The 278,539-nt window shown below is 46.8% G+C and overlaps 1 protein-coding gene across 2 annotated transcripts; it reads left to right on the top strand.

The window, feature by feature from the left end:
* Nucleotides 1-36,866: 36,866 nt before the first annotated feature.
* LOC119971132 (putative phosphoenolpyruvate synthase) lies at nucleotides 36,867-204,099 on the top strand. 2 transcript variants are annotated; one of them, XM_038806299.1, is made up of 36 exons: nucleotides 36,867-37,328; nucleotides 64,847-64,981; nucleotides 69,755-69,879; nucleotides 74,443-74,511; nucleotides 84,164-84,277; nucleotides 89,909-90,024; nucleotides 93,927-93,982; nucleotides 96,602-96,654; nucleotides 107,442-107,569; nucleotides 108,139-108,295; nucleotides 109,436-109,622; nucleotides 112,462-112,568; nucleotides 112,998-113,036; nucleotides 116,456-116,651; nucleotides 119,579-119,714; nucleotides 121,021-121,097; nucleotides 125,303-125,420; nucleotides 126,592-126,692; nucleotides 127,484-127,555; nucleotides 137,523-137,629; nucleotides 138,131-138,203; nucleotides 142,847-142,942; nucleotides 147,860-147,934; nucleotides 151,421-151,513; nucleotides 160,989-161,117; nucleotides 163,303-163,387; nucleotides 164,359-164,447; nucleotides 168,885-168,947; nucleotides 177,253-177,348; nucleotides 179,534-179,691; nucleotides 182,941-183,076; nucleotides 190,471-190,562; nucleotides 192,374-192,501; nucleotides 194,968-195,147; nucleotides 199,395-199,469; nucleotides 203,390-204,099. In XM_038806299.1, exons 1-36 carry the CDS (start codon nucleotides 36,981-36,983, stop codon nucleotides 203,446-203,448), a joined length of 4,068 nt encoding a protein of 1,355 aa, XP_038662227.1. In that variant the 5' UTR covers nucleotides 36,867-36,980; the 3' UTR covers nucleotides 203,449-204,099. The 2 variants fall into 2 exon arrangements, with proteins under 2 accessions (XP_038662227.1, XP_038662225.1); XM_038806297.1 differs by having other exon boundaries at nucleotides 112,995-113,036.
* Nucleotides 204,100-278,539: the final 74,440 nt, after the last annotated feature.

Here is a 278,539-nt window from a genome sequence, read left to right as displayed (position 1 = left end):
AAGAACTGTAAAATAGACAAATATAATTGATGTAAAAAATATCTCTGCAAACTTCCGTTTGGGGCGATGCAGTGAGCGGTCATGTACAAGGCGGCTCCTGTCCAGCGGCGTGCTCTTGGCTCTTGTCACACGATTTCCAGGTGTAATGTTTAAAAAAAACAAAGCGTATTTGCACTTACCAGTCTCTCCTCTGACGTGGAATGCCTGCAGGGGTTAAAACCAGGCAGGAGGGGAAGAAAAACAAGGCGTAGCCCTCCGGATCGCCGACGCCTACCCAGGAGCCAACGGAGAAATTGATGGAATTCCTTGTGGGGGAATTCCATAAACAAAAGCAGTTGATGGCGGAGCAGTCGAGGGAAACGGGGCCCCCCCCGTTTGGTTAACCGTGGCGAGGGTGGAGCAGCGGATGGAGGCACAAAGATCCGTGAGATGGAAGAGACGGTCTCGGATCATAGTGACCAGATTGCTTCTTTGGAGGCTGAGGTTAAGTTGATGGCGGAGACCCAAACGGTTTTAAGAGCCAAGGCTGAAGACCAAGAGAACAGGCCCAGGCCCCAAAATCTGCAAATTGTTGGGCTACAGGAGGGCATTAAACGCACGAATGCCACAGAATAAATTAATGGGGGAGGGGATCTTTGCTAACCCTCACGAGGTCCACCGGTCACTACGACAGAAACCGAAACCGGCAATCCACCACAGGCAGTTATAGTTTGCCTTCATCGATTACTCGATAAAAAGCGAATCTTGAAATGGGCAAAGGCCCTGCAGGAAAGCTATTGGGAAGGACACCATGTTCGAATTTACCACGACATTGGGGCGGAACTGGCAAAGCAACGAGCTGGATTCAACAAGGTCAAGGGGGCACTTTACAAAAAAAGTGGTGTGATTCTGAATGGTGCACCCAGCTCGAATGTGGGTCACTTTTAAAAGCAAGGACCATTACTTTAATATGCCGGAGACGGCGAATGTGAGGAGGGCTGGTGTAGACCTGATGGGCGGCAAGGTGGCATGTTAGTTAGCTCTGCTGCCTCACAGCTCCAGGGGCCCAGGTTCAATTCTGGCCTTGGATGACTGTGTGGAGTTTGCATAGTCTCCCCATGGGTTTCCTCCGGGTGCTCCAGTTTCCTCCCACGGTCCAAAGATGTGCAGGTTAGGTGGACTGGCCACACTGAGTTGCCCTTTCGTGTCCAAAGATGTGCAGGTTAGGTGGATTGGCCATGCTAAATTGCCCCTTAGTGTCCAAAAGGGTAGGTGGGGTTACTGGGTTACGGGGATAACTGCACCGTAAATTCTATGATTCTGTAACTGCGAGAGATTTGATTGTGGTGGACAGTCAAGGTGGGGGGTTGGAAGGGGGGGTAGATAAAAATGCTGGCGATGAGGGTCTCTTTATGTATGAGTCAACTTAGTGTGGAGGCTGTTGTGTTATGTACTCTGGGATAACACAGGATGTAACTCGATGCAGCTTTGACCAAAAGATACTCCAGACGTTGAAGTAAGTTCAATGTGATTTATTGAACCATTTGCACAGTTCTCTATGAGTTCGACTTAATCTTGACATTGGATATCGGCCACTGCCCCCAGAACAGAGTTGTTGACAGAGGGAAGGAGGCTACAAATGATGTTTGAGCTAAAATTGATGGGGAATGTGGTGGGCCAGCTTCGCCGTTTGCAAGGGACATTATAGGAGTATGGGTATAAAGCCAGTCGATTATTGGCTAACCAATTCAGACGGCAAGGCAGCAACATGGGAAATAGCTCAGGTTAAAGATGAGGGGGAGAGTGGGTTACTGCCCCGGATAAGATTAATGGAGCTTTTGAGGTTATATTTATCGAGGGCTATACAAATCTGACCGCTGGAGGATGGCTCAGAGATGAAGGGGTTTTTGGGCAGATTGGACTTCCCAGAGTTAGAACACGTGAAGGGGGAGGGGCTGGAGGCACCGCTGGGGTCAGAGGAAGTTATAGACTGTATCAGTCCCATGCAATCGGGGAAAGCACTGGGGCCGGATGGTTTTCCGGCTGAATTTTACAAACAATTTGCGGCCTTGTTGGCACCGCATTTACTGGGAATGTTCAATGACTCTCTGCTGAGAGGGGTACTGCCTGCCATGCTGACACAGACACTTAGAACATCAGGGGAATGGAAAGGTATTGAGAGGCTGTGTGAGGAATATAGAATATCCCCTTATGCAGCCAATTTGTTGTTGACCCTCTCACAGGTATGGGAGAAATTATGGAACTGTTGAGAAAATTGGGATCCTTTTCAGGGTATAGATTGAATATGAGCAAGAGCGAGATATTCCCAGTAAATTCCCTGGGGAAGAGGACAGACCTGGGGAGGCTGCCTTTTAAGTTGGCCAAGACGAAGTTTAGGTATTTAGCGATTCAGGTGGTGCACAAGTAGACCGACTCCGGACCCTACACAACAGCCTTTGTCCAGAACGGAGTTCTGGGGCCCGATCCCGACCGCATGCACCCCCTCATGGAGCTTCCCCTCCCCCACTGCCCCAAGGCCCTCAAACGCTGCCTGGGGTTCTTCTCCTACTACGCCCAGTGGGTCCCAAACTATGCGGACAAGGCCCGCCCACTCAATCAGTCCATTCACTTTCCCCTCACGGCCGAGGCACAATAGGCCTTCGCCTGTATCAGAGCTGATATAGCCAAGGCCGGGATGCACGCAGTAGACGAGACACTGCCCTTCCAAGTAGAAAGCGACGCATCAGACGTTGCACTTGCCGCCACCCTCAACCAGGCAGGCAGACCCGTGGCATTCGTTTGCCGCACCCTTCATGCCTCTGAAATTCGGCACTCATCTGTCAAAAAAGAGGCCCAAGCTATTGTTGAAGCTGTGCGGCATTGGAGTATTTACCTGGCCAGCAGGAGAGTCACTCTCCTCACTGACCAACGGTCGGTAGCCTTCATGTTTAACAACACGCAGCGAGGCAAGAACAAAAACGATAAAATCTTGCGGTGGAGAATCGAGCTCTCCACCTATAATTATGAGATTTTGTATCGCCCCGGCAAACTCAACGAGCCCCCAGACGCCCTCTCCCGAGGTACTTGTGCCAGCGCACAAATAGACCGACTCCGGGCCCTACACGACAGCCTTTGTCACCCGGGGGTCACACAATTGTACCATCTTGTCAAGGCTCGCAATCTGCCCTACTCCGTCGAGGAAGTACAGACAGTCACCAGAGACTGCCAGGTCTGTGCGGAGTGCAAGCCACAATTCTACCGGCCGGACCGTGCGCGCCTGGTGAAGGCCTCCCGCCCCTTTGAACGCCTCAGCATGGATTTCAAAGGGCCCCTCCCTTCCACCGACTGAAACACGTACATTCTCAGTGTGGTCGATGAGTACTCCAGATTCCCCTTCGCCATCCTATGCCCCAATATGACGTCTGCCATCGTCATCAAAGCCCTAAACACAATCTTCGCTCTTTCGGTTTCCACTCCTACATCCACAGTGACAGATGATCCTCATTCATGAGCAATGAGCTGCGTCAGTTCCTGCTCAGCAGGGGTATCGCCTCCAGCAGGACGACCAGCTATAACCTCCGGGGAAACGGGCAGGTAGAGAGGGAGAACGGGACGGTATGGAGGGCCATCCAACTGGCCCTACGGTCCAGGAACTTCCCAGCCTCTCGCTGGCAGGAGGTCCTCCCTGATGCAGTACACTCCATCCGGTCACTACTGTGCACCGCAACGAATAACACACCCCATGAACGTCTTTTTGCCTTCCCCAGGAAGTCCACATCTGGGGTGTCGCTCCCAACTTGGCTCGCAGCTCCAGGACCGGTCAAGCTCCGTAGGCATGTCCTACACCACAAGGCGGACCCGTTGGTGGATAGGGTGCACTTGCTCCATGCCAACACCCAGTATGCCTATGTGGCGTACTCCGACGGCCGCCAAGATACTGTCTCCCTCAGGGACCTGGCACCAGCAGGTTCCACCCATACACACTTCTCCTGCCCGGTGCCACCCTCCCCTGGCGCTACCAACATTAACCCCAGCAGGACCATCCCTCCTTCCCCTGCCCACGCCAGAGGATGAAGAGGATTTTGGCACACTCCCGGAGTCATCCAACATCAGGCCAGCACGACATCGCCAGGATCGACATCGCCGCCACCGCTACGTCGCTCCCAGCAGAACGTCAAGGCACCAGACCAGTTGGACCTCTAACTAGCACCGGACTTTCAAAGGACATTTTTTTCTTTTTCCTGATAAAACACTGCACATAAATTCACTACAGTATAAAGTTCTCCACCACCCCCAACCGGACTCATTTTTAACAGGGGGTGAATGTGGTAAACCACTGTTACACCTGTATTAGGTGATGTAAGGTAGGACCTGTACTACAGGTTCGCCGGTAGCCCCTGCTGCTGGCTCCGCCCAGTAGGAGGAGTATAAATATGCATGTCCTCTATTCAACTGCCATTTCGCCAGCTGCTGTGGGAGGCCACACATCTTCCTGCAATAAAGCCACAGTTGTATCCAACCTTAGTCTTTGTACAATTGATCGTGCATCACTCCCTGAATCTTTTTTTGCTAGGATTGATCGACTAATCTCTGCCTTTGTTTGGGTGGTAAAACTCCTAAGATTAAAAGGGCTTTCCTGCAGAGAGGGCGCCAACTAGGTTTTTTATGGCAGTTTGTTCTCATGGTTTTATGCTTATTTCTTTTTCTTGTTGTTAATTTATTGTTTTTGTATTGGGGAGGGGTTACTGTTTTTCTTTGATAAAATTTGTTGTTGGAAAATTTGAATAAAAATTATTTTTTTAAAAAGATGGTTTGAGGAGCCTGGTGCGGGGGTGGGGTGGGGGGTTGGGGGGTTGGATGGAGGAAGCCTCTTACATCGGATCGTGTCTAAGGGTGTTGGTTACGGCCTCTCTACTATTCTCCCCTACCAGACTCTCGATGAGCCCAGTGGTAGTGGTAACTTTAAGAATTTGGAACCAGTTTAGACAAATTTTGGACTGGGGGACATGTCTTTACTGTAACTAGTCTATGATAATCATAGGTTTGCACCATCAAGGCTGCACGTAATGTACAGGGTATGTAGGAGAAGAGGGGTTGAGAGATTCAGGGATTTATTTGTGGAAGGTAGGTTTGCGAGTCTAGAGGAGATGGAGGAGAAATTTCAACTCCTGAGGGCGCGTGTATTTGGGTATTTTCAGTGAGGAACTTCATTCGTAAAGAGTTGTCCTCGGTCCCCCAGTTACCGAGACCCACACTGATAGATAGAATGCTACCACGGGATGTGATGGGGCAAGGGAAGATCTCCGATATATACAAGTGTTTGCTGGAGACGGGGAACCATCACTAGAAGAGGTGAGGGGGAAGTGGGATTTAGAGCTGGGCCTAAGACTAGAGGGAGGGGTGTGGAGAAAGATCCTGCATAAAGTGAACTTTACCTCGTCCTGCGCTAGGTTGAGCCTGATATAATTTAAAGTAGTACATAGAGTGCACTTTGTGGTGATATGCATCACTGTAAATACACAAGGAGTTAATGTAGATACACTAGGACTGAGTAAACACTAGAGGGAGCACCAGGGACATCATGACACACAGATATTCAACCAATAGGTCAGTAAGATAGGACATGACCAATGGGCAGTCAAGACACACCCAGAGGTGACACTACCACATGGCGGCAACCCATATAAAAGGACAGGGCACACATGCTCTTTCTCTTTCCATAGGCGTCACTCAGAGAGACAGGGGCAGATCAGGAAGCATCACACCCACCACATGGATTAGAGCAGACTGGTTAGTTAGATTGAGTTACTTGAGTTAGATTGAGTAAGATCAACAGGTGAGTCGAACTCAGGTAGGAGAATTGTTAACTGTTCAATAAATGTGTTAAACCTATCTCCAAGTCTGAACCTTCCTTTGTCAGAGTATACATCAAGGAAGCAGCTTATGCTACAAGAAGAAGCATAATACAACATGGTACCAGTGAGTGCTTGTTGAATCTCTATAGTTCAACTCAACAAATCCGTGACTACCAGCAACAGCACCCAGGCAAGATGTTTGCGATTCCGGTTCCGCAGCAGCTCAGGTACCACGGCAATCTCAGTGCAAACTGGCGTGCATTCAAGCAGAGATTCGAGATCTACCTGGTAGCGTCCGACCTAGATGGCATGGCGGATGCCGAGAAAATAAAGCTTTTGCTCACCATTGCGGGTGCAAGAGCAGCAGAAATCTTTGAGACCTTCAAATACTCCAAAGGGCAAGACAAGAGAGACTTCCAGGCAGTCCTGGACAAGTTTCAAGAATACTGCGAGGAACACACAAGTGAGAACGGTAAAAGAGATGCCAATACTCACCCCGAGATGAAGGTAGGCCTGCAAATGCAGCAAATGGCAGTTTTGATTGGCAGCCATCTTGGGAAAGGAGCCACACATGCGCTGTTCCCCAAAAGAAGCGTATCGGCAAAACAGTATCGCCAAACAGCGCAAGGTGAAGGAAAAGCGATCTGCGCATCCGCGATCCATTCCTACGCTCTATGTCACAAGCGTCATGACGTCAGAGGCCCCGGACCACGCCCACTTAAAATGAAAGTGTCCCAAAACAGTAAAAAAAAAAAATTTTAAGCCGGAAAACACAATTTTTTAACCTGGAACGACAGCACAATGCCTGAACTTCGACCCGTACCTGAACGTAACCTCCGCAGAACCCTGCAATAAGCAGTTAGCACCACCCTAAGAGATAATTTAGTCCTTGAAGACTATGACTCAGACGTTGGTTACTTCTTTGGACATCGCAAGCACAAGCCTCCACAGCGAGCTCATTGACAGACTCCACGATGGAAGCAACGCAAGACTCCAGAGCACAGTGCTTGCATGAACAAGACCATGAAGGTCTAGCAACCTCATCTGAGCAACCAGCAGCAGACGATGCAAGTCTGCCACGCTCAAGTGCACAGCAAGAAGACTGTGCCAGTCTACCCAGATTACTTGAGCCATCAGAAGAAGACTCTGACAGTCTACCCAGCTCATCTAAACGACAAGAAGACAGGGAAGGTCTACACACTGTATGTGCGACAAGTGACAAAGGCATCACAGTTCCCAAACAAAATGTGCGACATCTTAGTGCGACTGACAAACTTCCGCTAGTGTATACAGAGGCACTCGACAGTCAAAGTGAGGCTACTAGTGACTCCAGTGACACCACGTTAATTCACACCTCATCCGCTCGAGCCTCTCCACAAGAAAATCGATTCCTGAATGTTTTGACTCCGGACGGGGAGCATCAAGACACCTCAGATGATTCAAGTGATCCTGAAATGACTCCGGATGGGGGGTGTCAAGAAACCAAAGCTGATTCAGGTGAACCAGAAAGTACTCCAGATGGGGAGCATCGACAAGCCAAAGGTGATTCCAGTGAACCGGACATGACTCCAGACGGGGAGTGCCAAGGAATCAGAGACTGTACGCTTACTGAAACAGCAGATGCCACAAAGGACACTGACGCAAGGACTCGAATTCTCCACTCGGTGTGGTCATTGAGCGCAACAAACACGACAAAACCTACAAAAACCACAACAAAGATAACAACAAGAAGCATACCAAAGGCACCAACGTCAACAACAAGCATGACGAAACCAACAACACTGGAACTACGACTGGTACGACATGGTACAACTCTGCACCTGCAGGACAATGTAACAGCACAGCTCCCAACACTGGCAAGAGTACAGCCATACCATGGCATGCCAGCAAATCTCACTGATTCAAGTTTGCTCCACTGCAAACAAGTAAAACAGTTTTCAAGGCAGATGACATGCTGCATCAATATCACAATCACAAGAAACAGTCCAGGTCGAACAACACAGGTGACATACTGCATCGCTACCACAAGCATCGGGAAAAAAAAGAGTGCAGATCAGACAGAAAAGTGTTTTGACCATTTTCGCATCTCCTGATGACTTCTTGTTTCTTTACGCACATGGACACTGACGGCGTTTACAAGGAAATGACAACATCGACACTTCAATAACAAAAGAAAGCCACTCGTCCATATAAATTCATGAACTTTGGACTCATACATTTTATTTGGTATTGTATAATCATCACTGTCATCATGATTTGTACATGTCATCTCTTATCTACCCATTTTGTTCAATTTTCTTTAACACTGCACAGAAAATATGTCACACGAGAAAAGGGGGGGATGTGGTGATATGCATCACTGTAGATACATAAGGGGTTAATGTAGATACACTAGGACTGAGTAAACACTAGAGGGAGCACCAGAGACATCATGACACACAGACAGTCAACCAATAGGTCATTAAGATAGGACACGACCAATGGGCAGTCAACACACACCCAGAGGTGACACTACCACGAGGGGGCAACCCATAAAAAAGCACAGGGCACACATGCTCTTTCTCTTTCCATAGGCGACATTCAGAGAGATAGGGACAGATCAGGAAGCATCACAGCCACCGCATGGATTAGAGCAGAGTGGTTAGCTAGATTGAGTTACTATATGAGTTATAAGATCAGCAGGAGAGTCGAACTCAAGTAGGAGAATTGTTAACTGTTCAATAAATGTGTTAAACCTATCTCCAAGTCTGAACTTTCCTTTGTCAGAGTATACATCAAGGAAGCAGCTTATGCTACAAGAAGAAGCATAACACAACACACTTAACTAAGATTCATATGAGTGAGTTCTTCCATGGGGTGGAGGACACGTGTGAGTGTTGTTCAGGGGAGTCTGCGAATCACTCACACGTGTTCTGGTCCTGCCCCAAGCTAGTTGGGTTTTAGGTTTCATTTTTTGAGATCATATCAGAGATCATTGGGGTCAAACTGGAGCCATGTCCGCCAGTGGCAATCTTTGGTGTGTCGGACTCCCTGGAGCTCCTTGAGGGGGAGAAGGCCCACGTCTTGGCCTTTGCGTCCTTGGTGGCTCAAAGTTGGATCCTGCTTGAGCGGAGGTCGGCAGTACCACCCAGGGCCTCAGCATGGTTGAGTGACCTGGCAGAATTCCTGCAATTGGAAAATACTTAATATACCCTTGGAGAGTTGGAAGAAAGGTTCTATTCCAGGTGGACGTCGTTCATCACTTTCTTCAAGGACCTGTTCGTGGCCAGCAGTTAGGGGGATTGGGCGGGAAGGATAGGAGGGGAGGGGATAAGGGAGGGAGGATAGTGGGGCTGAGGAGGTTCAGGGGATTTAGGGTTGTTGCTATTACATTGTTAAAATAATCATGACCAACTCTTTGTATGATATAGCTAAGCCTTTGGATGTAAGAATTTGATAATGTTTGGTATAAAATATATTTTTAAAAAAGTATCTCAGCATACTGCAACAGATGGAACTCCTGCATAAAATCAACCCCAGTCACTTAAAGAAGAATTGCCAATTTCCTGTAATTTCAGGAATAGTTTCAAGAAGGCAGGTGCTTAGACCTGGCCTGCATTTCTTTGAATATACGAGGTTGATACCTGATAAAGGTGTGTAAGTTAACAAAAAGTTTTGACAGGTGCTCCGACACCCTGGGTGAGTGCATGGTAAGTTCCAGTCCCACAGAACCCAAAGTCCCAATATTAGTGAATTAACCAATAATTTGGGTATTTTCCTAAGATCTTTAACCCTTGACTGCTCCAATGAGTTACAGGCACTAGATTCATATGTAAAACATGAACAAAATATTTATGTATCACAAGAGTAAAAGATGAACATATAATGGAAATAATGGAGCGATGGTCTACTAGTCCACCTATTCCCCAAACCCCATCCTACCCTCCACCCAGACACACACAAGATAGACACATGGTAAAGGGGTGGGGGAATAATTAAAATCACGGGAATTGATGGAAAAGGTTTGCGATGAATCTTTGCTGCTGTGGTTGTGACCTCTGTAGGCGCCGTTCTTCACCGAATATGACCCTCTGGGGAATGGATTAAGACAAGAGATTCAGGTCAGTGCAATTCTGATGTTCGACCACCAGATGGAGCATCCACCTCCCTGAGATGTTACTGGAGCTGTAAACCTGAGAAATCACAGACTTTTCCATTTGCCTGAATTCTGCGCAGAAACTCCGCTGTATTATGAAGGGCGTTCTCAGTTTGGACTTTTCCCAACCATTCAGACAGAGGAGTAAAATATTACAGACTTGGCGAAAAACTGCTTGCCTTTCACTCTAGAAGTTCCCTTCACAGGTCTAACTGCTGCCTAGTCTTACAAGTAAAAGTGCCTTCAGAGATCTGGCTAGGAGCCTTTTAAATCACCTGGCAGAGAGGGATAGCAGAGAGAGAGCGTGTCTTCCATCTGCTTCCTGCCCGTGTTCTCACCGAACCCAGGACAAAATGGAGCTCTTCACATGACCTGCCTTTCTTCCGGAAGATTCTGGATGGCTCCCCCAGTCACAAGGAGATGGCTCAGCATTCCAGACCCACTGATTGGCTGCTTGCCACATCGCTCAAACTGACATCACGGGCTCTGCCACAGAACCTAAAGGGGAATTCCCGGCTGGCTCATTAGACCAGGGGGGGGGTTTCAGGTTTTCCTAAAGTATATAGTTTAAGCAAAAAGCCCAATGTTGTCGCAGCCAGCAAGAACTGTAGATTAAAGATAGTCAGCAGGCAGGAATTAAAAAAGAAACACAGAACAGACAAAGGGTTTACAACGTTATCCCAACACAGGGTTGATGGAAAGAATCTATTTCTGCTGGTGGGGAATCAAGACAAAGAAAAAAATATGTGAATTTATATCACACCTTTCTCAACTTCTGTTTGTCCCAAAGCAGGTAACAGCCAATGAAGCACTTGGCTACCGAAGTGCAGTCCCTGCAACAATCAAACAGCACAACAGCCCAATTGTACACAAGATCCCACAAGTAGCAATGAAATAAATTGCCAGATGATATGTTTGATGTATTGGTTGAGGGCTAAAATGTTAACCATATTCTGAGAAACCCTTTTTTTCTACCCTGGGATCGAACATAGAATCCTAACAATGCACAAGGAGGCCATCGGGCCCATCAAGTCTGCACCAACCCTCTGAAAGAACACTCCACCCAGGCCCACTCCCTCCTGCCCCATCCTCACAACCCCAGCTAACCTGCACATCCTTGGACACCAAGGGCAATTTGTTAGCATGGCCAATCCACCTAAACTGCACGTCTTTGGATTGTGGGAGGAAACCGGAGAACCCGGAGGAAACCCACGCAGACACGGGGAGAACGTGCAAACTCCACACAGACAGTCACGCAAGGCCAGAATTGACCCCGGGTCCCTGACGCTGTGAGGCAGCAGTGCTAAGCACCGTGCCGCCGTTTAAATCCACCTAAGGGGGCCTCAATTTAACACCTCATCCAAAAGACACCTCAGGCACCTCCCTCAGTACTGCATTGGCGTGTTTGCTTTAATTATGCGATCAATGTTAGTTCCAATAATAGTACATGATGAAGGAATGAATCTGAAACTTCTATTTTACTGTAAGCTACTTCATTCTCAGAACAGCTCAGCAGAGCGACAGCCTCTATCTGCTTCCCCACAAGCAACTGTTTCAGTTGTGTCCATTTATACTATTTGGGGTATTTGGGGTTTTATACTATTTTGTGCAGTTGAGCTAATGCTCATCGCTTGTCTTTAAGAATGCCATTGGCTTCGTAAGATAATTGCCAAAGGTTGTAATTGTTGATCCATGAACAATAAAACCACATTTATGCACCCACAGTATTCTCTTTAGTTAGTCCCTGCGAAATCATGAAATAGCTTAATGTAAGCCACATGTCAGTTCATGACAAAAGCATATTCAACACATGGATTATGTATTTTCAAGTGTTTACTTCAAGTAACTGGCAACAGTCGACTGCCCTTAATTCAGAATGGGTTTCTCGAATTGCATGAAATCAAATGGAACCTACTTAGATGATATCTATGTTGCTTCTTTCCAGCTATTGGTAATTTTAATTTCCAGACTGAATCACTAGTTTCTAAAAAAAGTAATTCTGAATGATCTAATTCAAGCTAACAAATTTGTCAGCTATAATCTGATTCAAGAAATAGTCCTGTGGGCAAAATGACATAAAAGGAATGGATGCTTCATTCAGAAACTGTAACACTGCGTTCTAGAATTTATCAATATTTCAAAACAAATTTCGAGAATTGATCAAATCTTAAAAGTAAGCATCGGACTTTTTGTAATTTTGAATCTAATCGCAAACTAATGGACAGATTCTGCGTGCTTCAATTATTGCTTCTGTGATTTCCTTGCTTCCTGTAATAGATCCCGAGAATGTTGGGAAGTGCCAAAATAATTCTTGCTCCAACTCATTTCATAGCAGGATGTGTCAGCCTTTTCGTTTTCTATTTTATCAACCTAGAATCAGTTTGAATCAAAATAGCTCTGTTGAGACAGAGGATGATGGCTTCTGATTATTCACAGGCTTTGAAGGCACCATTTCTTTGAAATGCACACATGTGCTGCATCACCAAAGGATGAAATGATCAACACATAGGAGGGGTAGCTGTTGAATGTCCAAACATTTCTCCTACTTCGGCGTTTCGTGTATTCATTACTTTCCATACCAGTGACAACCATGCTTTTAGCTATCTGAACAAAGAACAAAGAACAATACAGCACAGGAACAGGCCCTTCGGCCCTACAAGCCTGTGCTGATCACGTGTCCTATCTAGACCAACCGCCTGTATCCTTTTATACCCCGTCTGTTCTTGTGCCTATCCAGATAAGTCTAAAAGGTCACTAACGTATCCGCCTCAACCACCTCACTTGTCAGTGCATTCCAGGCCACCACCACCTTCTGTGTAAAAAACTGCCCCGCGCATCTCCACTGAACCTTTCCTCCTCAACTTGAACCTGTGCCCCCTTGTCATTGTCATTTCCACCCTGGGAAAAGGCCTCCACCTGTTCACCCTATCTATACCCCTCATAATTTTATAAACTTCTATCAGGTCGCCCCTCAGCCTCCGCCTCTCTAGGGAGAACAATCCCAGTTTATTCAATCTCTCCTCATAGCTCATACCCTCCCTCCCAGGCGACATCCTGGTAAACCTTTTCTGTACTCTCTCCAAAGCCTCCACATCCTTGAACATTCAATGTAGGGGCTTTTCACAGTAACTCCATTGAAGGCTACTCGTGACAATAAGCGATTTTCATTTTGGATTTTTATTAAATATTTAAAAAACCAAATCCTCATGGACATAACTATTGCAAATAAACAGGCCAAATGTCAACTGTACTAAAAGGAGTTAGTCTTCAAAACATGTTCATACAGTGTAAAGACACAGCGACATCACCATCTCAAAGACAAAAATTGTGGCTGTCAGAAAATCCAATTGAAGAAACTGGGAGACCATCAGAGTTGCAGGTCCCAGCCAACAACCACTATATAAACAAACATCAAAAACAACTAAGGAGAAATAAACTTTATTACATGCGTCAACTTGAGTGCTAGAGACATGACGCCTGAATGGGGTCCAACGTCTCTGTCATGGAAACACCATCATGATGATTAGGTTGCCTGGACCTAGGTGGGATCTAGGCTAAAAGAGATTCAAAGGAGCCAAATATTAATCATCCAAACAGGATGTCTCCAGGAAATATGCTTTGACATTTTTGTTCAATTTTTGCAATAAAATTGAGTTCAGTCACCGAGGAGAGTTGGGAATGGTTAACCTGATTCACGGATCTACAGATTCAACCAGAAGGACCAACTATGTGGGAAGTTGCAAGAATCAGCCAGATCTGAGGGATATTGGGGCTGAGGTTTAAAGATAGTGTAACTAAATCCAGAGGGGGTTTGAGTTGAAGTTTGGGCAAAAAGATGGGGTTTTGCCTGTGGTTTTTCAAGAAGTCTTTTTATTGATAAGTCGTGGTTTCCAGTGTTGTGCAGTGTCATGTTTACAGCCCTCTTATTAGGGAATGAGGGGTTTATTTTTGTTAATAAAGACGTTTGTGGTTGACCCAATAAGCCTGTATCCGTGCAGGTTTGCCCTTTGTAAAAACCGTTCAAAAAATTCAGGAACTGACAGTATGGGTAAACGGGACCTTGCACCATTGACATCAGCTCCAGAATTGCCTTTGAAAATCCGTCTGCTTTTCCAGTCCACTCCCCTCTTTTAAGACTTGTGAAAAATGCAGGGTTTTAGATATATTGGATTTTAAACATTTGGGGGTTAAAAAGCCTGAGTGAGGGAATGTTTGACTGCAGTAGTCATGTTTTTAAAATGAATCTTGTTTTGCAAGACCAGAAAGCTTTCAGGAGCCAGAGGTGAAGTTGACCAGTGTAAAAGCTTGAGCTAATGCAGTGCTATTGATTAGGTGGAATCCCCGCGGAGTTCATGTGTTTTCAGCCTGGGGAGTTCATTTACAAAGATATTACATAGAATTTACAGTGCCGAAGGAGGCCATTTGGCCCATTGAGTCTGCATCGGCCCTTGAAAAGCTCACACTTTCAACCTATCCCTGTTACCCAGTAACCCCACCTAACCTTTTTTGGATGCTAAGGGCAATTTACCATCGCCAATCCACCTATCCTGCACATCTTTGGACCGTGGAGGAAACCCATGAAGACACGGGGAGAAGATGCAGACTACGCACAGACAGTGACCCAAGCAGGGAATCGAACCTGGGACCCTGGAGCTGTGAATCAACTGTGCTAACCACTGTGCTGCCGTGCTGCCCTTGTTTTCAGCCTTGGGAGATGTTGTCATTCCTGGGTGGAGCTAATGTATTCAGATGTTTTTGAGAGAGATTTTGAGTTGAGTTCTGATCTGGCTTACACTGAGCCCACAGATCTTTTGCTTTCACAGTATTATAGTTAAAATGCATTAATATGATTTAAAGCAGTGCAGACTTGTCAGAGGACAAAGGGGATGCAGAAACAAACCAGATGAAACTGCTTTTTGAAGACACTAGCCGGAGTATACAGGGGTTCGAACAGAAGCCACAGAAATCAAGTCTTACTCTGTGCCATTGGGATGTTGGTTGAAATGAGAGTTTAAAACTGTGTTAATAATAAAGATTTGTTTTAAAAATATCAAATTGCTATTTTTTCATGCAATCATTACTCGGGATGGGTTACAAAGGGAGACTACAATAAAACTGTTGGGTTTAGCGGGTTAAGCGTATCTAAAGGAGTGAGGAAATTAGAGATAATATGAGCCATAGTTCGATATTTAAATTTGCCAGAGACACAGCCTGAATCATTTCAAGTAGCTGGAAGGAAGGCTGGTTTAGCTCAGTGGGCTATTCCGCTGGTTTGTGATGCAGAACAAGGACAGCAGCATGGGTTAAATTCCAAGACCAGCTTAGAATTCTGAATTCTCCCTCTGTGTACCTGAACAGGCGCCGGAATGTGGCGACTAGGGACTTTTCACAGTAGCTTCACTGCAGCGTTAATGTAAGCTTACTTGTGACAATGAAGAGTATTTTATTTTTATTATTTGGAATTCAATTACAAATAGAAGTGAAGAAATTGGACATGGAAGAAAAGGGAAAAGACAAGGCTTTTCAAAGAGAAATGGCAAGATTAGCAAAGGAAGAAAGGGATAAGGAAAAAGGGAGAACATTTGAACTTCGGAATCTAGAACCACAAAGGAACATCAATGGAAAATGTTGGAGTTAACGGCAGAAGCTTAGGGGAGTCTAAAGGAAGAAGAAATACTTCCTCATCGAAAGCTTAGTAGGGATATGCTTAAATATATTCAAGCGCTGCTAAAATTTGATGAGAATGACGTGGAAGCCTTTTTTCTATCTCATTTGAGAAAGTGGCTAAATAATTGAATTGGCCATGTGGGTAGCGTTGGTTCTAGCAAGGTTGATAGGTAGAGCTGGTGAAGTGCATGCATCGCTATCAGAGGAGGTATCTGAAGATTCCATGAGGTGTGAAAAAACATAATACATGCAAATGAACTTGTGCCGGAAGCCAACAAAGGTTTAGAAATCTAAGGAAGAAGCAGGTCAGACATATATAGAATTCTTGGACAGTTCTTGTGCAATGAAGATCTATTCATTAAACTACTGTTAATGTTGCTTTCAACCCATGTGCACTCGCAATCTATTTCTTTTGTAGAGTTAGGCTAAAGATGCAACAAATACCCCTTTTATTTAATACAAAGGCAGGAATGGTGGAGGCTGCACCTCTGAATTAAAACAGCAAATGCTGGAAATACTCAGCAGCACTGGCAGCGTCTGCGAAGTGGGAAAGGCCGGAATTCTCCAGCTGTTGCAATTCACTTTTCCCACCAGTCCGGCACCCATACCTGTATGTTTCCCAGTGGCATGTGGTGGTTACAATGGGAAATCCCAATGACAAGCGAGGAGATTGAATCCCACCACCAGTGAACGGTGCGTGGCCGAACAACCCGTGGCTGGGGGAACGGAGGATCTCGGCCAAAGTTTACAATTCAGTTCTGTGACCTTGCATCAGAAAAGTTTAAAGTTCTCCTGAAAAGTCATAAAGCTGAACCTTTGGGCGGGATCCTAAGTTTGGTAGCGAGCGAGAATTGCCGGGTGCTTTCCAATGGCTGACCCAGCGAGACTGCCACTGGTGTCTAACGCTGATTAGGGCCGATAATGATGTCTCATGGGCTTCACATGGGAAATGACTGTCCTGCCAGCTGATTCGCTTGGATTGTATCCAGCAGCTCCCTGCTAAAAAGGGGAGCAGCTCTTGAACTGATCCCGCAGACCAAATCCCAGACAGCACGCAGCTTTGCCACCGAGCAGACCAGCCCCACGATTTGGAGATGCCAATCTGGTCAGATTGCTGGATGCAGTGGAGTCCAGTAGCATTGTCCTGTTTCCCCAAGGGGATCGAAGGATCAGCCACAGTGCTACCTGGGAGTCAGTGGCAATGGCCGTCAGCATGGGACGTGACAATGCTACAAGAGACACACCTTTTTAAAAAAAAATTATTTATTTTTTTCCAAATAAGGGGCAATTTAGCGTGGCTAATCCACCTTGCCTGCACATCTTTGGGTTGTGAGGGTGAAACCCACGCAAACACGGGGATAATGTGCAAACTCCACAGGACAGTGACCCAGAGCCGGGAGTGAATCTGAGATCTCAGCGTCGTGAGGCAACTGTGCTAACCACTGCGCCACCGTGCTGCCCCAAAAAGAAACACACCTGAAGGTTACAGACCAGGTGGAGAAAGGGGTGGGTTGGCCAAGTATTCCACTCAGGGCTGGACTCAAAGACCAGGGTGGGTAGCGATTTTGATCAATAAACAGGTGGCTTTCGAGGCAGGGCGAATCGTGTCAGACACAGGGGGCAGGCACATCATAGTGAGTGGGAAGCTGGAGGGGGAGCGGGTGGTACGCGTGAATGTATATGCTCCGAATTGGGACAACGTGGAATTCATGATGCGGGTGTTAGCTAAGATCCCAGACTTAGAGTCACATAATTTGATCATGGGGGCAGATTTTAACACAGTCATTGATCCGGAATTGGACCGGTGAAAATCCAGGACGGGGAGGAGGCTGGCTGCGGCAAAGGAATTGAAGGAGTTTATGGAACAGATGGAGGTTTGCACGGCCAAGGGTGAAGGAGTTTTCTTTCTTCTCACATGTCCACAAGGTATACACTCGGATCGACTGTTTTGTTCTGAGCAGGGCGCTAATACCGGAGGTGGTGGATACTGAGTACTCGGCAATCGCAGTGTCGGGTCAGGCCCCACATTGGGTGGATCTATGGGTTAGTTTGGAGAGAGGACAATGCCCGCTATGGAGGCTGGATGTGGGGTTGTTAGCCGACAATGCAATCTGTGGGCGGGTGAACAAGTCCATCCAAAACTACCTGGAAACAAATGTTACAGGGGAGGTCTCTGCCACGACGGTCTGGAAAGTTTTGAAGGCAGTGGTCAGAAGGGAATTAAGCCCACAGAGAAAAGTTGGAACAGGGTGAGAGGGATAGGTTAGTTGAGGAGATACTCCAGGTGGACAGGAGGTACTTGGAGGCCCCGGACGCGGGGCTACTGTGGGAGCGGCGGAGGTTACAGGTGGAGTTTGGGCTGTTGGCCACAGGGAAGGCGATGGAACAGCTGAAGAAGGCAAGGGCGGCAATCTGTGAGTATGGGGAAAAGGCAAGCAGAATGTTAGTGCACCAGCTCAGAAAAAGGGAGGCGGCCAGGGAGATAGGGAGAGTAAAGAGTAGAGGTGGGATCACGATCCTGGCCCCAGTGGGGGTGAATGAGGTGATGAGCCATCAATTGCACGAGAGACGAGTTGTTATACAAAAGTTAGGCTTTAATAAGCTAGAACGTAGCCCTGCGGTTGTCTACAATAAAATGGACGACCGCCTGGCGTTCCGACTATTTATACCTCGGTATGGAGGCGTGGTTAACTCAGGCTCTCGACCAATCGGAGAGCTGTCACATGACTGTCTCAATCAATCGGTCGAGAGGCACATGACCGACCAGGGCCAATGGTAAGCCGGTGTTCTGCACCAATGGCAGACAGCTATGCAAATCATATCACCACATGAGGTGTATAAGGACTTTTACAGCAAATTATATGAGTTGGAACCCCCGACTGGGGTGGAGGTGGAGGCAGTTTTTGGGTCAGTTGAGGTTCCTGAGGGTGGATGAAGATCTGGTGGAAGGGCTGGGAGTCCCAATTGAAATTGAGGAAATAATGGAGGGGCTGGAGGGCATGCAGTCGGGCAAGGCCCCGGGGCCTGACGGTTACCCGGTGGAATTCTATAAGACGGGGGGTGTGGGGGTTGGTGTTGGAGCGAATGGAGGCGGCGTCATGTAAAGACACAAGTTTGGGAGCACTGATAACAGCACCTCTTCAGTTCTCGCCGGTCCGATACTCTACAAGTCCGGTGGTGGTGGCAGTTCTGAGAATCTGGGGGCAATGGAAGAGATATAAGAGAGTGGAGGGAGCATTGGTTTGCACCCCAATATATAACCATCGGTTTGTACCGGGTAGACTGGATGGCAGGTTCCAGAGATGGCAAAGGGCAGGAATTAGGAGGATGGGGGGATCTATTTATAAACGGGAGCTTCCCCAGCTTGAAAGCATTAGAGGATAAATTTGAATAACCAGCAGGGAATGTGTTTAGGTATCTGCAGGTATGAAACTTCTTTAGAAGGCACGTTCTGGCCTTCCCGCTGCTGCCGCCACGGGGGATAGAGGACAGAGTGTTCTCCAGTGCAGGGGTGGGAGAGGGGAAGGTATCAGATATCTACCAGGAACTTTTGTATTCGGAGGAAACTCCGGTGGAGGAGCTCAAGTGCAAGTGGGAAGACGAGCCAGGAGGAGAGATAGAGGCGGGTCTGTGGGCGGATGCCCTAAGCAGGGTTAATACATCCTCATCATGTGCCAGGTTTAGCCTGATACAATTTAAGGTAGTCCACCGGGCACGCATGACAGTGGCCCGGATGAGCAAGTTCTTCCGGGTCGAGGATAGGTGTGCGAGGTGCACGGGAAGCCCAGCAAATCATGTCCACATGTTTTGGGCATGCCCGAAGCTTCGAGGGTTTTGGCAGGGTTTCGCTAAGGCGATGTTCACGGTACTAAAAACAGGGGTGGTGCCGAGTCCCGAGGTGGCGATCTTTGGAGTGTCGGAAGAGCCGGGAGTCCAGGGGGGCCGATGTTTTGGCCTTTGCCTCCCTGGTAGACCAGAGATGGATCTTATTAATGTGGAGGGACTCGAAGCCCCCGAGTGCAGAGACTTGGGTCAGTGACATGGCTGGGTTTCTCAGCCTCGAGAAATTAAAGTTCACCTTAAGAGGGTCAATGTTATGGTTCACCGACTTTCTCGGGGAAAATTAAAATGTCAGCAGAAGCAGAATGCCAAAGGGCAGGGCGGGGGGAGGGGGGAAGGGGGGGGGGGGGGGGGGGGGGAGGCCAGACTGCTGTTTATGGTTGGGGTGTGTGAAGATTGTGATTGGGGTGGAAATGTTTATCGTACCATGTTTATGTCGCTGTTGTTGTTATTATTATAAAAATTGCAAATACCCTAATGAAAATATATATATTTTTAAAGTGATTATTTATCAGTGAACATATACCATATTATTATGTAATTTGATGTGCGGCATGCTTAAAAATGTTTGTATGTTTTGATTTTGATTCTGGTCGTAAGATTTTAAAAGCCCCACGGGGCTTTTTGCTGTCACTGTCCTTGTAACATTTGATTTTTTAGTGCTTATAGAATCACTGCAGTGCAACATAAAGCCTAACCTGCACATATTGGGACAATGGGAGGAAACAGAAGCACCCGGAGGAAATGGCGGCAGCACGGTGGCGCAGTGGTTAGCATTGCTGCCTCCCAGCACCAGGGACCCGGACTGTCTGTGTAGACTTTGTATATTCTCTCCGTGTCCGCGTGGGTTTCCTCTGGGTGCTCCGGTTTCCTCTCACAGTCCAAAGATGTGCAGGTTAGGCGATTTGGCCACGCTGAATACCCCTTAGTGTCCATAAAAGGTTAAGTGGGGTTACAGGTTTGTGGGGTGTGGGCCTAGGTAGGGTACTCTCTCAGACGGTCGGTGCAGACTCTTTGGGCCAAATGGTCTCCTTCTGCACTGTAGGAATTCTATGATTCTATGAATCCTGTGGTGAATAATTCACCTCCTGACTCCCCAAAGCCTGCCCACGATCTACAAGGCACAAGTCATGAGTGTGATGGGATATTACCTGCTTGCCTGGATGAGTGCAGCTCCAACAACACTCAAGAAGCTTGACAAAGCAACCCGTTTGCTTGGCCACAACCTTAAATGTTCACTCCCTCGACCATTGGCGTGTGTACCATCTGCAAGATTCACTGCAGGAACCTCCCAAGGGTCCTTCGGCAGCACCTTTCAAACCCAGGACCGTTGTCACCTCGAAGACAAGGGAAACAGATGCATGGGAACATCACCATGTGCAATGTTTTCTCCAGGCCTGTCTTAAAACTATATTGCCATTCCCTCACTGTTACTGGGCCAAAATGCTGGAATTCCCTTGCTAACAGCAATGTGGCTGTACCTACATCACATATCCTAATCGCAGCAGGAAGTACACATCTAACTTACAATACTGAGCCTAACTATTGAAAGTGAAAGCAAAATGCTTTGTTTTTGTATTTAAATATTTGTCAATGAGAATAATTTCAGGAGCAGGTTCCCAACTTGGGCGTGGGTCCTCCGCTGAAACGGGGAACCGTGTCTATTTATTGAGGGGCTCAACTCCACAAACTTTGTGGAGGGGTGATGGATTTTAACTGACCACGTCCTCACCAGAGCTGGCAAGGATGGGAGCCCTAACTACCTGCACCCTCATACCATGGCAGTGAAATTTGATGGAAATAAGAATGGGGGTAGAAAACGCAGAATGGGATTCTGCCGTAAATTTTGAATCTCTCCTGAGTTGTCTCAAATTGGAGAAAATCCGGCCCTTTTTTCTTTGTCAGAACACATTTGTTAACTGGTCTCTCTGGCATTCAAGGCCTACCACAGCTCTGATGCTGTTTTATCTTCAAAGTAGCTTTTTCCAGTTCACATATGTCCAATTGCATCGCAGATTAGTAAAATTGTCCTTTCCTCATTTTAAAAGGGAAATGTGTTGGTCGTTATGCTGCGGCTGGGAGAGGTCGCAACAAAGATGTGGGGAGGACAGGGCTTTTTGCATTGGGAAAAAAAATGTTTGGGATACAAAAAGAGTGGTTAAGACGGAAGGGAAAGATCACAGTCTGAAGTTGTTGAACTCAATGTTGAGTCCTGGGGGCTGTAACGTGCCGAATCGGAAAACAGGATTCTGTTTCTCCAGCTGATGCTGGGTTTCATTGGAGCATTGCTGCGCGCCATGGATGGACATGCAGGCATAAGAGCAAGATGCTGAGTTAAAACGGAAAGCAACAGGAAGGTTGGGGTCATGCTTACGGGCTGAGTGAAGGCATTCCGCAAAGCGGTCACCCAGTCTGCGGGAACAGCAAATGGAGTGGACCAAATCGATTGAAGATGCAAGCAAAGCGCTACTTAACCTGGAAGGAGTATTTGAGGCCTTGACCAGTGAGGATGGAGGAGGTAAAGGGGCAGATGTTGCACTTTCTGTGATTGTAAGGGAAGGTGCCATGGGAAGATGTTGGGGGTGGGACGGTTGAGCAGGATGGGGGAGTGGACCCTTGTCACAGAAGCAGCAGTCCCTGCAGAATGCTGATGGGGTGGGGGAGGGGAGAGATGGGAGGATGTGTTTCACGGAGAAAAATTCCCTGTCACTGGCCTATTCTTCCTGCATTTCTCAAAACAATTGCTCTTCAGACCCCAGCTTGAGTATTGTGAGCAGTTTTGGGCCCCGTATCTAAGGAAGGATGTGTTGGCCTTGGAAAACGTCCAGAGGAGGTTCACAAGAATGATCCCTGGAATGAAGAACTTGTCATATGAGGAACGATTGAGGACTTTGGGTCTGTACTCATTGGAAGTTAGAAGGATGAGGGGGGGACCGTATTGAAACTTGCAGGATACTGCGAGGCCTGGATATAGTGGGCGTGAAGAGGATGTTTCCAATTGTCGGGAAAAATAGAAGCAGAGGGCATAATCTCAGACTAAAGGGACGATCCTTTAAAATAGAGGTGAGGAGGAATTTTTTTCAGCCAGAGGGTGGTGAATCTGTGGAACTCTTTGCCACAGAAGGCTATGGAGGCCAAATCTCTGAGTGCCTTTAAGACAGAGATAGATGGAGTCTTGATTAATAAGGAGATCAGGGGTTATGGGGAGAAGGCAGGAGAATGGGGATGAGAAAAATATCAGCCATGATTGAATGGCGGCGCAGACTCGATGGGCTGAGTGGCCTAATTCTGCTCCTATGTCTTATGGTCTTCATCTCCCTCAGACTGTTTAATGGTATATATATAGATGTATAGTAGAATTCCAGCTAAGTGAGTGGTCCTCAGTTTCCATATGATTCCACTTGACACTCCTTCTAGCATATCAAATCCTCTTCATAGATATGACTGATTCTTTTGGAGAGACCCGTGGACAGAAATGTTGAGCTATCATTCCTGCCCTTCTTTATGTTCAATGGTTATCTCATATAGCATTTCCAATTGTTTAGCTGTGTCTTCAGCTCATCTGCCTTCTTCACTGGACGTCTTGCATTGAAGTGCATATCAGTGATCACTGCACAAATAAATGCTTTGTCATGCATCTTCAAGCCTTTGTTTACAACTCATTCACTAATTTCCCCCCTTCTTTTTCCAGTTCTAAACTTGGAATGTAGTAACGGCAGTTACTGCGTGTCTCATTCCAGTCTCGACTTTGCCTAACCGCCACCTGACCACATTCCTGTGCCGGACTAGTGCAAACATCCTGGATTTCCCAAGAATGAATGACTCATGGTTTAGTAAAGTGAGGGGAGCCCGACGAATTTCTTAAAAGTCTCTTCATTCAGCAAACGTTACCTACATGAGGCCCAGTCCACCTCACCAGGTCCTCTCGCTTATCTGGTCAGCCCAACTCTGGTTGAACTTTTATATCAGTGCTAATAAGCTACTGGCAATAGTCGGGGGGGGGGGGGGGGGGGGGGGGGGTGAGGGGCTTGCAGCACCAATGAGCACAAGGATACAATTATCCCCATCTGGATGTGTCCCATGCAAGTTATTTACACATGATAAATTTCCAGCTAACATGTCGTGACAGCTATACTGAAGTCACCAGCAACACTCACTATCTCAACATGAATTTTATGTGCATTTAAAACAGGGCCTTTATGGTTCTTGATTCGATCTAGCAAGCTATCAATCTCCCTCCATAAGATTAAAAATAATACAAACACAATAATACAAGGTGCAAAACAATACAAGTGCAGCACGGTAGTACAAGTGGATAGCACTGTGGCTTGACAGCAGCCAGGGTCCCAGGTTCGATTTCCCCGCTGGGTCTCTGTCTGTGCGGAATCTGCTCGTTCTCCCCGTGTCTGCGTGGGTTTCCTCCGGGTGCTCCGGTTTCCTCCCACAGTCCAAAGACGTGCAGGTTAGGTGGATTGGCCATGATAAATTGCCCTTAGTAACCAAAAAGGTTAGGAGGTGTGATTGGGTTACGGGGACAGGGTGGAAGTGAGGGCTTAAATGGGTCGGTGCAGACTCAAAGGGCCGAATAGCCTCCTTCTGCACGGTATGTTCTATGTTCTAACAGGATTCCTCACGCAGAAGCAGAGAGGGAAGTCCTGCAGCCAACGCTCTTCCCAGCAGTAATGGATAAAAGTGTGTGTGGGGGTGGGGGTGGGGGGGATCTGACCCCGGTGGGGCCCCACGGTGGCCTGGCCCATGATCGGGGCCCAACGATCTTCGGACAGACTTGTTCCGTGGGGGGACTTCTTTCCTTCGCGCCGGTCCCCTGTATATTTCCCGGAGGCCGGTGCGGAGAAGACAACTCCTGTGCATGCGCGGAAATAAGCCGGCCGGTCCGCGCATTCGCGAGGTCACGCCGGCTGTTCGCCGCCGGCTGGCATGGCGCCAACGACTCTGGCGGCAACCTAGCCCCCTAGAAAGGTGAGAATTCCTCACCTTGGGGGGGCCGATGACGCCAGAGTCTTTGCCGCCAGTTTTCCCGCCGGCTCGGGGTCATTGCCCCATTTTCAGAGAATCTTGCCCTAGACTCCTCAACGACTTCCCCTCAGACAGATCTGTTCCCTGTAAGAACACTATTCACGGTGCCCTATGCTGCTCTCGCTCATGGATTGCTGCTTTGGCCCTTGTTCCGCACTGTAACCAATCACTATTTGTTGATGTACCATTTGTCAATGTATTCTGTCGATTATTCTTTTATCTACTATGTACATACTGCGTATGTTCCCTTGGCCACAGAAAAATACTTTTCACTGTACTTCGGTACATGTGACAATAAATACCAATCAGAATCAGAATCAATCAGAATCATCGGCTCATTGAACCTGCGCTGATTCTCCGAAAGATCACACTACCTAAGCCCATTCCCCCACCCTATGACCGTAACTCACCTAATCTACACATCCTTGGACATGAAGGGACAATTTAGTAAGGCCATTCCACCTAAACTGCACATATGGTGCAAGTTGAGCCTATAGTCATTGGATTTCAGGTGCTTCATACTGTAGACGCTGAAAGGATGTTTCCTATGTGGGGAATTTAGAATTAGCTGATGGAGTTTAAAAATGAGATGGAGATAAGGAAAAATGCATTCTCCCAGGGGGTCGTTGATATTTGGAACTGACTACCTCAGAGAGCAGAGGACGGGTGGATTATTAAATGTATTAAGGGGGGTGGACAGGTTCTTCATCTACAAGGATGTCCAAGGTTGTGAAAAACAGATGGGAAAGTGGAATTGCGGCCACAATCCGATCATCCCTGATTTGATTGAATGATGGAGCATACTCGAGGGGCCGAATGGCCTACTCCAGCTCTTATCTGTTACGCTGGTGGCCTAGGAGTCCTCAACATCGACTCTGGACCCAATGATGTCTCATGGCAGCAGGTCCCCAGCATCACAGATCTCAGTCTTCACTCAATTCAATTCACTCCGCGTGATATCAAGGAATGGCTGAAGGCACTGGATACTGCAAAAGCTATGGCCCCTGATAATTTTCCAGCAATAGCACAGAGGACATGTGCTCCAGAGCCTGCCATACCCCCAACCAAGTTGTTCCAATACAGCTACAATGCTGGCAACTACCTGACAATGTGAAAAATTGCCTAGGTATATCTTGTCCACGAAAAGCCAAATCCAATCCGGCCAATTACCTCCCCATCAGTCTACTCCCAAATATCAGTAAAGTGATGGAAGGTGTCACCAACAGTGCTTTCAAGCAGCACTTAATCAGCAATAACCTGCTCATTTTGAGTTCTGCCAGGGTCACTCAGCTCCTGAGTTTGTTACAACCTTGATATCAAAATGGACAAAAGAGCTGAACCCAAGAGGTGAGGGAGGAGTGACTGCCTTTGACATTAAAACAACATTTCACGGAGTGTGGCATCAAGCAGTCCTAGCAAAATTGAAGTCAATGGGAATTAGGGGGGAAACTCTCCACTGGTTGGAGTCATACCTTGCACAAAGGAAGATGGTAATGGTTATAGGAGGTCAATAATCTCATTCCCAGAATATCACTGCAGTTCTTCAGCGCAGTTAGTCTTCCCGGCCCTTCCATCACAAGGTCATAATAATAATAATCTTTTATTGTCACGAGTAGGCTTACATTAATACTGCAATGAAGTTACTGTGAAAAGCCCCTAGCCGCCACACTCCGATGCCTGTTCAGGTACACTGAGGGAGAATGCAGAATTCTCAGCCAGTACAGGAATTGGACCTGTGCTGCTGGCCTGGTTCTGCATCACAAACCAGCTGTCTAGAAGTGGGGATGTTCACGGACTATTGCACAATGTTCAACATCATGTCGACTCCTCAGATACTGAAGGAGTCCATGTGCATAAGTCGCAAGACCTGGACATTGTTCAGGCTTGGGCTTTGAAGTGGCAAGTGCCATTCCTGCTACACAGGTGCCAGGCATTCCAACAAGAGAGAATCTAACCATCTCCCCTTGGCACTCAATTTCGCTGCAAGCCCACCATCAACATAGGGGTTACCATTGACCAAAATCTGAACTGGACCAACCATATACATACTGTGGCTGCAAAAGCAGATCAGAATCTGAGATTTCTGTGCAGAAATGAGAGGGAGGGAAAAGCCTGCATAAGACTTTCCCTCATACCACAGGGGATTTGTGGTAACATTACTGGCATTTTATAGATTAAAATTTTTGAGCACTGTTGCCAGAAAGGGAGGTTTAGCTCTGAGTTAATTAAGCAGAAGTCTTTTGGGAAATGTCTTTATAAGTGCTGGTAACTTTGTAAATGTAATTCTGTGTCTTTAAGTTTTATCTTTTTCCTTTCATTAAATAAATGTTTAACTTTGGTTTTCAAAATCTCTGCAAGAGGTTTGAAATTCTTTCTCCTGACTTCAGATACTTTCTCATGAAAAACAAATTGCAAATTGTTGTGAGAGCTTGTTCAAGTTTCCCTGTAGGATTTGGGCAACTTGGCACTTAACACCTGCCTTATCACAACACTCATCCAGGACAAAATGGTGTGCTTGACTGGTACCCCATTTGCCACCTTAAACGTCCACCCTCTCCACCACTGATGCACAGTTGTAGCAATGTTGTACGATTTGCAAGCATCTCGCCAAAGCTCCATTGACAGCACCCTCCAAGCCCATGACCTCTACCACTTAGAAGGACAAGGGCAGTGGGCACATGGGAACCCCACCACCTGCACGTTTCCCTCCAAGCCACACACCAAACCGACTTGGAAATATATCATCATTCCTTCACTGTCTCTGGATCAAAATCCTGGAACTCCCTCCCCAACAGCACTGTGGGTTCACCTACACCACATGGACTGCAGGGGTTCAAGAAGATGTCTCACCACCACTTTCTCAGTGGCAATTAGGTATGGGCAATAGATTCTGGCCTAGCCAGCGACACTCATTTAGCCGGCCACAAATGAGTCCGAATCGAGTTGGCAAAAAGAAAACTTGGTTGACTGCAAAGCAGTTATATTTACAACATACAGCTGTTCTCAGCCAGGTCTGCTTCGTCAGTTCCATACCTGGCCAACTTTATACAGATCTCAATCATGAACGCCCTCGGGTTCCATGCCCCCTTAGTGGGGGAGCTCGTATTTGGTGAAACTCATGGGGAGACTGATTGCTCCAACAACGTAGGCCTCACGCCGGTTAGAACAACCCATATCCTGTGAATGACTTTTTTACAAATCGACATGGACGGAGGCATGCAAATCCAGGCCTAAAAGTTTGATTAAAAATAAACATAAAATCCCCCCAATTATTTCATGATTTGTCTTGGTGTTTATTTGCCAGGAGTGCAGTTGAATCGGACTGAAAACCCGATTCTGTGTTTCCGGTCTTTGTCTGCATGCAAATTTTTCAGATATGACACTTGTAACTGGCCTCTATCACAGAGTTCGGCACTGTCTTAACTACAACCACAACTGAAGGAGTGGTTAAATCGATCCCAGTTCGAGAGGCCTGTTATGCAGAGAGGAGTCAGGGAAGCTGAATCAATGATGTCAATGATGTACTGGTACTTTATCAACAACCTTTATCAACAACAGCAGCATGGTGGCACAGCGGTTAGCAAAGTTGCTTCACAGCTCCAGGGTCCCAGGTTCGATTCCCGGCTTGAGTCAGTGCCTGTGCGGAGTCTGCACATCCTCCCTGTGCATGTGTGGGTTTCCTCTGGTTTCCTCCCACAGTCCAAAGATGTGCAGGTTGGATGGATTGGCTATGCTAAATTGCCTTTGGTGTCCAATAAAGGTGAGATGGGGTTACTGGGTTATGGAGATTAGGGTGGAGGTGTGGGCTTAGATAGGATGCTCTTTCCTTGGCTGCAGACTCAATGGGCCAAATGGCCTCCTTCTGTACTATAAATTCTATGAACCTTGTTCACTATAAATATTTTCATTGTCCAAATAAATTAGGAGAATTATAACGCTGTCTGGAGATCTGTTTGTCAAGTCAGAGTTTACAGCCTTCAAAAATATTTGTCATGTCTTTTATTGCTACCTGTAGGTTTATCTAATTGATGTTGAATAACCTAATGGCAAACTTTCATACAGCAGCCTTTCAACAATCTGTGTTGCTAGTCATAAATTTTTGATTACAGTTAGATTACACACAATAACAAAAAGAGCAATGTGTCTGTCGAAACTAATTGCTAACTTCAACCATTTGCTTTATCTTAGCTCCCCAAGAGCTCCCTCTATGATTCAGCAAGAGAACGTTGTATTTCATTTTGACCAACTGAGAAAAGATACACATAGAAAAACAAGGCCTCACATTTTTACAGAGGTTTGCCAGATGTGCAGTGAGAGAAATTGACCGGGACTCAGATATACCTGGGTTACGACCTTTTCTGGGTTTGTTTGGGCTGGCTTCTGTGTTGAAGTGAATGAAAATTTCTTTGGTTTTAGTCTACCTGGCACGAAATGAGCTGGACTACAGGTTTGCTGAGTAGAGTAAGAGTGTAGCTGCAGGCCATGGCCCAAGCCACCATGAGGGCCCAAGTTCCTGTGCTGTACTAAAAAAAAGTCTATTATTCATTTCAGCTGTCTGGTAAAAAGGGACAATTAAGATGCGGCCAAATAAACTAAAGTTGCCAAAGCACCAATTTTCCTGCCCCTGCTTTCCTCTGGCAAGCATTCCATTTGGACATGGGCGCACGCCTCCTTCGGTCTACTCGTGACCTCCGTGGATGCTGCGGCAGGATTCCACCTGCTCCACTTCTGCCACGGGTGCAGAGCTGAGGGTTTTCAGCACCAGAAAGTAGGATTTTGCAGTTTACAGTCAGGTGAGATTCCTCAAAATAACTTCATTCTCTGGACTGAGAAAGGTGGTTACTGGTCTGGCATCCGAAGAACAATGCCAGCCGGCACGTCTTTTGTGTCCCACGAATGCATGTCCATTGATCCTCATATTGGGATATTCTGCAGTGAAGACTGTGCAGCAAACCATTAGCATGGTTCAATGTCACATTCGGGATTTCAATTTAATTTACATGCAATAGTTTTAACATGATTCATATGAAAATGTGCTCTTGTAGCATTGCAAGATATATGGCAGGATGGTTACCATGGTCTTTCGTCACATTTTAGAATTTCTGTCTATTTTGTCATGTAAACCCTTACCTTAGCATAACAAAATGTAAAACATTACATTTGATTCACACTTGAAGAGTAAATGCTCAAAATAAGGAGATCCAGAAGATCTCTATTAAAGTAAAACAATCCCATTTGTAAAATGGTGCGACTGGCACAGTATTCAAGCCTGGGGCAATAAGATGTTTATTAATATTAGGAAAGAGGTTGCATCATTACATTGATGTGCTTCTTTTTTTTTATCCTTGAACTTGAATTACATGATCTTATTTATTTTACAAACAGCAGGAGGTCGTTTCTGGAGGGTTTTCCTGCGGGACGGCATGAAGCTTATTTGAACAACATTCTGGCCAAATCTCGGTAGGAGCAAAATATTAGAATGTAATGCTGCTCTCTCTTCGCTCAGCCATAAAAGAAAACACAGGACCTCATGGTATCATAGCTCTGCTCTTAAGAATGTTGCTCCAACTGAGCAGAATTCCATGCCACCCACCATGACCTCTAGCCCTCAGCCCTCCCAAACCTCACAGCTCCAACATCCCCTCCCCATTGAATCCACCCTGACCCATTTCCTTGGGTCGGGAGTCATTGGAAACCTGCCAATCAAGCATGGGTACTTCTGTAGTACAGGAAGAAATAGTCAGCAAACTTCATGAGACAGAAATGCCTTGAAAGCACTCAGCAAAAACCTGCTCCGATGTCAAAGCCTTCAATAAATAAGTTACAATTTAAGCACAAATTCTAAGCAGGGAGGCCAGGGTGAAGCTCGAAACCTTTCAAACTGGAAACCCTTAAATCAACAATTAATGTTTTGAAGGAAGTATTTTTAGAATCAGCAACAATCTCACATCAAAACGAGTAGGACGTGACAGTGATGGTCACGTTGGCCAAGACAGGTGACATCCCCTGTACGGCAAACTATGAGTAAGAGAATGGATGAGTTAAATTCTTTTCTACTCCCTCGAAGCACTTCCTCAATGCTCGTTCCTCAATGAGCCTTTCAATTAGCTATGGCATCTCTTCGTATTGGTAGTAGAAATTTGGTGCATGGTGGTAATATGCCAGAGTTGAGTGGTCGGGCGGTGGTCATTCCATGCTCCTGGCCATGTATCGCTGCCTGTCACCAAGCAGGGGAATGCAGGGGTGACATGTGCAGCCTGCCATATACAGGTGGCACCATTCCTGCTGTTGGATGGCTAAAGCCCAGGATGGTGTTGCTGCTGCCCTGTGAGCTAACAGCAGCAGGCATTTGGATTCCATCAGCTACCTTTCCCTGTGATGTTGACTTACAGCCCCAGCTGTCACTCTGATAGCCATTGATCCCTCAAAGCCACAACGTGATTCATTGTGGCCTTCAGCCAATCAGCTGATGCCTCAGATACAGAAGTCTGAGCTTCCAACAACGTAGAACCCTGACTCCACCTACACTGTCCCCCTGCTGGTGGAACTGCGGCATTGGATCTCTGGCGCCATCTGTGTGAAGCATTCCGGCCATCTCATAGGCCTAACCAGCAAGAAACTCCATGTAACTGCTTGTGGGTCCCAGTGACCTCATGACCACTTATATGCTCCATCAACTCATCTTTCTTCAGGCATTCAGCTGTCAAATTAGCAATGCACGAATGCAGCAATGTGTGGCTTCCTTTTAGCTTGTATCTTCCACATTCCTTGAAAGTCTCCAGTCCCTGATCCTTGTATGCTCACCTGGAGGTGATGCAGTTGTTCATCCCAGTGTAATGTGTCTGCTTTCGTATCCGTTTGAGGAGAGCCAAATGATTTGACTTTTTCGGCATTCAGAATGGCCGCCTGAGCTGTGTGTTTGCATGGAGCACCGAGGGAATTTATTCCTGACTTTGGAGTTCTCACAGGAACTGAAATGCCAGATGTCAGGCCTGCTTTTACCAATGGAAAACTCAATCTCTCCCTTTCATTGGGGTCTCCTTCAGTGAGGAGAGGGGGTTGAGGGGCGGGGTGGGGGGGGGGGGAGTCTATGAGAAACCACTCTTGGAATGCCCAGTCATCTCCTTGCCCCTTTCCAGTTGGGGATCTTTGAGTGAGGGTCTGTGGGTAGATGTCTCTGAGGGCAGGTGGGTCTTCCTCTCACCCTCAATTTCTCTTTCTGCCCCAAACCTTCCAATTCTGGGCCTCAGAGAGTAGTACCTACCCACTCGGAACCAGGATTTCCTCCGTCCTCTGTGCGGAGGAGCCCCATACTGTGAGTTCCCTCTCCTCCTTGGGGCATCTTACCTGCTCCATGCGGTGGGCTGTGTGCTCCACACCCTTTTCTCTGGCTTCAACAGAAACTTAGGGATCAGCATGAAGCTGGCGTTGGGGCAAAGGAAAGCCCAGTTGAGGTGATGTTCTGCTCAGAGTAGCTGGCGAGCCAGAACTGTGGCAGAAATGAGATGCTGGGGTATTGCATTCTGAATCCACTGCGATGCAGACTCTGAAGAAGCGATTGAACAACTGAGAGGCCAACAGTTGTTGAGGCAATCAGGCTTTTGATGGAGATCAGATACTAAAAAGATGAGCTGAAATCCATCAGGTGGAAAAAAATGTTTTTAAAAATTTTGTAATTCATTGACATCTGGTTGGGTTTCTGTCTTGGTTGTGTCTGCTATTCAATGTGGTGTTTGTGTTGTGCTCAACCACAGTTTGCCTGTTAATTCATGTTTACCCCATCCTAATTAGAGTATAAGATAGATATAAGATAGATAGTATAGAATGTATGTTTTGTTAATTTATCATTAGAAATATTTATTCTAGTTGTTTAGAACTATGGGGCCTTGTGACTTTATTCTCGTGGTGATTAACTGGAAATTCTAATGTCATCTATTTTAAAACAATAATTACTGGTCCCTATCCATAATAGATTTAATGGGTGGTCGACTTTGGGAATGTACAAACATTTGGAGCTCTGGTCTGGGTTCACAACAACAACAGTATCACCCATCACACAGAACTTGCTACTCCCCCAGGGTAGAACCTCAGTAATCTGATTAAACTGTTGAAGGGTAGATTACTCTGAGGGCTTGCACCACTCCACATTGTAGCTATCTGGGATGGCCATTTTCAGTATATAAAATGGACATTCACAGAGCCCATAGGGAAAAATGGACAATACTAAGCAACAAGCAGGCACAGAACCTGAATATATATTTGGAAGGCGTCAGCAGACGGAATCAAAACTCTGGGTCAATTTACATATTGATGGCCCATCGCCGAGGAACAAAGGACTAATACTCAGGCAGCCGATACTGTCTCAGACATTCCGGCGCCGCTACCCCAACCTGAAGATACAAAGCAAGGCCAACGGCCACTTAGGACATGCACAGCCATCAAGGCACCCACCTCTTTATTGGTTTAGATCGATGACAATGATCAAGAAGGTGCCCAATTAATTGGGACCAAGTTTAAGGCCCACCTAAAAGCACGCAAAGCCCCTCCAAGTATAAGACGGAACCCCGCCAAAGGTTCAGCCTCTTAGATCTGGCTCTCAAGCGGAGAGACCCTTCCACCTGCACCACCAGAGGCAAGTAAGTTTAATGTCAACGCTCGCTACCAGATGGACGACCTTAGCTGACTCCTGTTACCTCTTCGAACCCAACAGCCTAAAATCCGAACAACGGCCATTGTTCCTCTGACCTAAGTGGGCACCCGAAGTTAAGTATAGGTGTTAGTGATAGATATAGTTTAGCCTGTAATGTTATTATGCATGAGTAAATCATATTGTGCGTAAATAAATGTCATTGACTTTGAACTAACTGGCGTATTGGTTTTTTGATCGGTATTCGGGTTGAACCTTGTGGTGGTATTGAGAGATACCTGGCGACTCTGAAGGCATACTCATAATTAGGATTAAGAAAGGCAACCTTATTGACTGCTATATTTATAGCAAGTAAACAGAGCAACAACATTAAGCATGGCTGACTTAGAGTCTGTCCCGCTCTTACTGCCTGCCACTGGAAGGTTTTTTCAAGTTGACACTCAACTTGTTGTCCATGTTATGATTGATTGATTGATTTGATTTATTGTCACCGAAGTACAGTGAAAAATATTTTTCTGCGGCTGAGGGAATGTACACAGTACGTACATAGTAGACAAAAAGAATAATCAACAGAGAACATTGACAAATGGTACATCAGCAAAGAGTGATTGGTTACAGTGCGGAACAAGGGGCCAAACAAAGCAAATACATGAGCAAGAGCAGTATCAGTCGTTGTGAACAGTGTTCTTACAGGGAACAGATCAGTCCGAGGGGAGTCGTCGATGAGTCTTGTTAATGTTGGGAAGAAACAGTTCCTATGTCTGGATGTGCGGGTTTTCAGACTTCTATACCTTCTGCCTGATGGAAGGGTGAGCACACCTTGCTTGGTCATCATGTCCTGGGATGGAACTCAAACCCAAAGTTTCTGGCTCATTAGTAGGGACACTATCCATTGTGCCTCAAGACCATCTGAAATGTTGGCGAACCTCCCCATAACACATGCAGTTAAATAATGTATCATCCCGTAATCCCCATCCCCACAGCAATTGGCCTGGAAGGCAGGATGTTAATCTTGTGGTTCAGTTAAAGAGCCTCCTCTAAGCTTGCTCCTTCACCTTGCCGGATCTCAATCTGCAAATGGTCTAATTTTTTGGTTAGGGACTGGGTTAGCCTACTTTTTTCAATAATCTTTTTATTGCCATAACTAGGCTTACATTAACACTGCAATGAAGTTACCATGAAAATCCCCTTGTCGCCACACTCTGGCACCTGTTTGGGTACACAGAGGGAGAATTCAGAATGTCCAATTCACCTAGCAACACCTCTTTCAGGACTTGTGGGAGGACGCCAGAGCACCAGAGGAAATCCACGCAGACACGGGGAGAACGTGCAGACTCAACACGGACAGTGACCCGAGCCGTGAATCGAACCTGGGACCATGGAGCTGTGAAGCAACAGTGCTACCCACTGTGCGACCGTGAACCGAAGAGGCCATCTTCTTCTTCGCATCTCCATCAGTAAAGTCTTCAATGCTATTACCAAAACCTGGAAGCCTTCTATTTCACCTGTTGCTGCACTTACTGCCCAGTTTCCGTTTCAGCTAAGCCTTGCTGAAACTACTGTAGCAACTCCTCTCCATGAATGCAGCTCCCCTTTAAATCAAGTAGACTATCTTTAAAAGATCGACAGTGTGTGACATGATAATCACACATGCTACTGGACCATCTTCTGAGTGTGCAGCCAATCAGCAATGTATTTTGTACTGAAATGTACACTAAAATCACGAGACAGACAGCAGGAGGATTACATGCTGAAACTTCAATTGGCCATGCCATGGGGTAACAGCGCAAAAAAATCCCTGTTCCTTGAATTGGACCTTATCAAATGTTTTTCTTCCCAATTCTCACAAAACCAAGGAAAAGATTCCAACGGCAGGATTTTTCAGTTGGTGATATTTTCCACTGTATTACCTGAAGAGTCGATGGGCAATACATCTTCACCCATCCTAATTTTAAAAGAAATTTAGAGTACCCAGTCAATTAAGGGGCAATTTAGCGTGGCCAATCCACCTAGCCTGCACATCTTTGGGTTGTGGGGGCGAAACCCACACAAACACAGGGAGAATGGGCAAACCCCCCACGGACAGTGACCCAGAGTCAGCGCCGTGAGGCAGCCGTGCTAACCACTGCGCCATCAGGCTGTCATCCTCACCCATCCTGGCTTCAGTACAGTTATTGAATGCTCCACGGGGCATTAACGTGACATGAATAATGTGTTGGAAATTCTGAGAAACACAAGTTTCAGTGAGGATCTGAAGGAAATTAGTATTAGTAAAGAAATGTTTTTTGGGAAATTAATGGGATTGAAGGCAGATTAATCTCCAGGACCTGATAATCTTCATCCCAGAGTATTTAAGGAAGTGGCCCTCGAAATAGTAGATCCATTGGTGCTTATTTTCCAAAATCCTTTGGACTGGGAATGGTTCTTGGAGGTTAGAGGGCAGCTAACATAACCCCACTATTCAAAAAGAGAGGTAGAGAGAAAACAGGGAACTTCAGACCAGTGTGTCTACCATTGCTCGAGTCCATTATCAAGGATTTCACAGCACAGCATTTGGAAAGCAGTGGTGTAATCAGACAAAGTCAGCATGGATTTACGAAAGGTAAATCATGCTTGACAAATCGACTAGAATTCTTTGAAGTTGTAACTCGTAGAGTTGACCAGGGAGAATGGTGGATGTGTTTTTTTAATAATCTTTATTGTCACAAGTAGGCTTACATTAACACTGCAATGAAGTTACTGTGAAAAGCCCCTAGTCGCCACATTCCGGCACCTGTTCGGGTACACAGAGGGAGAATTCAGAATGTCCAATTCACCTAAAAGCACTTCTTTCGGACTTGTGGGAGGAAACCGGTGCACCCAGAGGAAACTCACGCAGGCAATGTGCAGATTCCACACAGTGACCCAAGCCGGGAGCTGTGAAGCCATGGTGCTAACCACTGTGCTTGTGTGTACAATTCAATAAGTAGTAATCCACATGCCCCAGCAAATGCTCTGGGGTCATGGGTTCAAATCCCACCAATCAGGTAGGTAACGCTAATCTCAGTAATGGCCGCTGTGACACATGACACCTTGTCGTTTAGAAACCCATCAGGTTCACCAATGCCGCTTTGGGGAAGGAAATCTGCCGGCCTTACCTGGCCTGTAATGTGGTTGACTCTTAACTGCCCTCTGAAATGGCAAGCCACTCAGCTCAAGGGCAATTAGGGATGGGCAACAAATGCTGGCCCCGCCAGCGACTGCACACCACGTGGAAGAATTAAGACATATAAATCTGCACAAAATCTGCACACATGAATAATGTACACTATAAACATACATCTGCAGACATGTGTGCATGTTTGCATAAACAACACATTCTATATCATGTGGGAGTCTGGATTGCACTGGGAGGGCGGTTGAGGCAGGAAATCTCAAGTCTGTAAAATGTACTTGAGCACTTGAATTGGGCCAAGTGCTGGCAAGTGGGATGAGTAAAGTTTCCAGTAGCTTTTACGTTTGGCTCGACGGGCCGAAGGGCCTCCTCGGTCTTGTGTGATAAGAAAATAAGAACATAATTAAGGGGCAGATACATAAGGCTGTGATTAATTGTGATTTCTCAGGGAGGGACTCGTTCTTTTTAAAAGCCGAAAGGTTCCTTGAAGGGAAAACCCGAAAGGTTCCTTGAAGGGATACACCCACGGCTGCGCACCTGACGATTGGTGGTCAGAGCCATGGATGTTGCCAGGGTGTTCGGTGGCTGCTACTGTTAGCGGCGCCGGCTGCTCAGACGGTCCGGAGTGGGAGCAGCCTGGGGCAGGGGGGGGGGGGGGGTGTCGGGATGATCTTCCTGGCATCGATCCTTGTGGCTTTCCTCTGCGTCTACATCGCGGCGAGCCTCCTGCGCGGGGAGCCCGAGCCCCTGAACGGGAGGTATTCGGTGCCGGGACGATTTTACACTTTGAAAAAGCTGCTGGCCGTCTGCATTTACCGCGGCCGCCTCTTCCTGAAGGAGAAGGGTCCGGGCACCGGGAATGAGCCGGACAGGCGGAAGATGGGGCTGGGGAGCCCAAAGGGGGATCTTCACACCGAAGGCAGCCAAGCGAAAGGTGGAGGGGGATTGGGTGCAAGTTCTCGATCTTCTGCTGAAGAGATGGAATGTGTGCAACAGTTAGTGGACCACCCTCATGTAAGTTGCCAATTGGTTTGTGGGGGGGGGGGGGGGGGGGGGGGGCTGCCTGGGACGTGTAACTCCCGCTAACCCATTCAAAATAACACTGACTTTGGAAGCAAAGAGCAACGATAACCCACTACCATCCCAATCCCTCTCACCTTTCTGTGCATCCAGCCCCTTCCTCGTCGCTGGTCTATTTTCATCTCTTCCCCCCCCCCCCCCCTTCATTGTCTGCCTGTGTTCCCTCTGTCTGTCAATCTTCCTATTTAAATATATGGGTGTATATATCCACAACATTGATGTTGCAAAAAAAAATGTGGGGTTAGGAGGGTGCAGGCAATCTGCATAGTATCAAAGAAACTCGAAGCGTAAACATTGCAGCCAGTAAACAAAGCAAATAACTTTAAACTCTGCTGCTTTCCAATCTGTTTTGCATTTGAAGTGCAGATATGCAGAGGGGGTGAACACTGCGCGGTGGAAAAGTCAGAGAGCGGTGGCAAGCGTTAACTTTCAGAGAGGGAGCTCTGCTCTCTCTGAGTGGTAATGTCCAGGGTTCAGTGCCCCCTCCCCCCCCCCCCCAAATCTGGGGTACGTCTGTCAGCCAGTCCTCTGCTGTTCGCATTGGATTTGTGGCTGGCTGCTGTTAAAATGATGTTTACGAGATTAGAGTGTTTTATTTAAGACTACTCTTTTTTTGGTTTTTAAAGATTTTTTTGGGGGGGAGGGGGGACTGTCGCTTTAAATGTAAGGGAATTGAAAAGTGGTCATGTGGTCTGTGTTGGATTCCACTTGCATGGGGGTGGGGGTCTAATTGCTTGATCAGAGGAAGACTCTGACTGTTGTATTGGTGTTCCTGTTTGGAAACAATGACAGCAGTTTACATCTACAAGGAATAGGCTCTGAACCTGGGAATTTCCAGCCCCATCGTGATGGGACTCGGGAGATTCGACGGTCCAGTGAAACGTCCATTGACATTCGGCGGGAACGGAAGATCCCATGAGCAGGCGTGGTGAAAAAATGCCACCCTGAGTCTCCCAAAGTCCCAGAAAGGAATTATTGATATTAAGTTGTAAGCTGTCATGCTGCAAATTAAGTCGGGATCCAGGGCAACCTGGATACAAAACCATTGTGCTTCCTTTTGCCATGGTGTAGGAGGGTAGAGGAAACGGTTTTGAGATCAGGTTACAAGCTTCCCTTTAAACCTATTCCCTTTAAATCTGTCACAGACAGATAGCAGTTGCAGATTTGCTTTGTGTGGTTTGTAGCTAATTTAGATGCAGAGAGAAGAGAACAGTACAGGCCCTTCGGCCCTCGATGTTGTGCCGAGCAATGATCACCCTACTTAAACCCACGTAACCCGTATACCCATCACCCAACAATCCCCCCATTAACCTTACACTACGGGCAATTTTAGCATGGCCAATCCACCTAACCCGCACATCTTTGGACTGTGGGAGGAAACCGGAGCACCCGGAGGAAACCCACGCACACACGGGGAGGACGTGCAGACTCCACACAGACAGTGACCCAGCCGGGAATCGAACCTGGGACCCTGGAGCTGTGAAGCATTGATGCTAACCACCATGCTACCGTGAGGCCCCTGTAGATGTAGAAAATAACGGTGTAGAAAATAACGGAGAGAATTAACCAGGTTTGCATCTAAAGCAGAGAAAATGCTGACTCTTCACCATGAATAGCAGCTTGAGCTCAGGCTGAAGACCTGTGAGGAGTTAAAGGAGGCTGGAAGACTTGACCAGCTTGAAACTAGAGGAAGAAGTTTATAGTTTAACCCTCACAGTGAGAGACATTTCTGGATTTGAGGTTAGCCAGCAGGGATAATAAAAAGGATGCAACCTATGTAAACTGGGAGAAACGGGCAGCACAGTAGCATTGTGGATAGCACAATTGCTTCACAGCTCCAGGGTCCCAGGTTTGATTCCCGGCTTGGGTCACTGTCTGTGCGGAGTCTGCACATCCACCCCGTGTGTGCGTGGGTTTCCTCAGAGTGTTCTGGTTTCCTCCGACAGTCCAAAGATGAGCAAGTTAGGTGGATTGGCGATGATAAATTGCCCTTAGTGTCCAAAATTGCCCTTGGTGTTAGGTGGCGTTACTGGGTTATGGGAATAGGGTGGCGGTGTTGACCTCGGGTAGGGTGCTCTTTCCAAGAGCCGGTGCAGACTCGATGGGCCGAGTGGCCTCCTTCTGCATTGTAAATTATGAAACTGTGAGCTGTTGCAATGTGACCTGTAATTCAGTGCAGAGTATGTAGTTTTACCGATAAAAAGGACCATTTATTCCTATAGTTTAAAGTGCAAGTTATCTTTGAAAGGAAACAGTGTTTAGTCAATAGTGTTTTAGTCATTTGATACAGGACAAGTCTTACAACATTACTTTTTTGACATCTTTCTTAGTTGCTAACTGGAATTGTTAAATTAGTTTGCTGTCTCCACAGAGATCATAACACTGCCTGTTGTGTGCACACTCCAGTGTTCAGGCTAGGGCATTTAAGTTCCCAAAAAGGAAGTTCAGGGCTAGAGCAGCTTATTTGCACACAGTTGCTTGTGTCTAGGACTGTGGGACAGATTTAGTTGACCGTGTAATAGCTGCATGCTGAATTGACCGAATGGAAAATGGTTAGGGCTGAGTGACAAGAGTCAATAATGGTACATAAGGAGGCTGTTCGGCCCATCGATTCTATGTTGGAGAGTCAGGGTGGCGATATATCTCACAATATGTCAACTCAGCTGCATATAAGCAGGGGGGGGGGAGTGGTGTGCATGGGAAGAGGGGGAAACATTGAGGGGAAATGCAGAAATCATTTGGAGTTTATCCTCCACAGGTGGCAGGTAGGAAGCTATCTCACTTGAATCTTAGCTTATTAAAAAACAGAACAATTAATTTCTGTCATATCTAAGTTCCATTCGAGGGTCACATATTGCATTAAGCGTTTAAAAGAAACAATTACAACACAAAAATGGGTCATTCGGCCCAAGCAATACACATTGATGTTTATCCACCAAGCAAGGAGTAGTCCTAATACCGTATATCTTATCTTTTAAAATATTTTTGTTAAAGATTTTTCATGATAAACACTAATATGAAACAGTTAATACAAATTACAATGGAAGAAGAACACAATGAACAATCAAGAACCCACAATAACAACCTCCCAACATTAAACCAAACCCTTGAACAACTGACGATGATTAACGCTTTGTAAAAGGAAATGAATGGCTGACATCTTGGGTAGAACCATTCGACTGACCCCCTATTGGTGCACTTGACCTTCTCCAAATGCAAGAATGACATGAGGTCACCCAACCAAGCTGATGCACTGGGCGGGGCAGAAGATCTCCACCCAAGCAAAACTCGTCGCCGGGTATTAACGTGGTAAAGATGAGGACATTCGCCTTTACCCCCGTCTGCACCAGCAGGTCGGATATGCCGAAAATGGCCACCAACGGACATGGCTCCAGATCAACATTAAGAATCTCTGACATGGTGTTCAAGAAAGAGACCCAGGAGCTCACGACCTTGGGACAAGAGCAGAACGTATGAGTGTGGTTAGCCGGCCTCGAGATCAATGCTGATGGATCTGCATTTTGTTCATATATTTATGTGTCGCCGCACTCTCTGTCAATCTTACAGAACTCGAGACTGAGCTTCTTGGGTAAAGTCAAGTATCGCTTTATTTATGTCAGTTTCAAAGTCGATTGATCAAGTCAAATTTTATATGAATACAGAACCTAAAAAGATGTTTGTCCAATGCAAATGCAGATGGTTGAGCTGAATTCAAGATACAATTCGGTTTAGGGTAATTTCTTCAGATAAAAATGCACAATACAAAAATGAAACAAAAGGAAATAGCTGTTTGCAAAGCAAAGTAGGACTAGGTTTCCAAGGTTAGGTTAAAGATGAATTCAGAGAGAGAGAGAGAGATGAGAGCTTAAAGATGATTTTGGAGAGAGCAAAAAAGGTTCTCCCTCTGTCTCATAAGCAAATCATCATCGTTTTTAGGTTCTGTCCCCTTTCTGACTGTGATTGGATTAAAATATTTTTAATTCAGTTAATGCGATAAAATGTCTGTCTGTGAAGTTTTAAGAGATAATATAGCACGGGACAATTTCTCTGTTTCTATAATATGGTGTGTTACGGCCGCATTTGGAGTATTGCGTACAGTTCTGGTCGCCTCATTATAGGAAGGACGTGGAAGCTTTGGAACGGGTGCAGAGGAGATTTACCAGGATGTTGCCTGGTATGGAGGGAAAATCTTATGAGGAAAGGCTGATGGACTTGAGGTTGTTTTCGTTAGAGAAAGAAGGTTAAGAGGTGACTTAATAGAGGCATACAAAATGATCAGAGGGTTAGATAGGGTGGACAGCGAGAGCCTTCTCCCGCGGATGGAGGTGGCTAGCACGAGGGGACATAGCCTTAAATTGAGGGGTAATAGATATAGGACAGAGGTCAGAGGTGGGTTTTTTACGCAAAGAGTGGTGAGGCCGTGGAATGCCCTACCTGCAACAGTAGTGAACTCGCCAACATTGAGGGCATTTAAAAGTTTATTGGATAAGCATATTGATGATAAGGGCATAGTGTAGGTTAGATGGCCTTTAGTTTTTTTCCATGTCGGTGCAACATCGAGTGCCGCAGGGCCTGTACTGCGCTGTATCGTTCTATGTTCTACCTGCTTCCCACTACATTCTCCAGAACTGGGATGTTTGCCCAGTAATGATAACAATGAGTCTATTCTGCAATGTGGATAGTCAGTTTGAATACTGACTCCCTTATCAGATCTTTTCCCATGCTCTCAGCATTTTCTGCTGTCATGGCTTAACATATGATTTTTAATGGTATAATGTCACTAAATAATTTCATCCCTTAAACCTTTATTACCTCTAATAAAGTAGGTTTCTATAACACCTGTCCTCCACCCCAGAGAAAAAAACACTTATCCTCATCTATGTCAAATGAGCCCTGTGCACCACCTTGAACTGGATCAGACTAAGCTGAACACGCGAGGACGTGGAGTTGACCCTGCGAAGAGCCTCACTCCACACCTCATCATTCAGAAGAGGATCCAATTCACCCTCGCATTTCACCTTTACCTCATCCAACATAGTGGAGCCCACTGACAGCATCTGGCTGTAAATACCCGCGATGCTCCCCCCACTATACCTGGTCAAGGCAAGATTCTGTTTCAACAGGGAGGAAGAAGGTGGTGCCAAGGGAAAAGAGGGAAAGTCAAAAATCGTGAATCTGAAAATATCTAAACAGTTTGGATCCAGGGAGTTGAAATTTTTCCAACAGCTCCTTAAGGCTGGCAAACCATCCCTCCACGAAAAGGCCCCCAAATCTCTCCAAACCCTTCCCCACCCCGCTGTGGTATTGTGCAAAGCAAATAATGGCATGATGGGAAGACTAGTCAAGTTTCTTGGTACAATTAAATTTAAACTGACTTCGCATAACCTAAGGCACAAATACAAGCAGCCAAGGTCAACTTGATCCGAAAACCTGCTGACTCTAAACTCGGATAAAAACTCAGTCGTCACACCCCAGAGCAGTCTAAATACACAAGATAAACTAGAAATAGTTCTATTCGATACTTAAACAAATCTGCTCCATTTCTTAAACATGCACCAAAAGACAAGATAATGATATGAGACCCCGAGTCCTCTAAAGGTCAGCAAGGAAACGCCATTTTAATGATTATTACTTATGTTTTACTTTTGATCAAATTCCTGACCAAGCTGTATTCATGTTATCTTGATTTTATAATGTATAAATGTCTACCTATTTTCTGTAATGTACAGACTTGGAAGGGAACCAGCAGTTTGTACTTGACTGCCGTCCGACTCCAAGCCTCAGCCATACTGCTAGCAGTTGTAGTTCGTAAATAAAACTTAGGTTTACTTACCTAACAAACCTTGTTTGAATCTTTCTATCACAGTCCAGAAGCGGGGAAAATATTGACTTCGACACCGCTGCCCCTCCCCATGATCTAAACTTTGAATCTAAACCTGCTGGCAAAAAGAGATGATTACTGCAGAAAGAGGCCAGCAAAGACAAGGAGCTGAAACCAAAAAGAAAACGCTGGAAAATCTCAGCAGGTCTGGCAGCATCTGTAGGGAGAGAAAAGAGATAATGTTTCGAGTCCAGATGACCCTTTGTCAAAGCTGAGTCAACTCAAGGAGCTGAGTTTAAACTGCTGTCTGAGCTGTTTCCAAACTCGCAGGGTGGACACCACCACAGGGTTGAAAGAAAATCATGCCGGAGAAAATGGCAAAGGTGCAGTTACCGAGGCTGGAGCCCTTCTAAGAATGCACCTCCATGTGCCTCCAAATGGGTCCCGGATAACAAAACCACAGCACTTTCTCAATATTAGCGTCCATTAACAAAATAATAAATTGGGTAAAGCTGAACGATTTTTGGTAGCACAAGTGGATAGCACTGTAGCTTCACAGAGCCACGGTCCTAGGTTCGATTCCCCGCTGGATCACTGCCTGTGCGGAGTCTGCATGTTCTCACCATGTCTGCGTGGGTTTCCTCCGGGTGCTCCGGCTTCCTCCCACAGTCCAAAGACGTGCAGGTTAGGTGGATTGGCTATGATTAATTGCCCTTAGTGACTAAAAAGGTTAGGAGGGATTATTGGGTTACGGGGATAGAGTGGAAGTGAGGGCTTGGGTGGGTCAGTGTAGACTAGAGGGGCCGAATGGCCTCCTTATGCACTGTATGTTCTATGTTCTAACAAGCGAGAATTGAACCATCATCAACCTGTATTGTCAATGGTGCTGAATTCCCCCTTTATCAACATTCTGGGGGTTACCATTGATCAGAAACTGAACTGGACTAGCCACATGAATACTGTGGATACAAGAACAGATCAGAAATTGGGAACTCTGCAGCGATTAACTCATCTCCTGACTCCTCAAAACCGGTCCACCATCCCTATCAGCATTGTGGGTGTACCTACACCAGAGTGCAGCGGTGCAAAGGCAATTAGGGATGGGTAATTAATGCTAGCCTAGCCATCCTTGCATGCATTATATGAATGAATAAAAATAAAACTTAGGAACAAATGACTCAATGTCAACATTTTCAGGTGATACCAAATTAGTTTGTATGTGTCCCTGAGAAAGAATGGAACATCACACAAGAAAACCATAGAAAACTAGCAGAATGAGCTGTTTTAAGTCACAAATGACATTTATAATAGGTAAATCTGAGATAATGAACTTTAGTAGCAAAAAAACAAACGTCGGCCAAAATTATCCGGTCGTCGCGATTCACTTTTCCCGCCGGCAATACACCCCGCCCATGGGTTTCCCGGTGGTGTGGTTCGGTTACAATGGGAAATCCCGTAGACAAGCAGCGGGAAGATCGAATCCCGCCACCAGCGAATGTGGGGCGGCCGCGCAGTACGTGACTGGGGCTCCGGAGAGTCCCGCCCATTGTCACCACTCTCAGATAATAAGAAAGTAAGTGATGCGCAAGGGAATGGGACCTTGGCATCGAGGTGAAGAAATCATTCTTGGTCGCAGGACAGGTGAGCATTGCAAATAAACATGCCAATAGTACACTGGCGTTTATTTCCACTGGCATAGAATTCAAGTAGTGAAGTTATGTTAAATTTGTGCAGCACCTGGTCAGGCTGCAATTCAAATACTGTGAACAGGTCTTTGGGAGGGGGGGGGGGGGGGAGGGGATTTTCATCCCCCCTTGTCATCGGAACGGGAGTGTAAAATCTCGCGAGATATCCAAATCGCATTTCACGCTAATGTAAAAGCGCAATGTAATTATCCCCCCCCCCCCCGCAAGTGACGCAATGGGGTTCCTGATATCAACATCGAGAAAATCATTATAGTACATTTACATTTCAATATCAGACCTCTGCACCTGAATCATCCTCCCCCTCCCCCACCATAAGAAAGTCCATTCACGTTGGCGTGCTAGCAGACCGATGTGAATTACAATTGGTCTCCCTGCTGCGCAGACCGCACAGAGGATCTCAGATCAGTGTGTCGCTCAGAGGAAGAGGGTCATACCTGGGGCAGTGCCCATGAAGGTCTGGGGCGAGTGTGGAAGGGGGCGGGGTGGGGGAGGGGATTCCAAATGAAAGTGCCCCTATCTTTCAAAAGGTAAGTTGCTGGCGGGTCAAGCTCAACCAGAGCTTTCCCCACCAGTGTGAAATTGTGGGACACAACCCTTGCCATTTGTTTCTCCCGATATTCCCACCTGGGATTAGGTAAGCATGTGCCACGCAAACAGGATAAAGGAAGGATTAAAGAATATGTGGGTGCCGGACCCGCAGAAAAGCTGCTACCCCAGCACCCGCATCACATGGTCCCCACCAATTTCTTTTCATCAGACAATTGGTGAGAATGTGACATTACTTACCGCAGGAAGTGCTTGAGACAAACACCTTAGATGCTTTCAAAGCGAAACTACACAATACAGGTTGACTGAGAGGAGGCTCCCATGGAATGGAAACACCAGAACAGGGATGTTTCTGTGCTGTACCTTCCATGTTATTCTTGCGCATCTCCTTGATCTGTCTATAGATTTAGTCTCACATTTCTCTTCCACTAGTAAAACTGCACTAATGTAAAAATCCTCTTTTATCTGTAGAAGTACAATCATGACCTTATTGGATGGACGGACAGGTTTGAGGGACCATAAGGTCTACCCTGGCTCCTATTATCTAGTTCTAACTACCAAACCATTTTCTCTGAAAATTGTTCCTCTCCACAGCAGGCGTAGTCTTCATTCTTTGTTCTTCTGGCCCTCCTCAAAATATTATCATGAAAACATAAGAATTGGGAGCAGGAGTACGCCATTCAGCCATTCAAATTTGCTCTGCCAATCGATAAAATTATGGTTTATCTGATTGTGGCCGAAACTCCACATTCCTGCTCACCCCGCTAACCCTTAGCTTCCTTGTCAGTGCTAAATCTGTCTGACTCAGCTTCGAATAATGTCAATAAGGCAACCTCCACTGCTCTTTGAGAAAGATGATGCAAAGCACTAATGACATTAATTGAGAAGAAATTCCTCTACATCTCGACCCCTTGGCAGGGATTCTCTGGCCTTTCTGCGATGGGTTCCCCCATGGCATAATAGGCGGGCCATTCAAATCCCCATTGACTTTGGCAGAACTGGAAGATGCTGCCAGCTGGCGAGGCTGGTAAATTCGGCCCTTATTTTGAAACTTCTGGGCGGGATTCTCTGACCCCCCCCCCGCCGGGTGGGAGAATCGCTGGGGGTCGGCGTGAATCCCGCCCCCGCCAGCTGCCGAATTCTCCGGCACCGGGGATTTGGCGTGGGTTGGAATTGCGCCGCGCTGGTCGGCGGCCGCTGGCAGCGACTTCCCGGCGTTTCTTCAGTCAGCGATGGGCCAAAGTCTATGCCAGTCCCGCCAGCGTAAATTGGAGTTGGTCACTTACCGGCGGGACCTGGTGGTGTAGGCGGGCTCCTGGGTTCTTGGGGGGTCTTGGGGGATCTAGCCCCGGGAGGTGCCCCCACGGTGGCCTGGTTCACCATAGGGGCCCACCGATCCGCAGGCGGGCCTGTGCCATGGTGGGCACTCTATTCCTACGCGCCGGCCATGTATGCCTCCGCAATGGCCGGTGCAAAGGTGACCCCCCCTGCGGCTGCTGACGCTCCCGCGTCGGCCAGCGGAGTCCCTTTGGCCCCGGCTGGCATGGCGCCAAAGGCCTTCCATGCCAGCCAGCGCGGCGCAAACCACTCCGGCGCCGTCCTAGCCCCTGAAGGTGCGGAGGATTCCACACCTGTGGGGCGGCCCGATGCCAGAGTAGTTCCCGCCACTCCACTGCGCCGTTTCTGCCCACCCGGCCTATCCCCGGAGAATCCCGCCCTGTGTCTCCTAGTTCTAGATCCCTCACAGGAGGAAACATGTTCTAAGGATGAACCCTCTTAGAAGCACCCTCAGAATCATGTGTGTTTCAATAAGATAACCACTCACAACTTCTAAACTCCAATGAGTACAGGCTCAACGTTTCCTCATAAGGCAACCACCTATCCCAGGAATCAGCTTGTGAACTTTTTCTCAACTACTTCCGATGCAAGTGTGTCTCTTATGTAAATCGACCAAAATTGTGCATCGTCCTCTGGAAGTTGTTTTACCAAATGGTCTGTATAATTGTAATAAAACTCCCCTTTTTTTTGTACTTAACCTACTAACACCATTTCATTTCATTTCATTCATTTCATTCCACTTGCCTTCCAAATTACTTGTTGGACCTGTATGCTGACTTTTATGATTCATGCACAGTAGCCAGATCCTTCCGTACTGTGATATTCTGTAGTCTCGTTCCATTTAAATAATATTCTTCTTTTCTATTCTTCCTGCCAAAGAGGTCAACCTCACATTTTCCCACCTTACACTTCATCAGCCAATGTTTTGCCCACTCACTTACTCTATCTATATCCCTTTAGAAACTGTGTATCTCTATTACAACTTTCTTTGCTACCTGGCTTGTTTTCATCAGCACACTTGGTTGCAGTTCAATCAGTCCCTTCATCTCAGTTATGAATGTTGATCTTGAATAGTTGAGGTCCCAGCACGAATCCCTGCGGTCGTGCCCTAGTTACAGTCTGCCAATCTGAAAATGATCCATTTATATCGACTTGCTGGTTACAGTTAGTTAGCCAATCCTCAATCCGTACTAGTGCATCACCCCAACAGTAGAAGGTCTTATGGGTGGCACGGTAGCATAGTGGTTAGCACTGTTGCTTCACAGTGCTAGTGTCCCAGGATCACATCCTGGCTTGGGTCACTATTTGTGCGGAGTCTCCACATTCTCCCCGTGCCTGCGTGGGTTTCCTCCGGGTACTCTGGTTCCCTCCCACAAGCCCCGAAAGATGTGCTGTTAGGTGAATTGGACATTCTGAATTCTCCCTCAGTGTACCCGAACAGGCGCCGGAGTGTGGCGACTAGGGGATTTTCACAGTAACTACATTGCAGTGTTCATGTAAGCCTACTTGTGACAATAAATATTATTATTAGTTATTTATTCATTTATCTTGTATACTGTAGTAACCTTTCATGTGGCACCAGATCAAATGCATTTTGTTTCACTTCTGTTTCTGTCTGCAGCCAGATTTCTGTTGGTGTTATTAAAACCATCTCTGAGTCATATATATCCCTTCCAATTACTTCCAGTTTATTGCACATTAAGTTTTCCAAACCTGATTTTCTTCTACATTTGAATACTCCTTTGTTTTTCTTTCATTCTTTTGTTCAAGCTAACATCTCATCCCTTCCTCTCAGTCTTTTTGAGTGTAATTGGCTGATTTAATTTTCTTCTTCCATGGCTTCATTTCTTTAATAAATTATGGATTTGTACCCTTTTCTTTTTCCACACATTCCTTTAGACTGTTTCGATTTTCCCTCGCTCCTTTTCCTTCCTACTTTAAACAACATTCCTGTTCATCTGCTTTGCCAGTTTATTAGCTACCTTCCTGTCCCAATGTAATCCATCCTTGGGGAATAACTCCTCCCTCCCTCCAAAACCAATCTTTCTCATACCGCCCCATGACCATTTATTGATCTCCCTTATTTCCTTACCCTTCCTTCTCCTTGGAGAGAAGGAGGCTGAGAGGGGATTTGATGGAGATGTTTAAAATCATGAAGGAGCTGGACTGAATAGATGGGGAGAAACTGTTCACCCTTGTAGAAGGATCAAGAACAAGAGACCACAGATTTAAGGTTATGTGCAAAAGAAGCAAATCTGATGTCAGAAACAAAACCTTTTCACACAACGAGTGGTTCGGATCTGAAATGCACTGCCTGGAAGTGTGGTGGAGGCAGGTTCAATTGAGGCATTGAAGAGGGCATTAGATGATTACTTGAATAGAAAAATGTCCAGGGGTAAGAGGAAAAAGCAGGGCACTAGGTCATGATGCTCATTTGGGAAGCCAGTGCAGACACGATGGACAAATGGACAAAATCTGCACTGTAACATAGTGGTTAGCGCAATTGCTTCACAGCTCCAGGGTCCCAGGTTCGATTCCCGGCTTGGGTCACTGTCTGTGCGGAGTTTGCACCTTCTCCCCGTGTGTGCGTGGGTTTCCTCCGGGTGCTCCGGTGTCCTCCCACAGTCCAAAGATGTGCAGGTTAGGTGGATTGGCTATGCTAAATTGCCCTTCGTATCCAAAATTGCCCTTAGTGTTGGGTGGGGTTACTGGGTTATGGGGATAGGGCGGAGGTGTGGGCTAGGGTAGTGTGCTCTTTCCAAGAGCCAGCGTAGACTCGATGGGCCGAATGGCCTCCTTCTGCACTGCAAATTCTATGAAATTCGGTGATTCTGTGAAATGGTTGGTGATGCAATTTAGTGATCGCCACTCTTGAAGGCACTCTTAAGCTTGTTTGTTTTGCAAACGTTTAGTCCTTTCATATAACAATGACCCTCTCCCCTACAATATTGTTTTATGGTCATGGTGTCTGCGCAGGCTCTCTGAATGTGCAACTCACCCAATACCATGCCCCAGCCTTCTCCCCCATAACCCTGCTCATTCTACCTTTGCAGGTAATAGTCTAATGTAATGTCCTCTCCTTTTAATCATCAAGGCTCAACTACAATGTACATTTATAGAACGCCTCTGACATACTGAAAAGCTGTCGCTATGCTGCACAGAAGCATTACAAAGCAAAATTAGGCATCAACAAATGGCAAGCTTTGGATGACCCCAAGTTCATGGAGGTGGCCAGCCAGAAGTGCCTTGGAATAGTCAAATGCAGAGGTAACAAAGGCAGGAATTAATGTTTCAGTCACACATGATCTGAGGCAGGGCAGAAGTTGGGTGGTATTACCAGAGATGGCGATGGGCAATTAATGATGACTCTTACATTAGCTGTTCCTAACTGAATGGGTAAGCTACTCCTCCCCTTTGAAAAGCATTTAATGTATTTTGGTTCCAGTGTAATCATTTAATGTTCTTGGTTATAGGTCCCGTCCGCACTGAGGGCAGCCTGTCACACATGCTTGCTGTAAAAGATACATTGCTGTGGGGCCAGGTCCCACCGGTAAGGACCGGTTGTGATTTACACCGGCGGGACCGGCCGTAAATGAGTGGCCACTCGGCCCATCATGGGCCGGAGAATCGCCGGGGGGGGGGGGGGGGGGGGGGGGGGGGCGCTGCCAGCAGCCGCCGACCGGTGCGCCGCGATTCCCGCCCCCGCCAATTTTGGCAGCCGGCGGGGCGGGATTCCCGCCGCCCCCGGCGATACTCCGACCCAGCGGCGGGGGGGTCGGAGGATCCCGCCTCAGATCTCTCAACAGGGCGTCTACCGTTTGGTGCTGTTTCTCCAGAAACTTCTCTCCCTCCTTGGCGCACTGGATTTCCTACAAGTCCCGACCAAGTTTACACATCTTTATCGCACTCCATTTCCTGCAGATGTTTGTCCAAGTTAATATCTGCTGCTCAAATCTCAGACACACAATAGGAACCGTACATCACTGTTCCTCCTTGTTCCGGTATCCTTGCTATAAATCATAAACTGTGATTAAGTTTATATACTTTATCCACTCAAACCTGTACCACCTTTGCTTCGACTTTCCATGCTAGCTAAATTCATGTTCCGAAAACTTTGTCATGACTCTCTTTCTACCTCACCTCATCGGCAGGTCATTGCAATGCTTGCTTTCTTCTCAAATGATGTACTCTTACACCCACTTCACTTCATGCTGTATTCCCGTTTCAGTTGCTCTATTAACCCCTTTGTGCAGTTGACTAAATTCAAAACATGCTTGCATTTACATAGCACCATTCGTAAACATAGGCTATCCCATAGCGCTTTGAGCCAGCAAAGTACTTTTGAAGTGTTGTAAATGGGGCTACAAATTTACATACAGTATGCTCCCACAAAGAGCAATGTTATAATGGCCAGATAGTCTGGTTTTGTGACGTTGATTGAGGGATAAATCATTTCCAGCTTATCAGAAAGAACTTCCGCGCTCTTCGTCAAAGTAGCACCACGGATCTTTTTCGTTGTTCCGAATGACAGACCTCAGTTTAATGTTGCATCTGAAAGACAGAACATAGAACAGCTACAACACGGCAGCATTCCTTCAAAAGTACACTGGACGGTGAGATCTTTCAGCCCTGCCAAAGTCATGCCCCCACTTGGGGGTGGGGGAGGAGTCGGTTTAGCTCAGTTGGCTAGGCAGCTGGTTCATGATGCAGAGCGAGGCCAGCATCACAGGTTCAATTCCAGTACCGCTTGAGGTTATTCATGATGGCCCCTCCTTCTCAACCTTGCCCCTCGCCTGAGGTGTGGTGATCCTCAGGTTAAATCGCCACCAGTCAGCACACCTCCGCAAAGGGGAAAGCAGCCAATGGTCATCTGGGACTATGGTGACTTTACCTGACTTTTACTTTACTACTTAATGCACACATTCAAATTTAAAGTTAAGCTTAGTCTAAGAGGGGAAAAGCAGTTCTCAACTGCCTATCCCCACTTAATACTGATTCTCTACTTTTTCCAAATTTCTGTTTGGAAGGAGCAGCATCCATTTCAAAGGATATCACAGAATTAGAAAATACGGTGCAAAAGGAGACCATTTGGCCCATCGTACCTGCACCGCCTCTCCAAACGGGCATTGTGGATTAGTGCCATTCCCTTGCCTCTTCCTTGAGCCCCTGCACATTGTTTCCGTAAGGTTAATGAAAAGTATTTACCTTGAAAAAAATCCCTGAAATGTCAACCCTACCTTCCTTTATCCACAGTTGCCATTTTCTCCCAAGCAATCTGCAAGTAGCTCGCAACGTTGCCCAGTGTCTTCAACAACAAAAAATAATTACATGAGCCACCTTTTTTTAAATAAAGGAATTCAAGTATCAAGCAAACAAAGGGAAATCATAAAACTAAATCAAAATACTATTGTCAGTGTTGATAAGATACTCTATTCCTTGTGGTCTCCACCAGTCACCCAAGGCATCAACTATCTCTCCAAAGGGGTGCTGCCCAATATACTGTGTTTCCAGCAGTTTCTGTCTTCTGTTCCATTTCAGATTGCCAGCATTTTACTTATTATTTGAGTGTTCTAATATTACTCCATTCATTAATCTCACTCTGTTGTCGCCACTTCTGCTGTGCCGAATGCTCAAACCTTTGATGAAGCAAAGAATGGGAATTTTATACATTACTTGGGAAGGGTCGATATGTTTTTTGTCCAGGAACCTTAATCACAGGATGCAGCAGGACAATTGCAACCCAGTCTATAACTGCTCTTTCAATCTGTTTTCCCACCCATCCTCAAAGTGATGTATAGAGTTGCCAGCTGCGCACTCAACACTTATTCAGCAGTAGCCTGCTCGTCGATGCTTTGTTTCGGTGATGCCACGACTGATTGACTTTGTTCCAGCTTTGAACCAAACATGCGCACTTATGGCAGCCTGCCATCTCGTAAGTCAGTGGTTTGTGCCGAGATGGTTATCTGCATTAAGCGTCGCTTGGTGTGGCTCAGGAGCCCCACTCTGTCGTGGTAATCACTGTTGTATTTGCCGCAGAGGAAGACAGTGAGTGGAGAAGGTGCAGGATTTGCCGGCCTTTTGTTTCCTCTGCATCCTCTGCTCAGCCAGCTGAACATTTTGTTTTGGCCTGGCTCTTCCAATGGCCTCCCGTCAGCCTTGTGAGATTACAGCCATCAGTGACTGTCTCTTAGTTGTTGTCTCAGTTGCTTGTCCATATAGTGAAAGTGGAAACTGTTCAATCTTTTGTCTGTAATACCCCAGCTACCTAACCAGTGATGTATCAAGTTTGAGCATGATCTCTTTGCGCTTGTTCTCTGCTTCTATTTATAAATCCAAGTGACCCATTTATGGTATTTTAATCAACTTCTCAATTTGCCTTTGACACTTTTAATTTGCAGATATACAGACACAATAAGTTCAATGTGGATTACATCTCTAACCACAGAAAGAGTAATGTTATTGGCTCCTATTGGAGACATCGCTTATGTCAAAGACTTGGTTGAATACAATTAAAGGTTCATGTTGTAGCTATTTAAAATCAGATTCTTATAAGCGTGGGGCCCATGGTGCTCCCAAGTAGCAGCTGCCATTCTCCTTCTAGATGTTCAGTTTACACTATTGCTTCACAGCGACTGGGTCCCAGGTTCGATTCCCGGCTTGGGTCACTGTCTGTGCGGAGTCTGCACGTTCTCCCCGTGTCTGCGTGAGTTTCCTCTGGGTGCTCCGGTTTCCTCCCACAGTCCTGAAAGACGGGCTTGTAAGGTGAATTGGACATTCTGAATTCTCCCTCTCTGTACCCGAACAGGCGCCAGAGTGTGGCAACTAGGGGATTTTCACAGTAACGTCATTGCAGTGTTAACGTAAACCTACTTGTGCCAATAATAAAGATTATTGTTATGTTTGAGGTAGTGTATTTAGGAGATGCTGTAGTGGAAGGCTTATGCAGTGTTGGAGGAAATGTCCTTTTAAATGTTCCTTTAAGCCTTAAAAGGTTTCCCTTTAAATTACCACCTTAAGGGTCGGATGTCGATATCTTTATTCAAGCATCTAAAGAAGAGCTTGGCAAACGCACGCTGCAACTCTGCTGATATGACAACAAACAGATCATTTATACAGTCACAGACCTTGAGTGGCCATATCACATTTCCACATGTTCATTGACTTGCTGCTTATCTGAACACGCGCCCTATTTATTACCATAGAATTCCTACCGTGCAAAAGGAGGCCATTTGGCCTCTGTTCCTTCCCCCTAATCTCGTCTTTTCTTAATTATATCTTTTCACTATTCTCGCACACTGTTTGCAAGGACAAGCACGTCTCAAGTTTCAGCACCTTTTTATTTTAAGCTAACTATCCTGTGATTCCCCCCCCCCCCCCCCCCCCCCCCCCCCCCCCCCCCCCCCCCCCCCCCCATGATGTTGAGTTCGTTGAGCATTTGCCTGAGTGTAGCTAACTTGTAGCTGATAGAATGTTTTTGGGCGTCTACGTTAAGTTCAGTTGCTCTTAACTGTGTCAGTCATATTCTGTCACAACAACTCCCATTTATCTTTTAAACCATCTTTCCTTCTTCACTAACTTATCATTTGCCCACATTTTCATTACAGTTCACCAGCGGGTGAATAAAGTAGACATCCGACTCTCAAGGTGATTTTCTTCTCAAATTGTCCCAAGTTAAATTGTTTAGCCTTTCTCTTTCACGTGTGATTAAATTTTCCACATGCAAGCAAGTTGGAAGGCAAAGGTACATAAAAGGAAGATTCAACTAAGTAGGAAAATTTCCAAATTGCGAAATACATTCTGTGAATTATTTGGTCTTTTGCGTCTCAGATATCTAATTGGTTCATTCTGCTTTTGTAGCTGTGGTCTTGATTCATCCTACTCCAATTTAGTTTTGTTATCTGTGGAATCTTAAAAAACAAACCGTAGGCTGCTTGATCTTGGACCTTAATCCTCTTTTCCTACTCGATCACCATTTGCCTTGATTTCCTGAGAGACCAAACATCTATCACACCCTGAAATGTATACTCAACAGCTGGTGTATCCATTTCTTCTGAGACTGTGGCCTCTCATTCTAGACAATCCTTCCGGCATCTGCACTGTCCAACTGCCTCGAAGTCTGATGCGTTTCAATGAGATTTCATCCTTTTAAACTCCAGTAAGAAGTCTTACAACACCGTCCATGAGGTTTGTTTTGAATCACTAGCTTTCGGAGCGAGCTCCTTCATCAGGTGAGTGATGACGTATCATCACTCCAGAAAGTATCAACCGACTATATACACAAGCTCTCATAACTAGAAAACCCTCTTATCCAGGAATCAATCGAGTGAACTTTGGCTTTACTGCCACTGAGGCGGGTATATCCTTTATTAGTTAAGGAGACCAAAACTCAAACAGGGTTAAGAGGTCTTGTAGTGGATTGGGTAGTGTTCCTGCTTCTGAGCCAGAAGCTTCGGGTTTGAGTCCCACCCCAGGACTTGATGGCCAAGGAAGGTGGGTTCATAACCCGGTCAAAGAGGTTGAGTGTGTCAAGCCTGCAAGAATCCTTCCAAAACATCAATGGTTGGTGGTAAGAGCGGGAGAGACTCCTGGTCAGCCACACTTGTTGTCCTTCAAGCTATACGGCCCTGGTGATGGACTAACGACCTGGAATTACTAGCTGTGGAAACAGACGAAAGTCTGCCTTCGTGCACCACCAGGTGTGGGAAAAGAATTGGAAAAAAAATTAGAAACCATGAACAGTACTCCAGGTGTGGTTTCATCAAAATTCTGTTTAATTTTACCAAGACTTGCTCATTCTTATACTTCTACTTTGAAGGCACAGTGGCACAGTGGTTAGCATTGCAGCCTCACAGTGCCGCCAGGCACCCAGGCTAGATTCCGGCATTGGCTGACTGTGTGGAGTTTGCATATTCTCCCCGTGTCTGTATGGGTTTCCTCTGGGTGCTGTGGTTTCCTCCCATGGTCCAGAGCTGTCCAGGTTAGGTGGATTGACCATTATCAATGTGCGGAGGTACAGGGATAAGGTGGGGTGAGTGGGCCGAGGTAGGGTGCTCTTTTGGAGAATCAGGACAAACTCAACAGGCCAAATAGCGTTGAAATGAAATGAAATGAAAATCACTTATTGTCACAAGTAGGCTTCAAATGGTTACTGTGAAAAGCCCCTAGTCACCACATTCCGGCAGCTGTTCGGGGAGGCTGGTACGGGAATTGAACCCACGCTGCTGGCCTGCCTTGGTCTGCTTTCAAAGCCAGCGAGTTAGCCCTGTGCTAAACAGCCCCATTGTGAGGGATCTGCAGATTCCAAACTCCTTGCAGTAAAAGTGAAGAAATTTGTCTTTGTCCGTTAACATGAGCCATTGGTTACCATAACCGATTAATGTTGATTTATTTGTCTTCCTGTAGTGTAGTTGGTAGAAATATCGAAAACTGTCGGAGGAGAATTGCTACAGATTTGCACTCCAGCTGAGAGGACAAATCACAAAGCAATTCAGCATCCTTCACCATACAAAGTTATGAATGGCGAGGGATTCCAAGGGGAATCCACTATCAAGCCGCCATTTTGAGCAAATGGCCTGACCGCGAAAACCTGTGGCTGGCCACTCCCACCCCCCCTCCCCACCCCCCCACCCCCAGCTTGCATCACAAAGCAGTCCCCCATTCCCGGGTTTTCTGGGTGCCCCTTCTCCCCCCCCCGAGGGGCCCCCTAAATCGGGAGACACCACCAGTGACTCCCTAACTATAGGGATCCCTCAACACACACAGGGACCTCTTAACTAAAGGGACCCCCTCAGAAAAGAGATCTGAGTCTGGAAGAGAGGGAACAGTCCAGACAGGGACAGTGAAAAAAATTACAGTTGTAATACCCAAAGAATAGAATCCCTACAGTGCAGAAGCAGGCCATTCGGCACATCAAATCTGCACTGACCCTCTGAAAGAGCATCCCAGCCAAGGCCCAACCCCCCCCCCCCCCCCCCCCCCCCCCCCCCCCCCCGCCACCCCCCACCATATCCCTGTAACACCACCTCAGGGCAATTTAGCATATCCATTCCAACTAACCTGTACCTCTTTGAACTGTGGGAGGAAACCGGAGCACCCGGAGGAAATGCACGCAGACACGGGAGGAATGTGCAAACATTAAACAGACAGTCACCTGAGAATTGAACTCTGGCCCCTGGTGCTATGAGGCAGAAGTGCTAACCATTGTACCATCGTGCCACCCGACTCACCTGGAGTCTTGTCCATTCCTGGAAAGAGAACAGGTGTCACCTGTGTTCAAACCCCTCAGATCCTTTAGCTGCAAGTCATTCATAGTAGCAGGCTGTGATTGAGAACTTGCACAAAACAACTGTGCTTCATTCACCTTCTTCATGGATGAGTAACACTAAGTGCTGTAACCATAATGTTTACAAACATCAACCACATCAAAGAGAGTTAATTGCATTCCAATCATGCCCCTTTACTATTGAGTGATTTTCAGTGTTGAGCTGGAAATTGACAGCACATTACTCTCTTTGATATGGTTTTAGGGGGTCTCAAGGGGAGGGGATCTGGTAGGGGAGGGATGGGCAGGTAGTCCATTGTGAGGTGGGTGTCTTAGATGGACTTTAGGGGAAACACCCTTAAGGAATAACCCCCTTAGCCCAACGCGAATTCTCTGTGTCAGATTCATGTTTGGATATACCACTAGTGAATACCGCCCATGTGATTCCGGGTCCAGAACCGGAGAACCACACAGGCCGTACATGCTGGTTCCGGGCCCGCTAAGTAGACGCAAATGAGTCATTAAGACTCATTTGCATCCATTTACATTCTCCCACTGGTAGGTTGGCATGAATCCGGATTCCCCTGCTAGCGATCGGGGGCGCCGATCCCAATTTTCCATGGACACTCGATTCTCCGCCACATCGGGGGTCCCACTACCAGTTGGGGTGGTGGAGAATCCAGCCCATTATCTGCTTCTTTCTTCACAGATGCTGCCAGGCCTGATGAGTTTATCCAGCATCCTCCGTTTTTATTTCAGATTTCCAGCATCTGCAGTATTTTACTTTTAAGTTCAGGTCTTTTGCACGAATGTTCAGAACTGGGTTGATGGCCATGTCAAGTGGATGCCTGCTGCATCATACACTGGGCAGTTAAATGCCATAGAGGAAGAATTTGAACTCAATATCAGCATATTTTACAATTATTATGTGTCACCCTCTTGAACATTGTAGGAGCAACCTCGGATCTGTAATTTCACAATTAAGTCTGCTGTGCAGCATTCCACGCCAAGCATAATCCCTCACCACATTTAAGGACGTGATAATGAGCCTCGTCTACATATCTTGCTGTGTCCTGATTAGATACAACAGCAAGGCTCCTCTCTGGCTGCATTTACTTGGAAATGATGTCTTCTTAGTAATTAAGTTGTTTGTTCTTAGTTGTTCATTGTGTAAAAGTGTTTTTATTTCAAGTAAAGCATTTTATTGTACAGACTACACTTCCTTTCCTCAACTTTCAAAGTAGAATCCAACTAAGCAATACGCATTTGTGCAATCAGGTTATCGAATGATGTACATATCTCTTTCGGGAATCTAAAAAATGGCACAATTTCCATTTTACAATTCTTGTTTCTTTAGCTCTGTCCCACCCTACAAATATGCTTTGACAACTCTTTTCTAATTAAAATCCGGCATTCCTTTTCTATTTATCCTGTCTGGCTGCCATCCATTTCTGGAATGAAACCCGATGACAGTTGAAGGGACGCGCTGCCTCATGTCTTACAGGTGGACATGGAATGCGGTCGGTGTTTTTAATGTCATAAATGGGCAAAGCTATATATTCTCATTCCAGTATAGCTCATTAAGGTAGCAAAGGTTATTGAAGGTGCATGGGAATGTGGAACTTAACGCAGACAGGCCAGCCATGATCTTATTGAACAGCAGAGCAGACTCGAGACACGGGCAAGAGATACAAAAGTCTGAGAACATGCATGAACAGATTGAAAAGCAGCTTCTTCCCCGCTGTTACCAGACTCCTAAACGACCCTCTTATGGACTGACCTCATTGATACTACACTCCCGTATGCTTCACCCAATGCCGGTGTCGATGTATTTACATTGTGTACCTTGTGTTGCCCTATTATGTATTTTCTTTTTATTTTGTTTTCTTTCATGTACTTAATTATCTGTTTGACCACCACTCCCTTTATGGTGAGATTAACCGCATGAAAAATGGAAGTTGGTGTTAATTCACTGATTGCTTAAGGATTGTAAGAACACCAGGTTAAAGTCCAACTGTTTTTTTTGAATCACTAGCTTTTGGAGCACTGCTCCTTCCTCAGCTAAATGAAGAGGTGGGTTCCAGAAACATATATATAGACAGAGTCAAAGATGCAATACGATACTTTGAATGCAAGTCATTCAAAGTATCCTATTGCATCTTTGACTCTATCTATATATGTGTTTCTGGGACCACCTCTTCATTCACCTGAGGAAGGAGCAGTGCTCTGGTTTGGGCTGCACGGTTTATTTCTGTGTAATAAATCCTCTGATTTTCCTTCTCTTCAAGTATAGATTTTCAAATGGTGAAATGAATATAATAGGAACAAAAATACCATTGATAACATTTTAAAAATATTAATTGTTATGGAGAAATCTGACATTTCACAAATGTAAAATTAGCTTTTCAGGCTCGGGGAGGGTGTCTGTTAGTATCGCCACCTTTTGACTAAGTAAACTTCTTCTGAATTCCTCATTGAATTTCTTGCTAACTATCATATTAATGGCTTGTAGTTATGCCTTTGCTCACATGAGAACCCAAGCCCACACCCCCACTCTACCCCCATCACACAGTAACCCCACCCAACACTAAGGGCAATTTTGAATACTAAGGGGCAATTTAGCATGGCCAATCCACCTAACCTGCACATCTTTGGACTGTGGGAGGAAACCGGAGCACCCAGAGGAAACCCACACAGACACCGGGAGAACGTGCAGACTCCGCACAGGCAGTGACCCAAGCCGGGAATCGAACCTGGAGCTGCCCACAAAGTAACAGTGCTAACAACTGTGCTACCGTGCTGCCCACAAAATGGGGTAAAATGTGTAAAAGCATGTGAAATGTGGTCAGACACCCCACAATCTGAAACCAAGTGGCAGATGCCACGAATACAATTTCTACAGATTTCTCATCAGTTCCCCCAGGTGATTGTCACATTGTGAGTAAACTGGCCTCACTCAAACTCTGACTTTCACACGAGGGTTTCCAGACTTCACTCTCTGAGAACAAACCTTGGTATCTTCTGCCAAACAACACTCTCTCTCAGGTGCTTTCACTATGGATACCCCTCCAGGGTTTCAATGTCTACTTATAGTATTCCTCTGCAACAGCCTAATTTTTCTTTAAGCCCTATTTGCTTTAACGCTGTGAAACCCTCATTACAATGCAGGCTTCTGACCAAATGAAAGTTATTAACCCTTTCTTCACACAAAAGTACCGAAACACAAAATTAAGCTTACTCAGAACTATACCTCGGGCGGGATTGTCTGCTCAACCCCCCGTGTGTTTCATGGTAGCAGAGGGGGCCCACCATTGAACATAACCTCAATGTTTATAATAATCTAGCTATGATTGACCCTGACCACATCTGCTCAGAAAAAGTGGAAGTGAAAGTGCTTAACTCCTAGATGTTTACAAACATTAGTGTTGGGTTCAAAGCAGGGTACTTGAGATGCATTCAAGCATGAAACGGTAGCATTGTGGATAGCACAATCGCTTCACAGCTCCAGGGTCCCAGGTTCGATTCCGGCTTGGGTCACTGCCTGTGCGGAGTCTGCACATCCTCCCCGTGTGTGTGTGGGTTTTCTCCGGGTGCTCCGGTTTCCTCCCACAGTCCAAAGATGTGCAGGTTTGGTGGATTGGCCATGCTAAATTGCTCTTAGTGTCCAAAATTGCCCTTAGTGTTGGGTGGGGTTACTGGGTTATGGGGATAGGGTGGAGATGTTGACCTTGGGTAGGGTGCTCTTTCCAAGAGCCGGTGCAGACTCGATAGGCCAAATGGCCTCCTTCTGCACTGTAAATTCTATGTTATTCTATGTAATGAAGGGAAATTAAAATACGCAATGCAGACATCTGACTGGAAGCTATTACCCTGTCAATTGCAACCTACTAAAATCTTTTTCTCTTTGAAGCGAATGAAAGAATTGCAGATCAAAGGATCTGAGGGGGTTTAAAGTCTTGTAATATGGTTTTGGCTTTCCATGAAGTTGTTGCTTTCTACAACTCTGTGCGAGGCAGCAGGTGTAAGGGGCAGGATTAATAAAAAAGCAGTGATTTTTCGCTGTTTATGTCTGGACTGCTCTTTAGCTTCCAGGCAGGGGCGACTGATGGGAGTGATCAGTTATATGGGGGGAACATTTGATTGGGGGGGGGGGGGTGTCTTTGATATGAGGGGTCTAGTGAGGGGTGTGGTGGGGGAATTGGTGAATGGGTCTGGGGGGGGGCTCTGATTGGGGTCTCTGGTGGCAGTGTCTGATGGGGGGTCTGATAGGGAGGCTGATGGGGGTCTCTGATGGGGTCTGATAGGTGTCTGGTGGTGGGGTCTGATGGGGAGTCTGATGGGAGGCTGGGACGGCATGGACAGGAATTGCATTGTGGGGGCCCCCTGTTGGACTTTGGGGACACCTAGGTTAAATACCTATCCCTCGGTCCACCGCGTCAGGGCCACACTGGCAGATATTTGCACTAATCCACGCGCATGTGAATCCCGGCTCAAATGGCTGGAGCATCATGGAGATGGAGAGTATCCAGTGTCCAGCCTGTTATAGGATGCAAATGGTTCAAATGACCCATTTGCCGAGCATTGGAAGGGTGCTGATCCTGGGGGGTGTTGAAGGCCTTTCGTCCATGAGGCCTTCAAGCCATCTTTAAATATTGTTGATACCCATAAAAGGGGAACTGCAGCTGCTGCCTGTTTGCCCTACCATAAACCTCTCAGACAGAGTCCTCTTCTTGGTTATATGGTGGCGGTCACTTTAACTCCATTTGACTGTGAGCAGAATTGGCCTTGTTAGTTGTGAGAGCACTTCACAGGTCTCCATAAGACCATAAGACATAGGAGTGGAAGTAAGACCATTCGGCCCATTGAGTCCACTCCGCCATTCAATCATGGCTGATGGGCATTTCAACTCCACCTACCAGCATTCTCCCCGTAGCCCTTAATTCCTCGAGACATCAAGAATTTATCTATCTCTGCCTTGAAGCCATTTAGCGTCCCGGCCTCCACTGCACTCTGCGGCAATGAATTCCACAGGCCCACCACTCTCTGGCTGAAGAAATGTCTCCGCATTTCTGTTTTGAATTTACCCCCTCTAATTCTAAGGCTGTGCCCACGGGTCCTCGACTCCTCGCCTAACGGAAACAGTTTATTTGCGTCCATCCTTTCTAAGCCATGTATTATCTTGTAAGTTTCTATTAGATCTCCCCTTAACCTTCTAAACTCCAATGAATACAATCCCAGGATCCTCAGCCGTTCATCATATGTTAGACCCGCCATTCCAGGGATCATCCGTGTGAATCTCCGCTGGACACGCTCCAGTGCCAGTATGTCCTTCCTGAGATGTGGGGCCCAAAACTGGACACAGTACTCAAGTGGATTCTTGTGGGTACACAGGTCATGTCTCAGATGATGATTATTGCATTATATTTCAATTAAACTTTGAAGCCTGAATAGTTTGCTTGAACTCTAGAAGCATCATAGAGGCAGCAGCCAATAAACAAACACTCAAAAGCTGGGCTTCAGCACTGGGGCTATGCTTGTGACTGAAGGATGAGTGTGTGGATCAGGGGAGGGCACCAGAGCACGGTCTCCCTCATGTTCCCGGCTGGGGTCTAGGGGCTCCTGCTGTGGCCGTGGGTGAGTGTGCAGAGTGAGGTTCTTCAGCACAACTGGCTCGGTGAATGACTGTCTGAGAGAAGGTGGGACACATACGTGTGGGGGATATGAGGGGCCCGGGATGGAAGCTCGAATTGATTGTCGGTCTCTCTCCTTCTCGAATTGCTCACAGATATAATAAGCTGGCTGATTATGTCAGTCCCACAGATGCTGTCCTCGCGATGCTGGGGGACGCATGGGCAGCCAGGGGACGGAGAAGGTGGCAGCACGGTTGGCACAGGCTGGAGGTGGCACCCCATGTACAGGGGGCTGCCGCACATCCTGAAGACCTGTCTGCCCGGTAGGCTGAGGAGGAATCCAGAGGGGGGATGCCAGCGATGGCCCAAGGTTTACAGGTGTCGTTGGTCTTTGGAGGAGATGACGGACAGTGCAGCACCTGTGCTATGTCCTTGCGGACGTGGCACCACGTGGAGGAGAAGGGCAGTCGCTGTCTGTGGCTGTGAAGGTCACTGCAGCCGTGAACCTTTATGCAACGGGTTCATTCCATGGCTCGAGTGGGGACTTGTGCAGTATTTGCCAAGATACATCCCACAAGTGCATCTATATGCCTGGGCTGCAGATTTTGTCAACTTTGTGCTGGACCAAGACTGACAACATTCCCCGGCTGCAGGATTTTCCGCCATTGCAGGTCCGGGGCAACTGATGGCACGCGTGTTGCTTTGCGCACACTGAGATAACAGGAAAGTGGTCCACTCCATGAATGTTCAATTTGTGTGCAATCACCGCCTCCAGATCATGTGCTTCTTGGGGAGCGTGCATGACAGCTACATCCTGGGACACTCCGAGATCCCCAGTGTCTTAAAAGACCACCTCAGGATGACGGGTTGGCTCATGGGGGATAAGGGTCCTCATGAAGCCACTGCGAAGATCAAGGCGGAGACTCAGTACAAGGAGGCCCATATTGCCATCTATGGTGTCATTGAGTGGTGCATTGGACAGCGCGCAGCCATGCTTGTGTGTTGACTGGAGAAGTGGTGACGGAGCGTTTAAATACAGCTCCCTATTGGTAGCGGCAAGACGCTGAGGCGTGAATCTGGCAAATCACACGGCGAGGCAGTAATGGAGAGACACCCGTGGGAGCTCACTTTTGGCAGCAAATGCCATTAAATACACGCCACGATCTTGGCAACATAGCCATCAAGCCGATTGCGCCAAAAATTATACTTAGGGCATGAACGAACAGCCTTGCCGCGCCTGACTCGGTGACGCGACGAGGCCATTCCCTCTCACGAGATTTGTGATGTTCAGATTGCTTCGTGAGATCTGGTGAGATCTCACGAAGCAATCTGAACATCACAAATCTCGTGAACATCTCGAGACATCGCATGCTGGATCTAGCCCTCGCTGGACGAGATGCACATTTACATATTTAAGTGAGCTATTATTTTCATTACAATATGTCGGCATCAGATTCTCCTGAGGCCCAGGAATGAACACCAGAGCCTGGGAGACCTCGCCATGGTGCCATGACACAAACATGGGTACTTCGACCGGTCTCCCAGGTCACCGGAGGCGCCAGGGTGGTTGGGCTCTGAGCAGGGTGGTAGCTTGGCACTCCCGCTGCCACCCGGGTACCTTGGCACTGTCAAGCTAAAAGGGGCACAGCCAGGGTGTCAGGCTGGCAGTGCAAAGGTTCCCAGGTGCCAGGTTGCCCATGCCGTGCATCGGGTCCAGAGGTGCTCTGATGTGAGGTGGGGTGACTGGGATCCAGAGGCCGCAGTGGGGAGTCCGGCAGAGGTTGAGAGATCGGAGCGGCATTTAAACATGAGGCTCAGGAAGTGCGTTAATTGTGGCCTCAGAGGGATGTTGCTTGCCCTGGCCAAAAAAAGAGTCTCATTTAGTATTGCAATCATTCTCGCGTCACTGGTGCTAAGAAATGTTTCTGTTAAATTGTGCCCATAGTGTTATTTCTATGTATGTATTGTCATGCTGTTTTTGATGTCCTTGTTTTTAATACTGTGCCTATGTGCAGTAAAGGGAAATAGATTAACTATATATGTGAGTGCCTTGCACTCTATACGGGTTCCACTGTGTTCTGGTGCAGTGCTTATTTTTTAGTCTTACTAGCACCATTGATGAAACCCTACTTGCTTCTGCATTTTTACAGGCAATCGACTCTGTTTATTTTATGGGATTCACAGAGGTGGATAAAACGTTCTTCGCTGTTCGTGTTTGCCGGAAGCCAGACGACTTCTGTGAGATGTGGGTCCTGCTTCGAGTCGAAGGAGTTGGAGATTTTCAGGTAAACCCTCGTGGTTCTAGGACATGTGCAATTTATGCATAAATACAATTGCGTATTTTTCCAGCAAGTTGGTCTCCTGCCGATTGTTTTCTTTTTATTAAAGTGCTAAATAAATACCCCGTGAAGAAAAAGCGTGCTCTAACTATCCTGCGGGCTCGGTTGCTGGAGCCAGCGAGAGTGGAGTTGTACACACTAGGAGGCCCTGCATTGAGTGAGCTGGTCTCAGCCAGGGTAGGTGTCGCTGGAGCCTCAGTATGTGTGTGTTAGCGAGGAGGAAAAATATCAGCTGCATTTTTCCCGCTGATTCACATGCGAGAGGATTTGGAGAAGCTCAAGTTCAGGTCAGGCAACTCTTTATTTTGAGAAAAACCCCTATCTCTTGAACACATCGAGGAGTTTGCAAAACACACCATTAGCCATGTTGAAAATAAAGGTAATGAAAGGGATAGAACATAGAACATAGAACAGTACAGCACAGAACAGGCCCTTCGGCCCTCGATGTTGTGCCGAGCAATGATCACCCTACTTAAACCCACGTAACCCGTATACCCATAACCCAACAATCCCCCCATTAACCTTACACTACGGGCAATTTAGCATGGCCAATCCACCTAACCCGCACATCTTTGGACTGTGGGAGGAAACCGGAGCACCCGGAGGAAACCCACGCACACACGGGGAGGACGTGCAGACTCCTCACAGACAGTGACCCAACCGGGAATCGAACTTGGGACCCTGGAGCTGTGAAGCATTGATGCTAACCACCATGAGGCCCCGTGAAGCTTGCTGAAACGGAAATTTAGTTCCACTTAATGCTGAACTCTGAATGATGGACTGGATTTTAGAAAAGAAATGGAAATGTTTGTCACAGGGGGCTTTTCAGTGTTGAGAATTGATAGGTTAGTGCGTGTCCAATTAAAATTTCTTTCCATCAAACCATCAGCAGATCGCGGGGAGGAGTTGGATCTGGCTTAATCTCCATGTAGCTGAAAACGAAAGGTGACAACTTGGTCATCCACACTTTAAACTGGCTATATAATCTTAGGAAAATTGTTCAGCAGAGAATTTTGTTCCATCCTCCCGCTGGATATGACCTGTGCCAAAGCTTTGGATCAATTTGAAGTTTTAAACATGTTTGGATTCATAAGAAATATGAATAGGCCATGTGGCCCATCATGCCCATTGCACCATTTAATAAAACCATGGCTAATCAGATTGTGACTGTATAACTCCACTTTCCTGCCTGCCTCCCAAAACTATTCATTCCCTTATTGATCAAAAATCTGTCCACCTCCACTTGAATAGATTTAATGTCACAGCCTCCACTGCTCTCTGTTGAAGAGAATGCCAAAGACAAAGATCCTCTGAGAGAAGGAGTTCCTCCTCATCTGCATCTCTAATGGGAGACACTGGGCTGGATTGACCGTTTTTACTTTTTATTAATATATATTTTTTAATTTAGTGTACCCGATTCAATTTTCCAGTACAGGTGCAATTTAGCATGGCCAATCCACCTACCCTGCACATCTTTGGGTTGTGGGGGTGACACATAGGGAGAATGTGCAAACTCCACATGATCAGTGACCCAGAGCCAGGATTGAACCTGAGACCTCGGCGCCGTGAGGCAGCAGTGCTAACCCACTGCGCCAAAGTGGATTCACCATTTTTGAGACGAAGTGCGGAGGAACTGTGGCGTTTTCCGACAAAAAAAATAGGCATCGACCCCTCACCAATCCTGCGACCGGTGAGGGACTAGAAGCCGTGCCGCACAAAACTCCCAGCTCCCACGATATAGATGCCTGGAGAATGGCTGGGTCCATGGCCGCGCATGCGCACGGCGACGACCTGCAGCGGTTACGCCGTAAAATATGGCATCGGGGAACATGAAATCCCGCCCCCTTTATTTTTAAACTCTATCCCCAAGATCTAGATTCATGATTGGGAGACATGCAGTTAGAGCCTGCAAAACCCACAAGAGCATTCAGTGTTGCCCAGACTTGCTCTCCTTAACTCCTCATAGTTTAATTATATGGGAGTACTGTCAGCAGTTTGAAAGAAGTATATGGTTCACACGGGATTTTACAAAGTAATTCAATCTGGGTATTTACAAACAGAAACTTTGCAATCTCGTTTTGGTGGTTGTTGCGGGAAAGGAAAGGTAAATGAAAAGTCAAATGTTAAACATCAGTTAACTTATGGGAACACGAGTCAGCATCATTCATGGATGGTTGAGAATGTACAAATAAGCGCTGTTTCTCTGGCTTCCTTTTCTCTCTGCTTGTTGCCCTCCCTAACCCCCTTCCCCATCTCATGAGCTCCCAGAGTACTTTGCTTCACAGTTTTAGACTCACTAGTCAAAATGCTCTGACCTGCTTCTTAACAGAACCTGAAGGGTCTCAAAACATGGGATGGGATTTACCCTCCGTGCCAGTGTGTTTGAAGGGAGGTAGTTGGGGGAGGGGGGGGGGGGGGGGGGGGTTGGTGCTGGGCTCTGCAGAAATGTAACATGTGGTATCCCTACCACCGAGCCACCCAACCCGACCAGCCTCCAATGGTGGTGGGGAGGGGGGATGGGGGGGGGGGGGGGGGGGGGGGGGAGAACGGGAGAACGGGACGCTTTGGAGGCCTCGAGGAACTCATCTACCCAAGAGCCTATTGACCCTTTTAGTGACTTGTTAATGGCCATTTAAATAGTTAATTTTCCCCCGCTGCTATTTTACCTGTAGCACTGGGAGGCCCACACCAAGCGGATAGTCTGACTGATTTTATAGTGTGATCTGGTGTTGGGAAAAGTGCGGGGGTGGTGAAATCTCCTTGGGTATCCCTGTGCCACATCGGAGGCTCTTGCCAAGGTTATGCCACCCTCCCCAGCCTCTAAAACATGGCCACTCACCCCCTTCTCTCTCCTCGCTGTCGCCCGCCAGCCAGAGCTCGGTGATGCACCAACGTTAACTTCAGTCTGCTCTCCCTAACATCCTCCTCTTTGGGAGCTAGCTGTAGTGCCAGCAGTGGTTGCCACTCGAACCTGGTACCCCTAGCACTACAGGCGGGATGGGGGCAGATGTTTTGCCCTGACCAATTAAAATGCCACCGTGCATAAAATGACTGAGGGGCACCCAGCTTTTCACAGGTAGGTTCCCAGCTAGATTTTTAGTTGAGGGGCAGGGAACATAGCACCTAGTAAAATCCAGCCCATGATGGTGCGGCTCAGTGGTTAGCACTGCTGCCTCACAGCTCAAGCACCCGGGTTCAATTCCGACCTCTGGGTGACTGTGTGGAGTTTGCACATTCTCCCCGTGTCTGAGTGGGTTTCCTCCAGGTGCTCCGGTTTCCTCCCACAGTCCAAAGATGTGCAGGTTAGGTGGATTGGGCATGATAAATTGTCCCTTAGTTTTCAAAAAGGTTAGGTGTGGGTACTGGGTTACGGGAATAGATTGGAGGATTGGGTTTAAGTAGGGTGCTCTTTCCAAGGACTGGTGCAGATTCGATGGGTCGAATGGCCTCCTTCTGCACTGTAAATTCTATGATTCAATAATTCTTTAAGAAGGATAGTTTATCTAAATATGGATGGATGAAAGGTATCAGGAAAACATTGTAAGTTCCTGTATGTTTTTTATGCATGTGCAGCCATTTAGTTAAATAAACAGCTAAAAGCGTGCATTCCCAAAGAGAAACCAAGTTAATAGTGAATGGAAAAATATAATTGGTATTGGAATGTATTTAAAATATAACTTTTGTAGAGTGTAACTAGAATATGTTGATGTAAATTTCATTGACGCTTTGAAGGGAAAGTCGGTTAAACACATCAGGGAGAAAAAAGAACAAGATGCACTTAGATTAAGAGGCTCTTGGAAGGCATAAAACACCTGCAGAGACCAGTTAGAGCAAATGAAACTTCTGTTAATTTCATATAATTTCATAAAACATTAGGGTAAATTGTGAAAATATTTTGTCCTGGGAACACCAGTATTCTAATTCACTCATGTAGCAATTTATGGGTTAATTCTGTCAATTCTGGTGAATATAGGGCAGCACGGTGGCGCAGTGCGTTAGCACTGCTACCTCACGGCACTTAGATCCCAGGTTCGATCCCCGCTCTGGGTCACTGTCCGTGTGGAGTTTGCACATTCTCCCCGTCTTTGCGTGGGTTTCATCCCCATAACCCAAAAGATGGGCAGGGTAGGTGGATTGGCCATGCTAAATTGTCCCTTAATTGGAAAAAATGAATTGAGTACTCTAAATTTATTTTTTTTTAATCTGGTGAATATGTTCATTGCTTACCTGCCATAACTGAGGGCTCACCATCTAGGCAATGGACAGGCCATTCTTTCACCCTCGGCTGCAAGCTCATCAGGCATCCAGGTAAAGAGGAGATTCCACATCATCGATGTCTGGATCGTTGTTCCAAGAACTTGAATACAATACAGGAAAAAGTTAATAATTTACTTAGAGATTTAAGAACATACGTTTTCAACACAACTGCATTGCTCACTCACAAACGTCTGCACTACAGAGCTCCGCTCCCCAACACCTTGCATTGTGCAAGGGACCACTATGTAAGGATGGTGAAAATTAATGCAAGGCCTTTAATTCGCAGCGCTGAAGTAGATTTCGATATAGATGATGTCTAAATAGTGTTCCATAACCTGTCCATTCATTATATTTTGGCATGAACTTTTATAAAGTATGAACAATGACCATCCAGAAAGTAAAGCAAATCACACAGTTAGCTTCATATTCTGGTCAACATTCTGGCAAAACTGTTTTTTTCAGCATCCAATCCATCCTGATACAATCACTTCTGTGGACAGTAAGAACTCCTGGAGTGCAGGTGGCCTAAAACTGGAGGTTCTTGAACCGCACCAGCGATGGCGAATTGCCTTCAGCGGAATTCTGAGGTCAGTAATAAAGATATAATTGATGGAGACTTGACATTTCATATCCAGGTGTATTATTACTTAAACCGTTAAACTATTTGCTCCTTACTGGGTTGACAAGATAGGAAACCATTCCAAACTCGTCAGGAACCTGGACAGCAATTATCCGGGGCCAATAACGCCGGACGAGATTCCCGATGACCCAGTGAATCGCGTGTGAGTTCCAAAATAGGATTTCCATTGGGCGTCAAACCCGTTGCGGGTCTCCCGGTCCACTGGGCCTTGTCTAATTTGGTTTGTGGCCAGCGTGAGCAAGAACCTGACTACAGCTGATCTACAGGCATTTAAATATAATAACCAGGTTTGAGGCTGAATGTTGCAACTTCCCGGTATGCTTCCACTCCCGTGCCCCCACTCCTCCAGCTGGAAGGTCCATGAGCGTCAATTTCCCCTGGTCCATACCAGCGGGGACTGGGCTTTGAAAAGCTTCCGAGAAAAGACAGGTTGTCTGTCTGAAGATAAGTACTTAATTCTTTAATTCTTTAATTCTGCGTCTTTAATTCCCACCAACTTCCCATGGGCAAGTCTGAAGAGAAGGTAGTACTCACATCTTGCCCCCTCCTTGGAGTCCAAGTTGGTAATGTCAAGGAGTGGATGGAGCGGGGGAACTGGAGGGGTGTGGACTTAAGGGGGAGAGGGGCCTGAGGGGGGATTTGGCGAGCCCATAATGGGATGTCGCTCACTTGAGGGTGGGATGGGGGGGGGGCTTCCAAAGATTTTGGGGGCTGCAATGGTGTTCTGAGAAAGTGCGTCCTTGATCTCTGAGTGGGAGGACCTGTCAGCGAGTTTAGGATCTGCCCTTTGCAAGGCCTGTGAAAAACCAACCTTCTCCAAACACGTTTCCAAGTGCCGTTGAATAGCAACTGATTATCGCAGCCACATCCAACGGGAAACACACTGGCGTTCCCCCTGCCAGCGGTGCTTAGAATTTGGGAGAATCACAGCCCTGATAACCTTTGGATCTTTTTGAGGTGAGACACGGTGCGGGCCCAAACCCCTCTCAGAAGCAGGTTGGCCTTTTAATTATGGGGAAAAAACCCCTGCTTTTCAGGTCCAAATTCATCGAGACGAGAATAGTCATGGAGAGAAGGCCAAGGGCTCAAGCAGCACTCCTTGTGCACCAGGAAAAGCAGGAGTTCTCTCCATGATCACACCTCACCTCTAACTCGATCGATCCCCATCACCCCCATCCCCCATCCTGACCCTCGGTATTTGGGATTGAGACACTTTTCCTTCAGGGTTAGGGATCAGACTGTACTCACCCTGCACTCTCTTCATGAGTGTTCCTGCCTCTCTGAAAGCCAAGCTACTCAAACAGACTGACGTCTGGGTGGGGAACCAGTCTAGTTCAAAAACAGAAAGGTTAAAACTCTACAGCATGCAGGCAAACTGGAATGCCTGCTTCCTGAAGTCAATAAGAAAAACATTCCGCTCATAGCGAACATACAAGAGAAAAATCCATACCCTTTGTGGTAGTCGGTATTAGGGGTATTACGATACCCAGGTTGAGGCTGTTAGACCATTGGTGTGTGAGACAGCAAGATCATTGGTGAAGCCTGCCTGCTGGCTCCGCCCAGTAAGGCGGAGTATAAGAGTCTGTGTCTCCCCAGCTGCTGCATTCTGTACCTGCTCTGCTGGGGGAATCATCTAGTCCAATAAAGCCTTCAATTGTCATTTAATCTCGCTTCTGGAGTCTTTGATTGAGCATCACCCTTCACACTCAATCGAATACATTATCACAAAATAGCCCTCCTGTTGCAATACTGCCTGGGAAAATGCACATCAGTGGTTCAAGCACAGATATTTAACACACCGATATAATATTCTGCCCATTGCTGGACATGCTCATTTGTGAGATCTTCCCATAAGAAATATTTGGGAAACTGAAACTGTTGTTGCCTCAACACGTCTTTCTGTTTTACTTCAGCGTGGGAAAATCGCCTGGCGAATTTCCTGGTGTACAAATTCACTGGTCTGTTTTAATCTGTGCAAAATATTCCACTGCCCAATTTCCTTTCTGCGTCTTTAATTCCCACCAACTTCCCATGGGCAATTTGGGATAGGCAATAAATGTTGACTTTGCCATCGACGCCCTCATCCCATGAATGAATTTGAAACGAAACAAGACCCTGATCTTTCATTTGTGTCAATTTATGGCATTCATTACAGCTAGTGATTCACCTGGTTCCGTTTTTGTGTCAACCTGTTTCGCAATTAGGTCAACTTGTGCTTCCTCCATTTCCTTTGAAAGGAAATAACCGCAGCTCTTCATAGTTCCTGTATTTTAAGAATTCTGATACAAGGAATCATCTGGATTACGTGGCATGCTATCATTCCAAGTAAAGTATGACTAGCACTACATCTGGCAACTTGCATTGTGCAATCACACAATGTTGTCCGCCATTATGTCAAAATAATAAGATTAATTATGGGCAATGGCAAAAACAGGTTGGGTTTCCAAAATAAATCATTATTTTTATTTGCGTGTGTGGAGTTCCTCGGGTTGAATCACCACCAGTCAACTCCCCTGCTCAAAGGGGAAAGCAGCCTATGATCATCTGGGACTATCAAGACTTTCATAGAATCCCTACAGTGCAAAAGAAGACCATTCAGCCTGTCGAGTCTGCACTGGTCCTCAGAAAGAACACCCTATTTAAGCCCATGCCCCCACCCTGCCCCAGTAACCCTACTTAATCTTTTGGACCCTAAGGGGCCAATCAGCCTAATCAGCACATCTTTGGACTGTGGGAGGAAACCGGAGCTCCGGAGGAAACTCACGCAGGCACGGGTAGGAAGTGCAAACACAGTCACCTGAGGCCAGAATTGAACCCGGGTCCCTTGAGCTGTGAGGCAGCAGTGCAAATCACTGTGCCCCGTGCCGCCCCTTCTCTCACCTTACTCAATCTAACCCTACCTGTACATCTTTGTATTCCTATCTCCCTCGCTTACTTTTCTAGCTCCTGCTGTACTATTTGTCTCATCCACTTCCTGTGGAAGTGAGTTCAACATAATTAAAGTAGTTCTTGGAACAAAGCCACCCAATTCCATAGGATTGTCACAGAAACAAACTTTATTACACAAAGTTAGAGAAGTAAAACAAGCTACTATACATATACACTTTATGCTCTTACATTCAGAATTAACATGGGGCACACATGAATTAACAGACAAGCTGTGGTTGGACACACCACACGAGAGTAATTGACAGATACATCTAAGCCGAGTCCTTGGATTTCTCAAGAAGCCCCCAGGTGTTAGTCAACAAATCTCATTGTAAAAACGGTTTCCAATCTCCATTTTTAAAGACCATGGGGTGTTTTGAGGCCCCCCCTCTCCCACCCAACCCCACCCATCATCGCCACTGGGAAGCCTACTGGCGGGATAGGAAGGCCTTACTGGAGAGAAACTCTGGTCCTTGCCTTGGAATTCAATCCAACTTTCGCTACCTCTTCAAAATGCAAAATTAAAAGCTTTAACGATTTAAAAAAGAATCCTGTTCGGCTAAAATTTACTTCAAATTATTGTTCTTAAATTGAGCAAACACTTCCACCAGGAGTGGAGTTTAAAACTTTTCGCACAGCTAGTATACCAAGATACTCTCAGCATCACAGTGATAGTGCCTTTCATATTTTAGTAGCCTCCTCTAGCCCTGTTACCCTCCGTGATCTCTGCATTCGCTCAACTATGGCTATCTGCGCATCCTCGATTTCAATCACTCCTGCGCCAACACCAGCTACTGGGTAGAATCATTGAATTTACAGTGCAGAAGAAGGCCATTCGGGGCATTGAGACCCCCCCCCCCCCCCCCCCCCCCCCCCCCTATCCTCGTAACCCAGTAACCCAACCTAACCTTTTGGACACTCAGGAAGCATTCCCCCTGACCGGCACATCTTTCGCCTGTGGGAGGAAACCGAAGCACCCGGAGAAAACCCACGCAGACATGGGAAGAAGTACAAGCTCCACACAGACAGTCACCCGAGGCTGATATTGAACCTGGGACCCTGGAGCTGTGAGGCAGCAGTGCTAACTACTATGCCACCATGCCGCTCCGGTCATAGAATTTCCATTCTAAACTTTCCATTTTCCTTTCAGACCCTCCTTAGAGTCTGCCTCTTTCATCAAAGCTTTGATCGCTTGTCCTGTACTCTTGTATTCAAATCAGGATGAGATTTTATTTGATAACTCCCCTGTGAATCACCATGGGGGTTCAAGGCGTTGTATAAATGCACGTTGTTATTGCAACAATAATCCCCAATCTTTCTATAGATTCACATTGGTGTTCTTGGGAACAAAATACATTTGTTTGGTTCAGGCCATTGGTGCAATGCTTCAGTGGATTTGAAAACATTTACGTGTGTGTGTGTGTGTGTGTTGATGTGTTGCCACTGCAATTCATCTTCATTAGTCTTCACTTCAATTATGCCCCCTTGAAGTTTCACCAACAGAGGCAATTATGAAACAATTATGTCTGGCAAGTACTCTGTTAGATTTTCACTTGCCTTATTTTATGTCTTTGCTCTTTAGAAGGGGGCTCTACAGAGATAACTGGACTGAAGAGGAAGGGGAGCTTCTGCATGTCAAGTTTACTTTCATGTAAGTTGATAATTTAATGGAAAAAGTTGCTTCAAGGATCCTGTTTGTGAAACACCTCCAGCACAGATTTTTGTGGTGGAAGTGGCCCAAAATTGTAACACGGGAATGGTGAGGGGGCATGTTTTGTGCACGCATGATTTATGGAGTCAACTGACCATTTAAATCAGTGGCTGCCAACACTGAACTGGGATTTTGGTAAGTCGTGAATGTGAAACATAAGCGTGCAGATTAGACCAGATAAGAGAAAGTTTGAACTTTGTGGATTTATTTAGATAGCCAGGATACCCCTTTGGAGAGGGAAAGTACCTCCTGAAGCATTATGGGGAAGGTAAGGAGTCCTTTGGAATTATTAATAAGAGACATAAATGTGTGTAAAAAAATACAGAAACTTATTCTTGCCAAGCTCACTTTAGGTCTCAACAGACCTCTCTGCAGCACTGCAGTCTCACGGCGCCGAGGTCCCAGGTTCAATCCTGGCTGTGGGTCACTGTCCATGTCAAGTTTGCACATTCTCCCGTGTTTACGTGGGTTTCACCCCCACAACCCAACAATGTGCAGGGTAGGTGGATTGGCCACGCTAAATTGCCCCTTAATTGGAAAAAATGAAATGGCTACTCTGAATTTATATTAAAAAGTAATACCTATTGAAGGATCCTGTCAAAAAAGACCTGTTAAAACTGTCAGGAGCACCTGTTAAGGTCACTGGTGCTGTGAAACAGCAGTGCTAACCACTGTGCCCAGGTGCTGCTATGAATTCAGATGCTTGTTGCAATAGGGGATTTGGCACTTGAATGAAATGTTAGTTATAAGGCTTTATTTAGTTGAAGGAAAGTAATGGATTCTTATGAATGAGGATATTTTTTTCAATATTGTGAAGTCTACAATAAACACTTGTAACTTTATTTGCTAGAACTTTATTTAAGCTGATCTCTGGATGAGGCCTGCCCTTGGTGAATGCCAGCCAAGTTGGCGTGGTATGTGTAAGGACCATGGTGGTGGGGGGAGGGGTGTTTGTGTGTGGTGGGGGAGGCGGGGGGGGGGGGGGTGTTTGTGTGTGGAGGGGGATTATAGGTCAATATGCGTTCGCAATAGGGACTATAAAGGACCATGGGTGGGTGTTAGGGGATAGACTGTCATAGGGGCTGTAAGGAGTCATAGGTTGGGCAGGACCATACTTTGACATGGATGGTATGAGAGATTGGGACGTGGGTGGAAGGGCGTGAAGTGGCATGGGTTGGTATGGGTGGAGTAAGGGATGCGTGTTGGGGGAGGGGCGAGGTGAGACATGAGGCTGGACAGCCATTTTTACAGATTGGGTTTGAGGAGCTGGGAATTCTCCCATCTCTGTGCACCCAAGACAGGGGGAAAAAAATCTGGGCCTTGCACCTGAACTAAATCCGGAAACATCTCTAAGTTTATGCAGCAGGTAGCAGAAAAGACCTTAACAAAGAAATACCGAGATTTGACTCGTGGTGCGCGTTGAGTTAACTAATCTAGAGATGAAAATGCTACAATTTCTATGGGGTGAGGGGAGGGATGGCCTGCTTGCGTGCTCCTGATGGCAAACAAATAATTCTGAATGGAAATCCTTGCTGAGGACTTTTAAGTAGGAGCTGCTGTGGCGTTCAACCATCCTGCACAAGAACAATCAATATTAATCAGCGTGGTTAGCCACATTCCTCTTTTGCAAGCAGGCTGATTTCGAAAATGGTTACAAGCAGAAGGAGGTCATTCTGCCTGGTTTATGTTGGACAAGCTAGTTCCACCCTCCTGCTGCTCCACTGCAACCCTGGAAATTCATTTCTCCTGAGTTAATTATCCAATTCGCTTTTGAAATCCAGGATTGAACCTGCCTCCACCACCCTCTCAGACAGTGTATTCCTGATCCTAAACATGCGCTGCACGAAAACGGTTTCCCTCATGTGGAATTTGGTCCTTTTCCCATTCACTTTACATCTGTGACTCCTGGTTCTCTACCCTTCCACATTCGGAACAGTTTGCCCCTCTCTAGTCTATCCAGACCCTTTACGATTTCCAGCACATTGTAGCAAATTTCCTCTCATCCTTCTTGCCTCCAAGGAAACCAATGCCAGCTTCTCCCATATAACTGCAGTCACCAAAAACCGTTTATGGAATTATTTTCTGCACCGTTGGTAATGCCCTCACATTCTTCCTAGGATCACTGCCCAGAGATGGACACAACACTCCAGTTGAGGCCTCGTCAGTGTTTCACCATAACCTCCTATTTTCTGTACTCCTTACCTCTCATCATGAAGTCCAGGATCCCGGATGCCTTATTAACCAATTTCTTAATTTGGCTTACCACATTTACTGGTTTCTGCCCGTTTACCCACATACACATGATAATGTGTCCTTTATTTTATGTTAGTTCTTCCCTTTCTGCTTCTCAAAATGTGTAACTTCGCACTCCTCTGCATTACATTTCACTTGCGTGGGGCGAGATTCTCCGCAAATGCGGAGAATCGTAAAGGCTGCCGTTGGACAGGCCGTGACCCACGGCAGCCTTCATGCCAACTTCCGGTGCCGATTCTCCCTCCCGGGCGGGGCTAGGAGTGCGGCCCCGTGCGTCACGGCGGCGCGGCCTTGACAACCGTCGTCAAGGCCGCATGTCAAGCGTCATGCCGGCTGACGCGGCCGATGATGTCGGCCGTGCATGCGCAGGTTGGACAACGCCGTGCATACGCAGTTGGTGTCTTTTCCCTCAGCCGCCCCGCAAGATGTGGCGGCTTGATCTTGCGGGGTGGCGGAGGGAAAAGAGCGCATCCGTTACGGACGCACGGCCCATGATCGGTGGGCACCGATCGCGGACCTATGCCCCCCTTGGCACAGCCGTGGTACTGCCGTGCCAATCGGGCCCGCAGATGCCCCAAACGGGCATCTGGCGCCCGTTTCACGACGGCAGCGAGCAAGTGTGTTTGCCCGGCCGCTCGGCCCATCGACCTTGGAGAATCGCCGCTCGCCGTAATAAACGGCGAGCGCCGATTCGTGGCGTGGGTCGGGCGTGGGGGGGGGGGATATCGGGAGGACGTGAAAAATGTTGGGAGGCCATCCCGCTATTCTCCCACCCGGCATGGGGGGCGGAGAATCGTGTCCGCAGTGTCTTCCAATTCCACCAGCCTTTCTATGTCCTCTCAATGTCCATCTCTGTCTTCTGCACAGTAAATAATACTTCCAAACCTTGTGTCACCCGTGTATACCAAGTGGTCACATGATGATACCATGAATGGCTACTTAAAGGGTCATGTGACAGGGGCTTTGGAGCACTCACTGGAGTGCAGGCAGAGTAGAAGCATGTAAGTGTTGGTCAGGATACTGAACAAACTGAATATTGTTGTTATAAGTTATTGGTTGCCAGTCATCTACAAGCAGATATTTGCAATAAACAAAGGGTAGCAATGTTGGCCTCACGGAACCCAACTACCTACTGTGTTCCAGTCCAAGCTCAGTTGTTCACCAGCTCTGCTTCCTTCAATCAGCTAATTTTGCGTCTGTTCTATTATTGTCCCTTTTATTCCCTGGGCTTCTCCTTTGCCAACACGCCTGCTTTGCGGCACTTTATCAATCGTCCTTTTGGAAGTCCATGGCCATCCCAACGACTGGATTATCCTCATGAAGGCCCTCCATGAAATTGGTTAAACATGATTTACCCTTCACAAACCCATGCTGCTTTCTTCAATTAATTGTTGGACTGTGAATGCTGTCCCAGCCTGTCATTACTCAAAGCTTCCCCACCACTGAGGTTAAGCTGGCTTGCCTTCAGTTGCTGAGATTTTCCTTCCATCCTTCTTTGAACAAGGGGAGGGGAAAGAAACACAAATTTGTACTGACTTTGTAAACTTTTGAGAATATTCTTTTGAGTGAGAGAAATGAAATAGTGAAGCAAAGCTGTGGAAAATGATGCCTTTATTATTCCGTCATGTTAAATAATAGAAACAGCTGTTGCGGTCAACCTGGACATTATTATGCAATCCAAGACATTCAGTTCATCAATTGGAGAGCCGGACGCAAGTTTCCTGGAAATCTGCCTGGATGTTCCTTTCTGAGGTGTCAGAAATGGAAACTCATTCAAGTGGCCAAGGATTCCGATGGCACAGATTAGCCACTTCCCCTCCGTTTGGACAGAGTGGGACATTCTGAATTTCTAAACTGGGAATTGGTTGCAGAAGGGAGGATAAAACATAAGGGATGAATTTGCATCGAGCCACTGCTCGCCAGGCTGTTCAATCGGCTTCACATTCAGCAGGGAGCCCAGAATTGTGAGAAGCCAGCACAAGTTAAAGTAAGTCAACAGCACTTTGAGGTCGCTTGCACTACTTAAAGGGGAGGTGACAGAGGATGGAAAAGGAAGTGGAGATCCTTGCAGGATTCACTTCTATGTAGATCAAGACCAAATATTGGCACACACAGAGAAGTTGCTCCAATTTTTGTTTTCTTATTCGTACATGCCTTGGGTTGCTTTATTCCGTCATGTTAAATAATAGAAACAGCTGTTGCGGACAACCTGGACATTATTATGCAATCCAAGGCATTCAGTTCATCAATTGGCGAGCCGGATGCAAGTTTCCTGGAAATCTGCCTGGTTGTTCCTTTCTCAGGAGTCAGAAGTGGAAACTCATTCAAGAGTGTCGCTGATTGGGCCAGCATTTATTGCCCATCTCTTGATGGCGTTTAAGAGCCAACCGCATTGCTATGGATTTGGAGTCACATGTCGGCCAGACCAGGTAATGACCACAGATTTCCTTCCCTCAGGGATATTAGTGAACCAGGTGGGTTTTTACAACAATTGACACAGTTTCATGGTCACCATTAAACTTTTAATTCCAGACTTTTTCAAATTTCCCCGTTTGTCATGGTGCCAGAGCTTTACCCCGAGTCTCTGGATTACAAGTGCAGCGACAATACCACTACGTCACTGCCTCCCAATAGACACTCTGCCAGAGGGCACAGTGGAGGAAGTGCAAAGAAGTGTTGGAGACCCATGACACACATGGTCAGAAAGCAGTTCGACCAGAATGTTGTGGTGGTCAATCCATGGGCCGAGATTTTATCAGACCCAAGGATTGAGCTTGGAGGTGAGGTGAGAGGCTGGTAAAATGCTAGGGCAGCTGCATCAGGACAGTAACTTAGCTGCCGACTGGAAGCAGAGGCCATTTAAAAGACTAATCAAGGGGCATTTTCTTTGGTCGCCATCATTTTGCCAGCGACTGAGTGGCCCCTTGCTGCATGGGGAGGCTTTCAGTTGCATGAGTGAGCCGGCCATTGGAGCTGAAGCCATTAATCCCTAAGGAAGGGAGATGCAAAATGGAGGCATCCTCTGGAACCTTCCATTGCCACTTCAGGAGATGCCCCCATCAAAAACCTGCTTGACCTGGTAGGAAAATTGTCTTCCTTCCCTGTGAGGATGCCTCAAAATGGAGGCGCCCTCCTGTTCATCTTTCAGCCTTATCAGTGACCACCTCTAACTGGCACTGCAGAAGCTGCAGAATGGTCAGTCCTGTGATTGGTGAAACAGCAGGGAGAGCCAGTCCACCATGCTTAATTGGCAGCATATAGTCCTGGCATCGGGGGCTGGATTCTCCGCCGGCGGGATGCTCCGTTTTGCCCGGGGGTTTCCCGACGGCGAGGGGCTGCCCCACAATGGGAAACCCCATTGACCAGCTGGCGTAATGGAGCATCCCGCCGGCTGGGTAAAACAAAAATATGGCGTGGCGGGACACGGAATCCAGCCCCAGAGCTTACCCCAGTCGAGAAAATCCCAGGCTAGGAGTTCTGCCAGTTCTCTACTGTTACTTATTCTCTCTCTCTTACTAGGTTTCATCTCGAGTGTGTCAGAACTGACCGGGGTAGGGGTCCGGTTTTCACTAAATGCCCTTCCACAGAGTTCACCCATCTTCCTTGACTATCCTAATTCTGACTATGTAATTGTTTCACCTCATGCTGTAGACACCTCGTTTATGGTCCAAATTATTGGTCGAAAACCTGTACTCACGTCCACCCACTTGAATCCCGGCCATCATGTGGGGTGACTAACCTCCCAATTCAGGCTCAGGCTGGATGTTGGAGAATTGGGTTTGAATTCGGAGCAACTAAGTCACTTCTTATTGATGTCACCCAGAGGGATGCAAAATGTTGTCTGTAAATGATCAGTCACTTCAACCAGTTTAATACTAAAACATTTGACCTGGGTGCCCTTATTTGTGAGATGAACAAAGACCATAAACACAGGTTCACGGTTTAATCAGCCAATGGATGAGAGGTGGGTTGACAAGATGGACACAGAGGAACCTGGCATCCCCTTTGCACAGCGGTTTGTGCAGAGCTTGATGCCCATCTTTTTCATCATGGAAGTGGTGGCCAACTCTATTTGTACACTTGTTGAGCCAACCTTGATCCAGTTAGCAGACGTATTGCTTTAGCACGCCAAGGTCTGCTAGATCTCATTGCTTGTGGCAGCATGACCTTCGCTGTAATTGTACTTTAAACATTTTCATTTACGGGATGTGGGCATCGCTGGCTAGACCAGAATTTATTGCCCATTCATAATTGCCCTTGAGAAGACGGTGGGGAACTGCCTTCTTGAACCGCTGCAGTCCCTAAGGCGTAGGCTCATGGAGATCCAGGATTTTGACTCCGCGACAGTGAAGGAACGGCGATATATTTCCAAGTCAGGATGGTGAGTGGCCTGGAGGGGGATCTCCAGGGGGTGGTGTTCCAGGTATGTGCTGCTCTTGCCCTTCTTGATGGAAGCGGTTGTGGGTTTGGAAGGTGCTGCCTCAGGAAACGTGGTGAGTTACTGCAGTGCATCGTGTAGATGGTACACACGGCTGCCACTGTTCTTCGGTGGTGGAAGGATTGAATGTTTGCGGAAGGAAGAGCAATCAAGTGGGCTGCTTTGTCCTGGATGGTGTCGAACTTCTTAAGTGCTGTTGGAGCTGCACTTAACGAAGAAAATGGAGACTATTCCATTACACTCCTGACTTGTGCCTAGTAGATGGTGGACAGGCTTTGGGAAGTTACTCATCACAGGATTCTTAGCCTTTAACTTGCCATGGTATCTATAATATTTATGTGACCAGTCCAGTTCAGTTCCTGGTCAATGGTAAGTCCCAGGATTTTGATTGTGGGGGATGCAGAAATGGCAATGTCATTGAATGTCAAGGGACGATGGTTAGATCCTCTCTTGTTGGGGGAAGTTATTGCCTGGCACTGTGTGGCATGAATGTTATTTGCTATTTGTCAGTCCAAGCCTGGATATTGTCCAGGTTTTGCTGCATTTTGACACGGATTGATGCAGCATCTGAGGAGTTGCAAATGGTACTCAATATTGTGAAGTCATCACTTCAGATCTTATGGTAGAAGGAAGGTCATTGATGAAGCAGATGTTTGGGCCAAGGACACCACCCTGAGGAACTCCTGCTGTGATGTCCTGAAGCTGTGGTAGTTGACACCAACACCATCTTCCTTTGAGCCCGGTATGGCTTCAACCAGCGGAGAGTTTTCTGCCCATTCATATTGATTTCAGTTTTCCCAGTCACTCTCACGTAATGTCTGGCATTCAGCTATTTTGTCCATGTTTGAACCAAGGCTGTAATGAAGTCAGGAACTGAGTGACCCTGATGGAACCCAAGCTGAGCGTCCGTGAGCAGGTTATTGCTAAGGAAATGCTGCTTGATAACACAGTTAATGACCCCCGATTTTGCTGATGATCGTGAGTAGACTGATATGGCAGTAATTGGCTGGGTTGGATTTGTCCTGTTCCGTGTGTACAGGACATACCAAAACAATTTTCTATATGACCTGGTAGATGCCAGTGTTGTAGCTGTACTGGAACAGCTTGGCTATGGGTGCAGTAAATTCTGGAGCTCAATGTACTATTGCCGGATTATTGTCAGGGCCTTTACAGTATCCAGTGCCTTCAACTGTTTCTGGCTGTCATGTGGAGTGAATTGAATTGGCTGAAGACTGGCTTCTGTGATGCTGGGGACCTGTGGAGGTGACCGAGATGGATCACCCACTCAGCACTTCTAGCTGAAGATTATTGTGAATGTTTCAGCCTTATCTTTTGTGCAGATGTGCTGGGCTTCTGCATTACTGAAGACTGGGATATTTGTGGAGCCTCCAGTGAGTTATTTAATTGACCACCACCGTTCACGGCTGGATGGAGCAGAGATTAAATGTCATCTGTTGATTGTGGGATTGTTTAGCTCTATCTGTTACTACTTATGCTGTTTGGCACAAAAAAGGTCCTGTTTCGTAGCTACACCAAGTTGACACCTGACCTGCCCTCCTGCACTCTTCATTGAACCAGGTTTGATCCTCTGGCTTGGTGGTAATGGTAGTGTGGGAGATATGCTGGACCATGAGGTTACAGATTGTGGTTGAATACAATTCTGCTGCTGCGGATGGCCCACAGAATCTCATGGATGCCCACCCAGCCTTGAGTTGCTCGATTGGTTTGAAGCTCCATTTATCACAGTGGTAGTGCTGCACAACACGATGGAGGGTGTCTTCATTGTGTGGTCAGATGCATCTATGGCAGGTTTCAGCTGCCCACATGTGCATAGTTTAAGCCATAATTATTTGCACGTTTGTTGTGTATGTTTGCACAATCAGCTGAACATTCAGGAAGTTACAGTTACAGTACATCCCAGAGGTGACCCACAAAGTGATGTGCAGTCAGGGGCACTCTGCACCCCAGGTAAACCTATATTCCTCACAGAGCAGCTTGCTCACTCTGCCTGCTTCTCTGCCATAAGAGAAAGAAATGCATTCAGCTGTCTTTGAACAGAGAGGATTAGTAATTTCCCTTTTGTGATAGTAGATGTGGAACTGCGCAATGTTGCAAATACTGTATATCCAGTTCCACACGAGAAAGAGCCACAGCATAAAAGTACATAGCTATGGTCACTTTCACACCCACTGGCAATATGGTTTTTGGCCTGATCTGAGATTACAGTTGTCATTATAGCAGGTGACAGATTCTAGTGACCTTTCCTGAGCACAGTGCTAATTGTGGCAAATGCCCAAGAATGTCTTTTGAAATCCTCTGAATGCATTAAGACATATTATCATAAAATATTTTTGTCTAATGCCCTCTGCTTGTTAGACTTGCATTTATCACATCTTTTGGAAATAACAGCCAATTGACATGTAGTAAGTTTCCACTAGCCCCCATGATGGGTTCATCTAGTTTCACAGCTGTTGACTGGACATTAGCCAGAATCAAGTGAGACCATGGTTTGAGGCCAGATCTGAATGATCTACATCTTCAGAAGCATATCCTTCACTCCGTCAAGTCTGAGCTACATACACAAGTCCAAGAGTAAGATTTGAGTCCATAACTTCTCACTTAGGTGTAAGAGTGTTACAACTGAAACTAGCTTTGAAAAGCTGTGTACACAATTATTTGTCAAATCCGCTGAAGCGCATGGATGGGATTTTCCTGCCCCTGACACCGATGGGCATTTTCCCAAGCAGGACAAGAACGGTTCTCCAGATTTTCCTACCCTGCCCATGACAATGCCCGTCAGTGTCCGGGCCGGGAATTCCCAGGTGTCTGTGAAAGCAAACATTCAGTTTTATTCTTATAAAATTGACCAGATTTCTCCTTTCTTGTTTATTCTCTCATCAGCTGGACGGCCTTTTCCTCTGTGTTTGACTTTGACACGGATCTTCACCCCAGTGCCATTGCTCAGGCCATTGCCAAGGAGAAGTGGAACAAAAAGTTCTTTGAAAACCTGAAAGAGTGAGTAGAACTGGTTTCACACTGAGGAAGATTTTTACATGGATGAGCAGTCCAACTCCTTTTCAAGTCCAAAGATGTACTTTAGTTGGAACCATGCTAAATTGCCTTTTAGTGTTCAAAGATGTGCCGGTTAGGTGGGGTAACGCGATAGGGCGGGGGAGTGGCCTAGGTCGGGTGCTCTTTCAGAGGGTTGGTACAGATCAATGGGCCAAATGGCTTCCTCTGTTCTCAGGATTCTAGGGAAGTGTACAAAAACCTATGGCAATAAGATGATAATTTCCCATAATTTATACCATTATTCCAGAGTCTACAATTGGAACTAGGAAAATGTTGAAGATTGGGGCCAAAGTCTCACAGCACCTCCAAGACCAATCATCTCATGCTGTATAATATATAATGGATGTCATTTTAAAACGATCATTGTTAGGCACCCAATCAAAGGTTCTTGAATTGAACACTCGCGCAGAAAGGACAGAATTTTCCAGCCTCCTCCCCCCCTCTCCTCCACCCAACCCTGCAGCGTGTTTTCCAGCAGTGGAGGCAGCTCGCAGTTGGAACACCAGCTGGATTTTCCGGTGCCTACGGAATTTTGCGTGGCTCACCCATCCTGCCGACAGGACAGGGAACCCGCTGCGGGGGAGGGGGGTGGGTGGATCTTCGGCAGGACCAGAAGATCCTGCTGCCAGGAAGTGCTGGAAAATCCCACCCAGAGTTGGCTGTCCAATTTAAAAGGAAGATCGTGCATTATTAGTGTCCTGTCGCGAGATGTTACCAATGCCTTCTGTATTCTCAATTTGAAGAATATGACTTAATGGAGTCAGAGATCTGTCCAAACTTTTTTTTCCTCCTTCCTATCAAGTTGGCACCCTCTTTATTTTGAATGTGTAAATGGATCGCTACTTTGAAGGAACCAAGGGTGTCGGGCTATGATTGCCTCAAGCACAGAATAGTCAGTCGCTAAACATCTAGGCTAGGTACCAACAAGTTAACAAACAGAAAATGGTGCAATGCACAGCTTTCAGCTGGCGCCTATGAGAAAGGGCACAATAATGTTCCAGGATATCATTCCTCAAGTGCTGAATGTGTGGTTTGGCTGTGTATTTGAAGATTTTTCATGTATTCAATGTTGTGTGAGGATCTCAATGCCAGAGTGCTAGCTGAAGGAGCACTTTTCACTTCAAATAATACCTAGCCCTCAATGGGAGAAGTTTAAGGAAGTAAATACTGGGATACTTAAAACAGGACAAAATGCTATCCACAATACTATTGGCAATAGTGGAAACGAAAGTTTCATTTAGAGTGATACAAATGTCAAGTGGTTAATATGGATGTAAATGGAAGTCAAGTTATTAGTTGCGAAGCTTTAAAATTGCAGGAATGAGGTTTCCTGGAACAGGATTTCATGTCGAGTTTGGAGCCCTGTCCATTTCAGTTTAGTCCTGGTGGCCAGCACCAAATTGTGGGTCCATTTTTAGGCTAGAAAGACACATTGATGGCTCAAAGGTGGTGGATTCTTCTGCTCCCTGTCCTGCCCCACAGGGAAACTAACATGATCTGTGGGATTGTTGACATGGTTTTGAAAGAATGACAGAGAGTTTTAACATTACTCATCTGCCCAAAGGAAATTTTGGAATGTGGTCAGGCAGTTCACCTGACTGCACTTGTCTAGATATTTCATAATCCTGCCAGTTTTCCTTCCACTTTGGGCTGCCTTGTTCCTTTTTTCTCGCAGTACTGCTTTGCCTCACAGGGAAGGTAACAAGTGCCAGTCAAAGGTTAGCGGTTTGAAATTTAGCAAAATAAGGCAATCAACAAAATAAGCAACCCAATAACAAAGCTCAATGGTTGGCAATTTTCAGAAAATGATGTCAATTTTCAGAAAATGATGTCAATTTACCCCTTTTCCAATGTTCTTACCCTTCTCTATTATTTTTTCCAGTAATGATCCCAAATGTTTTATTAAAAGACTTTTGCCATTTACCACATCAAAAATCCTTTCTAATTTTGAAAGTCTTTGAATCCACTTCCCCTTAATGTTCCCTGTTCTTGAGGAAGGGAAAAATATTTGAATCTACTTCAGAACTTCTCACTAGTTTACACATTTTCATTCGCCGACGAGATCACGTTTCTTAATTTTCCCCGCCCCTCGCCAGTGAAGCTCATTTTAATGAATTTCACTAAATTTAAATATGATCAAAGGGTTTCATAGCCATATGTTTCCACCCTCCCCCCCCCCGAACTAAATATTCATACCCATTGCCGAGGTTCACGACAGCTAACTAAGACCGTGGAGCACTCGGAGGGAACCCGCCAGGGGCACCAAGGTTTGTACAGCCCCCATGGGGGGAGGGGGAATTGCACAGATTGGCATGGCCATGTTGGCAGTGCCAACCTGCCAGTGTCAACCTGGGCCAATTGGGCAGTGCCAACCTGGTGGTGCCAACCTGGCGGTGCCAACCTGGCGGTGCCAACCTGTGCGAAAGGGCAGTGCCTAGGGCAGTCCCTCTGGAGATTTCCATGGGAGGGTTTCCCCTTATATGTGTTGTGGAGGACTGATGCCTGTGAGGGGAAAGAGTGCCGCGGGACTGCGGCAGTGGTGGGGGATAGGGGGGAGAGTGCCACCGAGATTGCGGTTGTGAGCATGGCGAGTGTGGTTGAATTGTTGCTTCTGGCGGGGTTGGGGGCGATGCTGGGGGGGAACAGGGTGCCTTATTTTTGTAAGGTCGGTGTTGCGACTTTATCAGCCCCCCCCCCCTCCCCACCACAATGATACCGTAAACCATGCCCCAGGATTTAATTTTGTCGGGTTTCCAGAAAATCTGGTCTGAAAACTCGACTGTGCGCCTGGAGAGATTCCCGTCAGTTTTCAGTCAGAGCCTGACGCTGAAAAATTTAGGGAAAATTCCACCTTTCATATCTCCATCCCTTAATCCAAGATGTTTAAAATAGCAGTTGGCCCCGAGGATCAGGCAGGGTTTAAGATGCCCCGCTGCCTTTCATGTGAGATATTAAACAGAGGTCCTATTCACCTCTCGGGATGGGAAAGTCATTATTGAGTGAAGTGTCCTGACCAAGGTATCCCTCAAGCAATGCCAATAACAAAAGCACTGTAAGTCCCACCAACACGGATGGCTAGACCGGGCATCTGCGGATTGCCAGTGACATTTCACTGTGCCCAACCTGCCAGTACATCTCTGTACATGTGGCAAATGCTTTTATATCCATATGGACACCTGCCTGCAATGAATATGGCTGGGAGTTTTGGTTTAGGCTGAAAAAAGATAAAGCCAGAAATATGTTAATTAGGGACAGGGGCATGTATTCTTTCAGATTCCAATGCCGGCCAAGCTCAGTAACAATAGACTGGCCTAGTGTACTGTGTGCATCTCTGGCTCATTTATCAGATTGTTGATTATGGCAAAGAGGATAGTGCAGTGTTTGTGGTGTCTGTCTCTTTAAGACAGCACAGCAGAAGAGGGTCACCGGACTTGAGGGACCAATAGGAACTGAGAGTGAGTGATCACCCCCAGAGAGTGGAGGCCCTTCCAGAATACACCTGGAAACCTTGTACGAAACATGCAAGGGACAGAGTAGCAGCTCCGGTCTGTTCCAGGGCAGCCTCATGCTGCAAAATCTCCTGTACCAAGTTAATCTTTATTAATAAACACCTTCTTGTTCTGAACAAAATCTAAAGTCCCTTGACAACGTCAGAAGTGTGCCACAATACATAACAGATAGGCTGAACCCCACTCTCCCATGGTTAAAACTAATCCCTTCGGAGACTCTTCTCACACAGAGGTTGCAAGAAATCACAAGAACCCAAATTAGGAATAATGACACTTGGGCGACTTTGGAGATTGTTTGAGTCATAGAGAGTCGTAGAGTCATATAGCACGGAAATGGACCCTTCGGCCCATCATGTCTATGTCGACCATCAAATACCAATCTATACTAATCTCATTTTGGCTGATCAAGAACCATTAAAAGATGCTGCACGGGGCAGCATGGTAGCACAGTGGTTAGCAGAGTTGCTTCACAGCTCCAGGGTCCCAATTTCGATTCCTGTCTTGGATCACTGACTGTGTGGAGTCTGCACGTTCTCCCCGTGTCTGCGTGGGTTTCCTCTGGGTGCTCCGGTTTCTTCCCACAAAGCAAAAATGTGCAGGTTAGGTAGATTGGCCATGCTAAACTGCCCTCTAAGTGTCCAAAAAGATTAGGTGGGGTTACGGGGTCAGGATGGTTGTGCGGGGTCTTCTTTCCAAGGGTCAGTGCGAACTCGATGGGTTGAATGGCCTCCTTCTGCACTGTACATTCTATGTCTGTGTAGAATACTCCTTATTTCTGGATTGGATTTCAATTCTGCTCTTAAATTCAGTGCTTAAATTCCCATTCCTTGAAATGAAGTGCCTTGTTTAAAAAAGAGGAGGGGGGTTGCTTTGACTGCTTTTTAAACAGGGGCAAAAACACACCTGTAATGATTCAAGTGACGCCATTTACGGTCCTGGCTGCTGCCTATGCTTCCGCTTGCTACAATGTAAGGGAGCAACAGAATCGGCCCAATGTTGATTATGGCGTTGGCAGCCAGTGCAGCTTGTAATGCTGTATGGTTACCACCAGGCACCAGTTTCTAAAGATTGCTGCCTATTTTCAGCGCCAATACGTGTAACTAATTATAATGCACCAATTTATTTTTCATGTTGGCTGGAATACAATTTTGGTTTTGTGATGAAAAGACATCAAGAATAAGAACAGCTGTTAATTGAACTTGTTTTCTTGTCTCTTTGGAGCCAAGTCATTCCAAGCTTTGGGTAGGATTTTCCAGCCTTGCCCACCGTGTGGCCTGAAAGTTCCCACCCAATTTGGACCTTTTGCGGGTCTGTAAGATTTTCCATTCTGCCCGACACGGTTCCCCGAGTGGCCGGGACCAGAACATTCCATCCTTTGCTTTTTTTTCTCCCTTCCTTCTCCGACCAACAACACACACGGAACACACATATATAAACTCTATATACAATGAAACATAATTAAACATCACATATACATACTCACAATTACATATGTACATACATGCAGAACTCACTACACATAAATACACTCAAACACTTACACATATATGCGTTCACCACACATATTCACAAATTTGCACCTATCACACACACAAGCACATATATACACATACATATACTCCATATACAGACACATATGTTCTCCACATGCAAACAAGCATGTACATATTTGTATACTTCACATGCGCAAACATACATATACACATATATACATTCTCCATGCACAGACACATACTGTACATGGACATATATACAAGCACACTATACACACAGGCACGCTATATATACACACATATACATGCAGATGTAAACTGTCTTCTCATACACATGAGCACAGTTGCATTCATATTCTCTCTCCCATGTGAACATACACATATGTAACAGATTCCCAACACGTTTTCTCCTTATTTCAGAATTCCAATATTTGTGGTTTACTTTTCTGCTTAGTTACAATAACATGTTGCTTTTGGAATGGGTCCCACAGAAGTACCCATGGCCCCTCCAAACACAGATTAGGAATGTCACTTATAGTGCATATTTTACAATAATCTGTTTTGTGTCTAAGGTACAATCAACAGCAGACACATTATGAGCAGTGGGGTCAATATGTTGGAGCAATTGAAATTGAGGGATATGAAAGAACAGAGCTTCTTCTTCGTGGAGTCAGAGACCATTCTTATGGTAACAACATTATTTTTCTCCTTAACAAATATGTACATTTTGGACATCTCAGTAAACTTTCCTATTTGTGTGTGTTGTGGTCTAATTTTGAACAATTTTCACTGACAGGGTTAGTTTACGCCACAAGAGAGCACATGTATCATTAATCTTTCAAATCATGTGCTGTAAAATTAGGCTTTGTAACTTAATTGAAAACAGCACTGCAAAAGCCCAGAGCTGCAGGAATGTCAGTCAGGATGTTTCCATCCACTTCTGACACGAGCCGTGGGGTGCACAGGGCATCCAGGGTGCATGGCCCGGGTGTGAGATGTGTGCACTGCCAATTTAAATCTCACAGGTCCTGTTAACGCCCTCCCTTACGTAATTCCTCAGCTGCAGGCGTACTCCTCTCTGCCACCCCCACCCCACTTGTGTTTTTTTAAGAGGCAAACATCCAACTTTCACAGGAGGTGCTTTTGACTTCCTCTATCTGCTACAGACTTAGTGGAAATATTGTCCCAAATTTTCCAGTCGTCATCATCTTTATTAGTGTCACAAGTAGGCTGGCATTAACACTGCAATGAAGTTACTGGGAAAAGCCCTTAGTTGCCACATTCCGCCGCCTGTTCAGGTACACTGAGGGAGAATTCAGAATGTCCAAATCACCTAACAGCACATCTTTCGGAACTTGTGGGAGGAAACCGGAGCACCCGGAAGAAACCCACGCAGACACAGGGAGAACGTGCAGACTCCGCACAGACAGTGACAGAAGCGGCAATCAAACCCGGGTCCCTGGCACTGTGATGAAACAGTGCTAACCACTGTGCTACCATGATGCCCGTGTTTTTTTTATAATCATCTTTATTAATGTCACAAGTAGGCTTACATTACGACTGTAATGACGTTGCTGAAAAGTCAGTGGCAGTACTGGGGATATCCACGATGAGGGAATCTGGAAGCCCTGTCAGGAGAAAGTCTGAAACAGCGACGGGAGCTTTAATTTCTGTTCCTCTTGGGCTGCAAGATGACCTGGAGGTGGAGCACAGACAGCAGAGAGGCAAAGCTGTGGGGAAGGGGAGGACGACTCTCAGTGGAAGGTCCTATCCACCAAAGATACCTGCCAGCCTTGATCACTTGAATGAACCAGCGGTCGGTGGTTTGGTGACACAAGATACCAACACAACACATTACTCCCAGCCAACCCTGCGAGGACAGTGTGCCATTAATGAGAGCCATGCAGTAACCAGGAACATGATGGGGCACTCTCATCATCATGCTGAAGTGAAAGGTCTGCTGTCTGGACCACTCGGGGGATCTCTGCATTACTCACCAGAACATAGTCTCTGAATTTGTGGAGGTTTGCCTCAGCCGGCCCTTTAATTCATAATGTCATCTCCTTCCAACGGCTCGGGTGACATAGGTGTGCTTGTCCCTTGCCAGTTCTCTGTTACTCCCCATGGTTAACAGTCACCTTTCCCTCAAGAGAGAGGAACAAACGTGTTTGTGTATTGTGCTGTCCATAGCTGAATAGCTAGATGTATGTGGAGGCTGAGAGAGGTGAGGTTGACTATTAGACATGGGTTCCGATTGCTGATGGCCGATGCATTGAACAACATGAAAGGTTGGTGGAGCGGTGGGTATGATTTGGCATTTGAAGGTGCATCACTAACTTTGCCCACTGTGTAGGATTATCGAACTTGCATATTTGTGCGAAGATCAAATTCAAAAAGCTAGGAGCCCTCTCTCTGGCTTCTTGCCTTTTTTGCTGCCCTTTACCTTTCATCAAACCCTTCCATGCAGCAGCTCCTGTTACATGAGTGCAGCTCCTTTAAGAGGAACAGGCTGCCTTTAAGAGGTCCCAGCTAACTGTACATAGTACGAGCACTACATGCTGCTAGGTCCATTGATGAGTGTACAGCAACATGCAGAAATCATTAAAGTGAACAGAGAGCATGGGGTTTGCATGCTGCCTGCCTCAATGGGACGGGTGCAACGTAATGGTTCATCTTAATCTTTGTGTCTGAAAACAGCCATATTGAGTTTTCACCTATGATGGATTTTGTTCTTGTTTTGTTGACTTAACAGAATGTAAACTGTTGCCAGTAAGTGCATTGAACATATGTGTGGTTAAGTTACATAGCTTGAGAGCATTGGCACGTCTGTCTCTCAAACTAAGTGTGCAATTTACCTGTGCTGGCAATTGTAGACATGCATATCTTTGCATGCTGACTGCCATTTTGTAAGGTATATAATTATTTACGGGCAGTGACTCGCACTGGCTCCATACGTAATAGTGGGGGCATGCTTTCCAGAAAAGCAGCTACTTAAAAGTAGCTTACTTAAAAGTAGCTTACAAACACATTGCTGTAAAGTGTCTGGAATATTAGACATTAATAGTTTACAGTAATGATGAGTGTTGGGGAGATGTGTAATAGGAAGAAATGTTTCTTTAGGAAAACATATAGCTGTGACGCACCTGAAATGTTGCTGTAAAATTGTAGTAAACTTAAACATTTATTAAATGTTCATGTTTTGCTGTGTCTAATGCAACAGTCATCCACACTGCTACAATAACTCCGAGATATTGAAGGTTGAAATCTAATGAGGCAGTAAAACTGGACATTGTGTCATCGTCAAGTGGTCTGAGTGATGGAGTGATGCAAAATGTGCAGAATAACTGCAATAACTTACACCTTTGCAGGTGTGAAGACAGCACTGTGTGATGCTAAATTGTGCTTAAAAAGGCATTAATTAAGCAAATTGTATATTTTATTTAATGTTTTCATGATTTTAATTCCGCTTAAAAGATCATTCTGCACATAATTGCTTAACTTGAATGAATGTAACCTCCGTGGCTTTCTAACAACTGGACCCAGACTGAAGGAACCTTGTTGAAATCTAGAGTTGTGAAAGTGCCTCAAGGATCTTATGCAGGAGCTACATTATGGTTTTTATGTTACTCAAGAATCAACAGGATAATTGCTCACATCCGACATGCAAACCAAAAGCAAGTATAGACAGAATGAGGGTTTATAATTCAATGCTGGCCCCTTGCCCTGTCGTTATGTACTATAACTGCAGCATGATTTGTGAAGCAAAATTGGATCTTGCAATTCCTGCATCTAGTTGATAAAAGTCTGGCACCTTGCAATTCACATTTTGACCAGATAGTCAGTGTCTGGCCTTAATTATTACCCTGCACTGGTGAACTGAAGCTTCGATTGGAAAGGTTACTATTGGCCAATGAGCACATTAACAGCAAAAGTGCAGAAACAATCACAATGACTCCTCTCGTAAAATGTAAGGACACTTTTGAATTTCAAAAGTATTGCTAATGTACTTCCTAGCATAATTAAGCAGGAAATTGCCCTTGAGCAATATCAAACTTTCATAAACATACAATTATTTAACTTTGTGGTGCAAACCTACAAAACGGTATAAACAGGAAAAGACCCACTGGTCTGTCCAGCCTGTTTGATATAATTGTGGTGCTATATCTAATAGACATAATCCCCACTCCACTGTGTAATCTCCTGGGAGAGGTAGATTTTTAAAGAAAACAAGAGCTATCGATAGGCTGGAATTTTTCAGTACCCACCCACATACCCACAACGGACAATAATTTTTCCCATGTCATCGGCAGCTCGGCATAGCCCTCCAATGGGATTTTCCAGTCTCGTTGAAGTCAGTGGCAATTTGCACGCATCGCCCGTCCCACTGCCGGGGAGCCTGCAGCAGGGATCAACTTCAGCGGGTCCGGATGATCCCGCCAACGGGAATGGCCGAAGAATTCTGGCCGTGCTCTCGGTAGAACCAGTCAAGGGATGTTTAGAATTGTATTATCGCACTTAAACATGATATTAGGTAAACTGCAACATTATAAAGTTAATTATTATCTGGATAATTTTAATATCTATCTACAGGTATCAGAAACTGGACCCATATGCATCGCTATGTTTTGATTTTGGCACACTTTGAGGTAATGATGCTAATTTTCTAGTCTCAGTTCTCATGTGTTCGAGTGTAGCTATTCAGATACATTAAAATTTTCATTTCTTACATATATACATACGGCACATCTCTTTTTAACGTACGTCCACAGGCACCTACAATATAGTATGTACTCTAAATAATACCAGTATCACATAGTGCAAATAAATGTTCCATATGTGTATCAATGTGAAAGGGGAGTCTAAGTAAATCAGAGACCCAGAATTTCAATCTTGGGTTTGGGGGGTGGGTTGGATTAGACGTCAGGTCTGCCGCACCCAGAAATAGTGCGTAGGCCGCCGGTGTGGGGGGGGGGGGAGGCTATGTGGAAGGTCGGCCTCTGTGCACCAGCATTCTGTTGAAATTAATTTTTAAAAAGAATAAAACAAAAAATGGCCCTCAGCCCACACATACATCATTCACTACACCCTCCTCATGCACTATCCATGCCACACAATGCCATCTAATGCCCCCACCCACACCCCCATGACCCCGCATAAACCCCTATGCCTCCCATGTTTCTCCACCCATCCGCCATGGTCCCTCATACCCCAATGTCACTGATATCCCCATGGCCCTGTACTAGCCCTACGCCAAATTGCTGCTAACTCATGTCAACCCATCACCCTTTTTCCTTGTCTCTCCATGTCTCATATTTTGACAGTTGTTTGACAGCTTTGCCATTTGCAGCGAGTTATTTCAATTTTTATGTGTAATCATGTTTAGTTTCAACAATCCCAAATGATGTCTTACCTCGTGTACTGACGAGGTAAGACATAGGTGTACTGGCGAGGTAAGCTGACACTACCATCTCAAAAGGGTTAGCTTACCCCTCCAGGCTATCCAGTTCATACCTGCTTTTACCTGCTCTAATGTGCACATTCCGGGTTTCACACTGCCGGCATTAAAAAAGATCCCAGTTCAGTGGAGGCAGTTGATGATTTAAATGGTCAGTTGCCTCCATAAATCTGCGAAAATACAAAATGCTGTCTTCAGAGATGGGACTTGGGGTTTCTGGTCTTTTCCTCCAGTTTGGTCACAAAGGAGAGGCTATTATGGTGAAACCTGGGCTGGAGTGTCATGGGTATCCAGGTTAAACTAATTGATGTAGTTTGATATTCTAAAATGATATTAAGTATATGAGATTCATTACTAAAGAACACAAATGTCAAATCATTATCTTCAACGGCTTGCCATAGTTACACCAAGATTGGTTCAGAAAAAATAAACTAAACTGACGGTATGAAAATATTGACGGGAAATATTGACTGGAAAATTATTATTATTCACTTAAAAAAAAAAGAAAATCAAGCATATTACCTACTTAAATTTGCGTTCTGTACAATGCACCCCTTACAATGTACTTGGTTTGTAAAATTGCAGCAGTTTGAGACCTTTATTATTCAAATAGTTTTTCATTGTCTCAGCCTTGATGCAACCTTGTCACTGTCTATCACTTGCCTGATGATATATGTCAATTATGGCATTAACAGCACAGCATGAGCTACATTAGATGAAAGTGTTTCCCACATCCACCCAAGAAGAACCCTCCTCATTTCAAGTCTACTTTGAGGCTTGTTAATTTTGGACTTGCACCCCACGAGAACATACATAGTTAAACGATCTGCTTCTATTCACATCTGTTTCTCAAACTTGATTATATCTTCCCTAATGAAAACAAGTTCATTTCTGAAAATCACACACGACAGTTTAATTATCGGGAACATCTTTGTTGATCTCTGAACATCTTTGTTGATCTCTGAGCTATTTTGCAATGGATCACTTATCACTGAGAAGGGGGGAATACCAAAGCCGCCCACAGAGTGACTAAATCTTTATTTTTTTACAATTTTTGGCACAGCATGTCAACGAGTGCATTTCACAAACTGAAGTGGGAATCTGAATCACAGACCCAGATATTTTTTGTCATAGAAATTAATCAAACAAAGGGATGGATTGCAGAACTGATGCATGCTCAGATCCTCCTGGATATCTAAATGGGAACATTGCAGAAGATAATTTGACACCAGTGTTTTAGACGTGTCTTATGTTAGATTAGGATTTTTGTGCTCAAATACCCTTGAGGTCCAGACCATTAATAATTTGTTTGATAATAGCTACACTTTGATTTGAATTTCACAGTAAGTGTTTGGTACTGATTCTCACACTTAATATTGCTATTGGAGGCCACCTCACCATGCATATGTTCCCTGCTTCTTCATCCATAGCCTCTCCTTTTTAAATTAAAATCTATCTTCTTGTCCCTAAAATATATTAACTAGCGCTGATACCTCTGGCAATGCGGACCAGTATTATTCCTCTCTAATTGCCCTGAAGAAGGTGGTGATGAATTGCATTATCAAATTCTGATGATCTTTTATGGTCATGTTGTAAGATCGGACTCAGTACCCAATGATGTGTCCTGAACCGACAAAGGTTTAGAAGTGTAATTTAAAAAATATTAGTGTTAATAATGACTACGGATATAATGGGCTAGATTATCCATCCATCACTCAATGGGTGAATCTAGCCAAATGCATTTACATTATTATGCTAGATGCTTTTTGGAAAATGTTCCAATGGTTTACTGTTTCCTTATTTCCTGTAGAATGGATTATCGTTGAATTTAATCACACTCTCCATTTCTGCAACTACCACAAAGTAAGTAATGAGTGCTGACACGCTCTTGCGAGGTTTGTGACGTGTTCTGTCTGGAGGTGAGAGACTTCATTCATTATAAAATGTAGATTGCGAAGTATTTAATATGCCCAAAATAATCTTCATGCAAACACTTTGCCTGGCTTTTTAGTTCGCTGCCATTCATTATACCTCGAGCAGTCCGCAGGATGGTTGTGGGCTTTTGCAGGGCAACTTAAAATAGCTAGATATCACTTTCAGTGCAGGAGACAGGGACAGCAAAAGGAAGAATCTTTACTCAACCATACAGAGTTTAATGTATAAATTAGCATATTTAATTAAATGTCAAATCATGTATTGAAAGCAAAAAAAGATGGGGTTAAGGGAGAAAAATAAGAAATAGAAAAATAAAATAAAAAGTTGATTTAAATGTTTAACTTCTTAAGAACCCCAACAATAAATTCCAATGGAATGAGACTCCACATTTATAAAAAATAGATTTTCAGGACTAGAATTTGGCTGGGATTTTCCTGTCCCGCCTACCACTGAGATCTTGCACTCCTGACAAATGTCGGTGGAATTTGTGGCTGGCCCACTGCTTTCCCAACAGTAGGTCACAGAATTACAGAATCACACAGTGTAGTAGATTCCCTTCGGCCCATCAAGCCTGCGTCGACATGTGAAAAATACCTGACCTGCCTACCTAATCCCATTTACCAGTACCATGAATGTAATGACGTGCCAAGTGCTCAACCAGATACTTATTAAAGAGTGTGAGGCAACCCGCCTCTACCATCCTTCCAAGCAGTGCATTCTCAATCACATAGCCCCTCTGTCTTCTCTGCTCCAATGAAAACAACCCAAGCCTATCCAACCTCTCTTCATAACTTAAATGTTCCACATTGGCAACATCCTGGTGAATCTCCTCTGCACTTCCTCCAGTGAAATCACAGCCTTCCTATAATGTGGCGACCGGAACTGCACACAGATCTCCAGCCATGACCTCACCAAAGTATATACAACTCAAACATAACCTCCCTGCTTTTGTAATTTAAGTCTCAATTGATAAAGGCAAGCATTCCATATGCATTTTTCACCTCCCTTTTAACTTGCCCTTCCGCCTTCAGAGATCTAGGGTCAAACCTGCCACGGTCCCTTTGTTCCTCAGAACTTCCTAGTGTCATGTCATTCATTGAATAATTCCTTGTCAAATTACTCCTTCCGAAATATATCACCTCACACTTTTCATGGTTAAATTCCATCTGTCATGTATCTGCCCATTTGACCAACCCATCTATATCTTCCTGTAACTCAAGACACTCAACCTCGCTGTTAACCAACCGACCAATCTTTGTGTCATCCATGGATTTATTGATCCTACCCCCACAAAGTCATCTCTGTTGTTTATACAAATGACAAATAATAGGAGACCAGCACAGATCCTTGTGGTACGCCACTGGACACTGGCTTCCAGTCACTAAAGCAGACTTCTGTCATCACTCTCTCCACCCACAGATTGGACCTTGGTCCCGAATGGGCCTGACTCTTTCCCTGGTTATCCACTTCCCATTCATATACTTAATTGATTGATTGATTGATTGATATTTATTGTCAAATGTACCGAAGTACAGTGAGAAGTATTTTTCTGTGGGCAAGGGAATGTACACAGTACGTACATAGTAGACAAAAGAATAATCAACAGAGTACATTGACAAAAGGTACATCAACAAATAGTGATTGGTTCCAGGGCGGAGCAAGGGTCAAAGAAGAGCAGCATAGGGCGTTGTTCTTACAGGGAAAAGATCAGTCCGAGGGAGAGTCATTGAGGAGTCTAGTAGTTGTGGGGAAGAAGCTGTTCTTGTGTCTTACAGAATATACTTATACTTACTCTTGATTATTCAATATCTTGGGATTTTCCCTCTTTTACCAGCCAGAGCTTTCTCATATCCCCTCTTTGCTCTCCTAATTGCTTTCTTAAGCTCCACTCTACACTTTCTGTACTCCACTAATACCGCCGCTGATTTACTCCCCATGCACTTGCTCAAAGCCTCTCATTTCCTTCTCGTCGCGTGCTGAATATACCTGGTCATCCATGGCTCTCTGGGCTTGTTACTCCTTCCTATCACCCTAGACAAAACGTTTTGGGCCTGTATCCTCCTCGTTTCCTTTTTGAACTTCCTTCACTGCTCCTTCTGTAGTTTCCCCACAAGTAGCTCTTCCCAGTCTACCTTGGCCAGACCCTCCCTTATTTTACTAAAATCCACCCTCATCCAATCCAAATTTTTTTTTTGCACCTTGTGTATTTCTTGTCCATAACAAGCTTAAATTATACCATGTCATGGTCGCTATCACTAAAATGCTCCCCAACCACCACCTCAACCACCTGTCCGGCTTCATTACCCAGAATTAGCACTACTTGTTGGACCCTTTGCATATTGACCTAAAAACTTCTCCTGTACACACATTAAGAAATTCACTCCATCTAAGCCCTTAACACTATGACCACCCAATTTAATGTTGTGAAAGTTGAAATCACCTAATATAATTACCCTATTATTATTTTTACATACCTTCGCGAATTGTGCACATATTTACTCCTCAATTTCCCGCTGACTACCTTGGGGTCTGTAATAAACCCCGAGCAGTGTGGCTGCCCCATTTTTATTCCTAAACTCTAACCACGAAGCTTCATTTGATGCCTTCTCCCAAGAAATCCTGCGGAATTCTCCCATCGGCAGGATCCTCCGGTCTGCCGGCAGCGCGCCCGCACATTTCCCGACAGCGCGGGGGTGGCCCACAATGGGAAACCCTATTGGCCGACTGTGGGAACAGAGAATGTTGCTGCCGGCGGGCACGCACGTGCAGGAAAACGGGGTTGGCGGACCAGAAAATCCTGCCCATCATCTTTCCTTACTGCAGTAACTGACTCCTTAACTAATAATGCAATCCGCCTCTTTCACTCCCTCCCCTGTCTTGCCTGAAGATTCTATATCCTGGGATGTTGAGCTGCCAATCCTGCCTTTCCCTCGACTACGTCTCCATGATGGCTACTACATCACATATCCATGTGCCGATCCTCGACTTCAACTCATCCGTTTTCCTATAATACCCGTGGTATTAAAGTAGAGGCTGTGCAACTTTTCTTTACTCCCTTGTAACTTAATATAGAGGGAGCTGTACACCTCTGATTGGATTGCACTACTGTATTATACTGTGTCCCTATTCTGCATTGTCTTCCTCTGCCAAATTCGTTTAAACCCCTCCCAACAGTACATGGCCGCACTGGAAAATTCCACCTGCTGTTTGGCTGCAACTAAAACATGTTAAAATTCAATTAGGCCCTATCTTTTTCTGGTGTGTTTATTTGGTGAGAATGGAATTTCCCATTACTTCAACAGATGAATGTTCAGCAAGTTAAAATAAAGAAGACTGCTTTACAGTTGGTAGCATCTCTTGTGTGGCATTGTTTTTATCCTTGTATTTGGATCCAACTTGCAAGCCCTGAAGTTAGCTTTCAGAATGTCTTTACCATCTAAGCTTGGGACGTGCTGTGTTGTGTATTCCCATGCTCAGCTAGCTATAGAGTACAGCCTTGAGAATGCAGGAATCACTCATGCAACCCACATGATGCAGTTCTGATCAGCATGTTCTCAATGCCAGGCATGCAGCACTCTGCAAGTGCCTCAGTGTCCGCGATTTTGTCCTGCCACCTGATATTGCAAATCGATTTCAGACAGCAAAGGTGGAACACTTCACGCTGTTTTATGCGATGCTGATGGATTGTCCCAACCTTGCAGCATAAAGAAGTGATGTAAGGCTCACTGCTTGGTAGAAACATACTGAGCTTGCTTTAGCCAGGCGATGGTTGATTTTGAAGTGTTAGGGCAGCACGGTGGCCTAGTGGTTAGCACAACTGCCTCACGGCGCTGAGGTCCCAGGTTCGATTCCGGCTCTGGGTCACTGTCCGTGTGGAGTTTGCACATTCTCCCCTTGTCTGCGTGGGTTTCGCCCCCACAACCCAAAAATGTGCAGAGTAGGTGGATTGGCCACGCTAAATTGCCCCTTAATTGGAAAAAATAATTGGGTAATCTAAATTTATTTTTAAAAAGATTTTGAAGTGTTATTGCAGAGGATACTCCCAAGATAGCACAACTTCTGTACTCAGCAGAGAAGTGTGTTGTTGATAGTGACTGTGGGATCCAGGAGTGGGCTGATACAAGATATCTGTTGTCTCCAGACTTGTTATCTGGCCAAAGTAAACAGTAAGCAGCTGAATGTCCTCTGGACCATGCGCTGCGAGAGCAAAGACATCTGCCAACAAAAATTCAGTCAGCAGTTATTGTGTAAACATGAGTAACCTTGAGCTATTTGCAAGATGAAGAGGTTGCCATCTGTCCTGAATTGAATGGGTACTCCTGTGTCAAGGCCATTGAATGCATTGTGGGAGCATGGCCGCGAGGTATATGGCAAACAATGCTGGAGCCAGGACACAGCCACATCAATGTGCCTTAGGTGCCAGGAGAGGCATCTGATGACATCTGACTTTGCATTACGCCAGGCATCAGGCCAGCATGAAATGAGCAAAATGTACTGATGATCTTTTCAGAGAAGCCATATTTGTGCAGAATCTTCCAGTGGCCTTTGCGGTGTAATGTATCAAAATCCTTGATCAGGTCAATGAACAGCAAATAGGGGTCCTTATTGAATTTTCTTGAATTTGATGTGCTGCAAAAATCATGTACACTGTTCCCCATCATGCACAGAAAAGCCGCACTGATTCCAGCTGTAGTAAGTTGAAATGAATGGAATGAAAATCGCTTATTGTCACGAGTAGTCTTCAATGGAGTTACTGTGAAAAGCCCCTAGTCGCCACATTCCTGCGCCTGTTCGGGGAGGCCGGTACCCAACCTTGTTCTTCTTTGGTCTTGGTATTATGGTGGTCTTCTTGAAGCAGTTAGGGACCTCAGAGCGGAGAAGTGAGGTGTTGAAGATATCTGCGAATACACTCGCCAGCTGGTCAGCGCAGACTCTTGAGTGCTCGGCCAGAGACTCCGTCGGGGCCTGTCGCTTTCCGCGGGTTTATTTTCAAGAAGGCAGCTCTTACCTCTTGAGGCTGTAATGGGTATGGGTGTGTCCAAGGCTGTTGGGGCGTTGATGTATTGGCTGACTGTTCAAAGTGGGCATGGAACTTGTTCAGTTCATCGGGTAGGGATGCTCCAGCCCCAAAGATTCTGCCTGGCCTTGCTTTGTAGCCTGCAATCTCCTGTAAGCCCTACCATAGACATCTTGGGTTTGTGTCGCTGGCCTGGGTCTCTAGTTTGATCCAGTCTTGTCTTTTGGCATCCCTGATGGCTTTCCGTACGTCGTACCTGGATTTCGTATAAAGGTCAGGGTTGTCAGACTCGAACACCTCCGTCCGGGACTTTAGCAAGGAGTAGACCTTTTGGTTGAGCCAGGGTTTCCGATTGGGGAACACCCATATTGTTTTCTTTGGTACACAGTCCTCGACACACTTGGTGATGAAGTCTGTGACGGTGGTTTCTCACTCGTCCAGGTTAGCTGCCGTGGCCTTGAATACGGATCAGCCCACAGACTCCAAGCAATCACGGAGAGTGTCCTCTGATGCCTCGGACCAGCACTGCCCGGTTTTCTTGACTGGTTCAGCACGCTTGAATTGCTGTTTATAAGCCAGAAGTAGGAGTACCGACTTGTGGTCGGATTTGCCAAAGTGTGGTCAAGGAATGGAATGGTAGGCACCCTTGATGCTTGTGTAGCCGTGGTCAGGGTGTTTGCACCTCTGATTGGGCAGGAGGTATGTTGATGGAGTTTGGGTGGAACCTTCCTGAAGTTGGCCTGGGTGAAGTCTCCGGCCACGTTTCTCAGGGCTTCATGATGATTTGTTTCTTCGTTGTTGATGGTGGAGTGTAGTTCGTCAAGTGCATTCTTCACTTCCGCCTGGGGTGGGATGTAGACTGCTGTGATGAGTACACAGGTGAATTCACGTGGGAGATAGAAAGGGCGATACTTCACGGTTAGTTATTGTAGGTCTGGGGAGCAATGGCATGCTAGGGACACCACATCTGAGCAACAGGAGGTGTTGATGAGGAGGCAAACACCCCCGCCCTTCGACTTGCCTGAGACCATTGTGCTGTCCATCAGGTGGATCGAGAAGCCTTCCGGTTGGATGGCGCAGTCTGGTGTGGCCGGAGTAAGCCATGACTCGGTGAATCAGAGCACACAGCAGTTCCTCACTTCCCTTTGGGAGGTAAGTCTAGCGTTGAGGTCATCCAGCTTGTTCTCAATCGCTTGAACGTTCGTCAGGAGCATGCTGGGGAGAGGGGTCTTGAAGCCATGTAATGTAAGTCTCACCTTCAGACCGGCGTGTTTTCCCCACTTCCTGGGTCAGCGGCTGCCCTCAGATGGGTGGGCTGGATTTCCTTAAGGTAAGTGGTTCCGTTCGGAGGGGTCGTGGATGATGGTGACGGTGGCAGGTTTACTGGAGGGGGTTGTACGTGGGTTGGTCTGGTATCGTGGGGCAGCGAGGTCGGCTGCACCTTCCAGTGTGGTCAGGTGGTACCTTTCGCTTTGGGGATGGCTCGGGCATTCCCATTTCGCTCGCGAGGCCTTGTGCCTCCGCGGTCTCATCACGTCGAGATTGACCTTCATGGTGGTGGTACTTCGAGATTGGCCTTCATGGTGGTGGTACTTCAGGGTGATGGAGATTGGCCTTCATGGTGGTGGTACTTCAGGGTGATGGCTGAAAACCACGTGGTAGGGTCAGGTCACGTGGTCGGAGACTGGAGGAAGCAGTCACGTGGTCGGACTCCGGTGTTGGCCTAGTCAGGCCTACCCCTGGGGAAAGGATGCAACAGTTCACCTGGAGCAGGTAAGTCACAGAGTGTTTCGTAGGTCCTTGGGCTGTGGCTGGGCGGGTATGCCCCGGTCCTTGGGATGTCGCTGCCTGGGCTGTCGTTGGTTGGGTAGGCCTTGGGCGGTTGCTGGCCAGGTAGGCCTCAGTCCTCGGGCGGTTGCTGGCCTGGTAGGCCTTGGTCCTCAGGCGGTTGCTGGCCTGGTAGGCATTGTTCCTCGGGTGGTTGCTGGCCTGGTAGGCCTCGGTCCTCGGGCGGTTGCCGGCCGGGTAGGCCTCGGTCCTCAGGCGGTTGCTGGCCGGGTATGCCTCGGTCCTCGGGTAGTTGCTGGCCTGGTAGGCATTGGTCCTCGGGCGGTTGCTGGCCTGGTAGGCCTTGGTCCTTGGGCGGTTGCTGGCCGGGTAGGCCTCAGTCCTCAGGTAGTTGCTGGCCTGGTAGGCCTTGGTCCTCGGGCGGTTGCTGGCCTGGTAGGCCTTGGTCCTCGGGCGGTTGCTGGCCGGGTAGGCCTCGATCCTTGGGTGGTTGCTGGCTGGATAGACCTTGGTCCTCGGGCCATCGCAGGCTGGGAGCGGAGGTCCAGCAGCACGTGTAGGATATGGATGTGCCGTATATGGATATAGTCGTGCCGTGTCGTGCGAGGTTCGGAGGTCCCTGAAATGTGTAAGAAAACACAGAATATTCCTGTTGTTAGTTTCTGTTCCAGTTCTTGCCTCCTGGGCATATCTTTAAGAGCAGTTGGGAAAATCTTTGTTGCTTTACTCTGTGCCAAAAATCTTTAGATTTCATCTTCAAAGTGACAAGTCTCCTGACAAGCTGATGCTGAGAACTTACATGCACCTGTGAGGGAGAATGTAGAGCAAGCGTTCTTATTTTCTCTCTGTTGTACAACATTGTAACCCAACACATGTTTAGATCTATAGTTCAACCATGTTGTTTTCAGTCTGTCTGCTTCCTGGAAGATTGTGTTTGTGATAGTTAGGTCAAATTCACTGCACTCAAAGCGAAGGAGCTGGCCATTGGGGTTTGGGCTCTGGAATGCCATATTGCCTGAGTACTTCTCTACATGTGTTACAGTTAGTCCTCCATGTCAAAAATATTGAGTTTGTCATGGTGGGATACGCCTCTAATTATCTTGCAGAGATCCTCGTACAATGCTTCTTTGACATTGTCTGTATGTGTCATGGTTGTAGCATAGACACTAATGAGTCCCAAAGGAGATTCACAGGAATGATTCCAGAGATAAAGAACTGGAGCTGTGAGGATCAATTACACAAGGAAGGGTGTTTTCCCGAGAGAAAAAAAGGCTGAGAGGAGATATGGTCGAGGTATTCAAGATCCTGAGGTGTATAGTGAGAAATTGTTCCCACTTGAGGGAGCATTAAGAATGAGAGGGCACAGATTCAAAATAATTGGCAAAAGGAGTAGAAGTGATACGCGCAGAATTTCTGGAATGAACTTCCTGAGTGAGTGATGGAGGCATGTTCAACGAGGTAATCAAAAAGGAATTGGATTGCTATCTAAAAAGAGAGATGTGCAAGGTTATCGGGATATGTTTTTGAGGGGTATGGACAGGGTGTATAGGGAGCAGCTGTTCCCCTTAGTTGAACGATCGGTTAAGTTCAAGGTGAGGGGCAGATGGTTAAGGAGGGATGTGAGGAAAAACTATTTTACCCCGAGGGTGGTGAATGGCCTGGCTGCGAGGACTGCAGAGGCGGTAGAGTCCCGCTTTGAGCGTGTATAGCAGGGAGTTTCTCCGAGAATGACCCTGCTATAAAATGGGATTCTGTCGATTTTCTGACCTTAGTAAGAAACACAGTGCCCAGAGCCTGCCCCCCTCCAGGTCGGTAGAATCGGGGGCAGACATATTTAAATGAGCTATTAAGTATGTTAATCTGTATCTCGCGCTCGCTGGGTGACATTAGATCTCGTTGGATATTATGAGGCGTTTCGAGCGTGGCAAATCTAGTGAGAGGCCTCTCTCAAGATTTAGCGTCCTCGTCGCATCACCGAGTCGGGCGTGATGAGACCATTCGGTTGTGCCCAGTACATCTGATGTTTTGGTTGATGACTTGTCGAACAACCTGTGTGTTGAAGATATTACAGTGGGTGGGAATTGTGCAGAACCTCACCCACTCCCTCATCCAAGGCAGCTGATAATACACTGGTGCAATGCATACTCCAAGCTTAGGAGCAGGAAGGCTAGATTTTGGAGCAATTCTTCTCTTAGATGGGCTATGCATTGAAGAGTCTCATTTACCCTTGACATCGGCATCCACTCCATTGGCACTACTTGTGTTCGTCCACAGAGTACCCTGACGTATACGTCAGTTAACCCACAGCTGGGGGTTTTGAAATCAGAGTTATCTTCTGCTAGTTAGACTGCCGATTAAAGTTGACAAGCGCTACAAAGCTGGAGTTGTCTGGCTTAGATGCTCCAAACACCTGTCTTAATTTCTCTGCCCACGGTTCTAAACAGGAATCGGGACATGGAGAGTAGAAATCTGATTAAGAGAAACTGTTTTAGACACTGACCATATGGGAGATTTTGTTGGTGAGAAGTATCTCAATTCACTTCACCATCGTGGTCATTCCTAACCCTTTTAGCCCTGTTTGGTGGGGAAGTCAGTATGTGCATGTCCAACAGGCCAATGTGAAATGAAAATCGCTTATTGTCACAAGGAGGCTTCAAATGAAGTTACTGTGTAAAGCCCCTCGTCGCCACATTCCGGCGCCTGTTCAGGGAGGCTGGTATAGGAATCGAACCGTGCTGCTGGCCTTCCTTGGTTTGCTTTCAAAGCCAGCGATTTAGCCCTGTGCTAAACCAGCCCCATAGTGATGCATCTAGATTGAAAGTGAAGAGAGACAGTGTGCTTTCTGTTTTTGAGTGTTAGTTTGCTTCTCATTTTCTACCTCTACCGCTCATTAGCAGCAATATAAATAAGAGAATGAAATGTGTAAGTCTTTCTTTATCCATGCCTTTCCATTGGAAAGTGCTCAGCTCTGCCTCCTCATCGTGACACAATAAAACTGGAACCCTCGAGGCTCCAGGCTAAAGTTTGAGAGGAAATCGGAGGAGGTTTGGCCCCCAGACTTGCTCTGTACAGGACCACCGCCCTGTGGTCCTGGGTTCCACCACAGCAGAGGGTGAAATTTGAGTTCAATAGAAATCTGGAATTAAAAGTTTGCTTGTGTCAATTGTTGTAAAAACCCATCTGGCCACTCATGCCCTGAAGGGAAGGAAATCTACTGTCCTTCCAAGGTCTGGCCGACATGTGACTCCAGGTCCCCAGCAATGTGGTTGATTTTGAGATGGTTGCTCAGGTCAAGGGCAAACAGGGATGGGTAATAATGAAATGAAAAGCGCTTATTGTCATGAGTAGGCTTCAATGAAGTTACTGTGAGAAGCCCCTAGTCGCCACATTCCAGCACCTGTTCAGGGAGGCTGTTACAGGAATCGAACCGTGCTGCTGGCTTGCCTTGGTCTGCTTTCAAAGCCAGCGATTTAGCCCAGTGTGCTAAACAGCCCCTAATAAACTTTGGTCATTCAGCCATGTCCACATCTCATGAAAGGATAAAAAATAAGATGCTTTGCATTCCTTTGGCGAGGTCAAGAGGGGCACCTGATGTTTTGGAAACCCGGAGTCTTTGTTAATTTTGACGAGGTTTGAGTTAACACAGTATGGGAGGTGGGGTTAATACCAGAGTTGGCCACCATTGTCTTGCAGGACTATAATTGGTATATGCAACGACTCCACATCCTTCATGCATTTCAATGCCAAATGGCTTGAAGTGTGCAATATTCGTAATCAATGTTTTAAGCCTTCAACAACATGAAATTCTGCGCAACGAAAAACTTTGTTTGTATGGCGCCCTTAACGTAGAATAACTTCAAAAGAAGCTTAAACTTGTTCAATTTGTAAATAGCTGATGATTTTCTTCCAGCATGAAAATAGGTTATGTGATGTTTCCAAATGGGAGGAAGGCTGCGATTGACTGGTCAGACGCCTCTTTAGCAGATATCGCTGATGATGGAATCATTGCCGACCTGTACAGAATCAGCTTCACAGCAGGTGAGAAGAGAAGATGTATTGGCTGCTGAATTGACTTGTGCTTGTACATTTACCTATTGCGCTGCTAGACAGGCGCAATAAATCGTATTATAAAACTGCTGTGCTACGTATTGACTATAGCAAATACAAACTGCAAACTATGGTCTACGTGGAGCCAGTTTGTCATTAAAATATATAAATGCATATATAGAACAGTACAGCACAGAACAGGCCCTTCGGCCCTCGATGTTGTGCCGAGCAATGATCACCCTACTTAAACCCACGTAACCCGTATACCCGTAACCCAACAATCCCCCCATTAACCTTACACTACGGGCAATTTAGCATGGCCAATCCACCTAACCCGCACATCTTTGGACTGTGGGAGGAAACCGGAGCACCCGGAGGAAACCCACGCACACACGGGGAGGACGTGCAGACTCCACACAGACAGCGACCCAGCCGGGAATCGAACCTGGGACCCTGGAGCTGTGAAGCATTGATGCTAACCACCATGCTACCGTGAGGCTTTTGGGCATCATCAGTTTTTAAAATTTGCTATTATTATACATTTCTCTTTCCTGTTATAGGAGGACAGTTATATCACCTACAAGTGTCAATTGATAAAAATGCGTCCCCTGTCATGTTTGGAGGTTTAACCTGGGGCGGTAGAATCCATGAATGTGTCGCCAACTACCGTTTGAATTTAACTGTTCGTGGCTGGGGCATAATTGAATTTCATTACAGGTACGTTTTTGTGAATAGCTAATCAATACAGTTACCAAAAAGTTTTTTTTTTTTAAATGTATTTATTCAGAGTTTTCAATAAGTTTACAAAACCCTCCAAAAAGGAAAATAATACAAAGAAAGAAGGGCAACATGCCAACAGAACAGAACAACTTAACCCTCTAAACCAGTGCTTCTCAAAGTGTGGTACGCGTACCGGTGCCGGTACACGAGCCGTCGTCTGCCGGTACGTGGAGTACTCCCAGAAAAGAAACACTTTCACACTTGCGCAAAGGCGAGTGCTGAGCTGGAGCTGGAGCTGGGGCTGGGGCGTTCCGAGGTTCCGTCCTCGTGCTGAACGGGGCGGGGGTGGGGGGGGTTGCGTACTCGGGCCGGGCTGGGGGCTGGGGGGGGGGGGTTGCATCCTCGGGCCGTGCTGGGGGCTGGGGGGGGGGGGGGGGGTTGCGTCCTTGGCCTGTGCTGGAGGGGGGGTTGCGTCCTCGGGCCGTGCTTTGGAGGGGGGGCAATTATATTACATTATATTATATTGTTGCAAATATATTATAATGTAATATAATTGCCCCTGCAATAAGATATATCTCAAAAAAATTTCTGGGGTTCACATCCCCACCCCCCCGAACCCCCAGCTGGATTGGCTTGTTTCGCTCACCGGTCCCTGGCACATTGAAAAAAAAAACTGCCGGTACGCCACATCAGATAGTTTGAGAAGCACTGCTCTAAACGATAAACAGTTTAGCAAATTAACACCCAATTCAAAACAGGATAGAGCATGCATCCCTTACAAAAAGGAAAAGAAACCCCACCCCACCCCACCCCTCCACCCCCAGGTTGCTGCTGCTGTTTTTTTTAAATTAAGGCTTTGCAAAATTTTCCATATTAAATAGTAATAATCTTAATGCAGAAACTTAGTGAACATTAACCTATTGCATAAAGAGAATATACATCAGCAATCCACTAGACGTTACCCCCACGTGCCTCAATCCTCCCACCCCCACCCATCGGGGCACTCACCCCCCCCCCCCCCCCCCCCCCCCCCCCCCCCCCCACCACCCCATGGGTCGCTGCTGCTGCTGAAGTGTTGATTTGAAAAAGTTTTTATAGCGCTGAGAAAATAATGGATTTCCTTTTCCCTTTGTTTAGAAATGAAAGTGGTCGACAGGCTCCTGACTTCATACCAGTTGAAAAGTTCCAGGAACCTGTGGTGCCAGAATGCTCCGAGTTGGTGCTGGCGCTCTCTAATGAGGCGTGCCAGTGCGCTGCAGTGGTGGGCAGTAAAGGAGCTCAGTTGGCACAGCTGACAGAAATGCAGAAACACATCAGGAATCAGGTGGGGTACAAAGCAAAAATATTGTGAGGTGGCTGGAATATTGTGTGGAGTTTTTTGGTTGGTGAGGAACAAAACAGTGATTGAGGGCAAGCATGATAACAACTTAAGCAGGGATAAAAGGTCAGAGGCTGAATCGGGCCCCTCCCTACCACCAAAACCAAATAGACAGTGAGAATAAAACACTGCTTTAAAACTTACCTGTGCCCTATGCCTGTTGGCTCAGGCAGAGAAGGCATTTGTGCAAATTGCTGGAATGCGAAAACCACATGCTGGATTCTCCGCTGTCGGGATTCTCCGTTGCGCTGGCAGCCCTTGGATTTCCCGACGCGTGGGGCTGCCCACAATGGTAATGCCAGCTGGCGAGACCAAGAACCCCGGGAGCCTTCCACACCAGAAATCTGGTGCAGCGCGACGGAGAATTACGCTTCACATCTCCAGGGTTTAAACCCCCTCAGATCCTTGATCTGCAAAGCTTTCATTCACGTCAATGAGAAATTGTTGTGTGACTTGGAGGGGAATCTTATGGTGGTGTTCAATGCTCTTCTGTTCACTTATTTTGGGTCGCCAAATGTTGACGGACTATATATCCAAAAAGCGCCCACAAAAAAAACCCATCACAACCATGGCCCTCTTCCAGTTGTCAGAAATGGTCCCTAAAACCGGCATCCAGTCTTCCATTGTCAGCCTCCATATTGCTGATCTCACTGCAGATATCATTGTCCCACCCCAAACCCACTCTCGCTCCAGTGTAGGAAAGAGATAAGTTAATACGATTATAGATAGCCTCACCAGCCTCTCCACCCCTCACTCCGATTCAGGAGATGGCTGAATGTGTATTAAAGTTTGACTTGTTTATCTGAAAGAGGTGGTGCCTTTATATCTTTTTTCAGTTTGTTTTTCTTTCTGTGCATGTTTTATATAAGAAAATCCTATAAATGTCTATAGGACAGCAATAGGTACAATCTGAGGATCTTTGAAAACGTAAAAATTTAATAGGAGTGTTCTTGATGCAATGGAACTTCACACATATACTCATTCCTTTGTGTAACCTATCATAGAACATAGAACATAGAACAGTACAGCACAGAACAGGCCCTTCGGCCCTCGATGTTGTGCCGAGCAATGATCACCCTACTCAAACCCACGTATCCACCCTATACCCGTAACCCAACAACCCCCCCTTAACCTTACTTTTAAGACACTACGGGCAATTTTAGCATGGCCAATCCACCTAACCAATCCACCTAACATGTTAACCTATACTCAGTATATTTAAACGTCCAGTAGAATAAATGTTTGTTTTTTGAGTGCCTACTTGGTAATTTGGACATTGTGAATTCTCCCCCTATGTACCCGAACAGGCGCCGGAATGTGGCGACTAGGGGCTTTTCACAGTAACCTCATTGCAGTGTTAACGTAAGCCTACTTGTGACAATAAAAATTATTATTATTATACTGTAAATTTAAGAGGAATTTGCATCATTTCACCTCATAAATTCAATACAAGGAAAATTAGCTCCCTGCCTCTGTCTTATATTAAATATCTCCATATTATAAAGCAGACCTTTATGCTTTAGATTGCCTACGGCTTTATTCCTTTCAGAGTTTTCTGCCTAAAGCATTTTTGTTACCATTAAGGGGCTAGTCTGGCTGATAAAAATCCAGTGTCCTGTTATTGGATTAGCATTTCCTTTGTTGCCTTATTGTAAATTGAGAAGAAAGACATACATTTCTACTGTGCCTTTCATGACCTCAGGATATCCCAAACAGCTAATTGAGCGCTGTTGAACTGTCGTCACTGTTGCACTGTAGGGAATGCCAATGTCAAATAGCACACAACGAGGGCCACAAACAACAATGTGCCGATGATGAGATCATCCACTCTTATGATATGAACTGAGAGATGAATATTGATTAGGGATAGCTCCCATGCCTTTCTTCAAAATGGCCACTGGCGATCTTTTACCTGAGCCGATGGGGCCTTGCTTTAACTCTTGTTCAAAGGATGGTGCTAATGTGCACGCGTCTGCGGCAGTGAGCTAGCGTTTCAGCTTGGATTATGTGCTTAAGTTTCTGAAGCTGGACTTGAACCTGCAACTTCGTAACCTACTAGAATTGGGTAATTCTAGTAGCCCCGCTTACCAAAGCGAATCTAGACGTCAAAATTTTACAATGACGAGGTGGAAGACATTGTCCAGTTCTCATGGTAGTTGAGCAAACTTGAAACAATACATAAAAGTGTCAAAATAATGTCATTGATGTGCGGACAAAGCTATAAACTAGTGATAGTGGTAACCATTTGTTCTCAAGCTGACTGTTAGAAATTCAAGCAGTCTTGAACTTCCAAGCAGGAAACAAAATCCCGGAAAATATCCAAATAAACATAGCTTTGTGTCGAGCCATTCCCATCTATCTAATTGAAGCAAGGCAGCTGGTGAACTTTCGAATGCAATAGCAAATCTCCAGGCACCATTCACCTTGTGGTACTGTACTGTAATTAATGGGGTTGCTGTTGCCATTACTGTTAATTTGAATCCCCCATGTGTGATAGGTATTCTTGGATCCAGCCAAACACGACTGCTGTTTGACCTCTGCCTTTTAGTCTATTTGGCACGGCTTAATGTAGCTGAGAGATCACCAGTGAAACTACTCCAGCCTTGGGGACTCTCCTGCCCCTTCATCGAACCAAGGCTACAGCCATTAGGAGCAACTATATTCTTATATTTTTGAATCAAGAGTTGTTATAACTTTCCAGGAACCATACTATAATCAAATTAAAGTGATGGATAAAACCAGCTCAGCCACAATAGATTTATATCCTGCTGTTTTTTTTTGTCAGTTTTCTGTACCCGCAGGTCTCTGTGTCACTATCGCTGCCCTGGAATACCAAATGAAAATGAACAGCAGTCTTTGGCAAGCTGTGGCAGAGCTGAACGATGTGATCTGGTATGCTCATTCTCTTATTTTAAGCCAGATAACCTGATTCAAAAGTTCCAAATTCAGTCTCAATTTGAGTAATTTCAGTTGCACCTTAGCATTGACGCCACACTAGGAGGGCAGCACGGTGGCGCAGTGGTTAGCACAGCTGTCTCACGGCGCCGAGGTCCCTGGTTCGATCCCGGCTCTGGGTCACTGGCCGTGTGGAGTTTGCACATTCACCCTGTGTTTGCGTGGGTTTCGCCCCCACCACCCAAAGATGTGCAGGCTAGGTGGATTGAACATGCTAAATTGCCCCTTAATTGGAAAAAATGAATTGAGTACACTAAATTTTTCACCAAAAAAAAAAAATTGAAGCCCCACCGAATGGCAACATGTTTGAATTCTGTCGTCTGCCATCACTTTCTCGTTTTTAATTATGCTCTTGTATTTCAGTAGCACACCTAAAAATGAAAATCTTCGTCAACTGTGCCAAAGGTAAAATCAACCAAACCTCTTTCCCCTGACAACATTCCTTGTACACCAATATTTTTCCTGTGGTATTGCTGTAGTGTGTTGTAGATTTCATAAGAACAGTGTTGTTATTGCTAATAGGCCAGAATTCTACCGCCCTGTCGCATCAGGAGATTTGGCGGCCCAGCCAGAAGTCTGTTTAACTTTCGGCAGGTCCAGACACTTCCTCTGGCAGTAGGGGCTGGAAAATCTTCCTGACAGTGTTCGGAGTGAGACTGGCTTACCAGCACTGGGAGCAAACCAGAGATGTGACAGCACTGGGAGCTGCCAGACCAGGAGCCAATGTTGTCATTGATTACATGTGTGATGGGCAAGTGGGACTTTTTCAGGGTAACGAGACAGGCAGTAGAGCTTTATATGTTCTGACCTTATGACGTAGGGAAGGTCACTGATGAAGCAGCTGGAGATCCTCCCCCGAGGAATTCCAGCAACAATTTTCTGAGGCTGAGATGATCATCCTCCAACACACATAGCCACCTTCCTTTGTTCGAGGTTTGAGAGTTTTACTTTTGACCCCACAGAATTAAATTTTACTTGGGCAACACTTGGTTGAGTGTTGATGCTGAGGCCTCTTCAAGCTTCACCCATTCCATATTCGGTATCCATCCCCTCACTCTCTCGGCTGTGGTTGCCCAGTGGAAGTGCAGCAGGTTCGGAAGGGCCAGGCCACCCATGTTTCTTCTCCTCTGCAGTGTAGCCTTGGAATTCTTGCCTTCTTCCCCCCCCCCCCCCCACTGCCCCAGACCGGGATCCGTTAGCTGACAGAAAGCAAAGAGTGGGGAAAAATGAGTGTTTTTCTGGTTGGCGATCAGTGGCTACTGGTGTGCCTCACGGATCAGTGTTGGGTCTGCAATTGTTCACAATTTATACAGATGATCTGGAGTTGGGGACCAAGTGTAATGTGTCAAAGTTCGCAGATGAGTGGTAGAGTTAAGTGTGCAAAGGACATTGAAAGTCTGCAGAGTGATATAGATAGTTTAAGTGAGTGGGTAAGGTTCTGGCCAATGGAGTTCAATGTTGATAAATGTGAGGTCATCAGTTTTGGTGGGAATAACAGCAAAGTGGACTATTATTTAAATGGTAAAAAATTGCAGCATGCTGCTGTGCAGAGGGACCTGGGTGTCCTTGTACATGAATCGCAGCAGGTAATTAAATATGCATATGAAATGTTGTCTTTTGTTGCTAGAAGGATGGAGTTTAAAGGAAGGGAGGTTATGTTGCAGCTGTATAGGATACTGGTGAGGCCACACCTGGAGTACTGTATACAGTTTTGATCTCCTTACTTGAGAAAGGATGTGCTGGAACTGGAGGGTGTGCAGAGGAGATTCACTAGGTTGATTCTGGAGTTGAGAGGATTGGTTTATGAGGAGAGACCAAGTAGATTGGGACTAAACTAATTGGAATTTAGAAGAATAAGGGGGTTCTTATAGAACTATAAAAAATTATGAAGGGAATAGATAGGATAGAAGCAGAGAGGTTGTTTCCACTGGCAGGTGAAACTAGAACCAGGGGGCATAGCCTCAAAATAAGGGGAAGTAGACTTAGGGCTAAGTTAAGGGGGGACCTCTTCACTCAGAGGGTCGTGGATCTGTGGAATTCCCTGCCCAGTGAACAGTTGAGGCCACATCGTTAAATGTTTTCAAGGCAAAGGTAGATAGATTTTTGAACAGTAAAGGAATAAAAGGTGAGTGGGCGGTTAAGTGTAGCTGAGTCCACAAAAAGATCAGCCATGACCTTATTGAATGGCAGAGCAGACTCCTACTCCTGCTCCTAGTTCTTATGTTCTTATGTAGCATTCTATGAATTTTCCTTATTACTTGTTGTACCTACATACTAGCCTTTTGTGATTCATGAACAAGGACATCCAGATCCCTCTGCACTTCAGAGCGCTGCAATCTCTTTCCATTTAAATAATATGCTTTTTTATACTTCCTGCTAAAATGGACAATTTCACATTTTCCCACATGATACTCCATTTGCCCAAACTTTTCCCATTCACTTAACCTACATCTTTTTGTAGCCTCCATATGTCATCTTCTCAACTTACTTTCCTACCTGACTTTGTGTCATCAGCAAATTTGGCAGCAATCCCTTCATCCAAGTTATTTATGTAAACAGTGAAGGTCCCAGCACCGATCCCTGTGTTGCACCACTTGTCACATTCGGCCATCCTGAAAATGACCCATTTATGAGCGCAAGCTACTGGAATGGAGACAGAATCACGTAATGCGCAAGGTTAGCTGGCTGTTTACTGGCACTAAGAGCACCAAGAAACACTCCTCTATTTAATGCCCATTCAGGTAGATCAGGGGCCTCAGCGGGGAACTCTCTGACGAGGCTGCACTTACTCCCGTTTTCTGCATTGAGGAGCTCTGCTCCTCGGAACTCCTTAGTGCAGCAAGAGATCGGGACGCCATTTTTAAATGGCATCCTGATCGCTCAAGTCCCTGAACCCCCCAAGCCCCAACTCACTATAAGCAGGGCCTCCACCCACTTCCCTCCCCTCCCCATGTCCCCCGCGGCACCCCCCATTCCCCAGCCCGATCGCTACCACACAGAAATTTCCAGCTTGGCACCCTGGCAGTGCCACCGCCAGTTCACGGTGCCACCTGGGCATTTTGGCAGTGCCAAGCTGGCACCCAAGTGGCAGTGCCAGGGTACCCAGGCAGCACTAGCAGTGCCAGTTTACCACACTGTCTAATGCACTTAGAGGCCTCCAATCCCCTGGGGAATCCCCATAAGTCCCATTCCATCTGGTCCTCATTTGTGGAGATCAACACTGCACGGCGCTCACCCAAGGTATCCAAGCCAAGGTGATTTAATGCCACACCTTGGATAGATCTCAGGAATGCATATTAGAGTGAGACTAGCTGTCTCACTCTAATATGCAGATTTGTCAGAAAGCCACCCTGTCCACAATGAACGGGATTCACATCGCCAACATCCTGCAAGATTGCGCTAGATCACGCAAGGTGTGGCGAGCCGGTTACATCCCAGAAGTGGGATCACCCGGCATCTACTGGTCGCATTGCGCCGTGCTGCCTTTCGGGCACAACGCGACTGGTAGATCTCAGCCTCTACCTACTCTCTTCTTCCTGTTAGCCATCCAACCTTCTATCCATGCCAATATATTACCCGCCGCATACTGTGACCATGCACTTTTATTTTCCACAATAACCTTTGATGCGGCACTTTAACAAATGCCACAAGTAGATTAGCGCAGCATGGTACCAAAAGGAACTACAGAATGGAAAACGAGTATCCAAAATTTTGACACAGAAGCATTTTTTAAAAATCTGCCACCCTTTCTTTTAGATGTCTGACCAAAACATTCTAAATTGTTGTGGCATTCAACGCATGAGCTCCCTTTTAATCTCTTCTAGATGTGTTGAATTGTTCAGAAAAACCAAACTGGTTTCTGAGATAGAAAGTGCCATTCGTGGTCAGCTTGAAGAGCTGAGGCTGCTGGGAGCAGAGGAACGATTGGCCGTCAGGTCCAGTGCAGTCTGGGAGGACACAGAGGACACGTCTGCTGCAGGGCAACTCGAGACTAAACTGGGATTGAAAGGCTTTGAACAGGTAAAAAGAAAAATAATCTAAATCAAATCAAATCAATAGGATAACTCGTGAATTCTTGAGAATGTAATAATAAGGGTTAAACAGGAATTAAGGTTGCAAATTCAGTAGTTTACCTGTAGTTCAGAGTTGCCTCAATAATTTGAATTGACGTGCAGTAAAATGGGAATTTGTTGATTCAAACAATTGTAATATTAGATCGTTTGAATTATGCAACTTCAAACTAAGGGTTAACCTTTACGTGGATAAAACCTGTTCTCCATAGTAATTTTTCTGAATGCTCTGATTAATTTCATTGTTATGGTATGTTGAGTTGAAATATAGGAATAGGAGTAAGAGTGGGTCAGTTAACTCAGTTGACCAGATGGCTCGTGTGTGGTTCAGAATAATATCAACAGCATGGGTTTGATTTGCGTTGTGGATAAGGTAGACCTAGGACCCGCTTCCTTGGCCTGCCTCTGAGGCGGGGGGTCAATAGTAAGCCAACATTGACAAAAGCTGCCAAGAGTATGACTCGAGATGAAGCATTAATGGATATGAGAGAATGATCTACCTTTGGGTGTGGGACACGTGGAATAAACAGGAGACGGCCGTCCAGCTCCTCAGACTATTTCTGCTATTCACTTAGATCACTATATTCTAACTCCATCGACCTACACTGATTCTGTAACCCTTAATACCCTTGTCAGCCAAAAATCTATCAGTCTCAGTTTCAATTGATCTATCCATTGAATAAAATACATAGAATCCCTCCAGCTCAGAAGGAGGCCATTTGGTCCATTGAGTGTGCACCGACCCTTCGAAAGAACCCTCCACCTAAGCCCTCTCCCCTGTCCTATCCCTGTAACCCCGCACATAGATTATGGCCAATCCACCTAACCTGCCCATCCTTTTGAGGGTGAGAGTCTCAGATTTCCACTGTCCTTTGTGTGAAGAAGTGTTTCCTGACATTAGCCCTGAATAGCTCAATTCTATTTTTAAGGTTATGATTCCATTGTTCTGGACGCCCACATCCGAGAAAATAATTTCTCTCTTACCCTAAATTGCAATGTTATCAAGATGTATCACTTTCACTCGTTGTGCTTTTGGCAATATGATAATTAAAAAAGTACAGTCTTAACACGTCCAAATTGGCTTCTCTCCCAGAGTTGAGGAAATGCTGTAGAACAGGCTTTACATTGAGTGTTGAATATGAACGAGAGATCAAAATGGAGCTGCAATCTTTTCAGACCCGGGGAAAAATTATTTAGATTAACTTGGGATCAGGTCCTTTTGGGTATAAAATGTCGGCGGATATACCAGTTGGCCTGGGTGAATTTTCTCATCCTTTCAGGCTAGAAACAATAGGCTGGATTCTCTGACCCCCCGCCGGGTCGGAGAATCGCCGAGGGCTGGCGTGAATCCCGCGCCCGCCGGCCACCGAATTCTCCGGCACCTAATATTCGGCGGGGGCGGGAATCGCTTTGCGCCTGTCGGCGGACCCTCAGGGGTCCCCCCACGGTGGCCTAGCCCGTGATTGGGCCCACCGATCCGCAGGCGGGCCTGTGCCGTGGGGGCATTCTTTTCTTTCCGCGTCGGGCATCATCCTCCGCAATGGCCGATGCGGAGGTGACCCCCACTCTGCGCATGCGCGGTGATGTCATCAGCAGCTGCTGACGCTCCCGCGCATGCGCGGACTTCCGCTGGCCAGTGGAGTCCCTTCGGCCCCGGCTGGTGTGGTGCCGGGACCCCCCGCCCCGCCGAGTAGAGGAGAAACCAGCCAAATATATCTGATTTGGTTTGATCCTTGATCTTACTGATGTGATTAGGATATGCCACCTCAGACTCGGCCAGTTAACCAGACCCGGTCTTGTGTTAATGTGGAGATGCCAGCGTTGGACTGGGGTGAGCACAGTAAGAAGTCTTACAACACCAGGTTAAAGTCCAACAAGTTTGTTTCAAACACTAGCTTTCGGAGCACTGCTCCTTCTCCTGACCCTGAATGAAGAGGTGGGTTCCAGAAACATATATATAGACAAAGTCAAAGATGCCAGACAATGCTTAGAATGCGAGCATTTGTTGGTAATTAAATCTTTATAGATGCAGAGATAGGGGTAACCTCAGGTTAAAGAGGTGTGAATTGTCTCAAGCCAGGACAGTTGGTAGGATTTCGCAAGCCCAGGCGAGATGGTGGGGGATGAATGTAATGCGACATGATGTGTGCAGCATTACTCTGAGAAATTGGTTGACCTTACCCAAACCTGCCCACTGAATGCATGTCCAAGCATCAAAACCTTTGAGCACGGTCTTGAGGACAAATTAAACTAATAAGCGTTTCTGGACTGTGTGAATGTTGATCCCTTATGGGCTAACTCTGAAGCTAGTGGGTTTGATTTGCACTATGGAATTGACGGAACCTTGGCTGGCACTGGAGTGCAGTATTAAAGTGCTGCATTGCCACAGCTGCAGTTATCCAGTTGCGACATTAAACTGGGATTTTGTTGGTCTGCTCAGGCAAATGCTACGGATTGTGGGGCACTATATGAAGAAAGTTTCAAGGATTTCCCAGTGCTCTGGCCAACTGTCCTCCCTCAACCATTGTCACCAAGAATAGTTTATTTAATCATCACATTTGCTGTTTGTGAGACATTGCGAGATTAAGTTTGTTGAACTTTGTTAAATTGAGCACAGTCTTTGCCAATACTACAGTGACTGCATTTCAAAGTAATCCATTGGTTTTACACACCATTTTAAAGGATTTTAACATACTTCTCATTTGCCCTTTCCGATCGTAGTTGTGACCCTGAGTATGAGACCCATGACTCTTTATTCAGATTTTTCAATTTAAAAAAGATGCAAACCATGATTTCCCTTTGTACCTTATATTTCAAAACAATGTACTTTAGACATTTGTATTTTATGATTTACGCGTTTGCTTTAAATTTTCCCAGGCGTGTAATGCTGTGCAGGAATGCTGGGCCTCCCTCTACTCATTCCAGGCGGTGCAATATCGCAGCCAAAGGGGGCAACCAGTGCCATCAAGCATGGGCGTGGTAATCCAACAGATGGTATCAGCTCAGGCAGCAGGTACAGCTTGTTAAATCAATTCAATACAATCAACCTCACTCATCATTAACACAAGGACTAAGCTGTTTATATTGCATTTAACTATAGTCCTTTTAATCGCACCCACCGTCCCTGTAATAATGTTGGGAACCAGAATCCAATTTTGTGCACTGCAAAATCCCACAAACAGCGATAAGATTAATGATGATACTTTTATTTTCTAATGTGAACTTGGTTCAAATAAGCTGATTGGGCTGGACAGGTCTAAAACTTTTAAGATTTACAACTGTCGGCCTGGCGTGCAGCATACATGTGCTGGAAGCTGCATGTATTCACGCACATGGCCATATCCTTTGCAAACAGAAAGAACATGTTCATACTTTGCGCCTTTCTCAAATAAACAAAAACTTTGCTTCAGCCATTCCCTGATGCATTTCCCATGGCAATGTTTTGACCAATCAGAGCCAACCAACCCAGTTTGAATTTAAACAAAAGCTTGGCAGTTAATTCTTCCTGGTGCATTCTTGTGGCAACATCTCTGCCAATTAGAGTCCACTTGCCAAACAATTAGCACTCTCTGTTCATGCAGTATACATTGTTGGTCTCATTGAAATGTTGTATTCTTGTGACTATGTCCTGATGAGTGCAAGAAGAAAAACTTTGACAGCCTGTCTCTTTTTACAGCAATACTCCTAAGATGTGGTCATCCTGACCCAAGCATAACATTGTTTAGTAGGAAAGTGAAGTTGAAGAAGTCAATGTCATTGTCAAATGAAACCCGGTGAAATACATGCCCTTGTGAATGAGTTGCAAGCGATTGTTCACTCACTTGAGACAAAAAACATTTTCAGAAAGTATATTTGATCAATTCCTCTTGATGTAAAATTTCATAATAAAACTTCAGTGATACAAATGAATGGTAGCTGTGGAAGCAGATGAATTCTCAGGTTGCTATGCTTGCACAATATCATTCACTTACTGGGAAGACTTCATCTACGCACGATGAATAGCCATGTTTTTTTGGAACACTTTGCAATTTTAGTAGGAATAGCAAACCGGAAACCTTTATGCTGCTTTCATTGACACAAAGCAACCTGTGAAAATTATCGTCCATTGAGTATTCCATGTATTAACAGTAGAGAGGAGCAAGCTGTTCCTTACCCACAATGGCTTTCAAATTCACACGTGTCATGTGCTTCATTCTTCATGGATTGCAGAGATATAAACTTTAAAATTGGAGAGGGAAGAGTCTTTAAAAGAAAATCAAAACAGAACTGAACGTGCATAATATTTTATTCTAATATTGTATCCATTAACCATGTTACAGGTGTATTGTTTACATGTGACCCTGTCACAGGACACTCAGGTAGAATGATTATCAATGCAAACTATGGACTGGGAGAGGTGAGATTCTATAACTTTGCTCCTGAAATGTTAATGTGACTCATTATCTGCTGGGCTGTCCTACCTGCATTCCATTACTAATAACTGTTTTTCTACAAACCTGCTTAGGGGCAACTATGTATAAGTAAACGTTTACGTACTCACCCGAGGCTGTTTTGCACAAATGCACATGCACTAATCATGTATGATGTTACACACCTGCACAGACGTAAACATTTACTCAACGAGCCACCATTTTCTGGAAGAGTGTTTTTGAATTGCGTCAGTTCTCAATTAGGCTTAATCTTCAGCAGACAGATGATTTTACGCAGAGCATTAGCCTAGACCTCAGGACTACTCATCTAGTGACAAAACCACTAAACCACTATGCCTATGGTACCACTAGCACCATCGTGGGCAGCATGGTGGCACAGTGGTTAGCATTGCTGCTTCACAGCGACAGCTACCCAGATTCAACTCGGGTGCCCGTTTGTGTGGAGTTTGCACTTTCTCCCTGTGTCTGCGTTGGTTTCCTCCGGGGGCTCTGGTTTCCACCCGCAGTCCAAAGATGTGCAGGTTGGATGGATTGGCCATGCTAAATTGCCCCTTAATGTCCAAAAGGTTAGTTCTGGTTACTGGGTTACGGGGATAGGGTGGGGTCCTGGGCCTAGGTAGGTTGCTATTTTCAAGTGTTGGTGCAGACACAATGGGCTGGCTGGCCCCTTTCTGCACTGTAGGTATTCTATGACTTCACATTTTCCTACCTTATTCATTACTCTATTATAGGGCACCTTATCAAATTTAAAAACAACTTCAATTTTAATAGTGCCTTTAACATAATAAAACATCCCAAAAATGGGATCACAGGAACATTATGAAGCAAAATTTGATGTTGACTCACATGAAGCATTTGTCAAAGAGGTCACTTTGAGGGGCAACTTAAGAGAAAAGAGAGGCAAACAGATTGAAGGAGGCAGTTCCAGAGCTTTGGGCCTATTCACCAATGGTAGATATTTGTTAGGTACGGCCATCAAGGTGAATAATTGGATTTGAGGGACAGATTAGCTATGGTATAGCAGAGTGCTGGAACAGTTTCGAGGGGACGAATGGCCTACTTCTCTTTTATATGAGATGGGCAAAAAAGGGTTATAAGGTGGCTGATGAGTACTTTAGTGAAGTGACTGGAAAACATTGAATACAGTTAAGGAACTAATTTATGACTGCACTAATGTATTGGGGAGATGGTGGCATGGTGGTATTGTCACCAAATGAGTAGTCCTGTGGTGTAGACTAATAGTCTGTATCCACTTTGGCAGCTGGTGGAATTTAAATTCAGTTAATACCATTCAGAATTGATAGCTAGTCTCAGTAATGATGATTGAAACTATCATTGATTGTTGTGGTCTACTAATGTCGTTCAGGGAAGGAAATCTCTTGCTCTTACCTGGCCTGACCTCTATGTGACTCCAGATCCACAGTAATGTGTTTGACTCGTAACTGCCCTCTGAAATAGTCGAGCAAGCCACTTAGCTCAAGGGCAATTAAGGCAGGGACACAAATGCCGATTTTGCCAGTGAAGCCCACATCCCATGAAAGAATAAAGAATATGAACAGCATCTCCAATTTAGGCACTGTCTTTCTACGAATCCATGGTAGCTTGGCCACCTTTAAGGGGCAGCCTTTCATGGGCCACGTGGCCCGCTCGGACCTATCGCATGAGAACCCTGACCAATGAGAAGAAAGAGCAGGGCCCTCGGAGCAGGGGGCCAGGCAGTCTGGACTCAGGAGTCGAGAAGTAAAGACCTATGTGATACACCGCCTGCCTGTATGTGGTTAGATTTCATTGTGATTTCCAATAAACCTCTTCATTATTCAAGAAGCCTTTTCAGTGATGCCTCGTGCTATTAAAAAAGATGTGCAGGTTAGGTGGATTGACCGTGATAAATTGCCCTTAGTGACCAAAAAAGTGTGGAGACACTATTGGGTTGCGGGGATAGGGTGGAGGCTTAGGTGGGTCTGTGCAGGCTCGATGGGCCAAATGGCCTCCTTCTGCACTGTATGGTCTATGTTCTAATACATTGGCGACTAGAGTAAATTGGTCAACGATAGCAAGCTTCAAAATTTGTGGGGAAGGGATTGCATTATAATTCTCCAAAAAGACAGAAAAGACGAGGTCGGCAACAAAAGCTGGCCAGGATTCTCCATTCAACGTCTTTCCGATTGAGATTCCTGCTCACAATGACGGCCCGATCTTGAGATTCCAACGGAAACTGGTGAGCCCATCCCCCATGCTCTCCCCCATTAGTATGGTGAAGGGGAGAGACTCACATACTGAGTCCCGCTCCTAGCGCCAGCAGAGACCGATAGCAATTCTCTGCTGGCAGGAGCACTAAGAATCCAGAATGGAGAATCTCAGCCAGTGAGTGAGAAACCATGCCATTGATAGGGAAACTCATTCTGATTGACCTGGGGTGGGGGAGAGTGGGGGGGGGGGGGGGGGGGGGGGGGGGGTACTGGCAGGGTTTTTTGGGGGGGGGGGGGGGTCAATATCTTTGTGAGTCTTTGGTACTTCTTTACCACTAATGAGATCACTGGGGAAGACAAGCAAAAGGTCATCTTGATTACGGTGTGCAGACTCCAGACTTATAACCTCATTGGAAATTTAACATCCTTGGAGGCCCCAGACAAAACATTATTTGACCTGTTGGTCACACTTGTTAAAGAGCATTCCAGCCCCAGACCCTCCATTATACTGCAACGGTATAAGCTTAATTTGGCCATTAAGGACCCAGGAGAGACCACCCTCAAGATTTGTTTGCTTCAGTTGTAACAGGGAGGGCCACATTCAAACATGTTGCCACATGTTTACCACAAAGTTGGTGAGGGCCGTAGCTGACATGCCAACTTTCCTTAGGATTAAGGGGTGATCTGATCAATGTCCTAGAATTTACAGTGATGGAGGAGACCATGTGGCCTATTGAGTCTGCACCGGCCCTTGGAACGAGCATCCTATCTAAGCCCACACCTCCACCCTATCCCTGTAACCCAGTAACCCCACCGAACTTTTTGGACACCAAGGGTAATTTAGCATGGCCAATCCACCTAACCTGCACATCTTAGGACTGTGGGAGGAAACCAGAGCACCCGGACAAAACCCACGCAGACACGGGGAGAACGTGACCCAAGACAGTGACCCAAGCCGGGAATTGAACCTGGGACCCTGGAGCTGTGAAGCTACGTTGCTAATTACTATGCTACCGTGCCGCCCGTATATTAACAGGAAAAGACAGGATAGATGCAGATAAAGTATTTCCACTGTTTGGAGATTCTTAAACTAAGGGGTACAATCGAAAAATTAGGGCCAGACCGTTCAGGAGAGATGTTAGGAAGCATTTCTTCACGCAAAGGGCAGTCGAGGTTTGGAACTCTCTCCCACAAACAGCAGCTGAAGCTAGACCAGTTGTTTATTTAAAATCTGAGATGAATAGATTTTTGTTTAGTAAAGATATTAAGGGAAAGGGGCCAAAGGCAGTTATATGGAGTAGGCCACAGATCAGTCATGGTCTCATTGATGTCAGGACAAGCTCGAGGGGCAGAATAGCCTTCTCCTGTTCCCATGATTCCTATGGTCCAATGGTTCCTATGGTCCTACCGACAGCGCAATCCCGCGTGCGGGTTTCCCGTGGGAAATCCCATTGACAGTAAGGGGAAAAGATAATCCTGCCGCCAACGAACGGTGTGCCGCCTCCCACTGCCGAGAAGCGCTTGCTGGGGAACCAGAGAATCCAGCCCATAGTCTTTGTGCGGAACGTTTCTCCTATTGCCAAAATAACATTTCCTGATTGAATACCCATTAGTGACAAGAATAAGTGTTAATAAAATTAATAAAAAATAATTATATTGAATTACTGACTTGAATTATTGAGAAGGAAATTACCTTTGTACCGATAAAACAATTCAGTTCAATTACTAAACTGAATAGTCATTGCCCTGTGGAAAATAACTGAGGTAATGAATTGCAGTCGTGGTCATAAATCTGTCTAAATTAGAGCCCAGGACAGAGCATGAGTTTATGAAGAGGAAGGTTCTGAATGTTTTCTGTTTTAAAGCAACTACCTCTCTTGAAGAGCCCTGTCAATGTCACATCTTTTAAACTGACAGTCTATCTAGATCACAACAGCGACCTTCACGGGGAGATTTTCACTGTTTTCCATATTTTGTTCCAGTCTGTTGTGAGCGGCCATTCAGAACCTGACACCATCACCCTTTCACGCAGTCTGAAAGGGCAATGTCAGATTATCAAGATGGACATTGGAGCAAAGAAGCAACACTACCAGCAAAATGGTGGGTAGTGGAAATAGGCCGGACCTTTTTTCTCATTTCCAGAAACTTTGGAGATAATGTTCATCCTCAAAAAGAAGGTGTGTTTGGGTTGGGTGGAATGTTAAAAATTTCAAACCTCAAGCCAGTGGGTCTTGAGCCTGGCCACTTCTGTTTTAATCGAGGCAGAAAAGGAACCATGCAATCAATCTCGCTCAGGGAGCAAATCAGTCATTGAAGCTTTTTAAGTTGTGCCTTTTTACAAGGTTTGTATATTTTACTGCTGTCCATGGGGTTTCCAGAACCGGAAAGTAAAAAAGATTGGATCCATAAAGTACATTTATTCACAGTGCGACTTGAGGGCCAGGATGAGCTGGAGTGTTGCCTCCAGGCCCACAGACTTGCTTTATAAATGCCCGCTCTTCATCTGTGCAATCTTCCCTCAGTGACAAACTCCCCTCCCGCAATCACTCTAACATCCCTCCCATGACCACCACAACTTCCCTACAATCACTCCTGATATGCGGCCCCATATTCACAAGGATAATCATCCTTGTCCCAGTGAAAGGGCACGATTCAGCGACTGTGTTGCGCCCGGCGCAGATCCGGGCGAGATTCACATCTGCATATTTATATGAGCCATTAGGCTCCTTTAAATACCCAGACACCGTATGCCTCTGGGGATCAACGGCCATGGACGAGGCGTGACTGCACCGGGGGGCATCCCGCAGGCCACCGGACACTACTGGGTGGTCAGGGACAGGGCAGGATAGTCCCTTGGCACTCCCCCTTCCAATAAGGAACCTTGACACTGCCAGCTTGCACCCTGGCAGTGCCACCCAGGCACCCTGGAACTACCAGGTTCATTGCCCATAAGAGTGGAGGCGAAGAGGGGTTCGATGGCCCAGAATAGGTTGGGGGGGGGGGTGTTGAAGAGGGGGTTCCTGAAAGCCGGGAGTGGGGTCTAGAGATTTGAACCTTGGTGCTGCAGCACCGAGGAAAACCCCCGCCAAACATGCCCAAAAGCAGACTTTAACCTTTGTGCGCTGAATCGCGGCAAATGATTCTGAATGGAGTTCTAATGGGAAAACCTTTAACAACAGCTCTGTTATTTTACTTGAGATGCCGAGGCTAAAATTAGTGCCAATTAAATCCTGTTCGCAAAATTTAACAGATTTTGTTTTTACAATTGCAGCGGAAGGTGGAATTATATCTGATCCTACTTTCGGGTCTGAAGCTGCAAAATGCAGCATCACGGAGGACATCATTCTCAGATTGGGACACGTGGCGCTTCAGGTTTGGGTTTTTCATTCAGAATATTTAAAACTTGTTAATTTTCAAATTAGATTTATTGATGTTGAGTAACAATAAAAAATACTCATTGTTTGTGTTTGGGAAGGAATTTAGCAATAATGGACATGAAAGCAAGCAGATGTCAAGATTATATCGTCTGCTCTTGGCTTCATTTAGCATAATGAGATGTCCCCAGGCTCTTCATGAAAGTAATTATCAACCAAAAATTTACATTGAACCACATCAGGGGTCATTAAGGCTGTTGCCCACAAGCTTTGTAACAGAGGTAGGCTTAAATTGCTACTGAAAATGGTAAAATAAATAAAGAAAAGAAGTAGAGGAATGCTCATGGAGGAAATTCCAGAGTCTGTGGACTAGGCAGATGCAGGCACTGTTATCAAAGGTAGAGCAAATGTAAATTGGGGAGGCATAAAAGGTCAGGTTGGAAGAAGCGCATAAATCTCAGAGGGTTGTCAAGTCAGAGGAAATTGCAGAGCTCGGGAGGGGCGAGGCCTTGGAGGAACTCCAAAACAATTGAGATTTTAAAAATTGAGTGGTCGCTGGACAAGGGGACGCTAAAGGCCGGCGAGCACAATGATAATGTGATGTAAATATGGTCCAAATCAGGATGAAGATAGCAGGGCTATGGATGAGCTCACGTTTTATGGAGGGTGCAAGGCAGGAGGCTCAACGGGAGTGTGTTGAAGTTAAGTCAGGCGAGTGGAGAGACAAACGATTGGTGTGGGGAGTAATGCATGAGTTCATTAATGTTTTTGTCTGTCTTTGGACACCAGGTGGAAAAAGCCTATGGAAATGCAAGAGACATTGAGTGGGCAGTAAAAGACACAAAGATTTATTTATTGCAGGTGAGACTGTTTATTGTAAAACAAAATGGATGTGAATGCACTCCCAGCTCTCCTTCAAACTGGCAGCTCTTTAGCGCTCCCCAATGCAGAGTCGCATGTACCAAGAGCATAGATGCGGAATGTGGCTATAAGCCTAATGTACAAGCCCATGATTTTCCACCAATCTCAGCGTCACTGAGCAGCTTATTTCTCTTTTATATAATTGAAGCAATGTAAATCTACACTGAAATGAAATCTCTGCTCATTGCACTCTGCAATCAGCGCATGGAAAATTCTCATTAAGTGTTTCGTATTTTTGATAGCATTGACTAAGAAACATTCCATGAGCAGTTTTGGTCATGAGGGGCATCCTTGTTCAGTCAGAGAAAGAGATATAGGAATTCATAGAAACTACAAGCACATGAATTAGGAGCAGGGATAGATTATTGACCCCTCAAACCTGTTCCGCCATTCAATAAGACCACAGCTGATCTGACTCTGGCCTCAACCCCACTTTCCTTCAACCCCGAAACCCTTTGACTCCCTTGCCAATCAATAACTTAAACTTAAATATATTCAATGACCCTGCCTCCACTGCTCTTAGTGGAAGAGAGTTCTACAGGTTACTGACCCTCTGAGAGAAAACATGGGCGCGATTCTCCCAGAGAGGGAGAAATCGTAAGGCTGGCGTCAAATCCGGGCGGGTTTGACGCCAGCCTCCCCCTCCCCGACCGGGAACCGATTCTGGTCCCCGGTCGGGGCTAGCATGCCGCCGCCGTAAACTCCGGCATCACGGGCTTAACGAATTTCGTTAAGCCCGCTTGCCAGAGTTTGCGCCGGCTGACGCGTCACATGACGTCAGCCGCGCATGCGCGGATTGGAAAACTCCAACCCGCGCATGCGCGGATGACGTCATCGCGCATTTGCGCGAAACCCGCGCATGCGCGGGCCGGGATGCCCCTCAGCCACCCCGCGAAGTGATACAGCGGGGCGGCGGAAGGACAAAGAGTGCGCGGGTATCGGACCCGCTGCCCGCGATCGGTGCCCACCGATCGCGGGCCCATGGCACCCTTGGCACGGCCGTGGTACTGCCGTGCCAATCGGTGCCATGGTTTTAAAAATCGGCACTTTACGGCCGTTTTTACGAACGGCCAGACCAGGTGTGTTTGCCGTTCGTAAAAACAGCCGTAAAGGGCTTGGAACTCGGCCCATCGGCCAGCTGAGAATCGCTGCTGGCCGTAAAAAAACGGCGGCAGCGATTCGTATCGGGAGTCGGGCGTGGGGGGGGGGGGGGGGAGAATAGCGGGAGGGCGTCAGACTAGCGTGGCCGTAAAATTTTACGAACCCCGCTATTCTCCGCACCGTCGGGAGTGCGGTGAATTGCGCCCATATTCTCCTCATCTCTGTCTGAAATGGGAGACCCCTTATTTTTAAACTGTGTCCTGAATTCTAGTCTCACTAGGGAAACATCTTTTCAGCATCCACCCTTTCAAGTTCCCTCAGGATCTTTTATGTTTCCTTCAAACCATCTCTCGCTTTTCTGAACTCCAATGTCCAACCTTTCCTCATAAGATATCTCCTTTATCCCGGGATTCAGTTGAGTGAAACTTCTCTGAACTTCTTCTAATGTAAGTATGTAATTTCTTAAATAAGGAGATTTAAATTGTACAGAGTACCTTAGATGTGGTTTTATTACGTACACTTGGCTGAGGGCTTGGACATCTAGAATAACAGAACACCTGCTCCCCAAAAGAAACATTGTTTGATTGACAACTCAGGCTTTCTGATCTCTGCAGTTAGTTCCGTAATGTTGGTTGACCTAATTCAAGTGGTTTCAAGTGTTTGTGATTTTTGAAACTACAAAAGGGCCTGGATGACTGACACTCTTATAAGCCTCTCCAGAATGTCTTTGAAGGACTGTGGGAATTTATAAGCATATTTAACATCTTCTTTAGCATATTGCACTTCACACTGTGGTGTTTATTGGTTTCAAAAAGTGTATAGTGGGTAAAGGGCATGGAAGTGCCAGAGCTTGGCAAAGGGGGCATGAGGGGGATAGAGGGGGTGGGTGGAATGGCAGAGCCTGGCATCGGGGCATGATGGACATAGAGGGTGTGTGAGGGAAGGTTTGAAGTTTCAGAAATCTGTTTCCTGATCTGCCTCAACCCACAATTTCTGTAACATCATCCAATTCCAGGTTTGCCTTGAGCCATTTGCTGCTGAAACCTTTATTCGTGTCTTTCTATACTCTAGATTTAACTATTTCAATGCATGTATCTCGAGGAGATACTTGTTAGGAAGGAAGATGTGTTGGGCATTTTGAAAAACTTGAGGATAGACAAGTCCCCCAGCCTGACGGGATATATCCAAGGATTCTATGGGAGGCAAGAAATGAAATTGCAGAGCAATTGGCAATGATCTTTTCATCCTCGCTGTCAACAGGGGTGGTACCAGAGGATTGGAGAGTGGCGAATGTCGTGCCCCTGTTCAAAGAAGGGAATCGGGATAACCCTGGGAATTACAGGCCAGTTAGTCTTACTTCGGTGGTACGCAAAGTAATGGAAAGGGTACTGAGGGATAGTATTTCTGAGCATCTGGAAAGACACTGCTTGATTAGGGATAGTCAGCACGGATTTGTGAGGGGTAGGTCTTGCCTTACAAATCTTATTGACTTCTTTGAGGAGGTGACCAAGCATGTGGATGAAGGTAAAGCAATGGATGTGGTGTACATGGATTTTAGTAAGGCATTTGATAAGGTTCCCCATGGTAGGCTTATGGAGAAAGTAAGGAGGCATGGGATAGTGGGAAATTTGGCCAGTTGGATAACGAACTGGCTAACCGATAAAAGACAGAGAGTGGTGGTGGATGGCAAATATTCAGCCTGGAGCCCAGTTACCAGTGGCATACCACAGGGATCAGTTCTGGGTCCTCTGCTGTTTGTGATTTTCATTAATGACTTGGATGAGGGAGTTGAAGGGTGGGTCAGTAAATTTGCAGATGATACGAAGATTGGTGGAGTTGTGGATAGTGAGGAGGGCTGTTGTCGGCTTCAAAGAGACATAGATCGGATGCAGAGCTGGGCTGAGAAGTGGCAGATGGAGTTTAACCCTGACAAGTGTGAGGTTGTCCATTTTGGAAGGACAAATATGAATGCGGAATACAAGGTTAACGGTAGGGTTCTTGGCAATGTGGAGGAGCAGAGAGATCTTGGGGTCTATGTTCATAGATCTTTGAAAGTTGCCACTCAAGTGGATAGAGCTGTGAAGAAGGCCTATGGTGTGCTAGCGTTCATTAGCAGAGGGATTGCATTTAAGAGTCGTGAGGTGATGATGCAGCTGTACAAAACCTTGGTCAGGCCATATTTGGAGTACTGTGTGCAGTTCTGGTCACCTCATTTTAGGAAGGATGTGGAAGCTTTGGAAAAGGTGCAAAGGAGATTTACCAGGATGTTGTCTGGAATGGAGAGTAGGTCTTACGAGGAAAGGTTGAGGGTGCTAGGCCTTTTCTCATTAGAACGGAGAAGGATGAGGGGCGACTTGATAGAGGTTTATAAGATGATCAGGGGACTAGATAGAGTAGACAATCAGAGACTTTTTCCCTGGGTGGAACACACCATTACAAGGGGACATAAATTTAAGATAAATGGTGGAAGATATAGGGGGGATGTCAGAGGTAGGTTCTTAACCCAGAGAGTAGTGAGGGCATGGAATGCAGTGCCTGTGGAAGTAGTTGAGTCGGAAACGTTAGGGACCTTCAAGCGGCTATTTGATAGGTAGATTAGGGTAGAATAATGGAGTGTAGATTAATTTCTTCTTAAGGGCAGCACGGTAGCATTGTGGATAGCACAATTGCTTCACAGCTCCAGGGTCCCAAGTTCGATTTCGACTTGGGTCACTGTCTGTGTGGAGTCTGCACATCCTCCCCGTGTGTGCGTGGGTTTCCTCCGGGTGCTCCGGTTTCCTCCCACAGTCCAAAGATGTGCAGGTTGGGTGGATTGGCCATGATAAATTGCCCTTAGTGTCCAAAATTCTATCATTAACCTAGGATAAAAGTTGGCACTAAATCGTGGGCCGGAGGGCCTGTTCTGTGCTGTATTTCTCTCTCTCTCTCACTTCTGGCTGGTTTCCAACATTCTACCGTCTATACAACTGAGACCATCCAAAACTCTGCTGTCAATTCCCCAACTCCCAACTCACACAGCATCCAGTTCACCAGTAACTCCATGCTCACTGACCTACAGTGACTCCTGGTTAAGCAGTCTCAATTTTAAAATTCTCAAAATTTCTGATCCTTGGTTTCAAGTCCTCCCCTATGGCCTGGCCACCCCGTACCTTTGTAATCTCCTCCAGCCCCACAACCCTACGGCGCTTATGCACTTTATGGTGCCTCTATAAAGCACCTTTGGATGTAGGATGATGTTGAAGGTGCTGTACAACTGCAACTTGGTTTTGTTGTTATGCTCCTGCACAGCATTTTTTACCTTTGTTGTCGCAGTTTCATCAACAAGGCACGGTTTCAATTTCACACACAATTTGCCAGGTGAGATTATGCTTTCTAACCTACGTGCCAGTCCAGCTCGCCAAATGCGCGCGTCGAAATAGCAGAATACAGATGACAAAAAGTCCTTTGTATTTTAAAACAATGAGTTTACCCATATGTCGGCCACAATAGCTGCCGGAGGTGGCACTCTACCGTATTGTCTGTGAACAATGTGATTATCACGCTACAGATCTTAGTTCTCACAAATCATATTATTATTTGGCCGAACGATTTTGATGTGCCATTCAACAATGCACCATTTTATTCACTGGGATTTAAAAAACTATTTCATTCCATTTGTCCTTCTTGGGAGATGATGGACCGCGCCCTACGTGTATCTCCCTTGTGTGTTGAACATTGTCTGTTATTGCTCGAGAGACGGATTCGTGTGTCGCTGCACCTTCTGCAGCCGGCGCAGTCAACTGATCTTTTTTATTACTTCAGCGAGATTCTCTTCAACCATCTGGTCACTTATTTTCCCTTTGCTTTTTCCACATGCTTCCTGATTTTGAAAACAACATGTGAGTTTCACATAAGAGCAGTGATGGAAAGAATAGCACTGAATATCGGGTGCTAAACATATGTGATAACTCATAACTGAGGTTTCCACTCTGGTCGCCAAATGCAGGCTCCATGGAATTTCATGTCTTGGTTCTGCCAGTGTTCATGAACTATGGAACATATTTGCACAGTTTTTCCGACCACAGAGCAGATCATGGAAAGGTTACATGATAATATATTGAGGGATAAGTGATCTGATATTATTCTTTATTTTGTTCTTGAAATCTGGATTTTGCCATCATGTGGTACCTGGGTGGGAGGGTGGGGGGTGTTGGGGGAGGTTAGGGGATGTGAGGCTCCCACTAAAGTCTGCAGCCCACTCAATGGAGGAGGAAATCAAAGTAATTAAGGGTGCGATCGTCCGGCCTCGTTCCACTCCCGTTCAAGCATAACAAAGCCGGTGAATAGTGGAAGAGGTCAAAAGCGCGGTCCGCGACAGGTGCCAAATAGTTTGACATGCAACCAATCCGCTCCCGAAGGGATGTGGCCTCATCAGAGGATCAGAGGGGTGGAACTCGGGGGAGCAGGTGGCCACCGTTGCCATTTCACTGGACAGGTCAGGGTTGCCACCCAGTGCCCCCGCCTCCTGATCAGTGCCCGTAGGGCCCTGGGGCTCACCTTGGGATGGAGTGGTAGCTGGATCGAGCCCCGGCTGCCCCTGCATTGTCTGGCTTTGCCAGCCCTGGTGGTTCCCCATGGTCCACACCATGGTGTCGACGTCCACAGCGAAGCTCCTCAGTGAGCGGACCATGCTGCGCAATACCTCAGCCTATACCCGCTTCGCAGCGCCTCAGCCATGCCCATCTGAGAGAGGGACATGTCCCGCAGAACCTCATCGAGGTTAGCCTGGTGTTAGATAACATCCCCCAGTGAGGCACTCATACTGCCGAGACCCTCCGCCATGGCTGTCACCGACTGCGCGACGTCTTGAACACTTTCACTCATGGTGCCAATGTCGTGCACCAGGCTCTCCACTGTGGTCGCCACCCGAGCAGTTTTGGCCTCAGTGCCATCATTACCGGTGCCATCTCCTGCGCTCGTAGCCTCTGGGACTCCTCCGAGCGGCTATGGATCTGTTGGAGTAACGCTGACATCTCCCTCTGAACGTCCCAGCGCTTCCTCATTTCCATCAGCTCTGGGTAACCCACATCCAGAGGCTCAGCATCGAGCTGGGGCCCAGCTGGGTCCTGGGATCCAGCAGACCTCAGACTGCTGTCTTGCCTGGGGGTTCCTGCCTCCACCTGATGTACATCAGCAGCAGTGTGGTATTCACCAGATTATACCCCAGGAGCCTGACCATTTCCCACCGAGGTGTGTGTATTTGCGCTGGTGGAAGGTGGGATGACAGCTGTGCCGCGACGATTATGGTGGCATCCTCGGAGCTCTCCTCCAAGGTGTTCTCCTCGGAGTCAGGAGAAGAGACCACCTTCGATGGGCTGGCGCCATCGGCTGGTGGGCCTGCGAGAGAATGGACATGTGGTCAGTGGGAGGGATGGGTCGGTCAGTCAGGCAATCAGTACTCACATTTGACAGGTCCTCCAAGTGGATACCGGTGGCTCCTCACCTTTGTGGCGTCCTCCAGCCTCCGTGTTGGTGACCACTCTGTCCTCGGCCACACCGGTCACCTCCAGAACCCGTTCCTCGAAGGAGGTGAGGATTCTCAAGTCCAGCTCCCCACCGCCAGTCTGAGGCCTCTCCCGCCAATTGTGGGTCAGCTTTTTCTGAGGAGACACCGGGAGAGCATCGTTAGCCACACATGGTTCACAGTGGTGGGAGAGGGTGTGTGAAGGAGGGTTGTGGGGGGGAAGGGGGACGGAGGGCTGGGCGCCACTTGGAGAGTGGGGGGTGGATGCTCCCTTGCCGGGAGATGGGTGTCTACTCACTCGTGCTGCCAAGTGTAGGTCTTTGGCCTTCTTCCTGCACTGCTGGCCAGTCCCCTTGGTCATACTGTTGGAACTAACGGCTGCTGCCACCTCATCCCAGGCAGCACTGGCTTCCTTGTTGCTCACCCTTTGGGACCCCCCTTCCTGGTCTCCACCCCGTCCAGTAGCCTCCCTAGGTCAGCGCCCCCGAATCTTGGTGCAATTATTGCGAGCTGACTGGGGTTGGCTGAGTTTAAGTGCTGCTTGACCCTGTTAGTGGGGGTGCTGGCGAGTGGGGGTTCTGGCGAATCGGCTGGCGAGGCGTTAGTTGCAGCAGAAGCACATGAGGCCCCATTAAGTGAACAAATTAACGTTGAATTGCATTGCCAGTTTCGCTGGGCCAAGCGCTGGGAAACACGTGGCAATTCTCGCTCGCTGCAGCACGTGGAAATTTATCCGGAAGATTATGCCCTAAGATTTCAATTAAGGGCCATTTTCTGAATGGTGGAGGTTTTCCACTGACATAATCATTCCCCCACCCACTGCACCCTGGGGCCCTCACAGTTCAGGGCTTTGATTCCTTTGGGATCCTTTCTTGAGAACTTCCATTTTGAGTCAGTCCCTTGGTCTCCCTCTTCCGTGGTAATACCTACCTTTATCAGTGAGGGTAGCCTTTCCTTCAGGCCCTCCCATTGACCTTCCTGTGTCCCTGGTGTGTCTGTCATCCTTAATTGGGTCAGTGTAGAGGTGGTTGATGGTTGTGCTGACTCCCGTGAAACCTGCACCAGTGGCACATCAGAAACGCAAGCTTGGGTCTTGCAAATGATCCTGATATAGGGTTTCTAATGCCTGAGGTAAAATTCAACCCATGTCCTTACGATTACTCATCCTTGACATAACCACCACATTATCATGATAGATATACAGCAAGGATGAAACTTGTGAAATTTATTAACTCATCTCAAGCACAAGGACCTTAATTTTCCAAACTTGTGTTAGTTGTATCCCGGGCATACCCTGGGAGATGCGCATGATGCATGAGTTTGACTCCGCCTTATCCACAGTCTACAAATGGATGACAACCTCAAACATCGGATAGATAAATGATTTCCTGTTTTAACAAAGAACAAAAGAATAAAGAAAAGTACAGCACAGGAACAGGCCCTTCGGCCCTCCAAGCCAGTGCCGACCATGCTGCCCAACTAAACTAAAATCTTCTGCACTTCCTGGGTCTGTATCCCTCTATTCCCATCCTATTTAAGTACTTGTCAAAGATGTCAACACGTTTATATAGCCAAACTGTGAATTACTTTATTAAGAAGCCTTAGTAGAAAGATAATCATTCCAGGATTTACACAATAGCTACCATAGAATACAGAATTAAATGTTTATAACATTCAAAATATTCAACCTTTTCCTTGAATTATCTTTCAAACCATATCATGGGTTTTTTGTGCATGAAATGTACACAGGAAATGGTAGTGAGACACAGGGACCCCTGGAAGTCCCAATGCATTGGCTCTGTGGAAATTGGCGAGGAGGTTTGAACTTCCAATGGGAAATTCTCCATTTTGAAACTTTCCGAGTTGATCTCCAGCCTAAAGTTCAGAAGGTTATGACTTACTTACCACGATCGTTACTCAGGAAATGTTAGACAGGGGCAAAATAACATATCTAATTCCTGGTTAACTATACAACTGACTCCCCCACCCCCACTTTTCGACTGCACCGAGCCCCCGATGCTTCAATTCCCCGATCATCCATTCCCCCTCCTACCCTCTAACTGCCCTCTGAGCCCCTTGACCCTCTGAACACCTTGACCATCTGACCCCCCCCCCCGACCCTCTGACATCCCCAGCTCCCACTGACCCTCCGACTCCCCTCTGACCTTGCGATTCCAACTTAACACAACCTCACCAACCCACCTCACCAAGCTGGCATGTTACCACCCTGCCACCCTCGCCACACTGCCACTTATCAACCTGCTCCCCTACCCAGCTGACCCAAGAACATGAGAAATAGGGGAGGGGTAGACCATCCAACCCTTTGAGCCTGTTCCGCCATTCGGTGAGATCATTGGCTGATCTTTTACTTCCACGCCATTTTCCTGCTCTACCCCCAGATCCCTTGATGTTTTTAAGATGTAAAAATTGTGATGTTCTTTGTGATTCTATTATCAGGATGTATTTTATAGTGTTCACAAAGACCACAAAAATTAACAAAGTTAACTTTTATTTACACTGCTTATTAAAGCTCGGGCACTCACTCCTATAGTAAACAATAATCTAGTAATCTACAATCTACACTCTACTAACACTAATCTCTACACTCTATCTATAACTGTCCTCTACACTCTCTCAGTTCTCCTCTCCAGCATTCTCCCAGAAACCTCTTGAGTCAGTGCTTTGTACAGTTCTGCATCTAGCTCCATCTAGTGGTTAATTATGATATGACATTAACCCTTTGTATTCTGAACATTTCACATAATTCCACCGATCTCTAGTTTTAAACATATTACCCTACCCACTTACCTTACTCACACTCGTTCACAAATGCAATGAAAGGCTGTTTAAATGTCCCAAAGCTTTTCCTTGTTCTCATGAAGACTTGCCAAAATATGGCAGCTACTGCCAGAAAAGGGTTGGCCTGGTGGTCTGGCCAGAAATGTGGAACTCTGCTGTTGTGTAAAAGAAACATAGGAGGGGTGTGGAAATCCTCGGAAGGTCCTGTCTCCTTTTATCCAAATGGAAAACAGTTTATTATTCGTTATTAACTAATAGTGCAATTTTATTAAATGTATGAGTTTCCTAAACAGGCAAAACCCTTTGCCAAACAATTTGAACTGCAAGGATATTTGGTTTTGGAGGGAAATGTATTTTAAAATGTATAGTTATTTCGGGCGTCACAGTTTCAGAGTAGAGTTACGTTAGGTATCGGTCGATGAAACAGAAAAATATAATTTCAGCACAATTCAAGTAGCCAATTCGTAAGCAACGCATTTGTAGTTATGATCTTTAATCTTTCAGGCCAGACCAATAACAACATTTTACACTGAATCAGAGTTTGAGCTGATGCACGAGTTTGACTCCGCTTTGTCCACAGACTACGAATGGATGACAACCTCAAACGTTGGGTAAATAAATTATTTCTTGTTTTCTTCCTAATAAAGATGTCAATGCAGCTGGGGTTCAATTCCCGTAATGGCCTCCCCGAACTGGTGCCGGAATGTGGCGACTAGGGGCTTTTCACAGTAACTTCATTGAAGCCTACTTGTGACAATAAACAATTATTATTATTATTATGTAGCCCAACTGTGAATTTTAACAGGCCTTAGCCGAAAGATAATCATTCCAGGATTTGCACAATAGCTGCCATAGAATACATCATTAAATATTTAATAGTCCTTCCGGCTACCCCATATATTGTGGAAATGTTCCCTTCTGGAGATATGAAGAGGTTGCTGGTTAATCCTCTCCCATACTTTCTGATCTGAAGGGGCCTCTCTGGGCAATATTTTCCCGAGATTTAAACTGTCTCCTGATGTTCCCTGTTACTGTGCAGTCATACACAGGGAAACACCTCTTCTGTTGTTACTTTGAAAGCAACATGTTGAATGTTATATTGGATGTTGCAGTGAAATGATGCCTGGAGCTGTTACACCTTTAACATCAAGTACCTTTGTGAGAGCCATTGAATATGCATTACAGGTGAGTTAGAGTGAGATGGTTGCATCTGCTGATGGAATTCATTGTTATAATATGGCTCTACCGCGCAGTGTTCTAGGCAGTATTTGTACTGTTTCTGGAAATGTCCAAGGATGTGCAGTTTAGGTGGATTGGCCATGCTAAATTGCCTCATAGTGTCCAAAAGGTTATATAGTGGGTTACGGGGATAGGGTGGAGGTGTGGGCTTAAGGAGGGTGCCTTTTTCAAGGGCCAGAGCAGACTCGATAGGCCGAATGGCCTCCTTCTGCACTGTAAATTCTATGATTCAATGATTTTATGAAATCAGCCAGAAACTTTATAAGCAGTGCACATCGTGAGGAGTGGGTGGCAGCGCCGGCCCTAGGGTTGCTGGCGCCCCGGGCAAGCTTAACTTCGGCGCCCTTGGGGGGGGCGGGGCCGAGAGGGGGGGGCGGGGCCGAGAGGGTGGGCGGGGCCGAGGGGGGACCCGAGGGGGGGGGGGGGGGGGCGGACCGAGGGGGGGAGCGGACCGGGCGGGGGGGGGCAGACCCGAGGGGGGGCGGGGTGCGGGGTGGGGGGCGGACCCGAGGGGGGGGGGGGCGGGGGGACGGACCCGAGGCGGGGTAGGGAGCGGACAGAGCGGGGGGGCGGACAGAGGTGGGGGGCCGCCCTGGGGGAGTGCGGCCACCCTGGGGGAGTGCGGCCACCGCGCATGCGCTGGTTGGCACCGGCCCAACTGCGCATGCGCGGGACCCGAGTCTCTGGCGCCCCCTAGCACATGGCGCCCCGGGCGACTGCCCGAGTTGCCGGTGCCTTGAGCCGGCCCTGGTGGGTGGGCCTCTGTTTAATACGGCAGTCATTGCATTGAAATCAGGCAATAATATAACATTCTAAGCAGTCTTCTGAAGTCATAACTTTGGAGGTTAGTTTTAGTCTCATTCCAGTCTTCAGAGTTCTTTGAATTTCCGAGTAATCAGCAGGGATATGACTCCAGGTGACCTTCTGACCTAGAGGGCTCGAGGGATCAAAGAATAAAGAAAATTACAGCACAGGAACAGGCCCTTTGGCCCTCCCAGCCTGCGCCGATCCAGATCCTTTATCTAAACCTGTCTCCTATTTTCCAAGGTCTACTTCCCTCTGTTCCCGCCTGTTCATATACCTGTCTAGATGCCTCTTAAACTATGCTATCATGCCTACCTCTACCACCTCCGCTGGTAAAGCGTTCCAGGCACCCACCACCCTCTGCGTAAAAAACTTTCCACGCACATCTCCCTTAAACTTTCCCCCTCTCACCTTAAAATCGTGACCCCTTGTAACTGACACCCCCACTCTTGGGAAAAGCTTGTTGCTATCCACCCTGTCCATACCTCTCATAATTTTGTAGACCTCAATCAGGTCCCCCCCTCAACCTCCGTCTTTCCAACGAAAACAATCCTAATCTACTCAACCTTTCTTCATAGCTAGCACCCTCCATACCAGGTAACATCCTGGTGAACCTCCTCTGCACCCTCTCCAAAGCATCCACATTATCTGGTAATGTGGCGACCAGAACTGCACGCAGTTTTCCAAATGTGGCTGAACCAAAGTCCTATACAACTGTAACATGACCTGCCAACTCTTGTACTCAATACCCCGTCCGATGAAGGCAAGCATGCTGTATGCCTTCTTGACCACTCTATCAACCTGCGTTGCCACCTTCAGGGTACAATGGACCTGAACTCCCAGATCTCTCTGTACATCAATTTTCCCCAAGACCCTTCCATTGACCATATAGTCCGCTCTTGAATTTGATCTTCCAAAATGCATCACCTCGCATTTGCCTGGATTGAACTCCATCTGCCATTTCTCTGCCCAACTCTCCATTCTATCTATATTTTGCTGTATTCTCTGACAGTCCTCCTTGCTATCTGCAACTCCACCAATCTTAGTATCATCTGCAAACTTGCTAATCAGACCACCTATACCTTCCTCCAGGTCATTTATGTATATCACAAACAACAGTGGTCCAAGCACGGATCCCTGTGGAACACCACTAGTCACCCTTCTCCATTTTGAGACACTCCCTTCCACCACTACTCTCTGTCTCCTGTTGCCCAGCCAGTTCTTTATCCATCTAGCTAGTACACCCTGAACCCCATACGACTTCACTTTTCCATCAACCTGCCATGGGAAATCTTATCAAACGCCTTACTAAAGTCCATGTATATGACATCTACAGCCCTTCCCTCATCAATTAACTTTGTCACTTCCTCAAAGAATTCTATTAGGTTTGTAAGACATGACCTTCCCTGCACAAAACCATGCTGCCTATCACTGATAAGTCTATTTTCTTCCAGATGTGAATAGATCCTATCCCTCAGTATCTTCTCCAACAGTTTGCCTACCACTGATGTCAAGCTCACAGGTCTATAATTCCCTGGATTATCCCTGCTACCCTTCTTAAACAAAGGGACAACATTAGCAATTCTTCAGTCCTCCGGGACCTCACCCGTGCTCAAGGATGCTGCAAAGATATCTGTTAAGGCCCCAGTTATTTCAACCCTCGCTTCCCTCAGTAACCTGGGATAGATCCCATCCGGTCCTGGGCACTTGTCCACCTTAATATCTTTTAGAATACCCAAAACTTCCCCCTTCCCTATGACAACTTGACATAGAGTATTTAAACATCTATCCCTAGCCTCAACATCCGTCTTGTCCCTCTCCTTTGTGAATAACGATGCAAAGTACTCATTAAGAATCTCACCCATTTCCTCTGAGTCCACGCATACATTCCCTCTTTTGTCTTTGAGTGGGCCAATCCTTTCTCTAGTTACCCTCTTGCTCCTTACATACGAATAAAAGGCTTTGGGATTTTCCTTAACCCTGTTAGCCAAAGATATTTCATGACCCCTTTTAGCCCTCTTTATTGCGCGTTTGAGATTCGTCCTACTTTCCCGATATTCCTCCACAGCCTCATCAGTTTTGAGTTGCCTCGATCCTATGTATGCTTCCTTTTTCATCTTAGCTAGTCTCACAATTTCACCCGTCATCCATGGTTCCCTAATCTTGCCATTTCTATCTTTCATTTTCACAGGTACATGTCTGTCCTGCACTCTAATCAACCTTTCCTTAAAAGACTCCCACATTTAAAATGTGGATTTACCCTTAAACAGCTGCTCCCAATCCACATTCCCTAGCTCCTGCTGAATTTTGTTATACTCTGCCTTTCCCCAATTTAGTACTCTTCCTTTCGGACCACTCGTGTCCTTGAAAGGTTTTTTTTGCACCTAGTTCAGCAGTAGCCCGCTGAAGATTTCCCAAGTGACTTCGCTTTCCAACAAGTGGGCAGCAGGATGGCACAGTGGTTAGCACAGTGACTTCACAGCTCCAGAGTCCCAGGTTCGATCCTGGCTTGGGTCACTGTCTGTGCGGAGTTTGCACATCCTCCCCGTGTGTGCGTGGGTTTCCTCCGGGTGCTCCGGTTTCCTCCCACAGTCCAAAGGTGTGCAGGTTAGGTGGAATGGCCGTGCTAAATTTGGGCCCTCAGTGTCCGAAAAGGTTAGGTGGGGTACGGGGATAGGGTGGAAGTGTGGGCTTGGATAGGGTGATCTTTCCAAGGGCCGGTGCAGACTCGATGGGCCGAATGGCATCCTGCACTGTAAATTCTATGATTAACCGCATTATCGTATCCCTTGCAGAATCACGAATGATGAATCTGTGCAGCTGTGCAGGCAGAGAGGCCAAAAATATGGTTCCTAATTAATCAGAAGGTTTCCAACCCTTGAATTTTCCAATCTGCCCTTACTGCTCCATTGCACTTTGCATGTAGTGGTGAATGGCTAACGTAAAGGAGAATACTTAGGTTTGAGGGAATTCGCAGCAAAGCCCTAAACACGTTGGTAAGTGAGGGAGCAAAGCAGTTCCACTGGGTTTCCAGTCAGAACATGAAACTTTTGAGCAAACTGGTGAACCACTGTTTTTCATCTGATTTTGTTGGTCACTGTTGAACAGGCCGCAAAGTGATGAGCTACACACCAATAAAAAATGCATGTTCCGCACTGGCCCCTGTAGCCCTACGCCATGTTGCTTCGGGGCCGGCACGGAAAAGGGAGCCACGGCGCATACGCTCATTGATGCCAGTCCCACTGCGCATGCGCAGACCCGCGGCACCCATCTGACACTGGTGATCGGCAGCTGGAACGCCGTGGGTCGCTCCAGTGCTGTGCTGGCCCCTGTAAGTGTCAGAATCACTGCTCCTGAGACCATGTTGACACCGTCAAGAAACGCGACGCAGTTTATGATGGCGTCAACACTTAGCCTCAGGATCAGAGAATCCCGCTGTCCCTCTTAGAGGGGAGTTGCAGTCTGTGGAAGGGAGCTGCCACTGGCTGTTCTGGCTTCAGGCTGGAGTTACACAAATGGAGCATCAGACAAGAGAGAAAGGGCTCCTAGGTTCATAGAAATGGCCGCGGAGTCCTTAGTGATGGAGCAGGACCGAGACATGGTCATCATGTTTCCATGGGGAGTCAGGAAGCCCCTCAAGGATCACCTTTCAAAGGGACTAGGAGCAGGAGGCTGGGAATGTCAGTGAAAGGAGTCAAACCCTGAGATTCATGCAGATATTTGAAGGCAGATATCGTGTTTGTACTTAAATAATGTTTAATATTTCACCAATTTCATTTAAATAGGAACTGTCAATGAAAGCTGGAGGCAATCCTTGCTTTTCCCCCTATAATTACAAGTACCTGGGGATCTGCTGTTCCCATTTGTTTATGAATCTAATGGTAAGCTTTTAAAAATAATTTTAAGTACCAGTGTTTGCTACGTATCTTTGCTGTAACTGAGTTGTAAGGCAAATGGAACCTGAATGCATGTATTTAGACGATGCAGATAACACGGTTTTGTGAGGCGCTGACAGTGGACAGATTATAGGCGGGATTTTCTGGCCATTCCAGCTGGTGGGATTTTCCGGTCTCGCCGATGGCAACCCCTTGCCAGGGGTTATCTGGGGGCGGCGGGGGCGAACTGTGGGAAACCCCGTTGACAGCAGCAGGTCCGGAAGCTCTCACCCTATGGGTCATTATTTAAATGATAAAATATTAAAGCATGCTGCTGTGCAGAGAGACCTGGGTGTGCTAGTGCATGAGTCGCAAAAAGTTGGTTTACAGGTGCAACGGGTGATTAAGAAGGCAAATGGAATTTTGTCCTTCGTCGCTAGAGGTATGGAGTTTAAGACTAGGGAGGTTATGCTGCAATTGTATAAGGTGTTAGTGAGGTCACACCTGGAGTATTGTGTTCAGTTTTCGTCTCCTTACTTGAGAAAGGACGTACTGGCACTGGAGGGTGTCCAGAGGAGATTTACTAGGTTAATCCCAGAGCTGAAGGGGTTGGATTACGAGGAGAAGTTGAGTAGACTAGGACTGCACTCGTTGGAATTTAGAAGGATGAGGGGGGATCTTATAGAAACATATAAAATTATGAAGGGAATAGATAGGATAGATGCGGGAAGGTTGTTTCCACTGGCAGATGAAAGCAGAACTAGGGGGCATAGCCTCAAAATAAGGGGAAGTAGATTTAGGACTGAGTTTAGGAGGAACTTCTCCACCCAAAGGGTTGTGAATCTATGGAATTCCTTGCCCAGTGAAGCAGTAGAGGCTCCTTCATTAAATGTTTTTAAGATAAAGATAGATAGTTATTTGAAGAATAAAGGGATTAAGGGTCATGGTGTTCAGGCCGCAAAGTGGAGTCCACAATAGATCAGCCATGATCTCATTGAATGGCGGAGCAGGCTCAAGGGGCCAGATGACCTACTCCTGCTCCTAATTCTTATGTTCTTATAATCCAATATGGAGCCCAAACAACGGTTGACAGGACATTGCATTTGCAGCAACACAAGATGACAACTGGTGAGGTGGGAGACTGGGTAACAGCAGAAATCCCATTCCATCCCAGATCCAGCTCCTTCCCTTCCCTGGCCTCTGGGATTCCATATCCAAATACTAAGCATTAAAAAAATCATTTTTACAAATGATAAGCAAATGAAAGTAAAATATAAATTTCTAACTGTGCGTCCTAGATCATGAGCTTTATTACTCAGACTTTGATGAAGCATCTATCAGAAGTCACAAGTCAGAAGAGCGTTGTTCCTTCTCAGCGTGGTGTCATGTTAAAACAGAATTGTAAATAAAATCTGTAGTGAGTATCCATGTTCATTGTGTAACATGATCTGGCTTCTCTAGCTGCAGTGTCTTTCACTGCAAAAAGGCAAGTGAAGAACAGGGAAGACCATGACCTGGAGAGAACTGCTAAGTAGGGAAAGACAGTTCAAAATTGCAACTTTTCTCAAGGAATTCTGGACAATGCAAATGTGACAAAATATAGTTCCTCTTAATTCTTCAATTTTATCTGTTTAAATAGGCAAAGGACAGGTTTTCTCAGTCTCTGACCATTTGTGAGAGAAGACCTAACAGCTGTTAGTAAGGGAAAGGCAGAATAATTCTCCTTAAATTGGGACAAGTACTGAATTTTCCATCAAATATTGGGAGCCAAATTTTCAAATGGCGGTGGAGCCTTGTCCAAGTGTGGGCGCTGGATTTTACCCTCCCCTGCCAGTGGGTTGAAAGTGGGGGCGACTCATGAAATCCCGTGGTTGCCCCCCCCCCCTCGCTGCCTATTTACCCACCTCCGAACTGTATGAAATTTTACAGGTGACGGCCCTTCACTAATTTACCCGCAGCGGTGGAGGTCCATGCCATGTGGGATGCCTGGCATCTCCATGGGCTGGTGTCGGTTAAGGAAGGGTGGGGGGGGGGGAAGCTCCTTGTCGGGTCCCCTGTTCCCATCGGAGACACACACCCCTCGTCCCTCTCGCTGGGGCTTACCAGTCTGACCCTGGCGAAACTCTCCATCCACCCTGGCGTCTGGCTCCAAAGCTTTTTCACAAAAAGAATTTAGAGTCCTCAATTCATTTTTTTTTCCAATTTAGCAATAATTTAGTGTGGCTAAGGGCAGCACGGTGGCGCAGTGGGTTAGCCCTGCTGCTTCACGGCGCCGAGGTCCCAGGTTCGATCCCGGCTCTGGGTCACTGTCCGTGTGGAGTTTGCACATTCTCCCCGTGTTTGCGTGGGTTTTGCCCCCACAACCCAAAAGATGTGCAGGCTTTGTGGATTGGCCACGCTAAATTGCCCCTTAATTGTAAAAAATGAATTGGGCACTCTAAATTAATAATAAATTAAGAATTAGCGTGGCTAATCCACCTACCCTGCACATCTTTGGGTTGTGGGGTTAAGACCCATGCAGACAGGGGGAGAATGTGCAAACTTCACACCAACAGTGACCCGGGGCCGCAATCGAACCCTCAGCACCATGAGGCAGCAGTGCTAACCACTGTGCCGCCGTGCTGCCCCCTCTGTCTCCAGTGATAAGACTGCCTGCAGTTCCAGTAGTGACCACTGCTCCCGCTTGGCACTGCTGGGGCTACAGAGATGTGGCGATCTGATTCACTAGCAGCTCTGAGGAGGAACTCCCCACCCCTGAGGGACAGAAATCCTGCCTCCAGCCCATTAATGGTGGGTAGCCATTCTTCCCCTGGGCGGGTTACCCACTGACTCTTCAGTTAGGAGGCAGGGATCACGGTTCCCCATAAAATCTAGCCCAAGTTGTTCCTCAACAGAGAACTATCCGGATTCAAAATAAAATGCAGCATGATAGCTTGACTATATTAATTAAAAATTGAAAGAAATTATTTTAGGATTCAGCTAGTATCTGGACGTATTTCCACCTCTCAGGCAATTAGTTTTGTATCCACCTGCCAACCACAGATGCTGAGTGATTCGAATATATCTCTCTGCAGGCTATATGCCTGTTGTTTTGTTTACCTGACAAATAGAACAACAGGCATGTAGCCTGCAGAGAGACATATTTAAATCACTCAGCATCTGTGGTCGGCAGGTGGATAGAAAACTAATTGCCTAGGCCTGATCATACATATTAGTGACTTATGTGGAGACAAAAAAGGAGTACAAATGTGACATTCCAGCTGATGATCTATCATGTCCCGCTGATCAATGCCCAAATTGTACATAGATTAGGAACTGAGGCTGGGACGTTCTGTGCCCACTGTCGTGGGTTCCCCATAGCAGATGCAGCATGCCACTCAAATCTTCATTGTCTTCGCCCGCAACGTAAGATCCCACTCTGAGTCACAACCTCCAGTGTGGTGCGGAGGGGAGTGGTGCAGTGCTAAAGGTATTGGGCGGGATTCTCCGGCCTACGAACCCCGTTTACCCGCACGACGCGCCCCCCCCCCCCCCCACACTGGCAGCGGGATCCTCTATTCCGGCAGCTGGCCAATGGGGTTTCCCATTGTGGCCATCCCATGCCATCGGGAAAGCCGTGGCCATGAGTGCGCAGTTGACAAAGTGGAGGATCCCGCCGATGAAGAATCTCACAGGTTAACTTTTAGATCAGACTTAGGCCTGACCTGGGTGATCTCTCATATGGATGCAAAAGATCCACGACTCTATCTCAAAGAAGAGTAAGGGCCCAGTGTCACGGCCGGTATTCACACTCAATCAACAGCACTGAAAAACATTTCTGGTCATTATCACATTCCTGACTGGGAGTTTGCTGCGTGCAAATTGGCTGTTACATTTCCAACATAACAGTGACTCCACTATTTAATAGGCTGTAAAGCACTTAAGATATGCACTGGTCATGATTAGTGCTCTATAAATATGTCTTGCTTACTCCTTTTAAGGAACTTAAGGTAAGATGACTTGTCTATTTGTTAACAAATGTTTTAAATATATTGCAAAAGTACAAATGCTCGTCCTTTATCAAAATAATACAAGAAAATGTACCAAAAAAATTGTTGCTCTAATGCAGCAATTTTGCAAATTTACTTCAGGCTTCAAAGATGGCTGTTCAGGCTTAACGGAGAAGCAAAGCCTCCAAGATGCAGCCCACAAACACATAGGAAAATCAGAATTGTACTGGCCACAATGCATTTAGCCTTCTTGAAAAGCGATAGCAAACAATTTGGTGTGGGATAAATGCTGCAGATGGATCCCTGAGCTAACTGCAAGATTTCAATCTCGCCAATAACAAATAGCTTTTCGCAGAGAACTAAAATTAGACTCAGTTATCTCACTGATTAGCTATGCAACAGGAAAACCATAGTCCAATCATGCTGGTAAGGTAACCAAGTGAAGGAAAAGTTCCAATCAGTCTTTGGAAACAGACTATTTCTGAGTTATTGTATTTCCTGACCCGTTAAACAACATTAGAATACAATGTCATATACAGCAAGCTCAATATCATGAAAGTATTTTTGACGTGATTTGTCCCAAGACCAATTATTCTCGGTAAAGGTCTTAATGTCTGGAGTATTCCATTGCTCGCAAAGAATGTTAATAACTATGCAATTAAGTCATCTTGCTTGTTCCGTGACGAGCAATATAATTGAAAGATGTTTGATATTGGTGGAATGCTTTCAAGAATAAGAGTTCTATATGTGGTGTGTGACCCTTTGATGGTCAGTTACGTAATGACTAAAATGTTTACTGTTTACAGGTTGAAATTATTACAAACATTCCATTCTGATTTCAGTATGGGGGGTATTAGAGTTGACTTAAGTTTAAAAGAAAATTGTCTCGATATTTTTAAAAATTGAACATTTGATTCATTCATTTTTCTTCCAGGGCATGAATTCCAACATGGAGCAGAATAATTTAATTACGCAGAAGAATATGAGTGAATTTGAACTGCTAGGAAGGGTACATTCTTGACTTTTATTTCTGCAGTACAAAAAGCTTACTCTGTAAAATGCATTGGGTAGATTTTTACCCATCCCCCGCCAGTGAGTTTGGAAGAGGTAGGGTGAGTGTATAATTCTTTGTATGGGCTTCTCACTCACGTCTGCCTTGGCCACTGTGCAGTTTTACACTCGGGTGGTCTTGCCTGCCCATCTTCCCCAATGGAGACCCTTAAGTGGCCAATTATTGACAACTTCAGGGCCGTTTCCCATGCAGCTTCAATTTTCAGGCTGGTATGAGGAGTTCCAGGTTATGGAATATCCTATTCCAGGGTATGGAATACACCTATAATGTCCACGCCACCATTGGAAGAGGGATTTTGCACCTGCCTTGGCCAATATTCTTTCCAAAATAAATATCACAAGAATCACAAGTTGGGGCAGCACGGTAGCATGGTGGTTAACATGAATGCTTCACAGCTCCAGGGTCCCAGGTTCGATTCCCGGCTGGGTCACTGTCTGTGCGGAGTCTGCACGTCCTCCCCGTGTGTGCGTGGGTTTCCTCCGGGTGCTCCGGTTTCCTCCCACAGTCCAAAGATGTGCGGGTTAGGTGGATTGGCCATGCTAAATTGCCCGTAGTGTCCTAAAAAGTAAGGTTGGGGGGGGGTTATTGGGTTACGGGTATAGGGTGGATACGTGGGTTTGAGTAGGGTGATCATGGCTCGGCACAACATCGAGGGCCGAAGGGCCTGTTTTGCGCTGTACTGTTCTATATTCTATATTCTATATTCTAATCAACTCAATGGATCGTCGTCTCTTTCTGGGACCTTGGTTTGTGTAATTTTGAGTGTTGCATTTGCCTAAATAGATGAAAAGCCCAAGATTGTCCAGATTTTTAAAAACCCTAATGCATGAGTCAACTCGGTGCCACTTCTCTGAACTGTCTCCGGACTTTTAAATGTTTTGCTTGAACCCTGGTGACCAGAATTTTGCACTGTCAGCACATATCCATCCCATCGTGAAGGATGGCTTCATCTGACTCTGACCTTGCCTCAGCTTTGCTGCGGAGAGTCTCATTCATGCCTTTGATAGCCTTAGATGTAGTAATGCCAACACACCTCTGCTGGCTTCTCACATTTCACCTCAGTAAACCTGGGGTTATTTAGATCCTTGCTGCCCACCTCGTATCTCTACCAAGGCCTGTTCACTCATTATCCCGTGGCACGCTGTTGGACTTGTATAACCTCAGGTACTTTCGACCACTTTACTTATTCAAGATTTTACCTTAGGTGCCTTTATTTACGTGGAAACAAACCACAAACACAAGTTCAAAATTCAACAATATGTATTAACACAATTAACCCTTATATTACCCACAAAATACCAGAGGTACCCATGATCAATGTATACTACTCGCAAAGGTGGCTTGGTAGGGCTATGGATCTGATTGCTGGAATTTCTCTGGACCCTCCCTCCCTCTCTCCCTCCCTTCCTTCCTCTTTCCTTCCTCCTTCCTCCCTCCCTTCGTTCCTACCTACCTAAGGTTTGGTCTGGTCGGGTCTTCACATCTCCAATGTGGTTAAGGTTACCTCGCATGCCGCGTTTTCACTCCTAAGGGGTCGGAATGTCTGCATTTATCCCCCTTTGGCCCTTGCGCCCTTTTCCTACTTCCTCGTGGCCTTTTGCCAATGGCATATTGAAAATGTATCCAATGATCCGATTGATGCCCATTTGACCTGGGCTCACTCCAGGTGTCCATCTGGCCGTGTTTACACGTATCCCTTGCCAAAAAAGGTGACGGTGGGAACTCTAGGCACCTGAGAGTTTGGTCCGACCTGGGTTCGCAACAATAGGCCGGTATATTTCAATTGGATCGATTATCGCTTGGTGGCCGGTTGACAGGGCAGGTCCGGACATGTCTTGGCAGCCTGTCTGACCTCTAAGTGTATTCGAACTTGGCCAGTCCGAATTCCCATGAGGCTGTGCTGGAGCGACTGTGGCTTGTTTTAAAGTGTCCAATTCTTTAAATTAACACATCCAATTTTAATCGGGCCTTAATCTAGGCCTTGCTAGCTTACCACAGCGTCGATTCACATTGGTTCCGAGTTAAGCAATGGTTCAATTTTAGAACTCTCATCCTCATTTTCATATACCCCCATCATTCCTACCAGTCTTTCCAATCTCCTCCCTTGGACGTAATCTGCACTCCTCCAATGCTGACCGCTTGAGTATCCCTAATTCTAATCGCTACAGTTGTGCCTTTGGCTGCCAATGCCCTCAGCTCTGGAATTCTCTCTGTACATCACTCTGCCTCTCAATATTTTTCTCTCTACCCCTTTAAGGCACACCTTAAACCACCTCTTTGACTAGGCTTTTGGTCATCAGCCTCAATATTGTCTTACATTGCTCAGTGTCATGTTTTGTTTGATCATGCTCCGGTGAAGGGTTTTATGTTCTACCACATTAAAGGTGCTACAAAGTACAAGTTGGTGTTGCTGTTTCCCACAGTACTGTACAATTTGACCATACACCTTAATCTACTGATTAAGCTGTATACTCATTGATGTAAAATAGAACCAATACTGGGCCCAATTCTAATCCCTGGGAAGTCTGATGAATTGCTCTTTATCCCCTCCCACTACGTCAGATGGAATTCCTGTCACAAATACCCTTGCTTGCTACCCTTCTGCAAGTTCCACACTCATACTAAAGACCCCACAACTTTGCGCTGAACAGGTAGACATGCATGTTGAACTTTGTCACATGTCTTCAAGAAGAACAGGCATGACATGTCACAGCACTTCCTCAGGACATCTCAAGTGCAGTGTGATCGGCTCTTTGAGCTCCATAGGTGCAAATGCAGGAAAGTGCTGCGCCTAAAGGAAAAAAGAAAACAATTATATTTATAAAGTGCCTTTCACAATCATATGGATGGCAAAAGCGTCGCATGGCCAATTAAATACTTTTAAGATAGTCACTGTTGTAATGTACAGCAAACAATTTGTGTACAGCAAGGCCCCATAAACAAGTCACAAGCTGCCAATTACCAGAAATGATATGAAGTGAACAAAGCAGTTAAGAGGCTGGAGTAAATTTGCATATTGTTATAATCCACTTTAACTGTTATTTAAATACCATCATTTTTATCCAATAGCTCTGAAGGAGTGAGTACAGAAGTAAATTATAACCCCACTTTCTGCTTAATTAAGTGCCCCAAATTTATACCACACTCAATGTGGAATGTGGAGTGGCATGTGGAGTCTGATCCACTATATCAGATTGGGCATTGCTACCTGAAGCTTGCAACATATCAAGGTAACCAACGCACCCTGTAAATGCACCCAATGGACCAGGAAATGTATGTAAAATCTGCTGACTGCTAAGTAGCAGTTAAAGTGTGCATCATGGCAATGCCAACATGTGACATTCCAACAAATAAATCTCCTGCAACAATTTATACATGTAAGTATGAATTGATAATGAAATAATGAATTATTTTGTTGACCAGGTGGTGAACGAATTATCATTAAACGATGTTGCTTTGATTAATGGAGATTCACCCTTATGGAAGAGAATCATCAATGCAGCTCAATACGTACAGGTAAAGTTTCTTGTGTTATCACGGTCTTGTCTATTTTTTATATCACCAGAGATAGTTTTTGTAACCGTTTTGAATTCAGATTGCTGTTGCCGTTTTTCCTGTAAAGCAAATGAACTCAACTATCTAGATCAAAACAAATTACTGCGGATGCTGAAACCTGAAGCAAAAACAGAAAAATGCTGGAAAATCTCAGCACGTCTGACAGCATCTGTGGAGAGGGAACGGAGCTAACGTTTCGAGACTGGAGTGCAGACAGGCAGTGATTGACACACAGGATGACCAATGAACACACAGAACACAGCGGCCAATCACCAGACAGGACACGACCACTATAAAGCCAGAGGGCACTAGTTTTCCCGCTCTCTCGGGATCCAGCCTCTGAGACAGTCAGAGCTTGTGAGCAGCAACGAGAACAAACACCATGTGGTAGTAAGATAGTCTGGTCAGGTTAGCCTCAGGTCCCCAGTCAAGTCAGCATAGTGTCAACCCACAGTTAAAGCATTTATTATAGTTAAGTGTTCAATAAAATCGAGTTGCATTTCTTCAAGTGTTGGAAGCCTGTCTCTCTCACCACTGCAGTAAACGCAGTCCTCGTAGACCCAGCTTACCCAACACATCACACATGTCCATCCTTAGCCTGCTGCAATGCTCCAGTGAAGCCCAGTGCAAACTGGAGAAGCAGCACCTCATCTTCCGATTAGGCACATTACAGCCTTCCGGACTTAACATTGAGTTCAACAACAACCTCCACCTTCGCCCCATTTCTATTTCTATCAACTTATTTTAATTTCCTCTGTTGACCTGTATCCCCTGCACCATTGTTCCCCTCCCCCCACCCCATCTGTTCCCTGATGCTAGTTGCCCTTTGGCACACCCCTCACCTTTGTTCTTCCATTCAAATATTCTAATCTCTTTATGTGATGCTATCAGCACACTTCCTAGCCTCAATCACCGCCATTTACATTCCTTTCGTCTTTCTGTGCACGGCATCTTTGTAAATGTCCAGCCCCACCACTCCACACCCCCACACGACAGTCTAAATCTGACCCTATTTCCATTTCTCTCCAGCTTTGAGAAAGAGTCACCCAGACTCAAAACATTAGCTCCGTATTCTCTCCACAAATGCTGTCAGATTTGCTGTGATTGTCCAGTATTTCTGTTATTGTTTATGTAAACCTTCATGTCTCAATGATGGAAAACATAGGAGCAGAATTAGGCTGCTCGGCCCATTGAGTATACTCCGTCATTCAATCATGACTGATATTTTTATCATCCCCATTCTTCTGCCTTCTCTCCATAACTCCAGATCCCCTTATTAATCAAGAACCTATCTATCTCTGACTTAAAGATTCCAGATATTTTCTAAATAATCTATCTAGGTTATAGGTCAAACAATCCAACATGGAAAGCACCTATATTGCATTGCTCACTGCTGCACCCTGCTCAATTACATTCCATGTGTAAGGACTGCTGATGTGTCATGATGCAGCTGCTCAGTTGCTGTTGAGGAGAACAACGAGCACTCAGTCTGCTCAGCTGATGTGTAAGCTGTTTTATATGGAACTAGCGGCCTGTCACCCAGGTGTCACTTATCATTCACCTTTTCGACTCTTATCAGTTCTTGAAGCATTTTCCGAAATGCACCCATGCTCTCCTTGTGACTCAAAGGCTGCTGCCCTCCGTGACCAGTCCTGTCCATACCCTCTGGGTTGGAGAATTTCTTCTGAATGGCGCAGAGAGCCCCTTCCACTTGGAGGCTGCATCGGTCAAAGCATCTCGATGAGGACAGCAGGAAAGCATGGGGTCTCCCGGCGGCGCCTGTCCAGAATAGCACGGGCCCTCTGAGCTCCCTTCTGTTTCAAACCTTCAGGCAATGAGAAGCTCACTTCGGACTTTTACTTGCCTTTTAAAATTGCCCTCCCATTGCTAGGTAGTTCCTCAACCTGTGATTGGCACTTATTGGGATTTTTCGTTTGAAAATCACGTCCTGTCACTGACATTGGAGCAACGCTGGGTCAGGAGCAGGAAATCATAGGATCCCTACAGTGCAGAAGGAGGCCATTCAGTCCATAGAGTCTGCACCGACCCTCTGAAAGATCATGTTATCCAGGTCCACTCCCCTGCCCAATCCTGGGAACCCGGTAACCCCAGCTAACCTTTAGGACACTAAGGGGCAATTTATCTGGTGGGGGGGGGAGGAAGGAAAAGGGAAAACATCTGGCGGGCAGGATTGTAAAATTTCGCACTACCAAGAAAATGATTCGAAGTTCTACACTCTGGTGGATTGAAGAACAATCCGTGTCTGGGGATCAGCTGTCCCTATAGCACCTTCTAGTGGGTAAAGTAGATATGACGGGTAAACCAGGAGATTGTCAATGCAATTTTTATTTGAGTGCTTTCTACTGGTGTTACAGGGAAATGTTATAGTTCAGTGCAACATTTAAGCTGTGCCACTCCCGCAGGATGTTTGCACAGGACTTTTCCATAGACAGCACTAATTATGTAAAAACAAAGATTCTACTGGTGGCTTTCCACGCACATTGCTAATGTAAATTCGTAGGAATAGAACCATGGGCGGATTCTCCCAATGGGAGACTAAGTGCCGACGTCGGAGTGAAAAGCGGAGTGTTCCATTCCGGCGTCGGAGGCCGCTCCTCGCCCCCTATTCTCCCACCCCCGCGTAAAAGCGGCGCGTGTAAATTACGCGGCCGGCGCCACGTAAATGACGTCACCCACGCATGCGCAGGTTGTCCGGCGCAAACCCACGCATGCGCGGTTGCCGTCCTCCCTGTGGGAGCCCCGCAAGAAATGTTGGAGTGATCTTGCGGGGCGGCGGTGGAAAGGAGTGCATCCTTCAGAGAGGGTGGCTCGCCGAGCGGTGGGCACCGATCGCGGGCCAGACCCCTTTTGAGCGCCCCCCCGGTGCTCGATCCCCCGCCCCCGCAGCGTTCCCGCGCTGTTCACGTCGGCAGCGACCAGGTGTGGTCGGCGCCGGCGGGAACATGTCGTATTGGGCAGGCCGCTCGCCCCATCCGGGCCGGAGAATCGCCGCTCACCCGTTACAAACGGCGACCGGCGATTATCCTAGCGGCCAGCCGTAAATCTTGACGCACCAGTTTGGGGGGGGGGGGGTGGGAGAATTGCGTGCGGGTGCCGGGGCGGCGTGACGGGACAGCATGGGGGGGGGGGGGGGGGCGGGGAGAATTGCGCCTCATGTCTCCAAAATCTATTAAGAATCAATTAAAAGCAATGGTCATTTCATGGGATGAATTTTACTCAAATGCTATCATTTTTAAATGATAGGTGTGTGGAGTTTTCACATTCTCCCTGTGTTTGCGTGGGTTTCGCCCCCACAACCCAAAGATGTGCAAGGTAGGTGGATTGAATACGCTAAATTGCCCCTTAATTGGGAAAAAAATGAATTGGGTACTCTAAATTTATTTTTAAAAATTAAATGATAGGTAAAGAGTGGTCACGCAATATGAAATTGCATTTAATCCCAGTTTACAATTATTTATGTATTGAAATTGAAATGGAAATTCATTAGTGAGGTAAAAAGAAATAAAATATATAATTCCGAAAATGTGTTAATTACATAGGTGGCCCAGAAATGAAATGGGGTAAAATGTATTAAGGGAATAAAACATATACATCAAATATGTTTGCTGCAAAGTGTATTCAAGAGATAGAGGTAGTAATCATTAATAACTTACAGATGAACATACAAACATGATTGACTGGCAAAGGCCCAGTTGTCCACCGAGCTTGTGGGCTTAGGTGTGTTCCAGTGTCCTATAGATTACAATACAAACATCTTGAGCCATGCCATCTCCTGGGAGAGTCAAGATACAGAGCAAGGCTAATTGGCAAAATAAGTCCAACCCTGCTAGACAATCAAAACTAGTCCATGAGCTCATCTGACCCTGGTACACATGCGAGGATATCTATCTATTGGATGAGGTGATCTCAGCTCCGCGTAAAGCAGGCCCAAATCTCTCTTGAGAGAATTTCCTCTCTTAAATCAATTATCAGTCAGGTGGGAAGAGCTAAGATTGTTTCTAAAATCGCACAGTGGTTAGCACTGTTGCTTCACAGCGACAGTTACCAGGGCTCGATTTCCGGCCTGGCTCACTGTGCGGTGACTGCTGGTTCTCCTCGTGTTGGCATGGGTTTCCTCCGGGTGCTCCGGTTTCCTCCCACAAGTCCCGAAATACTTGCTTGTTAGGTGAATTGGACATTCTGAATTCTCCCTCCATGTACCCGAACAGGCGCCAGAGTATGGCAACTCAGAGATTTTCACAGTAACTTCATTGCCGTGTTAATGTAAGCCTACACGTGACACTATTAAAGATTATTATTAAATTTCAAGGAGGGAGTGGTCAAAATGTTTTATATTGTATTGATATTGTGAGGGCTGGGATTTGAGAGGTGTGCCAGGAATATGGAAGCATGAGATTTTATTCAAATAGGCAACAGTTTTTAGCACTGGGTATATTCTGGAAAGGTTTAGCATTCAGCATGGAAGAATGGGGACCTCATTGGAAATATTACTATTAGGGGTTGACGGTGAGGTCTGAATGTCTGGTTAGCGGAATTATTTTGAATTTATTTGGACACTCAATGTTGTGATAATGTACTATACGATGCTGACCCTGAATTTCTTCATTGTCAGTTAACACTGCTGCTATTATTGTGCCAAAGTGTTATCCTGTTCATCAGCAGAGGGTGCTTCATGCAGATGTCGTAGATAGGTTAATAATAAACTTGTGTAAATATTGGTATTATCAATGTATACAACAACTGTAAGCAGCTAAACACACAGGAAACCTGAGTGGAAAATCAGTGAGCCTATTGTCCCCCAGTTTGACTCAAATCTCTCTCTGGCATCTATAACACAAATCTTCCCTCTGTGTTGACAGCAAGGCCACACAGTTGGAATACTGTGTGCAATTCTGGTCACCTCACCACAAAGAAGATTCACCAGGGTGTTGTCTGGGATGGAGCATTTGAAAAATGAAAATGAAATGAAAATCGCTTATTGTCACGAGAAGGCTTCAATGAAGTTACTGTGAAAAGCCCCTAGTCACCACATTCCGGCGCCTGTCCGGGGAGGCTGGTACGGGAATTGAACCGTGCTGCTGGCCTGCTTGGTCTGCTTCAAAAGCCAGCGATTTAGCCGAGTGAGCTAAACCAGCCCCTGAGCTATGAAGAGAGGCTGAATAAGCTCGGCTTGTTTTCTTTGGAGCAGAGAAGGCTGTGGGGCGACCGAATGGAGGTGTAGAAGATTTTGAGGGGCACGGACAGGGTGGATAGAAAACAGCTGTTCCCTTTAATGGAAGGGTCAATAACAAGGAATTGTAATTTTAAGGTGCATGGCAGGGGCGGGATTCTCCGTCCCGCCAGTCCCGTTTTCCAGCGTGGCACTCCCAATGCCAACAGTGGCATCCTCGGTTCCGGTAGCCGGCCAATGGGGTTTCCCATTGTGTCCATCCCACGCCTTCGGGAAACCTGCGGACATGGGTGCGCTGCCGGCGAAACAGAGGATCCTGCCAATGGAGAATCCCGCAGAGGGATGTGGAGGGGATTTGTGGAAAACAATATTCAGATAAAGCATGCTGGGAATCTGGAATGCACTGCCTGAAATGAAACGAAATGAAAATCGCTTATTGTCACAAGTAGGCTTCAAATGAAGTTACTGTGAAAAGCTCCTGGGAGGGGAGTTGAGGCAAGAAACTTTGCAATTTTCATAAAGTACTTGGATGAGTACTTGAAGTGATCTAATATTCAAGTCTATGGGCCAAGTGCTGGGAAGTGGAGTTGGTGTAGCTTAGAGTAGGGTTTTTTTGTCAGGGGAGGCTTGATGGGCTGAAGGGCCTCTTTTGCAGTGTATGATTCTGTGATTTCGATGGTGAAGGTGGCAATATAGGTGGCATCTGTCCCCACTGGGCAAGCAAGGATCAAGGTGGGTGAAGGAAACTGAACTTTCAAAGGAGGATCGCCATGCCCTTTTAGTTGCGGTAGAGAAGAAGAGACAAAATGTTATTGTAACAATGTTCCTCCAAGTCAGAATAGTCAACCATGCTGCCTATAGGTTGGTGGCGTTGGCACTTGGCCAAATCCCTCAATCCCAGGAAAGTAGATGAAGACAGAAAAAAAAAATCAATGATCTCACCGGATCTAGCAAGGTGAAGCACTACCAGTGGTGTGCCTTTCCTCCTTGGCCAAGCATGGCTACTAATTGAGCTTGCAAAGTTGTAATCCTTTTCCCAAGCATCAGAAGGATGTGACCCTCAGGCGGACAAGCCACCATACCGGCCCCTCAGATGGAAGTAAGCACTAACTTGCTGGGTCTAGATGAGTGACCCAACATCTACAACGGTAGATGGTAACCCTAACTGCATGCACACAGATTTCCATCCTCTTGTCCCCTTCTTCCCAAGTTAGTTCAAGCTTATTTTGAAAAGAATTGTTGTCAGGATGTGCGGTATTGCTAGCGAGGCCAGCATTAACATCCTACGCCTGATTGCCCCTCAGAAGTTGGTGGTGAGCTGGCTTCTTGAACCGCTGTCATCCATATGGTCTAGGTACAATCATTTTCCAGGGATTTCATCAAATAATAGTGAAGGAGCAAGCATATAGTTTCAATCAGGATGGTGTATCGCTTGGAGGGGAACATGCATCGGCTGCCCTTGGCTTTCTAGATGGTAGAGGCCGTGAATATAGAAGGTGATGTCGAAGGAGCATTGGTGACTTGCTGCAGTACATCCTGTTAATGGAACATACTGCTGCCATTGTGTGTCTTTGGAAGTAGGGGCGGGGGAACGAATGTTTAAGGTGGTGGATGGAGTGCCAATCAAGCGAGCTTCTTTGTCCTGGATGGTGTCAAACTTCTTGGGTGCCATTGGAGTTGCACTAACCCAAGCAAGTGTAAGGTATTCCATCAGACTCCAGACTATTGCCTTGGAGTTGGTCGGCACCGAGCACAATCCAACATTTTACATGGCCACTCCCCTCAACACAGCTCCCAACCTTTACTTAAATATGTTTTTTCTCTTTCACCTTTAAAGCCATAATTCACAACATCTCTTTGAACTTAACTGTCTTCAAAATATAAAAGTCTTTCACGTCCTCTACTGCCTCCACTCTTGGGTTAAATTAAAAACTTAATAATCTTTCCCAGGCGTACTTATGACCTTTCCTTAAGGGGAAAACCTCTTCTTCCCTCCCTTTAAAGTGTAACAGTTAAAAATCCAAATCTTTGCCTACCTACTCATGCAAATATCTATTCATGTTGAAATAACTTGGCGCTATTCACTTCAAATGCCTGCGTAGACAGTCTCCATCTCTCTTTCACTCGCTCTCCCTCTCTTCTCTCTCTCTCTATCGCGCACACACACCATTTCCAAAGGCCAACTGAATATCCTCAAAAATATTGCAATAATGACATTTTCATCACAGTGGTCACTGTAGGAAATGTAGGAAATTAAGTCGCCAATTTGTGCACAGCAAGACACCACAGGCAGCAACATCATAATGACCAGTTAGTTGGCTTTTAGTGATAAGTTGAGAGCTGCTATTACAAACAGAGCAGTTGAGACAGTGGAGCGAGCCTGTACATCTTCAGGATTACATTGGCAGAGATGCCCAGTGATAGTCTTGGAGAGACACACTTGCTCGGAGAGGCCCTTGTAGGGTCAGTACACCCTGAACACACATCGGTACGGTGGTACTTGGTGGGCTGCTGTCCTCAAATACTGGACAAAATGGTGCCCTCATGGAGAAAAGCCACAACTTGATTGAAATCTGAGTCTGAATTTGAGTTGCGGACAGAGGGCAGTTGGAGATCCAGAAACTGCCTGTTGGGAAGAGGAAGCAGGAGAGTAAAATGAAATATTGGTGTCAGTGTGAACATAAGAACTAGGAGCAGAAGTAGGCCATCTGGCCCCTCGAGCCTGCTCCACCATTCAATAAGGTCATGGCTGATCTTTTTGTGGACTCAGCTCCACTTACCCCTCCGCTCACTATGACCTTTAATTCCTTTACTGTTCAAAAATCTATCTATCTTTGCCTGAAAAACATTTAACAAGGTAGCCTCAACTGCTTCACTGGGCAAGGAATTCCACAGAGTCAATGGGTTAAAGGTTTCTGGGAAGCCCTGAGCCACTTTTTATAATTCCGCACTAACTGAAACAGGAAGCTGTCAACTTAATCTTCTGAGTCTAACTTGGATGCAGGAACAATGCAAATTCAGAACACATCTGTGTACTTCAACAGCTGTGCAATTTAATCCACATGGCTTTGCCAGCCAAAAAGTTTGCACTGTTAGAAAGATTCCCTGTCGTGAAATAAGCACGTAATTGTACTCAAAAGCATTGGAAAATGAATTTCTTCAGGTCTTGAATTTAAAGTAAAGGACAAGGCAATTTGATATGAGCATGTTATTATTCGTACTCAGTGCTACTATCATACATCACCTTTTCACCCCATTTCATGTCAAAAGTTCTGGAATGAAAAATAACTTATTGCAATATTCACCATCTTTGTTCAGGGTTTCAAAGATCATAGGAATTGTTTTATGAAGAAGAGCAAGGTCCACTTAGCTCATCTTCCACCATCCTGGTCGTCAGATGGTATAAAGATAATGGCATGTAGCCAGCTAACAGTCTCTATTAATTGGACTACAAAGACCCAGACATGAATTGAGGAAAATTCTCCGCCATTGTCACATGTTCCAAGCTCCCCCACAACATGTTGTGTCACAAATATACTCATATCCCTGTAACCCAAAACGTGACAGGAAAAGCAGGCTGGGTGGGATTCACTAGATGTCCTTTCAGTGCTATGACCTGCATAGAGAGAGACCATCCTCCCACCTGTCGGAAAAAGGGGATATCTGAGGGATAAAATGTACCGCTGTTAAGCAAATTAAATCTTTCAAATTGAACCAATTTTCTATCCTGACAAATTGTGGCTTAAGGCTGGCCTGTGAAGATAAGGTGACTGAATTTGCTTTGACCATATGATGTTTGCAGAACTGCTGGGTTCCAATGACTGACGACCAAGGACTTAGGACAATAATAGTTCATAAGTACCCTGAGCAGCTCCTATGTCAGCCGTGCTCCGGGCAGAACTTTCCTGCTATCCACCCATGACCCTTCATGCGTCGTCGCAGCATCTACCTGACCACCAAGTCGACAATGTTTATAATTTGGAAAAAGTGGCTGGTTTATTGTTTGCTGTATTAGGAGAGTGTTCATGCCAGAGGAACTATTAGCTAATGTATGTAAAAGAAAAAGTGGTAAGGTCCATTTGAGAAACTGCACAGGCTTTGAAATTTAATACAATAAAGATTTTATTGCAGTGTTTTTCAAAATGCATCACCCTCTAGCTCGGTATATGTTAAGCCATATTTGAGGTGCTCCTTAGTCTGCATCAGTTATTACTTAATGTTTAACTGTGTTGAAATCACTTCCAGTATATGACTACTGCTGACTCAAGAGCAAACAGATTAATGGCAAAATTGAAGACTTTTCAGATTCAACCTGCAAACAAAGCTCAAGAATTTTACTTCAACATAGATCGGCAGCTACCTGAATATTTTGAGGTGGGTGACCATTTTGAATATGGCTGCTTGCTCTGGAAGCCAGTTATATAGAAACCTTGAAAGATTTTTCGCACAGAAGGAGCCCATTTGGCCCATAATGAGTATGCTGGGAAAAAAAAAGCAGTCTAGTTTAATCCCTTTTTCCAAATCTTGGTCCATAATCCTTCAGATTATGGCGCCTCAGGTGCTTATTCAAGTGTTTTTTAAAAACAACTGAGGGGTTCTGCCTCTACCATCCTCTCAGGCTCTGACTTCCAGAACCCAACAAATCTCTGGATGAAAGAACTTCCCCACTAACCTTCCGCGAGTTACATTAAATCTATGTTCCTAGTTATTGACCTCTCTGCCAATGAAAATAGGTCTTTCTATCCACTCTCCTCAGAATTTTGTGTACCCCAATTAACTCTCCTCTCAGCCTCCTCAGTTCCAAAAGATAACAAACCCAATCTATCCAGTCTTTCCCCATTGCTTAGATTCTCCATTCCTGGCAACATCCTTGTAAATCTCTTCCATATACTCTCTAAGAGGACCATATCGTTCCTCTAATGCAGTGTCTTTCAAACTTTTTTCCTGGCGACCCACTTTTCCCAAATGACTGTCCCTCATGACTCACACCACATTCACTTATTATTCAGGTGAGCCTGTCCTCACATCCAAATGATTATAATTCATCTTCCTCACTTATGACGGTAAATTGCATTCATTTCTGCATACTTAAAAGCCAAGATGTTGCATGGCAACAAAATAAGTCCACCTTGTATTTTTGCAAATTTAACTTGCAAACAAACAGTTTTACATCTCCAACACTGACATCGCTGGTTTTGTCCAATCAGACATTTCCAACTCAAAGACGTGATTTAACTATGGGCCCCAAAGTACCAAAAGGCTCTGAGGATTTGACGCGTCGTGTACCATCCCACCTACCTGAACACATTCCCTGATCTGAGATCACTGTATCAACGTGAATTCAGCTATAAAGAAATACGATAAATCTAATTCCTCTCGTCAACATATCAATTCAAAATAAATGTCTAAGATCAGACGATACACTCATCTACAGTGCATCAGCCATCCACGTTTTTCAGGCGTCGTCTCACTTTGAAATTGATTCAACAGCAACGTTTTTCAATGCACAAGGGGAGAAATAATGAGCTGGATTGTGAGATAATAGCAATGCTCGTCAAATTCTAAAGCCATTACCTGCCTTGATGGCTGGAAATTTGAGACTTGGGCCAAGTCCACTGACCAGGCAAGCTGCAGTATTGCTCCTACGGTCGCAATCTAAATGGGATTCACTCTACATTTAAAAATACACATACCTTTCCCTTTCGTAAAGTGCATGTACCTTGAATTGTATGAGGTAGTACTAAGCTTTTCCCCCACATCAAAATACTTCATGCTGGCTACGTCATTGTCTGAGAGGTCTTCATTGTAATACCGCCTTCTACAAATTGCATGCTATAAACAGCACAGAACTAGACCTAAATGTAACCTAGTGTTGATCTCGCAGCCATCCCAAATATTAGGTTTCATAATGAAACATTGTATTTGTCTATTGGGTAGGTATTAAATTTAACCTTATGAATGCACACTTTTTGAACAGAATCACATAAGGGCAGGAAAACGTGTCAAGCGTCTTGAGTGTTTTTGGAGTTGCACTCATCCAGGCAAGCCTAGAGTACTCCCTACACTCCTGATCTGTGCCTTGTAAATGGTGGACAGGCTTTGGGGAGTCAAGAGGTGAGTTGCGCGCCGCAGGATTCCTAGCCGGTGACCTGTCCTGTCAGCATTTCTGTGGCTAGTCCAGTTCAGTTTCTGGTCAATGGTAACCGCCAGTAATCTCCCTCTGACAGTTTGGGCATATGTATTACACTCCCCGCTCTTTTTTTCTTCAAGAGTTCAGCACATGCGGCTTCAATTGGTGATACTTCTGGAATACCATTCCTTTTCACAGCTGCGATTTCTGCTTTAACCGATACTGTGATACCCGTCGCCTCCTATTTTGTATGACGTGCCATTTTGAAACCATCTCCTGTCTGATGCTGAAGATTTAACTACATGAAATTAAGAAAAATGGAACTGCTTGATAAGGACAGATGAAACACTATTCTTTTCATGGGAATCCTTCCCAAGTGAATACAATGTATATAGCTGTGATATAAACCCTTTTTAAAATTATTTTTAGGCATGGTGTACATCATTGTCAAAATCAAGTAGCTCTGGAATGTGGAATGCCGTACTTGTCTCAGTTTTGTCACAGGGGAAAACAAGTATGTATCAAGTATTTGCTAATATTTTTTAGTCTGGGTCACAAATATGTTGCTATGTCTAGCATCCAATCTATAATTATTTGGTGATGTAGTGAAATCCATACTAAATTTCGATAATAATTAGCCTGGAGGAGCAAGATGGTGTATTACCCGAATCTACGCACAACAGTGGAAAGAAACCCTGTCGTCGGTTTTTAAAAATTAATTCATGGGATGTGGGCATCGCTGCCATGAGGGCAATTAAGAGTCAACCAAGTTGCTGTGGGTCTGGAGTCACATGTAGGACAGACCAGGTGAGGGCGACAGATTTCTTTCCATAAAGAATATTAGTGAACCAGATGAGTTTTTAGTGACGGTTGACAATGCCATTTTGGTCATCATTGGACTTTTAATTCCAAATTTCACCATCTGCCATGTTGGGATTTGAACCCGGGTCCCCAGAGTATCACCTTAGTTTCTGGATTACTATTCTAGCGACAATACCACTCACCACTGTCTTGTCCTGGTTTAGAGACCAGGGCCATGAATTTGGCTTCCATAGCGATGTCACATAATCCTTGCACACTCCCGGGGGTTCATGTCGTGCTAGCAGCTGCTTCCAGCCACAGCCTATCCAGTGCACGCTGTTGAAAAGGGTACCCATATGGGCCACCCCCTGGTTACATCAGAAGTAATTGATGTGATGTTGCTGTGATACATCTTGTAAAGAGATCTTTTTTCACTTCAGAGATGAGAAAGAATAGCTCTTGTCCTGTTGTACCCCACAGTAGAAAATAAAAGTCTCCGGTTCGGACTACGAGTCCCTAGTAACGGGAGTAATCTGTGAGGAAGTAAACCAATTTGGGGGCCATACAATTGGGCCGATTTACTCAGAGAAGACCCCAAATATGATGATGGTGTGAAAACATTGGCATACCTCTGCTTCAATAATTTAGAAATTTCCTTAATCTTTCATGAAATTAATTTTACAGAGTGGACCTCTGAACTATTGGCTGATGTTGCTGTGTTGTACAGCACCTGCTCAGATATTGTATCCGCTGACATTCCATCATGCATAGAGGCAAGTTGAATCTCTGATCATTTCTTCTGACTAGAAATTAGCCATAAAAGTAACTTCAAAGATCAAAGAGCATGAATGGGCATTAGGAAGGAGGAAGCCGTGGGAGATTTATTTTGCAGCTTGCAGCTAAATCATTGAAAAAAATAACAAGTTGCTCTCGCTCCTCTTGGGGTTGTAGTGGGAGCGTTGAAATTAGACGCAGTAACAGGAGGAAGTCCATAGCCTGTTGTATAGTGAGAAATTTGAATAACTTTCACAGAAAACCCGCATGGAGATACAGCTGGTGATAAGGAAGGCAATGGAATTTTGGCCTCCATAGCTAAAGGAAGATTATAAAAGTAGGTAACTGTACCAGGCATTGATGAGACTACACCTGGAGTACTGTGTGCAGTTTTGGACCCCTTATTTGAGGAGGGATGTAGTTGCATTAGAGGCAGTTCAGAGGAGGTTCACTAAATTGATTCCAGAGATGATGGGCAGCAGGGTAGCATGGTGGTTAGCATAAATGCTTCACAGCTCCAGGGTCCCAGGTTCGAATCCCGGCTGGGCACTGTCTGTGTGGAGTCTGCACGTCCTCCCCCTGTGTGCGTGGGTTTCCTCCGGGTGCTCCGGTTTCCTCCCACAGTCCAAAGATGTGCGGGTTAGGTGGATTGGCCATGCTAAATTGCCCGTAGTGTCCTAATAAATGTAAGGTTAAGGGGGGGGGGTTGTTGGGTTACGGGTATAGGGTGGATATGTGGGTTTGAGTGGAGTGATCATGGCTCGGCACAACATTGAGGGCCGAAGGGCCTGTTCTGTGCTGTACTGTTCTATGTTCTATGAGGGGTTTCTCTTATGAAGAAAAATTGAGCAATTTAGGCCTATGCTCTCTTGAGCTTAGAAGAATGAGAGGAGATCAAATTGAGGTATATGAGATGATAAAAGGTATCGAGAAAGTAGATGTAGAGCGGATGCTTCCTCTTGTGGGGCAATTTAGTGTGAAAACTCATAGTTTTAGGATAAGGGGTAGCAAATTTAAAACAGAGATGGGGAGAAATTACTTCTCTCAAAGAGTCGTGAATCGGTGGAATTCACTACCCCAGAGTGCAGTGGATGCCAGGACATTGAGTACATTTAAGGAGCAGATGGAGCAGATTTTTAATTAGTAATCCTAGAATTTACAGTGCAGAAGGAGGCCATTTGGCCCATCGAGTCTGCACTGGCCCTTGGAAAGAGCACCCCACTTAATCCCACATCTCCACCCTATCCCCATAACCCAGTAACCCCACCTGACCTGTGGACACTAAGGGGAAATTTAGCGTGGCCAATCCACCTAACCTGCACATCTTTGGACTGTGGGAGGAAACGGGAGCGCCCGGAGGAAACCCACGCACACACGGGGAGAACGTGCAGGCTCTCCACAGACAGTGACCCAAGCCGGGAATTGAACCCTGATTCCCTGCTGGGTCACTGTCTGTGTGGAGTCTGCACGTTCCCCCCATGACTTGGTGGGTTTCTTCCGGGTGCTCCGGTTTCCTTCCACTGTCCAAAGATGTGCAGGTTAGGTGGATTGGCCTTGCTTAATTGCCCTTAGTGCCCAAAAAGGTCAGGTGGGGTTACTGGGTTACGGGGATAGGGTGGAAGTAAGGGTTTAAGTGGGTCAGTGCAGACACGATGGGCCGAATGGCCTCCTTCTGCACTGGATGTTCCATGAACCAGGGTCCCTTTGTGAAGCAACAGTGCTACCCACTGTGCTATCGTGGTTATGGAGAATGGGCAGGAAAGTGGTGTTAAGTCTGAGAGGAGATCAGCCATTGAATGGCGGATCGCGCTCAAGGGGCTGGATTGCCCACTGCTGCTCCTAGTTCTTATGTCCTTATGTTTAGCAAAGCCTCAAGTAATAATTCCAAGCTACATAGCTTTATGACTTGTGGCACGGTGGGGAGCATCACGGTCTCCGAAGCAGAAGCTTCGCCTTCGAGTCCCACCCCGGGACTTGACGGTCAAGGAAGACTCCTTCATATGTGGCCAAACAGGTTGACTATCAACTTGAAACACACGCCAGTGGCAGGCGGTAAGAGTGGAAGAATCCTGGTCAGCCACGTGATGGAAAGAAAGTCAGAGCCTCTTCCATCACTATCCATAGCTCCAAGGGAACAACTGCAGGCTGCTTGCATACCTAGTTTTGCTCTTCCTGACCACCTACGAGTTTGCATTGGCATTGGAGTTTGCTCAAATTTCTGCAGACCTTGATGACTGAGCTGCGTTGGGTTTGCCAGGTAAACCTTTACCTGGGAGCTTCCGAGAGAGATTCCCCAGCGTATCTTTGAGGTATTCCCAAAAAACCAAATCTGGGAAGCCAGGAACATATGGGTCGATATTTGAAATTTGGGGCCATAAATTCGACATGGCTAACAAGATGTAGACGAGCTCTCATTTCAGGAGTGGACATCTTGTGGTGTATTGAATAGCATCTCTACCTCTGAGCTTGAAGCTCTGCTTTCCAGTCCCACTCTAGGACTTGATGGCCAAGGAAGGCATGCTCATAACATGGCCAGAAAGGTTTCGTGCCAACCTGCAAATCTTTCCAACGCACACCGGTGGCAGTTGGTAAGAGTGGGAGACATTCCTCGTCAGTCATGTAATAGAATGACTGTTGGACATTGACCGAGATAATCCATAGCTCCAAGCTACAACATGCATGTCGAAATGCCTGGTGCCTCAGCAACTTGAACTCACTGGGCGCGATTCTCCGCTCCCCACACCGGGTGGGAGAATCGCGGGAGGGCCGGGTGACTCACGACACGCCCCCCACGCACCCCCCGCGATTCTCCCACCCCCCGCTCAGAAGAATCGGCGGTCGCCGTTTTTCACAGCGACCGGCGATTCTCTGACCCGGATGGGCCAAGCGGCCTGCCATTCACGACGGCGGCAACCACACCTGGTCGCTGCCATCGTGAACATGGCGCCAAAAGCTGGTTTGAAGCTTGTGGGGGCGGAGAGGGGACTGATCACCACGACCGTGCTCGGGAGGGGGCTGGGCTGTGATCGGTGCCCACCGATCGTCGGCCGGCGTCTCAAAGGGACGCACTCTTTCCCCTCCGCCGCCCCTGCAAGATCAAGCCGCCACGTCTTGCGGGGCAGTGGAGCGGAAGACGGCAACCGCGCATGCGCGGGTTTGAGCCGTCAGCCGTCGTGATGTCAGCCGCGTATGCGCGGGTTGAAGCCAGCCAACCTGCGCATGTGCGGCTGACGTCACTTAGGCGCACCGGCCGCGTTATTCTCGGCGCGCCGCCTTGACGCAAGCGTCAAGGTCCGGCAGCCAAGAATTACGGAGGGCCGCTTCTAGCCCCCGGGTGGGGGTGAATAAGGTGAGAGGAGCGGCCTCCGAGGCCGTCGTGAAACTCGGCCGAGTTCACGACGGCCTTCCCGATTTTTCGCGGGAGCGGAGAATTCCGCCCATTGTAACCTACCACCATAAACATTTCTAGAAGAGTGGACGGATTTCCAACTTGCTCTATGTAATAATCGTCACAAAACCCACGGGAACCACCCGTTTGATCTCCCGTGGCACCCGTGGAATACGAGCTTTCCCACTGGAGCTCATAGAACCAACCCTTAAAAGCCGGCCCGGATTGGGACCGTCATGGTCGGTGGGACCGATGTGCTGTATGCTGCATTGTGACCTTTTCTTTTGGCTGAAAACAAACTGTCGTTTTGATTCACCTTGTCGAGTCTCCTGAGTATTTATCCTGCGATACCCAAAATCTGGGCCAATTAGTTGACTCTTCACAAACTAGAGGATAGTTTGAAACTATGAATGACCAGAATTAGTTACGGAAGACGGACAACCTCTTATTATATTTCTTCACAACTTTGCGTCGAGCAGATTTTTTAAATGTGGAAACATATTTTTGTGGAACTACAGGACACCAGTCATATGATTTGTGCTGTAAATGTTTTTAAATTGCTACATATCCCTGACCTGCTCTGGATCATGGAAGGAAAAAGATCAACATTTTTTCGAAGTTAGTAAGCTAAATTTCCTATCATCTTGTTGACCCTGGGTGTACCAACAATGATGATGTTTGAAACTATTCTGTTTTTGCAATTGATGTATCATTGCTAAGATTTGAAGATTCCTGTTTTACACTGAATGTATCAAATGTAATATCCTGTATTCCTTTTCCATGTTTCCACATTTGTCTACTTCGTTTCTAATTTTTTAAACATAGAAACGTTGAACATAGGTGCAGGAGTAGGCCATTCGGCCCTATGAGCCTGCATTGCCATTTAATATGACCATGGCTGATCATGCAAATTCAGTATCCCAACTCCACGAGAATGGAGACAAACGGGGTAACTTTCCCCCAGTAAAATTACCCCCAGAGAGTTTAGTTTTTGAGTTTCATTTTTTTTTTCTTTCCTTGTGGTTTCAATACTCTCCTTTTACTTTAGGCAATTGCAGAAGCAATCCGAACCCAGGACCAGTGTACCGAATTTCTGCGGCTGGATGCCAAGGTAAAGAGCAACTCTGGAGACCGGATAACAGGCAGCTTGGGAATGTGATGGATTAATAATAATAACTGAATTTTGGTAGCTTCAGTTAAAAGCTGATCACACAAGCTGGTTGAGTTTTCAACAGGGTGTATAATGGTATGTGCAATGGGCAGGGTCTATAACATACAGGGTAAAAAACAGGTGGTGTCAATGTATTTAACAGGCAGGTAATAACGGATAGTGTATAACAGATAGTGTATAACAGGCAGGGTATATAGAGGCAGGGTATATACAGGCAGCGTATGTACAGGCAAGGTGTATAACAGGTGGGGTAGAACTGGCACGATGTAATGCAGGGTATAAACAAGCAGAGTGTAAATGTCAACGTGCGTCCAAAATTTTGTGAGAATTGGAAAACGAGATTCTCGCCGGCAAGATCTGATTTTCCACGCCCTTTACCAATGACGTAACTGGGTGGGAGCCTCATTTAAATGCGTTTTAATCAATTTTAATATAATTTGATGGATTCCCCCCCATATGTTTCTCCCACAATAAAGCGGGCAGCCTGATAGTGGCTGGGCCCACCTTCCCCACCAAAATCCCCTCCCACACAACACAATCAAGCTCCCCCACAGCTGCGCAATTCAGCTGCACCCATATTTTCTGGGTCCCCTCCCCCAGTGTGGGGGTGACCTAACCATTCTCCCCCCCCCCCCCACACCTGAGACCCCCTAATTAACAAAACAACCCAGTGACCTCTTAATTAAAGAGAGCCCCCAAAGACCCCCCAAAGAACCCTGTCTGGAAGCTAAAGAACAGTCCCGACAGAGGAAGTGAAAAAAAATCACTGCTTTAAAACTCACCTGTGCAATACACCGGCTGGCACAGGCAGTGGAAGCAGCACCTGTCAATTCCTGCAAGGAGAAAACCAGTTAGCTGGGTGTTGACCCCCCCCCCCCCCCCCAGAATTTATAGCGACAAACCAATCATTCATTTCTCTTTGATATTGATTTTACTAGGCTGTGATTAACAACTTCCATACACCCCCAGATGTCTGCACTGGTCCAGTCATCTCCCTTCATGTTTGAATGACTTTGAAGTAGCCAGCTAAGAAACTAACAGAAAGCACCGAGCTCTCTTTGATGTGGTCCAGGAGCTGTCAATCAAAGCTTGATGTTCATAAACATTGCGGTTAGTTCCCGATGCGGCAGAGGATCCAGCCCCATGCCTCAGGATTTTTTCTGCACTGAGTGCGATAACATCTGGAGAGGAAACGCAGATGTCCAGCTGGAGAGCTGCACACCAGTATTCTTTGCTTCAGCCAGCACTGTGCCCAGAGTGCAAAGTTCCACTCATGTTGTATGCTCTCACCATTGGTGCTAAGCGTAGAGAAGCTGAACTAGCAGTCCTTAAAGGGACCATTGCAGGACGCTCAGACACCAGGGCCGGGATTCTCCCCTACCCGGCGGGATGGAGTGGCGTGAAGTCCTAACCTTTTTTTTTTATAAATTTAGATTAGCCAATTATTTTTTCCAATTAAGGGGCAATTTAGCGTGGCCAATCCACCTACTCTGCACATTTTTGGGTTGTGGGGGCGAAACCCACGCAGACACGGGGAGAATGTGTAAACTCCACACGGACAGTGACCCAGAGCCAGGATCGAACCTGGGACCTCAGCGCCGTGAGGCGGTTGTGCTAACCACTAGGCTACCGTGCTGCCCTGTGAAGCCCTAACCTTGAGGGGCCAGGCGGCGCCGGAGTGGTTGGTGTCCCGCCGACCGGCAGAAAAGGCATTTGGCGCCACGCCAGCCGGGGCCGAAGGGACTTCGTCGACCAGCAGAAGTTCGCGCATGCACCGGAGCATCAGCGGCTGCTGACGTCATCCCCGTGCATGCGCAGGGGAGGGGGTCACTTGCGCGTCTGCCATGTTGAAGACTATGGCAAACGCGAAAGGAAAAGAGTGTCCCCACGGCACAAGCCCGCCCGCCGATCGGTGGGCCCCAATCGTGGGCCAGGCCACCGTGGGGGCACCGTGGGGGCACCGGGGGGGAATCCAGCCCCCCAGGTGACTGACCACTTTGTTTCTCCCCAGACCATTGTTGGCTTAGGAGGAACATGAATATGCCCTCCAAGCCAGTAGCTAGCTACAAACCAATCTGCTTCCATACCTCCCCATGTTCTGTCATTTAATGCTTCCTGAACCCATTGCTCCTGGCTTGACTTCACGGAGGGGTTCACAGATTCACCCCCTCCCCCCAGTTGTAAACATATTGGTCAAGACCCTTTAAATGACTCCGTCCTCATGCCAAAAGTAACGGGAAAGGGCTTGCAGGCAGTCTGCCCAGGAATCTCTCATCAACAGAATACTAGGATTGCAATGGTGCTTCCTCGAGGGAATGGCAGTGGTTCTCTGGAGTATGAAGCTGCCGTTCTCCTTCAGGTTGTCAGCATTCCTTCTCCCACCACTGACATTCCACCAGTGCACTTGCTGTTGTCTGTCAACTCACCAGTTCAGACTGCTGCCTCCCATTCTCGGGTGGTACAGCCAGCAGTCAGGCCTACTACATGCAGAGCTGTTCAAGAGCATCTTACCAGAGCCGCGAAAATGCAGGTGGGAAAAAAGTCACCACCTGCCACTCACCTGCACAGAGAGACAAAAAGGATTGCATTTATATAGCACCATTCATGATCATGGAATGTCCCCAAAGTTCTTCATAGCCAATTAAGTACTTTTGAAGGGTAGTCACTGCTGTAATGTAGGAAATAAAACTGGATTGTGCACAGCAGGAGCCCACAAATAGCAACGCAGAAATGACCAGATAATGTGCTGACTTGGGAATATATATTGGCCAGGACACCAGAGATAACCTGCAGAATTCTCCATAGGCGGGATCCTCCCCACTGCTGGCAGAGCACCCACGCACACGGGATTCCCAGCGGCATGGGGTGGCCACAACGGGAAATCCCATCGGCATGTTTCCAGACCGGAGGATCCTGCTGCCGGCGAGGGTGCACCGTGCAGGAAAACGCAGCTGGCGGGCTGGAGAGTCCTACCCAACATCTCTTGCTCTTTTCTGATGTTGTGGAATGGGAACTTTTACATAATAATAATAATAATCTTTTTAAGTGTCACAAGCAGGCTTACATTATCACTGCAATGAAATTACTTTGAAAATCCCCTAGTCGCCACTTTCCAGCACTTGTTCGGATACACTGAGGGAGAATTCAGAATGTCCAAATTACCTAACCTGCACGTCTTTGGACTGTGGGAGGAAATCGGAGCGCCCGGAGGAAACCCACGCAGACACAGGGAGAACTTGCAGACTGCACACAGACAGTGACCCAAGCAGGAATCGAATCCGGGTCCCTGGCACTGTGAAGCAACAGTGCTAACCACTGTGCTACCGTGCTGCCCGTACAATTAAATGAGACAGCAGACGGGGCCTTAATTTCACATATTACCTGAAAGATGTGGGACTGGATTCTCCGATTCTGGGGCTATGTCCCCACACTGGCGTGGGAATGGTGGCGTTTTACACCAGAAAAACTGGCGCAAAACGGCCACCGATTACCCATTTTGCTGGGGGCTAGCAGGACGGCAGTGTAGAGCACCTGGCTCTAGCTGCCGATACGCCTTGGAGAATTGCCGGGTCCGTGGCCACGCATGCGCACAATGGCGGCCTGCAGCGGCTGCGCCGTGCTACATGGCGGCGGCTGCTCCTGCGAAATAGTCCACCCACTTCGACCGGCTCGCCCGCCCCGGACTACCCCACAGTGCCCCCCCTGCCCACGGATCGGCCCTCCCCCGACTGAGACTGAGCCCGCTGCCACCACGCCGAGTTCCCAACGGGTGAGACCACACGTGTCCCACGCCGTCGGGAACTCGGCCAGTCGGGGGTGGAGCATCGGGTGGCGGGCCTCAGGCAATGTCCCGAAATCGGATTCTCCGGCCGGTTGCCGAACGCGATTTTGGCGTCGCCGACCGGAGTATACAGCCCGCCACCTTTGACAGTGGAGCATTCTCTCACCGGAATGGAAATTTGTGCCCCATATGGCTTGAATTTGATTGACCTTGTCCCCATTTAAAAACAAAAATTTGATATTGGACATATGCAGGTGGATAAAATGTATTTTCCTGTTTAAAAGTCTCCATTTCCACCTCCTAGCCATACAGGTTTCAGTGATGAGGGTTGGCACACAGAATCTTGTGTTTGTGCATTCAGTTCCAGCTTTAAACTCGAATGCTGATCTGTGCTCTTTCTCACGAGAAGAGGAAGGAGGTGGGGAGAGGAAGGAAAAGTCTTAATTCACTCAACCACATCTGCTACCAGATGACTGCATTTGGTATTGACAGTGGTCTAATCAAGTAGAGAGAGCAGACGCTGATTATTCTGTGCATACCACTTAAAGGAAATGTGTGGTGATGAACAACTCCTCAGTCAACACGAACAGAGATATTAAAATAAAGAGGAAACATGCAATAAGAAGAAATTGTTTCAGTTGTAGTGAAAAGAAGTCCTGTAGCTGCGATGTGAGTTAGTCCTTAATACTGTCTATTAAATTGTCAAGTAATGAGTGCAGATTAAATCAAACTTTAATCGGCACATAGGCCTAAATTTTCAGGTACCAGCTGCTGTGGGAATCGTTGCAGGTGGGACGGTAGATTTGATGGACCAGGAAAAGAGGCCTGTTGACGGTACCGAAAAATCCCGGCCATAGTTTCTATCAAAGCAGGCCTGCAAATTTCTTTCCTCATTCATAATATCATTATGATGAATCACAGTAGCGTAATTCACACTGTACTACACATATACTATGTCTCTGTAAGCTCGGCACACGTGCAGTTGCGCTGCTGTGCCACTAGGGGGAGATGCACTGGGAGTGTACGGGAGTTTGTACTGGGCTCCACCCTTGGCTCCACCCACGGCTCCTCCCCCCTAACCGGTAGTATAAAGGTTGATGATGAGAGCCTGCCTGCCAGTTCATCTGGAGTTCATCGAGTCACAGGCTGGCTCTGTTGTAAGATGATTAAAACCACTGTTCACTTCTAACCACGTGTCGCGTGAATTGATGGTCTCATCAATTTAATCGTCTTACAACAGAGCCTGCCTGTGACACGATGCACTCCAGATGGCTCTAGATCGGTTGCCTTCATGTTTGACAACTCGCAAAGGGGCAAAATTAAAAATGACAAAATTCTGAGGCGGAGGATCGAACTCTCCACCTACAATTACGTATTATGTATCAATCGGGGAAGCTCAACGAGCCCCCAGATGCCCTGTCCCGCGGAATGTATGCCAGCGCACAGAGCGACCGCTTAAAAACCGTCCACAATGACCTCTGCCACCCGGGGGTCACCCGGCTCGCCCACTACATTAAAGCCCGAAATCTGCCTTTCTCCACCGAGGAGGTAAAAGCCATCACCAGGGATTGCCCGATCTGCACGGAGTGCAAACCGCACTTCTACAGACCAGACAGGGCCCACCTGGTCAAGGCTTCTAGGCCCTTTGAATGCCTCCGTATCGATTTCAAAGGGCCACTCCCCTCGACTAACAGGAATGTGTACTTCCTGAATGTCATAGACGAGTTCTCCCATTTTCCCTTTCCTATCCCATGCCCCGATATGACCTCCAACACAGTCATCAGGGCCCTGCATAGTATCTTCACCCAGTTTGGTTTCCCCAGCTATGTACACAGCGACAGGGGTTTGTCCTTTTTGAGCGACAAGCTGCGTCAGTACCTGCTCGACAAGGGCATTGCCTCGAGCAGGACTACCAGTTATAACCCCAGGGGAAACGGGCAGGTGGAGAGGGAGAATGCGACGGTCTGGAAGAACGTCCTACTGACCCTCCGGTCCAGGAATGTCCCGATCTCCCATTGGCAAGAAGTCCTCCCCGACGCGCTCCACGCTATTAGGTCCCTCTTATGTACCGCTACCAACCAGACCCCTCACGAGCGGCTCTTTATTTTTTCCAGGGGCACTACCACGGGGTTTTCGCTCCCGGCATGGTGGAAGACACCGGGCCCAGTACTCCTCCGGAAGCACATCAGGGCGCACAAAACTGACCCACTCGTAGAGAAAGTGCTCCTACTGCATTCAAACCCCCAGTACGCCTTCGGAGAGTTCCCTGACGGCCGTCAGGACACTGTATCCCTCCGGGACCTAGCACCTGCAGGATCCAACCCCCCTACTACCACCGCTGAGGTACCCCTCACACTACATCCCACCCAACTCGCCCCCCCCCCCCGCACCCACCAGTTTGCTACATTTTTTTTGCGCGCCCGCGCCAGCTAGCTCCCAGCGCCCCCAGTCCCCAGTCGAACCAGATGGGTACGAAGCTCGGGCGGAATCACCCCCGGAGTCCGCCATCGTACCCCAACTGACGGTGCTCATCCAGCCACCAGGAGGGGCTGCAACCCCGGTGCTCCACCGATCACAGCGGACAACTCGGCCACCAGACAGACTCAATCTGTAAGCCACCTCCCCGTCAGACTTGATTTTTTACAGGGGGTGAATGTGGTGAATCACATAGTAGCGTAATTCACACTGTATTACACATGTTGTACTATATCTCTGTAAGCTCGGCACATGAGCAGTTGCGCTGCTCTGCCACTAGGGGGAGATGCACTGGGAGTGTACGGGAGTTTGTACTGGGCTCCACCCTTGGCTCCACCCACGGCTCCCCTAACCGGAAGTATAAAGGTTGATGCTGAGAGCCTGCCTGCCAGTTCACCTGGAGTTCATCTTGTCACAGGCAGGCTCTGTTGTAAGACGATTAAAACCACTGTTCACTTCTAACCACGTGTCGTGTGAATTGATGGTCTCATCAATAATAAAGTGGAAACAGAATTTGTATGGAATATTCTAGATTGTACTTTTAAAAACATAGCAGTGAGACAGAAAGTACTAAATTGTTCAATTGCCATGGAATTCTGAGAATCCTGCCTGTTTTTCTACAGAGCACCTTCATACAAAGTTTAGTTTTGGCCTTAATTCCCTCAGGTCCTTTCAAAATGCCACACTGCTGCAGTTGCGAGGTAACCACATCTTGTGGCGTGCTTTTTTAAAAAATTCTTCACAGAATGTAGACCTTGCTGGCTAGGCCAGCATTTTTTACCCATCCCTATTGCCCTTGAGAAGGTGGTAGTGGCCTGCCTTCTCAAACCGCTGCAGTCCATGTGGCGTAGGGAAACTCACAGCGCCGTTAGGGGGGTCGGGGTTCCAGGAGTTTGACCTGCGGCAGTGAAGAAACAATGGTATACTTCCAACTCATGATGGTGTGTGGAGGGGAACGTGCAGCTGGTCATGTTTCTGTGCATCTACAGCTCTTTACCTTCCAGATGGTAGAGGTCATGGATTTGGAAGGTGTTATCGAAGGAGCCTTGGTGAGTTTCTGCAGTGCGCCTTGTATATGATACACAGTACTGCCAATGTGCGTCAGTGGTGAAGAAAGTGAATGTTTACAGTGATAGCTGGGATACCTATCATGTGGGCTGATTTATCCTGAATGGCTCCTCGCTTCTTGGTTGGTGTTGGAGCTGCACTCATCCTGGCAAGAGGGGAGTATTCAATTACACTCCTGACCCATGCCTTGTAGATAGTGGATAGACTTTGGTGAGTCAGGAGGTTAGTTACTCGCTGCGGAGTTCCTAGTATCTGACCTGCTCTTATATCCACAGTATTTATATGGCTAGTCCATTTGAGTTTCTGATCAATGGTACCCCGCTCTGATGTTGATAGTTGAGGATTCAGTGACAGTAATCTCATAGAAACCTATAAAATCCTAACAGGACTAGACAAGGGAGATGCAGAAAGGATGTTCCTGATGGTGGGAGTCTCCAGAACCAGGGCTAACAGTCTGAGTATACGGGGTAGACTGTTTTGGACAGAGATGAGGAGAAATTTCTTCACCCCTTCACAGAAATTCGCTGCAACAGAAAGTAGTTGAGGCCAAAACATTGAATGTTTTCAAGAAGCAGTTAGATATAGCACTTGAGGCAAAGGGGATCAAAGGATATGGAGGGGAAGGAGGGATCAGGCTTTTGAGTTGGCTGATCAGCCATGATCATGATGAATGACGAAGCAGGCTCGAAGGGCCGAATGGCCTTCTCATGCTCCTATTCTCTATGTTTCTATTCAATGCCATTGAATGTCAAGGGGCGATGATTAGATTCTCATTTGTTGGAGATTGACATTGCCTGGCACTAGTGTTGCACTTATCAGGAAATTTATTTTAATGCATGGTTGATTGCAATTAAGTATTTAAAACATTAAATGTGTTGAAAAGTACTTGGGGTCAAATTGTTGCAACCTTTCTTTAACTAGACTGCCGTATCTTGGCTGCTGTCTCAGAAGAGTGGAGAAGCCGGTCAGAAGTTCCAAAGCTTCCTACAGAAACATGGTTTCCGCTGCCTCAGAGAGGTAAGTATCTGGTTACTAACGGGTACACTTTATGTTGTCTGATAAAAGTATTGGGTTTAAGAGTGTTTGGAAAGATTCATTATCACATACGCAAGAAGGTTAAAATTTTATCTTCAGAAAATGCTGGAAATGTTCAGCAGAATCTGTGGAAAGAGAAACAAAGAGTTAACGTTTCAGCTCTGTGACCTTTCATTGGAACTGACGTTCTGATGAAAGGTCGCAGACATGAAAAGTTAACTCTTTATTTCTCCCTCCACAGACACTGCCAAACCTGCCAAGCATTTCCAGAATTTTCTGTTTTGATTTGAGACTTCCAACATCCGCAGTACTTTTCTTTGTAATGGTTTTTTATCTTTTCCGGTGTTCAACTTTGTATTTTGGGTAATTTTTTTTAAAAATGGATGTGAGTTGCCATAAAATTCAGACCTGCTAAGATGAAACTTGTGTGATGCTTAAACCTCTGCATAGACACGTTGGGGTGAAGGATCTCTTTTGGTGCATCTAATTCTATGCAAGTTGGCTCAGTAAGTTACCAGCTGGATGAAGGTTTGCAGTTCACACACGGCAATCTCGATGTGAGAAATGGGCGGCACAGTGGTTAGCACTGCTGCCTCACAGCGCCATGGACCCAGGTTCAATTCCGACTTGGGTCCCTGTCTGTGTGGAGTTTGTACATTCTCCCCTTGTCTGCGTGGGTTTCCTCCGGGGGCTCCGGTTTCCTCTCGCAGTCCAAAGATGTGCAGGTTAGGTGGATTAGCCATGATAAATTGTCCCTTAGCGTTCAGAGATGTGCATCTTAGGTTATGGGGTTACAGGAATAGGGGGGAAGTGGGTACGGGTAGAGTGCGCATTTGAAGGGTTGGTGCAGAGTCGATGGGACAAATGGCCTCCTTCTGCACTGTAGGGATTCTATGATAAATACCCATCAGAATTTGTCAAGATTCAAAATTGGCAATGTCTGATTGCAGAGCTCCTGGTGAATGTGAAATGTCTTTGTTCTCCATGCTGCTAACATTCGTTCTCACGCGTTAGCACACTCTCATCAATATGACACAATGTTGTACAACTTTGCAAAAATTCCTGAAAAGTGACATTTGTAGTCAGTCAAAAAAGGGAGGTGAAATATTACGCCTGTTCATTTAGGCTCGAGAATTGCTTTAAATTGGGCCCTATGGCTGAAATAGCTGAGCTGCCAGCATTGTTCATGATCCCATTCACAGCACACTTAACAGTGGGGAGGATCGTAGATGTCATCAGCTGCCAGGGCCATGTAGAAAAGTCTCTCAACCCACTGAATCCCCCCATTCGGCCCATCGAGTCTGCACTGACCCTCTGAGACAGCTCTCTACCTTGGCCCACGCGCCAACCCTATAAGAGACCCTACACATCTTTGGACAATAAGGGGCAATTTAGCATGAGGCCAATCCACCTAATCTGCACATCTTTGGACTGTGGGAGGAAACTGGAGCACCAGGAGGAAGCCAACGGGGAGAACGTGCAAACTCCACACAGACAGTCACCTGAGGCCGGAACTGAATTCAGGTCCCTAGCGCTGTGAGGCAGCAATACTAACAACTGTGCCACCGTGCCACCCGGGAGACAAGTATAGCACCAAATATCCAGGCATTAAAGTCACTCATTTTGAACAAAGAGGACATTCTGCGGATTGTGCTGCTGCATTTTCAAAAATTGATCAGAAACAATGGAAATCTGAGCTATCTTCCCTGAGATTGGAGCTGACATTTAACTGATCCAGGTTTAAGTGAGGAATCTCAGATCACAGAAGGCATTAAGTAAAAAAAAATTATTTAAGTGATGAACGTTAACAGGCTACATGATAACCACGGTCTCATCTCGCATGACCTGATTCAACTCTGTGTCTCCATTGATGAAATCTTTATTACAGAAACAGGCCTTTCAGCCTAACAGGGCAATGCCAGTGTTTATGCCTCACATGAGCCTCCTTTATGCAATCTCATCCTGTCTCCATATCCTTCCTTCTCAAGTACTTATCTGCTGTTTCCACATCAATGCATCTGTGCTAATCGCCTTAGTTACTTCATGTGGTGGTAGCAAGTTCCACACTGTAATCACTCTCTGCTGATCATATTTCAAGTGGTCATGACACCGACCCTCAAATATGCACATTAACAAATAAATACATATCTGTCTTTTGTTTTGGCAGGCTGAATTGCATGAAAAGTCATGGACAAGTGATCCGACAAAGCTACTCCCAGCAATCCAGATAGCTTTGCAGAGCAAAAAGTTGGTTGTTAAAAAAGTGGAAATGTCTCCAGAGAAGGCGATTGATTCCCTAAAATCATCTGTTACATGGATTCGAAAGTATGTAAAATTATCACCGACATCTTACTGCAATACGATATGATAGTTTTCGATAACGTGGCCCCTCACTGACAGAAGCCGGGCAAATTGTAATGGGGCATAAAGAAATGGCAGAAGAATTCAACACATACTTTGGTTCTGTCAACACAAAGGGGACACAAATAACCTCTCAGAAATGTTGGGGAATCAAGGACCGAGTGAGAGGGCGGAATTGTAGGAAATCAGTATTCATTAAAAAAAATGGCTCTGGGGATATTAATGGCTTACAAATCACCAGGACCCGATAACCTACATCCCAGAGTATTGAAGGAAGAGGCTCGAGAAACATTGAATGCATTGGTGGTCATCTTTCAAAATTCTATAGACTCTGCAGCACCTCCTACAGATTGGAGGGTGGCAAATGTAATCTCACTATTTATAAAGGGAGGGAGAGAAAAATGATGAATTACAGACCGGTTAGCCTGACAGCAGTAGTGGGGAAGATGCTAGAGTCTGTTATAAAAGACGTAGGGCGGGATTCTCCCATACCCGGCGGGTATCCTCTGCACCTTCAGGGGCTAGGCCCACCCCGGAGTGGTTGGCGCCGCGCCAGCCGAGGCCGAAGGGACTCCACCGGCCGGCGAGGGTCCACGCATGCGCGGGAGCGTCAGCGGCTGCTGACGTCATACATGCGCATGCGTAGGGGGGGTTCACCTACGCTTTGGCCATCGTGGATGCTTATACGGACGGCGCGTAGGAAAAGAGTACCCGACAGCACAGGCATGCCTGCGGATCGGTGGGCCCAGGGCCAGATCGCCCCGTGCCCCCCCCCCTCCCCCCAGGACCCCGGAGCCCGCCCGCGCTGACAGGTCCCGCCGCTAAGGGACCCAGTCCAATTTACGCCGGTGGGACCTGCATAGAACGAGTGAGACTTCGGCCCATTGCGGGCCGGAGAACAACGGGGGGGGGGGGGGGCGCTGCAAGCAGCCGCCGACTGACGCAGCGCGATTCTTGCCCCCGCCAATTCTCCGCCGCTGGAGAATCCGGTGGCCGGCGGGGGCAGGATTCACGCCGTTCCCTGCCGATTCTCCGGCCCGGCGGGGGGTCGGAGGATCCCGCCTGTGATAACAGAACATTTGGAAAGTATTAACGGGATTGGACAAAGCCAGCATGGGTTTCTGAAAGTCTTAACAAATCTACTGGAGTTTTTTGAGGATGTATCTAGTAGAATAGATAAGGGAGAACCAGTGGATGTGGTGTATTTGTACTTTCAGAAAGTTTTGGATAAGGTCCCTCGTAAGAGGTTAGTGGGCAAAATTATAATACATGGGATAGGGGTTAATGTATTAGCATGGATCAAAAATTGGTTGACAGACAGCAAATAGAGAGTGGGAATTAATGGGTAATTTTCCGGATGGCTGGCAGTGACTAATGGGGTACCGCAGGGTTCAGTGCTTGGGCCCTAGCTGTTCACGATACATATAAATGACCCGGATGAGAGAACCAAATGTAACATTTCCAAATTTGCTGATGCCAGAAAACTGGGTGGAATTGTGGGTTGTGAGGAGGATGCTCCAAAGTGGTTTAGAAAAGTTGAGTTCGTGGGCAAACACATGGCAGATGCAGTACAACATGGCTAAATGTGAAGTTATACACTTGGTGTGAAAAACAGAAAGGAAGAGTATTATTTAACTGGTGAAATATTGGGAAGTGTGGAAGTACTTAGAGATCCTTGTACACCATTCAATGAAAGTGGAGAGGCAGGTACAGCAAGCATTTAGGAAGGGCAAATAGTATGTTGCTCTTCATGCAAGAGGATTTGAGTCCAGAAGTAGGGATGTCTTACTGCAGTTAAGCGAGTCCTTGGTCAGACCATACCTGGAGTATTGCGTGCAGTTTTGGACTCCCTTACTAAGAAAGGATAGATTTGCCATAGAGGGAGTGAAGCAGAGTTTCACAAGGCTGATACCAGGGTTCGTGGAACTATCCTATGAGAGATTGGCTTGACTTGGCCTGTATTCACTGGAATTTAGAAGGATGAGATGAGATCTAATTGAAACGTATAAAATTCGAAAACAGGTCTGGACAGATGAAATGCAGGGAGGATGTTTTCCCTGGTTGGGGAATCTAGAACCAGGGGACACAATTTCAGGATACAGGGTGGACCATTTAGGACTGAGGTGAGGAAAAAAGTCTTCACTTAAAGGACAGTGAACCTGTGAATTCTCTGCCACAGAAGGCTGTGGAGGCCAAGTCACTGTATATATTCAAGAAAGGGTTAGATACTTTATTTTAGATTTTAATGGCATCACGGAGAATGAGGAGAAAGTGGGAATATGGCATTGAGATCGAGAATCAACCATGATCATATTGAATGGTGGATCAGGCTTGAAAGGCCAAATAGCCTCCTCCAGCTCCTACTTTATTTGTTTCTATATGTTTGTTCTAAGAGGATGCAATTTAAAACCACCCTGTGCTGGCTGAACAAATGCCATCCAGTCTAATCCCACTGCCCAGTCCTTGGTTTACAGCCCGGTAGAGCACAGTACAGCACTTCAAATGTGTACCACGTTTTCTTTTTAAATGTGATGAAGATTTCTGCCCATAACACCACTTTCAGGAGTAAGTTCCAGACCCCGTCATGCTCGAGTGAAAAGATTTCTCCTCAGTTTCCCTCTAATCCTTCCACCAATTACTTGAAATTTTTGCGCCCTGGTTAGAGAACCCTCTGCTAAAGGAAATAGGTCCTTTCTTACCACTCTCTCTCGGCCTCTCATAATCTTCTGCACCTAAATTAAATCTCCCCTCAACCTCCTCTGCTCTAAAGAACACGGGCGAGATTCTCCGCCGGCAGGATTCTCTGTTTTGCCGGCGTCTGGGGGTTTCCCGACCGCGTGGGGCTGCCCCACAATGGGAAACCCCATTGACCGGCCGGTGTAACGGAGAATCCCGCCGGCTGGTCGGGGCAGAAATGTGGTGCAGGGGGGCGGAGAATCCAGCCCCACAACTCTGGCCGACACAAACTTTCCTCACAACTAAAATGACCCAGCCCTGGCAACTTCTTCAAAAATCTCCTTTGTACTCCTTTCCAGTGTGAATATTCCCAAGGGCAAATGTGATGAGGATTGTTCAAGATGGATTGAGTAATTGTACTGAATAATCATATTTTCAATATTCTGATGCTGTGTGATAACACTCTCATGGAAGCCCTTGGGATGCTTTACTCGATTAAGGACACTATTTAAGTGCCAATCTTTTTTCTTTCTGTAGGTGTGTCCTGCGCTTGGTCTTACCAAGGGCTAGAAAAGCCATTGCTGAACGAGAACAATTAAAAGCTGAGGCAATCAGGATGAATGATGTTTTTAAGGTTGCCTATTGGAGACTGGCTAAACTTATGTTACTGGAGGCAAGTATCCTTACTCACTTATAGATTTGTACACCAGAACTGTGCACGACCCAAAGCCAGAATGATTTTAATTTAATATCCATGTTGATGATGAACATTAGATAAGAAAACAGTACCACACTTGCATACATCGAACCTGGTCAGATCAATAAATAGCAATTGTATCACACGACACAGCTCCATTCAATGAACATGTCTGTTGATGTAGTTCACCATGACTTTGTGGTTGCACAACAGTGCTACAAAATATTTCTGCGCTGGAAAATAGCAATGGGTTAATTCCTATCGCACACTAGTCTCAGCTGTGTCCACTGGAGTTCGTTGGATGAAAGCCAGACAATTTGTTACAGGAACTGAAACCAGGGATCAAAGTAACACATTTCCCCATCCTGTAGCTGATTTGAAGAGTGGAATTTTGTCATCTTTGGACAGCAGTGCATCCTATGGAAAGACACAAAAAAGTGGGAATAAAACAAAGTCCAGCAAAAATGGAGATAAATGGGATGGACTAAATATTTTAAATCAACTTAAATTACAAGTAAAATATTTTGGGTAGATTTCCCTTGCGGACTGAGTCAGGATAGCTTGGGCTGGTTGAACAAAATTCTTGGCATGAGGCCTGAGCTTTTTTCATGTCTGGACCTCAAAAGGTTACTGAAAACAGTGGGCATGGAGAGAGCAGGAATTCCTGCAATAAAAACAGAGAATGCTGGATAAACCCAGCAGCTCTGGCAGCATCTGTGGAAAGAAACAGATTCAGCGTTCTGAATATCTGTGGCTTCCCTATAGAGCAGAACTGGAGGTTCCCACCATAATGGGTGAGCTTGGGGTGGGTGGGAGGGTGCGGGTATTGAAGGGATGGAAACGGTGAGTGAGTTGAGGGGAGCTGCGGGTGGGCCAACGGCAAGCCAACAGTATTTTGATGGACCGGAAGAACAATTCACGCAGCTCTGAGCTCCACAAAAAAACATTGAATGAAACAACCTGTTTTTCCCGCAGATGTCTGGTTCGGTCACTCAGTGCCTGTTACAATGTGCAGAGTGTGAACAGCAGATCATTTGCCCATTGGAACTCCAAAATTATATTGGGGGCCTTCATACTTAGGCCCTTGATTAAGATATTACTGAAACAGGAACCCATGCCCATGCAAAGGTCTCATTGAGAAACGGCGGACCATACCAAAAATGTGCCATTTAAATGTTGCACTGTCATTTTTGGACAGGTACATCCCCATGCCCGCTTAACAGAGGCAGTGTACATCAGCCCAGTTGCCTTCAACAGAACTACAAGTGTGACCACTTAATTAACACACAAGGGTTTCAGATCAACATACCATCAATGACTGCCATTCAATGGTAACAATTGACTGCACTTTAAAAGTCATTCATTGATTGGATACTTGTGATGTACATAGAATCCCAATGCAATTTTGAGCTCTCAATAGACAATCTGTCTCCTGCACACACTCTACCCATTAGAAACGTAGAAAATATAGAAGCAGCAGGAGGCCATTCAGCCCTTCAAGCCCGCTCCGCCATTCATTATGATCATGGCTGATCATCCAACTAAATAGCCTAATCCCAGTTCCCCCCATATCGTTTGATCCCCTTCGCTACAGAAACATTAAAAAAATAGTACTAAGCATTGAATGGCCTAACCAGAATCTTTTTAAGGAACACTACAGGTGTCTCATGAGACAACACAAGGAATTATTTTTTAAAGAGTTTTGTGCGCTGGACGAGTTCCTGGACGAGTTCCTGAATAAATGCAAGCTCTCTCTTCTCCGTTCATCACAGAGGTTTCTTTATTTACCTGTAAATTAAAAGGACACAGAACATTGTGATATATACAATTATACTCCACCTGAATTCAGAAAGACAATGTTAGCAAAATGGCAGAGGTATTAAAAAGTGATCTTGTTGCAAGAACAGGAACATGAACTGTCATGATAGGATGGAATGAGAATCAATTGTGTTGACAAATGTACAGTCCTGAGCAGCAAAACTCCGAACACTAGGGCTGTGATTCTCCCAAAAGGGAACAAAGTCCTCTGCGAGCGAGTTCAGCCGCATGTTTCCTGGCATGCGCAGTATCGAGAAACACATGGCTATTCAACAGGACTTGTGTTGAATAAGGGGACTGAGCGGAGAACACGCGGACGAGGCCATACATGGTCCTGTTTTTACAGTGGGGAGGTCCGCACCCTCCACACGGCAACCTCGGCCCGATTGCGCGCCCGCAAAAAATTTCAGCTTGGCACCTTGGCAGTGCCAACCTGGCAGCGCCCATTCCAGCTGGCAGTGCCACACTGACACCCAAGATGTTGCGAGCTGGGTAGGTCCCGGGAGCAAGGTAGATCCCGGGAGCAGAGTAGATCCCGGGAGCAGAGTATTCTGGCTTTCAACGGCCACGATGCGCCGCAGCGCGCTGCTTTTCAGGCACAGCGTGGCCGTCAGATCGCACCCGAGGAATGCACAATTCAACTGAGAATGGACAAAATGAATGCCAAGATGACTGACGGGCTGGTGCGCAACTGAATGGGCAAAGGCTTTTGACTGTGCAGCCACAAAAGATTATTCAACAGTATTGATCAATCTGTAATCACTAAAGCCGTTATTTCATTTGTACATGTTAGACAAGAAACTTGTGAAAGAAAGTGAACCAGTAACCAAAAAGAGTTTTGTCATTTATTGCAAGGACAGTCTCAGAGAAATATGTCGGGTTTGCTTGTGGGCTCCTAAGGGGCAGGAGTGGGGTCCCTTGTTGGCAGAAACTCAATGCCCGATCTGAGGGATCCAGCATCAGGTACCCGTGGCGAGGGTGTTGAAAGCCACCCCACTATACCCTTGCTGGTAATCCCGATCCCATGATCCTCATCCAACCCTGACACCCTTTGGCTTGGAGAAGCTGGACACCTCTGTTTGGATCACTAGCGAATCCCACTGCTCCTGCTGGCATTGCCTGCTATGGCCAGCTGCCAGCCTCTCATTAGCAGGGAGCTCTTGGGGAGTGCTATTTCCTCAAACAGGGAGCTGGATTCCCCGGTCGCCGACACCAAAATTCAGCGACTGGCCGGAGAATCCGAGTTCCTGACCAAATCAGGAGCAGCGCCGCTTTCACGATGCTCCGACTAGCCCCCAGCAAAACGGGGAATCCATGGCCGTTTTGCGCCATTTCTTCTGGCATAAAATGCCACTGTTCCATCGCCGGCGTGGGGACACAGCCCCAGAACCAGAGATTCCAGACCGGGGTCTTTGATTAAGTGGCACTTAATATGGCAGGCCATCCCCTATGGAGTCAATATGGGGCTCCTGTCAGCTCTCCAGCTGGGAAGGGTGAGAATCCATCGCCTGGATTAAATTCTGCCCACCATTTCAGGCCTGTGATGTTTCGTCAGAACTGGGGAAAGGTAGAAATGTATTGGGTGTTAAACAAGTGAAAGGTTGGGGAGAAGAACAAAAGGAACAATCTGCGATAGAGTGAAGGGAAGGCACAAATGAATGACAGAAGGTTTAATGCTGCAAGGCCAAAGAGAGTAGTAATGGGGCAAATAAAGAAACAAGTGATATATCTAGAGGAGGTGTGAATCGCAGGTTTGCTGCATTCTCAATGCAAAATAACGAAACAAGAAAGAAATGGCAGAAAAATCAAATCAGCAAAGAAACATGAAACAAAATGGGGGCAGGCATATGATCTAAAATGATTGAACTCAATGTTGGGTCCAGCAGACTGTAAAGTGCCCAGTAGAAAGGTGACGGACTGTGTCGTAATTGTCCCTTTAGGCAACACAGCAGAGTAAGGGTCACATGGCCTGTGTGACCCTTGGGGAAACATCCCAGTGGATGGGGTCCTCTTAAGCAAAGAGACGGTTAGAGAGCTGGCTATAGCCATGAGGCTGCTGTACAATTCTTAATACATTTTGTTTGCAAATGAAGTCTGTGGAAGTGCATCTTTACATCTGGTGATGAGGATAAATTATCCTGACACTGCCCCTGGACCAACACCTGTGAGTGTGTCCTGTTTTAATCAAAGTCTGAAAAAAAAAGTACTCACCAGAAATGCCTCTCTTTGGGTGAATAGACCCATTTGACTCCTCCACTGAGGACTGGACTCAATGCATCGAGCGCCTTGGGTATTACTTTCAAGCAAACAAAATAAGGGAGGAGGCAAAATGCAAAGCAATTCTCCAAAGTGTTTGTGGAACATTGTATGTGAAAGGTGTCAGTTATTTGAAGCTGAAGTTAGCTGTTATGCGCACACACAGATGGAGCAAGTCAAACACACACGCTCCCTGATGGACAGTGGTTCAGAATGGGGTAACATATGCAGCTTTGTGAAAGATTGACTCCCCTGCCAGGTTTGCATACTGGTCTTCAATTTTTGGGATTGAATATTCAGACACTGCAACCTTATTTGCAATCTTACAGCCCCAAGTGCAGCCGACTCCAAATCATTTAGTCAACTCGTGGATTTAGTGAAGGTTTAATTGCAAACTCAACCATCAGTCCTTCCCCCAGAGCTTCAAATTTCATTTGAGGGTGAGAGCCCCAGGCAGATTGATTCCGACTTACATTGTGAAAATGAAGCAATTATCAGAGTATTGTGATTTTGGAGCCACCCTAAATGACATGTTACAGGGTAGGTTGGTCTGATGTGTGAGCAACGACGCTATTCAACGCAGATTGCTGGCAGAAGTAGACATCAATTTTAAACGTGCGATGGAGGTAGCGCTGGCCATGGAAAGTGTTGAAAAGGGTGCACAAGAGTTGAAGAGTGTACAAAATGGCGCCGTTCACCAGTTAGGGCAGGATCCAGCAATTACCCGTGGCGTCAAAACTGCCACGGAGCGGGAAAGAATTTCAGTCACCAAATAAAAATGGTACAGAATAGGCAATCAGTCAGAAATGGTTTAGGTGTAGTATTAGCGACGTGGAGGTAACCACACTCCTGCATCATGTCGCTTTAAGGAGGCTGAGTGTTTCTATTGTCACAAAAGAGAACATTTGAAAAAATAGCACAGAGCTAAGTCAAGATTGCCGAGTATTCAATTAACTAAGATGTTACAAGTATACAATGTGGACGAGCCTGGGCATCAGTGATTGTGGTATTCACACTCTGTTTAATTTAAAACAGGCAAGATCAGTCTTGTTACTGTAAAGCTCTGGGTAAATGGGAAGCATCTTAAGATGGAAGAGGATTAAGGGACATCAGCCACTATGATGGGCGAGCATACATTTCCGTACCTAAGAGAGGAAATCTAACCATTGAACCCGAAGAGCACTTCTGCCGAGTTGAAGACATCCGGGAGAAGCAATAGCAATAAAAGACCCCACAATAGTACCTGTAAGCTGTGAACAACAGGCTACACAGCTCCCAGTGATGATAGTGACTGGTAAAGGACCAAGGACCAAGCCTTCGGGGCCGTGATTGACGTAAAGAAATCAAAGTTAATTAGGCTGAGATGTTTCATGTGCGGGAAGGGGACTGCCTGAACTGATAAGAAAACACAAGAGCGTCTTCGGTGATGAATTAGGCAAAATCAAAGGGCTACAAATTAAGATTTATGTGGATCCAGAGGTGATACCCTGAATTTTTAAAGCAAGACTGGTACCATATGTTGTAAGAGAGAAAGTGGATTAAGAGTTAAGCAGGTTGGAAGAACTAGGCATTATCCAGCCAGTTCAGTTCTCGGAATGGGCAGCACCTATAGTCCCTGTATTGAAACCACACCAGACGATCCACATTTGCTCCGATTACAAGCTAACAGTTAATCAGGCCACCAAGATGGAAAGATATTCAATCCCAAAAATTGAAGACCAGTATGCAAACCTGGCAGGGGAGTCAATCTTTCACAAAGCTGCATATGTTACCCCATTCTAAACCACTGTCCATCAGGGAGCGTGTGTGTTTGACTTGCTCTGTCTGTGTGTGCACACAACAGCTAACCTCAGCTTCAAATAACTGACATTTGACCTTTCACATACACATCTTCAAGTCAGTACTTTTAAATCAAGTAACTAGCAGAGAGTACCAGCAACTCTAATTAGATGATGCTTGCCAGGTATACACACCTGCCGTTGTCCGTGTCTTCGACATGTGCAATATTCCAAAAGGACAATGGATATTCTGCTACAGGGGCTACCGTGGGGTATTGTATAACCTGATGATGTCCTTATAACTGGATCGACAGAGGCTGATCGCCTCGCAAACTGAGAAGAGGCGTTAAAGCAATTTCAGGAGGCTGGAGCTCACTTCAAGAAAGTTAAGTGTATCCTTCAAGCCATTGAGATGATCTACCTTGGGCATTGTGTAGATGTACAAAGATTACAATCCATGGAAGACAAGGCCAAGGCGACACAGGAGGCATCTGCCCCCACAAACACAATTGAACACAAATTATTTTTGAGGATAATAAACTACTATGGTTTTTTTTACCGAACCTGTAGATAGTATTGGCCCCCTTGCATGTTCTGCTGAAGAAACACCATTGTTGGCCCTGGAAGACTCTCCAGGAGAAAGCTTTCAATTGAGTAAAGTAAACCTGTTAGTACACTTCGATCCATCTGAAGAACTGATATTGACGTGCAATGCCTCCCCATATGATGTTGCTGTGATGTTGTCCCATGAAATGGAGGATGGGTTTGAAAGGCAGATCTTCTTCTACAGTGATCACTCGCTAATGAGTATGCTCTTTGCCACTGATCATAGGCTCTATGGGTCCTTGCGTCGCTGACAGATGCAGGTCCCGCATCTCCGACCACGCACTTGTCAGGTGTGTCCGGGCGGTGGGATATCTGTGAATGTGCATCTTTACTGCCTGTTCCTCAAACTTGGATTGAACTTCATTGGAACGCCAGCAGCTGAAGGACAGAAATCGGAGGCGGAGAATTGCATTGACAGGCAACTAGAACCTTGGGGTTACCCTTGTGGATCAATGATGTTCCACAAAGCAGTCACCCAGTCTGGGGTTGGCCTCCCCAATGCAGACGAGACCAAAAACCTTGAGCAGCTTGTTTTAAGTAAATAAAGTCAGTATGTACAAAGGGCATCCTAGATTTTCTGTCTGTAACAAATGATGATCTCCATCAGGGCTGGTGCTGCATGTGGAGATGTGGCAATGATGGACTGTTCTTTCCCTCGCATAACAACCATTTTCACCCCAGTGGTCTCAAAGTCAGCAATGTGGCTGTGACTTTTTTTTGCCATCTTGAATCTTTGTTTCTGAAGTTCATTACGTTAAAGACATTGGGCTGAATAATATGAGTGAGGAGGTGGGGTGGGGGGTGAACAGAGCTTTCTTGGTGCGCTTGTCTCATTATTTTTGATATTATAGGTTCTAATTGTCTCAGCAACCACAGATGTTTTGGTTGTAAACCATTTCCTTAATATTTCAGGGTTATTTACCTGATGAAGACTTGCTCTTCTTCCTAACTCATTCAGAAATTGGACAAGTTCTTCAACAGAGATCATCAGCCTTGGTCACCAAGTAAGGAATCTGCCTCATTTGTGAAATTAACTAAAATGTTGCTCGAAATAGCGAGCTGGATTTGAATGGGTTGGATTTTCTCTGTTTCGTGACGCATGAAGGGTGGTCGCGATCGGGCGGAGAATCCAGCGTCAGGCAAAAACCGGGATCAGCGCCAGGCATCTAAACCTGTTCCGATTCTCCTGTCCCCCCACTGGCGTTGGGATCGAGGTACATACTCTGCGCCTGAGGGAGAATGCAAATGGATCATTACGACCAAATTGCATCTTATTAATGGGCCGGGCACCATAGTCTCCCAGCCCGCATGATTCTCCAGTCTCTGGGCGGGAATTCATGTGGGCGAGAATTGTTGCAGCTCTTGACAAATGTGATCCCGATGCGGTGGGCGAAGGGGGTAACTCTTTAAGGAAGTTGCCTCCAAAGTGCATCATAGGGCCACCCTCCCCTACTCCACAATGTAAGACCTACCCTTTCAGTTCCTCTTTTTCTCAACATAAAGCTCTTAATTGCTTTTGTTTGGTCATGAGCTGTCAATCATAGCTAGATGTCTATACCCTTTGTGGTTAGGTTTAAAGCAGGGTACTTGAGATGCATCCAAACCTGAAGGGAAATGTCATGGGCCAGGGTTTAGAGAACCCCAAAGTGTATTATGGCGTTCATCTGACCCACGACTTTTACTAGATTGTGGTATGGGGAGCGCACGGCCCACTCTACAGGTATGGTGCAGCAGAAATTTAAAAGTAATTTTTAAAGTAAAACAATGTTTATTCCCACCATAGAGTGAGGGCCTAAAAACAGGAGCAAGACGTGCCGTGATCTTCAGACAACCCTACAGCCCCCCCCCCACTCACTGGCAACGACCACGCCCCCCCATCGCTGGTACCAGCGCCATTAACCACCACCACCCCCCAGTGAATGACACCCCGGTATGGGGCACCAAGGGCCCCCATTCATGCCTCCTCCTTCAGGCCCTCCCTTCAGCTCTTCCCCCCCCCCCCCCACCCCCTTCACGCCCTCTCATTCCCCTTCCCTTTTATGCAATATCTCCTCTCAGGCATCACCCCTGGCGGTGCCCCTTGGCACTCCGGTAATGTCAACCTGGCACCCTGAAAGTGCCCCTTGACACCCAGGCAGTGCAACTCTGCCAGCCAGGCAGTGGTAACATGGCAACCTGGCTCTGCCAGAGTGCCGGGGCCCTGTAGCCAATCGCCAATGGCCTCAGCGTTTCCCGACAAGGTTATGGCGTCTGTTATCCGCACACGAAGACCATTCCCAGCATATTCCCAGCGGCTGGGAGATATGGCTTCAAATGGGCTGGGTGTGAACCAGATCCCCTCGGTGGCTGGTCAAAAGCATCTCGCTCCATTCGGCGCATGGCATGAACCCCATTTCGGGGCTCCTAGAGAACAGCGAGAGGTGCGCCAGGTGCAACGCAGCTGGAAAACTATCCCCCATTGGCCAGAGGCACAAATCCAAGAATTGCACTTAGGTTTTCTTCCTTTTTAAAAAATAAATTTAGAGAACTGACTTCTTTTCTTTTACCAATTAAGGTTTAATTTTACCAATTAATTTTACCAATTAGTGTGGCCAATTCACCCATCCTGCACATCTTTTTGGGTTGTGGTAGTGACACCCACGCAGATACGGGGAGAATGTGCAAACTCCACACGTACAGTGACCCAGGGTCAGAATCGAACCCGGGCCCTCAGTGCCGTGAGGCAGCAGTGCTAACCACTGCGCCACCCTGCCGCCCGAGAAGTGCACTTAGTTGACAGTTAACTAATACAGGCATTATCATGTCATTAATGCAGAGCACAGCGTCGGAGGAGATTACTGGGAAAGCAAATGGGCCTTCAGTTTAAGGAAATGAATATTGGAAAACCTGTGCCAATTGACCAATGTCAGAGTGAGACAAATGGAAGACAGATAGCTCTGCAAGGTAAGCATTGATAGGATGTAACATGATTTAGGGGAGAAGGTGAATTTGACGGTGTTGATATGGATTTTGCACTTAAAGTAAGAAAAGGTTGACTTGACTAATACCTGGACTGGGCGGTTGTCTTACGAGGAAGGGTTGGACAGGCCGAGCCTGCGTTCATTGGAGTTTAGAAGATGGAGAGATGATCTTTTTGAGCAATACGAATCCTGAGTGGGTGGTAATGGACAGGGCAGATGCTGAAAGGATGTGTCCCCTTGTGGAACAGGCTAGAAATAGGGGACACATTTTAAAAATAAGGCATGGGCCTAATTTTTCTGGCCGTTCTTGCCAATGCAATCTTCCGGTTGCACCAACGGTTGCGAGGGGTGCCCTCAACAGGAAACCCCGTTGACAAGAGTGGGACCAGAAGATACTGCCACCAGCCAGGGGGGGTGCAGAAAGTCCCGCCCATTCAATGGTGGGGCGAGCTTGAGGGGCAGAATGGCCTCCTCCTGCTTCAAAGTCATATGTTTGTAAATATTAAAGTTTATCACTCTTGGCACAGAGCTTTGCGTGACTTAAGTGCATATTGAGATTTTGGCCGCCAAATTAGACACCAATCATTTATCAGGCAGTGGATCGAAAGTTGAGACGGCCACAACTGGGTGTGTTGCTCCTGATGCCTGAACCGGCATTCTTCGGCCATTGGGATTCTCTTTTCCGGCTGGCAGCGGCGGGAAGAGAGAATCCTGCCGCCAGCGAATGGCGCACTGCCGAGAAACATGTGACTCGGGGGTCGGAGAATCCCATGTCTGATGTGCACTCCTATTACACAAATCTGGCGCAATAATTTGCAAAACCAGGCCGTAATATTTTTGCCTGTTACTTTGATAAGCTAAAACAACATTTTATTTTCTCTGGCAGGGCAGTTTCTTTTATTTTGACCTCAATTTTCATCACTTTCGTTATCCTGTGACTTTCACTGGAATTGTTATTGATGTTATCTGCACATGCATGTGATGACATATCGCACTTTATTATCTGTAGTGGGGCAAAGGCACATTTTCCATTGTACAGCTTCCCAATGTTTGATTTGGCACCCTGTCAACTAAGTGGAATTCTTGGATTTGAGTCTCCAGCCAATGGAGCCTGAGAGGACTTCCTTTACATCTTAAATTTAATAATGTGTTCATGCGTGGATCACCCTGTGCATTAGCGCCTGTTTAGAGGCTGACTTAGCCCATAAAATATGGGTCAGTAAAAGATACTGCATGAAACCACCACTAAAAATATCACCACACACCTATCTCCCAACCTCCCCGGACCTCCTGAAAAAAAACGACTAACCCTTTTAACTTTTGTCAGACGCCTGCCCAACCCCACCCCCACTCGCTTTGTAAACAGGGCCAAGGGGTTAAGCTGGCCCCTCCAAACCATTTCCTTCAACTTCCACCCCATATTACGGCCATTCTCCAAATGGTGATATAAGCTGCAGAAATGTAGCTCCGAGTTTAAGATGCCACTTTGTGCCCTGCTACAGGGAGGTGGTGTTACTCTGTATACACATCGATTTCTTCCCTACTCCGGAGGCTCATTCAGAAGTTTGGTTGCTGATGTCACTCCGGTTTATTTGAAGTATCACTTTGTATCTAGATCATCGATTATGCATCAGGAATTCCTCCTCTTCTGCTAAAAAGCACGAGGATAAGGATAAAGTGGCAGGATTGGAGACTCTTGGAGTGAAGGTCCCTTCCCCACATGCACATAATCACTCACTAAGACCTCCAGACTAAAACGGTCCTACTTTGACTTTGAAGCTGGGTTTCTCACCCACTCTCCATTCCCCCAAATGCCCCCACCCCCTCCCACCACTACCACCACCCCACCCCTAAAGATACTGTTGAAATTATGGTGGCACTGGTGGTTGAAAATCTGCAGCCCATTTCTACCAGGAGAACAGAATTGTCTGTAGCAGCCAAGGTTGCCTCTGTTGATACAACCTCCTGGCAGCATTGATTGATTGATTGTCACATGCACCGAAGTACAGTTAAAAGTATTTTTCTGCAGCTAAGGGAGCGTACTCATTACATACATAGTAGACAAAAGGAATCATCGACAGAGTACATTGACAAATGGTACATCGACATCAGCTGAACCTTGAAACTGCATCAAGAGTGCTGCACACTTTATATCCTCTCCAAGAGAACTAACACGAGAAAGAGGGAGCTATCCCATTCTATAGAGTTAAATAGTGCAGGCAACCATCTCCATTCTACTAATATCACCGCACCTGGGCCTTGACTGGGGTCAGGGCCAGGGTAGACTGATGACTGTCTCACCAGACTTCTCGTTGTGAGGAGAATCTCTCTCTGGCTCTTTCTGGCATAAGGAATGAATGTCAGTGAAGGAGCATGTTTTTGTTTTGGTGTTCCTGCCTAAATTGGGAAGACCAGAAGATCTGAAAGTCCAAACTGTCCTTTATTACAGGTATGACCGTGAGCCAGGGGATTGTGAAGGGGACAGCGCGTGTTGTGAAAACAATCCTGGAGGCCGACTGCATCCAGATGGGGGACATTTTAATCGTGACAAGCACAGACATCGGTTGGAGCCCATACTTCCCTCTGCTGGGCGGACTTGTCACCGAGATTGGAGGATTGCTTTCACATGGTATGAAGCGTAAAGAAATGTTTTTTAGAATGGTAGAAAAGCTATGGCGCATGAAGAGACCATTCAGCCCGTCATGTCTGTGCCGACCAAAAGAGAGAGTAAGAAACTAGCTGCTCATTTGAATCCCACTTTCCAGCACCTGGGGCGGGATTCTCCCCTACCCGGCGTGACGGGGGGTCCCGGCGTAGGGGAGTGGCACCAACCACTCCGGGGTCGGGCCTCCCCAAAGGTGGGGAATTCTCCGCACCTTTGGGGGCTAGCCCCGCGTCGGAGCGGTTGGCACCAGAAGACTGGCGCAAAAAAACCGGCGCCCCCGGCAGGGGGGCTGGCCGAAAGGCTTTCGCCAGTCGGCGCATGCGCCGGCGGTGACGTCAGCGCCCAGCTGCCGCTGACGTCACCACCAGCGCATGCGCGATGTGGGTTTCTCTTCCGCTTCCGCCATGGCGGAGGCTGTGGCGGCCGCGAAAGAGAAATAGTGCACCCAGGGCACTGGCCCGGAGTCTGAGCGGGGGGCCCCGATCGCGGGCCTGGCCACCGTGGGGGCACCCCCCGGGGTCTGATCGCCCCCCCCCCCCCCCGTCCCCCGCAGGACCCCGGGGGCCCGCTCACGCCGCTGATCCCGCCGTTACCAGAGGTGGTTCAAACCTCGGCGGCGGGAGAGGCCTCCCAGCGGTGGGACTTCGGCCCATCGCGGGCCGGAGAATCACCACAGGGGCCTCACCGATCGGAGTGGCGAGATTCCCGCCACCGCCACTTCCCGGTGGCGGAGAATCTCTGCCACGGTGGAGGCCAGATTTTCGGCGGCCCCAGGCAATTCTCCGACCCTGCTGGGGGTCGTAGAATTTCTCCCCTGGTCTGTAGACTTGCAGGTTATAGTGCTGCAGATGCAGATCCAGCTACGTTTTAATTAAACTGAGCATTTCAGCCTCAACCACCAATTTAGGCGCTGAATTCCAGATGCCTTTACCTTGTGGGTGAAAACCTTTTTGCCTCATGTCCCCTCCAATCCTTCTACCAATCACTTTTTTTTAAAATTTAGATTACCCAATTATGTTTTCCAATTAAGGGGCAATTTAGCGTGGCCAATCCACCTACTCTGCACATTTTTGGGTTGTGGGGGCGAAACCCACGCAAACACGGGGAGAATACGCAAACTCCACACGGACAGTGACCCAGAGCCGGGATCGAACCTGGGACCTCAGCGCCGTGAGGCGGTTGTGCTAACCACTAGGCCACCGTGCTGCCTCTTCTACCAATCACAATAATCTGCCCCCTGATAATTGACCCCTGAGCAAGGAGAAACAAGTCTTTCCGGTCGACCCTATCTAAGTCCCTCATAATTTTGTGCACCTCAATTAGATTGCCCCTAAGCCTCCTCTGGTCTAAGGAGCCTATCCAAGCTCTCCTCCTTGCTGCAATTTCCAAGCCCTGGAAACATTCTTGTAAATCTCCTCTGCACTCTCTCCAGAGAAATTGGGATTCTCCTTTCCAGGGACTAAGTCTCCACGCCGGCGGGAAAACTGGCGCGAATCACTCCGTTGTCAACAGCTCACGAAAGGGCGGAATTCTCCACACTAGGTGGATGCTGGAGGGGTTGCCGCCGCGCTAGCCGGCGGCGAAGGGACTGGGCAATTTGCGCATGCGCCAAAGGGCCGGCGTGATCTTGCGCATGCGCGGAACCGCCGGCGTGTTTTGTTGCATGCGCGGGGGGGGGCCTCTTCTCTGCGCCGGCCATGGCAGAGCCCTACAGGGGCCGGCGCGAAAGGAAGGAGTGCCCCCATGGCACAGGCCCTCCTGCAGATCGGTGGGCCCCGATCGCGGGCCAGTCCACCGTGGGGTTGGATCCCCCCTGCGCCCCCCCCCCCCCCCCCCCCCCTTCAAGGACTGCCCCCGCCGACTTACCTGTCAAGTCCCGCCGTGTGGGACCATATCCAACCCATGCCGGCGGGACTGGCCAAAAACAGAATGGCCCCATCGGGGCCCAGAGAATTGCCAGGGCGGGGCCACTGCCAACAGCCCCCGACCGGCATGGCGTGAACCCCGCCCCCGCCCGACAAATGGCGCCGGGGAATACGGCAGCCAGCGGCGGGGCGGGATTCATGCTATCCCACGGGGGTTCTCAGACCCAGCGGGGCATCGGAGAATCCTGCTGATTATGTCCTTTCTGTACTGCGGTGACCAGAACTGCGCACAAAACCACAGGCATGGCCTAACCAGCATTTTATATTGTTCCACCATTATACCCCAGCTTTTATATTCAATACCGTGCCCAATAAAGGAAAGCATTCCATATTTTATTTTTTATTGTCAATGACAGCCCGAAATAATCATGTTTATGAGGAAGACTTCCCATTTTAATGTCAGAAAGAATGTTGTTAAAGAAACCTTTGAATTGTAATTTTAATTCCATTGAATTCCCTTTTAATATTCTGTTCAACACTTCCCTGTTACCTGCTGAATTGGTTTGACTGTTGTTGCTACATGATTGTTATGCATATTACTAATCTGGTTAGTGTTGTGTTTGGTCCCCTGTACTTTATGATGAACTCATCAAACACTTTGATCTGTCCAAACCAAGATCCTTTTATTGTGTCTCGTGCGGTAAGATGGCAATCTTATACAGAGCACGTTATCATGGAGTCTTGCCACTCCTCTGGAACTTGCACCTTGTGCTGACCAATTACATGCACGTCTTATTACCCTCTATATCTTGTTGACTCGCTGGCCGGATGCGCCACTCTTTATATAGAGGTCCCAGGTCACACAACCTTGGTTTTGAGACCACACGGTGTGTCTGTACCGCCACCTGCTGGTTGGAGGTCTCGAATCATCCAACTATGATATGGCCATTAGGCATATTATCACAAATACCTAGCTTTTAGATGAATTCTCCTATGGGCGTTACACTGCAATTGAGTCAGAAACTTCCAGTTTGAGTCCTACCCCAAGACTTTTTTTTTAAATCTTAATTAGTGCCGCAAGTAGGTTTACATTAACACTGTAATGAAGTTACTGTGAAAAGTCCCTAGTCTTCACATTCCGGCGCCTGTTCGGGTACACCGAGGGAGAATTCAGAATGTCCAATTCACCTAACAAGCACGTCTTTGGGGACTTGTGGGAGGAAGCCGGAGCACCCGGAAGAAACCCATGCAGACACGTGGAGAACATGCAGACTTCACACAGACAGTGACCCAAGCCGGGAATAGAACCTGGGACCCTGGCGCTGTGAAGTAACAGTGCTAACCACTGAGCTACCGTGCCACAGTGACTTGATGGCCAAGGAAGATGCGTTCGTAACGTGGCCAAACAGGTTGAGTATCAACCTGCAAGAATCCTTCCAATATGCCAATGGCAGACAGTAAGAATGGGACAGACCTTTGGTCAGCCGTGCTTGATGCGGAGTGGCTTCCCTCAAGCTGTAACCTCTGGTGCTAGGCTAGTGGCCTGTTCCTGGTAGAAGATTACCTGTGGGAGCAGATTAAAATCTGTCGTGTGCACCATTAGATGCGTGTGGGGGGGAGGGGCGGGCGGGAATAATAAGGCATTTGCACATTCACAACATCATAGGAGGGAAAACATGAAAACAAATGAATACATTACACTAGTATTGTACAATTAGTATGGACAGATGTAAGTGGCGTGTATTACATGGCCCATGTAGACTTGGCTATAACAGTGGACTTGTAGCTCAGAGCTTGAGATTTCAGATTCTTAGCTTGAGAATTGTATTCAATAATTAAAAACTAACCATAAAAATTGGTGAATTGATGTAAAACCCAGCTGGTTCACCAATATCTTTCCTGGCCTACATGAGTCTACAGCCGCCCAACATGGGAGTGATCAGTGATTGAATAGATGTTGTGGTCCCTAAGGACAAGCAATCTGCTATGTCAAATACTAACACCTTTTTAAAGAACATGTTTTGATAATCTAACTTGTCATCCCTAGTTTCAAGTTTCAATGCAGATGTTGAGCCTGTTTACTTGGATTCGTGGGAGGCTAAAGTTCTACTAGTTTAGATGACAGTGGTTATTTCAGATTCAGATCACAGTGCATTGTGAGGGCAAAGCTCTTTTCCTTTTTAGTACTTTTTAGCATTCAATCTGATAGTACTGAACTTCTAACTGATGGGGACGCAGAAAGGTCACGTTTCAATGCAGTTACATTACAGTTGATGATTTGTGCTTAAGGATATGTTAAATGTTATTTCCATCTCAAATTATTTATTTGCCTTCTGTTCTCAACAGGTGCAGTGGTTGCACGAGAATATGGGTTACCGTGTATTGTGAGTTGCAGAGGTGCTACAAGCCTATTCAAATCAGGTATGCACAGTAGGAGACCATTTTCAAATTTTTTTCAGCTAAGTATTAATTCGGGTGGGAAAAGTAACCGTTGGCTGCTTTTCCTGCCTTTTCCTGACTGCTTTTCGTGACTGCTTTTCCTGCCTTTTTTAAAAAAACTTGGTCAAAAACAAACCAGTAGGTGGATCACATAATGTCACACCGATGGGCCGGGCACTGAATTTGGCTCATAATAGATCAGGTGATCTTTTCTCAAGGGAATCCCAATTAAAACAAAATACAAAAACAAGAACCCTGGGTGGAATTCTCCGACCCCCGCAGGGTTGGGGAATCGCCCGGGGCCGGCGTAAATCCTGCCCCCGCCGTGGCCAGCGTAAATCCTGCCCCCGCCGTGGCCGGAATTCTCCGCCACCCAGGAATCGGCGGGAGCGGGAATCATGCCCTGCCGATCGGCGGGCCCCCCCCGCCGGTCGGCGTGCCCCCCGCGGCGATTCTCCGGCCCGCGATGGGCCGAAGTCCTGCCGCTGACAGGCCAATCCCGCCGCCGTGGCTTATACCACCTCTGGCGCCAGCGGGATTGGCGGCGCGAGGGGGCCCCCGAGGTCCTGGGGCAGGCGCGGGGCGATCGGACCCCGGGGGGTGCCCCCACGGTGGCCTGGCCCACAGTCGAGGCCCATCGATCGGCGGGTGGGCCAGTGCCGTGGGGGCACTCTTTTTCTTCCATCGCTGCCACGGCCTCCACCCTGGCGGAGGCGGAAGAGACCCCCCCCTACCGTGCATGCGCCGGTGGTGAAGTCATCGGCCGCTGACGCACGGCGCATGCGCGGACCGGCGAAGGCCTTTCGGCCAGCCCCGACGCCGGGCGGCGTAGCGGAAGGCCGTTGGCCGTTGGCGCCAGTTTTGGCGCCAGCCAGCGGAGCGGAAACCACTCCGGTGCGGGCCTAGCCCCTAAAGGTGCGGAGAATTCCGCACATTTGGGGAGGCCCAACGCCGGAGTGGTTGCCGCCACTCCGCTACGCCACGACCCCCCACCCCCCCGGGTAGGGGAGAATTCCGGCCCCTATTTAGAACATAGAACATACAGTGCAGAAGGAGGCCATTCGGCCCATCGAGTGCACCGCCCCACTTAAGCCCTCACTTCCATCCTAGCCCCGTAACCCAATAACACCTCCTAACCTTTTTGGTCACTAAAGGCAATTTATCATGGCCAATCCACCTAACCTGCGTGTCTTTGGACGGTGGGAGGAAACCAGAGCTCCCGGAGGAAACCCACGCTGACACGGAGAGAACGTACAGACTCCGCACAGACAGTGACCCAATGGGGAATCGAACCTGGGACCCTGTGGCTGTGAACCCATGGTGCTATCCACTTGTGCTACCGTGCCGTAAACAAACCCCCCCCCCCAGACACCCAGACACGGACGCCCCTCCATCCCCAATATGGATCACCCATCCCCACCACACGATTCGCCACCACCCCACCCCACATTCAGCGCCCTGCCCGCCTCTTCCCAGATATGGAACCCCCAACAGCATGGAACCCCCAACATCTCCCTCAAGAAAATCCCCCGGCACTGCTCCCCTACACTGCCTGATAGTACCTGGGGGGCAGTGCCAGGCCATGGTCCGGGCAGTGGGCATGACGCTCTCCACTCTTGGGGATGTACTCAATCGTATGTCAGGACCTGTTGCCACATCAGCTGAGATCCTAACATGAGGGTATAATACAGTGGGGAAGCCCACTAATGATATTTAAATGTATGGTAATTGGGTTCACTGTGGGAACCTCATTGTATCATTGTTGGGGAAGCAGGAACAATCTCAATGGGAATTTAATTTTAACATTTTTTAAATAGTTTTCTTATACCCAAGTCGTTTTGTTTTCGAATTCAGGGGAAATTTAGTGCGGTTAATCCACCTACTTTGCACATATTTTGGGTTGTGGGGGTGAGACTCACGCAGACACGGGGAGAATGTACAAACTCCACACGGACAGTGACCCAGGGCCGGGATCGTACCTGGGTCCTCGGCGCCGTGAGGCAGCAATGCTAACCACTACGTCACCGTGCCGTCCATTCAATGGGAAATCCTGACGGCAGAAAAGCTGATTGGGGATTCCCACTGGATTCTCCCCCGCCACCTACTTTACTGCCCGCTGAAAACGTGGACAGGAAATACCCCTCCCCACAGAGTTCCTTGTGCACTAAAAAGACTTTCGGATTTAACTTCAGTCTCAAGGGAATATGTCTGTATTTTGCAAATTGTGCAGTGTAAAAACCTTGCATTTCTATCGCACCTTTTACAACCTCAGAATATCCCAAAGTGCTTGACCAGCCAATGCAAGTTATTTTAAAGTGTATTCATTATTGTAATGTAGGGAAACGCAACAACAAAATTACAAACAGCAGTGTTATGATGACCAGATCGTCTGATTTTGTGACCTTGCCTTGTATGTAGACAACACATGGAGGAAACACCAAAATAACTCGCCAGCTCTCTTTCAAATAGAGACACAATGGCACAGCGGTTAGCTCTGCTGCCTCACAGCGCCAGGGACCCTGGTCCAATTCTGACCTCGGGTGACTGTCTATGTGGAGTTTGCATGTTCTCCCCGTGCTTGCGTGGGTTTCCTCCGGGTGCTCCAGTTTCCTCCCATGGCCCAAAGTTATGCAAGTTAGATGGATAAAATTGTCCCTTTGTATCCTGGGGTTATGGGGGATAGGGCAGGTGATTGGGCCTCGGTAGAGTGCTCTTTCAAAGGGTCGGTGCAGACCCGATGGGCTGAATGGCCTCTGCCTACACTGTAGGGATTCTATGATTCTATGGAACTTATATGCTCAGTTGAGAGGGCCGACAGTTGTCGGTTTAATGTATCGTCTGAAAAAAGGAACCGCCGACAACACTGCCGTTCTCTCAGTTCCGTATCGGAGTGTCAGCCTGAATTTTGTGCTGAAGCCTCTGGCGTGGAGCTTGAATCCGCATCTTCTGAAACCGAGGTGAAAATGTTATGGCTGAGGCTAAGTTAACCCTGTGTTTAACAATCAAATTTATCGGGTTAAGTATTTTGAAGTGTTTCGATGCTGTAATAAGGTGCAATATAAATGTAAGTATTTTACTGGGAGAGTAGGATTTTGGCACCGATGAAACTTTTCATTTTGAAATCTGGAAATAATCATTTTCAAAATATTTGAAACTTAAACCAGGGAGGTGATAGTGGCATAATGAGAATGTCCCTAGACTGGTAACCCAGAGGCCCAGGCTGCTGTTCCGGGGACATGCGTTCATAGCAGAGGTGGAATTTCAATTCAGTTAACAAATCGAGAATATAAAGCTAGTCTCAGTAATGGTGACCATGAAACTATCATGGGTTGGCATAACGACCTGGTTCAGTCAGGAAATCTGTTGTTCCATCCCGGTCCAGGCCCACAGCAATGAGTTGACTCTTGATTGTCCTTTGAAATGTTCAGTTCAAGAAATGCCCACCTCTCATAAAATAATAAATGCACTGATGCACTCGGCGGGATTTTCTGCCACCCCACCGGTGTGTTTCGCTGCAGTGGAGAAAGCCCGCCATTGGCCGGCTGTGGGATCTTCCTGTCCCGCTGCCGGGGGGACCCGCGGAGGGTGGCTCACCGTCGGCAAGACCGATTGAGAATACAACCTTTACGAGTGTGCTTTAGAGGTGGCAACCTGCGACCCTTGCCTGGTCCGATCCGGCACATAGGTGACTCCAGACCCACAACAAATCTAATTGTCTCATAACTGCCTTCTGAAATAGCCGGACAAGCTGTTCAAGATGGTGGACCACTACTGTCTTCTGAAGCACAGGTTGGAATGGGCAATAAATGCTGACCTTTCCGGTGACAGCCACAGCATGTGAATGAATGAAGAAAATATATTGTTCTGCTAAACACTATTTTTTTTTTCAACTGTTCACACAGGTGATACCGTGATTCTCAGTGGGAAAAATGGATTTGTGCAGAAAGTTGAAGAAAATTGAAAATATGAATGTATTTATAATGCAACCTTTTTGCAAATGCCTAATACCACAGTTTTAGATTCAATACAAATAATAGCAAAGCTTTGATGTCGATAGGTTCCACTTGAAGCTAAACTATAGTATTTTTATTTATAAATATTTAATATATATTCACTGCATATTTTTAAAAGTCCTGTTTATGACGCTAAAGCCAACAGAAATTTCATCCTTTTTTATGTTTTGAATCCACCCACAGTCACAAATATCTCCAAGATATAAGAGGAACACAATGTAATTTTTTGATTTGACATTTTGCAGTCTTTGGACCCAACATGGAGTTTGAACAATTTCAGATCATCACCTCAGAACCCATGTTTTTCTGAATGGAAGCTGTCGGTGGTGATTCAGGTTTTTCTCCATGTCCGTCTTTTGTTTTTTTGCTTGTCCCATATCCATCTCTTTCTGTCCTGCAACACTGTCCCTCCTGGGATTTAATCTCTATTATCGCACACCCAGACCTCTCCTTCTGTGCTTTCATCCCCGCCTCCCTGCCCCTAACTTTCAATTGTTTAAAAGCTGTCACATTTCTAACTTTCTCCAGTTCTGATGAAAGTTCAGCAACTTGAAATGAAAATGAAAAATGAAATGAAACGAAAATCGCTTATTGTCACAAGTAGGCTTCAAATGAAGTTACTGTGGAAAGCCCCTAGTCGCCACATTCCGGCGCCTGTTCGGGGAGGCTGGTATGGGAATTGAACCGTGCTGCTGGTCTGCCTAGGTCTGCTTTCAAAGCCAGTGATTTAGCCCTGTGCTAAACCAGCCCCTTAATGATAACTCTATCCCTCTCTCCACAGAGAGGCAGCACGGTAGCATTGTGGATAGCACAATTGCTTCACAGCTGTAGGGTCCCAGGTTCAATTCCGGCTTGGGTCACTGTCTGTGCGGAGTCTGCACATCCTCCCTGTGTGTGTGTGGGTTTCCTCCGCATGCTCCGGTTTCATCCCACAGTCCAAAGATGTGCAGGTTAGGTGGATTGGCCATGATAAATTGCCCTTAGTGTCCAAAATTGCCCTTAGTGTTGGGTGGGGTTACTGGGTTATAGGGATGGGGTGGAGGTGTTGACCTTGGGTAGGGTGCTCTTTCCAGGAGCCGGTGCAGACTCGATGGGCCGAATGGCCTCCTTCTGCACTGTAAATTCTATGATAAGATGCTACCTGAACGGCTGAGTATTTCCAGCTTTTAAAAAATTCTGCTGTGACACTAGTTGGTCAGAAGTGTAATGACTTTGTAAACCAACTATCATGGAGGTTGCTTTGGAAAGAAATGAAACTACGAGACTGATTAGGGGCTTCAGTTTGCCACTCAAACGTCAAGCGGTGCGCCAATACTCTATGCTCCTCTGAAGGAGCACTTTCTTCTCTTTCTTCAGGATGGGACAAGAATGCAGGCAAGCACAAGAGCAGAAAAAAGCCATTGCACTCATTTCTTGCTTCACACTGACTGCAAATAGCGCGACAGCTGACATGTATAACAACATTTTAGTATGGCAGGCTTGACATAATATGGCATACAAAGTTCGAAGTATTAGCTTTTTCTAGTTGAAAGAAGTTTTTTTTTACATGCCATCAACAATATATTTCCTACATTATTCATGTACGCCAAATCTCTTCCATTAGCATTGGCAAACATTTGCTGCAAGTTCAAACAAATGAATATTGGAGTTATTATTAGAAGGCAGTTGAGGTCAGAAGTGATGCTGTTGGGATTGGGTCAGCTTGCAGATCTGCAAAATCTTTGTTGAGCATATTACCACAGAAGAAGAAAGTGGAAATAGTGATCTTTATGTAACTTGGCATGATGAAGAAGCTTCTTTACACAGAGTGGTGAACCTCTAGAATTCACCACCAGCATTACTAGTTGAGGCTGGAAATCTCTAACAGTGGCTGGAATTCTCTGGACATTGGCAGCTTGATTCTCCGTCGGTGGGATCCTCCATTCTGCCGGCAGCCCACTCACACTCATGGATTTCCCATCAGCCGGCTGCTGGGACGGAGGGCCCGGCTGCCGGCGGGAGCACACCGCGCCAGAAAACGGGTGCGGTGGGATACGGGATTCTCTTTTCCCGCTGACAGCGCAGCACAGCCCATGGGTTTCCCAACACCTTGGGGTGGCTTCAATGGAAAATCCCATTGACAGGCGGCGGGGAGAGAGAATCTAGCCACCAGTGAACGGTGGGCCACCAAGAAAATCCTGTGGCTGGTAGACCAGAGAATCCAGCCCAGTATTCAGTATTGGATCGGCAGAGGAAGGAAAAAGAGTTGAAGGGATAAAGGAACAGAGCGATTAAATGTGATTATAACTACCTGGTCATGTGCTGTAATTTCTCTGTACGGCAAAATAATTATGACCAATTTGTCTTTTCATTTTTGGAATGTGAACTTCACTGACAAAGCTACCATTTATTGATCATCCATCATTGTCCTTGAGCCGATGGTAGTGAGTTGCCTTTTTGAACTGCTGTTATCCATTGTATGTAATTGTACCCACAATGCTATTGGGGTGGGTGAAGTGGTGAGTTCCAGAATCTTGACGCAGCAACAGTGAAGGAACGGTCATTCCAGTCAAGTGATGGAGGGGAATTTGTAGGTGTTATGTAACTTTCATGAGCAAAGCAGGCTGTAAAATTGCAGCACTTCCCAAACTACAAATTTAAAACAAGGCTAAGATATGTTCAGAAAAAATTCAGGTGAGGAGCTGTTTTGGAATCTCAATTATTGTAAACATGATGCATTGAATTGTTCAGGATGGGGTTTAAAACATTACAAAATGTTGATAGTCTGATGTTAATATGAAGGTTAGCTCTTAAATGTCAGACAATTACCATTTTTTTTTGAGTCCATGTATAACTGTATCAAATTATTGTTCTATTAACTTCCTCATTCCAATAAAATTACTGTTTTTAGGTAACATACTAGCAATTACATCATTTGTGCTTTACTTAATTGAGCTGTGACATGCCAACTGTGATTATGAACTACTATTCATGAACAGTGATAAATTACCAGTATTACTAATTATATACATTGGGGGGAAGTTGAGATAGATGATTATTTTAATGATGACGTGCCTGCATAGAAGATAGTGTTAAATAAAAATGTGTAAAACATGTGCACATTGTTTGAGATTATGTGGCGGATTGAGTTCTATGTAAAGAAGTGTGTGGTCTTCCACGTGGCATTCAGATAAGACAAACTGGAGTATTTTCTTCACAGTAAAACACGAGGAATTGTGGAAGGCATTTTGTCCATGAACAAAAATCACAAACAGTGACCCATGCTAGAATATTTAATCAAAAAAGCCATTTATCGCAAGGAGGCTGGAATATAAAGGGATGGAAATTGTACTTTAGTTGAATACAGGTCAGACCCATCTGTTTTGATCATTACAGCTCAGGAAGGACACTATAACACTGGAGCATGGATTCAACAGGTAAAAATTTGCGGGCCAGTTGCATAAATGTGGCTTATATTACCTTGATTTATAAGCATGAGGCATATTTTAATTGATGTGTTTGAAGTGATAAAGGTATTTGATACCTGTAAATACAGAGGAACTCTTCTCTCTGGTGGGGAATATAGATCAAGGAGACGCATACTTAAAATTCGAGCAAGGCCATTCAGGACTGAAGTCAAGAGAAATATCTGCACACAAAGGATAATGGAAATCTGGACCTCTCCCCAAATGATCGTGGACGCAGGTATTTACTTCTTGCAGCTTACAAGACAAGGGTACAGCCTCAATTGGGCAACAGGTCTGTGTAAATGCTGAGTGAGTGTATCTGGGGTGGTGCTTGAACACATTCGGTACAACAACAGGATAGGTGAATCAGGTGGAGGGGAGGGTCTGTCTGGAGATGCCAGGCTGCGAGTGAGACACTTTCTGCAAGTATTCATCATCTGCAGGGGAAGCAAAGAACATTCATTTTTGGATGGTGGTCTCTGACTCGCGAATCAGAAAATGTGACTGAACAGTGTGTGTGGTGGGGGGCGGGGTGGTTATTGCTTTGAAATTATCGGGCAACAAAAACATTTTGTTGGCACTCCATTCCTTTCTGATGAAATCCCTCCTCCCACTATTGAGCACTTTGATTCTCACCATTCTGCCACCTATGATAGTCCTTTATCCCCTGTGTGCAGGCTTCTCCTTTGAGAAAAAGGACTACGATGTCAACAGCTTTGGGCATGATTGCCAATTTGGGTGTAAATCACAATATCGCATAGTTTTTTTGTTACTCAAAATCATTTGCATTTCATGGAACATAAAATCCTCCATGAACCAGCACAATGAACCGGCGGCGCGGAGCGATCGGACCCCGGGGGGTGCCCCCACGGTGGCCAGGCCCGCGATCGGTGGGCGGGCCAGTGCCGTGGGGGCACTCTTTCTCTTCCGCCGCCGCCACGCCACACTGCCCAGTGCATCCTGGAATTCTCCGCACCTTTGGGGGCTAGGCCCGCGCCGGAGCGGTTGGCACCACGTCGACTGGCGTGAAAACCGGCACCAGTGGCCTTTCAGGCCCAGCGCCGGGGCTGGTCGAAAGGCCTTCGCCGGTTCGTGCATGCGCCGGTGGTGACGTCAGCGGCAGCTGCCGCTGACGTCACCACCGGCGCATGCGCGCTGGGGGATTCTCTTCTCCCTCCACCATGGCGGAGGCCATGGCTGCGGCGGCAGAGAAAAAGTGCCCCCACGGCACTGGCCCGCCCACCGATCGCCCCGATCACGGGCCTGGCCACTGTGGGGGCACCCCCCGGGGTCCGATCGCCCTGCACCCCCCCCCCCCCCGGGGGCCCACTCGCGCCGCCAATCCCGCCGCCACCAGAGGTGGTTCAAACCTCGGCAACGGGAGAGGCCTCCCAGCGGCGGGACTTCGGCCCATTGCGGGCCGGAGAATCGCCACAGGGGGCTCGCCGCTCAACGTGGCACGATTCCCGCCCCCGCCAATTCCCGGGTGGCAGAGAATTTCTGCCACGGTGGGGGCGGGATTTTTGGCGGCCCCGGGCGATTCTCCGACCCCACGCAGGGTCGGAGAATTTCGCCCATGGTTACTAATGGACATGGGCTACACGAAGAATCTCCGAAATAGCATTAAAAAAGGAAACCCAGAAGCTTGCAAGTTTAGAACATAGAACATTACAGCGCAGTACGGGCCCTTCGGCCCTTGATGTTGCGCCGACCTGTGAAACCATCTGAAGCCTCTCTGACCTACACTATTCCATTTTCATCCATATGTCTATCCAGTGACCACATAAATGCCCTTAAAGTTGGTGTTGGAACCAACAATTCTACGGACACGTGCTTGTAGGATTAGAATAGCGGTTTTAATACACTCACAACAGAGCCAGCCTATTAGCCATTGAACTTTTGGTCAACTGGCCGGCTGACCATGTGGCACTGATCTTTTATACAGCAGGTTCCGGGGGAGGAGTCCTGGGCAGAGCCAAGGGAGAAGCCCCGTACAACTCGAGCATTCCCAGAGATACTCCCCCGGAGGACAGGTAGTGCAACTGCACTTACAATACAGACACATGTATATACAGATTATAATCCGGTGTGAATCACATTCACCACAGTTGGCGAGTCTACTACTGTTGCAGGCAGGGCGTTCCACACCCCTACTACTCTCTGAGTAAAGAAACTGCCTCTGACATCTGTCCTATATCTACCACCCCTCAATTTAAAGCTATATCCCCTCGTGTTGGTCATCACCATCCGAGGAAAGAGATTCTCACTGTCCAGCCTATCTAACCCTCTGACTATCTTATATGTCTCCATTAAGTCACCTCTCAGCCTTCTCCTCTCTAACGAAAACAACCTCAAGTCCCTGAGCCTTTCCTCGTAAGACCTTCCCTCCATACCAGGCAACATCCTAGTAAATCTCCTCTGAACCCTTTCCAAAGCTTCCACATCCTTCCTATAATGTGGTGACCGGAACTGCACGCAGTACTCCAGGAGCGGCCGCACCAGAGTTATGTACAGCTGCAGCATGACCTTGTGGCTCCGAAACTCAATCCCCCTACTGATAAAGGCTAGCACACCATATGCCTTCTTAACAGCCCTATTAACCTGGGTGGCAACTTTCAGGGATTTATGTACCTGGATGCCGAGATCTCTCTGTTCATCTACACTACCAAGAATCTTGCCATTAGCCCAGTACACTGCATTCCTGTTACTCCTTCCAAAGTGAACCACCTCACACTTTTCCACATTAAACTCCATCTGCCACTTCTCAGCCCAGCTCTGCAGCTTATCTATGTCCCTCTGTATCCTATAACATCCTTCAGCACTATACACAACTCCACCAACCTTCGTGTCATCTGCAAATTTACTAACCCATCCTTCTACACCCTCTTCCAGGTCATTTATAAAAATGACAAACAGCAGTGGCCCCAAAACAGATCCTTGCGGTACACCACTAGTAACTGAACTCCAGGATGAACATTTGCCATCAACCACCACCCTCTGTCTTCTTTCAGCTAGCCAATTACTGATCCAAACCGCTAAATCACCTTCAATCCCATACTTCCTTATTTTCTGCAATAGCCTACCGTGGGGAACCTTATCAAATGCCTTACTGAAATCCATATACACCACATCAACCGCTTTACCCTCATCCACCTGTTTGGTCACCTTCTCAAAAAACTCAATAAGGTTTGTGAGGCATGACCTACCCTTCACAAAACCGTGTTGACTGTCGCTAATCAACTTGTTCTTTTCAAGATTATTATAAACCCTATCTCTTATAACCTTTTCCAACATTTTACCCACAACCGAAGTAAGGCTCACAGGTCTATAATTACCAGGGTTGTCTCTACTCCCCTTCTTGAACAAGGGGACAACAGTTGCAATTCTCCAGTCTTCCGGCACTATTCCTGTCGACAAAGACGACATAAAGATCAAGGACAAAGGCTCTGCAATCTCCTCCCTGGCTTCCCAGAGAATCCTACGATAAATCCCATCTGGCCCAGGGGACTTATCTATTTTTACATTTTCCAAAATTGCGAACACCTCCTCCTTGTGAACCTCAATTCCATCTAGCCTGGTCGACTGAACCTGAGTATTCTCCTCGACAACATTGTCTTTCTCCAGTGTAAACACTGACAAAAAATATCCATTTAACGCTTCCCCTATCTCCTCTGATTCCACACACAACTTTCCACTACTATCCTTGATTGGCCCTAATCTTACTCTAGTCATTCTTTTGTTCCTGATATACCTATAGAAAGCCTTAGGGTTTTCCTTGATCCTATCCGCCAATGACTTTTTGTGTCCTCTCCTCGCTCTTCTTAACTCTCCCTTTAGGTCCTTCCTGGCTAACTTGTAACTCTCAAGTGCCCTAACTGAGCCTTCATGTCTCATCCTAACATAAGCCTTCTTCTTCCTCTTGACAAGTGCTTCAACTTCCTTAGTAAACCACGGTTCCCTTGCTCGACAACTTCCTCCCTGCCTGACAGGTACATACTTATCAAGGACACGCAGTAGCTGTTCCTTGAAAGCTCCACATTTTGATTTTACCCATCCCCTGCAGTTTCCTTCCCCATCCTATACATCCTAAATCTTGCCGAATAGCATCATAATTGCCTTTCCCCCAGCTATAATTCTTGCCTTGCGGTATATACCTATCCCTGCCCATTGCTAAAGTAAACATAACCGAATTGTGATCACTGTCACCAAAGTGCTCACCTACATCTAAATCTAACACCTGGCCGGGTTCATTACCCAGTACCAAATCCAATGTGGCCTTGCCCCTTGTTGGCCTGTCTACATACTGTGTCAGAAAACCCTCCTGCACACACGGCACAAAAACTGACCCATCTATAGTACTCGAACTATAGTATTTCCAGTCAATATTTGGAAAGTTAAAGTCCCCCATAACAACTACCCTGTTACTCTCGCTCCTGTCCAGAATCATCTTTGCAATCCTTTCCTCTACATCTCTGGAACTATTCGGAGGCCTATAGACAACTCCCAACAGGGTGACGTCTCCTCTCCTGTTCCTAACCTCGGCCCATACTAACTCAGTAGACGAGTCCTCAAACGTCCTGTCTACCGCCATAATACTTTCCTTGATTAACAATGTCACCCCCCCCCCCCCCCCCCCCCCCCCCCCCCCCCCCTTACCATCTTCTCTGTTCTTACAGAAACATCTAAATCCTGGAACCTGCAACAACCATTCCTGTCCCTGCTCTACCCATGTCTCCAAAATCGCCACAACATTGAGTTCCCAGGTACCAACCCATGCTGCAAGCTCACCCACCTTATTCCGGATGCTTCTGGCGTTGAAGTAGACACACTTCAAACCAGCGTCTTGCTTGCCGGTGCCCTCTTTCGAACTTTTAACCCTATCCCTGACCTCACTACTCTCAACATTCTGTACACTGGGACTACAATTTAGGTTCCCATCCCCCTGCTGAATTAGTTTAAACCCCCCCTGAAGAGCACTAGCAAATCTCCCCCCCAGGATATTGGTACCCCTCTGGTTCAGGTGAAGACCATCCTGTTTGTAGAGGTCCCACCTACCCCAGAATGAGCCCCAATTATCCAGGAAACCAAAACCCTCCCTCCTACACCATCCCTGTAGCCACGTGTTCAACTCCTCTCTCTCCTTATTTCTCACTTCGCTAGCACGTGGCACGGATAACAACCCAGAGATAACAACTCTGTTTGTTCTAGCTCTCAGCTTCCACCCTAGCTCCCTGGATTTCTGTCTCAAATTCCCATCTCTCTTCCTACCTATGTCATTGGTACCTATGTGGACCACGACTTGGGGCTGCTCCCCCTCCACCTTAAGGATCCCAAAAACACGATCAGAGACATCACGAACCCTGGCACCTGGGAGGCAACATACCAACTGTGAGTCTCTTTAGTTCCCACAGAACTTCCTGTCTGTTCCTCTAACTATGGAGTCCCCAATGACAAGTGCTCTGTTCCTCTTCTCCCTTCCCTTCTGAGCAACAGGGACAGACTCTGTGCCAGAGACCTGTGCCCCATAGCTTACCCCTGGTAAGTCATCCCCCGCAACAGTATCCAAAACAGTATATTTTTTAATAGAGGGGAACAACCACAGGGGATCCCTGCACTGCCTGCCGGTTCCCTCTCCCTCCCCTGACGGTAACCCATCTACCTTCTTCTTTTACCTGAGGTGTGACTACCTCCCTATAACTCCTCTCGAATGATCCGAAGTTCATCCAGCTCCAGCTCCAGGTCCCTAACGCGGTTCTTGAGGAGCTGGAGTTGGGTGCACTTCCTGCAGATGTAGTCAGCAGGGACACTTGAGGTGACCCTTTCCTCCCACATTCTGCAGGAGGAACATTCAACTGCCCTAGCCTCCATTCCCACTGAACTAACTTCCCAACTACTGAAAACTAAAAAAAAAAAACTTGTTAGTTTAGCAATCCGACAGACAGAACTTTTTTTTTGGTTAGAGGAGGAGGATGGGTGGGAGACACTACGTAAGTAGTGTTTCGGGTAAAGCTGTCACTCGAGAACAGCCCCTTCACAAACCACCTTCAACTTACGGTGACCGTACTGCACGTATGCAAATCTCCCCGGAACAGCCAATTAGAAGCTCTGCTCTGCTGCCCTCTGCTGGATTCTTGCCTTCCCTCGGACTCCTCAGGTCACTTGCGCAGGTACACCTTCAACTTACGCTGACCGCACTGCACGTATGCAAATCTCCCCAGAACAGCCAATCAGAAGCTCTGCTCTGTTGCCCTCTGCTGGGACAAAGTTTGGGACAAAACTGAGTGTGGTTAGCTGGCGCAAGCGAGCAACGGTCACACCTGTCTGCCACATTCTGGAAAAACCCACTGAATGGTGGAAGAGGCTTAGGGGCTAAATGGCTCATTCCTTTTCATAGATTTGAATAGGAGGTTCCCCCACTGCTCCCAACCCTGAGTCAGGAATACCAGGCAAGGGATCTCGGAAAGGTGAAGCAAAGAAACCCATCCAAGATGGTCACCAAGTCATAAGACCTGACAAAAAAGGATTCGCAGACACCACCAGCCAACTAATATTAAAATCCCTCCATCCCCTTCCCTCCCCATCCGAAAAACTCCCCTTTGCATCACTAAAATACTGTCTCTAAAACCTCAATTAAAAACGTTCTACTAAATGTACAATCTGATCTCATATCCACAAACTGTCTGTGAAGATGTGCAGTAAACCCTCCCTTACTACCTCAGTTGACTAATCATTAGCCAAGAGACTCTCCACAAGAAGATTTTTTTTTAAAAACCTTATTTAATTTGCAGCACAGCAATAACAATCAAATATCAAACCCAATAGTAACTACAAACCCCAAATCTGATAGAAACAAGTAATATCAAACGGCTGGACACCGGTATACATAATAGAACAAATATAGAAAATATAAGCAGGAAGAGGCCATTCAGCCCTTCAAGGCTGCTCCGCCATTCATTATGATCATGGCGGATCAATAAGTTCAATACCCTGATCCCGCCTTCCCCCCATATATCCTTTGATCCCTTTAGCCTCAAGAGCTGTATCTAGTTCCTTCTTGAAATTACACAATGTATTGGCTTGCCTTGTGAAGACAGAAGCAAAGTAATAATTCAATACATCAGCCATCTCTTTGTTCCCTATTATGAATTCCCCCGTTTCTGATTATAAGGGCCCTACATTAGTTTTTATTAATCTTTTTCTCTTTACATGCCTATAGAAATTTTTACAGTTAGTTATTATGTTCCCCGCTAGCTTACTTTCAAATTGTATTTTTCCCTTCTTAATCAATTTTAAATTGTCCCCAATCCTCAGGTCTATTGCTTTTACTTGCTAATCTGACTGACTCTTCTTTGAGTCAAATACTATCTCTAATTTTCCTTGTAAGCCACGGTTTAGCCAGAGTTCCCTTTCTACTCTTGCGCCAAATAGGAATAAACAAGCTTTGAAGGTCACCTATTCATATCTTGAATGCCTGCCATTGCCTTTCCACTGTCCTTCCCTTTAGTAATGTTTCTCAGTCCATCATAGCCAGCTCATGTCTCATACCATCGTAGTTACCTTTAATCAGGTTCAGGACCTTGGTCTCAGAATCAATCAACTCACTATTCACCTTGATTAAGAATGCTAACATATTACAGTCACACTCCCCAAGAGTTCTCTCTCAACTAGATTGCCAACTAATCCTCCCCTGTCATTTTGCCGATGGTCTTCAGCCTGAAAAACTATCTGGAGAAACATAAGTGAATTTGGGTCAGACATCGAGAAGCATCTTATACTGGAAGTGGTGAACTTGCAAGCTGTCGAGAACATTCCTTTATACCTTATGAAGGAATCAACCAAACATTTTGACTGGTCCAAACCAGAATCTTTTATTGAGTCTCATGTGGTAAGATAGCAATCTGATACAGAGCATGTCATCATGGAGTCTGCTAACTACTCCTCTGGAGCTTGCATCTAGCACTGACCTGTCACATGTATGTCTTATTATCCTCTCAATCATCCTCTGAAGATGGCCGATGTGTCTCCCCTTATAAGGGAGTCACTGGTCACATGACCTTGGCCTTGCGACAGCATGATGTGTCTGTACCACTACCTGCCATTTGCACGTCACACACCATCCATCTATGTATAGCCCATAGGCATATCACCACAGACACCACCCTGAACTCCCTTTGAAAAAATATAATGCTGCAAATGTTAATACGATGCACTCACATAAGATTATTCATCTCAATGATGGATCTGTAGGTTTTGCGCAGCTCCAACAGAGCTATCTGGCAGCTGTGAAATGCTTTTTCCTACCAAGTACTGTGTTTACAAAACCAATAATTACCGCCTGAAGATTATCAGCAGCTTCTTCTCGAGATTGCAAGAGACTTCAATACCAGTATAGTTTAACGATAAGCTAGTGAGTGTAGCACACTTACCTCAGCAGCCAGCAATGTTTCAAAAGCAATAAAAACGTTTGTTAGTTGCATTACACTCCTACATCTGCAACACAAAGGACTTGCTTCACGGAAACTAAATTCAGAAGCTCAATTCTATATTGTTCTAAACTGATGATTTAACAGGTAATGCCCATAGAAGGAAGCATCCAAGCTGAAGGCTGAGGATGCATAGGGAACAACCACCAATTTTCTGAATACTCAAAATGTGACATGCGCATAACAAGAATGCAGGAACAGGGAAATCTATGAAAAGGAGTGTGCTATTTAGCCCCTTAAGCCTCTTCCACCATTCAGTGAAATCAAGTGTCATATCCGACCAAACCCAACATAACTACAATTAGAACAATAGAACATTACAGCGCAGTACAGGCCCTTCGGCCCTCGATGTTGCGCCGACCTGTGAAACCAATCTAAAGCCCATCTACACTATTCCCTTATCATCCATATGTTTAACCAATGACCATTTAAATTCCCTTAATGTTGGCGCGTCCACTACTGTTGCATGGCAGGACATTCCACGCCCCTACTACTCTCTGAACCTACCTCTGACATCTGTCCTGTATCTATCTTCCCTCAATTTAAAGCTATGTCCCCTCGTGCTGGCCATCACCATCCGAGGAAAAATAAGTCTCACTGTCCACCCTGTCTAGTCCTCTGATCATCTTGTATGCCTCTATTATGTCACCTCTTAACCTTCTCTCTAATGAATAAGATCTGTAGGAATAAGAACAGCCTCAAGTCCCTCAGCCTTTCCTCATAAGGCCTTCCCTCCATACCATGCAACATCCTGGTAAATCTCCTCTGCACCCTTTCCAATGCTTCCACATCCTTCCTATAATGCGGCAACCAGAACTGCACGCAATACTCCAAATGCGGCCGCACCAGAGTTTTGTACAGCTGCAACATGACCTCATGGCTCCAAAACTCAATCCCTCTACCAATAAAAGCTAACACGTCGTACGTCTTCTTAACAATCCTATCAGCCTGGGTGGCAACTTTCAGGGATCTACCATTAACCCAGTACTCTGTATTCCTGTTACTCCTTCCAAAATGAATCACCTCACACTTTTCTGCATTAAACTCCATTTGCCACCTCTCAGCCCTGATCTGCAGCTTATCTATGTCCCTCTGTAACCTACAACATCCTTCTGCACTGTCCACGACTCCACCGACTTTAGTGTCATTCGCAAATTATTTTTTTTTTCTTAAATTTAGATTACCCAATTATTTTTTCCAATTAAGGGGCAATTTAGCGTGGCCAATCCACCTACTCTGCACATTTTTGGGTTGTGGGGGCGAAACCCATGCAGACACGGGGAGAATGTGCAAACTCCACACGGACAGTGACCCAGAGCCGGGATCGAACCTGGGACCTCAGCGCCGTGAGGCGGTTGTGCGTCATTCGCAAAGTTACTCACCCATCCTTCTACACCCTCCTCCAGGTCATTTATAAAAATAACAAACAGTAGTGGCCCAAAAACAGATCCTTGTAGTACACCACTAGTAACTGAACTCCAAGCTGAACATTTCCCATCAACTACCACCCTCTATCTTCTTACAGTCAGCCAATTTCTGATCCAAACCGCTAAATCACCCTCAATTCCATGCCTCCGTATTTTCTGCAATAGCCTACCGTGGGGAACCTTATCAAACGCTTTACTGAAATCCATATACACCACATCAACTGATTTACCCTGGTCCACCTGTTTAGTCACCTTCTCAAAGAACTCAAAAGGTTTGTGAGGCACAACCTACCCTTCACAAAACCGTGTTGACTATCCCTAATCAAATTATTCCTTTCTAGATGATTATAAATCCTATCTCTTATCCTTTCCAAGACTTTGCTCACAACAGAAGTAAGGCTCACTGGTCTATAGTTACCGGGGTTGTCTCTACTTCCCTTCTTGAACAAGGGGACAACATTTGCTATCCTCCAGTCTTCTGGCACTATTCCTGTAGGCAATGACGACAAAAAGATCAAAGCCAAAGGCTCAGCAATCGCCTCCCTAGCTTCCCAGAGAATCCTAGGATAAATCCCATCCGGCCCAGGGGACTTATCTATTTTAACACTTTCCAGAATTGCTAACAGCTCCTCCTTATGAACCTCAATCCTGTGTAGTCTAGTAGCCTGTATCTCACTATTCTCCTCAACAACATTGTCTTTCTCCTTTGTGACTACTGACAAAAAATATTAATTTAGCGTCTCTCCTATCTCCTCGGACTCCATGCACAACTTCCCACTACTGTCCTTGACTGGCCCTACTCTTACCCTGGTCATTCTTTTATTCCTGACATACCTATAGAAAGCTTCATGGTTTTCCTTGATCCTACCTGCCAAGGATTTCTCATGTCCCCTCCTGGCTCTTCTTAGCTCTCTTTAGGTCCTTCCTGGCTGACTTGTAACTCTCAAGCGCCGTAGCTGAGCCTTCACGTCCCATCTTTACCTAAGTCTCCTTCTTCCTCTTGACAAGTGATTCAACTACTTTAGTAAACCACGGTTCCCTCGCTCGACTACTTCCTCCCTGCCTGACAGGTACATACTTATCAAGGACACGCAGTAACTGTTCCTTGAACAAGCTCCACATTTCAATTGTGCCCATTCCCTGCAGTTTCCTTCCCCATCCTATGCATCCTAAGTCTTGTCTCATCGCATCATAATTGCCTTTCCCCCAGCTATAACTCTTGCCCTACGGTATATACCTATCCCTTTCCATCGCTAAAGTAAACATAACCGAATTGTGGTCACTATCACCAAAGTGCTCACCTACCTCCAAATCTAACACCTGACCTGGTTCATTATCCAGTACCAAATCCAATGTTGCCTCGCCTCTTGTTGGCCTATCTACATACTGTGTCAGGAAACCCCCCTACACACGTTGGACAAAAACGGACCCATCTAAATTACTTGAACTATACCGTTTCCAGTCAATATTTGGAAAGTTAAAGTCCCCCATAACAACTACCCTGTTACTTTCGCTCCTATCCAGAATCATCTTTGCAATCCTTTCCTCTACATCTCTGGAACTTTTTGGAGGCCTATAGAAAACTCCCAACAGGGTGACCTCTCCTTTCCTATTTCTAACCTCTGCCCATACTACCTCAGTAGATGAGTCCTCATCAAACGTCCTTTCTGGCACTGTAATACTGTCCTTGGCTAACAATGCCACCCCTACCCCTCTTTTACCATCTTCCCTGAGCTAACTGAAACATCTAAACCCCGGAACCTGCAACAACAATTCCTGTCCCTGCTCTACCCATGTCTCCGAAATGGCCACAACATCGAAGTCCCAGGTACCAACCCATGCTGCAAGTTCACCCACCTTATTCCAGATGCTCCTGGCATTGAAGTAGACACACATCAAACCACAATTGTCTCATATCTACCTTTGTCTGACAGGAACCTATCATCCTCAGTTTTTAAATTAACAATCTCGCATCAATTGCCATTGTGGAAGAGAGATCCACTGCAGGATTCTCCGTTGGCGGGATTTCCCGGCAGTGTGGAGTGGCCACAATGGGAAACCCCATTGGCTGGCTGCGGGAACGGAGAATCCCGCTGCCGGTGGGGCGCGCCATGCCGGAAAACGGGGCTGGCGGGATGGAGAATCCCACCCCCAATCCTTTACCACCCTCATTTCACTCCTGAAGGGTCTGGCTGTAACTTTTAGACTAGGCCCTCTGTTGGACATTATTGAACCAGCAGACATATCTTCCTAAAACACATCAACTTAAATGGCTTCACATGTACAAAAAAGCTTCACGCGATGACACAGCTCTTGCACCAAAACTTGCTTTCACAAATTTGTACGAGCGACAGGAAATTGCAAGCTGAATTAGGTTATTAAAAGAGTCCAAATCTTGACATTGTTGATTCTAGAAAATAACCGTGTGACGTATGTCTATGACATTTGCTGCGGCACGAATTAAATTTTCTTATTGTTGTGAACATGTCTAATATCAGAATTTGTATGCGGGATTTCACCCGCACCCCCATAGCATGTTTTCCATTCGTCCCTCTGCTGTCAATAAGGTTTCCCTGTTTGCAGACTCTGCCGCTGGGGAACCCATGTGGGTGTTCGGTGGGGGGTGGGGGGGCCCGCTGTCGGCGTGACCAGAAAGTCCTGTCGGTCGGAACAACTCGAAAAATCACACCCCATATGTTTTAGAAAATAACATTTAGTTAGAAATTGAATTTTAGATGTAAATAAAAGGAAAATCCCAGTTGAGATAGTGGTAAACAGACCTGAGGTACTTTTAATCCAATGGGCATCCTTTGCTTTGTTAATAAGGTCAGGGTGGGAAGTGAGAAAAGTGAATGACCACAGGAAGGCTCCAGTTATTTCAATGAGGGGTTCAAATTGGATATGTAGTTCCCAAAAACACTTTTGCAAACAGAAGGGTTTCTTTAGGAAACCATGAATTCTGGAATGTGGTCGCCATTAGAGATACTGGGCTGGATTTTTTGGCCACGTCCGCCTCACGATCGCCAGACGGGACGCAGACCATGTAAAGGTCTATTGACCTCAGGTGGGAACTTCCGGTTGCCAGGCGAGACTGGCCGAAGAATCGCGGCCACTATTTTGCACTCATTGTCAGTAAGAATGATAATGTGGGCACACAGTACCATGAGAATCGGAAAACAAGAGTCTCGGCAGGATTTAGGGCGCGATTCAGCAGATCAAAGTTAAAGTTCAGTTTTGGGCACGTCTGGCGGGGAGTTTCGCAACGGCCACGTTGGCAAGATTGCGACCCGTATTCAATGGCACTTCGTGCCAAAAATGAGCCCGCTTGAGATTCTCAACATTACCGGCTCTCTCGCAGTCTGATTCACCTGGCTCACTCCTCAGCAGCTCAATACTAAGAGGGAGCTGATTTACACACTTCCCCACCGCTCACTTCCAGTCAACACTCCAGCAAGGCAGCACGCAGACCTGCTCCTTGCTTTGTGGATGCCGACCTCCCAAGAGCTCTCGATGATGTGGATGAGAGGCTGGGCACGATGTTTCCCCAAGGGGGTCCGAGGACCAGCAGCAGGGTCAGTAATACTGCCTGGGTGGCTGTGGCAGCGGCTGTCAGTTCTGGCAGCATGACAAGGAGGACCGCTGTTCAATGTCAGGGGAAGACCCGTGACCTCCAACGAGCTGCAAGAGTAAGTTACCACCTCTCTCCTGGCATCAGTACCGCCTGTCACTCCTTAAATTCCTAAACCTTGCCCCATCCCCAATCACCTCCCACCCTCCCACATCCGATCTTTCTGATTGTCCCTCAGAACCCCCTGGCAGCCACCAGCACAACCCCTTCATGTTCAGGTGCGGTGCCCACACATTCCACCTGCAATAGACCATCCTGATCCATCAAGCATGCAGCTCACAATGCCCCCTCTTTGTCCCCGAAAGAGAAGGTAGCCCACAATAAACTGGAAACGGCCAAGACATGGGGAGAAATCCCAGTTATTCGAGTCCAAGAACAGGACAGGGCCTAGAAATCGCGGGGTTGCCCGAGGAGGGAGCAGTCAATGACAGCGAGCTCAGTCTGCACCAGAGAGGTGAGGATCCACTGCCCCTTCATCCAGATGACCTATCTCAAGTGAGTTGTTCATGTCAGACAAAATGGTCCTTCCCTCTCACTGACCACATGTCCATTGTCTCGATCTGGAGTCGTTTCCTCCCTCCCTCCCCACCACCCAAGAGAACACCTCGGAGGAGAGCTCCGAAGTCGCCACTGGTGAGGCATCACAGCTATCACCCCCACCTTCCACGAGCGTGGTGGATGACAGTGAACAGGGTTCTTGGGCACTATCTGGTGAGCATCACACAGTTTTTGATCCATAATAGCTCCACATCAGGTGGAGACAGGGACATCTAAGGGAGATAGCAACCGGAGGTCTGCTGGATTCTAGGACACAGCTAATTCCCAGCGAGATGCCAAGCCTTGGACAAGGTTCTCCCAGAGCTGATGCAGATGATAGGACACAACCGGAAGATTCAGGAGGGGATGTCAGCAACATTCCAGAGAGTGCAAGGCCGATTGGAGGAGTCCCAAAGGCTTCAGGTGCAGGAGATGGTGGGGATGGCGTGTACCAGGGGTGGCGACTGCAATGGAAAGCCTGGGGCACGGCGTCCCCGTACTGAGTGGTGGTGTCCATGACATGGCTCAGTCTGTGATGACCAAAGCTGAGGGCCTCAACATCACGTCCCAGTGGCTGAGGGACATGCTTCAGGCACAGGTGGACATTGCCAAGGCACTGCAGGGCATAGCACAGTCACTGAGGACTATTGCTGAGGGTGTCAACACCATGGTGCAGACAACGGGGAACCTCCAAGACTAGCAGCACCAACTGAGTCCTGTGGAGCTCACTCCAGCTGTCCCTTGATCCCATGGAGTCCCCCAGGGCCCTACAGGCACCGTCAGGGAGGAGGAAACACTGGAGGCCAACCTGGGGCCTGCCACCAAGGAGACTACTGCAGTCTCCAGTTCTTCCGAATCCCTTCTCCTGACACCGGCGCATCTCAGAACACGGTGGCAAGGCGACTCCAGTGCCATCGGTAAGTTGGCCGGGGCCCTCTGGCTCCAGGTCCTCTAGGAGACGTCCACCAAGGGCATCAAAGCCCATTGGACGTGGAATGGAGCAGGCATGTTCCACCTCTGTTGTACATCCTGGGGATGCACCTCGACGTAGCACCAGGCCACGAAAGATTGAGAGTGAGGAGCACTGGGTAGACACTGGTGAGGTCACTATCTGTAGCTAGTAGAAATAGAAATCTGTCACGTTAAAATGTTCACTATTAAAACTTTTCACACTCATACATGTGAAGCCCCTTTCATAACGGGCCTACCCACATACCCATGTCCTCTCTCTTCTGTTCCCCCCACCCCCGGCACAGTGGTTTAAGATCAAAAGCCACCAGTGCAGACAACGTTCAGAGGATGGGTGATCATTGAGCAATCATCACTCTCTTGCCTTGTAAAGTGACCCACTGACAGTGCCAACACAGGCCATCCATCCAGGAGTGATGTACACAGGTCCTTGATGGGGGAACAGGGTGGTCAGGGAAGGGGCAGTGTTAAGCAGTGGGGGTTCTGAGAAAGGAGGGAGATTAGTGGCCAGGGAGCAGGAAGATTGGGAGAATGAGGGAGGGAGATAGGGGGAAGAGAGGGAGGGAGATGGGAGGGAAGTGGGGGAGGAGATCAGTGGGAAAGGTAATGGGGGTATGGGGAGTGCTGAGCTGATGGACACAGCCTCGTCTGAGAAGAATCTGAAGACGACAAGGGCCTCCCTGCTGCTCCTCGCATGTTGGACCCGCGCAGTGGCCTGTCCTCCATCCTTGGGCCTGTCCTCCAGCCTCTCCTGGTCTGCCTCCTCCTGAGACAAGGCCGCATGCCCTCCTTCTCCTCCTCCAGCATTTAGTCCGCTGCGAACATTCAGGGAGTGGAATCCCTTCCTGTTAATGTAGGAAACTCCCTGATGCCACGGTGCTCGCAGGGCGACATGTGTGTCATCGATCAACCCCCCTGTACCTGGGGCATCCTGCGATGGCGGCACATCCTGCGGCCTGGGCATCTTGGTGGGCCAGGTCGAAGGTGACAGAGTCTGATGCCCAAGCATACAGCTAATCCATCACCTCCTGGAGATTGGGAAATGCCACACACGTCCCCGCTCAATCCCTGGAATGACCCGGTGGTATAAAGGTTTAGGGCTGTAGGACATTCATGCCCACCGGCAGCGGGTATCCTGCTCCTCCACAGGGTGCCATGGCTGTGAAGACGTGGTACATGTGCCGCAATGACTGTTTCTTGAGTCAGAGTTGTCAATGGCTTATGGTGTCCGTCAGCGTTTTGAATGACCAACGACGCCTGTACAGCTTGGGCCATCACTGGCCTCCCTTTCTGGGTCCCTCTTCAGCCTGATGTCTGGCCGGGTCATGTTCCCCTCAGAAGCCATTGACCCAACTTCACGTTTATAAAAAGGAGTACTAAACATCGGCCACATGACTTCCCACTGTGGAGTCCCATAATTCTTGGAAGGCTGCTTCCTTTGACTTAAATTTTGTTAATGAGTTTGAAATTAATGCAAATGAGGGTTCATAATATTCTTGCCATTTCTGGACGAGATCCGGAATTTGCCATCGGGAGCCAGTTGGGTGAATCACAAAATGGTTCACGCCTGATGGCAATCTTGATTTTGCCCTCTCCCGTTATTCACCCGCACGCCCTGATCTGCATCGGATTCCTCCCGGTGGTTAAATTCCGCCCCTCATTTCCCGGTTTTCCACACCCCTTGCCGATGATGTAACAAGGTTCCCAGGCGTGATCCTCATTTTAATTTATGTCTCTAAATTTAAATATGATTGAAGGACTTTCCGGCCTTGTGTTTCCCTCCTCACTAAATATCCGTATACATCAATGAGGTTCTGAACAGCTATTTAAGTACGTGAAGCAGTCGAGGGGAACCTGTCAGGGGTGTCAGGGTGACTACAGCCCCTGGAGAGAGAAGGGCTTTCCTGGACACTGCCACCTAGCACTTCCCCCAGGTAAAGATTGGCACTGTCTCTTTGTGTGTGTTGTGGGGAGGGAGGAGGACATAGCGTCACGCCAAGGCCTTTGATGGGGGGCATTGGCAATGACGGGGGTAGTAGGCAGTGACCGTGGACCTGACATTGCAGGGACAACCAGGCATTAAGGGGGGAATCGGGCAGTGAGGTGGGCACCTGGCAGTGAGGGGGGAAGTGCCGGCAATTCTTCTACAGCGGTTGTGAAGGGGAGACCCTGATCACTGTGCAGTGCGGCTGGGGGCGGGGGGAGGCCTGAGCCCCAATACCTTCTTGGAAAGTGTGGGGGCTGGGGGGGGGGGGGGGGGTGTTTAACCTCAGTTCTGATTGGGGTGGTGTTTGAAGAATGATGGGAAAATTCTATCCATAGATTATTCATGTGACTCTCAGAGTCAAAGGGTTGTTTTGAAGGTGAACAATAATCAGTTGAAATTTCTGTTTGGAATGTACTATGTAAGTCACATTGCCACGGAAATAGATTACATGTACCTCCCTTTCATGTAGGGTTTTCCTGTGTATTTTCTTCCCAAAAAAACAGGCAGTAGAGCTTGGGAACATTAAGCATAGAAAATATTAACTTTCTCCTTCGCCGTGTGGAACCTGGGGGGGACTTCATGATTAGTTTGAGGAGACTCCATGAGGGGAAGGTTTGCCAAGTTTAGGGCTGGAGAAAGAAGTCTAAAGTAACAGTCCCAGTGAAAAGCATTCATTTTGGAGAAGGTAAAGAATTTGCCAAGAGATGCGGAGCAGGAAAATAAAAGCCGGAGTGCTCCTAATTGTCTGTTTAAATCACTGCACAGAAATTGTGAGCGTAGCTCAGGCTTGAGTTGGAAGTTTTAAACTTTACAAGTCTGTTTTGGAGATGTCTGGAGATGGTCCCAAGGAACTGAATAACATTCAATAACCTGTTAAGTATCTGAAGATTTTCTCAGGAGAGGGAAGTCATCATGGAAAAGGGAAAGTTTAGTTAATTATTTTGGGCGAAAGTATAAGTGGTTGTGTTTTAGTATGCTCTTAGTATAATCTAAAGTATAAGTCATTACTGAAGTCAGTGTTTATTTAGGAGTGTTTGCATAACTTGATTCTTGTATGTTAAAATTAATTTATTATAAATCATGGAATCTTGAGACTTGTATCCTTTAGATAACTGGGCTTTTGAATTTCTCTTTAAACATTAATGGCCTTTACGGAGATAGTAACATTCTGACGCTGGAGGAGGATCAGCAAATGGAGGTTTAATGGTGAATCTGGTTTCTGGTTTTGAGTCAGTGGTATGTTCCTGATTCAGGCACCGATATTATAGGCTGTAAGTATCTGTTTCCCATTGATGACAGAGTGGTTAGCACTGCTGCCTCGCAGCGCCAGGGACCTAGGTTCTATTCTGGCCTTGAGCGACTGTCTGTGTGGAGTTTGCACATTCGGCCATTGTCTGCGTGGGTTTCCTCCGGGTGCTCCGGTTTCCTCCCACAGTCCAAAGATGTGCAGGTTTGGCGGATTGGGCATGCTAAATTACTCCTGAGAATCCAGGGATGTGTAGGTTCGGCAACGGGATTGGGGGGGACGAGGGGTTGGGGGGAGTGGATCTGGGTTGAGAGCTCTCTCAAAGGGTTGATGGGCCAAGTGGCCTCCTTCTGCACTGCAGTGATTCTATGGATTTCATAACCAGTTCTAATCCTTGCTGATTCCAATGGAAATAAATGGTCAAGCAAGCCACTCAGTTTAAGGCTAATTAGGAATAGGCCATAAATGTCGAACTTTCCAGAGATGCCCTCATATCATGAAAGAATGAAGAAAAAAATATCCAGGAGCAATGACATCAGCAACTAGGGGAAACAGCCAATCACATTGGTGTATTTTCACAGACAGTAACCAGAAAGTGCAAACCACTGAATCTCTTCACTTTTCATTTTTGAATTTTACAAATGATGAAATGGATGATTGTTCTAAGTCACACACATAGCATTAAGGTAGATCCTAAAATATCATAAACAAACTTCATAAATTTTTTTATTTTAAATGTATGCAAAATTTAGTAGTACAATGGAGGCATTTGACTTTAAGCAAGTCTCAAATTACTCCTTCAGGACCTAGGGGCTGGTTTAGCACAGGGCTAAATCACTGGCTTTTAAAGCAGGTCAGTGCAGGCCAGCAGCATGGTTCAATTCCTGTACCAGCCTCCCCGAACAGGTGCCGGAATGTGGCGACTAGGGACTTTTCACAGTAACTTTATTTGAAGCTTACTTGTGACAATAAGCGATTTTCATTTCATTCCATGTGTTTGTTCAGCAGAATTATGAATTTAGTGCGCTGTTAAAAGTCCAGCCGTACCTTATTCAACAAGATATAACTTTTTCAAAGGATTTTACAGCCAGGCGAACAGCGAGAGTGGAAATTATCAGCAGTTCAGTGATTTCTAATTGATTACAGTCTGGGAGGCCTCAACAGCACATCCTGGGAAGAAGCTAAAATGACTGACAGCAACCTTTGGATTTCTGCCTTCAAATGCACAAGTACAGACCCCAGAGGTTGTCAGTTTCAAAGGAGTAATGACTGCCAAAGCTGATAGTTTTAATATCATTGGTCCAGCAAAATGCACAATGCCGTTTTGTGGGAACTTGTCAGATGTTTCAGGAATAAAATGATTGCATTCAACATCAGAAGACTGAAAACAGAAACGAGGGAAGCCGAAAATAACATGCAATTAGTCCAAACCCTAATCTAGATGGGAAAAATGAGGAACTTTGGGTGAGGTTTCAGCCTATGGTGGCAGTGAACCTGTCTGGATAAATGTGCTGTGGTTTGCAGTTCCATCTAATGGTAGAAGTTTGCAAGTGCGATCAGGTGTCGATTTATTGACGGAAGTCCTCAATAGATGCTCGTGGAAGGTCGATAGAATTGGTAACACCAAAATAAGGAGCAGCAAATTTAATGCATTACTGATGAAACATCATCAACCTGATGCTGCCTCACATACACATTGCCAGCATTTTCTCTTTTCATTTCAGATTTCCACAATCCCCCAGTATTTTGCTTTTGTCCTAATATATTACAAACCATTCTCCATAAACATTGGACGTGGGCGAGTGATGATGGCACATGGTCCTCAGGGCTAGATTAGAGGATGGTGCGAAGACCATAGAATCCCTAGAGTGCAGAAGGAGGCCATTTGGCCCATCGTGTCTGCACTGACCCTCAGAAAGAGTCCCCTACCTAAACACACTCCCCCAACCTATCCCCATAACCCTGGAAGCCCACCCAACCTTTGGACACTAAGGGGCAATTTAGAATGGGGAATCCACCTGTCCTGCACATCCTCCCTATACACACATGACTGTGTGGCAAGATTTAACTCCAACTCAATCAATAAGTTTGCGGATGATATGACTGTGGTGGGCCGTGTCTCACACAACGACGAATCAGACTACTGGAGCGGCGTGGGTCGCTCCAGTGCCGTGCTGGCCTCCTGAGGGGCCCAGAATTACTGCTCCTGAGGGCCTGTCATGAAAGTATGTGCCTTTGGTGCAAAATCATGGAGCAGTGTTGCTTCCATTTTCGAACTGCTAGCAAGCAAGGCAGGTGAACTGTGAAGATGATGGATTTTTTAAAAGTAAGAGATGACCAGAGACTCAAATGGGCGGTGTACTTGCTGGATAGGATTTCACATCAGATTCTGCTGGAAGGAGCTACTCAGGAGAGTCCAGGGCAGTGTTAGCTCTGGTCAGAACTCTAGAACCTCTGGTTAACAGCCTACAAAGAAGAAACTTAATTCAGGAACAAAGCAGCATAAAGACGATTTATTGGGTTATGATTTTGTCAATTGTGCCATTGCAAATAAGGATGCAAAGCCCATGGCTGGGATTCTCAGCCTGCGCCGGGCTGGAGAATCGCCGGGGGGGGCGTGAGATTCCCGGCATGCCGCGCCGACGCCGGGCCGCCGACTCTCCGGCGATCAGAGAATCGGCAGCAATTGGGCCCGTGCCGGTCGGCGGCTGCTGAATTAGGCCCCCGTGGCAATTCTCCGCGGGCGACCGGCCGACCTCCCGCCGCGTGGCTTACATCTGGTACCACCCGGCGGGAGTGGGACCCACGCCACAGTGGCATTCCTGGTGGGGGGGGGGGTGGGGGGAATCTGACTCCGGGGGGCCTCAGCGGAGGCCATCGCAATCTGGGGGGGGGACCTACTTTACTCGGCGTGGCTCCGCCATGTTGGCGGTGCCCACGCTGAGGTGGGCCGACGTGCGCAGTTGCGGGCCAACTTGTGGCCGTCGTGCGCATGCACGGCCGCACAGCCTGAACAGCAAGGCCCTGCCGGTAGCAAGAGCTGCGGGATGCCCCCTGGAAAACGGAGAATCACCCTAGACTTTCGGGGAAAAAGTCTGGAGTGGGAGTGATTCTCCCCCGTTTTCCGGAAGGCTTGGGGACTTAGTCCCCAAAAGAGAGAATCCAGGCCCATATGTGTTATATTCAGAGAACCACTGGCAAATGCGAGGACAAGTTTCAGATTTTGAAAGGGAAATGGGTGAATAATTATTTTTCATTATTTTTGAGACCTGAAGTTAAAAACTCACTACTATTCTTAGAATTCCCCCTATACCAAAAAGGGTCGATATTCTAAATAGTAAATAGGGATTCTCACTCCCTGACTCCTATGCAGGCCTAGGTGGGTGCTATTCAGGTCAAACTATGTTTTCAAGTTATCCCCCGGTATAACCCATACATTCACAGAAGAATTTTACCGTCTTACCACTTAGTAGCCTCGATATCCTGGATCCTGCGTTGCTAAGTAAGTAAAGTAGGCTTTGTAATAACCACTGTTTCAGGTTAAAACTATTAAGTTATTTTATTATATTTTTTCTGTTAAAAGATGCAATCACTGTCTTTACAGAAAAGTAAAAAGATCTTGCTTCTGGATTCTCCTGATTGGTTGAAGTGACCTTCAGGCCCACCTTGACAATCACTCTTCTTTAGCTTTTGGTCTTCCTCAGATGTATTCGCTGTTCTGCTCGGTTACTATGCTCTATTTTTCCCATGTACCGAGCTGTGAGAGCTGACTCTGAGCTGACTTTGAGTTGACTCTGCCCCCTCTTTAAATTCTGGTCTTCCTTAGATGTATTAGCTGTTTTAGCTCGGCTGCTTTGCTCTGTCCCTTTCCCAGGACCGAGCTGACCGTAAGCTGACTCTGCTTGCTTCTCTTGTTCCTTCTCTGCTTCTCTCTGCTTACCATCCCCTTTCTAAGAATTTATATATTTTTCTAACAGTTATTAAGTTATGACTTTATTGTAAAGTAACTTTTATTTTACTTGGATTGTAAAAGGTACCTTTCATCTAAATTTTTCTAACACGATTAAGTATTCATTTTGAGCATGACCTCATCTCATAGATCTCTGATTACATTGTTTCCTTTGTGATGTCCAAAAATGCTTTGATTTCAAAGGGATGTTACTTTTGATTCCTGTCATTTCTATAGTTTTATTATTATCAAATTGTAAATCAAATTACCCAGCTCATAATTTTGACTTTGATTTGGGTCTAATTTGTGTTCTCGTAGACATGTTGTCTCCAGCTTTCTTTAATTTACCTGATATCAGCAGACGTTCGCACCTTTACATTTGTCACCTAATTCATCTGAACTTCATCCATTCTTTTCCATCTGCTCACTTAACTTCAATGAAGGTGTGAAATATTACTTTTAGCTTTATACTAAAGATTCAATTGGTGGTGAGTTTAAAAGACTTGCCTCACATTTAAATATTTGTCACCTAATTCAGATGAACCTCATCCATTCTTTTCCATCTGCTGACCTAACTTCAAAAGGAGGTGCGAAACATTGCTTTTAGCTGTCTACTAAAATTCACTGATTGTGACTTGAAAGACCTGCTTGTTTTGTTTGCTAAGCCTGCTTGACTATCTGCTAAAGGCTATCTGCATTTCACAGTCCTCTCCTGGCAGCTGCTGTTAACCCTTTGTGGGATGTCCCCCTACATTCTCCCATGTTTGTTAGATCAGGTATTGCCAGACTTCCATGTTTCAATGACATATCTTTCCATATTTTCAATTACAGACCCCAGGGTCAATTATTAACTTAGAGCTGACTCCAAATGAAAAGACTCCTGCAGCTGACCTGTGATACCACATTAAAACATGTTAAAAGCCCATGGAGCTGTCAGGATTCTGGAGGTCAGGTGGCCTGGGTCGCGAAGGTCGGCCGGGTGATAAAAGTGGGTCCTAAGAAAAAAAGTTTGAAAAACACTGATAGAGAAGGACAGGGGCAGCAGACACATGGGAACACCATCACCTGGAATTTCTCCTCCAAGCCACTCACCATCCTGACTTGGGAATATATCGCCATTCCTTCACTGTGTGAAAATCCTGAAACTACCACCGTAACAACACTGTGGCTGTACCTACACCACATGGACTGATGTGATTCAAGAAAGCAGCTCACCACCAATTTCTCAAGGGCAGTTTGGGATGGACAATAAATGCTGACCTACCCAGCGCGACCCACATCTCTTGAATGTATTTTTAAAAAGCCATTGGATATCTGCCAGATGATCAATGGAAGGCTCCAAGGTGCTTTGTCCAATTGGAATGGCTAACAGGTCAAAGGGCATCCAGTCATTCTAAAAGTGCTGGTTAGGCATAATCAGCACACCAGATCAGACACAATGGGAGTACATTCGGCAAGGTTGAACATATCCTAGATGCACTCAAGCCTCTTTCACCCTCTTTGGGATTAAAATGTCGAAGTAACTGGGGTGACATCTTGGTCACCCAGATATGTGAGTTGGCACCTCAGCTGCAATGCTGGATCAGGAAAAGGTGAGTAATGTAGGCGCAGCTTTAGAGCATGACAGTTGCTTTCCGGCAGTGATTGAGAGATCAGAGAAACCCCACAGTGCAGAGGGAGGCCATTCGGCCCATCGACTTTGCACTGACCCTCTGAAAGAGCACCCTACCTTGGCTATGCCATGCCTTATCCCCGTAACCCCACCCAACCTTTTGGACACTTTGTGTATGGGGCACTTTAGTGTCACCAAACCACCTAACCTGCACATCTTTGGACAGTTGGAAGAAATTGGAGCACCCGCAGGAAACCCATGCAGACACTGGGAGAACGTGCAAACTCCACTCAGACAGTTACCCAAGGTCGAAATTGAGCTTGGGTCCATGGCGCTGTGAGGCAGCAGTGCTAACCACTAAGCCACCATGCCACCCACCTACCATAGTTGATCATTACTCATTGGATCTGGCTGTCCACTAGGAGAAAAATGATTGAATAAAGGAGTCTATGCTCAATGCTTCCTTCCTGATGGCAGTGATCCAATTGAAGAGGAGAAGAAGAGTCTGGATCTGCCTAGCACAGCTTTGAGATGTCACCTGGTCTGAGGACCATGGTCCAGGGAAGGCACAGCAAGGCCCAGAGAATTAAGAGGTCAGACCCAACCCACAGAGGTGGCTCACTTGGCCAAGGGTTTACCAAATACATTTTTATTATCTGGAGATGAGTGAGAGATGATGCTTGTCAATAGATGTGGTGGCTCATATTGACCACGTTCTGCAGGAGCAGCTAACACCCCGTGGACCGGGAGGACACCCCCTGAAGTGCCTCTGAAGATATAACCCTGGCCCGAAGCCTATTGGGAAATATGGTCAAGTTGAAAGAGACACTATAGCCTGATGGGTATTCATTCGTAAAGGCACCAACAAAGTGAAGACAACAGCAAAGCCTGATGGTTAACAAGGCTGTATCCGCAAAAACAGCATGGGGTCTGCAGTGAAGAGCAGAGTGTGCAGTCAGGGAGTGAACACTCCCTGTCACCAAGCTATGAATGGGCTTTGATTATAAATCCCCAGTGGTCAGCTCCATTCACAATGCTTTCAACAATGAAGTAGCACATGCCAACCTAAAACAGGAACACCATCCAAACTTGGGTTGACAAACAAGTGAATTTTGCAGAACTAAAGTACCACACAATGACTATCTTGCTCCACATAAAGACGGAGGTACCTCACCTCGACCTTCAATAGCATCGTCAAGTGCTGCACAATGAATATCCTGGAGGATCTCATCGAACCAGGACAGTAACTGGAACAACCATGTCAACACTGTAGCCACATGAGCATCACCGAGGCTAGGTACGCTGTGGCCAGAACACCCCTCCTGAGTAAATAATCTGAATGTTTCTTCACCACATCTAAGGACCAAGTAAGAGAGCGACGGATTACTCAGCAGTTACCTGGAAGGATGTGGCTGCAGCAATAATAAAGAGCCTCAGCATCAGCCATTTGCTTGATCAGTAACCCGACTCTGAACTCCGTCAGTTGCAACACTGTGGTTTCAGTATGTCCTGCAGAATCTTACTGCTAATACGTTAAAAGCACCTTCCAGCCTTGCAAGTACAAAAAAACAGTAAGAATAGCTCCAAAACTCCACTCCCAGTCTTGCTTTGGAAATATACTACTAATCCTTCATCATGAATGTGTTAAAATCTTGCAATTCCCTACCAACGCCACAAGGAGGCAGCAGTTCATGGGGAAGGGTTGTTATTATCTTTTCAAAGATGGAGAGCAAATGTGCCAATGCCAGCATCACCCAGAACCAAGGGCAAATTTAAACAAGATTTGGAAATAAAAGTTAAAAAATATTTGAAATAGGAAAATTTTACGGAGCGTTGAGGGAAGGACGGGGAAATGGGACTAAGTTTTTTATGAGAATCGTCACAGGCACAATGGGCTGAATGGCCTTCTTTTGCACAGTAATAATGATCAGTTTTACAGTCATGCCCAGGTTACCCTTCCTCATTAATATGTCAAGGCTGGAGCAATATTAGAGTAAAAATTAATTCAAGTTGCGCTGTGGTGGTTTGAGAATTTGTACTTGAGTTGAGATTAGAATTCTGAAGATGTGTCTGTAAAAGTGACCGCGGATAATCGTAAAATGGCTTATGTTGTTTAGGGAAGGGAAGCAACCAAAACATGGTTGATTCTTTTTTTTAATAAACAATTTTATTGAGGTAGTTTTTGGCTTTATAAACAGTTACAGACATCATCAGAAAGAAACATGGTTGATTCTTAACTACCCTTGCGACAATTAGAAATGAGCAATAAACGCTGGCCAATTGACAATGACACCCATGTGAACCTCATTTAAAGTTTCACGGTGCATTCAAATTGGCAATCAGGACATCTGACTATAGGACCACTGGCATCCCCTTTGTGATTCTTTCATCTGTAATCAGAATCGATCCACAATCTGAATAAGGACCAAGTTGCAGTTTGTGCAATGAAGAGTCTCTCTCACGTAAATATGTTGGTGGACTTGGAATGCCACAATGAAAAATTGATTTTGTTTTTAAGTATTCGAGGAACATAACTGGGCGGCTAGGTTAGCTCTCTAAATAAACACTCCAGGTAGCAGTCTGTGTGATGAAATGGCTGATTTGAGAGGAGCAGAAGGCTGTGCCCTCGTTTTATTTTGCTTTCACAGGCATTTGCGTGTTCCGCGGAATCCTGATGAGGGTGCTGCTGATCTATTTAAATGTTCTGTGCTCAGCATTGCGCAGACTTACCAGCATTGTCGCCCTGAATATTTGGATAGGTGAAGATTTAAGATTTTGGGCAAGAGATTCAGACCTGCTTTTGGGGGTGCAAGGAAGAACTTTTTTCATGCAATGACTGGTAATGACCTAGAACTTACTGCTTACGAGGATGTTGGAAATGGAGACGATTAATGATTTCAACAGAAATTGGATGGCATTTAGGAAAAATAAACTTGTAGGGCTAATTGGATAAATGTGAGAAATCAATACTCGGTAACTTAAGGGGACAAGAAAAACCACACAGAAGACAAACCAATTCAATAATTCCTTAACATTTTAAAAAAAATTTAGAGTACCCAATTATTTTTTCCAATTAAGGGGCAATTTAGCGTGGCCAATCCACCTACCCTGCACATCTTTGGGTTGTGGGGGCAAAACCCACGCAGACACGGGGAGAATGTGCAAACTCCACACGGACAGTGACCCAGGGCCGGGATTCGAACCCGGGTCCTCAGTGCCATAGGCAGCAATGCTAACCACTGTACCACCGTGTTGCCCTATTCCTTAACATTTTTAATCACATTGATTTACAACTCATCACCGATGATGACCGAGGAAAATATATTGCTATAAAAAAAAAACAGAAACTAAAGCAGATTGCTGAAAATCCTTTTGCCTGCCGTCCCTTCCAGCAAATTGGAATGCTCAGGATTGAATAGGAGGTACGACAAGATGGCATCACCTGTTCATCAAACAGCAGATAAACGTCTAGAATTCAAGCCACTCAGATCCCTTGAAGGTCATCACGAGGATCAAATCTTTCAATAGTAAAGCTTGTCTAATTCACGGGTGTAATGGAGTAACCCCGCCATCCCTCTGACATACCTGCGCTCCTCCAATTCTGACCCCTTGCCCAGCTGATTTCCATCACCTCAGCACTGGTGGCCATGACTTAATTTTTAATTCACGCATGGGATGCAGGCATCACTTGCTAGGCTAATTCCCAATTACCCTTGAGAAGGTGTTGGTGAGCTTCCTTCTTAAACCACTGCAGTCTATGTGGTGTAGCTGCACGCACAGCCTTCCTAAACCCTATATTTTGGAATTCCATCCCAACATCTCTCGACTTCTATCTCTTAATTTTAAGATGCTCCTTAAAAACGACTTCCTTGACCAAGCTTCACCCATGCTGAAATCGCCTCATGGATCAATGGCAAATGTTGTTTGGCAATGCCCCTGTGTCGCGCCTTACTCCCTTAAAGGTGCTGTATAAAGCCAAGTTGCTGTCATTTGAGAGGAATGTTCTGATGCATGAGAATGTCTCCTCCCAAAATTGCATTGTTCAAATAATCATGCTTGAGTTGTGATGTATCATCCTCTTGGATCCAGGAAATGACTGGTTCACTTATAACTTTGGTATTTTCAATTCACAATCACTCTTTGTTCAGCACTTCTTAGGTCCATACACATTTCCTTCAGTTTCATCATGCTTCATATCAATACTCAAGTCGAGCTGCTACATTGTGCACTTTTGTGACGAAAACCTATTTTGCACGACACCAGATTTTTCTTTTCCATTGAAGTTGCTGGAATGACTATGGGCCCATTTCACTCTAGTAGCAAAGTTACACACAATTCAGAGCTGGGAAACGCCAGGGGCTGGATTCTCTGCAGCCCCGTGCCGGAATCGTATCTGGCGCGGGGGCGGAGAATCCACTTTTACGCGAGAATCGGGCCCAGCGCCACTCTCACGATTCTCCGGTGCCCGGAGAATCATACGCGGCGGGGCTGGGGTGCCATTGCCAGAGGACCTCCCAGCGATGCTCTGGTCCTGACCAACTGAATTCCCAATGGCGTGGTCTAACCACGTATGGCCGGTTGGGACTCTTGCGTGGCGGCTGCGGACTCAATCCGCGGCCGTCCTGGTGGGGAGCGGAGGGATCAAGTACCGGGGGGGGCCTTATGGGCGGCCGGGGCAGCGATCGGGCGGGTTAAATGGAGCGGCAGATCGGTGGGATCTTGGGCGGAATTCTCCCCTACCCGGCGGGGCGGGGGGCCCCGGCGTAGGGGAGTGGCGCCAACCCGCGCCGGAGCGGTTGGCACCACGTCGACTGGTGTGAAAACTGGCACCAGCGGCATTTCAGACCCGCCGCCCGGCGCTGGTCGAAAGGCCTTCGCTGGTTCGCACATGCGCGCTGGGGGATTCTCTTCTGCCTCCGCCATGGTGGAGGCCGTGGCGGCGGCGGAAGAGAAAGAGTGCCCCCATGGTACTGGCCCGCCCACCGATCGGTGGGCCCCGATCGCGGGCCTGGCCACCGTGGAGGCAGCCCCCGGGGTCTGATCGCCCCGCGCGCCCCCCAGGACCCTGGGGGCCCGCTCGCACCGCCGATCCCGCCGCCACCAGAGGTGGTTCAAACCTCGGCGGCGGGAGAGGCTTCCCAGTGGCGGGACTTCGGCCCATCGCGGGCCGGAGAATCGCCGCAGGGGGCTCGCCGCAGCGTGATTCCTGCCCCCGCCAATTCCCGGGTGGCGGAGAATTTCTGCCACGGCAGGGCGGGATTTTCGGCGGCCCCGGGCGATTCTCCGACCCTGCATGGGGTCGGAGAATTTTGCCCCTTGTTTGTAGGTTCAGGTCCACTGGCTAAGTCCGCCATCGAGTTCGGCTCGGCCGCCGGAGGCTGCCGCCATGCGCATGCGCGGACTCGGAACCGGAAGTGCGGAGGACCGTATCCGAAGCCAAAGCTGTGTGAAGCATTCTGGGGCCCTGCCAGCCCCCTGCAGGTAGGAGAATAGCTGTATATTTTTTTAAGGGAAGTCTGGGTAGAACGCCAGCATTTTTATGCCGGTGTGGGGACATGGCCCCATTTTTGGAGAATCCAGCCCCAGTTCTCCATTCGGCTAATCCAGGAAATATTATATCCCACCCATATTTCTCATACTGAGTACTATTTTATCCCTAGTTACTTATCCAGCTGTCTGTTGAATTTGTTAATGCAATGAGTCCTATTGCATCCCTAGACTATGGACAGGATTTTCTGGCCATTCTTGTTGGAGGGATCTTATGGCCCGCCGATGGCGCATCCCATCCACGAGTTTCGCAGTAGCGAGGGGTGCGTTCAATGGAAAACCCCATTAGCAATGGCGGGAAGCAGAAAGTACCGCTGCCGGCTAGTGGTCAGTCACCCTCTGCTGCTGCCAAACATGCTGCGGAGGGGAAAGAAAATCCCTCCCTTTATGCTACTGTCATCTCTTAAATCAAAGTAGATTTGTGTTGATCAATATTTCCACATCTTGCCAGCAAACCCCAATAAAACATCACTGAAGTAGCTTCCTCCACACTAATTATCTTGAAATATGTAGCCCAAAAGTCATTTATGTCTCATCCCCTGTACCTATTACCGAAGCTGTTTTAAGATGGTTTATGCTTTTTCTGCCCATCTCAACAGGTTCAAATCATTTGCATACCATACATTTAAATCGAGCGCCGTGATGCTGTACACATGAAATAGTTAACAGCCAATTCAACATGACAGCCTTCCCCTCTGAGATTAAAGGGTGACTGAAATATGGTGCCCAGTGGAGGTAGGGGGACGTTATTGAATTAAGCAACTAATCTCAACAGCTGAGCTTAAAACAGAAACAATCTCAAGAACACAGACTGAATAGGCACTGACTCTATTCAGAATATAACACAGGTCTTTGAATCTCCATGAGCCTCCAAGTGCTTACCCTTTATCAGAAGGTTGTGTGCAGAAGACCCAAGAATTGTCCAGAACATTGAATCCTGCCGTTTGCTGTTCATTTCCGAAGGGCCTTGCTTGTTGCAGAACCTCCTAATGCCTCACAAATAATCCCTTGTATCAGATAGGGTTAAGCCCAGGGCAGAAAGGAGGGATATTGGGTGTCTTGCTGGGCCCCACCAAGAAGTCCAGGCCTGGTTAGCCTGTGACCCCCAAAAGGAAAGGTGGTACATCAGTGGAAACTGGACTACCAACTCCCACCCGCATTCTCCCCTCCCGCTGCCACCACACCCCCCCCCCCCCCCCCCCCCCCCCCCAAACACCCACCCCGGTCCCCCATATAGGTGTCAAATGATCTCAATTTCTTTTACATTCTGGTTTCACTGTACAATCAGGTACCTGCAAGCTTATTGTAACCAAGGTACCCTTCAGTATCTTGGATAGCGTGCAGCAATCAACAATGGATTCCCAGATGCCCATAAAACAGGATCAAAAAGTTGAATTTTTTGGGGGTTATAATATTTATGAATAAGAAACAAATAAGGGCGATAAGGATAATGGTTCCCCCAGGTTCTCATAGCGAATAATTCCCGAAAATCCTTCCACCATTCCTTAAAATTCTGATCCAAAGTTCACGAGTAGCCAAGGGCACTTTGGGGATAATTCATCAACAGCTTCTGATGTCACTTGCCAAATATCTTTCGACTGCATGTCCTTCCCTTCAAGAATATTTTATTTGGCATTGTTCCAGCTGCTTTTCTTAGTAACTTGCAGAAATCTCATTTTCAGCTCCTAGACGCAAAGATCTCTGGAGTCATCAGAACTCAAAAAGTGGAACTTTAAAAGCGTGACCTTGCTTGGGTGTCAAAGCCAGCTGCCGTACTCATCTTCTTTGATGTAAAGAAGAACATGAGAAAAGGCCACGCTTGGTCCACTGCAAGTCACTCCACGAAGTGCTCCAACTCACTCAGCCTGACACCAGTTAGATTGTGAACTCCCCAAATGGCTCTGTCACAACCTGGTGAATTAGGTCAGATCGGCCTTGGGTCAGATTTTCAATTCCAAGGTTCGGACATAAAAGCTTGTAGCAAAAGGCTTGCTTATTGCAAATTTAGATGGAAGCTATTAAGTTTTCTCTACCATTCATTTCAATGGACAGCAAACTGTGACCACCTTCTTGAATTTGCAAAAACGGGTGCTCAAAAGAAAAATATGACTTTTTAAAAAACTGCTTTTTACTTATTTTAACCTATGCCCTGATATCCCGTTGGCCTGAATTGTCTGAAGCAATATTTGTTCTCATCTACATGGTTCAATATATAGTCAATTCCATGAGCCCCCTGGAATTCGCAATGCACCTTCACAGAAAATGCAATGCTCGGTGGGCAAGGGAATATGCCCTAAAAGCCCTAAAAGACACGAGTGAACCAGTTAGCAACAATCCAAGACTTTGTCATCATTTATTCCCGGTCCCATTTTAAAAAAAATTTCCAAAGGTTATTCTAACCTGAATTCACATTCTCAAACTGACATATTGGGAGTTCCACGTTCTCTAGTTTTCTCTTCCAGGCCCCTGGGTGACCAGACCAGTGGCCTAACCTCTACATGACTGTTCACAAGCCCATATTGAATTATGACATTGTTGCCTTCAATGTAGTTTGATTAAAAATATTATTACCACAAACTGCTTGCAAGAAGCCCAGGCTTTTTGGCTTTTCAATGTTTTCACCTCATTATTTTAGAATGGCTCTCATTGCACTGCGATCATAGAGTGAGAAAAAAAATGATGGAATCAAATTTAAGAGATTCCACTTGGCTGGATACAGGCAGTAGAGGGTTGGGTGCCCGCTATACCCTCTACCCCAAATTTCTTCAATGGAAAGAAACACCAAGTGGGATCTAGAAATGGAGCCAAACAATTACTGCCTGATTCCCATCTGGAGAGAACAGTTATACCCCAACATTCCAGTCAGCCCTGATATTACAGATTACTGACTCCTGTGTCAGGGTTAGATGTATTATCCAGTGCAACTAAAATAAACGCTTCAAAAAACAAAAATTGAAGCATTTGAACAACAGCCCTCAATTTCCTCTGCAATTTATTTTGTGTGTGAACATGCTGAATCTGGGTGAAATTTGATATGGAATCCAGCTATCCCGCTTCCACCTGCCAGTATTTCGATGCAATTGGGTAATACACAATCTACTTTATTCGTGCTTACCTCCTCTCTCTGATATTATACAGATCGCAATCATGAATGTCCTCGGGCTCCCCGCCCCCTCAGCGGGGGCATTCGTATTCGGCGAGACTAACGGGGAGATTGATTGCTCCATCCCCGTAGGTCTCGTGCGGATTATAACACTTGGGTTTTGGACGTTTTATTTAGTCACATCTAAGGTGTGAACTGGCCAAATTTTGATGTGGAAATGCCAGCGTTGGACTGGGGTGAGCACAGTAAGAAGTCTGACAACACCAGGTTAAAGTCCAACATGTTTGTTTCAAACACTAGCTTTCGGAGCACTGCTCCTTCCTCAGATTCACCTGAGGAAGGAGCAGTGCTCCGAAAGCTCGTGTTTGAAACAAACTTGTTGGACTTTAACCTGGTGTTGTCAGACTTCTTACTGGCCAAGTTTTGACAAGTGTTTGAAGGGTTGGAGTGAAAGTGCTCCCACTGAAGGAGTTATCTTCATCGGCAGTTCCACCAGCTTGATTACACCCTGACAACATCATTTCTGGGTGGCCTTTCTGGGTCACGCCCTCATAATTACCAGCGGGCTCAATTTTTAAACTAGTTTGAAACATTATAATTTAAACCTTAATTTACCAATTGTAATATAATATCAATAGTCACTGCTTTAGAGTGTAGGATTGAACCAGATGGCAGTGATTTATTGGCTTGCATTTTCACAATATAACTGAAGTGTTTTGAAATGTTAACTCCTTTAAATAGAGACCTGGAGAAAATGCTTCAGCAGCTCCATGAGCATTGAAAACAAGCTGAAATCCAGTTACTTACCCTGTCAGCTCAGCTAGAGCTTTGTAATTAGTGTGCAAAAGTTGATATGGTTTTAAGGCAGAAGGGAGAGGGCTCCAGAATTTGAATACTGATTCTGTTTCGTTCAATCGGATCATTGTCAAACTTATCATGCTGAGATGTAGGATGCTGATATGCTCCCCAGGGAGCTGGCTGTGAGACGGGGGAACATTTCATTAGGCAGGAAGCTGCAGGATGGAGAACGTCATAGAATTTACAGTGCAGAAGGAGGCCATTTGGCCCATCGAGTCTGCACCAGCCCTTGGAAAGGGCACCCTACTTAAGATTATGCCTCCACCCTATCCCCATAATCCAGTCACCCCACCTCACCTTTTTTGGACACTAAGGGCATGTTATCATGGCCAATCCACCTAACCTGCACATAACCTGCACATTTTTGGACTGTGGGAGGAAACCGGAGCACTTCCCACAAACCACACACACACGGAGAGAAAGTGTAGACTCCAACAGTCACCCAAGCCAGGAATCAAACCGAGGACCCAGGACCTGTGAAGCAACTGTGCTGACCACTATGCTACCGTGCCACCTTCCTGACTGCCCCGTCACCACCTGATTAAGATCAAGGTGGAGAAGATCAAAGGCAACTTTTCCACCCCTGGGCCAATCGCGACCCTTAAGTGGCCAATTAAGGGCCTCATCCGCTACTGGCAATGAGTTGGTGCATGCCACTTGGGCAAGGTGCCAAGTATACCATAGTGCGCTTGCCTGTGGCCTGGCCCTGGGTTTTCATGCCTGCTTGGGCAACCTGTGAGCAAACAGACCCCCACTGCTGACATTTTCTCCCCCACTATAGGACCCCAAATTCCCTTGAAACCAACCATTGTCCCACCCCTCACCCAATCAGCCTGGCCCACTTACCTGAACTTCAGCCCCCCCCCCCCCCCCCCCCACCTCCCACAAAGTCTGACCCTCCTGCATGGTGTTGCTAGATCTGAGGAGTTGCTGGCCTCTGATTGGCTGGCAGTTCTTATCGCTGGGATCCTCACGATAAAGGCTGCGGGAACCCTGACGGCAGGCAGCAGACTGCCTGATTAGGTTTAAATGCCATCAGAGCCCCCAGAAACGGCTGCAATGGAGTTGTCACCAGCAATCGCCATGACTACCAAATCCAGCCCTTAATCTGACTCTGGAGTAGGAAAATAATAAACAAAAATTGGTTGAACAGCAACTTGGAGTTCATTCTTTATTTCCAGATTATTATTTGAAGGAGAAATGAACTCCCCTCCATCAGCGCCGAAGCCAGGAGATGGTAGAGATTTGTTTAACCAGGTCACATTACCAATAAGTCGAAGGGAAGGTTTTGTTTTCTCTCCCAGCAAATGTTTGCCTTAAAGATCAGCGATGGACTTTGGAAACATGTGATTTGGGTGTTTGCTGAGAAATTATATCATTCACTGAACCTCAAATAAATACCGAGATAGATTTTCAGTCTGATAGCTGGGAATAAATCTGGCCTTGTGAATCAACCGTACCCTGGAGACTGCCTCATTTTCTATTCCATTAATTTCAACGGAACTGGATGGTTTCCACAAAGGGCGACTAAACTACAATTCATTGGCCCAGTAGGGCGACAAGCTGTTCTTATGCCTTGTAAACATAGAACCTTCTTCCAGGCATTAAAGCAGAAAACGCTATAAATCTAGTTTTAAGGTACGAGGCAGGGGCAACATGGTGGCACAGTGGTTAGCACCTCTGCCTCACAGCGCCAGGAACCCGGGTGAATTGACCATGCTAAATTGCCCCCGAGTGCCCAAAGATGTACAGGTTAGCTGGGGCTATGGGACAGGGTGGGAGCGTGGGCCGAGCTAGGGTGCTCTTTCAGATGGTCGTAGACTTGATGGGCCGAATGGCCTCCTTCTGCACAGTAGGAATTCTATGGGAATTGAAGAGAAACTTTCTCACCCATAGGGTGGTGGGAGTCTGGAAGTCAGCGCCTGAAAGTGTGATTGAGTCAGAAACTCCCTTAACATTTAAGAGATATTTAGATATTCACTTGCGCTGCCTTAACCTCCAGGCCTATGGGCCAAGCGCTGGGAAATGAGTATCGAATCTCATTTGTAGGTGAATGTGTCATATCTGAACAAGCAGGATTCAGTCCAGGGACCATCTAAATCTTATCCAATTCATTGGAAATGACTAACAGGCAGGAGTAATAACGGGCCTAACCTTCGAGGATCTATCTGCCGAATGTTACATTTCAAATATTTTAGGGGGGATTCTCTGCCCCGGGATGCCTGAATCGCTGCGCCGATGGGACAGAGAATCAGGCGCGGAGCAAATCGGGATCAAAGTCAGGCGCCAACCCAATCGCGATGTTCCGACCTCCCGCTGACGGCGGGAATGAGGTCCATGATCGTGAGCCGGTGGGGGGGATGTAAATGAATTCAAATGCTATTTCACCTGTTTAAATGGTCCCTTTGCAATTAACTCTGAAACAGATGAGAAATGTGGGGCTGGGGGGCTTTCATGGGGAGCTTTGTTGGACCATAGGAAGGAGGCATGGATGGTTTGAGGTTGGATGATGCTGTGCAAGAGGATGAGCGGGGTGTGGGAGGATGGATATCAGAATGTTCTAGCAGCAGCTGTCGTCTCACAGTGGCCACTCACGTAGCCTGACTGGTGCTGCTGGATTGCAGGGAATGAATGCATGTCTGGGTGCCATTTAAATAAGGCGCTCAAATCATCAACCCGTGAGGTAATGGTAAGGTTAGTAACTTCCTTCCTGCCCCTGCCGCACGATTGGCTGGGCACTTTGTCCATGACTATCTAATTAGCTGGCTGCCCCATGAACGCACTATCCCAGCCATCCCACCCATGAGCGGAATCCCCATGCACCCCGTGTCCTGCCATTAGGATGCTCGACACTATGGGATCCTCACCAGTGTTTTAACAGAGAAGAGGACTTTATGGCCCATCTCAAATCTCTCTGAAAACTGTCAAAGCTGACATTAGCACATCTGGATTTGCAATACATCTAACAGCTTTGACCACCCAAATACATGCCATGAAGAGACAATGGGGTTTATAAGTTAGAAAAAAATGATTGGTTTAAACCATTGCCTGCCATGAAAACTTTGCACAAAGAATGCATTAAGGTTAATGTCCAATGATTTTCCACAGTGTACACAAACATTCACTCCCTCCACCACCGACGAACAGTGGCAGCAGTGTGTACCATCTACAAGATGCGCTGCAGAAACTCGCCAAAGTGCCTTAGACAGCACCTTCCAAACCCATGACCGCTACCATCGAGAAGGACAAGGGCAGCAGACACCTAGGATCACCACCACCTGGAAATTCTACTGCAAAGCACACACCATGCTGACTTGGAAATATATTGCCATTCCTTCACTGTCGCTGGAACTACCTCCCTAAGAGCACAGTGGGTGTACCTACACCTCGGGGACTGTAGCGGTTCAGGAAGGCAGCTCACCACAACCTTCTCAAAGGCAATTAGGGATGGACAATAAATGCTGGTCTAGCCAGCGATGCCCATACCCTGTAAAGGAATAACAAAAAAACACCTCTGAAACATTTCTTGATCCCACTTTGCTGTACAGTGTATGCCCAAATGTTTTGTCCACTGACATGGATGGCACAGTGGTTAGCACTGCTGTTTCACAGCTCCGGGATCCTGGGTTCAATCCCAGCCTCTGTGACTGCCTGTGTGGAGTTTGCATGTTGTCCCCGTCTCTGCGTGAGTTTCTTCCGTGTACTCCGGTTTCCTCCCACAGTCCAAAGATGAGCAGATTGGTCATGCGAAATTGCCCCTTAGTGTAAAAAAGGTTAGGTGGGGTTACTGGGTTGCGGGGACAGGGTGGAGGTGTGGCCTTAAGTAGGGTACTCTTTCCCAGGGCCGGTGCAGTCTCGATGGGCCATAGGACCTCCTTCTGCATTGTAGGGATTCAATGATATGATTCTATGCCAATGCCTTTGGAGTCAAGGGAAACTCCAAAAAATAAAATCAACTGTGTTAGCAGAAGGTACAAAATTGCTACTCATCTGCACAGAACTATGGGACCCCGGGCCTGAACCTAACTCACCCAAAATTTAACTCACCTGCACAGAGTTAAAATCAAGCCCACCTTGATCATCTTTGCTGATGTTTGGATGGCAGGGCAGGAGAAACTCTGTGGGGATCACCCCGGCTACCATACAATGCTGAGCCTCAGCTGTAAAAATAGTCTTATTCCAGTGATGTTAGGAGATTAACAGGAAGATATCCAAGGCTGAAATCTGAAATGAAAACAGAATATTCAAAAAATACACAGGTGTTTCAGCGTCTGAAGGAGTAAAGATAAACTAACTTTTGGAATGGTTTGTGTGTTCGTACATTCTTTACATGACATGAGGAAAAATAGTGTTAGCCTAAATCCAGATTCTCACCATCAGCTGATCTCTTCCAATCACCTTGACACTGAGCTACCTTTGATCTTTGGCATGTTTTGCTTCTTTGCATTTTTGGCTTAGGAAGTGCAGATATTTCTGGCCTCCTGGTTAGTGCCTCACCAGCAATCAAACATTTCCCAGGCGTTACACTGGAGTTTCTACTTAGCATATCTTTACAGGGAAAGAGTTTGGGTAAATTTTAGGAGTAATCGCTGTGCTTGACACGATTGTATACCATACTTGTGGCCTGCGTAATTTTCCATCCATTAAAACTAATGGATGCTGAAGTGTGATAGCCACAGATCTGCTGGCGGTTCAATGAATGTCAGCGTTGGATAGTTTGTATATTCCTTACCCAGAAAGAGAACAGGCTGGATTCTCCACCCTCTGACACTGGCAATGTGGATCGCGATTGGGCGAAGATGCGGACATCATCCAGCCAAAATCGAGGTTCCCGCCGGCTGCCGAACCGACCGCTGTGCTCCAACCGCACCCCCCCCCCCCCCCTCCCACTGGCAGCAGAATCAGGGTTCACGCCCGCACTCCAGTGGGAGGATGCTAATGGATGCAAATGGGTCCTAATGATCCAATTACATCCACTCCAGCAGGCTCGGCCCATCATGATTCTCCATTCCTCCGGGCCAGGAATCGCGTGGGCACAGATCACTACTGATATTTACCCGTGTGGCCCTGGCGTGTGTAGTCATCTCTGCATATGTAAATACATGATTGGTTAATGTACAGTCAGTACAGTGAAATGATCATTAGATGGCGACACTAACAGGAACTATATAAGGGGTTTCCCACTCTTTCTTGGTGTTAGTGTGTGTGTATTGCAGCTAGAGGGTAGACGTGACCAGCTCAGGCTGTAGTGAATTATATTAATCGTTAATTTAATCTAATCTCAGTTAATTCTATTGCTCGTCAAAGTATTCAAGTAAAAGAACTCACAAGTATATCAATCTGTTACTCAGTAAATAATTTGTCATCAACTGGAAGACTTTGACTGTTTATCATCAAGTTAAATACAAATTGGCAAGGCAAATGAGTAATATATATATTACATCTCTGTAATATAACATGATACCAAGTAAAAAAGGCTTTAAGAACAACTACCAGTAAGATTAGGAAAGAAAACAAAAAGTTCTGATACAGACTGTTCAACTGTGGAAGTCCTCGCAGCAAACGGATCCTCAACAACAAATCGATTCGATGGACCACGTTCCAGCTCCATCGCAGCTGAAAAAATACCGATAACTTAAATATAAATTGGAAATTATTTAAACAGCAGTTCCAACCCAATTTGGAAGCTCATGACTTAAATACAGTCTCTGAAGCTAGAATAATAGCACTGGGCCTGTCAACGGCAGGTCAGAAAGCTATAGAAATATATAATTCATTTATTTACGCCAAAGGCGAAGACAAAAGCAAATTTGAAGTGATTATCGCAAAGTTTGATGACCACTGCAAGATGCAGACAAATGGAGCATTTCAGGCTGCATACGATGCTGCAGAAAAATGGCGAACTGATCACAAGCTTTGTCACAGACCTTAAGTTACTAGCACAATCCTGCAATTTTTTAACACTGCAAGATTTTAAGAATCGTGATCAGATCGTGTTTGGCATTCCTGATGAAAGATTAAGGGAAGAATTATTAATTCCCAACGATTCAACACTTAAAATAGTGATCGAAAAATGTTTATATCACGAACAATCAAAGAATCAATGTTATGAATACTTGAAATAAAAAATCTGTGAAAATGGCACAAAAACTTACCACGAGGCAGAGGCAGTATCACACTCGATGAAGAAGCACATTTTGAATGGCACACATCTTGCGCGAGAGCAGTATGCACATGCGCACATCCAGAAAAGATGCAAACTGGCAGAATACCGTTCTGCGCATGCACGAGAAGCTGCGCATGTGCAGTTGGAAAAAAAGTGCACTCCGGAGGTGATTTGCGCACGCGCAATTGATGATTACGCATGATGTCACGAGCGTCATGACGACAGAAGACTTAGAACACACCCACTTGAAGGGAAACTGCCGGAAAATTAAAAAAAACTGTTTTAAAGCTACAAAACTCAACATTTTTAACTCGAAAGGCAGAACAGTGCCTGAATTTCAACCAACAGTTAGGGAAACATGGGAGCATTGTGGGTAGCACAATTGCTTCACAGCTCCAGGGTCCTAGGTTCGATTCCGGCTTGGGTCACTGTCTGTGTGGAGTCTGCACATCCTCCCCGTGTGTGCGTGGGTTTCCTCCGGGTGCTCCGGTTTCCTCCCAAAGTCCATAGATGTGCAGGTTAGGTGGATTGGCCATGATAAATTGCCCGGTAGTGTCCAAAATTGCCCTTAGTGTTGGGTGGGGTTACTGAGTTATGGGGATAGGGTGGAGGTGTTGACCTTGGGTAGGGTGCTCTTTCCAAGAGCTGGTGCAGACTCGATGGGCCGAATGGCCTCATTCTACACTGTAGATTCTATGATAATCTATAACTTTCGTAGCACCATGGAACGTGAAGTATGCAGCATTAAACATGAAGATCACATTAACAAATCAAACACTAAAAAAGATAATTCGTTAATTAGAAGTGAAGAGCACAATAACAAACCCGAAACCAAAGAAGATGATTATGTTTATTGAAGAATACTACTCAGACATGGCTGAGTTATTCAGATATGATAATCATAGCATCAGCAACACTTTGCAGTTGAGAAGCTCAACAAACTCTACTTATGGTAGATGAATCCAATACAATGATGGAGTGGCAGATCATTGATACATTGAATGACAACAACCTGCCAAATACCAACCTGTCAAATAGCCAATGCCACACAGAGAGCACAGAACAACTCCGTAGAGAGAGCGCTGATTGTCTCCACAGAGAGAACACTGCATGACTCCACAGAAAGAACAATGAAAGACTCCACAGAGAGAGCGATGGAAGCCTCCACAGAATGATCGTTGACAGACTCCAGAATGGAAGCAATTAAAGACTCCAGAGCGACAACCACGCATGAAGAAGACCATGAAGGTCTATCCACCTTATTTGATGAACAACTCCAAGAAGACAATGAAATCTACCCACTGTATGTGAGAATAGTTACAATGTGATCACAATCAATATACAAGATGTGCAAGATCACAGCGAGACTGCCAGATCTCAGCTCGTCTGTACAAAAGAACATAGCAATTGAAGTGAAACTCCACAGCCATTGAAACCACATCAATTAAAACCTCATCTACTCCTGGAAAACTACAAGGAAATGAAATCCTGAAGACATTGACTCCAGAATGGCACCAAGGACTCAAAGAGGAATCAAATCAACCAGTAATGACTGATGTCACCAAGAGCAATGCAACACCAGATCATTCACACAAACCTCAAATAAAAAAGCTGAATGAGACATCAGGGGCGGGATTCTGTGATCCTGAGGCTAAGAGTTGACGCCATCAGAAACGCCATTGTGTTTCTCGACGGCGTCAATATGGCCTCAGGTTCACCAATTCTGGCCACTACAGGGCACTGGAGCGATTCCTGCTGTTCCAGCTGCTGATCCCGGCGTCAACTGGGTGCTGCGGGATCCGTGCATGTGCAGTGGCACTGGCGTCAATGCACACATGCGCCGTGGCACCAGCGCCAATGTGCGCATGCGCAGTGGTTCCTTCAACGTACCGGCCCAACACAACGTGGCGTAGGACTACAGGGGCCGGCGTAGAAAAAAGGATGCCGCCAGCCAAAGAGGCCAGCCCGCCAATCGGTGGGCCCCGACCGTGGGCCAGGCCACATCAGAAGGCCTCCCAGGGTCAGACCCCTCCTTCCCACCCCACAGGCCACCCCCTGACCCTTCAACACCGCAGTCCCGCCGGCTGAGAGCAGGTGTGGGTGGCGCCGGCGCGACTCGGCATTTTTACGACGGCCGCTCGGCCCAGCCGCATAGAGCGTCCCCCGACCGGTACCGCGCCAACCACGCCAGCGGCGATTCACATGCTGCCGTCGGGGCAGCATGGCGCGATTCGCACCGTTGTGGGGATTCTCCGGCCCGGCTCCGGCCTGAGAGAATCCTGCCCCATATGCCAAAAAGGACACTGATAACAACAACCATGAGAATGACTCAAGTTATCCACAAGGAACAGTTATCAAGCACAATAGCAGCAGGAACAATGAAACAACAACCAGTACAACATGGTACAACTCTGCAACTGAAGGGCAATGTAACAGCACAGTCCAAAACAATGGCAAGAGTAGAAACATCACATGGACATGGTTCAGACAAAATAAATGTCATGCCAATGAATTTTCTACATTCATATTTGCTCCAAGACAAAGAAGCAAAACAGTTTTTAAGGAAAATGAAATACAGAATCGATACCACCAGCACAGAAAAAAAGTCAAGTTCAGACAACAAAATGATTCTACCATTTAAACAGCTCATGATGACTTGTTGGTACTTAAACATAAGAAAACAGAAATAAACCTAACTAATTTATAAACATTTGACTGCTTGACTCATAACTGATGTACAATGCATGACAGAATACTTCATTTCTTATGTACAACATTCTTTATAACATATAGAAAAATGTAACACAAACAAAGGGGGATGTAGTGATCTCTGTAAATGTAAATACATGATTGGTTAATTTACAGTCAGATGACCACTAGATGGCAACACTAACAGGAAATATATAAGGTGTTTCCCGCTCGTTCTTTAGGTTCTTTGTGTGTAGTACAGCTAGAGGATAGACCTCTATCCAATGGTCTCGGGGTGGGGGGGCTTCCCCTATTCAGAGGGTCTCTGGGGGCGGGCAGTTCAGGTCACCCCCATACTTGAGAGAAGGGGGGGCACCCAGAAAATCCCAGGGGTGGGGGGCTGAATTGCAATGCGGGGTGGTGGGATGCTGAGCCACAACATAGTGGGGGCGGAGGGCTACTTTGCGATTCCGGGAGAGGACGTGGTCAGCCGAGGGACCTCGCTAATGGGCCACCCACTCAAAATGGCGGCCTGATAGCAGGATTCCCTCGGCAATCCCTTGTAGTCCTTGCCATGCGTAACTTTTCATGGCGAGGAATACTGAATTGCTTCCTGATTAGTGCTCCCAGCGGGAGTGCAAATCAGTTCCAATTCACCTCCGGCGGGACAACATAGGGCTGGATTCTCTGCTCCCCCAGCCACATGATTCTTGGTGGCGTGCCATTCGCTGGCGGCAGGATTCTATACTCCCTCCACCTGTCAATGGGATTTCCCATTGATGCCAACCCACACCACTGGGAAAATCGTGGGCAGTGGGTGCACTGCCGGTGGGGAAAGTGAATCGCAACGACCGGATAATTCCAGCCATAGTATCCCAAATGGAGAATCCCGGCCACCATCATTTGTGCTAATGAGTAACAACCAGATTCTGACCTGGTGCGCTGACCCCATTCAGTCACCCTGGCTGTTGTGGGCAAGTGCCCACAATTGTGAACCTCATCATGTTGGAAAACGTCAGGAAATGAGTTCTAGATTCTGCCTCACAAAGATGGCTACTTCAGAACACAAGATGTAGAGCAGGAATAGACAATGTGCCACCATCTTCCTGCTCTGCCATTCAATGTGTTCCTGGCTGATATCGGGCTTCAATTCCGATTTCCCACCTGCTCCCAGATCCCTCCATTTCCAGAGGGACCAAGAATCTCTCTGTTCCAGACTTAAATATATGCAAAGATGGAGCATCCACAATCCTCTGGGACACAGAATTCCATAGATTTACAATCCTCATCTCAGTCCGAAATGATTGGCCCCTTATCCTGAGACTGTGCTCCATGTTTTAGATTTCCCGGCCAGCGGAAACAATCTCTCAGCGTCTTCCCCGTCGAACCCCTTTAGAATCTTATAGGTTGCCATGAGATCACCTCTCCTTCTTCTAAACTCCCACCTCCGTAACATTTCCTGTTGCTCTTCTGTTGCAGTCTATCTACAAGCTTGATTATTCCAATGCTCTCTTGGATGGGTTTTGTCCTCCACAGGTTTAAGCTTACCCAAAACCTCTGCTACTCAGAGCTTAGCCCTAAATCCTCCTCGCCACTGTGCTTGCTTCAGCTGTTCGGTCAAGTAAAATTTGCTTCCCAATACTGCTCTCCGGCAACCAGTTCAGACTTCAGAAGAACCAATCAGCTCCAGAACTCATCATAACTGTAGTAATCCTCGGGTGGCAGGAGTTCCGTCACCACACCAATATTTATTTACAATAACGATATTACAGGAGCAGCTACAAACAGTGCTGCTAGCAGTCCAGTCAACTTAAGACACTCACAAAGCCTACACAGGTGATTATATGGGCCCCCTCAATGAGCTATCATTGAGGGAGCTCATACTCCAATTGGCCAACCAATAAAGCCAATCGGAGTTCATTACACCCCTCCCCCCCAAGGTCCGAGGAATTCCTGCCAGCTGGCATTCCTCTGAGCTTCTTCCTGCTCCTCATGTCTGGGTCTGTCACCTCTGTGTCGTCCGCCGGGTCGTTCTCCGAAGTGGGCGGGGTGTACCTTATAGGTGCCCGTCTTTTCCTTGACGACCTCCTTGGAAGTTGTTCTTCCTCCTCCTTGGGGAGAGGTGTCGCGGCGGCCTCGTCGAGTGTGTCCATCTCCGACTCTGATGACTGGATGACGGGGTCTGGAGAAATTGCTTGGGGCTGGGGTGTGGGTATCCTTTCTGTCTGGGCTATCCCAGCTTGAGGCGGTCCTGCTTCGCCTGCCTCCAGGTGTGGTTCTGCTGCCCTTATTCGGTCTAGGTGTTTCTTCAGCACCTTACCTCCTATTGAAACCTCATAGGATATGGGTCCTGTTTGGGACTCTATCGTGCCTTTGACCCACGTTGGTCCATTCCCATAATTCTTGACCCAAACCGGTTCCCCCACCTGGAAATGCCTCTGCTGTCGACTATTATCATGGCCCCTGCGTTGGGCCTCCTGATGTTTCTCCACTTTCCCCGTTAAATTTTGGAAAAGGAGACTCAGCCTCGTTCGCAGCCGCCTTCTCATTAAGAGTTCAGCTGGCGGTATGCCCGTTGTGGAATGCGGTGTGGTCCTGTAATCAAACAGCCAGCGGGAGAGCTTTATGTCTATTGACGCTGCCGGCTGCTTCTTGAGTCCCGCTTTAAGTGTCTGGACTGCTCTCTCTGCCAGGCCGTTGGTCGCTGGATGGTAAGGGGCCGTTTTGATGTGACCGACTCCGTTTTCCTTCAGGAATTTTCCAAATTCCCCACTTGTGAATGCCGTTCCGTTGTCCGACACCAATACCTCTGGAAGTCCATGTGTCGCAAACGAGGCCCTGAGCTTTTCAATTGTCGATGCTGTGCTTGTCGTGTTTACCCGGTGGACATCCAACCATTTGGAGTGGGCGTCCACTATCACCAAAAACATTGAGCCCATGAAAGGGCCGGCGTGGTCAATATGTAGACGGGTCCGCGGTCTGCCTGGCCATTCCCACGGGTGCAATGGCGCCGCTGGTGGCACTCTTTGCCCCTGTTGGCACTCCTGACACCGACATACCAAGGCTGCTATGTCTGTGTCCAAACCTGGCCACCAAACGTAGCTTCGAGCTAGCATCTTCATTTTAGACACCCCTGGGTGTCCGTGATGTAACTCAGTTAAGATTGCATGATGGCCCTGAGCTGGGACGATTACCCGGGCTCCCCATAATAGGATACCGTCTTCTACGGTTATTTGGTCCCTTCTGCTCCAGCATGGGTGCATCTAGGGCTCCACTGGTCTTTCCAGTTCCCCTGTTAGCAGCAAATGCTTCATCTTGGCTAAAACTGGGTCTTTTTGCGTCCACTACCGAATATGTTGGGCGCAATTCTCCGCACTCACGACGGTGCGGAGAATAGCGGGGGTCGTAAATTTTTACGGCCACGCTAGTCTGACGCCCTCCCGCTATTCTCCCCCCCCCCCCCCACGCCCGACTCCCGACACGAATCGCTGCCGCCGTTTTTTTACGGCGAGCAGCGATTCTCAGCTGGCCGATGGGCCGAAGTCCAAGCCCTTTACGGCTGTTTTTAGGAACGGCAAACACACCTGGTCTGACCGTTCGTAAAAACTGCCGTAAAGTTCGGATCTTGGCAACCATGGCACCGATTGGCACGGCAGTACCACGGCCGTGCCAAGGGTGCCATGGGCCCGCGATCGGTGGGCACCGATCGCGGGCAGCGGGTCCGATTCCCGCGCACTCTTTGTCCTTCTGCCGCCCCGCTGTATCCATTCGCGGGGCGGCTGAGGGGCATCCCGGCCCGCGCATGCGCGGGTTTCGCGCAAATGCGCGATGACGTCATCCGCGCATGCGCGGGTTGGAGTCTTCCAATCCGCGCATGCGCAGCTGACGTCATGTGACGCGTCAGCCGTCGCAAACTCTGGCAAGCGGGCTTAGCTAAATTCGTTAAGCCCGCGATGCCGGAGTTCACGGCCGCGGCATGCTAGCCCCGACTGGGGACCAGAATCGGTTCCCGGTCGGGGGGGGGGGGGGGGGGGGGGGGAGGCTGGCGTCAAACCCGCCCGTTTTTGACGCCAGCCTTACGATTTCTCCCTGTTTGGGAGAATCGCGCCCGTTGTGCATCTACTGGTAGGGTGTCCAAAAAATTTAGAGTCATTACTGTCTCCTCTACTTTTGGTATTTGCGGCAGAGTGTCTGGGAGCGGAAGTCTGCTCAAAGCATCTGCATGTGCTACTCGCGTTCCCGGTCTGTGCTCCAGAACGTATCTATATGCCGCCAGTAGCAACGCCCAGCGTTGGATTCTAGCTGATGCAATCGGGGGTATTGACTTGTCTTCTTTTAATTACCCTAATAACGGCTTATGGTCCGTCACTATGGTGAATTTCCGCCCGTACAGATACTGGTGAAATCTTTTTACTGCGAATATCACCGCCAGTCCTTCCTTCTCGATTTGGGCGTAGTTCCTCTCAGAACTCACCAAGGTCCTCGAAGCATAGGCTATTGGCCGTTCTTCCCCATTCCTTCCTCTATGGGCTAAGACGGCTCCTACCCCATATGGGGATGCATCACAAGTGACCACCAACTCCTTCCTTGGGTCATAATGCTCGAGGACATTTTTGGATGACAGCTGTTCCTTAATGTCCCTAAATGCTTGGTTTTGGCGGGTGGACCATTTCCATTCTTGCCCCTTTTTTAGTAGCTGGTTGGGTTCTAGGATGGATTTATTTATTTTCAATAAATTTATTTTCAATAAATTTTCCATAATAGGTTACCAACCCTAGAAATGATCGTAACTCCTGGACCGTGGTGGGAGCTGGAGCCTCTTTTATTGCCCTTACTCTGTCTTCTAAAGGATGTAAGCCTGACTCGTCTACTTTATATCCCAGGTATGTCACTTGTGGGGCCAGAAAAACACATTTTTCCCTTTTTAGCCGTACGCCTGCCTTTGCGAAACGCCTGAGCACTTCCTCCAGGTTCCTTAAGTGTTCCCTGTTTGTCCTACCCGTGATTAAGACATCGTTCAAATAAATCGCCACCTGCGGTAGTCCCTGCAGAATATTTTCCATCGTACGCTGGAATATAGCGCAGGCTGATGACACTCCAAAAGGTAGCCTAGTATAACAAAAAAGGCCCTTCAGGGTGTTGATCGTAGCCCTTGGGAGCCCTTGTCCAGTTTTAACTGCAGGTAGGCGTGGCTCATGTCTAGTTTCGTGAACAAAAGCCCACCTGCCAATTTGGCATAGAGGTCGTCTATTTTCGGGATCGGGTATTTGTCCAGCAGTGCGTATTTGTTTACTGTCTGTTTGAAATCTCCACAGAGACGTATCGAGCCGTCTGGCTTCAAAATTGGTACCACCGGCGCTGCCCATTCCGAGAATTGTACTGGTCTGATAATGCCGTCGCGCCGTAACCTTTCTATTTCGCCATCTACTTTCTTTCTTAATGCAAAAGGTACCGGCCTGGCCTTACAGAATTTCGGAAGGGCTTCTGGGTCTACGTGCAAAGTTGCTTTGGCGCCTATGATTTCCCCCAAACCTTCCTGGAAGACCTCTGGGTATTTTTGGAGTACTCCACTCAACTGCCCGCTTCCACTCTGGCAAATTTTCATCCAATCTAATTTTATGTCTTTCAGCCAGTTCCGTCTAATTAAGTTCGGTCCGGAGCCCTCTACTATCGTCAACGGTAATCTGAGCAATTGTTTCTCATATTCCACAGGTACATGAGTTGTGCCTAGAACTTCCAGGGGTTCCCCCGTGTAGGTTTTAAGTTTTGTCGATGTTTTTGTTAGGGTTAGTGGCTGGAGTCCATCTTTGATTTTTCTAAATGCTGCCACTCCCATTACTGATACGGCCGCACCCGTGTCTATTTCCATTATTGTCGGCCGCCCGTTCACCCGTGGGATAATCCTAATGGGTTCTGCTTTCTTCGTTGTAATATTATATAATTGTTCCCCTTCGGAGGAGGATGGGGCGTCTAGGTTGTGTACTTCCCTGCGTCCCCACCTGCTATTCCTCTTTTGCCACCTCCTTCTAGGGTTTCTGACGTTACACCACTCTGTCTGGTGCCAGAAACGGTCCTTCTCTGTTGGGGGAGCCTCAGCCGGTACTTCCCTCTGTCTCCAGTTAGTCCTGGCAGACTTGGGGGCAGTTCTGGGGTTTTCCTTTTTCCCCCTATTCCTCAGGTTTTTCCTGAGAGCGGCTATCTGGTAGCAGGACCCGTTGTGGTAGTCCCTCTCACAGGTATCTACCTCCATTGGCATGCCCTGTAGTTCCTGCGCCCCACTTGCTGCCTTTTCTAGGGACAGTGCGAGCTGTAACGCGTGCCTGCAGTCTAGCTCCGTTTCCGCCAACAGGCGTTTCTGTATTGTGAGGTCGTTTATACCACACACTAACCGGTCCCGAAGCATTTCATTTAGCATCGGGCCAAATTCACATTTTTCCGCCAGCCTTCTCAGGCGGGTCAAGAAATTCGTGACTGACTCCCTGTCTTCCCGCTTCGCTGTGTAGAATCTGTACCTACGCAAAATGAGGGGTGGTTTTGGGTCGTAGTGCTCTTTCACCAATTCCGTTACTTCTTGGAAAGTTTTCGTGTCCGGCGCATCGGGATAAGTCAGACTACGTATAATGGCGAAAGCGGAGGGTCCGCATGCCGACAGCAGGATAAGCCGTCTCCTTTTGTCCGTCAGTATATCATTTGCCCGGAAAAAGTAACACATTCTCTCCACATACTGGGACCAGTCCTCAATAGCAGGGTTGAATGCCTCTAACCTCCCAAAAATCAGCATTTTAAAAATGGCAAGGCTTACCCTCCGAGTGCGGCAGCTGGTCTCTGCAAAATTCGTAGTTTACCTCATCGCCACTGTAGTAATCCATGGGCGGCAGGAGTTCCGTCACCACACCAATATTTATTTACAATAACGATATTACAGGAGCAGCTACAAACAGTGCTGCTCGCAGTCCAGTCAACTTAAGACTGCTCACAAAGCCTACACAGGTGATTATATGGGCCCCCTCAATGAGCTATCATTGAGGGAGCTCATTCTCCAATTGGCCAACCAATAAAGCCAATTGGAGTTCATTACAATAACTTTGATCCAGACATGAATGCAAGAGTTGAGGAGAGATGGGAGTAACTTCCCTTGACATGAAGGTAACCTTCAACACAAACCTGAGCAAAACCGAGGTCCAGTGATTGGAATCATGCCTGACACAGAGGAAAATGGCCAATGATTTTTAGAGCTCATTTGTTATACCCCGCAGGCCACTGTAGGAGCTTCTCAGGCGATGGTACACTGCACCAAACAACATTCAGAATTAAACCTTTCTCCATCATCGATCAGGAGTGGACAAGTTTTCCAGCAATCCTGCTGTGAATCCATCCTTCTTTGATAATAAATTAGTTCATGCCAGCTGAACGACAGGAGCTGGGCAACACTGGGTCAGGCTGACAAGTGGCTGGTAATATTTAAACCACTAAAGTGACAAGGACTGACCATTCTTAACAAGAAAAGGCCCACTAATCACAAACTCTAGGCATTAACATCCTAATGTTTTATGTGACATTTTTAACAAAATAAAATGTCAGAGGACAGTATACAAGAGCAACATAAGCAAACTTTTAACCTGTGGAAATTCGTAGAATTTACAGTGTAAATGGAGGCCATTCGCCCCATCGCGTTTGCCCCAGCCCTTGGAAAGAACACCCTACTTCAGTCCACAACTCCACCCTATCTCTGTAAACCCACCTAACCTTTTGGACACTGAGGGCAATTTAGCATGGCCGATCCACCTAACCTTCACATCTTTGGACTGTGGGATGAAACCGGAGCACCCGGAAGAAACCCACGCAGACAGGGGGAGAATGTGCAAACTCCACACAGTCAACCAAGGCCAGAATTGAACCCAGGTCCCTTGAGCTGAGAGGCAGCAGTGCTAATCACTGTGCTGCCATGCCGCTTTACATTTATGACCAAGTTCACAACATATATTCACCTGCGTTGCTACTTCATCTTTATTGAGGTTGGTGTTTCTGCACTTTTAAGGTGGGAATAGCTTAGTTTTGAATTTTAAAACGTTTATTTAGCACTCAATCAAGTCATAGTTCATTATTGTTGAAGCCGTTATTGTCTTTACTAAAACTGGATATGATTGAGTTTGAAGCTACAGTAATGGACTTTGATGCTGACAGGTCAACTTACTGTCCCTTGATAATGTTTTTTTTTCTGAAAAAAACAGGGGCCATTAATCTTTTGCAGCAGTTCTGTTGATTTCGGCCTCACTATTTCACTCACAGCGCAATACGCTAATCTTATCAATTCGTTTTAGGCGTCTAGGTTTTGATTTATTCGACATTATATGAAACTGCTGCCAAACATAATTTGGCCATCAGTCAAATCACTCTGGGTAATCTAATTGGGCATTTAAAAAAAATTTTGCTTCTGATTTAACGGGACAGAAAATCATAGTCCGAACAGCAGGACACCTTCCTGTTGTGTAGGGCAATCTCAGGGAAACAGTCTCCCATCTACCATTTAAAGCGGAAAAGGTTTATAATGTTCATTATTCAAGCCTCTTAGAACGCTTATTATCAGACACCTGCACCAGGTTGGAGAGCGGGGAGGGGGGGGGGAGCTGCATGGTGGCACAGTGGTGAGCACTGCTGCTTCACGGCGGCAGGGACCCAGGTTCGAATCCGGCCTCAGGTGGCTGTATGGAATTTGCACATTCTCCCCCTGTCAGGGTTTGAGTGTAAAACAGCCTGGTATCTGCGGCCACTGATCCGATTAGCAAATAAATATTCTGTTCGCTAACTGCCATCTTTTTCTAACGTAAAATCGACCTGCAGACATACAGAGATTACAATTAATACCGTAAATGTTTGGGACAATCACCAGGGTCGGGCAGCATCTGAGAAATTATAATATTTGGTTTTGACGTATGACAATCCATTGATGGACGGTTTGTGATTTCAACAATGCAAGTCTCACACGCTGAAGCAAATAAATCTGGTCTATTTTGCAATAGGTTTATCTGGAAAGCCTTCAATGCAGGCACACAAAGGTGGGACAGAGATTTATTTCCCCTTCCTCTTGTTTTGCTCAAGAGGACGATTCCTCGCACCGATAGGGAAAAATAATACAATTTGAGCACAACAGCTCAGTTTGGTTGTTTGAAATGGGTTCAATGCAGTCAGACAGCAGATATTCAGATAAGGTTGGAGCAAATGTTATTTTTCACAATATTCATACAATTCACTTTGCTGATTTTTTTGCAGTTCGAAAAACACCAATTTGGAACGGCCGTCATCTGGATATTCAATCCCCCCCATCTCCAACTTGATAGTCATATTCTATTTTCAACGCTGAGACACAGAAAGAAATATACCCTACAGGGTAGGCTTGAGTGAGTTATGCTCCCCTGGAGCTCCATGCTGCAGGAACATGCTTGGAAATTTGGGAGAAGTTGGCATAGAGCCTGACAGGAGTCACTAATGGCGGGAAAATACAGCAGCTCAACACTCAGCTCCAAGTGCCAATTTGCACTCAACAAACAAGATTCAAAAGGATTGGAAATCCACCAGATTCTTTATTGTGTAGGTCATTGCTCGGGGTTTCATTTCATTCTAATTCATACAAAGATTGCAGAACTTTAAGGGAAAACCCCAACCGGTGTTTTGTACGAGTTTGTAAAAGCTTTGCGGTAGCAACTGCTCTGCCTACAAAACTGCTCCCACCACCCAAGCAAGCACGGTAGCACCAGTGGCTAGCACTGTGGCTTCACAGCGCCAGGGTTCCAGGTTCCATTCCCTATTGGGTCACTGTCTGTGCGGAGTCCACACGTTCCCCCTGTGTCTGTGTGGGATTCCTCCGGCTGCTGCGATTTCCTCCCACAGTCCAAAGATGTACAGGTTAGGTAGATTGGCCATGCTAAATTGCCCTTAGTGTCCAAAAAAAGGTTAGATGGGGTTATTGGGATACCGGGATAGGGTGGAAGTGAGGGCTTGGGTGGGTCGGTGCAGACTTGATGGGCCGAATGGCCTCCTTCTGTACGGTATGTTCTAAGAATTAATCATAGGGTTGCTCTCCAGGACGAGGGTCTCTCGGAATTAAAAATCAATCTCCAGGAGAAAAATCATATGGACATTAAAAAGGATTTATTTATTATCATTTTCTTTGAATATTTCTTTTCACCGGATGTGAAATATTGAAAATGGGGGGAGTAGGTTGTTTTGCTGACAGTCAAACATCATTAAATTGAGCAGCCAGTCTTTTTGTAAATGTGTTGGGTTCCTGGAAAACTGGGTGGGTTTCTCCCCCCTCCCGCCGCCATGTCATCGGCCACGCGGATCGCAATCCGGCGGAGTACTTAAGCGTCCGGCCGAAATCGAGGTGGCCGCAGGACCGACCACTCTGCCCTGGTCCCCTGCTGCGGCAGGATCAGGGTTCACGCCAGCTCGCCAGCGGAAGGATGCTAATTGCCGCAAATGAGTCTTGATGACCCATTTTCATCCACTTAGTGGGCCCGGCTTCAGAGTCTCTAGGGATCGTGTGTTTCTTCGGTACTCCGGATCAGGAATCACATGGGCGCAGATTGCTACATATATCACATACCTCTTCACTTGAGTGATCTTGAAGTGTTGAATGGAAATTAACAACACGTTACTCATCAACCACATCAAAAAGAGTTAAGTGCTGTCAATTTCCGCTCAACGCTTCAAAATCACTCAAGTGAAGGGGAGTGACTGGAATGCACAGACCTCTCTTTGATGTCGTTGATGTTTGTAAACATTGTGGTTACAGCACCTCAAGGAGTTTGCGATTCTTGTAACGGGGTTAGGAAGGAAGCCATCTTGCCCACTGTTACCTCATGGGGTCATAAGTCCAGATGCCATATTTAAAGTGCACCAGAGCAGCCATTCGCTCATGGTGGCCAGGAGCATCAGTCTGACTGTCATTCAAGATTCTCCCAGGCAGCACGGTGGCACAATGGGTTAGCCCTACAGCCTCATGGCGCCGAAGTCCCAGGTTCGATCCTGGCTCTGGGTCACTGTCCCTGTGGAGTTTGCACATTCTCCCCGTGTTTGCGTGGGTTTCACCTCCAAAACCCAAAGATGTGCAGGCTAAGTGGATTGGCCACGCTAAATTGCCCCGTAATTGGAAAAAATTAATTGGGTACACTAAATTTATATTTAAAAAAACCAAACAATGTGTAACCTCGCGGTTCAGTAATATCTCCCTGCAGGCTCTCCTTGGACCATTCACTTAAGTTGGACAGTGTTGTTTTCCAGGGATGGCAGGAAGAGGCACTCTCACTTGACCATGACAGTCTCGACAGAGGTCTCAGTTTCGTGCTCAGCTTCATGCAGATGGCAAGCCTCTGGACTTGGCCATAAGAGACCTGATGGAGATGCAGAGCCAGGTAGGGGAACATCAGGCAGAGAGGTCAGGGGCCATGCAGAGACTGGACTCAAAACTGGAGGAGTCCATCCATGTTCTGCCTGCGATCGGGGTTCTGGCTTGTGAGCACTTGGCTATCTCCATGGAAAGGTTGCCAGCAGCATGGAGACCCAGGTTCAGCAGAATACACATGGAGTCATAGAGTCATAGATGTTTACAGCATGGAAACAGGCCCTTCGGCCCAGCTTGTCCATGTCGCCCAGTTTCAATCACTAAGCGCGTCCCACCTGCCTGCATTTGGCCCATATCCCTCTATACCCACCCTGCCCATGTAACTGTCTAGCTGTTTTTTTAAAGGAAAAAATTGTACCCGCCTCTACCACTGCCTCTGGCAGCTTGTTTTAGATGCTTACCACCCTCTGTGTGAAAACATTTCCCCTCTGGTCTCTTTTGTATCTCTCCCCTCTCACCTTAAACCTATGCTCTCTAGTTCTAGACTCCTCTATCTTTGGGAATAGATGTTGACTATCTATCTTATCTGTGCTCCTCTTTATTTTATGGACCTCTAGAAGATCATCCCTACCTCCTACGCTCCAGGGGAAAAAATCCCAGCCTATCCAGCCTCTCCTTATAACTCAGACCACCAAGTCCTGGTCGCATCCTAGTAAATCTCTTCTGCACTCTTTCTAGTTTAACAATATCCTTCCTACTATACTGGTGGAGCACACCAGAATGACAGGGAGTGGGATAGCTTGATCTTGGTTTCGGACAATGCTCAGCACAACATCGAGGGCCGAAGGGCCTGTTCTGCGCCGTACTGTTCTATGTTTATATGTTCTATATGGTGACCAGAACTGAACACAGTATTCCATGTGTGGCCTTACCAATGTCGTGTACAACTTCAACAAGACGTCCCAACTCCTGTATTCAATATTTTGGCCAATAATTCCGAGCATGCTGAATGCCTTCTTCACCACCCTGTCCACCTGTGACTCCACCTTCAAGGAGCTATGAACCTGTACCCCTAGGTCTATTTGTTCTGTAACACTCCCCAACTCCCTACCATTAACTGAGTAGGTCCTGCCCTGGTTTGATCTACCAAAATGCATCACCTCACATTTATCCAAATTAAACTCCATCTGCCATTCATCGGCTCACTGGCCCAATTGGTCAAGATCCTGTTGCAATCTTATATAAGCTTCTTCACTATCCACTATGCTAATAATCTTGGTGTGATATGCAAACTTACTAACCATGCCTCCTACATTCTCATCCAAATCAATAACATATATAACAAATAACAGTGGACACAGCAACGATCCCTGAGGCACGCCACTGGTCACAGGCCTCCAGTTTGAAAAACAACCCTCCACAACCACCCTTTAGTTTTGGTCGGCAAGCCAATTTTGCGTCCAATTGGCTACCTCACCCTGGATTCTGTATGATTTAACCTTTTGCAACAACCGACCATGCGGTACCTTGTCAAAGGCCTTGCGAAAGTCCATGTAAACAACGTCGACTGCACTGCCCTCATCTACCTTCTTGGTTACCCCTTAAAAAAACTGCACTTTAATACCTCCAGCACCTCCTTCTCTGTAATATGTACACTCCTCAAGACATCACGTTTTATTTCCCCAATTTCCCTAACATTCGTGCCTTTCTCAACAGGAAATACTGATGAAAAGTATTCATTTAGGACCTCTCCCATCCCTTGTGGATACACACATAGATGACCTTGTTTATCCTTAAGAGGCCCTACCCTCTCCCTAGTCACCCTTTTACCCATTATGTATCTGTAAAAGCTCTTTGGATTTTCCTTTGCCTTATCTGCCAAGACAATCTCATGTCCCCTTTTTTGCCCTCCTGATTTCTCTCTTAACTTTACTCCGACAAGCCCTATACTCTTCAAGGGATCCTCTTGATCCCAGCTGCCTATGCATGTCATATGCCTCCTCCTTCCTTTTGACCATGGCCTCAATATCCCGAGTCATCCAGGGTTCCCTCCTTCTACCAGCCTTACCCTTCACTCTAAGAGAAATGTGGTCACCCTGAATCCTAGTTAACACCTTTTTGAAAGACTCCCACTTACCAGCTGTCCCCTTGCCTGCAAATAGGCACCCCCACTCAACTTTTGAAAGTTCCCGCCGAACACCCTCGAAATTGGCCTGTCCCAATTTAGAATTTTAACTTTTGGACCAGAGCTATCATTCTCCATAGCTATTTGAACACTAATGGTATTATGGTTAATGGTCCCAAAGTGATCCCTCACTAACACTTCTGTCATCTGCCCTTCCTTATTCCCCAAGAGGAGGTCCGGTTTTGCCCCCTCCCTAGTCGGGCCATCCACATATTGAATGAGGAATTCTTCCTGAATACACTCAACAAATTTCTCTCCATCCAAACCCCTCGTGCTTTGGCTGTCCCAGTTAATGTTGGGAAAGTTAAAGTCCCCGACTATTACCACCCTATTTTTCTGGCAGCTATCTGCAATCTCCTTACATATTTGCTTTGCGATTTCCTGCTGACTATTTGGGGGCCCATGACACAGTCCTATCAAAGTGATCTCACCCTTCTTATTTTTCAGTCCTACCCATAAAGACTCAGTGAGTGAACCCACGGATATATCCTCTCTATGTACTGCCGTGATATTGTCCCTAATCAAACACGATGCGTATAACTTTCCAGACACACTCCACCACCTTCTCCCCTTGCTGTGTCACTCACTAATTTCCCCCAATCACCCTTGTCCCACCCAGTATGACCATTCACCTCCCTTTTCCCCCTTGAACCTCCCTCCATTAGCCTTGAACCTGTAACTATAACTCTGCATCTGCCTCTGAGCCTAAACCTGTTACCATCCCCATGTCCATCCTGATTGTGTGCCATCCTGTTATCTGAGCCACCTGTTTTGTCAATGTCTGTGACCTCACCTCCCATTTTCCATTGCGGCACGCTGGTGCAGTGGTTAGCACTGCTGCCTCACAATGCCAGGGACCAGGGTTCAATTCCAATCTCGGGAAACTATCTGTATGAAGTTTGCGCATTCTTCCCATTTCTGCGTGGGTTTCTTCCGGGTTATCCGATTTCCTCCCACAGTCTAAAGTTGTGCAGGTTATTTGCATTGGCTGTGCCAAATTGCCCCTAAGTGTCCAAAAGTTAGGTGAAATTATGGGGATAGGGCGGGGTTTGGGCCTAGGTAAGGTACCCTTTCGGAGGGTCGCTGCAGGCTTGATGGGCTGAATGGTCACCTTCTGCACTGTAGGGATTCTATGAATGAAACCTTGAGCTACCTGACAATTACTTTAAACCTGCCATCCAATCTCATTCCACTGCCCCCTCTCACTGCAATTGTTCTCTTTGTTCAACTCCAAGGATCCCACCATGGAGAGCAGTGACCCAGTTCTCCAGGGCCATCTCCCTCCCACCATCCCTCCCTCACTGCCTGCCTCCCTGCCCCAGACAGTCTGTCATCCTTCATCAGACAGCCTCCTTCCCTCCCCAACTAATCTAGCTTCCTGCGTCCAGTCTCTGCTCCACCCTACATCCTGTCACCGCCAAACTGAATTTTGGCCTCGCATCAACTGAAAATTCATGGAAATGGCCTTAACAGGTCTAAACCCCCTCAAATCTTTGATGCCTTTCATTCATATCTCTGTGAAATTGCTTTAACTATGATTGACAGCTTCTGCACACACCCAGCTGTCTGCATTGTTTAAATTATCTCCCTTCATGCTTGTGTCTTTCAAGTAGTCATCTGTGAAACTAACCAGTTAAGTGCTTCCATTGCTCTCACTGCCTCTTTTTCTCAACAGAAAGCACTTAACTGTCTTTGGTGTGGTCCAGGAGCAGTCATAGCTAGATGTTTATGAACATTGCTGTTAGCTGCATGTCTTGCATTGTGGGGGCAAGAGTGGCCCTCTGATGGACTTTGGGGCAATTCCCTTAATGAGGTCCACCATGTCCGAACCATATTTGTAAATATCTGCACCAATTCTCAACTTGGAGAATATGGCGCCCAACGCCCAACCCATTAATAGAATAGGGTTTTAAAGGTGTGAGATTTTCCTCCCCCCCCCCCCCCCCCCCCCCCCCCCCCCCGGCTGGCACATTGTGTTTTGCGGCAGCAAGTGCATTTCAGTGATTTACTGTGAGGGCCTCCCATCCACCCACCTCGGCATGTCAACAAGTCAGTGGGATTTACAACAGGTCTTGATAAATGGGGGTGGGGGCACACACACGGGAAGTACAAGCCCCAGGGTGGAAAGACTCCTGCTTGAGCAGTACCCTCGCAGTGTCTATACGGGTTGGGGGTTGTCCCTTGAGAGGGGGGGGAAGGTTCCCAGGAGCGGGGATTTCATTTCATGTCCATGGTTGGTGGGGGGGGGGGGGGGGTGTTCCGTTGGAAGGGTCTTCTTTTGCAGCTGTACTGTGTCTGTGGGTGGGGGTGCGGGGGGGAGGCGGGGCTCATTTTAAACTTTTTCAGATTAGGGTGCCCTTTATAAGCCTTGCCCCGATCTGTCTGGAACGGGCTTATTCGAAACCAGCGTGGGGGAAATATAAGTGTTCAAATAAAATATACAGCGGGAAAACCCGGTGAGGCAGCTGGCGGGCTACTCTTTGCATTTCCTGCCTGAGACAAGACTTAAAAGAAAAAGAAAAAATTTCCGTCACAGATATTTTTCAAATTCATTTTGACGGCGGGGGTGGGGGTGGGGGTGGGGTCATGAGGTGAGTTAGTCGCTGCAGGATTTTGAGCCTCTGACCTGCTCTTGTAGCCACAGTATTTATTTGGAGAAGAATTCTGTTGGTAAGCTATCAGTACATTAAAAGATGTGTTTTACATTATATTATCACTGGGTGGCAGCATTCTACACCATTTCCAGAACTCTCCAAATATCACGCCCTTCCTCTGTTAATGCTTCTTTAAAACACACTGTATAAATGCATAATTCACTTGTGAGCAAATGCAGAGATGGATTTTACTCAGAAATTGTGATGCTTTGAAAGAAGTGCCCAGGTAAGCTGGAGAATGGATTTGATAGTTTTGTGCACTGGGGTCTCAGATTGTCCTTGGGGAGAATGATTGTTGACACCCTGGGCGGGATTCTCTCAGCCCAGGCCGGGTCGGAGAATCACGCGACGCCACCCTGACTCCGGTCCGCCGATTCTCCGGAGATCGGGGCTTACCGATCGGCGGGCTGGCCTCTCGGGCTGGGGGCCTCTATTGTTCTGCGCCGGCACCTGTAGCCCTGCGCCATATTGTGTCGGGGCTGGCGCGGAGAAGGGACCCACTGCGCATGCGCAAAACCGCGGTGCCCATCTGATGCCGGTATTGGCTCCCTGTAGGGGTCAGAATCACTGCTCCTGAGGACATGTTAACGCCATCGAGAAACGCAACAGCGTTTATGATGGCGTCAACACTTAGCCTCAGGAGCAGAGAATCCCACTCACTGTTTGATAATGGGGCGCTGTCCCCACGCCTGCGAGAAAAAGAATGCAAATCACTCTGGACTTACCTGGAGAGAGTCCAGAGTGATTCTCCCAACTGAGGGGGCTAGCAGGGTCCTGGAGTGCTCCTTGCAGCTCCGGCTGCCAATACGGGCCCCTGCACCTCTGACCGGGGGTCAGTAAATGCATGCGGAGGCAGCCTGCGGCGGCAGCCCCGCGCAACATGGCGGACCCAAACCGCGGACCGGCCCCGACAATATAACCCCCCTTGGAGATCGCACGCGCCCACCGATTAGTGGCGCCTGATCACGAGCATTGCTGTCCTGGAGGCCCCCCACTCCCTCGGATCCCCCCCACCCAACAGCAGGGCGGCCATGGACTGAGTCCGCAGCAGCCACTCCGAAACCCGTGCCGCAATCGCGCTCGGCACAGGAGAGGAGAATGGGCTTCAGACCCGCCATCAGGTCTGATGCCGCTCCCGCAATTCTCTGGGGACCGGAGAATCGCCAGCACTCGCGCGCGTGCTCTCAACGCGGCGCCAGTCGGGGGCCATTGATAGAGCCCCCCCCCGGCGATTCTCCGCCGACAACTGGCCGAGTTCCCACCGGCGTGGTTCACTCACGGATCCACTCGGCAGGCACTCGGAGTGAAGGCTGCGGACTCAGCCTGCAGCCGGCCTGGTGGTGGGCGGACTTTATCCAGGGAAGTCCAGAGTGATTCGCACCCATTTTCTCGCAGGCGTGGGGACATAGCCCCATTATCGGAGAATCCTGGCCAGGATTTCCCATTGAGACTTGCCCATGCTGCCAGGATACCCACAGATGGGGTGCGCTGCCCGCAGAAGAGAGAATTCACTCCTGGGTATTTGCTTCTGTCCATTTCCCACCAGCCAACTCCATATTTTATAGAACGAGGTCAATTTATTCTCCCCCACCCCTCCTTTCCTGTAGTGATTCCCAACCTTTGTTCTCGTATGTGACACTGGTGTATTTCCCACACTGATTTGCGAAGCACATCTTTGGATCGCTTCAATTTTATTTCTATTTCTCGCCATAAAAGGCTGCAGTGAGAGATAGCAATACATGGAAGTTACAGCACGGAAACAGATCATTTGGTCTAACCGTTTTGTGTTGATGTTTATCCCCCACAGGAGCAAATCATATTTCCCCGCACAAATTTGATAGACCGTATTAGAAACGGCGAAACAAAGGCAAAATTATCCAGAGAGACTGGTGTGCCAGAGTCAACCCTCCGTGGGTGGGAGAAAGATGAGGATAGTTTGAGAACTTATGTTGAGACAGTTTCTGAGAGTGAAGGCAAAAGGAAAAAGGTAAGGACCGCTAGTGACATTAACTTGGAGAAGGCTGTGTTTGCCTGGTTTGTCCAGGAACAGGAGGAGGCAGAAGAAGAGGCAGAAGAAGAAGAACCCCAGCCCACAGCTGCAGCAAAGAGCCACTCGGATGCCATCACCCACCTGAAGTGGCTCATAGAACACACAGAGCAACAGGACTTCGACCCCATATACATACTACATCTGAAGAACCTCCAGAGGCAAGCACAAGTCAAGATGAGGAAGGGGATGTGCCAGAAGAAACTCACAGACTTTTTCATGTGATTTAAATGATTTTTAAAAATATGCTTGTAAGTGCTATTTTATGTATTATTGTATATATTTTTGAGTGGTATTTTTTAATAAATTTAAAACTTGAAAGAACTTTGATGTTTTTTATTTAAAACGCCCTTCCATTCTTACATTGTAAGGCTATTACAGCCACAATACCTGAAACTACCCTGATAGGTTCACTTGTAATTATTCTTTCCCGCAGCAGAACATTATCTGGCCATGTGTTGCTCTTTCAAAATTTTCGTAGGCTATCCGCGGCTCGGATGCAACGCGGGTGGCTGTCTTGGACCCCAACACCCGCGGTATAACGGGGGACTACTGTATTCCCATGTCCCTTCAGTCCCTCCCCATTCATCCACTGATCCAATCTACTCCTGAATATCGACATATCATTGGAATGAATTCAACAGTCTCACAGCTGCCCATGCAAATAAATATTTTCTGATCGCTATTCCGAATCTTTCACATTTAATCTTTTATCTGTGCCCCCTTACTTGTAACCCCTCATGATGACATAAGAAATAGGACCAGCAGTGGGTCATATGACCCCTTGGCCACGGCTCCGCCATATTCAATAAGATCATGGCTGATCTGATTACACTTTTCTGCCTTACCCCCATGTCTCCCTCGTCAATCAAAAATCTAACTCAGCCTGGATGAGCCACTCACCGCCGTTGACTGGGAGAGAGAATCCCAAAGGCCAAACACCCTCTCAAGGAATAAATTCCTCCTCATCTCCATCTTGACTGGGAGGCCCATTTCTCCCTGTAACGCCTGGCTCTAGATTGTCCCACGAGGGAAAGGACTCTCCTGACATCTACCCTGTCAATCTCACAATCTCTTTCTGAAATGTTTTTCCTCATTTTTGGGATATGGGCATTGCTGGGTTAGCCAGTATCCGTGGCCCATTAGACATAGGAGTGGAAGTAAGGCCATTCGGCCCATCGAGTCCACTCCGCCATTCAATCATGGCTGATGGGCATTTCAACTCCACCTACCAGCATTCTCCCCGTAGCCCTTAATTCCTTGCGACATCAAGAATTTATCTATCTCTGCCTTGAAGCCATTTAGCATCCCGGCCTCCACTGCACTCCGCGGCAATGAATTCCACAGGCCCACCACTCTCTGGCTGAAGAAATGTCTCCGCATTTCTGTTCTGAATTTACCCCCTCTAATTCTAAGGCTGTGCCCACGGGTCCTCGTCTCCTCGCCTAACGGAAACAGTTTCTTTGCGTCCACCCTTTCTAAGCCATGTATTATCTTGTAAGTTTCTATTAGATCTCCCCTTAACCTTCTAAACTCCAATGAATACAATCCCAGGATCCTCAGCCGTCCCTCATATGTTAGACCCGCCATTCCCGGGATCATCCGTGTGAATCTCCGCTGGACATGCCCCAGTGCCAGTATGTCCTTCCTGAGATGTGGGGCCCAAAACTGGACACAGTACTCCAAATGGGGCCTAACCAGAGCCTTATAAAGGCTCAGTAGCACATCGCTGCTTTTATATTCCAACCCTCTTGAGATAAATGACAACATTGCATTCGCTTTCTTAATCACGGATTCAACCTGCATATTTACCTTTAGGAAATCCTCGACTAGCACTCCCAGATCCCTTTGTACTTTGGCATTATGAATTTTCTCACCATTTAGAAAGTAGTCTATGCTTGGATTCTTTTTTCCAAAGTGCAAGACCCCACATTTTCTCACGTTGAATTGCATCAGCCATTTCCTGCACCACTCTCCCAAACTGTCTAGATCAGGGGTGGGCAAACTTTTCCGTGCAAGGGCCACATTCAGAAATTCACAATTCACAAAGGGCCGCATAGTATATTAAGTAAAATAATTACTTCACCCGGTTATGATTCTGGGCGCCTCATATAGAACATAGAACAGTACAGCACAGAACAGGCCCTTCGGCCCTCGACGTTGTGCCGAGCAATGATCACCCTACTCAAGTCAACGTATCCACCCTATACCAGTAAGTAACCCAACAGCCCCCCCCCCCATTAACCTTAAAAAAAAATTTAAAAAAAAAAAAATTTAAAAAAAAAAATTTTTTTTTTAATGACTTGGTGGGCCGCAGAAATACAGGCCCGCGGGCCGTAGTTTGCCCACCCCTGGTCTAGATCCTTCTGCAGCCTCCCCACTTCCTCAGCACTACCTGCCTGACCACCTAACTTCGTATCATCGGCAAACTTCGCTAGAATGCCCCCAGTCCCTTCATCCAGATCATTAATATATATGGTGAACAGCTGCAGCCCCAACACTGAACCCTGTGGGACACCGCTGGTCACCGGCTGCCATTCCGAAAAAGAACCTTTTATCCCAACTCTCTGCCTTCTGTCAGACAGCCAATCCTCAACCCATGCCAGTAGCTCACCTCGAACACCATGGGCCCTCACCTTACTCAGCAGCCTCCTGTGTGGCACCTTATCAAAGGCCTTTTGGAAATCCAGATAGACCACATCCACTGGGTTTCCCTGGTCTAACCTACTTGTCACCTCCTCAAAGAATTCTAACAGGTTCGTCAGGCACGACCTCCCCTTACTAAATCCATGTTGACTTGTTCTAATCCGACCCTGCTCTTCCAAGAATTTAGAAATCTCATCCTTAACAATCGATTCTAGAATTTTACCAACAACCGAGGTTAGGCTAATTGGCCTATAATTTTCCATCTTTTGTCTTGATCCTTTCTTGAACAAGGGGGTTACAACAGCGATCTTTCAATCGTCCGGGACTTTCCCTGACTCCAGTGATTTTTGAAAGGTCTCAACCAACGCTTCCGCTATTTCTTCAGCCACCTCCCTCAGAACTCTAGGATGTAGCCCATCGGGGTAGGAGATTTGTCAATTTTAAGACCTTTTAGCTTTTTTAGCACCATCTCTTTTGTAATGGCAACCATACTCAACTCAGCCCCCTGACCCTTTATAATTTTTGGGATATTACTCATGTCTTCCACTGTGAAGACAGACGCAAAGTACTTATTAAGTTCTCCAGCCATTTCCTCGTCTCCCATCACTAGCCTTCCAGAATCAGTTTGAATTGGCCCAATGTCTACTTTGGCCTGTCGTTTGTTTCTTATGTATGAAAGAAACTTTTACTATCATTTCTTATATTACTGGCTAGCCTGCCTTCATATTTGATCCTCTCATTCCTTCACACCCCATCACAAATCACCCGCAAACTGAGTATTAGGCCATTTCAGAGGGCATTTAAGAGTCAGACACATTGCTATGGGTCTGGTGTCACATATAGGCCAGACCAGGCAAGTTTGGCCGATTTCCTTCCCAAAAGGATTTTAATGAACCAGATGGATTATAACAACAATGGGCAATGGTTTTAAATCTGCTCAACCTTTCATCATGAGACCAGGAATCAGTCTTGTACTTTTTTTTAACATAAATTTAGAGTACCCAATTAATTTTTTCCAATTAAGGGGCAATTTAGCGTGGCCAATCCACCTACCCTGCAAATCTTTGGATTATGGGGGTGAAACCCATCCAAACACGGGGAGAATGGGCAAACCCCACATGGACAGTGACCCAGAGCCGGGATCGAACCTGGGACCTCGGCGCCGTGAGGCAGCAGTGCTAACCACTGCACCACTGTGCTGCCCCGGTCTTGTACTTTTTAAGAACTGCAACCTATTGCAAGCAGTCTGTCTCTTTCTGTCGTTTTATAATCTTAAACACTTGCACCCTATCACCCCAGCTCCACTGCCATAATGAAAAAAATACCCTTTTTTTCTCAAGTCTTTGTATCTGCATTCTTTCCTTTGATGTGCGATTACACCTCCTCAAGCAGCCTAGCACACAAATCCAAATCCCGAAATGGTGACAGCTCGTTTCACCATAATACTGTGCCACTAAGAAGTAGAAAATGCTTTGCAGCTACATAGAATGCACAACAACAGCCATATTAACCTGTTTGGAACTCCTTGCACCTATCTAAACAGTATCGTGGTTTGTTATGAGAAGATTAAAGGTTGAAATCGAAGGTCAGAGGGAAGCAAAAATCTGCAAAATCATCCACAAGGATTCTGCACAAAGCACTAAGTGAATGAATTAATAGCTAAATGGTCATCGCTAATTCCCACATTCTTACGCTATTGTGCATTAGGAACGCGGCATTTTATTTTTCAACATCACCCATTATTCTTTCTGACTGATACTGGGAGCGGGGACATCCAGTTTAGAAAAAAACATTAAACCTCTTCCCTCTTGTCGCGTATCGTAAGTAAGCTGCCCAGCTTGAACATTGCACCATCCAGAATAACATGTTGCGATTGCTTTTCCTGCAAAACATATGTTTTGTGAAGGTTTAAAAAAAAATCCTGGCATTTCTCCGTTTTATTTCAAGTATTTTACCAACACAGGATCAAAATTACCCATGGCAGAAATTCCCAATAATTGTGACAAGATAACAGTCACAGCATTACAGAATAACATGGTACCAAATAGTCTTTTTAATATACCAGCTACTGCCGAACAGCAGAATTTCCCCACTTTTTCCATTGGGAGTGGGCTGCTAAGAGTAAACTGTTCATTTCTGTTGGTACGACTATGTTTTACTTTCCATGTGTAAACTGTGATGTAAAAACAAGTTTGATGTCAAACAGCTAAATATCGATGAAGAAAAAGAAGGAAGGAATAATGCGTCTCTATATAGTCCCTTCACATCCATGGGACATCCCAAAAGGGTGGCACATTGGCACAGTGGTCAGCACTGCTGCCTCACAGCGCCAGGGACCCAGGTTCAGTTCTGACGTCGGGTGACTGTGTGGAGTTTGCACTTTCTCCCAGTGTCTGCATGGGTTCCCTCCGGATGCTCCGGTTTCCTCCCACAGTCCAAAAATGTGCAGATCAGGTGGACTGGTCATGGTAAATTGCCCCTGAGTGTCCAAAAGCTTCGGTGGGATTACTGGGTTACGGGGATAGGGTGGTGGCATGGGCCTAGGTAGGGTACCCTTTCGGTGGAGACTCAGTGGGCTGAATGGCCTTCTTCAGCACTGTAGGAATTCTATGATTCTAAGCACTTTGAGGTCAATCATGTACTTTTGAAGTACAGTCACTTTATTATCACATAGAGTTACAGAGAGTACTCATCAGAGGAACAGGATATTTGGTCCAATTCTGGATTTGGAACTTGCCTGCACATCAATTCTGAGCAGCTTTCTCATCATCATGATTGTGGCGTTCAGTCCAGCATGGCCTGTGCTTCATGGCTGCACCACACAATAGAGGACCCAGGAGCACGCAGGACTAGCATGTGCTCCAGCTAACCATTGGCCTTGAAAGGCAGTCTGTCCCCCTTAAAGGCAACATCAGAACACTCAAGGCTGAAAACAACTGAAGCAGAAACCGAGGATTGATGGGTGGGTGGAGGGTTGGGAGGCGGGGGGGGGGGGGGGGGGGGGGGGGGGGGGGGGGGGGGAGGGAGAGACACCTCAACTCCATCCACTCAGCCCGATTGAGATGCTGCTCAGAATGATGGGATTCAAGGCAAAAGTGCCCATGGCATCCAGTATCGCTAAGGACATTGAGATGACAGTCACATCAACCTTATGCCTGTTCACAACGTGGTGTCACAAGGTGGTGACAACCCCTTTCGATAGCCAAGATCAGCATCTGGCCAATCTCAACACAACCAGGAGGAAGAGAGAGAGAGAGAAAGAGAGAGTAAGCCCACATTAGTGATGAAGATGCGCTATCACTTCACCTCGTGACCTCAGACACTGTCGTCATGATATGCACTCATGCACATAATGAGATACAGACAGGCAGTGACAGACACCCAGTACAGCTAATCAACACACAGAACAGAACACAACTAATCACCAGGCAGAACACTAGAAGGTGGTCTCCCACTATAAAACACACGAGGCATCAACACTCTGCCTCTTTCCACTGGTGACAACTGTAGTGACAGTCAGGGTGTATATAGAGAAATACAGCACAGAACAGGCCCTTCGGCCCACGATGTATATATCAGTTAGCACCTTCTACACATGGCTCAGAGCTAATCTGGTCTAGTTAGTTACAGTAAGCATGCTTAGATAAGTAGAGTGTAGAGTGTCAAACCCACAGCAAACTGTGTGTACTGCTTAACAAGTTCAATAAAGCATATTGAACTAACATCAAGGTTTGGAGTCTACTTTCAAGTACAATTGCATCCAGTTGCAGTCCGTGTTACCCCAGGGTTATTAACACGACAGCCACCAGCTCAGATGCTGGCACTAAATGCTGCTTAGGGGATGGTGTAGAGTCCGGGCCTGCATATGGCGGGTTACGTGTGAGCTGAGGTGGCTCTTGTATCAGGTCAGCAGGAGGTGAAGTCGCGCTTAAGATCTGCTACAGGGGACTCAGATGAGAACTTCGATCGGGCTGTGGGCGGGAGAACCCTGATGCCAATGTACACTGAGATGCTTGGTGCATTGCCAAGCCTGCCACAGAGGTGCTGGTCACTATCAAAGCCCATGCAGGAGTCCTGCTTCAATGTACAGAACTTGAACCCATTCTTATCACTGTGTGACAGCCAACACTATGACAGTGCTGCCCTGCCACCTCTGCAATGGAATATCTGGTGGCTGCACCCACAACCTCCAGTGCAGTAATGGTGGAGGCCACCCAAACAGCTCAGCACTGCAATAAAATTGTTAACTGAGGTGTTGAGATTCTATTTTTGGTGCCGTGCAGGCTCTCACTCCAGCCAATATTGCTGTGAATCCCAGTACTCAAAGGGCACGCAGGTTCTCTACATTACCAGGATTACTGTATCCTGCCCATGGTGGTGGCAGTGATGCTGTGAAAAGAATGGTAGCTTTTCTGCTCCTGTCACTGCCACTCCGCCAGTTACCAGTCCGCCAGCCAGTCTAGGTTAGCAGCAACCCATGTCGGTGTGGAGTAGCCAGAAGCCACGCTCTCACAGCCCAGAGCTGCTCAAGGGCATTCACGCCCAATGGAAGGCAGTAACCTTCCAGCATCCACTAGGCCAGGTAAAGGCACCTTCAGGTTAGGTGGACTTGCCAGGCTAAATTACCCTTTAGATGCGTGGGGTTACAGGAATAGGGCAGAGGAGTGGGTCTGGATAAAGTTGTCCTACGGAGGGTCGGTGCGGGCTTGATGGTCCAAATGGCTTCCTTCTGTATGGTACGGATTCTAAAACATGCACTAAAGAATGCACAAGAGTAAATAGTTCATTTTGTTTGTACAATTGGATGTGTTGTTGAATAAGGCTGTTATGTAAAGGTTTTTCTTGCTGGCATTTATTGTTGGGCGGGGACCAAGGGAACGCTGTGAAGGGGCATCTGAGATATATGATGGTGGGGAATGATGATGGAAGGTAAACTCCTGATGCACTCTCTGGTGGCCCGTCGGGTTGTAAGGCGTCTAATTTTCCCTCCTTGCTGCTTTTTCCAGTTCCTTTCCCTCAAACTCCTTTTCCACATGAGGTGACCTCTGGATCCTTTGGGGGGAAGGGGGGGGGGGGGGGGGGGGGGGGGATTTTGGCTGCACACTGATAATGACCAAGTTGTAGAGGGAGCCGCAGACCACCACAAATTTCAGCACCATCTCTGGATTGCACTGCAGTGCTGCCTTCCCAAGCAGTCAAAATCATGGAATAATAATAATAATACTCACTTATTGTCACAAGTAGGCTTCACTGAAGTTACTGTGAAAATCCCCTAGTCGCCACATTCCAGCGCCTGTTTGGGAACAGGAATTGAGCCTGCGCTGCTGCCTTGTTCGGCATTACAAGCCAACTATTTAGCCCAGTGTGCTAAACCAGCCCCTAATCGAACGATAGCTTTTCACCAGCGAACTGTCACTGATGGAGGTTCAGTGCTGCTTCACAATGTGGGCAGTGGTTCCTTAGCTCTCGTTGAATTCCCACTTTGTTTGTGTGGCAGGACGATGGAAGGCATTATCCGCCACATGTAGAAGGGGATAGCACTTGTTCTAAAACATCCAACCTCTAATTCTTCAAGAAGGATTGAAGATAGTGAGTAGGGCTGACTGAAATAGGATAAATGCTTCATGGCTGTTGTCAGGATAATTGGCGTTTCGTAAAAAGAAGATCTTGGAGTGGTCGACCTGTGACACATTTATCAAATGCGAGCCTTGCAATTCCTGTATGTTAAGAACCCCCACTGATGTTAAATGCGAGGGAATACCAAAACTCAGACGAGTCACTGGGAACATCGGTTTTTAGTGGTGCATATTTTCAATTTGGTATACGGTGAGAAAATATATGCAAATCAGGGAGGAATAGTCCAGCCAGTTTGTGAACAATTAATAAATAATATTTGTTAACTTAAAAGAAAGCCACATGACAAGTGGACTATAATGTACTACAATAGTACACTTAACTACACTGATGGCTATACACACACAGTACTACATCAGTTCCAATCACTTATGTTTCCTGAACTCTGAGGCACCTCTTGTACCCAAACAACATTCAGTATTATATAACTCTATGAGTCATATCCGGCAGCTAATTACCACGCACTGGTTATTTGTCCACGTTTGGCAAAACTGTCTTCTGTTTCTGAGAAGGCTTAATCTTCTCGGTTCGAGTTTTGGATTTTAAACAGCTGTCCTTTTTAGCAATAACTTATTTTCAGGAGAGTCTGTTTTCTGTAGCGGGGTGTGTCTTGATGGTAGGTGCTTCCAAACGTCCAAAGATGCGTAGGTTAGATTAAGGGGTTATTGGGATAGGGCAGAGGAGTGGGCTTGGGTGGAATGCTCTTTCCAAGGGTCGGTGCAGACTCAATGGGCCAAATGGCCTCCCTCTGCACTGTAAGCATTCTATGGGCGGGATTCTCCCCTACCCGGCGTGACGGAGGGTGCCGGCGTAGGGGAGTGGCGCCAACCACTCAGGGGTCGCGCCTCCTCCAAAGGTGGGGAATTCTCCCCACCTTTGGGGGCCAGCCCCGCGCCGGAGCAGTTTGCACCGGTAGACTGGCGCAAACACCCGGCGCAGTCGGAAGCGGGGCTGGCCGAAAGGCTTTCGGCGGTCGGCGCATGCGCCGGCAGTGACGTCAGCGGCAGCTGGCCGCTGACCTCACTGCCGGCGCATGCGCGATGCGGGGTTCTCCTCCGCGTCCCCCATGGCGGAGGCCGTGGCGGCGCGGAAGGAGAAAGAGTGCCCCCACGGCACTGCCCCGCGGAGTGAGCGGGGGGCCCCGATCGCGGGCCAGGCCTCCGTGGGGGCACCCCCCCGGGTCCGATCGCCCCCCGCCCCCCCCAGGACCCCGGGGGCCCGCTCGCGCCGCTGAGTCCGCCGTTTCCGAGGTGGTGTACACCTCGGCGGCGGGAGAAGGCCTCCCAGCGGCGGGACTTCGGCCCATCCGGGCCGGAGATTTAAGGTTAGTTGTTAAAAAAAGAAATCCCGCCGGCGCCAGCTGTTTTCACAGGCTGCCGGCGGGATTTGCACAACGCCGGTTTTTTACCGGCGGGAGAATTAGGAGACCTGCGGGAGCGGAAATCACGCCGCTTCCCGCCAATTCTCCGACCCTGCGTGGGGTCGGAGAATCCCGCCCTATGATTCTACTGTGTCCCTTCCTGACGTTATTGTGCTATTGATATATCTTTCATTTCCTTTGATGTTACCCACCCTGTGGATGCGGCATTTATCATATGAGTACCAATTACCTGACCTCTCCATTTTGAAATTACCTCTTCCATATCCCATTGTTTTTCCCTAGTCACATAGGTAGACACTTGCTATTCTCATGGATATGCTAATTTGCATATCATACCCCCTTTCGGGTGGCTGCCCTTATCAATTCCCCTTTTAAATTTATTTTATCCCAATTTCATTTTTTAATCTTAATTTTCCCCAAACCCTACATATGACTTACTTGAATTCCACTGGGGACCCACGGAGCTCTGTGGGTGAAGTCAATGCCACCCTGCACCATTAAGAATCCCACTATATGGTGAAGCTATCCACCTTTTCCTCCTGATTAAACAACCTTAATCTCAGTGCAAGACATCCATCACCTCAAAGGCACTGCAATGGATGGCAAACTTGGGAAATGTTGGCACCATCCCCTGATCCCACCTGGAAGAACCTGGAGACATAAACCTTGAGGGCGTTGGTCATCCCCATGGCTGTGGAAATTCAAATTCAATTCACTAATCTGGAATTGAAAGCTATGCCAGTATTTTCTGCCCCCTCTCCCCACAGAGATGGCTCGCCATTGGCTGCCAATGGAATCTTCCAGTCCTGCCAATATGTACGGCACTTTGCATGGTTTGCGCCCTCCACCACCGGCTGGGGCGGTGGTTGGTCACCATCAGTGGGACCGAAAGACCTCACCGCTGTGAAGGGCTAGTCTCGTTAACGATGAATGCTGTTGTTTATTCTTGTAAAAATGCACCTGGTTCCCTCATGTCCTTGTAGGAAGGAAATCTGCCATTCTTACCTGGCCAGGTCCACTTGTGACTCTGGGCCGAGAGCTAAAGTGATGGACTCTGAAATGGCATCAAAAGCTACTCGGCCCCTGGGCAATTAGAAGAGAGCAACAAATGCTGGCCTTGCCAATATTCTCACATCGCATGAAAGATAAGGGAATAAACTGGACAGTCAGCATCGGGGAAAAAAGGTTATTTGGGTTTTTAGGTGCGGAGCCTTCAGCAGAGCTGAACTCCAGCAGGAGGAAGTCTTGTAAAGGTTGGATAGAATGAAGACAGGGGCAGGTGAGGACTTCACAAATAAATAACTCCTACAAATTTGCTTTTTCTTTTTATTCGGATCAGGACAAAGATGAGTGCTCTGCCAGAAGCCCCTGATAACAACAAGCTGTTATTTGGTCAGCTGAAAGGATGAGTTTTGACTGCATTAGGAGGCAACTAGAATTATGGAGCTAAGGAGGGTGCAATAAGTTGAGATATGGATTCGCCGTGATTTGATTGAATGGTG

The sequence above is a fragment of the Scyliorhinus canicula genome, chromosome 9, assembly GCF_902713615.1.
Source record: "Scyliorhinus canicula chromosome 9, sScyCan1.1, whole genome shotgun sequence".
In the NCBI taxonomy this organism is placed as follows: domain Eukaryota; kingdom Metazoa; phylum Chordata; class Chondrichthyes; order Carcharhiniformes; family Scyliorhinidae; genus Scyliorhinus; species Scyliorhinus canicula.
The sequence above is the reverse complement of the archived record's forward strand: the minus strand, read 5'-3'. Positions and strand labels throughout refer to the sequence as shown.

Bases quoted from the DNA above. Each gene is read 5' to 3' on its own strand.
- LOC119971132 (XM_038806297.1), top strand. From the start codon at position 36,981: ATGATCTTCCTGGCATCGATCCTTGTGGCTTTCCTCTGCGTCTACATC. The intron at 113,037-116,455 runs GTAAAATCAACC...AATCTCTTCTAG, and splicing joins CTTCGTCAACTGTGCCAAAG to ATGTGTTGAATTGTTCAGAA. The intron at 192,502-194,967 runs GTAAGCATTGAT...CCTTTATTACAG, and splicing joins AAGACAGATAGCTCTGCAAG to GTATGACCGTGAGCCAGGGG.